The sequence below is a fragment of the Bos taurus genome, chromosome 5 (genome assembly GCF_002263795.3).
Source record: "Bos taurus isolate L1 Dominette 01449 registration number 42190680 breed Hereford chromosome 5, ARS-UCD2.0, whole genome shotgun sequence".
Lineage (NCBI taxonomy): Eukaryota > Metazoa > Chordata > Mammalia > Artiodactyla > Bovidae > Bos > Bos taurus.
Window position 1 is genome coordinate 115242525 of NC_037332.1, and position 281298 is coordinate 115523822.

Sequence of the window (281298 nt, forward strand, 5' to 3'; positions counted from 1 at the left end):
AGGCCCTCACGTTCACGTCAAACCGGGCGGGCATCCGCACGTGACTTCCTGGACCTGAGTGTGTGGGTGGTTTGGTTACTCAGTTGCGTCCGACTCTTTGAGACCCCATGGACTGTAGCCCACCAGGCTCCTCGTCCATGGGATTCTCCAGGCGAGAATACTGGAGTAGGCTGCCATTCCCTTTCTAGGGGGTCTTCCCGACCCAGGGTTCGAACTGGAGTCTCCTACACGCACAGGTGGATTCTTTACCACTGACACCCCCTGGGAAGCCCACGCCCTGAATGTAAGACCCACTTTTTGGAGCCCTGGGGCTTGTGGGGGCAGCCCTCCACCGGAGGCTGCCGGCCAAGCTGGGGCCGCCCCAGGCCTCCTGTGCTCCCCCACAGAGTTGGCTGTCCCCACAGGAGCCTCCCACCCATGGGACTGCGTCCAAGCTCCTGGGGCGCCTTTCTGGACGTCTGAGCTGGCAGGACGCCTCCCCCAGGCTCACTCACCCTGGGCCTCCCTGGGGGCCTTACTCAGAGGGTGCACGTGGGTGCCCAGCTCTGCCCTCAAAAGGCCCAAACCTGGGATTTCATCCTCCACACCTGTCCTGAATTGCACCCCCTGCCCACCACCACCACCAGGCCCAGGTCCTGAGAAGCCCCCCGGGATGGGCGGTCAGCTCTAGGTCACCGGGCCACAGGGCGACTCAAGATGGGATCCGTGGATCTCTGCTGCCACCTCCCGGCTGACGGAGGAAAGACAGCACCACCCAGGGTGGTGGGCGGCGGGTGGGGCCCAGCCATGAGGTAGACTCGGGACACCAGGTGGGGAGGGCCGAGAGCCCCTTCCCGGAGTCACTCTCCGCTCTCTGTGTGCTCTCCCGTAGACAGGGGGCCAAGGGGAAAGGAGCGTGGCTGTGCCCCTGGCGAGTGGCAGAGGCCCCTGGGACCCTCCCCCCGCAGGTGGATGTCCAAAAGCCAAGCCCCAAGCCTCCCATGGAGGCTGCTCAGAGGACAGTTTGGCTTGGACCTCAGCGTCTCCATCAGGTTCTTCCTCCAAGCAGACCATCCTCATCCTCTTTCCAAGGCTTCAAACATGGCTCCCACTCCCCCTTCCTACAGGGATGGGCAGAGACCCCAACTCTACCTTCAGAGATGCCCGCAGGTGTCCGGGGGTCCTTAGAAGTGAAAATGGACCTCTAGTCCCATCTGTTCAATGTACAGATAGGGGGGGAGGTGACAAGGAGGGTCAGGAAGGCAGGGGAAACAATGCTCAACAGGCATTTTGCCCTCAGTTGTTATTTAATCGCTGAATCATGTCTTGACTCTTTTGCGACCCCATGGACTGTAGCCCACCAGGCTCCTCTGTCCGTGGGATTTCCCAGGTAAATCCAGATTCAAGTCCCAGCCTGGCCACCTTCCATCCAACTGCCTTCGCCTCCATGCCCACACCTGTAAGACAAGTGGAAGGTCCTACCTCTTAGGCTGACCTCAAGGATTAAAGAAGCTAATATCTACAGAGTGCTTGACTGGGTGAGTGTGTGTGTGCTCAGTTGCTTAGTCATGTCCAACTGCAATTTTGTGGGCTACAGTCCACCCGGCTCCTCTGTCCATGGATTTCCCAGGCAAGAATACTGGAGTGGGTTGCCATTTCTTTCTCCAGGGGATCTTCCCAACCCAGGAATCAAACCCACGTCTCCTGCATTGGCAGGTGGATTCTTTACTACTGAAGCAACTGGGAAGCCTGTGCTTGAGTGAGGCTCAGTGTCAAAGGCAAGCTCTGTCTGGCTACGCACAGTAGTTGGCGGCGCAGCCTGCTGGGAGTGAGCATGGCCACGGCATCCTCTGTCCCCAGTGACACCCAAGCTAACACCCCCTTCAAGGCACAGGTGCTGGTGGGGTGCCAGGGAGCACCCGAGACCAGAGTCTGTAATCCACAGGTCCACCCTGGGGATGGCGCTGAGCCCCCATAACCCTGGGAGCCGCCTCTGAACCCCTCTCCTGGCTGTCTCCTCTCGCCTCCCAGAGCCCCACCCAAGGTCAGGGCATCTCCAGCTCCAACCTGAATTTTAAACCTCAGATAAGAGTCTGTGCTCCCAGCTTAAACACCCTGTGGTCCCTTCCCTGTCCTGGGGTAGAACCTAAACCCTTCTCTGGGCTCCAAAGCCCGTGGGTGCTCCCGCTCCTTCACCCCACCCGGGTCCCCTGCTGCAGACCGTCTGAGCTGTGCTGGGTCCCTCCCCCGGCCTTCACATGGGCTGTCCCTCTGCTGGGACAGTCTTTTCCCCCTGCGCCATTACCTCCACCTGGCTTCAGCAGAGCCTCTGTGATCCCCGCTTCTGCTACACCCCAACCCTGCAGGCCAGGCCCCCAAGGCAAAGCCACCAGCTTCCCTTGGAGAGGGGTCCTGTTGGCATTTGCCCAGTGGTGGTACTCGAGTGGTCACCTCCTTTACGCACCTTGTCCCAGCCATCCTCAGAGGCATCCCCTCCTGTGAGTTCCGCTCTGGGCTCCCCATCCTGCTGAGGGCTTTTAGGATCCACATAGGAAGGCTGACTGAGTCCACTCCCTTGTCACCTCCACGGACACATGCTGAAGGAGGCACAGGACTATAGAGACAGATTCATCTCTTTTCCAGAGCCTCCTGGAGGAGGAAAGGCTGCTGCCTGATGATCTGTATTAAAAGGCAGACTGATTGGAGGCACACGGGGCGTCCCTCGGCAGGCGGATGGATAAATAAACTGTGGTGCGTCCAGACAACGGACGATGGCTCAGTAATAAAAAGAAATGAGCTGTCAAACCATGAAAAGACATGGAGGAGCCTTATGCATAGTACCGAGTGAAAGAAGTCTGAAACGGCTTTGTACTTTGTGATGCCAACCCTACGACATTCTGGGGAAGGCAAAACCATGGAGTCAATAAATTATGACCAGCGGTTTCGAGGGACAGGGAAGCATGGGGGAGCACAGAGGATTTTCAGGACAGTGACGACACCCAGTATAGCGGCACAATACTGGATTCACATCATTATACGTGCCTGCTACGTCGCTTCAGTCATGTCTGACTCTTTGCAACACTATGGGCTGTCTCACCAGGCTCCTCGCTCCACGGGATTTCCCAGGAAAGGAATACTGGAGCAGGTTGCTGTGCCCTCCTCCAGGGGATCTTCCCGACCCAGAAATCAAGCCAGTGTTGCCTGTGGCTCAGGCATGGTGGGTGGAGTCTTTACCGCTGAGCCACCAGGGAAGTGCCACATATCATTATACATTTGTCCAAACCCGTAGGATGTCCCACACCAAGCGTGAACCCTGACATCAGCTGTGGGCTCCGGGTGACGGTGACATGTCAGTGCTGGCTCACGGACCAAGAAATGACCAGCTGGTGGGGTGCTGGTAACGGGGGAGGCTGTGCACGTATGGGGCAGCGAGTGTATAGGAAATCTCTCCCCACTCAGTTTTGCTGCGAACCCAAAACTGCTCTAAAACGTAAAATCTGGGGATTCCCTGGCGGTCAGCGATTAGGACTCCACACTCTCACAGAGAAGGCCGGGATCAATCCCTGCTCGGGAAGCTGAAGTCCCACAAGTCATGTGGCCCAGCCTCCAAAAAAAATAAATAAATAAAAAATAAAATCTACTGATTTAAAGTATTTTAAAAGTCAGACTGAGAAGTGCCATAAAGAACACATAGTTCAGTTCCATTCAGTCGCTCAGTCGTGTCTGATTCTTTGCGACCCCATGAACCACAGCACGCCAGGTCTCCCTGTCCATCACCAACTCCTGGAGTCTGCTCAAACTCATGTCCATTGAGTCGGTGATGCCATCCAACTCTTTCTGGGGTCCAAGAGTGTGTGAGGGTCCCCATCCCACATTCGGGGCCACCCAATGACCTATCCATCCAGAGATGTCTGCACCGTAAGCAGGAACACCCCAGACGGAGTCTCAGGAGAGTCTTGGAAAAGGGAGGTCAAGGCAGGTCTTTGCAAGGTTGGGGTCTAGTTCGATTAGAGACTGGCTGGGTAGGGCTCCCGTTCCTGCCATCCTAGATCGGGACAGGCAGACGCAGCAAGGGGGCAGCTTTCTGAGCACTTCCTGGGGAGCCAGCAGCCACTTCAGGATGCGGAATTTGCCCAGAGTTCAGATAAATGGGTTTTCAGGAAGTTCCTGGAACAATAAGGTGCTTGGCAATTTTATCTTCCTGGGCAAGAAACACCTGGCATGGTTGTACTAATGCATTAGTTCTCCATCTGATGAGCCATGGGCTTGCAGATAATTTGTTTTCAAGGCCCAGGGAAAGGGCCCAGTGACCAACCAGCAAGAGCCAAAGCTGCAAAGAGCAGAAGTCATGGGCGTGAACCACATGAGGCCTCAGTTTTCCCATCTGCAAGATGGAGCGTGGGCCTTCACGGATCCCCAAGGCCATTCCAGTTCTACTGGTGACTCTGTTTAAAGATGGGGGAGGGTGGGGCCTGGGAAATTGTTCATGGCAGGCCATGGTGGGGCAGACACAGGGGCAGAGTTGAATCCAGGGGTCCCAGCGCCCAGCCCAGCCCCCTCTCCATGCCCCTCACCCACCAAGAACCCATGCTGAGAAGAGCAGGAGGCCAGGAACCCAGGGGCAGGGCTGGGGAGTGGGGGCTGACTCTGCTAGAGAGGCAACCCCCCTCCCCTCCTCAGCCCACCCCAGTCCCTGTCTGCTCTTCCTGCATTTTCTTGGATCTAACCCACCGCCTCAAATCCCTTCCCCACGCTGAGGTCAGTCTTCCCAAAACCCAAGTTGTCCCTTGGCACTCGCTAGCTCAGAACTCCCCTGTGGATTTCCACTGCCCGCCAGATAAAGGGCCTTCACCTTCTCCAGACCCTAACTGCCTGTTTTGCAGAAACTGATCCCAAAAGTCACATGAAAAAGCAAGGGACCCTGAAAAGCCAAAAAATCAAGAAAAAGAAGAGCAAAGTCAGAAGATCCCCACTTCCTGGTTTCAAAGCTTACAACAAAGCTGTAGGTATCAAGACAGTATGGCAGGGACTTTGCTGGCAGTCCAGTGGTTAAGACTCAGGCCCCAGTTGAAGGCTGGATCCCTATTCGGGGAACTAAGATCCCTCAGGCTGCATGGTGTGGCCAGTGAAGTTCATCATTGCTAACACTCACTTGAGGAAGCCCCCAGAAAATTTCAACAGTGGGGAGTCTGAGGAGCTTCCAGGTGGGCAAACACTTCCAGGTACCAAGGGTGCGATGCACCCCAACTCCAAGAGGACAGAAGCTCACAGACCCCGCCCTGCATATCTCTTCACCTGCCTGTCCATCTGTATCCTCTACCCATTCATGACCTGGTCACTGTGTTCCCCGGAGCTCTGGGAGCTGTTCTAGCAGACAGTGAAAGCCAAGGGGGAGGAGGTCACAGCAGCCTCTGATTGCTAGATTTGCAGCCAAGTCAGACACATGTTGTGGGCTGTAACCTGGGGACTGATTACTGGTAATCAGCCTCTGAAGGTGAAGAGCAGTCTCATGGGGCTGAGCCCTTGACCTGTGGCATCTAATGCCATCTCCACGTAGTGTCAGAATCGAGTCAAACTATAGGACGCCCAGGGGGTGTCACAGAATTGCCTGGTGTGGGGAAATCCTGCCACACACATCCACGCACAGTGTCAGGAGCAGTATGAATGTGTCAGTGGTGTGAGAGTAAAGGAGACACGTGGGAGGAAGATGTACGGAGGCAGGGGTCATCGTGCCCATTTCACAGAAAGGCAAACAGGTCCTGCAAGCTGAGTGGCTCCTTCTGGAGCCGGGATCCCTTAAGCAGGACTGCCACTCGCTCATCTACAAGAACCAAGAACCCCTCAAAGGGCACCCTGCTCGAATCACCACTATTGGGTGCCTCCTTATCCTCATCCATCCATCCGTCCATCATTTTCAGAGTGCTCCCAGGGCTCTTCCTAAAGATATTTCCTGAGCACCTATCATGTGCCTGGCACCTTGTCCCACACGGAAGGGCCAAAGAGCAACAAACCCGTGCCATGGGCTTGGATCCCCTGGCGGCCTGGGGAATAAGCCCATGGCTCAGTGGCTTGGTTACACGAAAGTTGCTTCCTTCTCACCAAGAGGCCTGGAGGGAAATGCACCTGATGCCTCCATGAGAATGGGGAGGGACTGGAAGGGCTTCCTACAGGGGGTGTTTTTTCATCTGAAACCCAGAAGGAAAAATGGGCACATCTAGCTAAGGGGAGCTGGGGCGTGGTGGGGAGAGAGGGCAGAAGGAATAACACGTGCTGGAAACCTGGAGGAGTGAGGAAAGGAAGGACTGAGATCAAAACAGGATCAAACCCCGGTAGGGCTGAGCATCAGACCTGAGACGAGGGCCCCAGAAGATACCCGCTGTAAAGGCTGGCTTTGAAGGGATCAGAGTGTTATCTTAATTTTTTTTAAATGATTCCTTGTGACCAGGGTGTCAGGGCAAAATACACAGAGGTATTACAATTGTTTGCAAACTGCTCATCTCCTCCACCCAGATCTCCAAGGCTCCTTCAGAAACAGAATCTGTGAAATGGGCCTACAGAGACAGAAGCTGGAGAGGTTGGTTTGATTTGAGCTGAGCGGACCCAGCGAGGGGAGCCCAGAAGGGGCTTGGACCAGGGGTTGGGAGATGTAGGGAGAAGAAGAGGAAGCAGAGTCTTGGAGTGCAGGAGACAGCAGCAGATACTGAGCACGTGAGCAATGGGGAGATAATTCTCAGATGTTTCGCTGTGACCGAGGCTCTCCACCTGTTTGCAGAGCTTTGCCAAGAGACCACAGTAGGCAACCTGCTTCACAGTTACTTTGGATATGACGCAGAACAGGTGCTTCTTTAATCAGTGGTGTCGCTGCCTCTGGTCTACTGAGTAATGGCACATATGTGGTTTCCCACAATCAAAGTAATACCCATTTTGCTTTCTCTCTCTCTCTCTCTCTCTTTTTTTTTTTTTTTTGGTCACAAAGCATGCACATGCGTGCACGCAACGCAGGGCATGCGGAATCTTAGTTCCCTGACCAAGAACCAAACTAGCGCCCCCTGCAGGGAAAGTACAGATTCTTAACCACTGGACCACTAAGGAGGCCCAAAAATAACACACGTTACTTACCAGATGATGGGAACGTGCTAAGTTGGAAAACTAGCAAGAGCAGAAACTTCCCACGTTGTCAGGACCCAAAGCCCACCACGGAGAGCAACAGGACATGCTGCTCTGAGGTCTTTCCTCCATCTCTGCATTGCTTTCTCACCCTTAGCGACGTCCCATACGGTATTTTGAATCTGAGTGGGTTTTAATTTACTATGATCGCATAAGCACTTTTCCATGTCTTTAAACCCCGTAAACCAAATCCTAATGGATGTGTCATATTCCAGAGAAGGGATGTGTAGTCACCTCATGACTCATTGTGCTGGGCTTTGACATGGCGCCTGCCTTCTCCTCTGATGAACAGGGTGAAGCTTTTCCTAAGTTTCAGAATATTTCCTTAGCGTGTGTTTCCAGACGTGGAATTATTGAGTCAGCTCACTTCCTGAAACAGACAACCAAACAGGCCTCCAACAAGACTGTGGACATTTACATTCTCTCCTGAATGCTCATTGGAAGGACTGATGTGGAAGCTGAAGCTCCAGTACTTGGGTCACCTGATGCAAAGAGCTGACTCTTTGGAAAAGACCCTGATGCTGGGAAAGACTGAAGGCAAAAGGAGAAGGGGGCAGTAGAGGATGAGATGGTTGGGTAGTATCACTGATTCAGTAGGCCTGAACTTGGGCGAGCTCCAGGAGATGGTGATGGACACGAAGGCCTGGCGTGCTGCAGTCCATGGGGTCGCAAAGGGTCGGACACGACCTAGCAACTAAACAAAACAACAATAACATTCTCCCCAGGAGTACCACACTTCCCCTGTCGGCATCCCTCATACACACATGTGTTATCACCTGTGATGTTGTCAACTTGAAACAGGAAGGAGATCCCCCGGCCTGAGAGCCATTCCTCGGACAACCCAGGAGGATGAGCGTGTGTGTCTCTGCCCATGACACCAGTGCCCTGGGCACTGTCTCCTCCTGGCCTGTCTGGGGTCAGTGTCAGGGGGTGCCTTAGGGGCCTGCAGGTGGGCGCTGCCTGTTCTAAGAAGTCCATAGATCCAGATCTACAGCTCTGGCTTCCTAACCCGTAAATGAGGGCACTGGGAGGACCACAAGAGGACACGTGGACCGCGAGCACAGGCCCTGACTGGTCACCGCAGTATCGCCTCTCACCGCCTGGCACCCTGCAGGCCCGCCTTTTTGGGGGATGCGCTGTTCCCTCGTCCAAAGCCTCTCCTGCCTCTTCCCAGAACAGCAGCAGATCAAACACGCTGGGCTCCTGGACTTCATTAACGTCATTTATTTCTCTGTGCCTGGCAGAAGTTTCCATTTAACAAGAGAAACCTTTTTTAAATTACATGTCCCTTCCGGCAGCCACGCGGCTTGGAGGCTGAGGACAGATTGGGGTTTGTCAGGATCTATGGGTCTCAGAAGCTCTCCCCACTTCAGAGGCCCAGGGCCCCTCTTGGGGGATACCCAGCCCCGGTTTCAGATGGAAGGAGGCCAGGGCCGGAGCCCCGCAGCCAGTTCCAGGAGGCTGAGAGCTCCCCCGGCCCCCAGGAGAGCCGGGGACCCATCTCAGGAGGCCCCGGCCACTCATCTGCTCACTCGCTGGCCCTGTTTGCCTCCTGTCCTCGGCACTGGGGCTGGCCTGGGCCTGGGGATGGAGAAAAAATCAGACAAAGTGACCTCTCGCCAGGCGACCATCAGGCTCTGGAAGAGAGATGGGCCCCACACCAGGTCATCACATTCAGAAAATCTGTTTCCTGAGCACTTACTGTAGATTACAAACTACTGGTAGAGTCACATTGTGAGAATTCTATGAGCTGGGGACAGGGAGGCGGGATGTTTCTGCTTCCGGGCTTCCCTCAGGGTGGCCCACAAATGCCCTGAGTCCCTGGGGCAGGGTCAGCCAGAGGAACGCATCCGCACCTGTCCTGGGGGCGCCCAGGAGGGTGGGGTTCCTGTAGGCGGCCCGGGCAGGAAGCAGCTGTGGGAAGCTGGCAGGGCTGGGGGCGCGGTCACCTCCGCAGCCCACCCGCCACGGAAGCCAGGGCGAGGACACTGCTCCAGGGGCCTGACGGGCCTCGCTGGTCAGTCTCTGCCCCCTTCTTAACCTGCTCCAGCCCAGTGGCCATGACGAGGTGACAGCTGCTGGACACAGAGGCCGCAGATGCCTCCCAGAAGTGGCCAGTCCTGGAGGACAAGAGGGAGACTTCTAAGCAGAGATGGGGCACAGGACATAAACAGATGAGCCCACCCCAGAAATACCAAGGCCAGCTTTTAAAGAAAATGAAGTAGAGCAACTTCCCTGGTGGTCCAGCGGTTCGGACTCTGCCCTTTCACTGCCGAGGGGCCAACTACAAGCCCTGGCTCAGAGAAAGCCCAGACGCAGCATCCCAGAGATCTCAGGTCAGCCCCCCAGATTCAGGTGCTGTCATCTCAGCCCTGAGAAGCCCACAGCCAGGGTCTCCTGGTTCCGCCATCCATCCCTACCCCCTCCCAGAGCCCGGGGATGTGGTCCTGCGCCCTCGGGGAGCAGGGCTTGGCAGAGGCCCCTGGGCACACACACCCCTTCCCGATGATGGACTCACCTTCTCCCATGTCTCCTCTGGGAGCTGGACACTGTCTGCCTGTCCCCATGTGCCCTGCTGCCTGGGGGCTGGGGGATGGGGTGAAGGGGATTGACCTTCAGGTCTTGAGGGTTGCAGGGGATGGGAGGCTTGAGTACAAGCTGCTTTGCCTTGATTAACTGATGTCCTCCTCACCACCATCCTATGAATGGAAGGCCCCTGAGTGGCCACGGTCTACATTTTACTGACCTGGACATGAGCCAGGTGCTCATTTCATTCCCATTTCAAAGATGAGGCAACCGAGGCAGAATTAGAGCCCACAGCTTCCACTGTGAGGCCCTGGCTCTTTGCATTTAGCCATTCCCCCTCCTGGCATTGGTTTTTCATCTTCTGCATTAAATGTCTGTCAAAGTATTTCACACTCAATAACTTCCAGATGTTCAAGCTGGTTTTAGAAAAGGCAGAGGAACCAGAGATCAAATTGCCAACATCCACTGGATCATCGAAAAACAAGAGAGTTCCAAAAAAACATCTATTTCTGCTTTATTGACTACGCCAAAGCCTTTGACTGTGTGGATCACGATAAACTGTGGAAAATTCTGAAAGAAATGGGAATACTAGACCACCTGACCTGCCTCTTGAGAAACCTATATGCAGGTCAGGAAGCAACAGTTAGAACTGGACATGGAACAATAGACTGGTTCCAAATAGGAAAGGGAGTACATCAAGGCTGTATATTGTCACCCTGCTTATTTAACTTATATGCAGAGTACATCATGAGAAACACTGGGCTGGAAGAAGCACAAGCTGGAATCAAGATTTCCAGGAGAAATATCAATAACCTCAGATATGCAGATGACACCACCCTTATGGCAGAAAGTGAAGAAGAACTAAAGAGCTTCTTGATGAAAGTGAAAGAGGAGAGTGAAAAAGTTGGCTTAAAGCTCAACATTCAAAAAACTAAGATCATGGCATCTGGTCCCATCACTTCGTGGCAAATAGATGGGGAAACAGTGGCTGACTTTATTTTTCCGGGCTCCAAAATCACTGCAGATGGTGGTTGCAGCCATGAAATTAAAAGACGCTTACTCTTTGGAAGGAAAGTTATGACCAACCTAGACAGCATATTAAAAAGCAGAGACATTACTTTGCCAGCAAAGGTCCATCTAGCCAAGGCTATGATTTTTCCAGTGGTCATGTATGGATGTGAGAGTTGAACTATAAAGAAAGCTGAGAGCTGAAAAATTAATGCTTTTGAACTGTGGTGTTGTAGAAGACTCTTGAGCGTCCCTTGGACTGCAAGGAGATCCAACCAGTCCATCCTAAAGGAGATCAGTCCTGGGTGTTCATTGGAAGGACTGATGTTGAAGCTGAAACTCCAATACCTGGCCACCTGATGTGAAGAGCTGACTTATTTGAAAAGACCCTGATGCTGGGAAAGATTGGGGGCAGGAGGAGAAGGGGACGACAGAGGATGAGATGGTTGGATGGCATCACCAACTCGATGGACATGGGTTTGGGTGAACTCTGGGAGTTGGTGATGGACAGGGACAGGGAGGCCTGGCGTGCTGCAGTTCATGGGGTCATAACAAGTCGGACACGACTAAGTGACTGAACTGAACTGAACTTGTCTGGGACAGGCTCAACAACTATATTGGGTCAGTAAGGAAGTGAGTGGGAGGCTTGTGGCAAGGGTTGGGGCCACAGCAGCCATCATTCCTGCCCCCTGGAGATTTTTTTGCTCAAAACCCAAAACATCAGGATCAGACAGAAGCCACTGGGTCCAAATCACGGAGCTCTGGAGGTCCCAAAGGTGGAGGGAGGGGACAGGTATTGGGCCCACCTTGTAGCAAAACAGCTCCTCAAAGCCAGGTCACATGTAAGCAGAGGCCAGCTCTTCCTGGGCCCTCCAGACTTTGGGGGTTCACCCCACACCACACCCACCCAGAAGTACGATTGCAGCGCCTTCTCAGGCTTACCACCTCCCCTCCCCTCTCCACCCCACCCCAGCTACCCGCACAGGGCACTAGGGAGAGTGAGAGGTTGCCTGAGACTTGGGGGGTTCCCAGCAGGGCCCCTGCATTGCCTGCTGCTCAACTACTGGGGTTCCTCCTTGGGCATCCGGTCCCGCAGGCCCTCCTGGGCAGATCTGCACCCGGGCATCCTCCGCTCTCTTCCTTGATTCTCCCCTCCTCTGTGTTACGTGGAGTCGTTCACTCAGCCAGAGGTTCCACCCCGTCAGGACCTGGGACGGTCAGAGATGTGCCCTACTGGCAAGCTCACAAATGGGAGCCGCCACGGTTTCACGGATGCTGGCAAAGACACAAAATGCCTGGTTCAGGAACAAAGGATGGTCTACGGCTCACGGCAGCAGCAGGAGCCAAGTGTCGGCATCGTCGTGGGTCAGTTCCCCAAGCTCTGAGCCCCGCAGAGGGCCAGAGGGCACCTGCGTGCTCCGTGGTGGTGTTCTAGGAGAGGAGCCCCGGCCTCAGGGAAGCTGAGTCTTTCCTGGCGGTTGGAGCAGGCAGTAAGCATGCCTGGCTTTACTCTGGAGGGATAAAGGGGCTCTGTATTTCCAGGCTGTTCACTTACACTGTTTTGCATGGCATCCTTCCAAAATTCACTTCCACTGGGAACCTGCGAACATGGTAATGGTATTATTTGGAAATACAGTCTTTGCAAACTTAATCAAGTTAAGATGAGATCCTCCTCGAATGGTGAACTGGAAGTGTCAGTTGCTCAGTTGTGTCCTACTCTTGGCGAACCCCACAGACTGTAGCCCGCCAGGTTTCTCTGTCCATGGGATTCTCCAGGCAAGAACACTGAGTGGGTTGCCATTCCCTTCCCCAGGGGATCTTCCCGACACTGGGGTCGAACCCAGGCCTCCTGCATTGGCAGGTGGAGTCTTTACAGTCTGAGCCACCAGGGATGCATCCTTAATCCACCATGACTGGTGTCCTAGTAAGAAGAAGGAAGCCTGGACACAGGCACACAGAGGGAAGACAGCCGTGTGAAGATGGAGGCAGGGACTGGAGGCATTCTGCCACAAACCAAGGTGGCCGGCCATCACCAGAAGCTGGAAGAGACCCGGAGGATTCTTTCCTAAAACTTTTGGAAGGAGTATGGCCCTCTTGACACCTTGATTTTGGACTTAAGGCTTCCAGAACTGTGAGAGAATTATTTTTTTTTGTTTTTAATCCACCCAGTTTGTGCTCATTTATTACAGGAATCAGGGGAACTAATACATCACTACCCAAAAGCCTTGAAGAGATGGTCAGGAACCAAGGACAGTGGTGTTGCTCACAATACACACAGAACCACAGGGAGCCCACAGAAAGTCATGTCTAAGTCCCATGATGCTTTTGTTCATCAGAACTTAAGACCCACCATCTTTTCTTGCACTTGAGATGGGGGGCAGGCAGGGCGGGTGTCTCATCTCTGCCCCAATTGGTTCACCATGGCATTTTCCCCATCTTCATAAAGGAAAATTTTCGCCACCTGATAAGAAAAATTTGAAAAGCTTTTATCGTATTGTTGCTACATACAGGATTTCCACCAAAGACCGTTTCAAGAAAAGCTTCTGCGGATTTCAACGTTTTTAAAGCTGGAATGTCTGGGCCCAGCCCACTTAACTGGCAGCTCAGAGAAGGGCAGGAGCTCACCCAAGGCCAAGAGTGAGTCAGAAGCAGCGTTAGTCAGTTCGCCGAACTCCAGCCCTGAGTACAGCCTCCCAAGTTCGTCCCCAATTTCCGCTGATCAAAGAGAGTTCAGTGCTGAAGACAGAGCAGGAAGCACGGACGTTGCTGGGGCGAGTTGGGCAGGGCTCACGCCTCTGCCGCTGGGGACAAAAGGGCCCTATCAACAGCGTCGTTCCACCACCTCCTCCCTTTTCTCCCTCTGACCACGGAAAACTCAGCCACATCTGTAACACCCGCCCCTCCCATCCACACCTCTTCTCTCAAGCTCCCCAGCGTAGTCCCGGCCAACGTGTTACCCAAAACGTCCTGCTGACAGGGGGCCACCTCTTCGGTGGGGAGGCAGGGACCTCACACCTCTTCCTCCGCAGACTGGCAGGTGCAGCACAGTATGTGAGTGTGTGAGTGTGTGTGTGTGTGTGTGTGTGTGAGGTTGGACCAGGGACCGCCGCCTCCGCTCAGCCCACCCACCCGCTCATCCCACAGGTTCAGGGGCCCCACCAGGGACCAGATGCACTGCGCCAAAGGCTCCCCCGGGATCTGGTTTAATCCCCAGGACAAGGGGATGTCTGTCCATTTTACACACAAGGAGCCAGAGGCTCAGAGGGGCAGATCTACAGCCAGAAAGTAGGCATGCAGGTGAACTGGGGGCAGGTGGGGCGGGCAAAGGGTGCGGGAAGGAAGCAAGGGACGGGGGGGTGGTCACTAGACGCCCTTTCAAGAGATAACTCAGCATCTTCTGGCACATCAGCGGATCCCATAAGGGTCTGTATCTTTCCTGGCCTTCGAGCAAGCCCACAACTCTGTAAGCTGTAGAAAACTGACAGTAAAGCAAAGATTCTTATCCATAAAGATGCAAATGAACTTCATCAGGTGGAGGGACACTGGATCCCCTACCCTAGGGAAGCAGCCAGCTTTGCATCTATTAGCAAATTCAGTTCTGCCTTCCGGATTGCTTACACATGTCTGCTCTTGGCTTTTCCTCTGAATTGATTTTGTAACATCTTACTGATGGTTAGATAACATCATTGACTCAGTGGACATGAATCTGAGCAAACTCCGGGAGATAGAGAAAGACAGGGAAGTCTGGCGTGCTGCGGTCCAAGGGGTCACAAACAGTCAGACACAACTCAGGGTCTGACTTAGTGTCACGACTTAGCAACTGAACAACTGATCCCCTCACAAACTGATGAAATAAATACAATCACAGGTACATGCTCATTTAACATCTGTATAAGAATCCTCAGCTTACCCTTCAGCCCAGGGACTGCAGACTGCAAGTGTGCCTGGAGGGAAGACCCGTCTCCCAGGCAGAGGCCCCGCTGGACTCTTCGGATTCAGAAAGCCGGATTCAGCGGGTCCTGAGAGTCTACACTTCTAATCACGTCCCCGGTATTGGCCGCAGACTTCGAGGACCACAGTTCTCTGCTGAGCTGACCCTGCTTCCTCGTTTGACCCACCCCGTCCTACTCTCTTCTCTAGGGTACACCTCTCAGCCCCCTGGCAGGTCCTCGGAAGGCATTCTGAGTTCCCAGGGTCCCCACACGCCCCCAGAGGCCCTCTGCGGTGGACGGAGCCCTGAGCCTGCTGTTGGCACTCAAGGCCTGACCTCACATCCAGGGCCTCACTCCGTCTGGGGGTTTGCGGGGCAGACAGGGCTCCAGTCTTGGGGCGGGAGGCCACGGCAGGGCCCTCCCCGGGGCCCAGTCCTGGCACAGGCGGCCCAGGGTGAGGACCTCAGTGAGCCGGACCACGCCCCCCACCATCCTCACAGCCTCAGGCCCCTGAAGCTACTCCCATGACCCCACCAAAGCAGCAGTAACCCCCACCCCAGATTCCTGAGACTCCAAGCCTGACTCCCAGGACTGGCTTGGAGGGGCCAGCCCATCTCCCTGCCCATACAAATAGTCGGGGGCCCAGAACTCAAGCTGCACTCCCCTCTTGTATTTAACTGTTATTCTGGCCACACAACGAAGCATGCAGTACCTTAGTCCCCTGACCAGAGATGCATCCTATGCCCCCTGCAGAGGAAGCATGGAGTCCTAACCCCTGGACTGCTGGGGAATTTCCCCCAACCCCGTCTTTTTTTAAGTGCACTTTATTTATTTATTTGGCTGTGCTGAGTCTTAGCTGTGGCATGTGGGATCTAGTTCCCTGACCCGGGATCGAACCTTGTCCCCTACATTGGGAGCTCAAAGTCTCAGCCAGTGGACCATAGGGAAATCCCTGCACTCCCCTCTTAGAACTCTCCTGAATGGCTTCTGCTGGTGTCTACGAGGACCCTTCCATCTGAGTCCACCTCTCCAGCTGCTGAGCACAGGGGAGGACATGGGGTCCCCAACATGCAGCCCCCTGTGGGCTGAGTCTGGGGGGTTCAGTGGGCATCTCTGCCCTGGGTCTTGGGTTCCCCCAATCCTCCCAGGCCCCTCCCATCCCACAGTAGGGGGACCCCCGCCTTAAGAGGTGAGTAACTTCCCCCAAGCCACCCCCAGAAGGACTGGCAGATGAGAAACGATGCCCTCGAGCCTCCAACTCCTTCTGGACTGGACCACACTGCCTGAGCTTTCTCAGCAGATAAGCAGGCGTGCGTGAGAGGGGACTGCCAGGAGCTGAAGGACACGTGCCAGCAGACAGACCGGGCACAGGGAACATGCAAGGCCTCCAGCGGCCCAGGAAAAGATGCCCAGTAAAGCTTCTGGGTTCACCTTTCCCTTCTCCAGGAGAACATGTGTCCATTGCCTGGGGACAGAAGCTGGGCCAGGAGGACAGTGGAGCCAGATAAAAACGGAGGCAGAAGAGGAAGGTTCCTGGAGGGAATCGCTGCCCACCTAAAACCCCATAAGGTCCTTCAAGTGTAAATAAGAAGACTGTGCTATTTGAATTAGAAAAGGAACATGGAAACCTCTACTCGGGTATTAAAATACAATAACATTAGATACAATAACTGAAAATAAGGTGAATAAAGCTTTAGAAGTGCTGCCAGCTGGGTCTGCCTAAAGGAGTTGTTACCCGCCTTGAAAAAGCAGAGGCGCCTCTGCATCCACTGTGGGCATCTCAGAAAAGCCCCTTGGGCTCCAGCCCCAGGAGCCCGCCCCTACAGGGCACCAGGCCTGCACCCAGGCTGTCGCCCTGGGCGTCTCCCAGGGCACCCAGCCCAGGCCTCCCACCGTCCGGGTTTACCGTCTCCGCAGGGGGGACAGGACTCCTGCAAAGACTGCCTCCTGGAGACAGGCTGCTTTGAGCCACGTTCCCCAGCGGGCCTCGCCTCTGGGCCCTGCCCCGCCTAGCCCAGCTGTAGCAGGAACACCCTACCCTTGATGTCTCTTAGTGAGTTTCCATCCACTCAGCCCCTTGCCCCCTCCTCGGTTGTAAGTCCCCAGCCATCTGTTGCATTCAGAGTTCAGCCTAGTCTCTCTTCCCTGTTGCATAGTCTTGGATACAATCTTCCCTGCCGGTTCAACATTTCACGAGTGTCGGGATCATTTCTCTTCGACACTGCCCACTCCCCAAGTCTCTGCCATCTCACGAGCCCTGAGACAGTGGACTCAGGGTAGAGGTCCATGGCCTCAAAGCCCTAGGTTTCTCTCACTCTGACCCTTCGTGTAGCACCTACCCAGGTCTCCCTGGTCCTGTTAGCTCAACTGTAAGAAGAGTATCTCTGCCTGGCTTCCTCCCTCAATTCAGGAGCCATTTGCTCATTCATTCTAACCTTGGCTAAGCTCCGCCGCGGGGCGGGACATGCCTCTGTGCCACCTGGTTCGCCCTGGCGGTAACGCCGCGAGGCCAGCCTGCTGACCTGGTCTTGGTTTCACACTCGCTTGTTGTTTAGTCACTAAGTCGTGTCCACCTCTCTGCAACCCCATGGACTGTAGTCTGCCAGGCTCCTCTGTCTGTGGGATTTCCCAGGCAGAAATACTGGAGTGGGTTGCCATTTCCTTCTCCAGGGCATCTTCCCGACCCAGGGATTGAACCTGCATCTGCTGCTTTGGCAGGTGGACTCTACCACCGAGCCTCCTGGGAAGCCCTTGCATTCATTCATACTTTAAAAAAAAAAAAAAAACCCTTATTTTAACAAGTGAGAATTATCATGATAACATAACTCGGCAAGGCCCTTATAAGAAAATGACAGGGGCTTCCCAGGCGATCCAGTGCTTAAGACTCTGTGCTCCCAATGCAGGGGGCCGGGATGCGATCCCTGGTCAGGGAACTAAGATCCCGCATGCCCGATGGCACAATCAAAAAAGGAAAGAAAGAACATTACAGACCAGGGTCGCTCATGAACACACATGCAAAATCCTCAACACAATTTTAGCAAATCAAATCCAGCAATATATACGAATGATAATAAACTGTGACAAAGCAGGCTTTTTTCCAGAGATGCAAGGTTGGTTTAACAGTCAAAATCAATGATTCCTATCATTAACAGAAAAAAATTTTTTTAAATATCATATGATTTCAATTGATGAACAAAAGCATGTGCTCAAACTCCTTCATGATTTAAAAGAATTTTTTTGATTCTTAGCCGTATAGTAATAGGAGGGAACTTTACCTAGTGAATAAAGAAACTGCAAGAAAACTTCCAGCTAACGTCACAGGGGAAGTGGGGGGACTGAGGCTTCTCCTGAAAGGCCAGGGAAGAGACAAGGTATCTACAGTCACCACTTTCACTCCACACTGTCCTAGAGGTCCCAGCCCGTCTGTGTGCCAGCAACACGACCATCCGCCTGAAAACCCTGCCTCATCTCCCAACACCCCCCAGACTGGGGCCTGTGCTGTTTCTTACACTGGGGGTGGGGGTGCGGTCCCAGGAAGGCTGCACTGCGGGGAAAGGGCCACAGACACTGTTTCTGCAGAGCTTTTTCAGGCAAATTCAAATTGGGTCTGGGTTTCCTGCAGAAGCCAGACTTATTCTCTCTGGGAAATCAGAAAGCAGCGATTGAAGACACATCCTTGGCAGGACCCCGGGGCTGCACTATGGCCGCTCGCTGGCCCCGGGTGCTTGGCCGAATGCGGGAGGGGGGCCGGCTGCCAGCTTCTCAGAGTGTGTGCTGGGGGGAGGGGTGGAGATGGGGGGCTGGCTGCTTGTGAAAGGCCTCAGCCCAGACCCTTTCATCCCCAAGTTTTCCTTCTCACTCCCCATCCGCGTTGGGGAGGGACAGCACTCGTGGGTCAGAGCTGTTCCCACGGGGAAGGGTCTGGCCCACAATGCTGGCAGACTGGGTGCTCTGAGCCCACCTTCTCAGGAGCCCCTGCCTTGGCTCAGTGCCTGCACTGAGCCCAAGACCCTCAAAGGCAGGCACAAGGCCTGTGTGATGTTCCAGCCTGCGGGACGTGTGTTGGTCCCAGAGTCCCAAGCCTGGTTCTGCCCTAGGGGTGGGAGAGCAGGGCTGGGAAGCTTTCACTGAACTCCCAGAAGGAGATGGTACCCTATGTCCAGTTCCCAGGGCCCTTTCTGGGCTTCCAGTTGACTCATTGGAAAAGACCCTGATGCTGAGAAAGATTGAGGGCCAAAGGAGAAGCGGGCGGCAAAGGATGAGACGGTCAGATGGCATCACCAACTCAGTAACATGAATCTGAGCAAACTTCAGGGGACGGTGAAGGACAGGGGAGCCTGGCGTGCTGCGGTCCATGGGGTTGCAAAGAGTCAGACACGACTTCATGACTGAACAACATCAACAGTATCACAGTCCTCAGCCGCCAGTTGGCAGAATTGATTTCTAGGTCTGGTTCGCCTGCCCCCACCTCAGAGGTCCCCAGGGCTCCCCCCTACATCTGGGCCCAAACTCAGAACCTAACATGGACGAGGCATGTGGAAAACACTCCTTGACTTGAACCACACTCGGCCCCTGTGACCGTGGCTGGCAGGCCAGGCCAAGTCTTCAGAGAGACTGAAGCCAGGCAGAGGGAGGCCTGGCTTTCAGCTGGGGCCAGGGCTGGGAGCAGATCACTCCTCCAGGGCTGGAGCTGGAACCAGCGGGTGCAGAGCCAGGAGGCTGCAGCTCTCTGCCGGAGCCCCCAGCCCCCGGCCACCTGGCAAGTCTGTCCACCTCCCCCAGCCAGCCTGGCCCCATCATCACAGCTCCAGCTTGGCTCCTACATCTCACATCTTGTCCTGCCCTGTCCCTCTCAGTCTGAGGGTCGAAGAAGGAGGCTGTCTCGTGGTGATCCAGAGAAAGAGTCCCCACTACCAAAGCCCTCCTCAAGATGACCAGGAGCACCCCAGTGGAAAAACAGGGTGAGTGGCTCGCTTGTCCCCTAGAGAGAGGACATGCCTGGGAGCCATGGGTGCTCGAAAGAAAGCACTTCAGGGCCCTGGGCGTGTGCTGGGTGACGGGTGGGTCTGCATCCCAGATCGGACCTTCTCAGGAAGGGCGGATGGTGCTGTGATCAGGAATGTTGGTAAACCTTCTCCACAGGGAGGGGAGCCTGGCTCGAGGAGTCACTCCTGCGGCCGGGAACGGAGAGGTTTGGTCATTTTGTGGCCTGGCCGATGTTCATACTGTCATCTGCGTTCAGTGATCACTGAGCTGTTTTTGATCAGCTTTGTCTGGTGTTGGTGTTCTGTGCAAGTTTATGTTCCATGGGAGTGCAGGCTGTTTGTTCTGGAGAGGGAGAGAGGTTCCCAGAAAAAGAGGAGAGTTGCATGGAACACGGCCCCCTGAACATTCAGGAAAACTCCTGAATGCACAGAGGCTTCAAAACTGGGGACACTCATGGTGTTTTGTCTCTTCCATAGTATTTATGTGTATAATGGGCTTCCCCGGTGGCTCAGATGGTAAAGAATCCGCCTGCATTGCAGGAGACCCAGGTTCGGTCCCTGGGTTGGGAAGATCCCCTGGTTGGGAGAAAGGAATGGCAACCCACTCCAGTATTCTTGCCTGGAGAATCCCATGGACAGAGGAGCCAGGCAGGCTACAGTCTTATGTGTATAATATTCTTGTACTATTGCAAGCACCTCATGAGAGAAGATTAATCCTAAAGCACTGAGCCAAGCTCCCGTCCAGGAGTCCCTGGACCAAAGCCCATAGGACAGGGATCCAGGGTATGGTAAAGCCAAACTCAGCTTCAGGAGACCTGGCTTCCAGTCCTGGTCTCACTGCCTGTGCCAGTTTCCTGTGGCTACAGATGGCCACAGACTTAAAACACAAATTTATTCTGTTATAGTTCTGGAGGCCAGAAGTCAGCAGGGCCACATGCCTTCTGAAGAGTCTAGGGAATAATTCATCTTGTTACTTTTTCTAGCTTTTAGAGGCCTCCTGCATCCCATGACTGGTGGCCCCTTCCTCTGTCTTCAAAGCCACAGGGGGAGCATCTTCCAATCCGTCTGTGCCTGTTGCCATAGCACACTTTCTCACTCCTGCCTGCTTCTCATAGGATCCTTGGGAGGGTATCGGGCCCCCTGGGTAACCAGAATCATCTCCCCAGTTGAAGCTCCTGAATCACATCTTCAAAGTTCCTTTTGCCATGAAAGGCGATACCTGCACAGGGTTTGGGGATTAGGACGTGGACCTCCTTGGGGGCCATTACAAGCCTGGCACATAGTGTGATGCAGGGCAAGTCACTGCACCTTGCTGGCCTCCATCTCCCTGTCTGCCGTCACTGGATAGGTGTCTCCAAGGGTCTTCCCCATGCAGAAGAGGCTCAGAGAGCCCTCGGAGTCCTTGGGCTGTTTCCATATCCCACAAAAGCACCAAACCCCCTCTTGGCCAAGTGGGATGTGTCAGGAGACTCCAGAAGGGGCCCCACGTCCACAGGGGCAGTGTTGGAAATAGCAAGACTCACCCATCAGACAGCTAAGCTTTCCACAGGGCTTTGGTTGTGTTTTGTTTTGTTCTTTTTAGTATTTATTTTTATTTATTTATTTGACCGTGCTGGGTCTTAGTTGCCGCACGTGGGATTTTTGACCTTCGTTGCAACACGTGGGAGCTAGCTCCCCATCAAGGGCTTGAACCCCAGGCCCCTGACATTGGGAGCGTGGAGTCTTAGCCACTAGACCGCCAAGGAAGTCTCAGGGCTTTAGATCTGCTAAGCACGCCTCTTCCATGCCAGGCGGTGAGCAAAAGCTCACTAAATGATGTTCAGTGACTCAATCAGCCAATGAATAAGTGAAAGAACAAACATAAATTGACAAATGCGACCCTCCCCCACCGCACGGACAGGAGCCTGAGGCTCTGCAGAGTCCGTGTCCTTCCACACCAGGGCCGACCCGGCACACGACAGGGCTGACCTCCTTCGGAAGGCAGGGAAGGAAACGGAAGGTCGGCGGCCACCGCGGGGCTGGGGCCTCACCTGAGCCGCCTGCGGCTTCCCACAGCCTCACGTGACCTGCAGATTAGCTCAGAGGAGACATGTGTGCAGGCTGGGGTTTCCTGCCAGGCCCAGGGACACGCTCAGTTCTCACCCAGCAACTGGAGGACGAGAATGGGTCTCTGGGGGTCGACTGCTTCTGGATAACCTGGGTCCCCTTCATGCTTACCCTCCAGTCCTGGGCCCCTCAAAGGAGAAGAGCTCAAAGTCCCCCAAAGCCAGATACAGACTTTAAACCAGGGGGTCCTGGGTTGGGATGACTGGCTCTGTCGTCACTTACTGACATGTGGTCCTGGATATCTTTTAAAGGCTTTATTTTTTTGGAGTAGTTTTAGGTTTACAGCAAAATTTAGGTACAGAGATTTCCCATGTACTCTCTGCCGCTACATCGCAGAGCCTCCCCCAGTGTCAACATCAGATGCCAGGGTGGTACATTTGTTACAATTTGTGAACCGACACTGACACCTCCTTATCACACGAAGTTGATAGTTGGCCTTAGGGACGGACATTCTTTGGGTTTGGACCAACCTATAAGGACACGTATCCACTATGACAACATCATAGAGAAGTTTCACTGCCGGAAGAATCCTCCATGCTCCGTCTGTTCATCCCTCCTCCCCCTGATCCTTGGCGACCTTTGATCACACTGTCTCCATAGTTCTGCCTTTCCCAAAAAGTCATCAAGTTGGACTCACACAGGATGGAGCCTTTTCAAACTGGCTTCTTTCACTTAGTAATATGCATTTATGTTTCCTGACTCTTAATGGCTTAATATTAATAGTTCCTTTCTTTTTAGCACTGAATAACATTCTGTTGTATGGCTATACCACAGTTTATCCACTCACTGAAGGACACCTTGGTTGCTTCCAAGTTTTGGCAAAATGACTAGAGCTGCTATAAATACTCGTATGCATGTTTTGCACGGATTTAAGTTTCAGCTCCTCTGGGTAAATACCAAGGAAGGAGCGTGATTGCTGGATTGTATGGTAAGTGAAACTGAAGTCGCTCAGTCGTGTCCGACTCTTTGCAACCCCATGGACTGTATGTAGCCTACCAGGCTCCTCTGTCCATGGGACTCTCCAGGCAAGAGTACTGGAGTGGGTAGCCATTTCCTTCTCCAGGGGATCTGCCCAACCCAGGGATCAAACCCGGGTCTCCCGCATCGTAGGCAGACACTTTACCGTCTGAGCCAAGAGGGAGTGGGGGCTGTATGGTAAGAGTATGTTTAATTTTGTAAGAAACCGATAAACTGTCTTCCAGAGTGGCTGCACCAGTCTGCGTTCCCACCGCAATCAACGAGAACTCCTGTTGCTTCACGTTTTTGCCAGCAATGGGTGATGTCAGTGTTCTGGATTTGGGCCATTCTACTAGGTCTATCATGGTGTCGCATAGTGGTATTGCATTTCCTTAATACTATCGGATGCAAGGTATGTTTCATATGCTTCTTTACCTTTAGTATGTCTTCTTTGGTCAGGTATCTGTTAGGATCTCTGGCTGGGCATGTTTTATAACCTCTCTGCTCCTCAGTTTCCACTTCTGTAAAGTGGCAAAAATAATATCTATCTGCTCTAGATCTGGTCCTAGTAGGAGATAGAATTTGCCCCAGGTGGTCCAAATGAGTCACGTGACTAAAGGGGCTGCTTACAGAGGTGTGGCAGGTTCAGGAGCACCCAGAGACTGGTGATGGTGGGAAGCTGCTACCATCCTTGGGGCTACAAGAACTATTAATAGGAGAGGAAATAATGTTTCCAGCGGAAGCTGGTGGGAGCTAGGCACAGAGGGCTTCCCGGCCAGAGTTGTAGTCATGGACGTGAACAGATGGCGCCCATGTACAGCATGTGGCAATAGGAGGAGAGGCCCCTTCCTCTCTCCCTCCCCCTCTGATCTCCAGCTGTTGTCTCCACTGGCCAAACCCAGACAGGCATCAGTAGGGGATGCAGTCCACAGGACTGGCACAGAGTCCGGATCTAGGGGGGACAAGTGACTGGCACTGCTCATTGTGGGGTCATTCATCCACTCGTTCTTTCAGCACACATCTATCTGGCACCTTCCAAGTGCCAAACACTGCCCTAACCACCAGGAACCCTTTGGAGGAGGAAAAGAGACAAATCCCCACCTTGGGGAATTTACATTCTACTATCAAACTATGGGCTTCCTTGGTGGCTCAGTTGTAAAGAATCCACCTGCCAAGGCAGGAGGGTTTGATCCCTGAGTCAGAAAGATCCCCTGGAGAAGGAAATGGCAACCCACTCCAGTATTCTTGCCTGGGAAATCCCATGCACAGAGGAGCCTGGTGGGCTACGGTCCATGGGGTTGCAAAACAGTCAAACACAACTTAGTGACTAAACCACAACAATCAAACTATATAATAAAGAAACAACCCACTGCAGAAGGTAATGCCAAGTGCACACACTAAGAAGTAAAAGGAAGCAACAAGAGAAGAGAAGGGTGGGGCAATGTCAGATAATCCAGGACACATGCTAGAAACTCCCAGCACACATTCCATGTGTTTGCTCAGCTGGCCCCTCCGTCCTGATACCCCCTCTACCTTCAGGGATGCCAGGGCCTGCTGCCCAGGCAGAGGCGCTCATCCCAGGGCCCTGGAGCACCCCTTCAGCACACTCCCTCTCCTGGACTCAGTCACCAGGAGCGACTGCCATTCGATGGGCCCCATTATGCCACTACTTCTGGGGGTTGGGTGGCTTAGCTGCAACTGGCACAAGGATGGGAAAGATGTTTTAGTCCTGAACATGGACATAAATATTTGCATAACTGAATTTCAAAACTTCACAACAATCACTACAGGTTAAAACATACAAGAACCTGTACCCATCTCTGCCAGCCCACCCCAGCCAGGCCGGCTGGCCCTGGCAGTGCTCAGTGACTCGGCTTCCAACCAGCACTGCCTGCTACTCTAACCCTGCCAGAGAAGTCTGGTCCAGGAGTCCCTCCCACCCCCCAACACAGTGTCAAAAGGGAGACAAGGGTAGTGTCTTTAAGTGAAGGGTGAAAAGAATCCTTTTTAGACACTCGGGTGTGGACCTGGGCGCTGGGTGTAGGGTGCTGGGTGTGGGGTATTGGGGTGTTGGCTATTTCCACTGCAGTGGAACTTTTCAAACATCCTGGGAGCTGGGGAATCACCAGGAGGGCTTGCTAAACCCCAGGTTCCTAGGCTCCATCCCCAGTTTCTGTAGGTCTGGGTGAGGCAGAGAATTTCCAGTTTCTATTAAGTTCCAGGGTGATGCCCGTGAAGCAGTCGGCCACTCTGATGACTGCAAGCCCTGGGATATTTAGATGCTGGAAGAGTTTGTCTGTCCCATCCCTCCCCTCTCTGCCCCACCCCACGCCCCCACTCCACCCCCCCGCAAAACCCCAAGCCCCAGGGCAGGGACTGAATCTGAGCGTCTGATCTTTCCTCTCAGCTCCCGGTACCCCGCACAGGCTGCGGCTTGGGGAGGGGGCTCTCAGTGGGCGTGGGAGAGCGCGGAGAAGAGACGGATTACTGGCCAGAGATCCGATGGGACCGCCGGGTGGCCGGGGACGCCCCCTTCCCCGGCGGGCGCCGCCCACAGCCTGCGCAGTGCACCCGGATGGGGGGATCCGGGGAGGGCACCCCCGGCTCGCGGCTCCCAGCTCCGGCGGGTCCCGGCCCCCCGGCCACCGCAGTGGGTGGGCGTGCCCGCGGCCCAGGCGGCCGCCTCCCGCCGGCCTCCGGCGGCCCCGGCGGCCCGGTGGCCGCGGCCGCGTCGGGCGCCCTGCGCGGGCCCGGGGGGCGGAGCGGGGCGGGGCCACCGCGGCCCCCTCCCCCGGCCCCGGGCTCCGGCTGTGCGCGGCGGCAGCGGCGGCGGAGGCGGCGCGGGGACCAAGGTGAGCGGCGGCGATGGGTCCGGGAGGCCCCCGCCGCGGGAGGGGGCCGGGGGAGGCGCGCGCGCCCCTCAGAGGGTTGGGGGGGGCCCGGGCGGCGCCGCCGGAGTGGCGTGTGCGCGCGCGCGCGCGCGCGTGTCGCGTCGGTTACGGGGACATGGGGTGGGGTGGGGGTCGGGCTGTCCCCTTGGTTGGGGGTCCAGCCTCTCCCACCCCGGTCTTCCGGGACCTCGGAGCTCATCTCTCGAAGTCTCTCTCTGGACGCGCCCCCCCGCCCCCACCTCGCCGCACTCCGCCGGCTTCTCGGTCTCTGAGTTTCTGTCTCTGTGGGTGGGTCTCTGCATGTCCGTCCAGCAGCTTGTCCAGCTGTCTCTTTCCTGATCTCCCTCCCCACTCCACCCTGTCACTGTCCCCTCCCCCTCGCAGCTCTCCCCTCTGTTTCCACTGCCCCCCCCTTAATAGAGCAAACAAAGATGGTCGAGGGAGGGAGACACCTCGTTTCTGAGCCCTGTCCGGGCTCAGCGCGGGGCCCCACCCCTCTGGCCTCTGGCCGGGGCCTGCCGCCACCTTCCTGCCGGGAGCTGGCCTGCAGAGGTGTGGGGGTGGGCTTGGGGTAGCAGGCACGTCTGAGGGCAGAGGGCCCCCCCCCCGCCCCCCCCCCCCCCCCCCCCCGCCTCCAGCAGGAGCATGTAGAGCCTTGTGCCCTCCACCTGGGAGCCACCTCCCATCCCTTGAGAGGTGGCACTTGAGTGCCCAGTCAGAATCAGATCTGACCCTGGACCCTTTGCCCTCGGGCAAAATCAGATCATGCCCTGGACCCGGTTGGCATGAGCAGCGCCTGACCGCTAAGATTTTTTTTTTTTCCAATGGAGCCAAGGTAGGGGAGAACTTGCTGGGGCGGGGGAGGGTCCCTGGTCCCCGGGTCCTGGGGTGTGGTCCAGCCCTGCTAGGCCAGGCCATTTCCTGAGAGCGACCTCCATTTCCCCCTCCGTGGCTCGGGGCGGCAGTCAGAGCTGCAGGCAGCTGCCATGAGGACCCCGTGGGACGGCCATCGTGTCCAGGTGATTAGGTATGCTCATGGCAAGACCAGGGCTGCACCCCGGGATCCCAGAGGCCAGTCCCTGGACTGCATCTGGAGGGGGAGGGGAGCTCCCTGTGGCTGCTCAGACCTGCTGCAAGGCCCAACCCGACTCTTCCTGGAGCTCTGGGAGGAGAGGCTGGCAACTCTAGACTACCCTCTCTAAGGACAGTGCTTAATATAATGCTGAGTCCTGGGCTCCTGTCCGGACCTCTGATGGGGCACCAGGCATCTGCATTTTACAGCTTCACCCCCCTTCTGATGCACCTGCCAGTGTGAGCACCGCTGGGTGGTGGCACTGGGTGATCAGACAAGGTTACATGGCTCCCTCTGCCTGGCATGCGGTGGGGCGGACCCAAGAGGAGCCCATCCTCGGGGCATGGCCTTGCTGTGTCCCTGGGCAAGCCACTTGCCCTCTTTGAGCCCAGGTCCGATCGATCAGAGGAGGTTCGGGCCTCCTCAGCAGCTTTACTGCCAAATGGGCTGGAGTTCTGAGGCATTGTTTAAACAGAGGTGAGGCAGATGCTATAAACCCAAGCAGGCCTGGATCCGCATCCCAGGACCCCCGCTGGCCAGCTGTGTGGCCCTGGGCAAGTCACTCGGCTTCTCTGGGCCTCAGGTTCCTTGTCTGGAAACTGGGAACCACAGCATTACCAATTCCTAGGGGGTGGTCGGGATCCAAAGAGGCACCATGTCCTGGCACAGCAAAAGTACACCTCGGATGTGGGGGGTGGGGGGTTGGGCAGCCGTTGTGCAAGTGGCTGGGACTCCTTGTGTCTCATCTGTTCTCCCTGTCTGGTGATGGGAACAGTCACATGGACGTAATTTCTCATCAGCAGGGAAAGTGATCTGTGCAGAAACGTTTGTTAGCTAATGGGGTTTTGGTTTCTAATGGGCGGCTGAAAGGGCCTGAGGATGGCCACTCGGAAGTGCCCGGACGGCATCGGGCGGCACTTAATGGCATCCGGCTGGGTGCCTGTGCCAGCTCTCTCGCTCAAGGCAAGCACTGAGAGACAGCACGTTTATCTCCCAGGCGACCCCTGGCAGAGTCAGGAGAGCAGAACCCAGGACGGGCCGGGTGGGAGAGGAAGGAGAAAGCCCTGGGCCCCAGCCTGGTGCCCCCAGTGGTGGGCATCCGTGGACGTGAACAAAATCATCTTCAGGACATCTGTGAGGGGAGTAGAGCTCTCGAGATGCCCACAGAGAGACAGGAACAGTCATTCATTCGTTCCTTCATTCCCCAGAGCCTCCTCCAGGCCTGTTGGTGGCGATGGTCCCCAGGGAGGCAGAGAGACCCACCCAGAAAGGGGAGGCCACAGACACAAACTGGTTGGGGGTCTCTTGGGTCAGACGGGCTGTCAGTGGTCCTGCGGGTGAAAATCGGGGTCAAGACATCCTATGGCAGGACTCACCCCAAGGCCCAGGGTGGCCCTGAGGGATACGGATACAGAGGAGAACCAGGGTTGGAGTAGGGAGATGTGAATTAGGACTGTGGGCTGTGATAACGACCTGGGTTAGTGGAACAAGGAGGTGACTTCCTAGTGACAGTATAACTTTTTTTTTTTTTCTTTTAACCACATCCCTCTTTTATGTCTCAAAGTTGAACTTCAGTGGGGGGAGCACCTGGGGGGGCGGGGGCTTTGAAGTTGGTGTGAGCAGAGTTCTAGTCACTCAGGAATCCTAATGTCTCAGGGGAGCAGCCTGGGTGGCACTGCCCATAAGACTTGGCTCTGACCCCAGGCCCAAGGTCCTGGGTGCCCTGGAGGAGAAGCCAGCAGGGGCCGGCGGAGGGCTGCAAAGGCTAAAGACCCGGAGGCCAGGTCCACCTGGCACGGTTTATAGCTGTGTGGCTGCGGGAAAGTTGCCTAACCTCTCTGAGCTTCAGTGCTCTCATTTGCGTAGTGTGGATTGGAACACTCAGCTCAGGTGAAGACCTGGGTTCTGGAGACAGGCTGCTTGGGTTCAAACCTCAGCCTCTCCTCTCACCAGCTGTGTGACGTCAGCAAGTCACCAGACGTCTCTGTGTGCCTCAGTTTCTTCATCTGTGAAGTGGAGCTGATGGCAGCGCCTGCCACACAGGGTGCTCGTGAGGACGACGTGGCTCCAGGGAAGGGCCCCAGAAGGACCGTGTGCCCTGTGCCAGCGTGGTCGACTGCACAATGACGTCGACCACAGGCTGGCCCGGCCTGGACCTCCTATCAGTATCAGTGTAAATGCTGGCGTTGGAGCCCACTTCTGGGGTCACGTGATGACGATGGGGGCTGAGACGTGTGCAGGGCCCCTCAGTACCTGGTGTGGGGAAGCCCTCGCGTGATGCCGGCCCCCATTTCTACCCTCTGGGGAGAGCAGAGGGGACCGAGGACAGGTTTGCTACTGCGTTACCACCAACCAAACCCAGAGGCCAGTGGGGAGGGGCTGGGCCCAAGTGCCTTCTGAAAAGGTTATCTAGCAAATCTGTGTGGTTTGTTGCAGCAACAGGTATTGCCCTCCGGGATTCTGACTCCAAAGCGTGGACTCACCTCCAAAGGAGGGGTTGGCCATTCCCTGAGCACTTAACCGTGTGCGAGGCCCTGTGCGGAGTCTTCCCAAGCACCATCCCAGCCACCATCCCAGCCACCATCCCAGCCAACCCAGAAGGCAATCATGGCCATGCCCAGTTAATAGAGGGGCAAAACTATGGCCCAGAGAGGCCAAGAGCTGCCCAGAGACCCTGGCAGCAAGAGACAGCGCTGGGGCTTGAGCTTGAGGGTCTCTGGCTTGAGGTGTGCTTGCCGCTTTCCACGATGCTACGTGCCTTAAGGTGAGGGAGTGTCACCAAGACGCCTCACCGTCAGGAGCTGCCGCCATGGGCTCGCCGACCCCAGCGGGGGGTCCTGCTATAGAAGGTTCTTGAAGTTTTGCTTTCTGTGCCGTCGGCTAGACCGGTTAAAGGCCTTCTTTGTGTTGCCAAACAGTCTCTCCAGCCAAATCAGTCTGCCTAGAGCCACTTATACCCGTTTGAGTCTGCAGTGGCTTCTTTGTGCCTCAGTTTTCAAACCTGTGAAATGGGAATTTTTATATCTGCACTACTTAGCTTCCCCTGGTGGATAGGTAATGCCAGGAAATAATAATAGTCAATATAGCCCTTGACAGGTATCTGGGAAGTGTCTTCTGTATTTGCCCTCATTTAACCCTCAGGGGCTTCATGAGGTCATTGTATCAGATGAGGGGGCAAACCAGAGAGGTCAGGATCGTGTCCAGGGTCACACAGGTGGTAAGTCTTTAGGTCTGATTAAGATGGGCTGAAAACCAGCTACTGAGGCCACTTCTTGGTGGAGAGACATGAAGCCCCTTGCTTGATTTTTCCCCATGACGGGAAGCTCACTACCTCATGAGCTCCTGCTGATTGTCAGTCTAGGACCTGAATAGGTGGTGGTGATGGTCCCTGCTACAGGAGACTCCACACGGGAGAAGAACCTGAGCTTGACTTTGGCCGTGCAGGCCCAGCCGTGGAGAGGTGGAGAGGGTGTTTCCAGGTTCTTCTTTCCTCACGATGCTGTCCATCTTGTCCGTCCCACAGAACCAATATGAGGCTGAGTGAGGAGCAAACTCTCAGCACAGGGCGGGCACAAGGTGCCCAATAAATCCTTGCAGTGGACCAGCCCTATTTCTTAGGAAAATTTAAATTATAAAACCCACATAGCCGTGTTGTACAAAGTCTGGAAAATAGGCCCCAGTTTTACCCGTAAACTCTGTCCCCTGAGCATCATCATTTTGTATATTGTTTCCAGTCTGGTTTAAATAAACATGTCTTGATGTAAAACTATTTTCCCATAACGTCATCACACCACACGTAGCCCCGATCCTGTTCTTTTTCACTAACTGTAATCCTACGAGCGTTTCCCCTCCAATTCCTTCAAAAGTCCACTAGTTGAAAGAGTGGTGATTTACTGGCTGCATGATATCCTGTGGATATTCGTCATCTGACTTGGACCATCCCCTTTTTGGTGGCGTCTCCACGTGGACAGTGATGTGAAAAGCAGATTTTGATCCTGAGGTCACACCCCCAGAGGTCCAGCAGGACAGCAGGTCAGTCCTGCCAAGCTGTGTGACCTTGGGCAGAGTCCTGCCCCTCTCTGAGTCTCAGGTTCCTGCTCTGCTATGAAATAGGGGTAAGAACCTCACCTCCCAGGGCCCCTGGGAGGAGTAAATGAAGGGCTATGATGTCAGTTACCTGGCAGCAGCAGGGTCTTGAAATATGGTAGCTGTTATTCCTGTTGCTGTTATTATTATTATTATTATTTAGGTCCTATCTCCCCAGTTAAAATTGTGGAGCCCTGCAAGCAGTAGCCGGGCTCTGTACTTTCCTGCCTCCCACTCCTAGACATACTTCTTTGTATCTATTGATTTCATTCCTGACATTCAGGCCCCTTCAAAAAGAATGAGTCTCCCTCCATGTGGGTGAAGAGCTGGGAGATGTTTCACTTACATAGTCTCACCTGGTCCCCCATGAGTGGAGATCATCAGCCCCATTTTAGAAATGGCTCAGAGAGGGTGATGGCCCTGCCCAAGGCCACACTGTGGAAAGAAGAGAGCCAGGAATACTTCCTGGAGGAGGCAGCAGTGGCAGTGGCCGGCAGCATGGGCCGTCTGACCCAGCCTGAGGGGTAGAGTGCTGGTGTTCTGGGGGTGCTGCAGAGGACCTTCGGAGCTCTCTAGGGCAGGGCGGAGCCCAGCACCCAGCACAGTGGGGAGCAGAGTGTGAATAAGGCTCGGGCTGTGGGGGGTGCATCTGCTGAGTTGAGCTGACCTGACATGACACCAGGTGGGGAATGAGCTAGCCGTCTGGGCTCCTGACCCCGCCTGCACTCCTCACCCAGCCATCCTTCTGTCCGGGCAGGAACGGGTGCTCTGCGGGATCGGAGGCTGCAGGCACCTTCCTGGGGCCTGCTCTGTGAGCAGTGATAAAATATTTATCAGAGATGCCGGCGGCCAGGCTTCCCCGCACAGGGTACGCCTGGGGGCGGCTCACCCCGGGCCTGCTGCCTCGTGGAGTTCCGCTGAGTCACGGGGGAGCCCTGTGAGTCGCCTGCCCGCGCCCTCCTCAGCCCCTCTGCCCTTTGGCCACATGCAGGCCTCATAATACGTAAACCATTCAGCTGCCCACAGGGCCCCGGGCATCCAGGAAGGTTAGGGCTGAGAGATTCAGAGCTCATTCAGCGGCCAGGGTCACGGGCAGAGGCGGCCAGCCGGACGGGGTCCCCCTGCACCCACCCCTACGGGACCCCAGCTCCTCAGTCCTCACCGCCCCTGGCGAGGTAGGTCCCTGGCACCCCCGTTTAGTGACGGAGACCCCGAGGCACAGAGCAGGGATGCAACGGGGTGGGTCTCAGGCAGAGGGTGGCCGAGCACAGATTCAGCCCTTGGCTGTTCGATCTCTCTTCCGAGGTGCCGGACTCCGATCCAGCCCCGCGCCAGGGCCTGGGTGCTCTGCCCACCCCTAGGTGACACCGCGCTGTGACTTCGGGTTTGTGCTTTTCATTTGCAGAATAACAGCACCAACAAAAACCAGTAGCAGATGGCTCCTGCTTGCTGTGGGCAGAAGGACGGGGCTTTCGGATTCTTTTGTTCGCTCGTTCATAAAATGCATTCTGGGTGTGGTGGCCAGGCCTGGGGACCAGTGGGGGACACTGGGGCTGTGGTGGGGGGCCCCCCCTTGGAGCCAGAGAGAGTTGGATTCTGGGCCTGGGCCCACGTACTGCTTGCTTGCGTGCTGTGTGACCTCTGGCGGGTTCTCCGCCTCTCTGAGCCTACGTCTCCCATGTGTGAAGGGGGTGGGGGGCACCCTGCTTTCTCAAGCGAGGATCGCACCTGTGTCCTTGTGGTCCATCACATCTTCACGTTGGCCTGACAGCATTCATTGGCCTTTGGGATGGGTCTGGTTTCCAGAGAGATCCCAGCAGGCCTTGCGGCTGGTTCTCCCAGGAAATAGCCCATAGCCAGCGCCCCGGGCCCTTGCAGATCCGAAGGTTGAAGGTGGAAGATTCTTCCAAGCCTAGTTCTGAAGAATACTGGCCCCTGGAGCCACACTCGCTGCCCGCAGCTGTGGGAGGGAGCCCCGTGGGTGGCTGGAGCCATCCCCTGGGTCGCTCCTCCAGGGTCACTGCCCAGAGGTCATCTCATATTCTTATTTGCTGTCCACCTTCCCCTCTAGACTGTCTCCTGTCTTTCTTCTGTCTGGAATTCTTTTCCTCCGTTCTTCACTGGGGGCTTTTCTTGGCTCTTTAAGCTCCTTCTGGAAGATGCCCTCCTCCTCCAGGAAGCCCTTCTGACTGCGCTGCGTCCACTCCAGGCAGAGTGGGTAGACACCCCTCCTCTGCCCCCGTGCCCTGGAATCTTTGCTCCTGTCTTTCATCCAGCACTGGACCTGTTCCCCAGGCTCCTTCCCGCCAGCCTGGGGCTCCAAGGGCAGAATTCTGCTTGATTCATCTCTGAGTCCCAGGGCTCAGCTTACGGCTGGCATACCCGAGGAGTGTCTGAAGAACAAGCGAGTGAGTGACAGACATCACAGCTGGATTGGGGTTATAGGAATGTGTTGTAAGAGGCAGTAGCAGATCTGTAAGATGTGCTCCACGTGTGAACTCGCTGTGTTTCTGTGGGGACCCCCGTTTTCCTGGTCTTCACAGATGATAGACAGCAGGTAATAAGGACTTCGGGACTGAGACTTGTGGGGCAGGGTGTGCAGAGTCCTGGGGGTCAAGAGGGCTGGGCCCCTCCTGTTGGAGCTGCGTGACCCCGAGAGACTCAGTCCCTCCGTCAGGCCTCAGGTCCATTCTGCAAGCCCAGCTTTTATTCATGGAAGAGAAGCAGGCAGGCTTGCGTTTATGGGGTGCTCACGGTGGTATCCAACGCTTACAGCCCAGCAAAAAAAAAAGACTGAAAGGAAATGCACCGAGATGAGGGCAGTAACTTTCTCTGGTGGTTCGTTTCCTCTTCCAACTATTTCGTGTATTTTGTAGTTTTCTCAAGTTCTTTCAGTGACTTTACATGTATGTTGAAAGCTTTGTGATGAACCCTGCGGGGTGACAGAGCCCCTGCTGCTGGAACACTCAGTCTGATGGAGAATTAGTCCTTCGTCATCAGACTGACCTGACGCAGTCTGATGGGGGAGGCTGCCGGGACTCAGACCCAGGGTGTGATGGAGCTGTCACAAAGGGAAGCCTAGAGGAAGCACCTGGCCATGCCTGGAGTGGACGCAGGGCAGTCAGAAAGGCTTCCTGGAGGAGGAGGCCATTTTCCAGCAGGAGCTTAAAGAGCCTTGTGAAGTTGGAACCTTGCTGGGGGTGGTGGTGCAGGGGAGTTGCTAGGGAGGCAGGTGCACTGGGGCTGGGAGGGCTGTTTGACTGGAGACCTGGACAAGGGTGAGGTGAGGATGGTGAGAGACGCGGCGAGGGGCTGGACCAGACCCTGAGTGATGGGGACAGGGGAGGGCGTGTGCCCCTGTTAGAGTTACAGTTGGCTGCCTCCCCTGGGGGTCCACCCGCCGGCCACCCCCCTGCCCCACGAGGGGAGGCATGGTGCACTAAGGAGCCCCTGTGACCCTTACCTCTACAGGGACCCTAGGGGGCTGGCCCGGCTGTGGCCCCACTTTACAGAATGGGGAAACTGAGGCCAAATGCAGTAAGTGACCAAACTTCAGATCTAGGTCTGTTTGTCCCCAGAGCCCAGCTTGAACGGCTGGCCTCTCTCCTGCAGCCCTTGCTCGTCACTGGGCTTCCGGTTTGTCATTTGTAGGGTGGGGATTAGAACGTGACCTCTTGGACCAAGTGAGCGCCCTTCATAGAGTTAATTGTTAAGTCCAGCCCTTGACATTCACTGGGTCCACAATTTCTGTTGTCTGTGGTTGGAGCATCGCCCAGGGTGGCAAGTTAGGGGGACAGACGTAAGCACGGGAGGCACCTTGGGGACAGGGCTCTCAGGAGAACCCACAGAAATCGGACATGAGTTTGATGTCCCAAGACTTACGGGAACGAGCTTCAAGCAGCCAAAAGGACGTCAGCTCAGACCACCCCAGATGTGGACCCGAGGGAGTGTGGGCAGTGTGCCCCGGGGGCAGAAACAAGGCAGGCGGGTCAGAGAGGGAGCCGCCTGTGAATGCTCTGGGTCCAGCCAGCTGAGGCAGGAGGGAACACGGGGCCCACTGAGCCACAGTGGGGGCAGGGCCAGTGCAGGTAAGATGCTCTCTGCGCTGCCTAAAGGTACAGAGAAGAACCAGCCAATACGGAGGAAAGGCCTCCGTACTGATGGTCAAGGTCACCAGCCATCACCTTGGTCTGTCGGCTGCAGGCCTTGGTGCTGGGCGGGGTGGGTGTGGGGGGTGTCGCTGAGCTCAGATGAGTTTCCTCCCTGCGTGTTTGCTGACACAGGAAGCTCTGGCAGGTGCTGTAGGCACCCATAGGTGGGCAAGAGGGGAGAAGGGGAGAGAGAGAGGCCCGCCCAGGCCCCAGCCAGGGCCCACCTTTTTCCTCCGTTGCTTCCACCAGGAAAGGGTGAGGGTCCCCTGCTCCCTGGGGGTTTCAGTGGGGTGAACAAGGCAGGCAGAGGAGCCAGTGCAGGCTGCCCGCCCCCTCCAGGGGCCTGGCCGCGTGCCCAGTGTGGGCCTCGGTCCCCGCTGAAGAGGGAGGACAACTTCCTTCCCTCCCCCACAGCCTAGCTTCCTCCCGGAGCAGTTACGAGGCCAGGTAGACACTGAGGCCGCCAAAGGTCAAGTTCAGATCGCGCGCTTGGCTCGGGGGCTGGGATGTGTGTATTAGATTCTCAAGAAGTGCTTACTGGGCGGAAAGGAGGAACGTGCAGACGGCCTTTGACAAGTTGTGTGGCCCTCGCAGCCTCCGTGTCCTCAGTGAAGAGAGCTGCCAACCCCGCCTTAACCCGGGAGTGTTGTGCAGACAGGCCTGCTATGTGGAGAGTACTGAACTGCTAGCCAGATTGGAACTGCAGGAACCAGCTAAGGAAGGAGGCAGGAGTCTGTCCTTAATTAGTGAGGGATCTCGCTCTCTGAGCCTCTGGGGAATGTGCCACTGCAGCAGGTGGCCTGGACAGTACTGCCTTTCAAACACACTTGTGTGTGGTGGGGCGGGGCTTGTGGAGAAGACGTTGGTGGGGGAGGTCACTCTGAGCAGGGTTTTGCAGGATGCATAGGAGTTGGCCAACCAGACCAGGCTTTGGGAAAGTTATCCCAGACAGTGAAGGGCAAGCATGTGGACATGAACTGGACCTGGCCTTTGAGGACTGCACCTTCCTCTAGGACGTTGACGTCTGCTTTCATTTGTTCGGGAGGCTGCAGGGAGTCTCCTGGCTCCCTTCCCCTGCCTTCAGACAACCCCTGAGCTGACAGCCTCCCTGGGAGGGGCTGGGAACTTGTGACTGGCTGCTTCCCTGTTGTCTCATCCCTGCGGCGGAGCCCAGGAGAGCCCCCTCCTGTCCCCTGCCCCCAAGTCTGGGGAAATCCCGAGGGCCCAGCCAGTGCAGGAGGCGCCAGGCGGCGTGCAGTGGAGGCAGCAGTCTCCCTCCCAGGCGGACTTCTCACCTCAGTCCCCACCCCCTCTGCCACCCACACAAGGAACCACAGAGAAAGAGCCCGGGCATCTGTGACTCAAAACCAGAAACTGCCAAGACCTGAGTGAGGAGCCGCTCGGGGGTCAGGCCAGGGGCTGGGCAGGGCCGCCCTCCCACACCCAGCGCCCCACAGGAGGCTGCCAGGAGGCGTAGACGCCAGGGCACCGAGTCCCTGTGCCCGCTCCGGCCCGGCCCCCTCGGGCTGTGCCCCCCTGCCTAGGCCGGTCACTTGGGCGGCCTGCGGACTCATGGGGAGGCCCTTCCCTGACCCTAGTGTGGCTGGCAAGTCATCCAGCCGAGGCCTGGGACCCCTGACGCCGCGGTTTCAATACGCTCACACTGAGACAGCCAAGTCACAGGATTGATTACTTACAGATCCCAGAAATGGGGGGCGTCGGGGGCCAGCCCCCGTCCCTGGTCACAGGCAAGCAGGACAGAGGATGGTGGAGGGCACCCCTGTGGCTCAGGGTGGAGGGGACACTGACTTTTCTCAGGCTCAACTCTAAGTGCCCCCCGCCCGGGGAAAGCAGAGTAGGAACTCGGGGCAGGAATCCCGAGCTCAGGCCCTTACTGGATGGTCCAGATTTGGGGCATGAGAAGGGTAGTCACTCTATAGAATACCTGGGCAACTCAAGACTCACCCCGGGGTCCTTCCTGAAACCTTCCCCTCCCAACCCCCTCTCGCACCCCAAGGCGACACTGTGGTGCCCACGGTCCTCCCAGCCCCTGGAGCTCTGGCTCCCGCCTCTCCAGGCTTCATCTCCATCCTCTGTTCTGTATGTTGCATTCCTGCCCCTGTGATGCCCCTCCGCCTCGGCCTGGAGAGAGACCTTGCCCATCTGAGCACCAGCCATAGCCCACACACAACACCCCCACCCAGAAGGCCGCCTCCTGCCTTTGCCCTGTCCATGGGGCCGTGCGCTGTCCCCTCCAGAGCCCAGAGCCCCTCTGAGCACAGGGCCCTTCCCCTGCCAATGGCTCAGTTGGCGTTCTCATGGACGCCGTGGTCAGCCCAATTCCTGCCACCCAGTCTGCACCCCAGCCTGGCCCTGCTGCGTGAGGTCATGCCTCCAGGCCTGTTTAAAATGTCACTGCCTCTGGTAGTTCGTCAGAGCTCCCCAAGGCTGTCAGGGTCCTCAGGGGTCCCAGAACCTTCCACCCGTTGCCTCCTCTGTTACTGGCCTCCTGTGACTCTCCAGGGAAGGGGGAACATGGCAGCCTCTGGGGACAGGCTCTGGCCTGCGTTGGTGCTCACGATTACTAATGACTTGACAGAGGGGTGGGGGTCCCTCCAGAGTGGCAGTGTGAGGCGTGTGGCCTCCAGGTCACAGCTGGGCTCAGTCTCAGCACTTCCGCTTGCCTGCCATGCAGCTGGGCAGGTCTGTTCCCCTGGGGCCACAATTTCCTCCTTGGAAAAATGAGGGTGGGAATTCTGACCTGGGTGGGCTGCCCCAGGAGGGAGGGGGTAGGACCCAGTAGGACCTCAGTATTCAAGCCTTTTCACCACGCGTCAGGATGTCCCTGCTCTGTGAGTGACCCTGCATGCCCCACCCCCTTCTCGAGGCCTCGGTCTTTCTGTCTATAAAATGGACAGATGGGCTACATAAACTCCGGGGACCTTTGGGCCTGACTTCCTGGGAGACAGGGTGCGTGCAGAAGGCCTGGGAGGCAGCGTTGGAGCCAGGCCACCCAGCATCCTTTGTCGGGAAGCCCCTTCTCTTACTTCCTCGCGTGTTTACAGTATTCACCGGCTTTTCTTGCAGGCAAGGAGGGCCAGGTGGGTTTTGTTAAATGGCCTTTCTGAGCTGCTTGTGTTGGTTGCCAAACTTAAACCAAGTTCATCGACCGGGAACGTATAGGAACTGCAGACGCGGGAGGGGAGTGTAAAGGAGGGCGGAAGACTCAGGGACCCCAGGGCCCTGGGACAAGTGTCCCTTCCCTCCAGACACCTCTGGGAGTGGAATTCTCCGAGCCCCTTGCTCCCCTCCACCCCGTCCACCCCAACCCCCAGTCCCTCCCCAGGAAGCGGAGTCTGATGGCGGCTGCTACCCTGCTGTGCGGGTCACAGGGAAGATGCCCTGTCTGATGCCCCACTGCCCTGATCTCACCCCTCCTGTATCACAGGGACCACCAGCACCCCTGCAGCTTCATCAGCCCTGTCCGTGAAGCAGGAGCAGCAGAGCCTGCATGAGAGGGTATTGGGCCAGCAGGACTGTACATTTGCATCCCTCAGGGCTGTGCCTGGCTGTTAGAAAGTGCTCATAATGCCTGTGGTTGTGTTATGGCTATCATCATTATCAAGATGTTCCTGGATTAAAAAACAAAAAACGTACCAAGAGGTCACATGAGAGGTGTGGACTGATTTTTTTTTTTTTTTTGGCCACGCCCAGTGGCCTGCAGGATCTTAGTTTCCTGACCAGGGATTGAATCTAGGCCTCCTTCAGTGGAAGCACTGAGTCCTAACCACTGGACCACCAAGCAAGTCCCTATATGAGCAGGGACTGTGAGCTTTTTACTGTGAGCTTCCTGGCAACCAAAGCACAGAGGGAAAAAGGATCACTCACTAGTTTTATAATGCCCTTAAGATGAAAACAGAGCCTTTCCTGGCAATGAAACTGAAGCGACAATCCTCCTAGAAACCCTTGTAAAGGGCTCCCTGTTTGATGTTGTGAGCAGCATCTCAGTGCTCCTGTTGTCCGGCTGTATCCAAGGACTGAGTGTCTGGAGCTGGACGCTCAGGCTGTCCTAACTGCAGGGGAGACGGAGAGGGACCCCCCCAGCTGGTCTGCAAGGACTCTGTGAGGTTCATGACCTTGAGATGACGGAAGTTTCATGTGTTATCTTCAAAATCCATGAGGATTTCACCTCAAGTCTGTCACTGAGCCACGTGGTAGTGTTGGTCAGTTGCCAAGTCGTGTCTGAGTCTTTGCCGCTCCATGGACTGCAGCACACCAGGCTTCCCTCTCCTTTTTTCAGGATGTCCCTGGTGGCCCAGTGGTTAAGACTCTTGCACTTCCACTGCAGGGGGTGCGGGTTCAATCCCTGGTCAGGGAACTAAGTTCCCACATGCCACACAGCCTGGCCAAAAAAAAACAAAAACCAATTGTTTTCCTGCCTCCATTCCAAATCTTTGGGTAACAGAGATGCTCCATATGATGGGCCATGCTCACTCCTTGGCTTTGCCTTAAGAGGGGATCTCAGCCCTTTCAGAGAAGCCTGTGAACACCACCTCTCTCTCCCCACACCCTTCCAGTAAAAGGCACACTCACATTCAGGAGGGATGCAGTTTCAGGGCTTCACAGATCCTGGAAAGCTCCAGGACCCTGTCTTGACAAGCTCTGATCTGGGGTGATGGAGGAGAATGTGTCTTCTGGACCAAGCTCATGAATATTATTTCTCGCAACTGGGCTTTTGTTAGGCATGGAGCAGCAGAAAGCTCAAATTTACTGTGAAGTTGTCTCTTCCATACAGACTCAGATGTTTTCAGCGTGACCCAGACAGAAGTGGGCCTTGGTATCTAATACCCTCCTAGACACGCCAGGCCCTTGAGTTGGTGGGCACTCTTACAGTGACTGCAGAACGCAGGGCAGGACAGGGAAGTCAGCGCTGAGGTGGTGTAGGTGTCTCCGTTCCATTTTACACCTGGGGAGGCGCCCACTAAGTGGGTTGCTGCTGCTGTTGTTGTTCAGTAGCTGAGTTGTGTCTGACTCTTTGCCTGCTTCTTTGTCCTCCACTATCTCCTGGAGTTTGCTCAAATTCACGTCCATTGAGTTGATGATGCCGCCTAACCATCTCATCCTCTGCCGCCCCCTTCTCCTTTGGCCTTCAGTCTTGCCCAGCATCAGGGTCTTTTCCAGTGAGTCAGGTCTTTGCATCAGGTGGCAAAGTTTTGGAGCTTCAGCAACAGCCCCGAATTTTATGACATTGTGTCTTATTCCTGCTTTCTTTTGTCTTTGATTATGTTAAATTCGTGTTACAGTCTTTCCAATAGTTTCTTGGCTGAAGCTCTAGGAATTTCACCCCGACATTTGTGTGTTGGCTTTCCTTGCCTCGTGGTGGCCTGTTTCCCTGTGTGTTGTATAATTTGGGTCATGAGGTTACTTCCATCCAGGCTTTATCCGTGGAAACCCCGGAGCCCTGGCTTGTGCACCTGCCCCTCCAGAGCAGCTTTGTGGTCACTCTGCTAGAAGCCTGGGGCTAGCACAGCCTGGGGCCACTTCTATGCTGATCAGTTTAGGCTCTCGCCACCCGCCTAACCCACCCCAGTCTGAAGGCAGACCCTTGACTACAGATTTTCAGGAGATGTGCAGGCATTTTCCCTGCCTCAAGTTCAGGTGGTCAGAGACAAGTTTTCTTGTCCTCTCCGTCACCAGGCAGATCTTTCTCCCAGCTGCCTGTTTATTAGGGGTGCCGCCCCCGAGACCTCTGGCTTTCTGTGAAGGACTCAGTTGCGCCTTCCGTCGTCCTCCTTGCTGGCGTTGCATCTCCCAGCTGCTGGTTTTCACCTCTCTGTCTCAGCGTGTGAAAGTGTTAATCACTCAGTCATGTCTGACTCTGCGACCCCGTGGACTGGAGCCCGCCTCCAGAGACTCCTCTGTCCATGTGGATTCTCCAGGCAAGAACACTAGTGGGTGGCCATGCCCTTCTCCAGGGGATCTTCCCGACCCAGGTATCCAAGCCGGGTCTCCTGCATTGCAGGCCGATTCTTTACCATCTGAGCCACCAGGGAAGCCCCCCTCTCCCTACCCCCACAAGGCTGCCACACCTTCATTTAACATCTGGGTTTTTAGTTGACAGTCTTTTCCTGTGATTTAACTGTTTTGCTAATTAGAGCACAACTCTCAGAGTATAGTAGTGAAGAATGCAGACTCTGGAGCTGGACTGCCTGGGCTTGAATCCCAGCTCCACCAGCATGAGATCTACTGTTTCTTCAGCGGTGAAATGGGGACAGCAGAGAGCTGGAGTTGCTGCAAGCGCTAGAGGGTGTTGACAGAAAACAGTAGAACACCTGTTGTTTTGCAAGCAAAAATAGGTGTATTCGGGAATAGCAAAGAATTGCAATTCAGTTTGTGCAACCTATGGCAAACCACAGGCAAGTCCAGGGTACCATTCTTTTATAAGAGAGAAGGGGAGTTTGGAGAGGCTGTTATAAACAAAAGAGTCCATTGGAGGAAACGGGGAGTTCCAAGTGTAGTGGCTTTTCGTTGGCTGAATTGTCCCAGTCTCTCATTGGCTGGGCTGTTGCCAGGCAAGGAGAAATTCTTCCTTCCTCCAGCTGGGTAGTAGAGTAGTAACCTTCCTGTTGGAAATGCGAAGGTCTGTCTCTTACTGTTGGGTCTGCGACTGACCGGGAGTACTAGGATGTGAGGGCTCCCCCTTCTGGCCTCCTGGCTCCATGTTAAATGAGGTTTCTGTTAAGATTCTTGAGATCACTCCATATCGAATTATTGTATATTGCAAGCACTATGCTGGCCTTCAGTAAAATTAATATTGCTGTTGTTCAGTCGCTAAGTCGTGTCTGACTCTTTGCGATCCCACGGACTGAAGCACGCCAGGCTTCCCTGTCCTTCGGTATCTCCCACTGATTGCTCAAACTCATGTCCATTGAGTCAGTGATGCTATCTAACTATTATTTTAATTATATAATAATTATTAGATTAATTATGTAAATTAATATCAGATATGGTATAAAGATACTGATAAGGAATCTCTTATTGATAATACTAATATTATTATCATTCTGGCCTGTGGTTGATTATCCTCACTTTTTTACAAGCTCAGCTCTGCATTTAGACGTGTATAATTTTTTATGCAGCATTTCTAGGGGATACGTAGGGAGGAGTTTTCAGGTTGTGCAGTTCCCTAAATTGACTTTTAAGTGGTGAATGCAAAATAGTAACCATATTCTCCATATATCACTACTTCTTCCCAGGTACTTTCAGAGCCTATATATACCTGTGTCTAGTTCTCCTACTAAGTTACAGGCCATCTTTGGAGTCTGATGGAATCTGGCTCAGCCACATACCTGCCAGCTCTGACTCATCTTGCGTCTGTGCAAATCCCCCAGCCCTTATCTGGCCAACACGCTCAGGGCCAGATGTAACGGCGGAATTCCAGTTATTTTTGAATGATGACGCAGGCTGTCACTGCCCTGTGGAAGGCATCAGGGCAGCATCCTGGGGAATGTTTTTGCACAAGATCTCCACCACGTCAGGTAGACAGAGACTCTAAATAGCCTTACTTCTGGTCAGATCAGGTTTTGTGGCTAAATGAGCCCTGACAAACATCTGAGTTTTCAAAGTTCTTTGCATTTCTGAATCTCAGATCGAGTCTTGCAGCGGTGAGGGAAGTGACTGGACCTGACTCCCGCTCCAGCAAGTCTTCGCAGGTAGCTCAGTGGTCAAGAATCTACCTGCCAAGCAGGAGTCATGGGCTCGATCCCTGAGTCGGGAAGATCCCCTGGAGGAGGAAATGGCAACCCACTCCAGTGTTCTTGCCTGGGAAATCCCATGGACAGAGGAGCCTAGTGGGCTGCAGTCCATGGGGTCGCAGAGACTTGGGTACGACTGAGCGACTGAGCGCAGTGTATCGTGAACAAGGACAAGTGGGGGTTTGTAGCCAAGGAGCAGGGTGAGGGTCAGTGGATGGGAAAGCTGGAAGAGGAGACATCGGGGGAAGGGGGACTGTTGTTGACCCACTCCACTGAATTCTAGCTGAAGGCCAGCCAAGTGGTGAGACACAGGGAGCTCAGATAGCAGGGGTGGGGGTTTTTCACTAAACTGACTCAGAATTCTTGCTCAAAGTGGATTCTGCAAGGACAGCGAGTGGAGCCCAAGGTCAGCCCTCGTCCAGCAGAGAGCTCCAAGGAGACTGATTAAAGCTAGGTCTAGAGGGAAGTCTTCGTCGGTGTCCGCTGGGCATTTGCTCCTCTGCCTGGAGGAGCCTCAGTCTCGGGGGGCGTCTGATGGAGGAGGCAGGCCCAGTCCCGAGATCCTCACAAGGAGAGGCGGGGGGCAGCCTGGGGATTGTTGGCTGAGCTGGGTTGAGGGGAGAAAGATCCTGGGGGCCTGGGATCCAGGGGACACTGGAGGAATGGGCATGGAGAGCAAGAGGCCAGCTGGTGATGACTGCTAATGTTGATGACCACCTACTGTGCACCAGGCCCACCCTGAGCCTCTGACATCATTGAATGCATTTACAGTCTTGGGATCCCTGTGGGGGAAGGTGTTCTTCTGATTCGTCTTACAGATGAGGAAACCAAGGCACAGTTAAAGAGAGGAGAGGTGATCAGCTCAAGACAGTCAGCTGTTAACCGGTAAAGCCACCATCCAGCCCAGGCCGGCTGGCTCCAGAGTCCACACTCCAAATCACGGCCCTCTCCTGCCTTTTACTATTAATATAATCACTGTACAAGAGATGAGTTGGAGGGAAGGGACAGGGGCACCCAGGCCTAGGGCAGAGGCTGGGTAGAGGCCCGGAGGTGGGAAGCGGGCAGAAAGACTGGGAACAGTGGTTGCTTTGTCTCCTAGCGGGTTGGGGGGGGGTGCTGCAGGAGGGGGCCTGGAGGGGCTTCGTAGGAGTTGCAGTGGAGACCGAGGAGCAGCGGCCGTGGTCTGTAGGAGTCTTGGCCACCTCGCTGGAAATTTGGAGCTCATCCCGCAGGCTGGGGCCTCCGCGGAAGCCTCGGAGCCGATGGGTAGGTTATGTCTGGGTGGCAGAGTGGCTCGATCGGCCAGCGGTGGGGTGGAGTCCTGTAGACTGAGAGGCCAGGAGGCCAGGTCAGGGGAAGGGGAGGTGGTGAAGTCTGGAGTCCTCAGGCCTTCAGGGCCCAGAGGTGGGCAGGTTCCAGGAGCAGGGGCCGGACCTGTGCTTGCTGATCCAGCAGGGGGGGAGCTGGACAGTAGGGGCCGGGGGTCAGTGGGGGAGGGGCGCTACCTGCCCAGGCTTTGCGTGAGGAGGGTCCCAGCCTCTCCCAGGAACAGGCCAGTGTTCAGTCCACAGCCCATTATGAAGGAAGCCAGGACTGGAATGGGGACTCCAGCGTCCATCCTGGCCTATGATTGGCCAGGTGACATCAGGACCTGGGGCCTCCATGTCCACTGTGGTGGGGGAATCAGACCACTCTGCTGGCAGAGAATCAGGTCCCCAGCTGGGGACCGTGGGCCAGCCCAGCCAGGGCCAGCCCTCAGTAAGGGGTCCCTGTTGCTGGAAGGGTGGGGGGCTCCCCTTCACACCTCCCAGCGAATCTCAGCAGCAGCTTCTCCTGCGTTAAATGTATCACCTGGTGGACAGAGCCACATCCCTGCAGAAGCAGGAGGATGGTGGGTGGGGTGGATTCCCCCTCCCCTGGGAGCAAGGCCTTAAGAGTTGGCAGAGTCCAGCTGACCCACCGCCATTGCCTCCTCATTGGGCTCTGTGGGCTTTATTTACAAAGTCAAGGACACAGGCTCTCCCCCCGCCACTGACCTTCACCACCCTGGAACTATTCATTCCTGGAAGAAGTAAGTGAAGAGACCCTTTTGGAGCCCCCACCCCCCCCCACCCTGGTCCACGATCCCAGGCTCCTCTCCTGGGCTTCCCATCATTAGTCTGAGCTCCGGTTGCCTGCGCAGTCCTTACTCTTTCCAAGGATTCTTCTAAGAAAAGGCTGCTGGCCAGGAAAGTGCCTGGGGAGGAGAGAAAACTGGACATCAAGCCCAATCCACCCAGCTCTGCCCGGCGTGGCCCTGGTCCACCTGGCTACACAGTGGGGATGTGGCTCGGAGCTGCATTTATCCAGGTTGAGAAAGGCAGAGCGGCCCCCTGCTTTGTTGGCGTTCAGAAGCCACGATGCCTTGGCCAGAAGTTACCTGTCACCTCCTGTCTCCTAGAGTCTGTGTGCTCCTGTTAGACAAGCCGGGAGTAGGGGACGAACGCGTCTCCGCTTTGCTGGGTGTTGGGGCCCGACCTTGCCACATTTGGCTGTGAGGTTTCCCGGATGCAGAGGTCAAAGCCGGGGTCTGGGTGGGCCAGGGTGCAGGCTCTGTCTGGAGAAGGCGATGCCCTGGTGTCTCAGGGCTGCCTTCACCAATTGCCACAGACTGAAACTGACTTCCTTATAGTTATGGAGGCTCATTCAATCCTCCCGCTCACCCTGGGAGGGACATTCCACTGGGGAGCCCGAGACTTGGGGGCATAGGGGCTTGCAGGGGAGGCGGCTGAGTGGGCAGCAGACCCAGTTTGGAGGACTGGGAAGCCTGGAATCTCTCCTGCTTTGCTCTCCTAACTGTACCACCAGGGACCTATCTATAGACCAGAATCAGGGTTCCACAAAAAACCCAAAACTCCGATACTTTGGCCACCTGATGCGAAGAGCCCACTCATTGGAAAAGGCCCTGATGCTGGGAAAGATGGAGGGCAAAAGGAGAAGGGGGCGGCAGAGGATGAGATGGTTGGATGGCATCGCCGACTCAACAGACAAGAGTTTGAGCAAACTCCCAGAGATACTGAAGGCCAGGGAAGCCTGGCGCACTGCAGTCCTTGGGGTCGCAAAGAGTTCGACATGACTGAGTGACTGAATAACAACAAGAGCTGCACAACACTGTCCTGGGAGAGACCTGGAGAACCAGTTGTTGAAGATGGGAACCTGAGGCTTGACAGAGCCTCTAGTGGGTGCCGTTTGGGGATCTAAGAACAGGGACGTCTCCTGGTCAGAACGCCCGCCCCCACCCCACTCCAGGCCTGGGATCCAGATCCAGAAGGAGGAGGGGAGGGTTCTGAGAGCAGAGGGAAGAGGCCACTAGTCTGGGGAAGGGGGCTCCAGGTGGGTCCTGGTGGCAGCGGGGTGGGGCGGGAGCTCTGCTGGCAGAGAGAAGGCTCGAGGGGACCGTGAACATGTCAGGAGATGGCAGATGGCAGAGCTCGGAGGGGATGGTGAGCTCCCCCGACGGCAGAGACCCTGGCTTTTTTGTCCCCTGCTGTGTTCCCAGCGCCTAGTGCCAGGCATGCAGTAGGTGCTCAATAAATGTCTCCAGCGCTTTTAAAGCACTGGGGAGGTGGGCTTTGTCCCCCTAGCAGCACAGCATCCCTGCCCCCACGCTTCTTAGCTGACAGCTTAAGCAGGCAGCTCACCCCCACTCACCTTCTCTGTCTCCATCTCTGAAACGGGGTAATAATAGTCGGTACTGACTCTGAAACCACCAGAAGGGACACTTTTCCCTGGAGCATCTTGGACTGCAAGGAGATCAAATCACTCCATCCTAAAGGAAACCAACCCTTAATATTCATCGGAAGGACTGAAGCTGAAGCTCCAATACTTCGGCCACCTGATGTGAAGAGCCGACTCATTGGAAAAGACTCTGATGCTGGGAAAGATTGAAGGCGGGAGGAGAAGAGGGCGACAGAGGATGAGATGGTTGGATGGCATCACCGACTCAGTGGACATGAGTTTGAGGAAATTCTGGGAGATGCTGAATTACAGGAAAGCCTGGAGTGCTGCAGTCCGTGGGTTCGCAAAGAATCGGACACAACTGAGCAATTGAACAGCGACAACAGTGAAGCCAGAGAGAAAAGCTCCCAAGTCTGAAGACTGAAGGCAAAAGGAGAAGCAGGCGGCACAGGCTGAGATGTTGGATCGCATCACCGATTCAATGAACACGAATTTGAGCAAACTCCAGGAGATAGTGAAGGGGAGTCTGGCATGCTGCAGTCCATGGAGTCGCAAAGAGTGGGACATGACTTAGTGACCCAACAACAACCTTGAGGGCAGGACCCACCCACCTCTGGTCGTGGTGCCCCCACCCCAGGCTGGGCACAGGGGCACCTCTGAAAGTCCCCCCACTCATGAACTATATAGTACATGCTGCTTCTGATGGCCTGGTGCCCATCCAGCCTGAGGACTGGTTGTCCAGCCTTGGGACAGTCGCTGAGAACCATCACATTGCAAAGCCTTCGGAGATGACCAGTCTAATCGCCAAGTGATGCTGGCGTCACCGTGGGTGATGGGGGCTCAGCCCTGACTCCAGTCTCTTTCTGCAACTGTCACAGCCAGCAGTAAGCCACCCTTTGGCGTGCATCGCACGACCGTGTGAATGGTCTCGTCCCACCTCCCCTCAGCATGGGGGTCTTGCCCATCTCAGAGAAAGGAGACACGCGCCAGGCATTCCCCTCAGGGTTCTCTATGCCTGGGTGAGGCCCCTCCCAGCTGTCCAGGCCCCCAGGGTGCAGAGTGCTGGCCGGTGGGATTCCCCAGCAAACTGGAGGGACAGTCCCAGCCTGCTGTGGGGAGCACCAGCCTTTGCCACCAGGGGGCGGAAGTGCCCCTCCAAGCGGGCAGGGTGCAGCTGGCTGAGGTCAGCGCCAGCAAGAGGTCCACAGAGCTGGCGGCTGCCTCTTGCCTGCTCCTATCCTACCCCTGGTGGCCTAGAAGGCTGGAGGCCTGGGTTCCAGGGCCGCACAGACTTCCTGCCATCCATCCTGCTCCCAGGCGTCAGGCTGTCCATCTGTGTGGTGGGCACAGGACTGAGCCATGCCCAGGGGTTTGCAGAGTCCCTGAGATACTTCCGAGCAACCCCAGGCCTCACCCCCGAAGATCCTGGCTGGAGTTCCCAGCCCTGGAGGCCTTTCTGACGCCAAGACCCAGTGCTTTGAGCCCATCCTAAAGGTCATTGCCAGTCCTCGCACCTTGACCATGAAGACAAAACCTCCGGACCAGCCCCTCAGCACAGTCATACCTCAAGGATCAAAGACACCTGGATCACCAGCTCCTGCCACAGCTACAGGGAGCACGTGGCCCCTGAGGGCTTTGTTGTTGTTCAGTCGCTCAGTCGTGTCTGACTCTTTGCTGCTCTGTGGACTGCAGCACGCCAGGCTTCCCTGTCCTTCACCGTCTCGTGGAGCTAGCTCAGACTCATGTCCATTGAGTCGGTGATGCCATCCAACCATCTCATCCTCTGTTGTCCCCTTCTCCTCCTGCCCCCAATCCCTCCTAGCCTTAGGTTCTTTTTCAATGAGTCAGCTCTTCACATCAGGTGGCCAAGGTATTGTAGCTTCAGTATCAGTCCTAATGAATAGTTAGGATTGATTTCCTTTAGGACTCACTGGTTTGATCTCCTTGCAGAAGGGTTTTATGGGGTCTCATTCCCATGTCCCTCAACCCCATCCATCTTACCGATGGGCAGACCAAGACCCTAGAGGTCACCTGACTTGATGGCAGGTCCAGTGGACCCCCGTTCTGCCCAGGGCTCCCTCCCGCAACAGAAAGAAAAGCCCTGTGGGTCCCCCTTATTGACCAGGGTCCTGTACCAGGTACTGACCTCCCACTGGTTGGGGAGGGGCTGGGATGAAGTTTGACTCCTTAAGGAGGAGAGGATGTGGTTGATGCCATCAGGCCTGGCACAGCTCTTGCAGCAAGGTTACTCTGGGAGCCTCGGGGGTGCATGAATGGGTACCCCTGTCTCCCATTCCCTTGAATGGAGGGCATTCCCTTCCCTGAGTCCCAGGCACACACGGGCCCAACCCAGCCCCACCCCGCCATACGGTTGCTCAGTCCCCAACCTCTTACCTGGCGCAGAAGCCTCCATAAGTCAGTGGAGGGCCCGGTGGGCACCGGGAGACCCTGTGCCTGCCTGTGGGGGCAGCATCCCAGTCACGGCGGTCACATGGGGCCGCAGGCCCAGGAGGCCAGGTCATCTGACATTTCCCGGGAAGCCAGAAATCAGGGTTTCTGTGTCAGTGTCTCCATTGTGAAACCCTGGCTGTGGGCAGTTTTGGTTTTTTGTTTTTCTCCCCCACACCGCGAGCTGTGCGGAACACGTTTAGGGGCCGGACTTGGTTTTCGGCCTCCCCATTGCCCCCTGCTTTGGGGGCTGGGATGGTTTGCCTCCCGGCCTCTGCCTCAGATTCCGGCCCTGGGGCCTGCCTGCTCCCCTGTCTGTCCAGCCCCCACCCACCCCGGGCCCCTCCCTGCCCATCACCAGCCCAAACACAGAAGACCCCTGGGTCTCCTCTACACCCCCAGCACTGCCAGCCCCACCTCTGGCATTTCTGGCTGGCCACTTCTCCCAGCCCCTCCTCTTCTAGCCCCACTCCTGCCCCGCTCCTTGGACTGCCCTTACCACCCACATCCAGAACAGTCCAGCCTCCCTCTGCACTGAGCTGGCCCCTCGTGCCAGCCAGGCCCTGCCTGTGGCTGAGTTCTTCCCACCTGAGTGCGCCAAGCACACGAAGCAGTGCCCTCGCCCGAGAGCCTCCCTCCAGCGAGGGAACCCGCCCTTCATCCTGTCCACGGGGATGTGGACGGATCCTGGCGGTTCTCTGCTGCATTTACACCAGGGGCAGTGACGGTGGTTCTGCCTCTGTCCAGTGTGGCAACTTTTATATATATAATTTTATTCATTTATTTGACTGCTGAGTCTTCACTGCTGCACAGGCTCTTCTCCAGTTGCTGCCAGCAGGGGCTCCTCTCTCGTGGCACGCACAGGCTTCTCGCTGTGGTGGCTTCTCTTGTTGCAGAGCCGCGCTGTGGAGTGTGCGGGCTTCAGTAGATGCGGCCCGTGGGCTCAGAAGTCGCGGTTCCGCGGCTCTAGAGCACAGGCTTACTAGTTGTGACACAGGGGCTTAGTTGCTCCGAGGCGTGTGGAATCTTCCCAAACCAGGGATCTATGTTGGCAGACACATTCCTTACCACTGAGCCACCAGGAAAGCCTCAGTGTGGCAATATTTACAATGCATTGAATCCCTTCCCACCTGTGAGACAGATGTTTATCCATCCATTTAACCAAATATTTACCGCATACCTATTGTGTACTGAGCTCAGGAATGTAGTGGTGAACTACATCACAGTCCTGGACCCCCTGGATGCCTGGCTTGAGGCATCGCATGGAAAAGTCATCAGATGCCCAGAGGGTAACCCCTGAGCCTAACCCAAGGTGAAGGCAGTCAGAAGCGGGAACGAGGAGAGGCGGGACGGTCCCCCAAGAATTTCAGGCTCTGGCCTTGATCCCCAGGGTGGTGGGAACCAGCAGGGCCTCCAAGCGCAGGAGGGCACATGGTATGCCAAGGGTCACCCTGGTCGCCACCTGGAGGACAGGCTTTCCCGTGACCTGGGTGGCCCCAGGCAGACCAGTCAGGAGGTGTCTGTTGTCCTGGGCTGGGGAGGTGACGGTGGAGGTGGAAGGAGCAGACAGGGTCCACAGTTGTTTCTACAAGGGTGTGGAAACCACCGTCCTTCCTGGCCTGTCGTTCACGCTGCGTCATGCAGGTCTCAGCCTTGGGGGTGATGGACTCTGGGGGAGTCAGAGGTCTCTGACCCCTCGATTCTGAGCTCAGAGTCAGGGGGCTTGCTGGGCAGGACTCTGCCTCCCGAGGATGAGGGTAATGTCCGGTGTGCAGTACGTGCTTGGGAAACGTTGGGTGATTTTCCCTGGACAGTGTCTCCTCCCCAGTCAATACACCTCATATGAGGCTATCCTTGCGCCTGGAGCCACAAAAGACGCTCATTGGTTACTCAGCCTGGGCTTGGCAAATCATCCCACCTGGGGCATTCAGCAGAAAGAGTCCCGGCCTTGAGGGGGCGGGGGATTGAGCCAGACTTCTCCCCTGCGATCACCACCTCCTCCACGCTAAGGTGCAGATTCCAGTCTCTGAGTGGGGACGGTAATGTGGACCTACACTGTATCGGGCTGAATTACCAAGACCAGCGGGGTGGGGGAGGGGGGTGGCGGCAGGGGCTTTGGCTCTGTCATTGACGGGGGTCGGGGTGGGGGCGGTGTAATCTCATACAGAGAGCCTGGATAGGGGGCCTGGGAGGCCCCGGGCCTCAGTTCCATCTTCTGTACAGCACTGGGGGGAGGGGGCCTGAGCACCCTTCCTTCCCATGCTGGGACTCCAGGCTCTGCTTCTCCTCTCCCCCAGTGATGCACGCGGGACATTTACAGGAAGACGTGAGGCCAGGCCTCTGGTGATAAAGGCCTTGCTTCGGGAAAGGCCATGGGAACACAGGAGGGGAGAGACACTGTCTTGCCCTGTCTGATGGAGAGGGCAAGGGCCAGGGAGCCCCATGGGCATCCCAAACCGTTTGTTCATTGTAAGGCGTTGGGCAGGTTCTTTCACCTTCTGAGCCTTGGTTTTCTCAACTGCAAAACAGGCTGAAGACCTCGACCTAGTTAGCCTTCATGAGAACCAGGGAGGAGCCTGTGTCCACATGGCGGGGTCTTGAGAAATCTGTCTGGGCGCAGCCTTTAGTGGGGAGGGATGGCGAGGTAGGGGGCACTTGGCACAACAACTGCAGCAGGGGTCCGGGACCGGGCACGAAGCAGAGCACCGTCGGGGTGGGGCCGCAGGGCCTGTCGCGGGGTGGGCGATTGGGGTCGGATTGTGCAGTCGTGCGTGTTGTTTTCTGGTGGGCACTCGTGGCCCTTGGAAGAATAGAGGGAACCCAGAGCGCGACCCCAGGAGGGCCGCTAAGGCTGCCTTGGAGGAGCCGGCCCCACCCCCAGCTCGTGGCCCCGCCTCTGCACACGCCCTCTGTGGAGGCCCCGCCCCCAGCTCTAGGCCCCGCCTCTGTACACGCCCTCTCCGGAGGCCACGCCCACGCCCCGCCCCGGCCCTGCACCCCGCCCCCTCAGTCCTGCCCCGCCCCCGGGCCCTTTTTGCGCCGGGTCCGCGCGGTATCCGCCGAGCTCCGGGCGCTGCGCGCCGCGGCCGTTCGGAGCAATGATTAACCCGGCGCAGCGGCCGGCGTGGGGCCCGGGGCGGAGGCGCGGGGCCGGGGCGGGCCCCGGGAGGGCCGCCCGGCTTCCTGCTTTCGCCCAAGTTTCCTCGTAGAGGGCGCAGCGCCGGCTGGGGCCCGCGGCGCGGCGTGGCGCAGGGCGCGGCGCGGAGCGCGCGTGGGCGCGGAGCCCGCCGCCAGGGGAGGTCACCATGAGGACTCTCCGCAGGTTGAAGTTCATGAGTTCGCCCAGCCTCAGTGACCTGGGCAAGAGAGAGCCGGCCGCCGCCACCGCCGCGGACGAGCGGGGCACGCAGCAGCGCCGGGCCTGCGCCAACGCCACCTGGGACAGGTAAGGCCGCGCCCTCCCGGCCGGCCCCGCGGGTCCCAGAGCCGGGGGCGGGGGGCGCCTGGGGCGAGGAAATGTGCCCGGGGGCAGCTCTGCGCCTCCCGGGTTGCGGAGAACTCGCTCCGCCGGAGTTACGCGGGCGGGGAGGGAAGTTTAGTGCGACGTGTTTCTAGAACGGAGGGACGAGACCGCGGGCCCGGGGCTGGCGCCAGGGGCACCCCTACCCCACCCCGCAGCTGGTGGGTGACGGGGTGGGCCTGGATCCCGCAAGCCTGCCTTCCTCCCGGGGTCTTCCCACGTCTTCGCCCCTCGCCCCTGCTGTTGGCAACCTGGGAGGTAAATAGAGCAGGAAGTATTTATCCCATTTCGCAGATGAGCTTTGCGGGCGCAGTCGATGGGTTGCTCTGCTTCCTGTTTCTGCGTTTAGGTCCCTTCGGTCGGGAGTCGGGGCGGCCGGCTTTCCCTTGAGCGCGGGGGGAGGGCCCCTGCCCTCCCAGCTGTCAGCAGGGGTGCAGCAGCAGCAGCTGCCTGGCATTCCTGAGACGACCCTCCCCCAGCGAGTCCTTCCCAGACTAGCAGGGGCCGTGGGAAGTCCCACCCCCACCCCACCAGCTTTGTTTAAAGAGCGAGGCTGGGGGAATCCGGAAAAAGAGACGATTTGTTTAGTGGGATTTCCCACCGTGTTTGCTCAGGAGCCCTATTCAAAAACATAATTTCCACCAAAAGGAAAGTGGGAGGAGAGGAGAAGAGAGGGGCGCAGGCTGTCCAGGGGGGCTGTGGATGTGAGCTGCCCCCACCACTGCACACGCCCTGCCAGATGCTCCACCGTCTGTGGTCTGGGCCACCAGGAAACCAACTGTCAGCGTGGACGCTCACCTATTCCTGAGCGTGGCGGGAAGCACAGGGCTGCCAGCCTGAGACCATCCTCTGTGCCCTTCGCTTCTGTCCTCTACCAGGTTGCGAACGGCTTGAGAGTTAGGGACCAGTCGGCCTCAGTTTCCCCATGGGTCAACATTCCTTCTTACGGGACTGGTGTGGGGATACGGAGGGAAGGACTCCCCTCAGGGCATCTCCTGGGCCCAGTGACCACGTGCTGCCCGAAGAGGCAGTTCCTCCACCCGCAGCACTGAGAGAAAAGCAGTCCCCCCTCCTTGTCTCTGCCCTGATCCAGCCCGAGGAGACAGACAGAGTTAGTTCACATTCCAGGTCTGCCTCTTCCCTGCTTGAGAGAGTCACTGAGCCTCCCTGGTCCTCAATTTCCTTGTCCTTTAAAATGCCCACCTCCAGGCTGTTGTAGGGATTAAAGGTGAAGATCTGTATTCAAGCCCTCAGCATGTGTCTAGCACCTAATAGGTGTTTGGTAACTCACGACTCAAGCTCAAATTCATGCTGGGGACATGTCAGGGTGGGCCTTGTCGGGATAGGTTTTGGGAGGGCCTCTCACGGGTTCCCAGGTGGCACTGCTGATAAAGAACCCGCCTGGCAGAGCAGGAGACCCGAGACACGGCTTCAGTCCCTCAGTCGGGAAGATCGCCTGGAGAAGGGAGTGGCTACCCGCTCCAGCATTCTTGCCCGGAGAATCCCATGGACAGAGGAGCCTGGCTCCCGTCCGCGGGGTCACGGAGAGTCCACCACAACCAGAGCAGCTGAGCACACGCGCGTGCTAGAAGTCTACTGGTTCCTGAGCTTTCACCAACAGCAGCTTTCTCCTGCAGTGCTCAGCGCTCTCGGGGGTCTCCAGGCAGAGGTGGGGGCACCCTAGGATCGGCTCTGAGTCTTCTGGAGCCCAGGGGGGTGCCTGTAGGGAGAGGCCACATGGGCACCCCCACTGTTTTTTGTTTTAACCTAAAGGAACTTTAGGACCTCAGAGCCGTTCTGTGCCCTGTCCCTGGCGGACTGTAGGGTGTGACCCGGCTGGCAGCCAGCTCCCCCCAGGCTCCTAACCACCTAGCCTTGGACCCGTTGCAGCTCAACCTGCCCTGCCACACTCCTGCGGCTCGGCCCCTGCGAGGGGCCCCTGGCTCACTTTGCCTGCTGCCACCATAACTCGGGGAGGGAGATACAATTACCACCCCGCACCCCCATTTAGAGGGGAAGAACGAGAGGACCAGGAGGCCTGCCCATGCTGACGCCGCAGAGCACAGCGCCTGCTGTCCTCCCCCTGGCAGAGAGAGCCCTGAGTCAGGGAGGGGCAGGGTCTTCCCCACCGGAGCTCCACAGGTATCACCGGGGGGCCTGAGCCTCTTCTGGCTGCCTGCTGGCCCACCCGCCTCCTTGCAGTATCCCCAGGACAACAGCCTCGGGGCATGGGGCAGTGCGGGGCCTGCCTTGCTGAGCTGTGGACACCTCATTTTGAGTCCAAAGTGAACCCCTTTTTTCTTCGTGGCCGTGTTAGTTTCCCAGGGCAACTGCAAAACAATTGGCACAAACTTGGTCCGTCTAGTCAAGGCTCTGGTTTTTCCTGTGGTCATGTATGGATGTGAGAGGTGGACTGTGAAGAAGGCTGAGCGCCGAAGAATTGATGCTTTTGAACTGTGGTGTTGGAGAAGACTCTTGAGAGTCCCTTGGACTGCAAGGAGATCCAACCAGTCCATTCTGAAGGAGATCAGCCCTGGGATTTCTTTGGAAGGACTGATGCTAAAGCTGAAACTCCAGTACTTTGGCCACCTCATGCGAAGAGTTGACTCATTGGAAAAGACCCTGATGCTGGGAGGGATTAGGGGCAGAAGGAGAAGGGGATGTCAGAGGATGAGATGGCTGGATGGCATCACCGACTCGATGGACATGAGTCTGAGTGAACTCTGGGAGTTGGTGATGGACAGGGAGGCCCGGTGTGCTGCAATTCATGGGGTCGCAAAGAGTCGGACACGACTGAGCAACTGAACTGAACTGAACTGGTGGCTCAAAACAACAGAAAGTCCTTCTCTCCCAGTCTGGAGAGCAGGAGTCCAAAATCAGGTGTCCGCGGGGCCTCGCTCCCTCCAGAGGCTGCAGGGGAGAGCGTCCCTGCCTCTTACAGTTCCCTGTGGCTCCTTGGCCTCTGGCCATGCCACTCCGTTCTCTGTGTTCTGTGTCTCTCTGCCGAAACTTCCCTCTCTTTCCTCTTATACCACTCGTAGGATGTAGCGCCCAACCTAAATCCAGACTGGTTTTGTCTCAGAGTCCTTTACTAATTACGTCTGCAAAGACTCTGTTTACAAATAAGATCTATGGCATTGGGAAGACATGAATTTCTCGGAGACCCACTGCAGTGACCTGGCCCGGTCCTCTTGACTTCCCTGGGCCTCTCTCTGCTCCCTCATCTGGACGTGGGACAAAACACAGAGCATGTGCCCATGACGGCGGCATCCACGTGTCACCTGGCCGTTCCTTCCTTTGTCCATTCGTTCACCCACTGGCACTGTCCCAGCCCCAGGCATGGAGTCGGGAGTCGAGGAAGGGGGTCAGGAGGTAAACGGGGCCGCAGGAAATCCACGAGGCCCGAGCGGGTGGTAGTCAGTGCTGGGAAGAACACAACCACCGGGGAGTGTGAACACTGGCCACACGCGGTGGGGGACTGTGCTCCCTTCTCCCGTGGGTGCACAGAGGAGCTCTGGGTGCAGGGCTGGCCCACCGGGCCGTACTCAACGAACCAAAAACTAGAGCAGAACCGTCGGCAGCTGTTTCCTAAGTCCCTGCGGCTGCTTTCCGGGGCGGGTTGTGCCCCGCGCCCGGCCCAGGGCTGGCCCTGCAGAGGGCTGGATGCCTCACCTGTCGGCCCCACACACAGCCCCTGGTCCCCTCCCCAGGGGCTCGGAGGTGGCATGCTATGTCCCTGTCCTTGTGCTGGCCCCAGTTAGCACCTTGCTCGGTCTGGACCCTTCTGTGTGTGTGGGGCGTCGAGCTGCACAAAGGTCATGTCCCTGAGCTCAGGGGCCAGCTGGGGGACAGGCAGAGCCCCCCAAACCCTGGCCTGAGTCCTGCATTTGGGCCACAGGATATAGACCATTAGGGAGCACTACTCCTCGCCTGAATGCCTGAGCCAGGCGCCTGCCTGCCTTCCGGCTGTAGGAGCCCATGCAATGCAGTGGTGGGGTCCTCTTGCTCCTGCAGACCCGTCTCTAAGGCTGCGATGGTGGTCTTCAGAGAAACCGAGGCCAGAGAAGAAAAGGGCCTTGACCAAGAGCCCCTGCTAACGCTGGGTCTGAACCCTGGTCCGACTTGGAGCCACAGCCCAGGGCTCATGTCCACTGGGGCCAGGCCGGGCGGGGGTTGGTGGTGAGAGCCCAGAGGCTGCAGCCCGCCCTGCTCATCCACCCATCCCTGGTCCTGGAGGGGTGAGGCGGGGGGCGGGGAGTGCAGAGCATCCTGTGCCCGGCTCTCCTCCTGGGCCCTGAACGCCGCATGCCTCCGATGCGGCCCACCCCCAACCGGTATTGGCCCCTGTCCCAACCCTGGGCGTGGAAGAGGCTGCCTTCCTTCCCTGCAGCAGCCTGCAAGGTGGGACTCCTGCCCCCACCTTGCAGATGAGGACTCGGAGGCGAGGGGACCTGTCCAGTTCTAAGTCCAGAGCTCCTGCCACCACTTCATGGGGGTCTCTGGGTGGCCGAAGGAGGCTGGCTAAAACCTCCAGGGTGACTGGTATTTGGGAGCGGGAAGGGGAGGCCAGTGGGGGCCTGTGCTTGGCATCCCCGCCGCTCCCACATACTCAGTCTGGGGCACCAGGCAGTTAAGAGGGTGAGGGCGCACCTGGCGGAGGCCTGCACTCCTCGCTTATTTCCTGAGGCTCCAGAGGCAGGTCCAGAGCAGAGCAGGGCCCATGAAGGGGCAGGCCTGCGCCTCCAGGCCTCGCCCTTGGCCCCAGCCTTCCCAGGAGTCCCTAGAGATGTGTTGTGTGACCTGCCAGGGTTTGTCGCCTGCTTACTCTCTGCCAGGGTTTCCTACAAGGACGGATGAGTGCCAGTGAGAGGTGCGGCCGGGGTCCCGCCCTGCTGGGGTCCCACCTGCTGGCGGCCCCACACCGGCACCAGCCCACGCCAGGGCAGCCAAGGCAGGTCCCCCCAGAGCCCCACAGTCAGCCCTTCCTCCCCTGGCCTGAGCACGGGGACCCTGGCCAGCCCTGAGGGCAGCAGGTCTGGGCCCCATCGTGGGGGCCGTGGAGCCTCACCCAGGGGTTCAGGCTTCTCTCCTCGCCCTGTGCTCGGGTGACAGGTGCTGAGACTGGTTCCTGCCATCCTGTCTCCCTAGGTGGGCGGGAGGTCTGGAGAGGGCCTCCCTGCAAGAGGAGGTGACGGGTCGGTCTCTACTCGGGCCCCTGGGTGCCTGCGGTTTCCACTGGGCCACTGCCCGTGTCCCGGCTGGGCCTGCCTGCCTTGCTCAGGGAGGCCATGGGCTGGGGTTTCACTTCTCTTTGAAGGGAGAAGACCCACAAGGGCCTTGCCTCTCCACTACCATCCCACTACCCCCGGTCTCCTCTCTATCCCAGCAGGGCTTTATTCTTGACCCAACTCAAAACTTTAGAAACAGCGTGGAACATCAGCTGCAGAGACCTTGCCTGGCCGCCACCCCTATTTGGAGCAGCCACATGGGGTGGGAGGACGGTGGGCCCCAGGCTTCCTTCTGGCCCCACCAGGCATCAAGTTGTATGACACTGGGCGTGCCCTGGCTTCTCTGAGCCTCACCGTTTCCTTCTGCAGCTTGGACTGTCATAGTCCCCACCTCATGCCATGGTTAGAAGGAGATGGAGAAAAACCCAGGGCAGATGGTAGAGCCATGGTGGATGCTTCTAGGGGCACCCTCTGCCCCCCCACCCCCACAGTCAACTCTGATGATGTGTGACACACGTAACCCCACAGGGCGCTATCTGTTCCCCAGTGTCTCCTACAGTGGCTGTGATTATGAGTCCCATTGTACGGATGGGGAAACTGAGGCACGAATGGTCCAGTCTTGGCAGAGGTGTGCAGCCAGGGAGCCCAGAGCTGGGGTGCAAACTGAGACCAGCATGGGGGCTGGAGATGGGCAGGGCACGATCGGGGTCCACAAAGCAGGAGGCCAGGATGGCTGGGGAACTCAAGGGGGACCCCAGGGCTGGGCAGGGCTCTGCATACACGTAGAGTGGTGTGAGGCCTGGGCTGCGAGAAGCAGGCAATAATCGAGACAGACCTCTCCTCTTGCAGAAGAAGATAGGGTCAAATACACTCCCCACACAGGTGGGAGGGGAGAGGGTCCTGACTTCATGGTGAGCCTGCAGGAGAGAGGACAGCAAGGACGAAGGCCTGAGGCAGGGCGGGGGGCGGTGCAGGTGACCCAGTGGGTGCTGGACCCCCAAGGGCCTCCAGAAGGCTTCTCCCAAGAGCCGGTCTTCCCGTCCAAAGCCACATGGTTAGGGTGGCCTTTGGGCAGCGGACCAGAGCGGGCTGGGGTTCCTCCAGAACGCTCACTGGAGGAGGAGGAAGGATTTGGAGAGGCTGCTGAGAACAGCAGGACCAGGCCCGGGAGGCTGATGAGGCCTTCCCGCAGGCCGTCCCCTCAGCCTGACGGAGGCCTGGGCCGCAGGGAAGACTCAGCCGGGCCCCTCTGAGCCTCCGCAGTGGCCAGGCCCCATGGGGCCCCGCATGCCAGTGCCCTGGGCTCCCGCCCCCGGCAGGACTGGGAGGGGCTGACCCCCCACAGCCCCACCCGGCGCGAGTCCCCGGCTGTTCGGATTTCAGGGTGGCAGCTGCAGTCCGGCTTCCTGTGGCCGTTTGACTTCCCAACAGACTCTTACTTTTTTTAGCCTGTAAATGGGGAACAGCCTGACTGTGTCAGAGCTATAGGCCGGGTCCACACAGGCCTCCTGACGGAGGCGAGCGTGATCCCAGCTGGGACCACACTGAGGCTCGGGCCTGGCCAGGCTTTCATCCTCCCGGCAGCCTAAGGGCAGGCACGCTTGTGACCCCCATTTCTCAGGCAGGAAGCAAGTGGGAGGGCGTGTGGCCCTGGCCACAGGAATAAGCGGCATTCCAGCAGCAGGCCCTGGGGTGGTCGGGCCGCAGGTCAGGGGACGAGGCACCTGGCCTGGTCCCCAGGCATGTCCCTACACTGCTCAGAGCTGCCGTCACCCACCCAGGGTGTGTGGGCCCTGCCCCTGCTCTGCCTCTTCCAGGGTGCAAGCTGGCAGCCCTGCCCACTGCTGGCTCCACAGAAAGTAAGGGCAGCGTTGGGTGCGCTTGGTGGCCTCCTGGAACCTGGCCCCTCTGAACCTCAGTTTCCTCATCTGCAAAGTGGGTGGACACTTTACTAGGAACGTTAGGAACTAGGAACGTCCTAGTCCACGTTACTAGGAACGGTGGGCCTGGGGAGAACTGCCAAGGGCTCTGGGAGCTTGGTGGCCACCGCCTACTCCATGATACACATGCACAGCAACCGGTGTCCGGCTGTCCCTAAACACTGAGAAGCAATCTATGGTGCTGAGCTTTACAGCAGCAACCGGGTCCTAAGTGGAGGGCGGTGGAGCCACCAGACCTGGTTCTCACCCTTGGGAGCTTATGGCCGGTGGCAGGAACTAATGTGGAAGTAAATGGCAAAGTGCCAGGAGGTGAGGGAAAGGGAGGAAGTCAGGAGGGCTTCTTGGAGGCGGTGGCCTCTGAGCCAAAGCTCCAGCGTGAATAGTTACTTGCCTAGTAGATAGCATGAGGACCACCCCACCCCCACCCACCCCCTTAGGAGAAATGGATACAAAGACCCTAAGGTATGGCAGCAGTACTCTGCCTGGTGGGGAGGAACCATTCCAGACGAGCCTTGAATGCCACATTCAGGCTTTAGGCTGTATCTGCAGGGCCCTGGGTGGAGGCAGGTGCAGTGAGGCTGACTGTGCAGTCAGAGGTCGGGTGAGTGTGAAGGAAAGATATGGCGCAGCGGAGATCTCGGGGGTAGAGATGGGCAGGGCTTCGGGGCCAGTTGGATCTGGAGGGCCTGGAAGAGTCAGGATGAATGTCGCTAGCCGACTCATGGAAAAGACCCTGATGCTGGGAAAGATTAAAGGCCAAAGGAGAAGAGGGCGGCAGAGGATGAGGTGGCTGGATGGCATCACCAGCTCAATGGACTTGAACCTGAGCAAACTCCGGGAGACGGTAAAGGACAGAGGAGCCTGGCACGCTGCAGTCCTTGGGGTCCCAAAGAGTTGGCCACGACTTAAGGACCGAACAGCACTTACCAGGCTCTCCTCTGAGCCAGGGTGAGCGCGCAGCCGCTGATGGCACAGGGCCTGTGCTCTGAGGTTTACAGATGGTGGTGGGAACCAGTCGATCAAACAAGTCACCTGTAAACACGTGGCTGCATACTGATGGAATGTAAGCACTGAGACCGCCTGGGCCCTGAAGGAGGGACATGAGCAAAGGCCTGTGGTGAGGGCAGCTTCCCCAGTGGGGCCAGGTGCAGACAGCACAGATACCCAGTTCAGGGGGTCAGGGGCCAGCTCCAGGGCACCTGGAAGCACAAGGCAGTTATATTCGGGGGTGCAGGAGGCCATCACAGGGTGTTCCCTAGTTTCTGGCCTGGGTGTAGAGGGTTCAGGGATACGGGAAGGGAGGCAGAGTGTGTGGAAGGTACCTGGGAGCTCCAGGAGAAGTGACCGGTGACAGGCCTGGAGCTCGAGATGGGATCTGAGGCTCTGGGGCAGATGGGGTACCATGGGGGCGGCCGACCTGTGTGCTCCAGGCCTGCCTTCTCTGCGAGAGGCCATTGCCCAGCTTTGAGCGGAGCGGGCAGGGCGCCACGGGAGAGGGAAGGTGGGCTGGGGCTCAGGGCCTCTGGTCGGCAACCCTGCTCTCCCCCTCCAACCTCCCCCTGCAGCATCCACAACGGGGTGATTGCCGTCTTCCAGCGCAAGGGGCTGCCCGACCAGGAGCTTTTCAGCCTGAACGAAGGTGTCCGGTGAGTGGCCATCTGTCCCGTCATGCGGGCCCGGGTCTGGGAGCGGTGGGAGGGCTGTGCTAGGAAGGAGGGACCCCGGGCAGGCCCCCCTGTCCACTAGCCCCAGGTTCCACCCTTAGAGCTGAGGTGGGCGGTGACCGCTCTGTGACCCTTGACCCCAGCCGTGTCCTGTGGCCTTCACACCCCGCTCTCTGGTCCAGGACCGCTTTGCAGGGGAAACGGGGAGGGACTTGGGCAGTGGCTCAAGATGACGCCCACATTCCCAGCTGCCGTTGAGCATCGCGAAGGATATTTATTCTGTTAAAAGAGGAAGGACCCACCTGCCTAATGACGGGAGTTTTGTTCCCAGAAAGGCCATTACAGCCCAGTTGAACGCCCCTTATTTCCTGCGAACAGTTGAGAATTGAACTCGGCTGCGGGAGCTGGGACAGACCAGCGTGGAGGGCATCTGGGAAGGCCGAGGCGTTAGTCCTACGTGGTACTGGAGGAGGCTGAGCTCGAGAGGTCGAGAGACTTGCCCAGGGCCTCACAGCTACCTTGTTCAAGGAGGCATTTCCCACCTCCATGCCCTTCTCTCTCATGCCCCGACCAGTGCCATCCTGTCCCTGCACCCTGGGTAAACAGGCAGCAAACCTCGTGAGCTCGGGGCAGGAGTAGACGAGGGATTGGGACAGGGTCACCCCACCCCGACCCTGAAGACCTAAGATGGCCCTTCAAAGTGTTAGTCGCTCAGTCGTGTCTGATTCTTTGCGACCCCATGGATTGTAGCCCACCAGGCTCCTCTCTCCGTGGGATTTCCCAGGCAAGAATACTGGAGTGGGTGGCCATTTCCTTCTCCAGGGGATCTTCCTGACCCAGGGATCAAACCTGGGTCTCCTTTGTTGCAAGCAGATTATTTACTGTCTGAGGTACCAGGGAAGCCCGTATATGTTTGTTTTTTTTTAAGTACAATTTATCTTTTTACAGTGTACAGTTGAGTGGTTCTTAGTCCATTCAACAGCTTGTACCACTGCCAGCACTATCTAATTCCAGGACATTTTCATCACCCCCCACCCCCCTACCCTGCCACAGAAAAACCCAGACCCCTTAACAGTCACTCCCTATCACCCCCTGCCACCACCACCGGCCTCTGGGAGGTTCAGTCCACTTCATCTGCGTGGGTTTGCCCAGATGTTCCCTGTAAATGGAGTCATACGATAATGCACGTGGCCTTGGTGTCTGCTTCTTGCTCTCGGCCCAGTGCACCTCCACACCTGGGCTCGTCTGGGCTGGAGCAGGTATCAGCGCCTCGTTTCTTTTTATGGCCGGGTAATACCCCATTGTATGAAAACACGCCCTTTTGTTTCCCCAGTCCTGTGTTGACAGACGTTTGGGTGGGTTGCACCTTTCGGCTGTTGGGAGCATCCATGTAGGAGACCTCGCGTGGACCTCTGTTCCCATTGCTCCAGGGTCTGCACCTAAGGGTGGGGTTCGGGGGTCTACACTGAACCTCAGGTCTACACTGAACCTTTTGAGGAGCTGCCCAGCCATTATCCGCAGCGGCTGCGCCGTCTTGCATTCCTTCTCACCGAGTATGAGGGGTCGTTTTCCCCAGCTTCTCCCCTGCACGTGTTACAGCCTGGGGCCTTGATTCTAACACCATCAGGGCGGGTGTCGGGGTCTGGGTTTGGTTCCCTGGTGACTGACAGTGGTCAGCCTTCCCCTGACCTGACTGATAACTACCTCCCCCACATTACTGGCCACTCGTCTATCTTGGAGAAGCATCTGGCCACATCCTCCGGGCCTAGGGGTTGGTCTCCTGCTGCAGGCGGCCCCCACCCCACCCCCACCCTCACCAGCACCATGAGGTCTCTGACTCCTGCCACCCCACCCCCACAGGCAGCTGCTGAAGACGGAGCTGGGGTCCTTCTTCACGGAGTACCTACAGGTGGGTGTGCTCTGCTCCCCATCAGGCCTGGGGTTGCTTCCTGAGTTGGCTGGAAAGGACAGGGTGGGAAGGGGGTGCCTGCTCCCGGTGGGCACGTGGCGTGCTGGGCTCGAGGTGTCTACCTAGCCTTGACTCAGTTTCCCCAGCCAGCCAGCTCAGGTTGTTGGGGCGGTTACGCGATCAGAGGCAGGTGAGGACTCAGAGCCCTGCCTGGCACGGGGCTCGAGGTCACTTTTGTGATTGGTGGCCCGCCTCTTCCTGGAAGACCAGGGTTGGTCCCCAGAGTCCCGGTGTTCTTCATCTACAAGCCCTGGGCTGTGTCACCCTGAGCTGTGTGGTGACAGTGTTAGCGCGGCACCGGGGTCACCGAGGTCGCCCTTTCCCAGGTGCTGCAGAAGCCGTAGGCCTGCAAAGAGAATGAACACACTGGGCCCGGGGCCCCCGAGGTTGCACAGGCAGGAAGGCCGAGGTGGTACAGGCAGGGGTGTCCACATGCAGGCCCAGGAGCGGGGGGTGAGAACCAGCCTGGGGCCCCTCCCCATCCTGTGGGTGTAGGGTTGGTTTTTTAACGTAGCAGCTTTATTGAGGTGTAAACTGATAGATTGCATGGCCTGCCTCTGAACAAAGTGCAGTGCAGTAGTCAGCATACTCAAAGCTCTTCTCGGGGGGACAGACGGCTGTCCCCACTGTCTGATCCCAGGCCTTTTCCGTCACCCCGAAGGGAGACCCTGTCCTCGCCCCCTTCCCCTCTCCCCGCAGCCCCAGGCCACCGCTGATCTGTTTTCTGCCTGGATCCACCTGTGTGGTGGGACTGCACAGCCCCTGGCCTTTTAGCCTGGCCTCTCTCACTGAGCACAGCGTTGTCGACGCTCCTCCACGTCGTGCCCGTGTCAGAGCCTCGTCCCTTTCTGCAGCCGAGTGACATGCCCTCGTGGGCCGGGGCTGCTCCTTGGTCCTTGGCCCCCGGATTGTTCCTGCTCTCTGGCTGCTCCAGCTGTTGTGAAAGCCACCTGGTGTTGCTTGAGGGGTGGTCCCGGGGGCTACCGTTTGAGTCTCAGGTGGACCATGGCCACGCTCACGCCATCCTTTGGTCACGGAGCCCCTCTTGCCTGAAAGACCCCCCTTCCACGTGCAGTTCAGGGGCAGCTACCTGCCCACCCGCTCAGCCTGGAGCAGGAGACCCCAGCCTGGCCCGTCTCTGGGGGGCAGGTTGGGGGTTCCTTACCCTCTTCTGTCTCAGGACAGCCCGATTGGGTCAGTCACCCCTGTCCACTAGAGGAGCTGAGGTCCCAGCTCTGGGGCAGGCGGGCTGTGGGTCATCGGTGAGCCCCTTCCCCTCAGGACCTCAGCTGCCTGCTGGGAAGTAAGTGTTGGGGGCCCTGGGTCCCCCCACCCCAGGGCGGTGACGGCATCTCCACATGGGCCTTGCAGAACCAGCTGCTGACGAAAGGCATGGTGATCCTGCGAGACAAGATCCGCTTCTACGAGGGTGAGTGTGGTGGTCTTGGGGCCGGGAGCGGGTGCCGGCTGCTTGAGGGCGTGGCTCCTGGGCACCCTGGCTTCACCTGGGCTCCACCTAGGGCTCTGGGAAGGTGGGGTGGCCCTCCCGGGCGAGGAGGCTCAGAGGGGTAGGAGCAATGCCTCGAGGGCAGCGGGGCCCAGATCTGATCTTGGGAAGGGACCTTGATGGGGCCCTGGAGGGCCAAGGAATGTCGGGGAGAAAGCCTCTGCTTCACCTCACTGCCCACGAGGCTCTCTGGCCCCCAGGAACCCCGTCCCAGCAGCCTGGGAGAACCCCCATCAGGATCCTTGAGGACCAGAGGGGGAGTGGTCTAGACCCGGGACATGGCAGAGCAGGGAGCCCCCAGCCAGAGGAGCAGCTGACCTGGGCTCCCGGCCGAGGTTTGGGGCCCTGTGAGGCCTCTCGGTCATTGTACCCATTTCATAGCTGGGAACAGGGCAGCAGTGGCCCTCAATTCATCCAGAACCACAGTGTTTTAAGAGGTGGAGGTGGGATTGGAACCCAGGGCATCCGGGTCCAGAGTGTATCCCCTTTGCCCTTCTAGGGACCGGGCCAGGAGTCACAGCTGGCCTCTCTGCCCACGGCGGCCCTCAGCGAGGAGAGGGAGGCGCCTGACCGGGCCCAGAGCTCTGGAAGGACAGGCCAGGTCCCAGAAACCTTGGGTTCCCCATGTTTGTGGGCTGGAGGGTGATAAATGTAGTGTGTTTGCCTCCTGGTAGGGGTGACTTGGCATAGAGATAAATCGAGTTATGCAGAGAACCCAGCTCAGGCTGATTATGTGCTGTTGCAGGCCTGCTGTGTGCCCCGCCCCGTGCGGGGCAGGCCTCTCTGTGCCAGACCCAAGCCCCACACGGGTGCTGGACTCATCCCAGCAGCTTCCATCACCCAACTCCTGGATCGCCTGACAGACCCATGCAGAAGTTTCCATCGTTGTAGCCACTGAACGCTGGGGACACTGAGGCACAGGGGGGCTGAGTCACTCGCCCGGGCTACACGACCCCTCCCTGGCAGCCCGGCACCCGAATCTGTACTCTTCTCTCTGCTGCTCCAGGTTCCCCCTTGCATCCTTACTGACCCTGGAAAGCAAGGGCCTTAGCCCATTTCACAGAGATGGAGACCAAGGCCTGGGGCACTCAGCATTAACTCAGAGCTGTGTCCTCTGTCCCTTCTGCACCAGCTCTGCCTCTGTCGGGTGGAAGCGGCCAAGGCAGGAGCCTGAGAAGGGCCGTGAGAACCACAGACGTGGGGACAAGAGGCACAGGCCATTGGGGATCTGGGCAGGCTTCCTGGAGGAGGTGGCACCTGAGCCGGCAGGAGGATTTGCTGGCGGAGGGGCCCTCCCATTCCCCTCTCCTGACTCGGCACATTCCAGCAATGCCTGCCCTCCCACCAGCTCCGGCCCAAGGGAGCTGGGCCCTTTGGAGAAGAGGTGCTTTGTGCAGTTTGGTGGAGTCTTGCCCATGATGGCCGTGGCCACCAGGCCACCCAGCAGGGAGCACTAACGCCATCCAACCTCCCCTGGCCTTGGGGACCGGCACAGAGCCCCAGGCTGGGGGCCAGAGGGCCCGGCCTCCAATCCCCAGCCAGCCACAGACACGTCGTTTCCCTCTGTCCCCACCTCGGTGGGGGTCAGACAGGCTCCATCAGTGTGCTCACTACAGGTCAGGCCCCGGGGGGCCTCTGGGGAGCTGGAGGTGGACCTGGGCCCTGCCTGGCAAGGGCTCACAGCCCAGCTGGGCACACAGATGTGGAGCAGACAGCGACAGTCCAGTGTGATCGGTGTCAGGAGGAAGGGAGGCCCTGGGGAAGAGAGGGTTGGCTCCACCTGGCAGTCAGGAAGGGCTGCATGGAGTCAGGCCTTGAAATGTGGTCTTTTCAGGAGGACATGTGGCCTCCTCCAGCCCACGCAGTGGGGACAGGGGCCAGCCACACCCCGAGAGGCAGCCTTGGGAGCCCACCCCACCACTGCCTTCTACCCCAGTTTAAGTCCCAAAGCCTGCTCCCTGTGGCCAGCCACGTCCTCAGCCCATGCCTCTGCTGGGAGGCAGGCGGCCCCACGCGGGGCAGCCCCAGGACCTTGCCACCTGCCCACTCCAGCCTCCAGTGAGGCCTTGAACGTTGCTCCTGAGCAGACTGATTCCTGGAAATGTGGGAAGCCCCGAGGGGCCGTGAAATGGCATCTCTCTCTAGGGAACCCATTGAAGGTGACAGTTCTAAGGACTCCGCTGCAGCCGGGTCATTTCTCAGCAGGCAGACCCTCGGGGTCTCTGAGGGGGACCCGAGGGGCTCGTGTAGGGTCCAGGCCTTGGGCTTGGCCTTGTCCTGCAGGAGTCCCGGCTTGTTAGAGGTCAGGCCACCCACCTCCACTGCAGTGACCCTCATGCGCTCACCTCTGAGCCCCTGCGGTGGTGGCCCTTCCAGCTGCCCTGGGGTCACTGCTGTCCCCGGGGTCTCGCTGCCTCAGGCTGAGACCTGAGCTGAGGTCAGCCCGGCCCATCTCTGTCTCCGGGGCCTGCATGATCAAACCAAAGGAAGGCAAACAGGCTGACCAAACCCCCATCCCAGAACCGGCTCAAGGGCTATCCAACCCCTGGGCAGTCCTGATCCTGCCAGGTTGGTTGCGAACCACAGAGGCCCACCGTCAGCGTCAGGCTAACAGCGAGCGACTGCTACATGGCAGCGCTCAGCCTACTGAGTGTGGACACGCGGATCATGCCCATTTCGCAGAGGACCACACTGAGGCTTGGGCTGATGGGGGCCCCCCAGGGCCGGGCTTTAATGCCACGTGCCTGCCTCACGGCTGACAACCCCAGCGCCCCCGCCCCCAGTCCCCGGGCAGCAGAGCGCCCAGCCAAGAGACGGCTGAGCCTCCTGACCCCTGGTCTGCGTGCAGCTCTGCTCCGGCTCGTGCTCGGTTTTACAAGATCTCCTTTTCCCCTGCGTTTCCGCCAGACGCCGGGCTGGCGCACGCCCAGAGCCACCCCACGGCCGCCCGGGAACTGAGCCGCCTTTCTTCTCGCCGGCGACGGCGGGGACCTCAAGGGACCTTTGTGTGCAGGCCAAGCTCCTTAGGGGGTGGGCACCCACCGTCCTGGGTTCCAGGCAGCCCGCTGTGGAGCCCCGGGGGAAGACCGGGAGCTGGCCACCAGGCAGACGGGTCATATGCAGAGACCCCCTCCTCCCCACGGTCACCCTCCCCCCGCCAAGCTGCCCTCTCCGAGCCTGGCATCTCCACAGACTGGGGGACTTCACAGGTTGGGGGGGCACCCCAGAACGCAGGGAAAGGGAACTTAAAAGGCAAGGGCCCTTCACCAACCTGGTTCCCAGGGAAACCTCCAGGAGCCAGGCATGGGTGGTGTGGTCTGGGAGGCTGGCCAACCTGCAATCTGCAGCCCTGGCCACTTGGCTCCCAGGGACACCGACCCACCACGCCCGTGTGTCCCCAGCCGACAGCTGGTCTGGCTTCCTGCTGGGGGTCCCGGCCAGCAGCAGAGGCCTCAGCGAGACACCCCAGCGGCCTGCTCGTCCTGAGCCGGCAGCCTTCACCCCGGCTCTCCGCTCATTCCAGGCAGAAGGGCTAAGGGTTCAGCACTTGGCATTTCCTGGGGATGCCCAGAGCCAGCGCAGGGGCACCTCAAAATGTCCCTCCCCTGAGGGTGAGGGGAGGGCGGATCCAGCTGGATCCATCCATCTCAGGGACTCTCCCCTGAGAGTCTGTCCACCTGTGGCTGGCGTCGCTCCTTCCCGTTGTCCAAACGCCTGCTTCCAACACGTCTGCCTCCGTCTGCCGAGGGTGTCAGGGCACCAGGCAAACCCTCGGCTAGCACCTCCTCCAGGAAGCCCTCCCTGCCTGACTCCCTCCTGCCTGGGACGGGTTTCAGCTGTTGAAGGCCGTCATCCTGGCTCCCCAGGGCTTACCCTAGGCAGCTCCAGGTGGTGGGGACGCGGGCCCTGGAGGGAGAGACGCTCTCTGAAGCCCAGCTCTTCATCTGCCTGGTGGGGTCACTCCCCACCCCCACTGCTCCCAGCCCCGATCGCTGCTGTCTGTCAACGTGGTGGGACTTGGGCAGTTAGGGGCTTAGCTGGGTCCCTGGTGCCAGGCCTGGCACAGTGTAGGTGCCTTGCCAGTGTCTGCTGGGGGAGACAGAGAGACAGGGTGCTGGGGGGCAGTGGATGAGACGAGCGTGTGAGTGGAGCACCCGGGGGCTTGTGTGTGGTGCAAACAGGAACACACGCACACACCCATACGCTCTCTGCCCCAGGCCCTGCTTTGTCTGGCTTCCTTCCATCAGCTCTGGGAGAAGAGTATTAACAGCCCCCGCCCCCGGCCACCGGCACCTCACAGCTTGCAAATTTTAGTTCCCCAACCAGGGATCAAACCCACACCCCCTGCAGTGGAGCACAGAGCCCCATGCCCTGGGCTACAGGGCACCCCCTACCCCAAGCCCCATTGTTTTTGTGGGGAAACTGAGGCACCGGGAGGAGAAGCAGGGGGTCCCCGCTCTATCGCCCTGGCGGGGGTGGGGCGGGGGGGACCTCCAGAGCCCTGCGTCAGCTCCGGGACCGTGCCCTCCCCCGGGTGCGAGGAGGTGATGCGTGACCTGGGAAGACAGGAAGCGTCTGCCGGCGCCCTTGGGGTGGTGATGACGGTCCCTGTGCCCACAGGACAGAAGCTGCTGGACTCGCTGGCGGAGACCTGGGACTTCTTCTTCAGCGACGTGCTGCCCACCCTGCAGGCGGTCTTCTACCCCGTGCAGGTGAGCGGCCGGGACCTGGAGGTGGGCGCGCCTCCGCTCTCCGTGGGCCGCCTGCGCCTGCGCACGCCGCCTCCTCCCGAGATGGACGGAAGGCAGCCGCCTCCCCAGGACCCCAGGAAGACCTGCGCAATGCTCAGTATCCCACACGAAGGAGGGTCTCTGTGTGTGACGGTCACCCCTCCCTCTTCCGAGGAAGCCACGTGGGGCCCTCTCTCCTCGGAACAAGGGTCGTCTGGGGAGGAGAGCAGGGTGGACGGGGGCCTGGGGGTCAGCGGGTCCGTCCCAGTGTCTTGGGGGGTCTCGGTGACAGCGGCGGCCGCGTGTCTGCAGGGCAAGGAGCCGTCGGTGCGCCAGCTGGCCCTGCTGCACTTTCGGAACACCATCACCCTGGGCGTGAAGCTGGAGGACGCGCTGGCCCGGGCCCACGCCCGTGTGCCCCCCGCCATCGTGCAGATGCTGCTGGTGCTGCAGGTGGGTGGGGCCTCGGGCGCCGGGGCAGGCTCCCTGGGGACAGAGCCTGGTTCTTGTCCATGTGAGACCCACCAAGCAGGGACCCTCGGGAAGAACCTGGGAGGGAGAGGAAGCTGCCGGGGCAGAGGAGGAGGCCAGCCTGGGACCCCGCGGGGAGCCGGGGTGTGCGGACGGAGTGTCCCCGTGGTTGGGCCCCAACGTGCCCCCATCCGGCGGGGGGGCTGGGGGCCACCACCTCCCACTCCCCACAGCAATTCCAGACCTTCCTGTTGGACCTTTCTTCAAACCACCACACCCTGTGGTGAGCACAGCACCCTAGAGTGAGCCAGCTTACCTCACTGTCACAGCTCGGGGGGAGCACCATCAACCACCCCACCTCAGGCTCACAGGGAAGAGTCCTTGCTCGCCGGAGGCGGACAGGCTCCAAACCCAGTTCACTGTCCTGAACCCACACGTGCATGTGCGAGTCCTCCTAAATTAGGGTCTGTGAGGCTGGTCAGTGGGGAGACCCAGGGCAGCTGGTTGAAGATTGCAGGGCAGGAAGGGGCTAGTGAACCTTGAGGGCTGAAGGGTCCAGGGGCTACTCCCAGTGGGAGCTGGTTGTCCTGGCAGTGAAGCAGGGTGCCAGGCCTGCAGTTGGGATTTCAGAGGGATTTAGGTCCAACCCGGCTGGGTTTCTGTTGATGGGTGGGGCTGTTGATCCAAGGGGACGACAGAGGATGAGATGGTTGGATGGCATCACCTAACTGGATGGACATGAGTTTGAGCAAGCTCCGGGAGTTGGTGATGGATAGGGAAGCCTGGCATGCTGCAGTCTGTGGGATCGCAGAGTCGGACACGACTGAGTGACTGAACTGAACTGGCTGGGTTGCCCCGGGTGGGTGAGGGGCAGGGAACAGCTGGAGGGACTTTGCATCTCAGCCTGTCTCCTCATCTGTGTGATGGAGTAGGACCACCTCCCTGGGGGCAAGTTCAAGGATGATGGGAAGAAACTGGTGCCGAGTCCTCCGTGGTGCTTGTTCTTGGGGGCAGGAAGTGACGACGCTGGGATTTCTAGCCGAGGAATAAGGTGTCACCTTGATCCCAGGCTTCCCTAGTGGCTCAGTTGGTAAAGAATCTGCTTGCAATGCAGGAGACCCAGGTTCGATCCCTGGGTTGGGAAGATCCCCTGGAGAAGGAAATGGCAACCCACTCCAGTATTCTTGCCTGGAGAATCCCATGGACAAAGGAGCCAGGCTGGCAGTCGTCCGTGGGATCACAAAGAGTCAGACGTGACTGTGGGACTAACCTTTGCTTTTTTTTTTTTAATCCCAGGAGAGCTTTCCTGGTGGCTCTGACGGTAAAGAGGTCTGCCTGCAGTGCGGGAGACCCGGGTTCAATCCCTGGGTTGGAAAGATCCCCTGGAGAAGGAGATGGCAACCCACTCCAGTTTTCTTGCCTGGAGAATCCCATGGATGGAGCAGCCTGGTGGGCTACCGTCCACGGGGTGGTAAAGAGTCGGACACGACTGAGTGCCTTCACTTCGATCCCAGGAGCAGCCCCGGGGTGGGGGCCGGGCCAGGGCAGTGCTGACCCCTGGTGGTCCCTGTTGCCTCGTGCAGCTTCTGGGCTTGGGCCCGTTTTCCCCCAGCGTCGTCCTGCCCTGCCTGGCTGCCATCCGCACACCAGCCTCGGCCCTTTGCCCTTGTCTTGGCCTCCACTTTGCATGGCCTTGTCCCAGCCCCGCGGTGAACCTGACCCCAGTTTTCAAGCCCCAGATGGACCTGGTCAGCGTGTGTTGAGGGCCTACTGTGTTCTCCAAGTGCACCGAGTTCCCCAGCCTACTGAGTTCCACCTGCGGAGTCATAGTTCCTTTTCACGGGGTCCTGGAAGCTGAATAGCAGTCGTGTCCAACTCTGCAACCCCACAGACTGTAGCCCGCCAGGCTCCTCTGTCCATGGGGATTCTCCAGGCAAGAATACTGGAGTGAGTTGCCATACCCTTCTCCAGGGGATCTTCCTAACCCAGGGATTGAACCCAGGTCTCCCACATGGCAGCAGATTCTTTACCATCTGAGCCACCGGGGAAGAAGCCCTGCATCTGAGCTCACCCAAATAACGCAGCCCCGGGGCCCCGTTTCCTCACTGTGCAGAGGGGAGCAGAGACCAGGCTTCATAAACAAGTCCTGGGAATGAAAGGACATACGGTTTGTGCAACGGCCAGCATAGCTCATCAGTAACATCCTCACTCATGGTGCTGTGGTTGGGGGGGCGGGGACAATTCCTCCATGTTCATCTGGATGACTTCCGGGGGCATCCATAGGGCTTCCCAGGTGGCTCAGTGGTGAAGAATCCACCTGCCAATGCAGGTTCCATCCCTGAGTCGGGACTGTAGCCTGCCAGGCTCCTCTGTCCATGGAGTCGCAGAGAGTCAGACAGGACTGAGCGCACGTCACTCTGGGGTCTGTAATAAGACGTTCCTTCTTTCATTTCTTCGTTTTGTCTGTTTATTTGTGGGAGTTTGTTTGTTTGCTTTGGGTTGGGTTTTTGCCGGGGTCCAGCCTCGGCTGATCCAGGGTATTCGAAGGAGAAACGGCATTGGCGACCTATTTATTTAAATATTCATCAAAGATATAAAGAGTAATAGAATGAGGATAGCTCAGTGAGGAAATTCAGTGGAGAAAAGAGGCTGAAATAAAGATAGCTCAGTAGGAAAATTCAGTGAAGAAAAGAGGCTGAATAAAATTACAAAGCAGGGAATTTACGTCACCTACGAAGGCCGCAGGCGTCCTCCCGTTCTCCCGAAGGAGAGGAGACACTAAGGCCTCCCCGGTCGGATCTTAGAAGCCCAGGCAAAATTAGTAGGCTTGACGAGCTTCCCCACCTCAGAGGAAAAATTCAGCCAGAAGGTGATAGAAAGAACGACATGGGGAGACCAAGTTTCGGTGAACAAGGCCCGCACTTTATTTTCCAAAGTAGTTTTTATACCTTAAGTTATGCATAGAGGATGGAGAAGGCAATGGCACCCCACTCCAGTACTCTTGCCTGGAAAATCCCATGGATGGAGGGGCCTGTTGGGCTGCAGTCCATGGGGTCGCTAAGAGTCAGGCACGACTCAGCGACTTCCCTTTCACTTTTCACTTTCATGCATTGGAGAAGGAAATGGCAACCCACTCCAGTGTTCTTGCTTGGAAAATCCCAGGGACAGAGGAGCCTAGTGGGCTGCCGTCTATGGGGTCGCACAGAGTCGGACACGACTGAAGCGACTTAGCATGCATAGAGGATAATGGGGGAAGGGGTAGAGTCATGGAGTAAGCCAGGCTTTCTTCCTGCAAACTTATCATATGCAAAAGTTTAGGTGATTTGCATCATCTTCTGGCCCGGAGGCCTGTTAACATTTTAAGACCCTTTCTTCAGAAAACTTATTTTTCTCTAAAGGTGATTAGGCAGGCGCCACCCTCCAAAAGCATTAAAGTTGCATTCCTATAGGGCAAAGGTGTGGTGGGCTACAACAAGAAAAAGAATTAACTCAAGGGTCCCAGGTTACAAACATTAAAGCTACTACTTACACCAATTCTATTAATCAATACACTGCCAGGGACACAGCAGGTAAGGGATATGGAGACTTAGCAGCAAACATTGGCCCAACAAGTGAAAAACCCTTCAATACAATTTCTAATCAATCTTTTAACTTCTCAAAGGACTCTGTATTTAGACAGTTTAGAACATCTCATGCCTCTCACAGTTGGGAGGCTCTGAGCAATCACTTGTGGCTGGAAAAACCTTTTCAGGCAGGCTAGAGGACTTCCAAAGGAGTTTGTAGGTTGAAACACTATCACACCCAGGAACTTTATTAACTGGAGCTGTAAGTTAACTCTTTTTTTCAGAGAGAGGTAGTGGGGGACAGCCCCCTGTAAAGTCAGAGGTGTAGGTGAGAGCACAAAGCGGAAAGTAGGCAGACTCTGGTTTTGGGGGTAGATGCTCGAGAATTTCCAGGGGGACTCCTGAGGCTCGATCCCGCCTTTGCGTATGCCAAGCCTCCTTCCTCATGACCTTTGCCACTGGCTCCTGGCAGTGATAGAATTCCAGTTGAGCTATTCCAGATCCTGAAAGATGATGCTGTGAAAGTGCTGCACTCAATATGCAATATGCCGGGAGATGGCTCCCGGCAGGTTTTGGCATGCAGAACCTTAGTTCCCCAACCAAGGATTGAACCCATGCCTCCTGCCTTGAAAGCAGAGTCTTAACCACCGGACCCACTCGGGAAGTCCTCCCCTCTTTCATTTCTGATATTAGTCATTTTTATCTTCTCTTTTCTTCTTCAGTAGCTTGGCTAGAGGCTTGTGGATTTTATTGATCTTTTCAAAGCTTTTGGGTTTGTTGGTTTTCTCTACCCATTTTTGTTTTCCGTTTCACTGACTTCTGCTCTATTTCTTTTTCCCTGCTTACCTTGGATTGAGCTTGTGCTTTTGTTTCTAGTTTCCTAAGGTGGAAGCTTAGACAGTCGATTTTAGACTTTTTTTATTTTCTAATGTATCCATTCAGTACTTTAAATTTCCCTCTAAGCACTGCTTTTGATGCAGCCCGTAAATTTGGATGTTAGGTTTTCACTTAATGCAAAATATCTAAAAATAGGTCTTGAGGTTTCTTCTTTGACCCGCGTGTTAATTAGAAGTGAGCTGTTTAATCTCTGTGTATTTGGAGATTATCGGTTATTCTGTTTCTGGTTTAGTTCTTCTGTGGTCTGAGAGTAGACGTTGATTTCTGTCCTTACAAATGTGTCGAGGTGTGTTTCATGGCCTGGAGTATGGTCTGTTTTAGAGAATGCCCCATGTGAGCTTGAGAAGAATGTGGATTCTGCTGTTGGACAAAGTTGTCCGTAGACATCGATTGTATCGGCTGGTTGACGGTGGTGCTGAGTCTGTCCGCGTCCTTCCTGGGTTTCTGTGCTGGGTCTGTTTCCGACCCCGGGGCGGAGTCTCTAGCTGTGGGCTCTCTGCTTCTCCTTGCAGCCCCACCACTTTTGGCCTCCGTAGTCTCCTGTTCTGTTGTTAGGTGTGTTCACATTAGAGACTGTTGTATCAACTTGGAGAATCAACCTCTTTATTGTTAGTTCGGGATCTGCCTTATTCCTGCCCAAGTTCTTTGGCCTGAAGTCGGTCCTGTCTGAAATTGGCTTTCCCTGCCAAGGTCGGTGAGCTGTGATCTGTTAACACGTTTTATCTCCTTTGTTCCCTCCCAGATTCTTGTCTGCATGTCTTTATCCTTTAAGTGGCTTTCTCATAGGCAGCATAGAGCTGTATTCTGTTCCTGTTTTAAACCATCATTTAATGTTAACCTGGGTGTGTCCTGTTTCTTAACTGCTGGCAGTCCTTTGAGAATGATCCATTCATTCGGAAACAACCTTGATTAAGCTCACTAAATCCTGCTGTGTGCCCAGCCCTCTGCCGGGGCTCACAGCTGTGGGCAAGACCAAGGCTGTCCCTTGGGCAGCCTCAATGCTCAGGCCTTGGTTCCAATGAAATGGGAGCAGGTGGAGAGCCCTTTAAAGCTCCGAGTGAGGGGACGTGTTGGGAGGAGCTGGACAGGACCTGGCAGCGTGGGAGGGGGATGGATGGTGCTATCAGATGGGCAGGGCTTGACCCCCCAGCTGGGATGCGGACCTGGACCAGGGCCCCGCCCCTGGGGGCAGCCTTGCCTGCCTGCAGTGCTCCCCGGGACAAGTGGGTGAGATAGGGGGCCCTGGCGATGAGCTTGGCCCAGTGACTGCCCAGAGCCTCTGGGAAGCCAGCTCACAGAAGGGGATACACAGCTGTCCGGGTGGGGGTTCAGGGTACCTGTCCTGATTTAGCCTCAGAGCCTTTTCCATGGACATCTCAGCCTCCCAGCCACACCAGCTGCTGTGTGCAGCGGGCCCCCACGAGGGCGTTGAAGCAGGAAGTGGCTCAGAGGTTCCAACTGGAGAGACGCCTGGAAAGGGAGGGTGCAGTGGCTCCTACCATGGGGGCCAGGACCGGAGAGAGGGGGTGGGTCGGGCCGTTCGTGGTGGCCTCTGAGCTGCGCCCGGCTCGGCTGGGAGTGACAGGCTGACCAGTGACCTTCCTGCCCTCTCCCTCTCGCAGGGGGTGCACGAGTCCCGGGGCGTGACGAAGGACTACCTGCGCCTGGAGACGCTGATCCAGAAGGTGGTGTCGCCCTACCTGGGCACCTACGGCCTCTACTCTGGCGAGGGGGCCTTCACACACTCCTGCATCCTGGGTAGGGGTCGCCTGGGCCTGGGGTGGAGGGCGGGGTGGCCCCTGGCCCCATCCACACCTCTGCCTGGGAACCCCAGCCTCTGGTGAAAGGCCAGACCGAATCAGAGGTGTAGATGTAGCAGGTCTGCCCCAAGTACCCACTGGCCGTGGGGCATGCAGGTCACTGGGCACACGGGGGGTCACCTGGGGGTCCCTCCTTTAAGGGCTGCCCTGATGGGCAGACAGCATAGTGGTGTTGCCGTGGCTCCTCTGAGAGCCCCCCAGAGGCCCCTGGATTCCCCACAGAAGTCACGTCCATGCTCAGTCCTGGGGTCGGGGTTTCACGAGGACCCAGCACGTGCAATGGCCCAGAGCCCAAGAAATGCAGGCTTATTTGGGGGCTCCCGGGGGTGTGGAGGGATTACGGGGTGGGCGTGCCTGGGCGTCCTGGGCCCCTTGGTTCAGTCAGCAGTGTCAGCTGAGCACCTGCTGGGTGCCAGCTTCTGCTGTTGGTCCTGGGGTTCGGGGGGACCACACCCACTGTCAAGGGTTCTTGCCACCAGGGGACGCAGACAAGTGAGTAAACCATCCCCAGATGAGTGCCCAAGGTGACCCCTGCCAGGTGACATGAACTGACCCACGCCATGGGTGAGGCGCTCAGGGAAGGCCAGGCCGGGGGCTCAAGGGCAGGGAGGACCAGGCCTGGGATGAGGTAGGTCCAGAGGGCCCATCCACCTGCAGGTCTGAAACCTGCCCAGCGGCATGCCTCCGCTCAGGTGGGCCCCAGCAGCTGGAGGAAAATTTTGAGCCGCCCCAGCTCCTGCGGCCCTGGACCCCGAGACCCCTGCCAGGCCAGGAAGGAGCCTGTCTCCCGTGGTCCGGGAATGGCCCCTGGGCCGCTGGCCACGCTCAGCCCTGCCACCTGGTGGTCGCTATGTGGAACCGCAGGTCCTGAGCTGGGGAGCCTGAGCCCCGCCCCCATGGCCGTCCTCTCCCCGGGGTTAAGAATAAACCCCAGCCCTGCCCTCATCCTCTGCCCCATTTCAGTTTTTGCCGTTGCCTGAGCTGTGGCCCCCCAAAAGGGTTTCTAGTCTCCCCCCAACACACACACACACACACACAGTAGGACCGCAGCTCTGAGAGTCGGGGCTCTGTCCGCCTGGGTAGGTGCTGGCGTGTAGCAAGTGCTTGGACCTGGTGACTTCCTGCGGGTTGGGACGAGGAGGCCCGTGCACGTGTGCAAACGTTTGGGCGATTCCGTCGAGCCCCCGCCCCGTCCAGGCTGAGGGGGGCGGCCCCAGGAGAGGAGGAGGGGACCCCGGGGACACCCCCGCCCCCAGGATGGCCACAGGTCCGCGGGGCGGGGCCCGACTCCCCTCCCTGGAGCGGAGCCTGGTGCAGAGCCGGGCGCGGTGGGTGCGGGAGCCGGGGCTGCCCCGCGCCTGGCCGGCCATGCCTGATAACGCTCCCTCCGCCGGTCTCTCCGCAGAGAAGCACTACCTGCGGCGCTCCCGCTCCGGGGACGTCCTGGCCAAGAACCCGGTGGTGCGCTCCAAGAGCTACAACACGCCGCTGCTGAACCCCGTGGCGGAGCACGAGGCCGAGGGCGCGGCGGCGGGCGGCGCGGGCGTCCGGCGGCACTCGGTCTCCGAGATGACGTCCTGCCCCGAGCCCCAGGGCTTCGCCGACACGCCCGGCCCGGGGCCCGCTGGGGCCTTCGGCACCTCCCCGTCGTCGCCCCCGTCGGGGCCCTGCGCCAACAGACTGTACCCGCCGGCCCAGCCCCCCAAGCCCGGCCCGGGCGCGGCCCGCGGCTCCCCGGCCTCCTCCAGCCCCGAGAACCTGGTCGACCAGATCCTGGAGTCGGTCGACTCGGATTCGGAGGGGATCTTCATTGACTTTGGCCGGGGCGGGGGCTCGGGCACGTCCGAGTTTGATGGGGCGGGGGGTCGGCAGAGCGTCGTGTGACTCCAGCCTCGCGATTCTACCGAACCCGCGTGTGTGTGCAGTGCGTGAGCGCGAGCGTTTTCTACTCTCCTATCTGGATCCCTGTCGACGTCGGCCACTTTGGCATTCCTGTCTTTGTCAGAAAGACTGTTGCCAGATTCCCCCACCCACCCCCGGCACCTTTGTTCTGGGGCGTTGGGGGCCCATCAGGTGCCTGGCAGCCTTGTGTGCGTGTCTAGGCATGGCCCGCACCCCAGCCCTCCAGCATCCACACCACGGAGACTGTGAACCCCTCAGCTTGGCCAGGCCCCTGGAGCGACGCCAGGGTGGGTGGCTGACCCACCTTCCCTCTGTCACTCGCCTGGGGCCACAGCGAGACCACCTGTGCGCCACTCTGCCTCAGACCCTCCGAGCAGCCTGCCCTTGCTCTGCCCAGGGGGGCCGTGGGCAGGGGTTGGGTGGAATAAAACCTGTCTACCTGGCTCCTGAGCTGTGTCTGTGATGCCAGGCTCCGCGGACATCCCTACAGGGTCTTCAGCCCCAGGCCGGTCACCAGCTCACCAGGGCCTCCCCTTCCTGTTCCTGGAGGTCAGCTCTGAGCCGCTGGATGGGGACCTTCTGGCCGGGGGTCGGGGCAGACCGTGACCCATTCCAAGGGCTCCCCTCCCATGGAGTCAGTTTTTGGTTGGACGTGAGGGCTGGGTGACGTATGAGCAGACAACAGGATGGACCCAGGGCGGGTGAGCCGGTGTGATGGGTACTGCCACATGGATGCCTGGTGGCAAGTGTCAGCCTCTGGGGGTCTGCACGCGGAGCTGTCGGTGCGGACGAGTGTCTTCTGGTGGGAGACACAGGCCAGGAGCCCCTGCTCCAGCCCAGGGTGGGGTGCCCAGGGGGCGGCTGTGCAGGAGCTCAGCTTTGCGGTCTGATCTGGGGATGTTCTGACCACACAGGGCCTTGTGACCGCTCCAGCACTGAGAAGGTCCCGGGGAGAAGTGGCTAAGGGAGCAGCCTTGGGAAGCAGGCTTGGGAGATGGGGCCAGGAGCCTGTGCCTGGTCCGAGAACAAGGATGTAGCCACTCAGCTCGGCTGGTGGGGCTGAGATAGCTGAAGCAGCCCGCTCGGCTCCCAGCTCCAGTATGGAACCCCAGCCTGGGCCTGGGACCTGCTTGGGATGGAGCGAGTGCATTATGGCACCGGTTCCCTCTAAACTGAAGGACCAGGCGGAGGGCGGTGGTCGAGGTGGGGAGCTGGCTGCCTGCGCTCTGCCCGCAGTGGGGAGGGCCCCTCAGGCCCTGTTCTGCCCTCATGTCCCCAGCGCTGGAGATCTGAGCACCCCAGGCCCATCTGATCCCTGGGGGCTCTGACACTGGCTGGCACATGGCCCCACGATCAGGCGTGAACTTCGTAGGAGCCTCTGAGCTCTTTGACAGGTTGCTCCACCCTGGGAGGAAGGGCGCCCCCAGACACCTGCCAGATGCGCCTCCGCGGCAGTAGGAAAACGGAATCCCAGCGGGTGTAGGTGCTGAACCCAGGTCCCACAGCAGCTCTGGGGCATTCAGGTGGGGCCTCCAACCTGGGCTGCCCCCAAGCCCCCCATTAAGGGGCAGGCTGCCAAGGTGGGCCTTTAGCGTATCCATGTTTTATACCCAACCTTGTTCAGAAAAAGTTTAAAGTGCTCTGCATCAAAGTGTCTTGCTATGGATTGGTAAATTATGAATGAAAACTCAGGACCAGGGAACTCAGATTCGAAGACCAGGTATTCCTGGTGCCTCTAGATCCACAGAACTATCAGAGAGAGACATGTGGGCCTTGGTCCAAGGTGAAACCCAGGTGTCCCCTCCGAGAACCAAACCCGGCACCCAAGGTCGCACCACTGACCATGTCTCACTTTGGCCTTCAGGGAGCTCAGGCCAGGCTCCAGGCTAGCTGTGGCCAAGGCCGGCCTGTAGCCCTGTGTCTGCTCCATCACCTGCCCACCTCCCACCCCTGAGCCATGGTCTCCTCTCCCACCCCTCCCCTGCCACCCATTTCCCCACTGATTCACAACACTGGTCAGTCTGAAATTCAGACCTGAAAACAGGAACTGTGGAATCAGAAGCTTACATGTGGTTGTCTTAGAGAGCAGAGTGGAGAGACACAGTGGAAAACCTATTAATATAGCTGCCTGGAGCCCGAGAGATGCTTCATGAGCTCTTGGGAAATCCTCCTGCCGAAATAAGTTCATCATTAACTTATCTCCCCATGAGAAGGCAGCCCCGTGCAGCAGGAAGGCTCCTACCCTGTTCCCACTGAGCCCTCGGCCACAGCTCAGTGCCCAGCACGTGCTGGTTCCCTTGTTAACTGAAGGTTGATTAGCACGGACCCTTATTCAGTGGATCATCTGTCTGCATCTCCAGGGCTGGGGTTCGAGAGACCAGCTCACTATTTTTGTGTTTTGTTAGTTGGTTGGTTGTAGGTTTTCCAGGGGACCCTCCTGACCACGCTCCCCTTTGCTCTCAGATGCAGAGTCTCAGACTGGCCCACACCTGCTGATGCTGGATCTGCGTTTCAGCCAGATCCTGGGGGTCCGCGTGCTGTGAGCTACACCCAATACCAGCTGCGCTCGGGTTCTGAGCACACAGAAGGCCCACATTTCCCAGTCCCCTTGGGGCTGGGTGGTGTGCTGTGACCAGGTCTGCCCAGCCAGTTCTGAGCAAAGGGACCCTTTGGCACTGGATCTTTTCATTGCCAGGCAGAGATCCTCCAGAGCTCTCCTTTTCTCTGCGTGGAGATTGGCAGTATCCAGATGAGGCTGCTAGAGTAGGCCGGTTCTCAGGGGGCTGTGGATGGGCAGCATGCGTGAGAAGTAGACCCAGGTTGGTGTAAGCCCCTGAGACCGGGGATGTTTGTTACTGCAGCATACCTGGCGTGACTAACTGATACACTCCTCTTACCCAAACACTCTAGAGGAAGGTGGTCTGTGGGTAGAGAGAAGGCTGACACTGGGTGACGGCATTTTATATATTTACGTGTGTTGCATACCCCTCGTGGGCAGAGCCAGGACCCAGGGTTCTGATCCTGAATCGGTCATGACCTTGCTATGTCATATTGGGCCGAGATTCCCGATCTGCAGTGCGGGTCTTTCCAGATGTAATATCCTGTGACTGGCGATGTTTTTCTGCTCGTCTGTGCACTGTGGACACACGCAGAACAGGGGCTGTAGATGATGAACCCCGAGTTACCAAGCACCCTTCATGAAGAAGCTCTGTGCAGTTGACAGGCTGTGCAGCCCAGCAAACACTTAATGGGTTTTGACCTGAAGGTGATAATGGATGAATGAACTGATGGTTTCAGCCCCAAGACCCCTTCTCATTGATGAATGTGTTTGCAGAGAGCTCAGAATTGCTTTAACAGGCTGCAAAAAGCTATAAAAATGTAAAGTGTCATCAACATCATCACAAAAATATTTCTCATGCTGACATTACTCTTTTCACCGTGGGAATTTATGTCAGCCTGTGTTGGGCATGGGAGGAGGGACAGGGTAGTCTGAAATAGGAGGGTGCAGAGCCAGGCAGGGCTCTTATTTGCAAGCCACGGAAGCAGATTCTTGCATATTACACAGAGGAGTTTGTTAAAGGATGTTGGGAGCTCCTAGAGATGTTGGGGCTTCCCATGCAGCACAGTGGTAAAGAACCCACCCGCCAATGCAGGAGACGCAAGAGACACGGGTTTAATTCCTGGGTCAGGAAGATCCCTTGGAGTAGGAAATGGCAACCCCTCCAATATTCTTACAGGGAGAATCCCACGGACAGAGGAGCCTGGCGGGCTACAGTCCATGGGGTTGCAATGAGTTGGACTTGACTAAACGACCAAGTGCAGGCACACAGTTGTCAGGAGGTGGGGAGGGCCAAGCTAGAGGCTTTCTTTCCAGGAACAGTGCGTCAAACCATCGCAAATGACAGGCCTGGTGGAAAAGCTGCCACTACTGTGGCCACTGCACAGGGATGCTCACACCCCATAGAGATGCTCCCATTGCACAGGGAGGCTGCTAAGGCACAAGGGATGCTCCTATCACAGGGAGATGTTCCTACCACTCAGAGATGCTTCCACCACTCAGAGATGCTCCTACCACTCAGAGATGCTCCTACCACACAGAGATGCTCCTACCACACAGAAATGCTCCTACCACTCAGAGATGCTCCTACCGCACAGAGATGCTCCTACCACTCAGAGATGCTCCTACCGCACAGAGATGCTCCTACCACTCAGAGATGCTCCTACCACTCAGAGATGCTTCCACCACACAGAGATGCTCCTACCACTCAGAGATGCTCCTACTGCACAGAGATGCTCCTACCACACAGAGATGCTCCTACCGCTCAGAGATGCTCCTTCCACACAGATGCTTCTACCACTCAGAGATGCTCCCAAGGCAGGAGATAGATGGGCCCTAGGCTGAACAGCTGGAGTTCGTCCCCTGTGGACAGATACTCCAAGATGAGGAGGAGCTGAGCCCTGCCCAGATGAAAGACCTCGTATTTCTCATTCTCGAGGTCAAGGAGACATTCCCAACTATACATGCCCAGGAAGGCTTCTTGGAGGTCAAAAGGAAGCGCTGTCAACCTACTCATAGTCTTCTTCGCTAGAATCTGTCTTGGCCAAGAGATGTGTGTGCAGACAGGGGAGGACACTGGGATAAGCCGAATAAACGGAACCAAGCGAAGGAGGTACTTCCAGCTACCACGAGGGCGCTGCTCTCTCTCTGAGCCCACCATGTGTCTATCCACACGCACTCTTCTAACAAACGCTTCACTTCTTTCACTATTCTCCATTTCTTTGTGGAAACCCATTTTCTGCAAAGCCATACGGGCAGGTCCTGGCCACCGGTCTAGTGGCCAGGATTCAGTGTTCTCACTGCTGCGGCCTGACTCCAATCTCTGGCCAGAAGCTAAAATCCTGCTTCAAGTGGCTGCAGGCTGAAGCTTCCCCCCCAGAAATCACTCCCACTATATGGAAGTGCTCTCACCACATAACAATGTACCAGTTATCCTGGGCCAAACCCACAACTGTCACCAGCACCAATAGCAATCATGTCCCAGGTACTTAACCTTGTATCCACTGCAAGCCCCCTCCTCCCTGCCCCCTGCCCCCGCTGAACATCTGAGGCTTCCCTTTCCCATAAAACACTGCAGGGCCGCCTTCTTTCTCATGGTGTAGGTCACAACGGTGGAGTCTAGTCAATGTCAGGGTCCTGGTTGCAAAGGACTCTGGGTAAACCCCTAGGTCTGGCCACCTCGGGTGGAGAGACTAATACGGTGGGGAGTCTGCACACAGCAAAGTCATTTGAAAGGTGCAGAGTGTCAGAGGACACAACCAGCCTTCCACCCTGACACCAAAAAGGCATCAGGATGAGACCTGCTCAGTTGTAAATCAAAAGGGTTTCGAGACTTGGGTCCAAACAGCGGCAGCAGACACCAGGGGGCGTGTGCTGAGTGTGCAGTCACTGCTAACAACCAAACGCATTTGCTTAAAATTTGGACCGGGGCACACGACAGGAGGGCAGGCAGTCGGGAAACCTTGCTTGGGTTCCTGGCTGGGCTGCACGGCAGCAAATAAAGCCCTTCACCTCACTGGTCTGTGCCCATAAAGGGGAGGGTTGGAACACGAACTCCTAGACGCCTTTTGGCTCGACTTGGGTATCACGCCCGAGCCCACACTTGGTGGGGAAATTTTGGTTTCATGGTTTTAGTAGGATTCAAAGCAGAACACATCTCGGCTCAAGCAGCTGGCAGGGAGAGTTAAATTTGGGAAAAAAACAAACGAGAAGCCCAGGACCACTGACGAGGGGTCTTTCTTTCCTCCTTCCTTTCAAGCTCCCATCCCCCAGCACTTATTAACGTGGAATTTGCGGCTCAGGGGAAAAGCAACTCTCCAACTTCATAAACATTTGTACAGAGCAAATTTAATAAAGCTGGGAATAATACCATTCAGATGTAATTCCTTCATTTTGCATTATTATTCGTTCTTTTCTATCGCAAAGCATTTGAAATGCAAGGAGTCATTGTTACAGCTACAAAAGGGAATGACTAACTGGTGGGTGACTGATTAGACGTGCTTGGGGAAAAAAACAGAAGAAAGAACCAAAAAGGGAGCCGATGTGGGTCTCACAGTTTCTTTCTACTTCTTGCCTTTTATTATGAATGGCGGGACACACCTGCATTCTTTTCCCAGAATCATTCTGTATGACTGCTTTACTGTGTATGTTTTAATATCACTAAGCTGTGGTTGTGGAATTTGTATGAGATTTTCACAAAACACAGAAGCGAGGAGGGCAGCATTCCCCCCGACACATCTTAATACCATGAAATTACATTGCTAGTCATAGACCAGCGGGGAAGGGGAGAGGGGTGTTTTCTCTTACTTCTGTCCAAAGTCGCTTTTTGAACCAGAAAATTGTCCCAGTTTCATGAGACTGATCTTACCTTGATAATAAAAGATGCTTATATTCCACAAAAGGCAACATAACCACTAGCTGAAACCCTTCAAGCATGTAAGTCATGGGGCATCTCCTCCATTTCCTTGCCATGTTTTGAGAGGGAAGAAGAGTTTTGACCTAGAAATAGGCCCCCTTCCCGATCCATCCAGGGGCTCATATGTGCACATGACTTAGAGGGCAGGCAGCACCATGGACCCCTCTGTCTTCTCACCTCCAAAGTCCTTTGGGAGCAAGGAGGGTACAAATAACAACATGCAGGTGTTTCCCTGCTGACTCAGACGGTAAAGATTCCACCTGCAATGCAGGAGACCCCGGTTCAATTCCTGGGTCAGGAAGATCCCCTGGGGAAGGGATAGGCTACCCACTCCAGTATTCTTGCCTGGAGAATCCCCACGGATAGAGGAGCCTGGCGGGCTACAGTCCACGGGGTCACACAGAGTCGGACACGACCGAGCGACTTAACACTTTCACTTTTAGGGGTGTGAGAGGTGAACAAGCCCGCATGCCAGGATGGTCACAGATTCTTTGCACAGAAAAAGGCAGCTGCTTGGGGGACAATAGAAACTGTTGTCATTCATTCATTCATATTGAGAACAGTGACTACCATGTGCTGGACACAGGACTGGACACTTGGAGATACTGCAGTCAGCAAACAGCCTCATAATGCTGGCCCGCCTCGGAAAGGTGACAGCTGAAGTTTAGAGCCAAGCACTGGTTCCCATTAATATTAAACCGTATTCACTTATTTCACACTTACGGTTAGCACGACTGGCATGAAGCTTTATATTTATTGGTTTGTCTGTGCTGGTTCTTAACCGCAGCACGTGGGGTCGTCGCCCCACGCAGGGTCTTTTAGCTGTGACATGCAAACTCTTAGTGGTGGCATGTGGGATCTAGTTCCCTGATCAGGGATGGAACCTGGGCCCCCTGCATTGGGAGCTTCTTAGCCACTGGGACCCCCAGGGAAGTCCCTAAGCTGTCCTGACCTTGGGGAGGATAAAGTTTTGGTCTGTCTAACCCCCTTCCTATCCCTGGAATGGTCGTGTATCTCGGGCTCAGACACCCAGGTCTTCCCTGGGTTTTGTTCTGCTAGCACTATAAGGAGAGAAACTCTTTGCAATTTGGTTAAAAAGCATAACAATGTTTTATCAGAGGATACTTTTGGTCATAAGAATTAGAGAGTCCAAACTAGTTTGAACAATAAGAAAATCTATTGATGCCCAAGGAAGTGTGGGCCTCAGCCAGGTTTGATCCAGGGGCTCTACAGAGTCACCAAGAACCCAGGTCCCTGCCATCTCTGCTTTATCCCAAGCCTAGATCTCTTTGCGGTCCCAGGATGGCTGCTTGCTATCCCAGGAGCACCATGCTTCTTCATCTAGGGTCGGGGAGAGGGAAAGACAGAGCAGGAATTGTTTCTTCCTCAAACTTCCAGGCAAAGTCCAGCCCATCCCACCAACTGGAGTGTCCTGAACTGCTCGCTGTACCCTGGTGAAGGCACATGTGATTGGACTCTGCACCAGTCTGTGGCAGAGGGTGATACCACATGTGGCCTCTGCAGTCAGATGCCCCTGCACCTTAGAAATGGGGAGGGTCAATACACCCGATTGTCTTGGCGGCTGGACACTGGCCACTGGGGGCCACAGAGCCCCCTACACGCAACCGCAGAGCTGCCAGCAGCCACACCACCTTCCGTGCATGGCAGCCTGGGACTGTGCCCCCCCCCCACCCCTGAGAGGAGGAGGGGAAGAGGGGGCAGGACAGCGTCTCAGGAAGGACCACCCGAGCTGCTGTGTTGATACCAGGGAAGGGGGCAAGTACAGAACCAAGACATGGGTCAGGAGGCTGCTGCCCTGGGCCACGTGAGAGATGCTGGCGGCCTGGGCCACTTGGACCAGTGTGGGTGGAGAGAAGTGGTGGCGTTGTGACACGTCTTCAAGGAAGAGCTATCGGGGCTCATCCTAGGACCACACGTGGAGGGTGAGGGAACAAGGGGAGCCCAGGATGCGCCCTCGGTTTGGAAGGGGCTGGTGGAGAAGGAGGTGGGACACCCAGGAGAGGAGTCCAGGTGGACGTGTGGGGCTTGAGCTGCCTTCGAAGTTCTGCACGTGAAGACGTCACGTGGGCATCCAGAAACAGGAGTCGGGATTCAGGAGAGTTAGCTGGTGATCATCATTTAGTTGGTGATAGGCTGTTTTGAAAGCAGGAGGCTGGGGAGTGGGTAGAGATGAAAAGAAATGCATACTCAGCCCTGAGAGGGCACTGACCTTCAGAAACCAGGGAGACTGGCGGGGAGGCGGTGGAGACAGAGCTGCAGCCAGAAAGGTGGGCGACAGACACCCGGCCTGATAGAAAGATCCACCTTTAGAAGGTCGCTCCTGAACTGCTCTCTGGATGAGAGTCGAAAGCGTTAGGCACTCAGTTGTGTCCGACTCTGCGACCCCATGGACTGGAGCCCACCAGGCTCCTCTATCCACAGAATTCTCCAGACAAGAATACTGGAGTTGTCATGCCCTTCTACAGGGATCTTTCCCACCCAGGGGTTAGAACTCGGGTCCAGGCAGATTCTTGACTGTCTGAGCCACCAGGGAAGCCCTCTGGATTCGAATGCAATCCTATCAGAAGACCAATCCTCCCCTTGCCTGGGGCCCCGGACTCTTCAGTGGCACCTCCAGGGCTAAGGGGCCTTTCCTGAGTATATGACACCCCAACTCATGGGGTCAGTAGGACTTCCCCGATGGCTCAGATGGTAAAGCGTCTGCCTGCGATGCGGGAGACCTAGGTTCCATCCCTGGGTCAGGAAGATCCCCTGAAGAAGGAAATGGCAACCCACTCCAGTACTCTTGCCTGGAAAATCCCATGGATGGAGGAGCCTGGTAGGCTACAGTCCATGAGGTCGCAAAGAGTCGGACGCAACTGAGCGACTTCACTTTCACTTTAAGGGGGTCATGGCGTCATCTACACAATGAACGTGGGTTTGAGCAAACTCCGGGAGTTGGTAATGGACAGGGAAGCCTGGAGAGCTTGCAGTCCACGGGGTCGCAAAGAGTCGGACGCGACTGAGCGACCGGACAACAGCGAAGGGCTGGGGCAGAGGCTCTGCACATGCGCAGAAATGGTAACTCGCGGAGACCCTGGGTCACTCCAGTCCTGAGCTCCAGGGAGACGGCGCCGGAGGGGCGGTGCGAGGGGCGCGGCCTCGCGGGAGCCACGTCCGGGGCGGGGCCAGGTGAGTCGCCGGACATCGCGGAGCCCAGGTAAGGCGCCCGTGGGGCTGCGTCAGGTAAGGCGGCGGGGTGTCCGCGGGAGGGAGCCCGCTTGGGCCTGGGCGGGCAGGCGGCGCGGGCTCTGAGGCCCGGCCCAATGCTCCGGCGGGCACGCCGAGGCGGGGCGCGGTACCCGGGGAGCCGCGATCGCCCCAGCATGGCCCGGCCCCTCGCCCACTCCCGTACACCCCACCTCCCATTTTCCACGCGCGCGCGCATCCCCCGCTCCGGCCCTTCTCCCCTCCCGACCCCGCCTCTCCTCCCAGCCCCCTCCCTACAGCCCCGTCGCTTCTCCCGCCTTTTCTTGTTTGGGTTTGTTCTGGTTGCTTGTTTGGGTTTGTTCTGGTTGGGCCATCTCAGCCCAAACTTTCGCCGACCTCCCCGTTTTTCCTCCCCTCATTCGGGGTCCCCGATCGCCCGCACAGCAGCTCCCTCATCCCGAACTTGGGAGCCATCGACCTGCTTCACAGATGAGAAGACTGAGGCAGAGCATGTGCTGAGTCTCTTCAGGCACAGGGGCTCCAGCTGGTGGTTATCGCTGGCTGGTCACAGGGGATGGACCCCCCCACCTCCCCACAACAAGACTTAATATGCCCCGAAGTTAAATCAGCCTCCCAAACTGCCAGTTTCGGAGAGAGCCCCAGGTTACCTTCCCTTTTCGCAAACCCTAGCCCAGGGCCACTGTCCACAGCGCTGGATTCCCCAGGGCCTGGCCAGTTGTGTGGAGAGCTCCCAGGGAGAAGGAAGCAGGGTGGGCGGGGAGGAATTCCTGAGTTTTGGGCGGGGTGGGACCTGGCTTTGACTGCCTGGAGCTCACAGACTTGAGGTTTTGTGACAGAGGGCTGTGTGGATTCCAAAGAGCACGGTGCTGCTTGTCTGTGAAATGCGGTGTTGACGCTTGTGTTGGTGAGAACTCAAAATCTAAGACTCACCACCAGATATCTTTCGGTCGGTCTTTGTCGGTGGTTTTAGGCTCTTGTTTGTGAGTTTCTGCTTTAACTTGGTGACTTTAAGCCATTTCTCAAGCCAGCGGCAGAGCAGGGACCGAGGGGTGAAGACGGATACAGTGCACAGGCCTGAACCCGTCTAGTCCTTGTGGACGGCCACCTCTGCAGTCCCTGCCCAAGGGGGACTCCCAGTCAAGCCTCTGTGTGACATAGGGAAGCCAGAGGCTTGTGGGAGGTCTGGGAGGGCTTCCTGGAGGAGGTGACCATTGAGTTGGGAAATGGGTGAGACGTAGGCAGGAAAGAGTGGGCACACTAAGGTCACACAGAAGCTGGGGATAAGTCACGTGTGAGGTGGGGGTAGACATACCTGGGCAGTACCTGACAGGTGGTCAGGTGTGGGCGGCATGAATGCACTTGGATGATATCACTGAGTCACTGAAATGCAACCTCCGTGAGATGCTTGTTCATTTGTTATATTCGTTTGCTATTTAGATTCCACAAGTAAGTGAAAACAGAGTATTTGTCTTTTGTTCTGATGTCCTTCACAAAGCAGAATGCCCTCCTGGTCCATCCGTATCGTTGCAGATGGCATTATTTCATTCTTTTTTATGGCTGGGTAGTATTCCATTGTCTATATATGCCACATCTTTAGCCACTCCATCAGTGAGCGCTGTAATGAGATGTTTTGAGGTCTGGAAACTTGACTAAACATCCCATGGATCTTGGCATCTCCCTGACAAGCCAGTGCCATGTGAGGCTGTCCTGGGCACACCATGGATGGTGGCTTTCAGAGAGGCTTTCAGGGATGGTTACAGAGGGGACAGCGAGAGCTCCGCCACCCTGGAGGTGCCTGGCGGGCACACCCGCCTCCTGATCTTACCTTCTTTCACCAGTGGGGACGCGGAGACACAGGAGCAGCAGGATGGGGACAAGGAGCCCCAGGAAGAGTCAGGGACCTAGTTTTTGATCAGGTCACTTTCCCTCCTGGGGACTCAGCCTTTTGACCTGTAAAGTGACGCCCTTGACCATCCTTCCCCAGAAGGTCACACTCACCTTTGCTGAGGCTCTCAGGCCCTACCTGCATGCTTTTTTTTCTTTTGGCTGCCCCGGGTCTTACTTTCGGCCCGCAGGATCTCATTGCGGTGCCCGGACTCTGCAGTTGTGGTGCGCGGACTCACAGACTCTGCAGTTGTGGTGCGCGGACTCACAGACTCTGCAGTTGTGGTGCGCGGACTTAGATGCTTCACGACTTGCAGGATCTCAGTTCTCAACCAGGGATCGAACCCATGTCCCCTGAACTACAAGGCAGAGTCTTAACCCCTGGACCACCAGGGAAGTCCCCTAACTGCACACTTATTGCCTTATTCTTCACTCACACATGCCTCACGAGCAGGGGCTGTTACTGTCCCCTTTTACAGATGAGGAAACTGAGGCAGGGAGGTTTAGACGACTTTCTGAGGTCACATGGCCAGGCAGAAAGTGGAGAGCCTACCAAGCTGCGACAGCAGCGTCCACGCCCTTGCTGGCGGCAAGCGGGTGGGAAGGGAGAGGGAGGGGCAGCCCCAGGGCCCTGAGGTCTGCCTCCTGGGGGATGACATTCCAAGCCTTCCAGTGACTTCTCTTCAAGTCTGTGTGAGAGTAGCTTGGGGATAAAAGAAATGCTTTCAGTTTCCTTTCAGGTAAATTAACTTTTCCTTCAATCTTTTGATTGAAACTGATGCTCAAGGAAGATGTGATGGGTGTATCCAGGGGCTTCCCTGGCCACCCAGGGCACATCGGAGGTTTCCTTCTGCGCGGGGGTGCCCTTGGAGATGCCCAGGGGAGGGCACCACCCCAGCCATCGTCCTGGAGGCTCCCAGGGCTGCTGGCAGCTGGGTCTGGCCTCTGTCCAGTTTCCTGGGTCCCCGTTTTCTCCCCTCCCAGGCAGGCAGGGTGTCCTGAGCCTCGGAGCAGGCGGGCTGTGCTCTGGTCAACAGTTGCCGCTGGTGCCTGCCTCCCTGAGCCCTCATCCCGGCCAAGTGACTGAGAATTGCTCGCCAGGAGCTGGTCACCCTGCACCCTGGTTTCCTCATAAAATACGGGCAGTGCTGTCAACTACTCAGGGGGTTCCTGGGAGGAAGAAACAAATGTAATTTGTATGGAGTGCCTGAAACAGGGCGTGGCAGCTTTATCCATGTTTTACCCCTCTTAGGACTAGTCGTCTCCCTCCCCCCACACCCAGGGAAGACTGTGGGGACTGAGCTTGGTTGGAACCTATTCCCCAGCCCTTCTTTCTGCAGTGACCCTGGTCAGAGCAGGGCACAAGAAGTTGGATGGCTGGAGCCAGTGGCTGTTCCATAGAAGGAACTGGTTTGGCAGGTCAGGAGTCCAGAACCTTCTGGGAACCTGCCCACTCTCTCCCCCTACCTGGTTATAAAACGAAAACAAAGGAGGCCTCCTGGGGACTGGGTCAGGGCATTTATCATCCACAGAAAAGCTGCGGGTGGTTGAAGCCAGAGGGCGGAAGATTTGAACCTGCGGGGCCTGTGTGGGGCTTCCAGAAAGCACCTCCTCCGGGGGCTGTGACCCCCTGGGGTCAAGTTCTAGAGGCCTCTGCGGGCCCTTTCCGCTGTGAAGGGCTCTGCTCCCACCCAGAGCTCCCAGGTCGGGGAGCTGTGTAACAGCTTGCTGTTGTAACAGCTTGCATTGTATGTGGGAGGGCTGATGGATTACTGAAGAATTTGTGATATTCCAAGGATTTCCCTGATAGTTCAGTTGGTAAAGAAGCTGCCTGTAATGCAGGAGACCCCGGTTCGATTCCTGGGTCGGGAAGATCTGCTGGAGAAGGGATAGGCTACCACTCCAGTATTTTCGGGCTTCCCTTGTGGCTCAGCTGATAAAGAATTCACCTGCAATGCGGGAGACCTATGTTCGATCCCTGGCTTGGGAAGATCCCCTGGAGAAAGGAAAAACTACCCACTCCAGTATTCTGGCCTGGAGGATTCCATGGACTGTATAGTCCATGCGGTCGCAAAGAGTCAGACAAGACTGAGCGACTCTCACACTCACTTTCATAGCAAGGAGAGATAAGAAAGCCTTCCTCAGTGATCAGTGCAAAGAAATAGAGGAAAGCAATAGAATGGGAAAGACTATAGAGATCTTTTCAAAAATTACCAAGAACATTTCATGCAAAGATGGGCTCAATAAAGGACAGAAATGGTAGGGACCTAACAGAAGCAGAAGATATTAAGAGGTAAGAATACACAGAAGAACTGTACAAAAAAGATCTTCACGACCCAGATAACCACGATGGTGTGATTACCCACCTAGACATCCTGGAATGCGAAGTCAAGTGGGCCTGAGGAAGCATCACTATAAACAAAGCTAGTGGAGGTGATGGAATTCCAGTTGAGCTATTTCAAATCCTGAAAGATGTTGCTGTGGAAGTCCTGCACTCAATATGCCAGCAAGTTTGGAAAACTCAGCAGTGGCGACAGGATTGGAAAAGGTCAGTTTTCATTCTAATCCCAAAGAAAGACAATGCCAAAGAATGCTCAAACTACCACACAATTGCACTCATCTCACATGCTAGCAAAGTAACGCTCAATTCTCCAAGCAAGGCTTCAACAGTACATGAACCAAGAACTTCCAGATGTTCAAACTGGATTTAGAAAAGGCAAAAGAACCAGAGATCAAATTGCCAACATCTGCTGGATCATTGAAAAAGGAAGAGAGAAAAACCTCTCCTTTATTGACTATGCCAAAGCCTTTGACTGTGTGGATCACAACAAACTGTGAAATGTTCTTCAAGAGATGTGGATACCAGACCACCTGACCTGCCTCTTAAGAAATTTGTATGCAGGTCAAGAAGCAACAGTTAGAACCGGACTGGTTCCAAATTGGGAAAGGAGTACGTCAAGGCTGTATATTGTCACCCTGCTTATTTAACTTATATGCAGAGTACATCATGTGAAATGCCGGGCTGGATGAAGCACAGACTAGAATCAAGATTGCCGGGAGAAATATCAATAACCTCAGATACGCAGATGACACCACCCTTATGTCAGAAAGCAAAGAGGAACTGAAGAGCCTTTGAATGAAAGTGAAAAGGAGAAGGAAAAAGCTGGCTTAAAACTCAACATTCAGAAAACTAAGATCATTGCATCTGGTCCCATGACTTCATGGCAAATAGATGGGGAAACAATGGAAACAGTGAGAGACTTTATTTTGGGGGACTCCAAAATCACTGCAGATGGTGACTGCAGCCATGAAATTAAAAGACATTTGTTCCTTGGAAGAAAAGCTATGACCAACCTGCTACGCTAAGTCACTTCAGTCGTGTCCGACTCTGTGCGACCCCATAGACGGCAGCCCACTAGGCTCCCCCGTCCCTGGGATTCTCCAGGCAAGAACACTGGAGTGGGTTGCCATTTCCTTCTCCAATGACCAACCTAGACAGCATATTAAAAAGCAGAGATATTACTTTGCTGACAAAGGTCCAGAGTGAAAGCTGTGGTTTTTCCAGTATGGATGTGAGAGTTGGGCCGTAAATGAGTTATTGTTTCTCAGGATCTGAATAAGATTAATGTTGTCTTCTGATCACCACCTGGCTTGCACAGCCCTGGTGACCACTACTGCTCACCTGCCTCTGGAGTGCCCAACCCTTCAGAATGATGGCTCATCTGGACTTTATTTGATCGTCACTGTGGTACTGCTGGAGGGCGGGGTTTGTGCCCATTTCACAGGTAGGGAAGTAGGGTCTGAGGGGGCGGACTGGCCTCACTGAGGAGGCCCCCTGAGTAGGAGTGACCCGGCCTGGAACCCATTCCCCTGACTCTTCCTCCGTTCTGCTTGCTCACAGTGCCAGCGCAGGGGCTGGGGTCAATGCTGCAGGGTACAGAGGGGTCTCTGGACCGGACACAGAGAGGGCAGAACCAGGTCCCTGGCTCTGGAAAGTACGGGTGGCCTGATCACCCCCGGGACTTGGGGTGCTTTTCTCTCTGGCTGCATTATTGTCGTTCAGTTGCTCAATTGTGTCCAATTCTTTGCGACCCCGTGGACTGCAGCACTCCAGGCTTCCCTGTAATTCACCGTCTCCCAGAGTTTGTTCAAACTCCTGTCCATTGAGTCGGTGGTGCCATCCAGCCGTCTTGTGCTCTGTCGTCCCCTTCTCCCGCCCTCAAACTTTCCCAGCATCAGGTTTTCTTCCAGTGAGTCGGCTCTTCGCATCAGGGGACCAAAGTATTGGAGCCTCAGCTTCAGCATCAGTCCTTCCAGTGAATATTCAGGGTTGATTTCCTTTAGTATTGACTGGTTTGATCTTGTTGTCCAAGGGGCTGTCAACAGTCTTCTCCAGCACCACAATTTGAAAGCATCAGTTCTTCGACACTCATCCTTCTTTTTGGTCCAACTCTCACATCTGTACATGACTACTGGAAAAACCATAGATTTGACTATATGGACCTTTGTCAGCAAAGTATTGTCTCTGCTTTTTAATATGCTGTCTATGTTTGTCATAGCTTCTCTTCCAAAGGAAAAGTCTTTATTTGACCTGGCTAAACTGTAACCAGATCTTCCTATACAGAAGGATCTGAAGGTGGAGGGGAGGTTTATCCCTGTGGATCCCACCTCCAAGGGGACCAGTGAGGAGGCAGATTTGAATTCAGCCTGAATTATTGACTTGGACTTGAGCCAATGGTCATAACAGGAACCATATGGATCACTCACTCCCTGCGGTTGCGATGTGTTGCAGGGAGAGGCGACAGCAAGTGCAAAGGCCCTGACGCAAGAACAGCCCGGCCTGTTTGAGGCTCAAGCCTGAGGCCTGTGTGGCTGGAGCAGAGACAGCGGGGGTGGAGTGCAGAGGTTTGAGATGCGCCCCTGAGGGCCGTGCAGGTGAGAGGCGCACACCTGAGTGAGCACTGGGTACCAGGGCAGGGCCAGGGATGCTGGGGAGGGGAGCGGCCCCCAGGCTTGAGGCTGGTGTCTACAAGAACCACAGGAGCAGGTGGGCGGCCCCAGCAGCGCTCAGCAGACCCCCACCCGACCCCACCTTGTCTTTTCAGCCCAGCGCCCCTGGCCCTTGGGGCAGGCCTCTGACAACGCCGTGCAGCAGGTCGCAGCTCATTGGGACCTTGCTGTCTCCACCTTTGGGTGTTTCCCCCAGCTGTCATGCCCGGTTCCAGCGGCTTCGGGCCCTGCTACTTGTGAGAATAGTGTACATCTGCCTTCTCGCCAGAGTCCGGGGTGGTGTTTGTGATGAAGAGTGGGTAGTGCGAATCTGTATCTGTAAATCTGTGACATCGCTGAGACAAAAGGGTGAAAATTGCTCTTGATGGGGTGTACCCCGAGACTCTGGGGTCCCAGCTTAGTGGTGGCCCCCCTCTCAGCCCCTCCCCTTACTCCTGGACTTGCACCCCTGCCCTGATGGGACCCTGCCAGCCCCTTTCTCCCTGGGTGCCCTCCCTGTCGATACAGGGTCAGCGCTGGATGGCCTCGAGCCCACCCCGCCCTCCGCACAGAGCCTCTCATCAGCGCCCCCGTCCTGAGCAGGAAGTGGGGCTGTGCAAATACGGGGGTAGGCTCTCACTCTGTGCATCCCACACATCGCCTGCACCACTCACATTAGGTCTGGTACTGATTTGCCTGAGCTAAGTAGGTGATAATTTGTAACTACGGCATTAGGATAATTGCTGCGAGGGTCTATTTGTGTAATGTGCAAATATAATTTAAAGCAACAAACCATTTTGCTACAAATTATAAGTAGAGCCGTCACGTGGTCAGAAGACTCTTTTGCATGCTGATGCCCCTGGTCTGCAGCTCCAGCTGGCATAGCCTCGTGATGCTGGTGGCACCTTAGCGTCCATGTCCCCCAACCTAGGTTTGTGATTCCCGGCTCAGAGGGAAAGGGCTTGGCAGTGAGAGGCCCGGGAGGAGATGAGACGTGTGGGCCCAGGTGGAGGGTGAGGGAGGCCGGGGCTGATGGAGCTGGTGCTCTGACACCTGCCACCGAGGAGAAAGGGTCCATTTGTGAGGTTTGTTGTTCAGTCACCAAGCCATGTCCAATTCTTTGTGACCCTTTGAATTGCAGCATGCTAGGCTCCCCTGTCCTTCAGTATCTCCCAGAGTTTGCTTAAACTCATGTCTGTTGAGTCAGTGATGCCATCCAGCCATCTCGTCCTCTGTCATCCCCTTCTTCTCCTGCCTTCAGTCTTTCCCAGCATTAGGGGCTTTTCCAATGAGTCAGCTCTTTGTATCAGGTGCCCAAAGTATTGAAGCTTCAACTTCAGCATCAGTCCTTCCAATGACTATTCAGAACTGATTTCCTTTAGGATGGACTGGTTGGATCTCCTTGCAGTCCAAGGGACTCTCAAGAGTCTTCAACAGCACATTTCAAAAGCATCAATTCTTCAGCCCTCAACCTTCTTTATGGTCCAGCTCTCACATCCGTACATGATTGCTTTGACTAGACGGACTTTTGTCAGCAAAGTGATGCCTCTGCTTTTCATTAAGCTGTCTGGGTTTGTCACAGCTTTTCTTCCAAGGAGCAAGCATCTTGTAATTTCATGGCTGCAGTCACCATTCATAGTGATTTTGCAGCCCAAGAAAATAAAATCTGTCTCTGTATCCACTTTTTCCCCATCTGTTTGCCATGAAGTGATGGGGCTGGATGCTGTGATCCTAGTTGCTTGAGTGTTGCGTTTTAAGACAGCTTTTTCACTCTCCTCTTTCACTTCATCAGGAGGCTCATTAGTTTCTCCTCACTCTCTCCCATTACTAGTATCATCTGCATATCTGAGGTTGTCAGTATTTCTCCCGGCAATCTTGATTCCAGCTTGTGATTCACCGAGCCTGGCATTTCGCATGACATACTCTACATAGAAGTTAAATAAGCAGGGTGATAGAAGTTAAATAAGCAGGGTGACAATATACAGGCTTGGCGTACTCCTTTTCCGATTCTGATTGTAAATGTTAATCATATCCACAAACACCTTCACAGCAACATCTAGGCTGGTGTTTGACCAAACAGCTGGGCACCGTAGCCCAGCCACGTTGACGTATAAAACCAACCATCACACGGCTGGTGCAGAACTCACAGCTCCAAGGGCCTTCTCGACCCATCAGAGCCACGTGGGGCTCCTGGGCCTGGAGAGCAGCTGTGCAGGGCCTGATGGGAGCAGTACACTGGCCTCCCTGAGGATCGCCTGGGCAGCATGGGGTGGGGTTGGGGGAGCGTCTTCCTTCCCCTGCCCTGGCCGTGTGTCCGTCCCACATGGGGTGGGGTCCCCCTGAGCACATGCAGCAGGGGGCCAAGGTGGGCCCCCGGGCCCTGATCCAAGCCCGGGGAGCAGCCCACGACGGCAGGTGAGCAGCCCACGACGGCAGGTGAGCCTTCTATTTCCCTCAACCATGGGCCTGCGGCCTACTCAGCCCGACAGTTACCGTCCCCCAGCCCTCCCTCACCACAACAAAGCGTGGATTGCGTGTGACACGCTCAGGGCCCGGTGCCCAAACTTCAAAACGGATAACGCTGCCTGTGCTGTTTGAGATAGGCGGCCGGGTGCAGGTTTTGAGCTTGCAAAGGAAAAAGCAGGAGTGACAAACACTCTGGGTGTTGCGGCAGAGTCTGGAGGAAAAACAAAGCCTTCCTGGCCCCGGAGGGTCGGGGTTTCAGGCTGTGCTCCCGGGTTGGCCGGAGCTCCCCTCACCCCACCACTCGGGCAGCCGAGGGGGAGGCCTGGGGCCCCGTGGTGGCTCACCCTGGTGTCAGTGCATCCTGTGAGGCTTTGAAGCAAGAATGTTCTGGATGTTTCCTCCCCCGGTGGGCGGGCCCCCAGGAAGCAGCCCCTGGGTTTCCAATCAGGCACCTCTGTGCCCGGCTTCCCCCCGGTGCCCTCAGCTGGTTGCTCTCAAGCTGTTTGTAACAGGCTGTGCTGCCAAGGTGGACACGCAGGGCTGGGAGCTCGGGCGCTCAGGGTGGGCTGCCGACAGGGTGCCACCCTCCCATCTTCAAACCTCGGGAGCCCCTCCCGCTTGTCATGAGCTGTCAGTGGAATGAGAGGGTGGCCCCAAGTCCCCCACAGGACAGGCTGCAGCCCCCCAGGCCCCTGTGCCCGGCAGCCGGGCTCTCTGGTGACCAGGTTCACCCCACCAGGGCTCCCGCAGACCGGCCGCCCAGGCAGGTCCAGAGCTGTGGGCGTAGACGATTGAGTTTCTTTTCTCACTTTCGATGCAGCTGGCGGGGCGAGGGGCCCCCGCCCGGCCTGGGTACAGGGGCTCAGGCCTGGGCTCACCACTGCTGCCCTCCCAGGCGCCCCCCAGCTTGGGGAAGGCAGGATTTGGAAGGCAGCCCTATGTTCCTGACATGGAGAAGGTGGGCGGGGGGCCCAGGTGGGGCTTCCCTTGCCTGGTACTCCGTGCCCTGCATGATGCCAGGAGAAAAACCAATCCTGTGTGCACACTGCACCCCCAGCCCACCCCACCTCTGGAGCTGTGAAGAAAGCTGTGAAGAAAGCAGGCAAGGCAGGCCCTGGGCAGGGGTGCAGCGGGGGTCTACAGGCAGAGGTGGAGGCAGGCCCAATCGTCGGTTTAAGTGTGGGCTGTTGGTGGGGCTGATCTAGCGTCTGGACTGCTAGTGTTAAAAGGGGCATCACGGTGAGACCCCCACCCCCCAGAACTGCAGGCAGAGAGGAGCCAGGACATGTCGGGGGCGGGGCTTGTAGAAGGGTGTGCCAGGGACCCATGAGCCCTCACCCCCCTGTTCCTGGGGTCTCTGCCCCTCTTTCCCACCCCTCCCCCTCTCGCGGGCTCTCCCCCTGTGCCCTGCCCAGGGTCTTCCACCCACAGCCAGCTGGGCTCTTACAACACCTCGGCCCAGAGAGGGCACAACCCTTGGCAAAGCCACACAGCCATCCGGGACAGCAGAGTGCCCCCCCGGGGAGCAGCTGGCAGGGTTCACAGCGGCAGGGGGCCGGGGGAGGCTGGTTGAAACGACGCCAGGAAACAGGCCCTGGTGGCGTGGCCCCCAGATTGTGGAGAGCTTTCAGAGGGGAGACGCGGGAACCCCAGGCTCAGCTGCGTCAGGGGAGAGAGACTGAGACAGGAGTCCCAGGAGGCGCCCTGAGTGACCTCGAGCCACTGTCTGCGCCTCACGGGCCTCAGCTTTGTTCTCTGACAAACGGGGTGATGGAGCCAGTCAAGGGCTTCTCCCGCCTGCCCTCCTTCCGTCTCCAGCTGTTAACATGCTTTTCCCCTTGATTTGGAAATTGGTGCCATCCATTATGGGCTTTCTCTGTCTCTCTCTCTTAGCTGAACTCCTAGAAGGTGATACAGCCCTCCCGCCTCCCCTGCTGACTGTTCCAGCATCTGAGCGTAAAGACGTTCTCCAAATAACCCGACACCATCCTCCCCACTGAGACGCAGCGTCCACACCGACAGCTCCCTTCACTGTCTGTGGACACGGGTCGTTTCCAGTTTGGGGCTGTTTTAGTGCTACAGCTCAGGATACTCCAGCCCACGTCCTTTGTCACACAGATGTACACATTCTGCTGGGTGTGTGGAACTGTGGAGTTTGGGGCATACAGATTTTTTTTTTCATTTTAGATTAGATTGCAGTGTTTGAACATGGGCAGCTGTCACAGACCAGCACGGACTCTGACTTCTCCCCCAAAGTGGGCAGGTGTGGCCTCGCTGAGCTGGCTCTGAGGGGTCCCCCTGGAGAGGGGGCTGGCCTCTCCCTCCTTGCCCCCAACCCCGACCCTCTGCTCTTTGTATCTGTGGCCAGTGGCCTGGAGTTCCACAGCACCGCGCTTCAGGGGCTGGCTCCCGGATCTCTGCCTCAGTTCTCCCATCTGTAAAATAAGATGGAAAATGGCACTGAGCTACGAAGTGGGTTTTTTTTTTTTTTTAAAGACGTCAAGGTTTAAAATGTTTTTGTATTCATAAAACCTTATTAATTTAGTTTATATGACTTAACCTTATATTAAGTGTAATACAGGCTTTTGCAAACATGAAAAAGGGACAAACGTGGAAAAATAAATGGATTTATAAATCCTAATTCTAGAACTCAGAGAAGCCAGCATTTTAAAAACAATGTTCTGAAGACTTCCCTGGCAGTCCAGCGGTTAGGACTCACCAGTTTTCACTGCCGGGACCCGGGTTCAGTCCCTGGTCAGGGAACCTAAGATCCCACAAGCCGTGAGGCACGACAAAATACAAATAAATAAATAAAAGCGATGTCCTGTTTCTTTTCACTACTCAAAAGCTAGACCAAACTGTATGTGCCATTTTCACCTAGCACTGTTCATTTTTAAAAACACCTTTACTAAGATATAATTCACAAAATATATAATTTACCAGTTTATAGTTCTGCGGTTTTTAGTGTAATTGCAGATATGGGCAGCCATCACCATAGTCAATTTTAGGACATTCTCTTCACCTCAAAAAGAGTCCATTCTGCTTTGCTGTCACCTCCCTAATCTCTGCCCACCCCCACCCCCACTTCCTAGTACCCAGTGGCCTACTCTCTGTCTCTGTGGGTCTGCCTGCTCTAGAATGGACTCATTCTGTGGACTCATGTCATCTTTTGTGGTCTGGCTTCTGTCACGCGTGCTAAGTTGCTTCAGTCGTGGCCAACTCTATGTGAGCCTACGGACTGTAGCTGGCCAGGCTCCTCTGTCCATGGGGATTCTCCAGGCAAGAATACTGGAGTGGGTTCCATGCCCCGCTTTCACTTAGCATAATATTTTCGAGGATCACCCATGTCGTACCAGGTGTCCGTCCTTCATTCCTTGTTATGTACCATAATATTCCACAGTTTGGATAGTAACGTAAAGATTTGCACAGGTTTTGCATCAGCCTCCAGGGCACAGAATAACCAGGTGGCAAACTCTTAGCTGGTGGTGATTACCTGCTGTGCAGCCATGCGCCACTCCAAGTGATCTTTGCTGGCCTCAGTTGCCCTCTCCATAAAGCGGGTAGAGGAGTGAGCGTGTGAATCTGTGAGGTGGTGTTGAAGAAGCAAAGATGCTGTCCTCAGTGTGTGTTTGCCCTGGAGGTGCTGTTCTCTCTCCACATCCCTTCCCCCCTCCACTGCCCTCTGCCCTGCTCTCCTGAGACAGGGGGCTGTTGGGCAGGGGGTGCCCCGTCCACATGCACTCATCAGTGGGCAGGACCTGCAGAGGACGAGGTCAGATATAGGAGCCCAAACGTGGGATGGATGCCACCGTCCAGGGGTCCAGCTCCCAGGACCTCACGTGGTTCGTCGAGGGGCAAGTTTCCCACGGGTCGGGGGTGAAGGGGGTACGCTGGGCAGGTTGAAAGCCAAACACAAAAGTGACCTGAGGTCCAGGAGACTCGGAGGTGGCTGCTTTTTCTTTGTCAAGGAGGGAAACTGAAGAGCAAGCAGGCCATGTGAAGGGCGCTCCTTTATTCCTCACGTTCGGCACTCCTGCGTTAAACGTTCGCCGATTCAACGTGCTTCTCCCTCAGGGTGTCGGAAGGATCCCGTGCCTGGATCCTCGGGAGGCGGCGTCTGGACGGTGCCTCCGGGCTGCCCTACGCCCTAGCAGAGCATGTCCGGGCTGGACCTGGAGGAGCTGGCCGAAATAGGTACAGTATGCTCTCTTCCAGCCCCGTCCCAGGAGGAGATTGGCGGTTTTCTCTCTGGGGCTCTGTGTCCTTTCCTCTTCGTTTTTTTTTAAGATCTATTTATGTTGAGTTTTGGCCGTGCTGGGTCTTCACTGCTGCTCTTAGGCTTTCTCTGCTTGCGGCAAGCAGGGGCCACTCCTCGTTGGGGTGTGTGGGCCGCTCGTCGGGGTGGCTGCTCGCGTGAGGAGCACAGGCTTAGGTGTGTGGGTCTCAGTAGTTGAGGCGCGGGGGCTCAGCAGCTGTGGGCATGGGCTTAACTGCCCGGAGGCACGTGGGGTCTTCCTGGAGCAGGGATCGGACCTGTGTCCTCTGCATTGGCAGGAGGATTCTTAACCACTGCACCACCAGGGAGCCCTTTTCTTCTTCTTGTAAGGACATGGCATTGGATTTAAGGTCCACCCTGATCCACTGTGACCTCACCTTAATTCATTTCGTCTCTAAAGACACAGTTTCCAAACGAGGTCCCATCGTGGGTTTCGGGGTAGAATTAAATTTCGTGGTCACAGTATTCATCCAGTGTGTCTGGAGACTGAAGTCTGCCCTCACGCGAAATGTGAAATTCCTGCTCCTTTTCCAACTGAAAACATTTTCTGAAGGAACCTGTATTTGTTCTGTACTAAAACTAAAACTAAACTTCGGGAAGGCAGCCCTTTCTTCCTGCCTTGTGGCACAGGGACCCCAGCTACTGCCCTTCACCCCAGCCACGGCCTCCTGCCAGCCACTGGTGTCAGCATCTCTCAGGAAGGGCCCAAGTCAGAATTCGGAGCTGGGAAATCGGGTTCAGGCACACCTTGTGACCCCAGGGTCATTCTCTCCTCTGAGCCTGTTACCTCTGCTGTCAGTGAGGAGGACAGCAGCCAGCCCCCGGGTTCGTTTTACTCATTTTACTCTTTCCATGGGGTGTACACTGAGCAGGTGCATGGTGGGTTCACAGCAGAGATGGGCACATAGTGGGTGCACACTGAGCAGGCACATAGTGGGTGCACAGCAAGTGGGCATGTGGTAGGTACACAGCAGAGGCAGGCACATAGTGGGTGCACACTGAGTGGGTGCGTAGTGGGTGTACAGCAGAGATGGGCACATAGTGGGTGCACAGCAAGTGGGAAGGTAGCGGGTGTACAGCGGAGATGGGCGTGTAGTGGGTACACACTAAGTGGGCGCATAGTGGGTGTACAGCAGAGATGGGCACATAGTGGGTGCACAGCAGAGGTAGGCATGTAGTGGGTGCACAGGGTGGGCGCCTAGTGGGTGCACAGCAAGGCAAGGTGCGTGTCCTGTTAAAAGGCCTCAGGCGGCTCCCTCGCTGTCCTCCTTCCTGAGGAATGCAGTGACCCTCCCCTAACCCTGCCGTCTGCCGCAGAGCTGCAGAGAGATGAGGAGGAAGCCGCTGCCCTGGGTGCCGCGAGAAGGCCCTCAGCGGCACCCTCCGTGGCGCCCCCGGCTGGCCCAGACCCCGAGCTGAGCACGAACCACCCCTTCTATGACGTTGCCCGACACGGCATCCTGCAGGTGGCAGGTGAGTCCCTGCGGGGTGGTTGGTCCCTGGGAGCGCTGCTGCGCCAGCCTTCCTGAGGGCCCATGGTGTGTGGCGGGCTTGGCAGGGCTGTGTTCATAGCCTGAAAATCGCAGCAGAAAGTACCCACCAGTGTTTTGCCAATGCACATGGCGCAGCCGTCTGAGCATCACCCGAGTGCTCTGAGTAGCCACCAGGCAGCGTCTATAAAGAGCACAGGCCGGAATCATACGATTGCTTTACTAACCCATGACACCGTTATGCTACCGCTTGGCAAAAGCAGCACACCTCTGCCAAACTCAGGAGCGAGCGGCCCCACACCCAGCAGCTGGCCAGAGGGGAGTCTCTTGCATCACTTTTATTTTCCCTGAGGAATCCGGGCCACACTGCTCACGTGCACGTCTCACACAGGCAATGTGTTGGTCAGGGTCCCTAGAGACACTGCCGATAGGCTGTATGGAGATACGCATCCGAGGACGTTTCTCGTAGGAACCGGCTCTCACGCAGTGAGGGATGCTGAAAAGTCCCATGACCTGCCTTCCACAAGCCAATACCAGGCTGTACCTGCTGTTAAGTTCTGGTCCGAGTCTGGGTGAGCCCGTGGCTTTTCCAGTTGGGGCCCCCAGGGAGAGCAGACCTCAGGGTTCCCTCCCTGAGGACCAGCCCTCTACCCCCTCCTCCCAGGCCTCACCTTGGCGTCCAGCTGTGTCCCCTCGCCCCTATCTCAGGTCCACACTCCTCTGCAGCTGAGGACCCCGGGGACACAGCTCAGGACATGGACCCTTCTCCTGCTTCTCCAGCAGGTGGCATGTGACAGTTTAGGACTGCCACCCGCCAAGGGGCCCACTTCAGGTATACCAGACGTCACCCCACCAAGCTGCCTCCTAATTCTGCTCCCAGGGGCTGCCTCCCCGACCTGCTGAATGTCAGGACCACGGCCGGAACCAGAGCGTCTTGTCAAAAGTAATTGTTGAATGACCTCTCATTATTACTTAAAGAACTATGTATTTGGCCAAATGGGAGCTTTGAAGACTTTTCAAGTCTCAGGATAGCACTGATTTAAATATTTTAGGGAGGGACTTCCCTGGTGGTCCAGTGGGCAAAACTGGTGGCAACCAGTGCAGGGGGCACAGGTTGGATCCCTGGCTGGGATCCTCCCATAAGATCGTATGTGCTGCACAGCGTGGCCAAGACTACATACATGCATACAGAAACATCTTAGGAAATTCCCTGGCAGTTCCGTGGCTAGGATTCCATGCTCTCACTGCCGAGGGCCCAGGTTCCATCCCTGGTCAGGGAACTGACAAGTCCCGCAAGCCAAAAATAAGAAATAAAAAAATGACTACTTTACGGAGTGGTCACTTTCTGAAACTGCAGTCTGCGTCTGGGGCTGTGAGCTCAGGGGTGAGATTAGAAGTTGGAAAGCAGGGGTGGGCAGAGCGGAGGTTCCACCCGAGGGTCAGAGGCGAGCGGCCGAGAAGAGATAGGAGAGGCAGATGCCAGACCTGGTCCTGCTGGCGTCCAGTCTGCATCCTCACGGCTGGGGCGCTCCTCACAACCCTTCAGACCCTGGCTGGGCTTTTCCTGCAGGACACAGACAAAGTGAGTCTGCGAATCCCCTTTCACTCCCGCAGTAAAAGGGTAGCAACCTTAAAACCCAGACACACTCCCTCGTTGGTCCCGGGGAGGTCGCTGTGCATTTTAACCGTCCTTCTCTCTCGGAGCTGGTGATGGATGGTGACAGGCATGTCACGGTCGCGGCACGGGACTCATTTCTTTCTGCAGAAACGGGGCTTCTCCGTCTTGGAGACCGTGAGTGATGTTGTGTTGTGAACCAGCGAGGGGAGAAGATGGGGTCGTGAATTAAACCAGTGCCTTGTAGAGTCTACATTTTATTGATAGTTTTCATTTCCTCCCATATGACAATTTCGAAGCCCGTTTTCCATACACCGGCCTGTGTTGCTGGAGAGCGGGAGGCCATTGACTCATCCTGATGGGGGTGGTTAACGCAAATGCCCTGTAACTGCTCAGTGGGCGGGAGCCTGGGGGTCCCGGGGGCTCCTCAAGGCTGCGGGGGCTTCGGGGCTGTGACGGCCTCCTTGCTGGGAATGTTGGGGGCAGAGGAGGCCGGCCTGGGGGCGCTGCCCCGGAAGCCAGCCAGCCGTGAGCAGGAGCCCAGCTCTGAGGCTCACCTGTTGGTGTCTCTGGACCTCGGTTTTTCTCACCACCGATGAAACAGCACACGTGCACACACCCACCATCCTCCGGGCATGTGGTGACTAATGGGCCACCTTTATCGAGCGCCTGATGTGTGCCAGCTCAGCAAGGCTTTCTTCCAACTATGGATGCAAGCCTTCCTGTCCGCCCCCCAATCAGGTGTCTTATCCCCGCGTTGCAGAGAGGCTGGGCCAGGGCTGCCCGACTCCCGGTGCATCTCCCCTCTTGCCTGGTTCTGCCTTGTATCCTTTATAGTAAAGGTGATTGTAAGTCTAGCACTTTCCAGAGTTCTGTGAGCCAATGAGTGATCAGTTGTGAGGCGGGTAGTGGGAACCTTGGAATCTATAGGCAGCTGGACAAAAACAGGGAGGCCTGGGGATCCTTGACACATAGCTGGTGTCTGAAGTGAGGGCCAGCCTGTGGAGGATAGCACCCCCCATCTGGGAAGTCCCTGCGGAGGTGGACGTGGCTGCCGGAGCCCTCGGAGGTTTTCAGAGAGGGGATTGAAGAGCCGAGCCAAAGACCCCTAGCACTCCATCACTGTCCTTTCCCCTTGACCGTGGACCAGTGGGGACCACGTCTGGCCTTTTCTCTCCAGAGCTGGGTGCACGGTGAGCCTGCAATGAGTGTGTGTTGGCCTGGCCTTCCATTGACCAATCACTCAGCACATCCCCAAGAGTCTCCACTTGGTCTGGTTCCTATGCTGACATCTCAGCGTGGAGGTCGACCTTCTCTTTCAGCGCCAGGGGCACTTAATTCCCTATTCCTCCAGTCGCCACACAAAACAGTTCACATCTTCAGAAGCAAAGTCGTCCCTCTCCTTCCCTCTCACAGGCGAGCACAGGCTCAGGTGAGCTGTGGAGCCTGGCCGCCACGCTGCTAGAAACATCATTTGGAAAACACTTTGTACCTCCAGGCACAGCCATCGAAGGTTTTGTGCCCAGATGGAAATGCCCAGCTGGCAAGGGAAGCAGATAAATGCCTGGGCCCCCAGCAGTCCTTTCAACAAGCGCCTTCTAAACAAACAGAAACCATGACCAGAATTCTCAAGGAACCGGTGAAAAGGCCGCTGTCTTTGGAAACCAAAATGACTCTCACATTCTGAAGGTCGGAGCGGCTCGCGGGCTCCCGGGAGAAACGGATGTGCCCTAAATAACAAAAAGCCGTCCTGGCCAGGCGTGAGAGCTTGATGCATTGCCTTTCAGAGCTGGGGTAGGGTGGGTAGAGGAATGAAGATGCTCTGCTGTCATTTCTTATTTTAAGTAAACATCTGACAACAGCTGTAAATACTTGTTTACAGTAAGTTACAGTGAGTTCAGAGTCACAGACACTTCTGGAAGGGCACCTTTCTGTTTTCTGATAATCTTCCTGTAGGGCTTCCCAGGTGGCTCAGTGGTAAAGAATCCACCTGCCCGTGTAGGAGACATGGGTTCGATCCCTGAGTTGGGAAGATCCCCTGGAGGAGGAAATGGTACCCCACCCCCCGTACTCTTGTCTGGAGGATCCTGTGGACAGAGGAGCCAGGCGGGCTACAGTCCATGGGGTTGTGAAGCGGTGGACATCGCTGAGCGCACACGCACGGCCTTCCTGTAACCAGCCAGGAAACGACTGGGGGACCTTGTCTGAGCTCTGGGTTCAGCAGGCGTGGGCTCTGGGGTACAAGGGGTGGTGATGGCGACCTTGGCCAAGGCACCCAGATCCTCAGGTAGCAACACACATCTGGCAGGCGCTGCTGCCCCCTCACCCTGGCCGCCTGCGCCTCTTAGCTCGGGTGGGCTGCACGGAGGCCGTCTTTGGTGATAGCCGGAGGGCATGGGGGGAGACGGCCGCCTCCGGTGTCAGGCCGGGACCAGGGCTCACACCCATCTGCCCCGCAGGGGAGGACCGCTTCGGAAGACGAGTCATCACGTTCTGCTGCTGCCGGATGCCCCCCTCCCACGAGCTCAACCACAGGCGGCTGCTGGAGTAAGTCTGTCCTGTGCCCCCTCCATGCCCCCCGCCCCACCGTCCCTCCTCTGTCGGCGCCCCCTCCCATGTGTGTCCCTCTCCCTCGGCAGGTGCCTCTCCATCACTCTCAGCACAGAGAGGATGTTCGGGGTCAAAGGCTAACAGACTGCGGTGGACTCTCGGGTCCTGAGGGCTGTCATTAGTGCCAGGTGGCAGGCCCCCCCGCAGGGCCGATGCCTGTGCCCCTCTAAGCCACTCAGGCCGCCCTCTGTGTCTGCTCGGGAGACAGCCCTCCCCACTGCCCCTGGCCCGCAGGGGCCTCGTCCTCTGCCCTGTCCCTACGCTCTGTGAGGCCGCGCTGGCCCCAGTTCCCCCTCCCCAGCCGGACCCCGAGAGCGTCGGGAGAGCTGGTGTGGTCCCCTTTGCAAAGCTCCCACCCGGAGTCGCCCCAGTGAGCAGACGACCTCAGGTCTGGTGAGGGGCTCGGCCCGGGAAGGAGAAAGCTGCGTGCCGAGGCCACCGAGGCTGCTTGAAATCAAGTGAAGTGCCCTCCCGCCCAGCAGGTCCTGCTGGGGGCCGAGTCTCCGCCCAGGTTACCTGCCGGGCCCATCTGACTTACCTGGACCCCGTGTCCCGGGCATTTCCTGCTCAGCCGTCGGATTCTGCTCTCCGACCACGTGCCGATGGCTCTTCACTCACTTGGTCAAGCCCCAGCCCCGTGCTGGGCGTCCCTGGGAATGTCTGTGTCCCCTTGTGAGGGACAGAGGCACGAAGTCTGGCCCAGGGCAGACTCGCCCGCTGCTGGGACGGCTCGGGGGCCTGAATCTGCTGTCACTGCTTCTAGATCCACTTTTCTCTCGACTGCGAAAGCCCAGCCAGAGCTCGATGCCACGACTGTGGCCTGGAGCCCCACACTCTCAAGTGAGCGAAGGCACAGTTGGATCGTAGAAGCATCCGGAAGCCTTCGTGCTGCTTGTTTTGTGAGGATTCCCGGGACCCCAGGCATCCGACTTGTTTGCTGGGTCCTCCACCAGCTGCTGAAGACAGAGCGGCCCCAGGGCTCTGGCGGGCTGTGTTTGCCAGGCTCCCAGGGAAGGCGGCTGCGGTCCTACCACCAACTCAGAGAAGCCGTGCCTGAATTCCTGGAGCGCCGGCCCCACCACTGACTCAGAGAAGCTGTGCCTGAATTCCTGGAGCGCCGGGCCAGATTAATCACGGGCTGTGCTTCTAAATGATGAATGACTCAGACCACCTGAGGTGCAAGAACCTGGCCGAACCCGCTGTACATCGGGAGCCAGATTGCTGACGGGGTCAGGAGAGCTCCATCTGCAGCTCAAGAGCAGGTGGCTGGACCAGGGCTTTTCAGGCAGGTCACATGCGCGTGGCCAGGAAGGAGCACGCTCTGCAGCCCGGAGACTGACCGCGGGATTTGTAGAGTTTATCCCGAGGAGTGTGGTTGAGTGACAGAAGCGGGTCTACTTTCCAGTAAAAAGAAAACGTGCGTGTGCATGCTCAGTGGTGTCCAGCTCTCTTTGGCCCCAAGGACTGTAGCCCGCCAGGCTCCTCTGTCCATGGGATTCTCCAGGCAAGAATACTGGAGTGGGTGGCCACTTCCTCCTCCAAGGGATGTTCCCGACCCCATCGGACCCACGTCTCTTGCGATGGCAGGCAGATTCTTACCTCCAGCACCACCTGGGAAACCCAAGAGAAAGCACGTTAGGAGCAGATCTGAAAAGGAGGAATCGCTTGCTTCTGGACAGACAGCCGGACAGCGAGGAGTCTGAAGCGGAAGGGCTGAGTTAGGCCTGGGTTTGAACCCCAGCCCATCCTGGGTGTCAGTTTCCTGTGGCCACTGCAACAAATCACCAAACTCCGAGTGGTGTAACGTAGCACATTGATTCTCCCCCAGTTGCGGGGGCCGGGAGTTGTGTCTGCAGGGCCACAGTCCTCCCAGAGGAGGCCTCGCCTCCAGCAGAGGAACATTTCTTGCCTCCTGCAGCTTCTGGCGGGGTGGCTGTCAGCGAGTTCACACCCTCCTGGCCTGGTGGCCGCGTTGCTCTCTGCTCCGCCTCTGTCTTCGCGTAGCTGACTCCGCTCTGTGGCTTTCCTCTTTTAAGACGTCTTAACTAGGATGTGAGAGCTTGCATTCAGTGCCCCCCCGCCCCAGGATATTCCACACAGTCAAAGGCTTTGGCATAGTCAATAAAGCAGAAATAGGTGTTTTCCTGGAACTCTCTTGCTTTTTCAATGATCCAGCAGATGTTGGCAATTTGATCTCTGGTTCCTCTGCCTTTTCTACAACCAGCTTGAACATCTGGAAGTTCACGGTTCATGTATTGCTGAAACCTCACTTGGAGAATTTTAAGCATTACTTTACTAGTGTGTGAAATGAGTGTAATTGTGCAGTAGTTTGAGCATTCTTTGGCATTCCTTTCTTTGGGATTGGAATGAAAACTGACCTTTTCCAGTCCTGTGGCCACTGCTGAGTTTTCCAAATTTGCTGGTATATTGAGTGCAGCACTTTCACAGCATCATCCTTTAGGATTTGAAATAGCTCAACTGGAATTCCATCCCCTCCACTAGCTTTGATCGTAGTCATGCTTTCTAAGGCCCACCCGACTTCACATTCCAGGATGTCTGGCTCTAGGTCAGTGATCACACCAACGTGATTATCTGGGCCTTTTTTGTACAGTTCTTCTGTGTATTCTTGCCACCTCTTCTTAATATCTTCTGCTTCTGTTAGGTCCATACCATTTCTGTCCTTTATTGAGCCCATCTTTGCATGAAATGTTCCCTTGGTATCTCTAATTTTCTTGAAGAGATCTCTAGTCTTTCCCATTCTATTGTTTTCCTCTATTTCTTTGCACTGATCACTGAGAAAGGCTTTCTTATCTCTCGTTGCCATTCTTTGGAACTTTGCATTCAAATGGGTATATCTTTCCTTTTCTCCTTTGCTTTTCACTTCTCTTCTTTTCACAACTATTTGTAAGGCCTCCTCAAAGAGCCATTTTGCTTTTTTGCATTTCTTTTTCTTGGGGATGGTCTTGCTCCCTGTCTCTTGTACAGTGTCAGGAACCTCTGTCCATAGTTCATCAGGCACTCTGTCTATCAGATCTAGTCCCTTAAATCTATTTCTCACTTCTAGGGATTTGATTTAGGTCATACCTGAATGGTCTAGGTATGGTCTTTCCTAGAACATGGTCTTTCCCCACTTTCTTCAATTTAAGTCTGAATTTGGCAATAAGGAGTTCATGATCTGAGCCACAGTCAGCTTCCGGTCTTTTTTTTTTTTTCCTAACTGTATAGAGCTTCTCCATTTTGGCTGCAAAGAATATGATCAATCTGATTTCGGTGTTGACCATCTGGTGATGTCCACCTGTAGAGTCTTCTCTTGTGTTGTTGGAAGAGGGTGTTTGCTATGACCAATGCATTCTCTTGGCAGAACTCTATTAGCCTTTGCCCTGCTTCATTCTGTGCTCCAAGGCCACATTTGCTGTTACTCCACGTGTTTCTTGACTTCCTACTTTTGCATTCCAGTCCCCTATAATGAAAAGGACATCTTTTCTGGGTGTTAATTCTAGAAGGTCTTGTAGGTCTTCATAGAACCATTCAACTTCAGCTTCTTCAGCATTACTGGTTGGGGCATAGACTTGGATTACCGTGATATTGAATGGTTTGCCTTGCAGACAAACAGATCATTCTGTCGTTTTTGAGACTGCATCCAAGTATTGCATTTCGGACTCTTTTGTTGACCATGATGGCTACTCCGTTTCTTCTAAGGGATTCTTGCTTTGACTGTGTGGAACACAATAAACTGTGGAAAATTCTGAAAGAGATAGGAATACCAGACCACCTAACCTGCCTCTTGAGAAACCTGTATGCAGGTCAGGAAGCAACAGTTAGAACTGGACATGGAACAACAGGCTGGTTCCAAATAGGAAAAGGAGTACGTCAAGGCTGTATATTGTCACCCTGTTTATATAACTTATATGCAGAGTACATCATGAGAAACGCTGGGCTGGAGGAAGCACAAGCTGGAATCAAGATTGTTGGGAGAAATATCAATAACCCCAGATATGCAGATGATACCACCCTTATGGCAGAAAATGAAGAAGGACTAAAGAGCCTCTTGATGAAAGAGGAGAGTGAAAAAGTTGACTTAAAGCTCAACATTCAGAAAACTAAGATCATGGCATCCGGTCCCATCACTTCATGGCAAATAGATGGAGAAACAGTGGAAGCAGTGGCTGACTTTATTTTTGGGGGGGCTCCAAAATCAGTGCAGATGGTAACTGCAGCCATGAAATAAAAAGATGCTTACTCTTTGGAGGAAAAGTTATGACCAACCTAGACAACATATTAAAAAGCAGAGACATTACTTTGCCAACAAAGGTCCGTCTAGTCAAGGCTATGGTTTTTCCCGTGGTCATGTATGGATGTGAGAGTTGGACTGTGAAGAAAGCTGAGCGCCGAAGAATTGGTGCTCTTTAACTGTGGTGTTGGAGAAGACTCTTGAGATTCCCTTGGACTGCAAGGAGACCCAACCAGTCCATCCTAAAGGAAATCAGTCCTGAATGTACATTGGAAGGACTGCTGTTGAAGCTGAAACTCCAGTACTTTGGCCACCTGATGTGAAGAGCTGCTCATTTGAAAAGACCCTGATGCTGGGAAAGATTGAGGGCAGGAGGAGAAGGGGATGACAGAGGATGAGATGGTTGGATGGCATCACCGACTCAATGGACATGAGTTTGAGTAAACTCTGGGAGCTGGTGATGGATGGAGAGGCCTGGCGTGCTGCAGTCCATGGGGTCACAAAGAGTCGGACATGACTGAGCGACTGAACTGAAGTGACCTAAAGTGGATAATCCAGGACTAACTCCTCTGAGGAGCCTTTTCTTAATCACGTCTACTAAGAGCCTCTTCCAAATATGACCACAATCGAGGGTTCTGGGGATTTGACACTGGAAGTCTTTTGGGGGCCACTTTCAAGGCATCACATCTACTCCCTGGCTGTGGAGGGAGGGAAAAGTCAGGTAAGTTACTTAACATCTCTGAGCCTCAGTTATCATCTGAGAAATGAGGACTAGGGACTTCCCAGGCAGTCCAGTGGTTAGAACTCCATGCTCCCAATGCACGGGGCTTGTTTTCGATCCCTGGTCAGGGAACAGCTCCCATGGGCCACACAAGAGCCCGCAAACTGCACAGCACAGCCGAACAAGAAAGAGGAACGAGGACTAGGCCCCCTGCAAGTGGATTCTCAGCATTGACCTGGAAGCGTCCCCCATGGCCCGGTGTTGGCCCCTGCTGGGTGACCACAGCTCCGTTACGGGGGAGGCATTTTGATCAACGTGAGATGCTCATAACCGTGTCCCGCGCTCTGTGCCCAGGTATTTGAAGTACACGCTGGACCAGTATGTGGAGAGCGATTACACCATCGTCTACTTCCACTACGGGCTGAGCAGCCAGAACAAGCCATCCCTACGCTGGCTGCAGAGTGCCTACAAGGAGTTTGACAGGAGGTGGGTGCCCTCCAGGCTTGGGTGGGGTGGAGGGGAACCTCTGGTTCCCGGCTGAGTGAGGGGGAGGCTCGGGTGACAGGAGGGGTCCCGGCTGTGCAGTAGGTGAGGGCGGGGCCCCGAGGGCCAGGCGGAGCATTAGGGTGAGCGCCCCTCGGGGCCAGGGGCCTCTGTCCAGCACTGTCGTTCAGGGCTGGGTGGGCAGCCACGCAAGGCTCTCGGCGTGTGCCTGCTTAGCCGTGTCCGACTCCTTGTGACCCCATGGCCTGGAGCCCGCCAGACTCTTCGGTCCATGGAATTTCCCAGGCAGGAACACTGGAGCGGGTAGCCATTTTCCTTCTTCAGGGGATCTTCCTGACCAAGGGGTCGAACCCGTGTCTCTTGTATCTCCTGCATTGGCAGGTAGGTTCTTTATGACTAGCACCACCTGGGAAGCCCCATGGCTCTTGAAAAGAAGCAAATGACATGTTCAAAGCGATCTTTGCCAGAAGCTCAGGCTGACAGTGGGAGGATATGTGTGTATGCCTGTCTTGAGCTAAAACAGATGAATTTTCAAATGGAAGGTAGGGAACTTCTTTTGTTTCTCCCACTTCTCTCAAAGGTGGACTGGGGGCAGGAGTAAGATTATAGATCTTGGCTTGATGGAAGCCAAAGGAGGGGTGTCCTAGGCTTCAAAGCCACCCGGTGATGGAGCCCCTGCTGCAGGTACTGAGTTCCCTGTCGGCGGGGGTATGTAAGCAGAGCTCCAAATCGAATTGGATGCAATTTATACAGCAAAGATTTTCCATCCACCATTACAAACATCACTACAAGGATGCAGTGGGTTTCCTGCATCTTTTTCTGTTCTCTCTGCTTTTGACTTCTCATCTTCCAAACTGTTCTGCCAGGTCTCTCCTTTAAGCAAGAACCATCCACCCAGGAATGTCCCTGACCCCCTCTAGGAGTGCCGGCGCTCCTGCCATGGGTGGCACCTGATGGAATCCACCTTCCTATAGGGGTGGACTTTGTAACAGCTGTGCTCTGGGTCCTTGGACCACCTGAAAGTCACTGCAGCTTCCTCCTTCCGAATCGCAAGACTGTTTTTTTTTTTTCTGGTAATTAATATTCCTTCGGGAGATACTCTGAGATTGTATAAATATCCGTTTCACGTGCTAGCTTTGGCCTCCCTGGCCATTTCTTGGCTTAATTACTATTAAGATGGGTGACACATGGTGACTGGGGCTCTTAGCTGGCATTTTACTGTGCTGAAGAGCTTTCTCTTCCGGTTTATTTATATTTGTACAGACTTGGGATCTCCCATTTTATTCAGTAGTTTATAATCCATGACTATATTTATCCTAATGCTCAAATTGTTGAAATTCGGCCAGGCGAGCTTCAGCCTGGCTCCTGTGCCCCACAGACACGTCCCTGTGCTTCCGAGTGCTTCCTTTACTTTCTAGGACAACGAGATGCTCCGGGCACATCCCAGCTGGCTTCCCAGGTGGCACTAGCGGTAAAGAACCCGCTTGCCACTGCAGGGGATGTAAGCCATGCAGGTGTGATCTCTGGGTCGGGAAGATTTCCTGGAGGAGGGCATGGCAACCCACTCCAGTATTCTTGCCTGGAGAATCCCATGGACAGAGGAGCCTGGCAGGCTACAGTCTGTGGGGTCGCAAAGAGTCGGACACGACTGACAGCAACTTAGCACACACACACACACCCAGCGCAGGAATCTGCCATTTCTCTGGTCCCTGGGTCCTCTTAAGAGAGGACGCTCCTACGAACCCGGCCCTGGAAGCAGTGTGTTGGTTGCTGTGGGGCTGTGTTGGTTGCTGTGGGGCTGTGACGGCTCGCAGGCGAGTCAGTGGACAGTTGCCGTGTGTGTATGTGTACACAGACATAGACATACGTACACGCACACATCGACGTGGGTCTGCGTGTTTGCATTTGCCTTTTCTCCTGGTACCTGTGTGTTCACACCGACATCTATACTAGTCCTTCCCCGCCAGGGCTCATTCTAGCCTTCTCCCTTTCTGCATTCGTAACATCTCTTCTCCAACAGTAAGGGCCTGGCTCCCACTGCCTTTGTGCGTGCTCAGGCGCTCAGTGGGGTCTGACTCTTTGTGACCCCACAGATTGTAGCCTGCCGGGCTCCTCTGTCCATGGGATTTCCCAGCAAGAATACTGGAGTGTGTTGCCATTTCCTCCTCCAGGGGATCTTCCCGACCCGGGGATCGAACCTACGTCTCTTGTGTCTTCTGTGTTGGCAGGAGGATTCTTTACCACTGAGCCACCTGGGAATCCACCGCTGTTACTTGGCCTGCCTCTGGCTAATCGCGTGGCCACCTCTCACTCGCTGAGGCTCTGTTACCACTGGGGCTGCCCCGCCCCCACAGAGCTGCCGGTGTCCCCTGGGCTGATGCCCGCACCAGGCCGCCGTGGCTGCCCCTTGCTCCCACAGTTGGTTGCAAGTGTCGGGTCCCTCCTCAGCCCGCACCACCCTCTTCCTGCCTGGTCCCAGACACCTCGTGCTGGACTTCCTGTCCACCCCCCTTGCTCGTGTCTGTCTTACTAATCAGCTCCCGGGGGCTTGGGGAGACTGATGGGCAGTGTTTGCAGATTCCCGTGGTTCGGTCCTGCAACTGTGACCAGTTCCAAGTGGCCCACATGGCCCCGCTGGGCATGGAACTGGGAGGAGATGGGTGGCCATCCCTTCTTGTGGGTTCTCCCACCCCTGGGATGTAACAGGCGAAGGAGCCCAAGGGCACAGCAATAGTACATGTCGTGGAGTGATCAGGAATCAGGCTGGACCACTGACCTTTGTGTTTAAAATGATTTACTTCATTGTGAGTTGATACTGTTGAATAACGGCTGCTTTTCACAGCTGGCTCCCCGAATGGCTGAAATTCTGGCAATCAGCTCTTTGAAGGGCGAAGAGCCGGCTTGAGGGTGTCCCTGGCTGACCCGAGTGTGGATGCCCTTCTCCCTCTGGGACACCCCCTTCCCACCAGGCTGCCAGCCCCCTGCTGGCGTCACAGACCCCAGCGGGCCCACCCACTCCCTCCAGCCCTGGGTGGATGCCAGCCTTCTTGGCTCTGCCTGATGGCTCTAGACTGAATTAATCACAAAAGAGGAAGGGAAGTCGGCTAAGAAGCATCTCGTTGAAGGGGGTGCCTAGAGCTGTCACGTGGTGGGGGTTGGGGGTCACGGCTCCACCCTCGCCCAGGTCAGTTCCCTGCAGAGCGGGGCTTGCTGCCAAGTTGCCAGTGTGTCCCTGCCCCCTGCCCCAGTGTGAGCGCCTATAAGTGGGGGCTCTGATCTTGCAAACTGTAAAGTGCCGTGTGTACACTGCCAGTGATGAGCGTGGGGGCCTCATTTCTCCTTCTATGTCCTTAAATCGACTGTCCAGAAACGGAAGGCTGGGACTATCCTGATGGCCCAGGGTTTAAGAGTCCACCTTCCAAGCTGAAGTTCTCGGGTTTGATTCCTGTTCGGGGAACTAAGATCCCACATGCCGTGGAGCAACTAAGCCTGCGTGCTGCCACAAAGACCCAAGGCAGCCGAATAAGCAGATAAATAAAACATAAAAAAGAAAAAAATAGGAACGGAGGGTTCTGAGACTTGCCGTCGAGGCCACCGCGCTGCAGCTCTCTTTTCAGCCCGGGGTGTCTCCGTGTGTGTGCTCTGAGACCCCCTCCGTCTTCCTCCTCAGGTACAAGAAGAACCTGAAGGCCCTGTATGTCGTGCACCCCACCAACTTCATCAAAATCCTGTGGACCATTCTGAAGCCCCTCGTCAGGTACGAGCCGCTCTCCGCGAGGGTCTTGCTGGGGTCAGACAGCCGGACACCCGGGCAGTCCTGCTCTGGGGCGCCCGTGCGTCTGGGGTACCCACCTGCCCCCTGACTATGTCGGATCACAGGGCTGACGGTCATGAACAGGAACCTCGGCTCGCACCCCCAGTGAGGTCGGCTCCGGCGTTTTATAGCCCGCTTTTCCTAAGTACCCACATTGTGTATACACACTCGTGTCGGGGTCCTGAGACCACCTCAGGTCAGGGACTCCCCACGAGGACTCCCAGAACTCGGGAAAGCTGTCATACTTATGGTTCCAGTCTTTACAGGGGAAGGATGCGGATAGGATCTGGAAAAGGCACAAGGCGTGCTGGCAGCCCGAGCCCAGCTCCCTGCTGCCTTCTTTGGGGCAGGGAGGGTTTACGCAGGTCAGCTCGGTCCCCTGGCCTTGGCATGCTGCTCAAGATGAGTGTCACTCAGCCCAGAAGCTCACCTGAGCTCGGTGTCCACTTAGACGGACCCAGTGTGGTGCAAGACCTCGCCGTAAATCACGTCGTTGGTCCCAGTGCAGAGACGCTGTCATCAGTGGGACCCCCCAAGGGCGTGGGGGTCACCTTCCAGGAGCCGGTCAGGGGTCGTCCTCTCTTTGGGACCAGAGGGTTTGGGCAGCCCGTGCCTGGTGAGCCCTTCCTGGCCTGGCACGTCCAGCCAAAGGCCTGACTCTTCAACAAAAGAGCAGTGACTTAAGCCCTCCTCCTCCGCATCCAGGCTCTCCCTGTGGGATGATTTCTGCCTCCGTGGTGGGAAGCAGAGGCCAGGGGTTGGCGAGGCCAGAGGGGCTCTGCCAGGGCCACACGGCCCCTCTGCTTTGCTGCCATGTGGACCGCATGCACTCAGCACACACTGTGTGTACAGGGCCACGGGAGGGGTGGATGGGACGGAGGGCCCTAGACATGGTTTTCATACAGCAGCTCCAGCCCCACGCCTGGCGGATGGAAGGGCTCCCAATGCAAGGGGCCCCGGGTGGGACGAGGGAGATTGGGACCCTCAGGTGAGACCTGTGTTGGACTTCGGAAGCCCAGACCTGCAGGATAAGCTAATGTCGTTTTAAGCCCTTAGTTCTGTGATTGTTTGTTACAGCAGCCGTCTGGCCTCTCGGTGAGTCGCTCTCACAGCATTTGTACTGTGGCATCTCTCGGGGTCCCTCTAGCCCGCTCGCTTCTCGTTTGGCAAGTGAATACACATGCACAAGTGCTCACATGTGTGCACAAACCCTTCTGTGCCCCCAGGTCGCTGTCTGAGGCCCCATCCGCTTTCCAGGTCAGCTCTGGGACTTGAACAAGGACTTGCCAGCATGTCTGGTTGTGGGAGCCTCTCTGGGAGGAGCCCCGTGCAGCCCTCTCCTCGTGCACCCCTCACCCTCAGCGTGCAGAGTCCTGGGCCTCCCAGGCGAGCAGGCGTGTGTTTTCCAGGCTGTGTAGAATCACCCACGAGGGGCTTCTGGGGAGCTCTGAGATCCTCTTCCTGGTAATAAACCACGCCACCCCTCAGACCAGATCGAGAAGCTGTGGAAGGTTTGAGTCTGGTCTCCTTTGGAACTGAAGCTTCTTAGGAGGTGGTGCAGTTGAGGTCTGGGGGCTGCTCTGCCAGGGATCTGAGCCCCTCCTTCCCATTAGCTGCCAACCTCACCCCAGAGAGCCTGGCCCGGAGAGGAGTAGTGTTAATCACTGAGTTATGTCCAACTCTTTGCACCCCCCGTGGACTGTAGTCTGCCAGGCTCCTGTGTCCATGGAGTTCTTAGGCAAGAATACTGGAGTGGGTTGCCATTCCCTTCTCCAGGGGATCTTCCCGACCCAGGGGTCGAACATGGGCCTCCTCTGTTGCAGGCAGATTCTTTACCGTCTGAGCCACCAGGGAAGCCCTGAGAGAGGGTCACACATTTTCGGACCTTCCGCTCCGCTTGGGACAATTCCTGGAAAAGCAGACTCAAGGCAGCACCCATTTAACAAGGGGAGCAATTTTTGTGGCCAGAGAGCTCCTTTTGTTTCACTGAAATTTCCCGCCAGCTTTCCTAGCTGGCTGTCTGTACTGTAGACACGCACCCTCTGGCCAGGTGGGGTTTTCTTCCTGTTTTGTTTAACCAGGACCAGCCGACTGGTGCGGTAGGTAACGAAGCGAAGAAGCGAGCCCTAGTTACCCTCCTGCCCGAGAAGACCGCTCAGATGTTCCGCTTCCTGGTGCTGCCCTTCACCTTAGAAAAGCTCTAAGGGCTCCAGAAGCCTCTAAAGTTCTTGGGAAAACCCACCTGCTCTTGCTGTGCTGCAGCGTGGCAGCCGAGGTGATGTGGGCACGGGCCGGACCTCCCGGGCTTGCCCTCGACCATCGTCACCCTGGGCAGTAGATGCCCCCGCCCTGCCCCGGTTTCCCTTGTGGCTGACGACGCCCCCTAAGTCATCCTATTCCTGTGACCATCACTGACGTGACGCGTGTGAGTGTTTAGCGCAGGGCCTGCTGGCTGGAGTCAGTACCCACTGTGAGCTGCTAGTGCGGTTTAAAACCTTTTTATTATCCTTTTGTGATTAATTAATTGTAATATGTTATGTACCTTATGTGCCAGGCACCCCAAAACAATCGTATGAAGTCAGCTGTCTCTCATCTATTCCAAAGAGGAAGAGGTTGGTGCTCAGAGAGGTTAGAGAGTTTGTCTAAGGTCACACAGCACGTCAGGGCTTGGCTGGGATTCCAACTCAAGCCTGTGTGGTTCTGTCCCCGGTCCCGCCTCATGCACGGACGTAAGCAGGTGTCTTGAGTGGACTGCAGTGGTCAGGGCTGGGGGACTATCTGAGCCCTGGAGTCCTCAGCTGCCAATGGACGAAGTGGACAAGCCCAGGGGCTCTCCGGGGCCCACGCACTGCCTGACTCAGACCCTCTGGAGGCGGCCCTGGCGATTCCACTGCACCCCTGCTTTGGGGTCCCCTGTGTGGGCCCCCGAGCAGCCCTTTTCTGGGAATGAGAGACAGGAAGGAGCCCTTATTGCGTCGGTGGAGCCTGGTGTCCAGCCAGTACCTGGCGGCCGGAGGGGGACAGGCAGAAACGCTGGGAGAAAGACGAGGGGGCTCCTGGGTGGGCTGGAGTTGGCACGAGGGGGGCTTTCTGCAGCCCTGAGGCCAACACCTCTGTCCTGCAGACCATTCCCGAGAGGCCCTGTCCGTGGGTATGGCTGGGGGCCTGGCACCTGGTTGGCCTCCTCCTCCTCCTCCACTAGGGGGCACCCAGTGCCCGTGGCTCGGCCTCCCGTGGGCTCCAGGCTTTGGTGGGTCTGGGATGAGACAGCTGCTTGGGTTATCGGATGTGATACTCTGGGCTGGCGTGGTGTCATCTACTGGAGAAGTCCTGGAGAGGGCACACTTCCGGACGAGCGCACACACACGCGCACACATCCAAGGGGCGCATGGAAGCCTCTAGGGGCGATGGTCACCTTGTTAGCTGGTTGTGGGATGGTTTCGCATGTACGACGTGTCCAAGCTCATTGACTTGTGCCCGTGAAATCCGGCCAGCCGTGCGAGCGTCGGCGACACGGCAGTGAAGCTGTAAGCAGCGGAGCAGGCGGGTGGTCTCACGGGGCCAGCAGTGACCTTCTCACCCAGCCCAGCCTCCTGTGCTTCTCCGCACTTTGCGGTTGGGGAAACTGAGGCTCGTTTTTTTTTAATCGGTTATTTATTTTTGGCTGTGCTGGGCCTCCTCGCTGCTCCGGTTCTCTAGTTGTGGCGGGGGGAGCTGCTCTCTGCTGCGACGTGTGGGCTTCTGGTTGCTGTGGCTCCTCTTGTGGCACAGGCTCTAGGGTGTGTGGGCTTCGGTAGTGGGTGCAGCTCCCGGGCTTTAGGGCACAGGCTCAGTAGCTGTGGCGCCCACGCCTAGTGGATCTGAGGCATGTGGGTTCCTCCCAAAATAGGGATCGATCCCGTGTCTCCCGCATTAGCAGGTGGATTCTTTACCGTTGAGCCACCAGAGAAGTCCAACATATATAGTTTTAAATTTAAAAACTTCCCCCCCCACCCCCAAGCCATGAGGCATGCAGGACCTTAGTTCCTGACCCGGAGATCGAACCAGGGCCCCCTGAAGTGGAAGCTCGACGTCTTAACCCCTGAACCGCCCAGGGAAGTCCTGAGTCTTGTTATTAGTAATGGTCCCAGGCCGCGACGTCCACCAGGCATCAGACAGTGGGCTGGTTCATGTAGACTGTCCCACTCTTTGCATCAGGGAACCCCACTTTAGAGGGGAGGCGAGTGGCTCCAGTCAGGGCTTGTCTGCATCATCATGCTCAGGCTATCGTGGGCCCCAAGAGTGACCATCCTGAATGGAAATCGGAGGGTGTCTTGCTTGGTCCCACAGTCGCGGGGATGTGACTCCCGCTTGGTAGAGAGAAGCCCGGTGGGATGTCCACCGCCCACCCCAGAAGCCCGGCGCCGGGACCCCCTCTGCGTGTGGCCCGCAGGTTCCCGGCCACTCACCCTGGAGGCAGATACTGATTTTTCTGCCGATGAGGCTCTCCAGCGGGCTGGGTGCATCTGAGGTCTGATGAAAGCAGAGCATCTGCCAGATGTGCGCTGCTTCCGCTCTGCTCTGCATTTAGGTGGTGTCAGCATTTACGCTTCTTTAATATGAAAAACGCCAGCGCTGTTTGCTCCAGGGCTCCTGCCACCAGCCTGCTCCCGCAGGCCCCCCACCCCCACCCGGCCTCTTTCCTGCCCCCTAATCTTTTTTTTTTTTTTTTCAGTTTTCTTCTGTCTTTTTTCTTTTTTAGTCACAAGTTTGGGAAAAAAGTCACCTATTTCAACTATCTGAGCGAGCTCCGTGAACACCTCAAATATGATCAGCTGAGCATCCCCCAGGAGGTTCTGCGGTGAGTGAGACCGCTATGCCCTCACATCCGCCCGCCCCGGCCTCCCCTCACGCTGAAAGCTTCATTTCCATTTCCATTCGTGTGCACGGCCAGATCCAGTTCCTGAATGCACTGCCTCCACAAGGATGCGTGGTAAAAGATGCTGACTGCTGACTCAGAGAGGCGAGGCGGGGATGGCTGTGCACACACGCGGATGAGACATTTCTCTCACCCGCCACTGCAAAACTGATTAAACAAATAAGCCACACTGGTGACTGCTGTTTGCTGCCGTGGTGCTGGCCAGTTTCGCTTTGGAGCGGAGAATGAAGGGGACTTTTGGGGTGTGTGGACGATGCGTGTACGGCGTGAAACACTCCCAGGCCTGGGGCAGGTGTTCTCAGAACCGCCGGCCTGGTGCTTCTGGGTGGAAGCCTAGCTGATGGGTCCGCTGCTTTGTTTTCTAGGCAGCGGTCCCCTCCTCCGACAGGGGCTCAGGTTGCGGGAGGGAGCCCAGGAAGGCGTGTGGTCAGCCCCGGGCCCCTCTGTCAGCTCAGATGGAGCCCAGTCTCTGAGCCCTGCCCCACGCTCTTCTGGCCTTTGCATCCCGCCCTCTGGGGGGGCTCCTTTGAGGAAGCCCTGCAGGGGGAGTGGAGGTGGCTCCCTCCCTCTGTGCCCCAAGTCCCAAGGCAGGCGCTGGGGATATAGAGCACCATAGAGAGAGTGCGTCTGCCCTCAGGACACTCTCAGGTAATGGGGCCACGAGGCCCCAAAAAAGGTGCTGAACCCAGCTGGGGAGGAGACTTGTGAGGAGGGAATATCAGGGGCGGCTCCCAGGAGGAGGTGACTCCTGAAGTAAGTTTGGAAGGGACCGTTGGCTAGATCGAGAGCCCAGGGAAGAATCCCTTTCCAGCAGAGGGAAACTCTCGTGCAGACATGTGGGTAGAGTGTTGGCTAGGGGTTGGCAGGAGAGGATGGCTGTTTGACAGAGGGTGGATTGCTTTTGCTGGCTTTTGTGTGAACGCCCACGGCTACCAGGGCTTGTGAGGGTGCGTGTGTCTGTGTGAGCACGTGCAAGACTGAGATATGGGCCTGGAAGGATGGGATGCCCAGGGTCCCATCCTGCAGATGCTTGAGGGGCGTGTGACCTGAGATGCTCCCTAGAGCATCAGGGAAGGCTTCCTGGAGGAGGCACCACTGTGATGAGTCTTAAAAGGGATGAAGATGCTTGCGGGACGTGTGACCCGACAGCGCCTTGGGGCCCGAGGCTGCACCCCTGCCGGCTGACAGCTGAGCTTCTTTTGTGTCCACAGATACGACGAGGAGCTTCGGAACCTGCACGCCGGCAGGCTGCCCCCTCCCACCAAGACGCCCCCGCCGCGGCCCCCTCTGCCCACCCAGCAATTCGGCGTCAGTCTGCAATAGTAAGTGAGTGGGGACGGGGTCTGCCTTGTTTCCTGGGATGCATCCGTGTGCCAGTGGTGGGGGGGTTCTCCCCAGACCTCAGCCTCCACAGCCGAGCTTAAGCCTTCGGGGAAACTGACCTGTGAGCTTGTCACAAGGCCAGAGTGCCCGCCACTGTGTGTGTCTGTCTGCTTGTGCGCAGAGCACCCGGCCGTGGGTGGCAGGGGGACCGGGGGTGGGGGTTGGGGGGTCCTCGCCTCAGTTTCCTCATCATTGCTCAGTGGGCAGTTCTGGTTCCGTATCCCCAGGCCACAGCCCAGACGCCTCCCATCACTTTCCACGTGAGGCTTGGCCGCGTGCTTTGCTCTGGCCAAGGAGACAGGAGCGGCTGCGGGGCAGGTCACGTCCTGCAGGGAACCTTAGGGGCTGGTTCGTAGCTGGTCTGTTGTGATGACGGAGGCAGGGTGGAGACGGTGTCTGCCTGGCCCGCGTCCTTGGGTGACCACAGAGCTCCTCCCACTGACAGCCATGGCGTGGGGCTGCCGGAGTGGGGAGTGAACCCCCGTGGGGCTCAGCTGCCCGGCTATAAGAACTGTTGTTCCCGCAGTGTATCCTTCCCTTCCTGCCTGTCTCGCCCTTATTAGCCACGTGAACCTTGAGCTCACGCCTCCTCGCAGCTTGTTTCCTTATTTCTAAAATCAGTGAGTCTTTGCGTGATGTGATGGTTAATCTTTACTCCTTGGAAAGGATTCTGGGCCTCCCATCCAGGACAACGTCGCCCTTTTAAGACTCATCATAGTGGTACCTCTTCCAGGAAGCCTTCCCTGATGCTCTAGACTGCATATAAGGCCTCCCTCCACTGCAGCCCTGATCTGAGCAGGCGCCAGGGGGGTGTCCCTCAGGCTCTTTGCCCTGCTCAGAGGCGAGCTCCTTGCTCTCCTCCTAGTCTCTGTTTCCGGGACCCGGCCAGGTGTGAGGCAGCTGAAATGACGGAAGATGAAGGTGTTGTTTAAACTGTACGAGCCCCGAGGGGCAGTTGGGTCTGAGCTGCACGACATGTAGGAAAGCCAGGGCCTGGAGGGTGGTGGATCCCGGGGAGCAGTCTGCCCGGCTTCATCTGTTAGTTGTTTCTTGTTAGAAACATGCTGTGCGATCTGTCTCTATATAAAAACCCCGTGATCTTTAAGACCCATGCTGGATGTTAAGACACTGCGAGGTCAGGAGCTGAGGAGGCTTTGGGCAGTGCCCAGGCCAGGTCAGGAGGCGGAAGTGGCACCTTGGGTGTGTCCCAGCAGCCAAAGGGGACCGTTGTTTTCCAGAACTTTCTACAGTGGTGGCCATGGTCCGTACTGTCGGCAGGTGACGGTTGAGCAGTGCAGGTGAGGCACCGAATTTATCATTTCATTTGCCTTGAACTGATTTCAGTTTAGGAGGCCGCTCGCTGCCTGGCAGACAGGGTAGCCCCAGACTGCGGGGTGTCAGCGCCCCCACAGTCAGACACGCGCCCCCTCAACTCGGTTTTTTGTGAGCAGTTAGTGACTGAGGAAGGTCAAAGGCAAAAGGAGAAGAGGGTGGCAGAGAAGGAGATGGTCAGATGGCGTCACCGACTCAATGCACGTGAGTTTGAGCAAATTTGGGAAATTGTGAAGCACAGGGAAGCCTGGTGTGCCGCAGTCCATGGGGTTGCAAAGTGTTGGACACGACTCAGAGACTGAAGAACAAGAGTGAATATACCGTATGTTCATATATGATCTCCATAAATACACCTGGAGCCAAGTTCAGCGAACAGCACTTCCTTTTCCGCTTTTAAACATTGTAAAGATGTGCTGGTGTGGTGTGGTGTGCCACCCCCTAACTGCCCCCAGGAAGGCAAAACCTGGAACATGCCTGCTGTGACTCCGGCCGCTCTGGGGGAGCACTGGTTGGAACTTGACTCTCAGAGGAGGGCCTAGTGACTGCTTTACCGAGGCGTCTGCCGTGGGCTCTGTGCTTTCAGCCCAGTCCTGGCTGGGTGTGAGCTGATATCCGGGGTCCAGGGTGGGCGTGCGAGGCCGCTGGCTTTGGCATCATCAGCTCTTTGGCCTGAGGAGCAAGAGCACCTTCTGGGTTTCCCATTTTGTTGTTCAGAATCACTCGTTGAAAAGTGCAAGTGTCAAAGTCTCAATCGCTCAGTCGTGTCCGACTCTTTGCAACCCCACGGACTATAGCCCGCCAGGCTCCTCTGTCCATGGGATTCTCCAGGCAAGAATACTGGAGTGGGTTGCCATTCCCTTCACCAGGGGATCTTCCTGACCCCAGGATTGAATCCAGATCTCCTGCATTGCAGGTGGATTCTTTATAATGTCTGAGCTACCAGGGAAGTCTCCTTATCATCTGGGCTTCCCTTGTGGCTCAGAGGATAAAGTGTCTGCCTGCAATGCAGGAGACCGGGGTTCAATCCTTGGGTTGGGAAGATCCCTGGAGATGGAAATGGCAACCCACTCCAGTATTCTTGCCTGGAAAATTCCATGGATGGAGGAGCCTGGCAGGCTACAGTCCATCGGATCGTAAAGAGTCACACACAACTGAGTCGTACATGCCCTCCTTCGGGGGATCTTCCCGACCCAGGGGTTGAACCCAGGTCTCCTGCATTGCAGGGGGATTCTTTATACCGTTGGAGCTACCAGGGATGTCTCCTTATCATCTAACAAAGCTTTAAAAATGAAAAACAAAAAGCAAAACTCACCCAGCTCGTGGACTTCTGAAGCCATCTGCTTGAGTACAATGTGTGTGTGTGTGTGTGTGGGTGTGGTGTTTGTGATTTGGGTACCGCTCAGCCTATGAAGTTCGCCAGGCCACCTTGGCCTTGCGTTTCGACCAGGTGCCTTCTGGAAGGTGCCGATGCAGCGTTTCAGCCCAGAGCTGCCAGCAGCTGCGGGGGATATCTGGTATAAAGGTGTGGTCCAGCCCCGCTCCAGAACCAGTTGTTGCTGTTCGTGTCAGTTCGTACGTCTTTAGGGAATGGTGACTATCATTGGCAACCTCTGAAAACCATTCTGCACGTGCCACTTTGAGAGCTAATCCATGCGATTGCCTCTTTAAATTAATATTTTATGCTGTTTCATTGCGAATGACTGTAATAAAATGGCAATAAACATATTAAATAAAGCACCAAATATGTAATTTGTTTGGACTGCGAATGAATGAAAGTCATTAAAATTCATAAGCAGATCCTATTCACAAGTGTTAATTCGCTGAGTTAAGTTCAAAAACACACAACAGAGCGTTATCACCTTAGCGCGAGCTAATTAAGTTAATATATTAAGGGGAAGCCAGAGATTCAAGAAGTCTTTGCCTGCCTGCCATGCCTGAAGAGGGACAATGGAAACATCCCTGAACTGGGCAGTTGTGAAGAGATGGAAAAGGGGAGGAGCCTCTGGGGCAGTGGGGGAGGGAGGAGGTCACATCCCAGCTCTAGCCTTTTCCAGCTTTGGGAGGCAACCTTGTGATGTAACTTCTCACCCTCGCCTCTTCCCCTCTAACCATAGGTGAAACCCTGCTCTCTGTACCCTCCGGGGCCATGGGGCCTTAACAGGGTGCAGGCAATGTGAGCAGTTCCTGCTGCCCAGTTCATCGGTTATTCTTATTCCCTCTTCTGATCCCCTCCTCCAGAAAGCCTTCCCTGACGCTCCACACAGGCAAGAAGCATTTGTTGAGAAGACTATTCTTGCCCCCATGGAATTGCCTTGACACCCTTGTAAGGAACTAATTGACCATGAAAGTTATGACCAACCTAGACAGCATATTCAAAAGCAGAGACATTACTTTGCCAACAAAGTTCCGTCTAGTCAAGCCTATGGTTTTTCCAGTGGTCATGTATGGATGTGAGAGTTGGACTGTGAAGAAAGCTGAGTGCTGAAGAAATGATGCTTTTGAACTGTGGTGTTGGAGAAGACTCTTGAGAGTCTCTTGGACTGCAAGGAGATCCAACCAGTCCATCCTAAAGGAGATCAGCCCTGGGTGTTCTTTGGAAGGACTGATGCTAAAGCTGAAACTCCAATACTTTGGCCAACTCATGCGAAGAATTGACTCATTGGAAAAGACTCTGATGCTGGAAGGGATTGGGGGCAGGAGGAAAAGGGGACGACAGAGGATGAGATGGCTGGATGGCATCACCGACTCGATGGACATGAGTTTGAGTGAACTCCGGGAGTTGGTGATGGACGGGGAGGCCTGGCGTGCTGCAATTCATGGGGTCACAAAGAGTCGGACACGACTGAGTGACTGAACTGAACTGAACTGATGAGGGTATATTTCTGGACTCTTGATTCCATTCCATTGATTTGTAAGCTGGTGTTACATGATCTTTATTGTTGTAGATTTATAGTAAGTTTTGCAGTTGGGAAGTGTGATTCTTCCAGTTTTGTTTTTATTTTTCAAGATTATTTCAGCTCTTCTGAGTCCCTTGAATTTCTTTATTGATTTTAGAATCGGCTTGTCAATTTCTGCAAAAAATAAAAAAGCAATTGGAACTTCAGTAAGGACTGTGCTGTGTCAGTAGGCCAGTTGGGGTTATTGCCATTTCAATAACGTGCTACATGCTAGGTGGCTTCAGTTGTGTCCAACTCTATGTGACCGTGTGGACTGTAACCCACCAGGCTCCTCTGTCCATGGGATTCTCCAGGTAAGAATACTGGAGCGAGTTGCCATGCCATCTTCCCAACCCAAGGATCAAACCTGAGTCTCTTATGTCTCCTGCATTGACAGGCAGGTTCCTTCCAATTCAAAAGCAAGGATGTCTTACCATTTATTTGAATCTTTAAATTTCTTTCAAAAATGTTTTATAGTGTTCAGTGTAGCAGTTCTGTACTTTTTTATTAAATTTATTTAGTTTTTATTCTTTGTAATGCTATTGCAAATCAAATTGCTTTCTTAATTTCATTTTTAATTGTTCATTGCTAGTGTATAGAAATACAACTGATTTTTGTATGCTGATTCTATATCCTGCAATCTAGTTGAACTCATTTATTCTAATAGATTTTTTTGTGAATATTTTTTAGTATTTTCCACGTCTAAGATCATGCCATTTGCAAATAGAGATAGTTATACTTATTCTTTTCCAACTTGGATGCCTTTTATTTCCTTGTCTTGCCTGATCGCACTGGCTATGCCCTCCAGTACAATGCTGAATAGAAGTGATGAGCATGGTCACTCTTGTTTTGTTCTGATCTTAGCGGGGAGCTTTCAGTCTCTTTACCATTAGGTATGATGCTAGTTTTTCGTAGATTCCCTCGATCAAGTTGAGGAAAATCCCTTCTGTGGCCACTCTGTTGAGTGTTGGGTTTTTTTTTGTTTCATGAAAGGGTGTTAGATTTTGTCAGATGTGTTTTTTGCTCTGTTGAGGGGATCGTATGACTTCTGCCCTCTGTTCCATTAATGTGATGTTACACTGATTGATTTGCACGTGTTGAGCAAACCTTGTGTTCTGGGGATAGATCACATGTGTTCATGGTGTATAATCTCTTCATATGTTGCTGAATTTGCATGGCTGATATTTTGTTGAGGATTCTGTGTCTATTCATAAGCACACTGGGTCCAGTTCTCCATCCGTGAAATGGGCCCTCTGCGTCTGGCCTGGGACATCACCCAGCCCTCGGCATTGCAGTGGTTTTAATTATCAATGTCTTTGACTTACAGCTTAAAGCTTTTCCCGTCGTTCACTGTTTATGGCTTGCAGGCCTCCCTGGAGGGAGGTTGCCAGCATCTCTCTTTCTCATGTGGGGAGGCTGGGGAGGCTCAGAGACAGGCTGCAGGTCACCCAGTTCCTAGGACTTGTGTAGATCTGTGTGGTTCCCAAAGTAAATGGAGGAGGAAGAGCCCCTGCAGCTTTGCAGTGTCCTGGGAGAAAAGGACCCATCCACCACGCTCCTCCCCGGGGTGCAGTGGGGACACCTCCTGGACGCTACTGGGGCCCCAAGCCGCATCCTCCCACTCAGAGGGGACACGCAGGGAATCAAGTTAGGGAAGGAGTGGGGAGTGTCCAGCCTGCATTCCTACGGTAGCATGACCTCATGAAAGCAGAGACCATCCCCCGGGCCCGTTTGCCAACTGGACTATTGTTTGGAGTCCTGGTGGGACAAGCTTCAGTTTACTGCAATCGACAGGAAACCCAGCTTTCCGTAGCAATCAGGGCCTGCAAAGGCCTGTCGCCGCTGGTGATGTGGTTCTCCTTGTGCCCTCGTTTGTGCTCAGTCACTCAGTCGTGTCCAACTCTTTGCGACCACATGGACTGTAGCCCACTAGGTTCCTCTGCCCGTGGAATTTTCCAGGCAAGAATACTGGAGTGGGGCGCCATTTCCTCCTCCAGGGGACCTTCCTGACCCGGGATTGAACCCACGTCTGTTGTGTCTCCTGCATTGGCAGGTGGATTCTTTACCACCCACCTGGGAAGCCCGTGTGTTCCTGTTTGGGTCCTCTGTAAATCACAGAGTGAAATGGAAGCAGGACGGACATCGTATCTGCCCAATGAATTGCTACTGAAGGAGCATGGATCTGGGTCGTGGCCGCCTTGCCTCCAGCTCTGCCATCTCTTGGCTTTGGGACCTCAAGCTGGTCACCTGGACTTTCCCAGTGTCCATCTCCCATCTCTGATTGGGGCTAACAAAAGTGCAATGGAAATTAAGGAGACAATATTTAAGAGCGAGGGTTCTAGGCTCAGACTCGTGGGTCTGAGTCCTGGCTCTGTCCGCTTGTGACCATGTTTTCCCCTAATCTGTGGCTGCATCATAAGTTCCCCCAGCTTTCTGTGGGGTAACAAGGAACATTTTCTAATAATAAAGAAGTTACTCTTAAGAGTTTTTTTTTTTTTTTTTTTAATTTTAGGCGGCTTGGCGGGCTCGGTCGTCGCGGACTCCGCGGCCTCTCGGCGGCTGCTCACAGGTCCTTCCTCCGCGTCTACTCTTAAGAGTTTATTCACTAGTAACAGCTTTAAAATACATGCAACAAAATCTGGGGGAACCAAATAAGCAGATACACAATGCTGGTAGGAGACCCCAGTACCCTGCTCCGTATAGTCGGTGGAACAAGCACACAGCAACATCAGTCAAACTAACCCAACTGACGTTTAAAGAACAGGCATCCTAGGAACAGCAAAACATGTTCTGCGCAGTTAAACAGTGTCAGGGCAGGATCCCAGCCAGGAATGTCCGGCTTCAGAGCCCTGGCCCCTCAATCTAGCCGGGGGCTTCCCTGGTGGCTCAGACGGTAAAGAAACCACTTGCAATGCAGGAGACTGGGTTTGATCCCTGGGTCGGGAAGATCCCCTGGAGGAGGAAATGGCAGCCCACTGCAGTATTCTTGCCTGGAGAACCCCATGGACAGAGGAGCCTGGCCCAATGTAGCTCAGTCTCTCAAATATGCTGTCTTTTGGGCAAGAAAATCCAGCAGATGAGGAAAGAGAGAAACAAACATGTTTAGAGGGAGCCCAGGGGTCTGTAGAATGGGTCGGAATAGGCGGCTCTGGCTTCAGATTTCTGACTGCCACTTGAGCTGGGGTGTGGGGAGGTGGGGCTGGAAGCGCCATTTGTATCATTGTACCTGTGTTTTAAAGCTTCCCTGTCTTTAAAGCGTTTAAAGTTTCCTGAATCTCTGTATCAAATTACTACTCAAGAGACTGAGTGTTAACAGCCTGTCTGAGGCAACATACTTGATTTTCACAAAGCATCTCTTTCGATTGATTCGGTCTCCTGGTTCTGCTTTCAGGGCCAGATCTTCTCACACCTCTGAGCCTTCTTCTGTGTGTTTCCTTCTGCCTGATATGCCCTTTCCTCTTTTGTCCTCTGCAAGCTCCTACTCATCCCTCAAAACCCAGCACAGAAGTTGCCCCACGTGGAGCCCTCGCCAAGCGCAGATCTCCCCTGTAACATGTGCGCCCTTCTGGGGGAGCGCTCAGATAATGCACAGTCATTTTTATGATTTCTGCCTCTCTTGGCCACCAGACCACTTGCCTCCTTGGGGCCCAGGCTGCCTCTTCCTCTCCCTGTATGGCACCTCGGGCCCACGTTTTCTCACAGGTGTGGTGAGGACCCTGTGCTTGTTATGGTCACCTGTCACACCCAGGTGAAAACTGTTGCCTTTTCTCTCCCCTCAGCCTAAAAGACAAAAATCAAGGCGAACTCATCCCCCCCGTGCTGAGATACACAGTGACATACCTGAGAGAGAAAGGTGAGTAAGAGCTGGCTCCAGACAAGGAGGTGAGGGTGCCAGGGACACCTCTCCTGGAGGCCTCTCTGGGATCCTGAGGGCCCCACAGGCCAGAGGATGGGAGGAGCTGGAACCTGGGCACGGGGGGATGACCAGGATGGGCAGGGCTCAGGCACAGTGGCTCCAGCCACCTGGGCTCTCTGGGTTTGAATGCTGGCTCCGCTGTGTACTAGCTGTGTGGCCTCAGGCAAGTTGCTCACCCTCTCTGGGCCTGTTTCCTCATCTGTGCAGTGGGGTTGATAGCAGCGCCTGGTGCATGGGGTTGCTGTGGAGCCCAAGTGAGGGGTGTGTGCGGTGCGTCACACGCCTCCGGTCCTCTATCACGAGGGATACGCTTGGTTTGTAGACACCATTGCCAGTGGGGGGGGCGGGGGTGTGTGCTCAGTGACTTGGGGGTGAGCCTTGTGGCTCCTCCTAGACCCCTGAGGCCAGAGCTCAGATCCACAGGAAAGGTGCATGGAGGTGTCTTTTACCCTAACGGGAGGAAGACCATTCTCGAGAGAAAGGGCTGCCAGCGAGGGGTGGTCCCCTGCAGATTCAGATGCACGAGCTGTGGGGGTCAGTGTATCAGAGGGGGAGTGGGGTCCCTGGGTGTGGTTCCCAGCATGTCCCAGGAACTGCCTGCTCAAGGCATAAAAAGTTCTCTGAGACCACAGCGCCCAGGCTGGAGGGTCTATGGTTGGCCGCTTGGAGCTCTGTCTCCTTCGACGTTTCTTTCTACTCTGTCGTTAGAGTACTGCCCTTTCCATTATGTATTTCAGGAATGGACAAAAAAACTTGTGGATAAAAAAATTTCATAGAAACTGTGGAAGGGAGTTTTCCTTTTTTAAAAAATGTATTAATTCCCTTATTTTATAAAAAATTTAACAAAACAAACAGCCCACAGTAGGAATTCACTCTATGTTTGTTGAAGGATATGTGGATTAAACGTGTATTCATTGGACACTCGGCTGCATTTGGCCCTGGTCTAGGCTCTAGGGTTGTCATGGTGACTGCAATACACAGCCTGTGTCCGTTCCAGGGGCCGTAGCTATGACAGCTACAGACTGACACAACAGGGATGAGCCGGTCATAGAGGTCAGGGGAACCTGCGCTCTGACACACGGGTGGCTGTGTAACAAATAGCCACAAACTTAGGAGCTCAAACAGCATAAATTTATTATAATGTCTGAGGTCAGAAGTCTGGCCTGGGGGTTGGGTTTTCTGCTCAGGGTCTCACTGGGCTCAACTCAAGGTGCTGGCCAGGCTGTGCTCTTTGCTGGGGGCTCCGGGCAAGACTCCACGTCCACGCTCATCCACTGCGTCCGTCAAGTTCAGCTCTTGCGGTGGTAGTTCCAGGTTGCCTGCGTCTTTGCTGGCTGTCAGCCAGGGGTCTCTTTCTGTGCCTAGAGGCAGCCTGCTTTCTTTGCTGTGTGACCTCTCCCTGGAGAAACCCCCACACCTCGAATCCTTGCCCCACATGCTTTGAGTCTGTGTTGCCAGGAGGAACCTGGGTCCCTCTTATGAGGCTCACCTGATTAGGCCAGACCCACCCTGGATAATCTCCGTATCTTCAGGTCAGCTACGCTGGACCTGCATTCCCTCTGCAGAGTCCCTTCACTGCAGCACCTGGATTAGTGTTTGAATGAATCCGTGGGACCCCAGGGCCCAGGAGCCTGGGGGCCATGTCAGAATTCTGCCCATTATAGTCACTCAGCAAGAAAGAGAAGAGGGGCCCCTAGGCAAGGGGAGCTGCGGGTGTGGAGGGTGAAGGTGGCAAGGAGCGTGGAGCCGGTGGGGGCTGGACAGAGGGCTTAGAGGGGTGGGCGGGGGTGCTGGGCAGGAGAGCCGGGCAGCAGTAGGCAGGCCCGTAGGTCTGTGGTATGGGCTCACAGGCAGCTCTCCCATGACTGATGGAGACAGGAAGAGCTCCGTGCCAGAGCCGATGAGGTTTGGAGCAGGTGTCAAACAGCTCACCCAGCGTCAGCGTGGAGAGACTGGGGAGGGAGGGAGCGGCGAGCATGGGGGTCTGGGGCCCGGTGCTGTCCTGCCGAACATGGACATGCTCTTTGTCTGCACTGTCCAGGACGGTAGCCACTGGCCGTGTGTGGCCGTTGTCCAACGGAGCACTGCGTGTGTGGCTCGTGTGCCGAGCCTGGGTAACTTGATTTAATTTTAATTGCACAAATGTCAACCACCATGGGCAGCTAGTGGCCGCCATATAGGCCAGGTCAGCTCTAGTCACTGGGGAGAAAGGGGAGCAGCATGTTCGGGGGCATCCTGGGGGCTGGGCTGGGGCCATGCATTACCCCGTTCATCCTTCCCGCAGCCCTTGGAGGCAGGTGCTCCAGGCTTACTTGGCGGACGAGGCAGCTGAGGCTCAGAGGCTGAGTGCTTTCTCTGAGGTCACACAGCTGGCCCGAGGCAGCATTGTTGGGCAGACCCCATCTATCTGCCTGAAGCGTCAGCCTCTTCCACTCTCCCTTTCTGGGGTCCACAGAGGTGGGGAATCAGGTGGGACTGGGGAATATGGAAAAAGTTTGATTTAAGAGGAATAAACACAGGTGGGTGTAGGGGTAGTGGAGAGAAGATGAGCCAGGCTGGAGAGCGTTCCCTGCCAGCCGCGGTGAGGGGATGCGTGGGCAGGGCAAGTCATGGAACGTTCTAGAAACCTCAGATGCTGGGCCCTGTGAGATGCCTGGAGACTCTCCCCACAGGACTCCACACCGAGGGCCTGTTCCGGAGATCAGCCAGTGTCCAGACGGTCCGCGAGATCCAGCGGCTCTACAACCAAGGTGAGTGGCTCCCCGAGACCCTTCCTGTCAGTCTCCTGCCCAGCCAGCCTCACAGGGGCCTCCGGGGCCCCAGGGCCCACACTTGGGCCAGCGGAGCTCCTCCCACTCCCGACCCCAGAATAGCCCAGATTTGGGGGACAGCTGCCCCAGCGCGTCTGTACCCAGACCCCAAGCCTCCCCTCTCAAGCCTGGGGACAGTGTAAGCCAGGCCTGACCTCAGGATGCTCTTGTCCAGGCAGGACTGGGTCATATGGCAGAGAATCAATAGTGTCCCCAGGAGATTTCCATGGTGGCCGAGTGGCGAAGACTCTGCACTCCTCACATGGGGGCCTGGGTTCAATCCCTGGTCAGGGAGCGAGATCCCACGTGCCACAACAAAGATTAAAGACCCCACATGCTGCAATGAAGACCCCGTGCCAGCAGATTCATTCATTAAAAGCCCAGTGTCCCCCAGCCTCCGCCGGGCCCCGTGAGAGGCAGGGGAGGGCAGGTGACACCATCGGCAGGGAGGGACAGTGCCGTGTCCTGGCATCGGGCTCCTCCCCTCAGGAGGTTTCAAGCCATTTTGAGTCCGAGCCTGCTCTGCAGCTGGAGTCCCCAGCCCAGTGTCAGAACTCAGACACCCACACTTGTGTGTCCAGGGAAGCCCGTGAACTTTGATGACTATGGGGACATCCACCTTCCAGCCGTGATCCTGAAGACCTTCCTGCGGGAGCTGCCCCAGCCGCTGCTGACCTTCGAGGCCTACGAGCAGATCCTCGAGATCACCAGTACGTACCTGCCGGGGTGCCAGCCAAGGGTGCCCAGGGTGCTGGCCGAAGGCTGGGGGGTTGGGGCCGGGCTGCCCGGCCCCCTGCTGTTTCCCTCCAGCGCTGCAGGCCAGGAGAGGGGCTGTCCCCCCCGGACCCCCGCCGGCCTCGGCCAGGCCAGACCTGCCCATGGTCAGGGGACACGGGGTCAGGGGTTATCAGATACCCCTGGGCCCAGAGGCGGGGTCTCGGAGGGCATCTCTAGATCTGGGGTACGTCGCCCTGGTCAGAGTGCACCCCCCTGCACTGTTCCGCAGGATCTCTACTTCTAGTACTTCAACTTCCTCGTCTAGAAACAGGGGTAGCCACCCCCGCCTGCTGTTACAGAAAAAGCTATGCATGGCCCTTGAGAAAGCACAGTGAGGCACCCATTGTGGGGCAGGGGGGCATTGTGAGAGGTGTAGGGACCACTGTAGCGGGGAGACAGACTGGGCTCAACTCCAAATACCGCAAGCAGGAGGAGGGGCTTTACAGCCGAGCAGCTGGTGGACGGGTGGTCCGTGGATGGAAGATTACTCGGAGGAAACGGGCGTTGGGGGAGGCGGGGGTCGGATTCTGACTATACTGATCCAACAGGACTCTTGCTACTGGCAGACCAGGTGGCCCAACATCCCCTAGGGGGTGGGGGCGGGGGGATGAGGACCCATCAGATGGCAAGGGTGATCAGGGCTCCCGTTACACTAACTCACGGCTCTTCATAAAGGTGGACGGTGCAGAGACATAAAGAAGCCTGAAACCAGAGGCTTTGTTAATAAAAGAACTCTACGAAGCCTGACTAGAGTTTGAGGAGAGAGTCTCCCCAGATTGGTGAATGCCGGGGAGGCGTGATGCGAGCTGCAGCTCTCGGGCGTGGTGATGCCCAGGAATGGACCAGGTGCACCGTGGCGCTGATCACTCCTAACAGCCAGTGAGGGCACGTCAGCGCTTCCTAGGCGGCTCAGTGGTAAAGAATCCGCCTGCAAATGCGGGAGACGTGGTTCTTTCCCTAGTCTAGGAGGATCTTCCCCCTGGAGAAGGCAATGGCAACCTACTCCAGTATTCTTGCCTGGAGAATCTCATGGACAGAGGAGCCTGGCGGGCTACAGTCCGTGGGGTCGCAAAGAGTCGGACACAACTTAGCAACTAAACAACAACAACAAGGCATGTCGGAGAAGCTGGAGGATGCTGGGAAAGCAGTGCAATCACACACTGTTGCTTTCAAATGGGATGACCTCTGCCCCCAGCGTTCCCCCAAAACTGGATTCGACTCCTGGTGGGTGTCAAGCCATAGACACAGCTGAGCCCCCACTTCCTCCCTGCCCCTGCCCCATACACACACGGAGAGATTTGAGCAGGCACTCTGATCGTTTCTAACAATGAGAGTTAGAAGGCTCGAGGCTGTACCCCTAGGACGGTGACTCCAACGCACATAAATTCCCGCCTGAGAAAGTACTTTTCGTTCCAGCCAAAACCGGTGGTAGACAGTTGCCTGACCCCACCTTAGAGCAGTTCCTGTAGAAAGCTTGCAATTATGAGCTACTTCTTTCCTCTTCATTTGCATCTCTACTCATTCTTTTTAAGAGCTGCCTATCATTCTATCAGCGTAGTTATTCTGAAGGCTGTGGACCCTGTCGGCGGTCATTCAACAACTCAGCTTGATTGAATCGTGATTCAGGCATAGGGTGGCCAGATTCAGCTTTTAAAAAATAGGACGTCCAGTCAAATATGAATTTCAGGTAAATTATGAACTCTTAGTATAAGTATGTATCTATGTGTGAGTAAGTATGCTAAACTGTTAGTATAAGTATGTTCCAAATATTGAACACGATATACCTGCACTAAAAAAGGATTTGCTGTTTATCTTCAATTCACATTTAACTGGATATCCTCTATTGTGTCTGGCAACCCTGCCCAGGGCGGGTGCATGTCTCCTTGGAGTGATGCAAGAAATCCTTGCAGAGAATGCTCTGGAGGAAACGGGCTTCCCAGGTGGCCTGTGGTGTCCGGAAAAAAAAGGAAACTGCCATAGGGATATTCCCAAGGTATAGCAAGGTTTAGAGCACCAACTCATAGCTAAACGGAATGGGACTCAGGTCTGGGCTTCGGCACACATCAGCTGTGTGACCTTGGACAGGTCACTTAACCTCTCTGAGCCCACTTTCCTCATCTGTATAAGATCGGGGTTGCTTTGAGAATGAAAGTTCATACACTGCTTAGCATGATTCCTGGCACACAGTAAGTGCTTGGTTCGTGGTGGCTTCGTCACAGCAAGCTGCTCCTTCCTGCTCACTTCCTTCTTTCTTGAAGGAACCATAGTAAAAGCCAGCGGTGGACGATGTACCATATCTGTTCTGGGACTGCAACGCTTAGAAAGAAAGACGTCGAGGCTGGAAAGCAGAGATCCGGGGCAACAAGACTTGTTGGTTCCTCAGAAATATTAACTCCAAGGGAATTCCTCGTCTGCTCAAATTACCCGGCAAGCACTTGAGTTCAGGGAAGAATGACTTCTGTTGAAAAACCAACCAGAGTGTTCACAGCAGGGAGCTCTGCGCCTTTCGGCAGAGGCTGTGTTAGTTCACAGTCACTGTACCCAAGGCTTAGTGGGAGGAGGTCTGGGTGCTGGAAGCTCGAGGTGTGTCCGTGTGTGCACGTGTGTCAGCAGCAGGAGCTTGGTGAATGCATGTTGAGTAGCACGTCTGCACTCACAGTTTATGGAGCTCGAGGTGTGTCCGTGTGTGCACGTGTGTCAGCAGCAGGAGCTTGGCGGATGCGTGTTGAGTAGCACGTCTGCACTCACAGTTTATGGAGCTCGAGGTGTGTCCGTGTGTGCACGTGTGTCAGCAGCAGGAGCTTGGCGGATGCGTGTTGAGTAGCACGTCTGCACTCACAGTTTATGGAGCTCGAGGTGTGTCCGTGTGTGCACGTGTGTCAGCAGCAGGAGCTTGGCGGATGCGTGTTGAGTAGCATGTCTGCACTCACAGTTTATGGAGCTCAAGGTGTGTCCGTGTGTGCACGTGTGTCAGCAGCAGGAGCTTGGTGAATGCATGTTGAGTAGCATGTCTGCACTCACAGTTTATGGATTGGCGGATGCATGTTGAGTAGCACGTCTGCACTCACAGTTTATGGAGCTCAGTGGGGTGTGTGGTGGGCAGAGACACTGGAGGCGCTCGGTCTGCTTGGCTGCTTCCAGACCCCTCTGGGTGTGGGGCCCTGAGCTGTGGATTGTAAACAGGTTGAGTTCGTCCAGAGCAGGGTCCACGTGCTTTTTCTGTAGAGTCAGATAGTAAATGTTTTAGGCTGTGTGCACCAGACTCAGCCATTATGCAAAAGCAGCCATGGACAAATGAATGGATGTGGGTCTGTGCCAATAAAGCTTTACTGACAGAAGTAGGCCACTGGCCCTCGGCCTGTCGTTTGTATCGACCATCCCATCCATAAGCTGATCTGGCTCCCGGGGGTCATGGTGGGGAGCAGTCACGGTGCCCGAGGTGAAGAAGTGGGCAGAGCTCGGAGCAGAGCTTCCTTGGGAAGTGGGACCCAAGGCCCAGGCGGGGGGCAGTCTGTCCTCCCTCCCCGGGCCCCTGCCCGTCCTCGGAGGGATGCAGGAAGGGGACGCTCAGGAAGGACCCTTGGGCCATGGCAGGTGTGGAGAGCAGCCTGCGGGTGACCTGCTGCCGCCAGATCCTGCAGAACCTTCCGGAACACAACTACGCCGTCCTCAGCTACCTCATGGGCTTCCTGCACGAGGTGAGGGGGCCGAGCCAGTGCCCAGGCAGACCAGGCCTGGGTTCCCACCTCCCTCGACCCTGGAGCCCACTCTGGGCCTGAAGGGCCTCCTACAAGGCCTGGCTGGGCCACACCTCTGCCCGGCAGGTCATGGGGCAGGTCAGGGGTGGGGGTGGGGTGTGAACAGGGGCTGTGTGCCCAGACCAAGGATGCTCAGAGTCTGCCGCCGGCGTGGGGCCTAAGCAGGAAGCGTCATGCGTGTCCTGGGCCTGCAGCACCATGAGCCACACACCGGGGGCCCTAAGACAGTAGAAATGTCTCCTCTCCCGGCCCTGGGGTTGCTCTAAGTGTTGGCCGAGATGAGGGGGCAGCCCCTTTGGGGAGGTAAGTTCCCTACATGCTCTCCTTAACCCTCCAAGAGCACCTGCATGCCAGGGCCCCACCCCCTGAGTCCTGGGAGTGGAGGAGGAGGCTGGGATGGGGTGGGGAGGATGTTGCAGACATTCCGGGAGGAGATCAAGAGATCAGAGCCAGAGGCCGCCCCCCCCCCCCCCCCCCCCCCCGCGCCCAGGCGTCAGTGCCCATCCCTTCCGTTTTACGGGGGCGGCGGCCCAGGTCACATCGAGGGCGGGGGGCTCCAGCCCTCCTCCAGGCGCAGGGAACACCGGTCACACCTCCTCTCATCTCCGCCTTGTTCTCACCCCAGGTGTCCCAGGAGAGCATCTCGAACAAGATGAACAGCTCCAACCTGGCCTGCGTCTTCGGGCTGAATCTGATCTGGCCGTCCCAGGGGGCCTCCTCCCTGAGTGCCCTCGTGCCCCTGAACCTGTTCACCGAGCTGCTGATTGAGTACTACGAGAAGGTCTTCAGCGGCCGCGGGGAGCGCGGGGCAGAGGCCAGCGAGCAGGGCGCTCCCGGTGCCAGAGGCTCCGTCCCCAACGAAGGCGCCGCTGCAGGAGACAGACCCGCCTCCGGCGACAGACCCGCCTCCGGCCTCGCCAGGCCCCCGCTCCCTCCGCGTCCCCTGACCACGGCCTGGAGACTCCTCTAGGAAACGTCAGTGGTGGTCTCTGCATCTGTGTTTTGTAAACTTGCCATTAAACGATCTAGGGAACCAACCCTCCGGTGAAAATTCTGTGGTTCTGATTCGTCAGCCCTTCTTGTTCGGTAATGGCAGGCTGAGACAAGATGATGGATCTGTTAGGATCGGGACTCGCCCGGCCTCCCTGAAAATGGGAATGTACTGGCTGGGCCTGGTACCAGGCATCTCCTGCTGCCGCGATGTCGCATAACAAACCATGCAGACCCAGTGACTTAGAGCAGCTGCCGCTGGTCACTGCCTGCGAGTCGGTGGGTCAGCGGGCAGTTCTGGTCTCTTCAGGACTTGCTTGGCAGGTATCAGGCACCAGGGTGGCTGGGGAGACTCCACCCTCCCGCAGGCATTGCATTTCCGTTTGATGAACGCGCACGCATTCCCTGGACATGAGCCAAGTCCAAGCAAGAGCACTGGCACGGTGGCTTATGAGCTTGGGTGGCGTCACTAACGCTCACACCCTGTCGGCCAGAGCTGGCCTCAGGGCCAAGGCCAGGGTCACAGCGCGAAGGGCAAAGGGTGCGGATAAGAGGAGGGGGAGAAATGGGGCCATCGGCTGCCCGAGGGCTGCAGGACGTGTCCTAGCCCTGTGGTCTCAGGCAGGCCAGCCCCTTGGAGTTGAGAGATAGTCCTGTGTTCCCAGCTCCCCATTCAGTGAGGAACCGTGAAAAGTCACGGCTCCATATTGCCAGCAAAGAGCCCCCAATGTCCCTGATTGGCCAAGCCGAGGTCTCACCCTGGACAGGTGCTGTGTCCGGGGCAGGCACCAGTGGGCTGGCCTGGCTCAGGTGCCCCATACGACCCCCAACAAAGGAGAGCTGGTGCCCGATGGGTCAGTGTGGGCAGGCCCCCACAACATACACCACAGGCCAGGGTTTCAACAACAGGCCCTTGTTTTCTTGCTGTTGTGGAGGCCGGAAGCCCAGGGTCAGCGTGCCAGCAGGCTTTACTTCTGGCGAGGGCGCTCCCCCTGACGTGCAGACGGCAACCTCCTCTCTGTCCTCAGGAGACAGAAGGGCCAGCTCTCTGGTGTCCCTTCTCATGAGGACACACGACCTGTCGGGCCTGGGCCCCACACTCATGACCTCATTTAACTTTAAGCAGAGACGTTACTTTTCCAACAAAGGTCCGTCTAGTCAAGCCTATGGTTTTTCCTGTGGTCATGTATGGATGTGCAAGTTGGACTGTGAAGAAACCTGAGCGCCGAAGAGTTGATGCTTTTGAACTGTGGTGTTGGAGAAGACTCTTGAGAGTTCTTTGGACTGCAAGGAGATCCAATCAGTCCATTCTGAAGGAGATCAGCCCTGGGATTTCTTTGGAAGGAATGATGCTGAAGCTGAAACTCCAGTACTTTGGCCACCTCATGCGAAGAGTTGACTCATTGGGAAAGACTCTGATGCTGGGAGGGATTGGGGGCAGGAGGAGAAGGGGACGACAGAGGATGAGATGGCTGGATGGCATCACTGACTCGATGGACGTGAGTGTGAGTGAACTCTGGGAGTTGGTGATGGACAGGGAGGCCTGGTGTGCTGCGATTCATGAGGTCGCAAAGAGTCGGACACAACTGAGCAACTGAACTGAACTGAACTCTGTAAGGAGGGCTTCCTTGGTGGCTCAGACAGTAAAGAATCTGCCTACAAAACAGGAGACCTGCATTCAATCCCTGGGTTGGGAAGATCCCCTGGAGAAGGGAGTGGAAACACATCCCAGTATTCTTGCCTGGAGAATCCCATGGATACCTGGAGCTACTTCCTGAATGGAGAGTATGGGCGCCGTGCTCACCTCCTGCCTCTTCTCACCTCCACATTCACTCCACTCCCACCTGTGGCTGTGGTCGTCTGCCTGCCTGTCCTCGTCTCTGTAAGGGAGGGGACATGTGCCCACTGAGCCATCTCCCAATGCCCAGCAGTGAGTGGGTGACACCTCGTTTCAAGGACCCAGCAGACTGAGAGCAGGGGAGCATCCTCTTGTTTCTCTGATGCGGGTTCTGTGTCGTGTCCAGGCCAGAGCACAGCGTCCCCAAGTCCCGACCACTCAGGTGGTAAGGACATTGGTCCTCCCTGTGGCTTCTGGGGCAGAGGAGGTGGGGGCTGGTGGCAGGTGCTGGAGAGGAGACCCTCCCACTGACACAGCACGTCCTCCTGGGGAGAGGCAGGCCCAGCCCCAGCAGCGTGGGCTGTGGAGTCCCAGTCCAAGGTCACAGGTGCGAGGCCTTGCACCAAGGCCACAGACACAGAGCCCAGAACCAAGGTCACCTCTAGAACTGACTGAGCCCCTTTGTAACTGCTGCCAAAAGCCCCCCTGATCATCACCAGCCAGTTTCCTGACCTCAGGTTAGGCAAAAATGCCCACCCTCTGCTCACCCTATAGCCCCTAACCAATCACCTAATAGTACCCTTCCAGCAGGAATGTTCTTTGTCTTGAGGCTATAAAAATTGGCTACTAACCCACAAAAGCTGCGACAAACCTAGACAGTGTATTAAAAAGCAGCGACATCACTTGGAGAAGACTCTTGAAAGTCTCTTGGACTTTCCTAAAAGTCCATCCTAAAGGAAATCAGTCCTGAATATTCATTGGAAGGACTGATGCTGAAGCTGAAACTCCAACACTTTGGCCACCTGATGCGAGGATCCAACTCATTGGAAAAGACCCTGATGCTGGGAAAGATTGAGGGCAGGAGGAGAAGGGGACGACAGAGGATGAGATGGTTGAGTAGCATCACCAATTCAATGGACATGAGTTTGATCAAACTCAGCCAGATAGTGAAGAACAGGGAAGCCTGGCGTGATGCAGTCCGTGGATCACAGAGTCAGACACGACTTAGTGACTGAACAATAACTCATGAAAACCTTGGCTGTCCCTGGAGCCGGCCCGCTATTCCGACAGCATCCCGTCAGCTCTGCCTGATGGGTCAAGAGCTCGGCCTCCCGTGCTCCCAGTGCCCACACTGTCTCTGCTCTTTGTTCTTAATGAACTCACTCCCTTCTGCAATGCTCTGTGTCTGGAAGTTCTTTTCCGACTTGTGCTGGGACGGGTCCCTCCCATGAAGGTCTGAGGATGACACACGGCCACGCGGGCCGCACGCCGGGGGGAGACTTTGCCATCCTCACTGGTCCCTGCGGTGTGGGGGCTGCTGCAGAAACACCTCCCACCTGCCTCTGCCTCCTGGTGGAGCCCAGCCAGATGGGCGTTCAGGGTTGGGGCTTGAGTGGCTCTAAGTAACAGCCCTCTCCCTGCCCAGACTGAGAACATTGAGGAAGAGGCAGACTCAGGAGCCCCTCTGGGGGTCAAAGTGTCTGCTTCGAGCTGGCCAGGGCCCTGCCTGCCTGCGCTCTGTCTGTGGCCAAGGATGCTCGCTAACTAGTCACCCTAATTTTGACAAACACTGCCTGATCGCTGAGCCCGGGGAAGATGCGGGCCAGAGGCCATGTGTTCTGCAGGCAGTTGGCTCCAGACCTCCGAGTTCCACCGTCATAATATTCCCTCCTCTTCCCACGGGAGGGGCGAGGGGGCGGGGAGAGAGGCCGGGAGGATTAGTCCTCCCTGGCGAAGTCCCTCCCCAATCTGGGGCAGGTGGGCCTACGTGTCTACTCCGATCATCTCATTTCTGGTCTACAGACGAGGACCTGGGGGACCAGAGAGGTACAGGAACTTACTCTAAGTCACATAGCTTGCACGTGGCAGAGCAGGGATTCAGATCTGTGCAGCCCTGTGCTGTGGGGGCCAAAGAGAGGGGTCAGGGCCCCCGTCTCCCCACCGTACAGTGGAGGGGGATGTTCACACTCCACACTCCCCTCCAGCTGCCAGGGCACCGGCTCAGAAACCACGAGACCTGAGACTGAATCAGCTCCACCGCAAGTCTGATCAGATGCAACCTCCTGGCCCGGCTTCCTGTCTGAACACATTTGAACAATCCCGTGAGGACGTCAGGGTTTGTCTGCCCAGTGTTGGCAACAGCCAAGGCTTGGAAACCACCTGCGTGCTCCTTGGTGGATGAAAGGACCGAGAAGGTGTGATTATGTGCTCAGTGGGAGATTATTTAGCTGTAGAAACAAGGAAATCCTACCACTTGTGACAACATGGATGGACGTTGAGGATGCTATGCTAAGTGAAGTAAGTCAGGGAGAGGGAAAAAAACCCTATGATCCCATTTCATATGCAGAACACAAACACCAGTGTCATAGAAAAAGAGATCAGATTTGTGGTTACCAGAGACAGGAGGTGGGGAGAGAATTGGAAGACAGTGATCAAAAGTCACAAACCTCAGCCGTAAGATAAGTAATACTAGGAATACAACTAACAATTGGATGACTATACCCACTCCTGCTGTCTGATACATAGGAAAGTTGTTAAAAGGGTAGGTACTAAGCGTACTCATTACACGGAGAAATTGTTTTCTTCTTATTGTATCTATATGAGATGATGAATGTCAGCTGAACCTCTTATGATAGTCATTTCACGATACATGTACATCAGCCCCACATGCTACATGCCTTAAACTTACCCAGTGGGTGGGAGGGGGGTTCAAGAGGGAGGGGACATATGTATACCTGTGGCCGATTCCTGCTGATGTATGGCAAAAATCATCACAATATTGTGAAGTAATTATCCTCAAGGGCTTCCCTTGTGACTCAGCTGGTAAAGAATCCGCCTGCAATGCGGGAGACCTGGGTGCGATCCCTGGGTTGGGAAGTTCCCCTGGAGAAGGGAGAGGCTACCCACTCCAGTATTCTGGCCTGGAGAATTCCATGGACCGTACAGTCCATGGGGTTGCAAAGGGTCGGACACGACTAAGCGACATTTACACACACAATTATCTTCTAGTTAAACATGGAATTTAAAAAAGATAAAAAAAGCTTCGTGATGTATATCAATTAGTTCTCAGTAAAACTGGAGAGAAAAAAGGTTTGTCTGCTGCCAAACTCTATTTTGGACACTTCCTGGTTGGACCAGAATCATCTACATCTTTGGGCTTAAAACAGCTCTGGGTCACCCAGGTGGCTGTCCACGCTCCTCCCCACCCCCACCCAGCCCTGGGCACACCTCTTCAGCAGCTGCAGTCACCCTAAGTAGATGGCGAATGTTCACAAAAGCCACGGGAGTTCAGGCCTTCCGAGCCCAGCGGCCTTCCGCTCGGGATGGACTCCAGAGGCTGCAGCCTGTGCTCGCTCCATGTCAGCCTCCCCGAGCTGGGCGGCCGCAACCTGTGTCCTCATGGCTCCAGGTCCAGTCCTGTGTCCTGGGCTCCAGGAGCACCCCAGGGCCTGCTGATCTGAGCAGCATAGCCTGTCTCCTCCTAGCCCCCTCCTTCTCACCTGTCTCTCCACATCCCCCCTCCTGGTTCTGGTCTGGCCCCCCACTCCATTGTGGCTCAGATGGTAAAGCGTCTGCCTGCAATGCGGGAGACTCGGGTTCGATCCCTGGGTTGGGCAGATCCCCTGGAGGAGGAAATGGCTACCCACTCCAGTACTCTTCCCTGGAGAGTCCCATGGACAGAGCCTGGTGGGCTACATACAGTCTCTGGGGTCGCAAAGAGTCAGACACGACTGAGCGACTTTCACCTTCTCTTCTTTCTCTCCATCCTTCTTTATCCATCTTTGCTGTCCCTTCCAGCTTTGCCTCTCTCACAGCCAAGCGCAGCCAGAACGATGCTCTTGGACAACTTGAAAAGTATTATTGTTTCTTTTCTATTCCCCTACAAAGCTCTGTTTCTTTTCTCGTACATCCTTTTTTTCTTTTTTTTTAAAACACGACCTTCCAGATCTAGCCAACCGCAGTCAGGCCGGGGGTGTGTGGGGGATGGGGCTTGGACCAGCCTGAGTGGGCTCCCCCGCCCCCGAAGTGTTCAGTTCGGAGCCCGAGGCAAACCCACCACGGGCCCCCCGGCCTCTGGAAGCGCAGCTGGCATCTGTGCCCCTCGCCCCCAGGAAGGCGTCTTGTTCTCAAACAGTTCGGAACAACCCGAAAACGGCCTCAGAGTTGTGCTGCCAGGAAAAGAAAAAAAAGTCTGAAATAAAAAAAATGATGGCTCCCTTAAGAGCACACCACTGTGAACACCAGAATTAACAGCGACGTTAAATCAAATCTCATGCATTATGCAGGAAGGTTTACTGTGCAGAGCGCAGTTGTGAAATATATGTTTCAAATTTTCTGACGCCGAGAGGTGGCCCTGAGACGCTCTCCCGTGGCCGCTTTGATAGCAGCCTCCCTTTCACAGGCGATAATCGTGGAATCCCAGCGCCAGCGCCGCGTGGTCCTGTCACCTTCCCTTGTATCAGAGCACCGTTTCCACAGCAAGAGAAAACAATTATGGCGATAATGTGTTGGAGACCCACGCGGCACGAATCAGCCTGAAACAATGAAACGTGATGCCGGAACGAGGGCCCCAGAGTGTTTCTATTGATGAGGACGTGTGAGATGAATTGCCCAAACATTCACTTTTGCAGAAATGACAGAGATTTTAAGTGACTCCAGAGATTAGGCAGGCTGCCCAGGACTTGTAGCTGACATCTACCAGGAATTAATGAATCCTGCCCAGAGTAGAAGCGTCTGTAGGCAGAGCAAGTAGCTGGTCCATTCCAAGGAGCCCAGCAATGGGGGGCTGCCATCACGGGGGGAGCAGGCACTGGGTTCCCTGATTCTGGTACAGCTCAGACTCACAGACCTGTGACCCTAGGTGAGTCATGTTGCCCAGCAAGGGGAGTTCAAAGTGAGGAGGCTCAACTTGGGTTCCTGTCCTCCACGTGGGAGTGTGGCTGGGGTAAGTTCTTGGAGCTTTTTCTCGTTTGCATAATGGGAAAAACAGTCTCCACTCTGCAGGTCTCTGTGTGCTTTGCAGCATCTGTTTTGTGCGAGGAGTAACAGTCTCACAATTATAGAGGTTGGGTGGTGAGAGGGGGTACACTTCCTGCCTTCATGGGGCTTGCAGAAGAGCTGGGGAGAAAAGCAAATAAAAGCACAAAATATGCCTTTTTGTATTTTTTAAATTATTTTTCATTTATATTTTTTCTTCCAATACCTTAAAACATTTATTTACTTATTTTTATTTTTCCATTTTTATTTATTTGGCTGTGCTGGGTCTTAATTGTAGCAAGTGGGAGCTTTAGTTGTAGCATGGGAACTCTTCGTTATGGCTTGTGGGATCTAATTCCCTGACCAGGGATCGAACTGGGGCCCCTGGCGTTGGAAGCTCAAGGCATCAGCCGCTGTACCGCCAAGGAAGTCCCCAGATACATCTTTTTAGAGCTACCGCAGTATGAACAGGACTCAGGCAGGTGCAGGACAGAGGTGGGAGACAGGGGACGGTCCTGGCAGCTCCCAGGCTTGAGTGATTTGGGCCCCGAAGTGGGATCCTCCCCAGATATAGATGGGGTGGAAGAGGCAGGGCAATCCCTGCTGTTGGTTTGATAACAAAAAGCTTTCCTGTTTTGTTATCAGAAAAATAATTGCTCAGGGGAAAAAAAAATCACTGACAGAAAGAAAGTGCAAACAAAGGCAGTGAGCATCATTTACAATTTTACCACCCGCGGAGAAGCATTGTTAATATTTTGAGGAATTGGCACTTTCCTACACTGCTGGTAGAGATGTAAATTGGTACAATCACAATTTAGCAATCTGGTGAAGTTAAAGCTGATCCAGCAATTGTGAGTCGAGAGAAATAAACCAAAAAAAGAGGTATGGAGAATTACTGCAGGGTTGTCGTCAGAGCAGACAATCAGATGCGACCTGAGTGTGTCCATCAATAGAAGAAAAGGCAGATGAAGGAGAGTTACTTCATGAGAGTGAACAGTGTCCTGCAGGAAAAATGAACGAATTGGATCTGTATGTTTCCATGGGACTGAATCTCTGAGGATTATGCAGAGACGGGGAGAAGTTGCAGGATGATAAATACAGGGTGCTATGGCTTGTGTAAAGCTTTAAAACGCCCCAATCCTATATAGTTTATGAATCGAAAATATTACACGTCTGGAACAATATCCAGAAGGCATTTTCAAATTTTATTTAAGTTTTGACTGCACTGGGTCTCCGTTGCTGGGCTCAGGCTCTCTCTAGTCGCGGCGAGCGGGGGCTACTAGTCTCTACTTGTGGGGCACAGGCCTCTCACTGCGGTGGCTCCTCTCGTTTTCGAGCACAGGCTCTGATGCGTGTGGGGTTGTGTAGCTGCAGCACGTGTGGGATCTTCCCAGAGCAGGGATTAAACCGGCGTGCCCTGCATTGGCAGGCGGATTCTTAACCACCGGACCACCAGAGAAGCCCCAGAAGGAATTTTTTTAAAAATTGAGTAGGAAGGTGGTCTTTAACTTTTACTTCGGTCTAAGTTTTTCTAAGGGGCTTCCCAGGTGGCTCAGCGGTAAAGAATCCACCTGCCTAAGCAGGAGACGCAAGAGACAAGGGTTAGATCCTTGGTTCGGGAAGATCCCCAGGAAGAGGACATGGGGACCCACTCCAGCATCCTTGCCTGGAAAATCTCCATGGACAGAGGAACCTGGCGGGCTACAGTCCATGGAGTCACAGAGAGCTGGACACGACTGAGCTACTGAACACACACATACATACAAGTGTTTCTAAGGACTCTGAGTGTAAATAAGTGCTCTGCTTCCAGTATGGCTGAATAACTCTCTTGGGACTTGACTTTTCCACAACATCTGTAAACGCTAGACAAAATACAGAAGAACATGGGTAAGCAGACAGAAGATCAACAATGGGCAGGCCCTGGAGAACGAGTGAGGACGCTTGGAGAGGGACGGCCCGGGACGAGCGTCCTTTACCCTTTACGTGCTTTAATCTGATCTGGGACTTTCAAAGTCGGCAATTCCACTACAGTGGCTACATGGACAACAGGAACCAGGAGTCTTTTTGGCTTAAAGAGCAGAGGATAGAGTTTGGGACAGTCACTGGAAGGTGGGTAGGGAATTCTGGACAGGAGAGAGCCAGAGAGGGATAGTCTATATTTTGACCATTTAAACTCTGGTTAAAGTTCTGCCTGATCGCTGAGTCACAAATGTAGGATAGACACCAGCTAATGATAAAAGAACTGAACTGGGGTTTGAGCCACCAACTGACAGCGTTTGCAGTCAGGGCCCAGTTCAGTGCCTGCTAAAGCAAGCAAAAGCCAGCACTCTTCAAAGGACTGTAACAGAACGCAGGGTCTCTACAACATAATATCCACAACATCCAAGATGTAATTAAAAATTATTCATCATACAAAGAAACAGGAAAATGCAATCCAGTCTAAAATAATCAATGATGTGTGTGGGGTGAGTCACTTCAATCATGTCTGACTCTTTGTGACCCCATGAACTGTAGCCCGCCAGTCTCCTCTGTTCATGGGATTCTCCAGGCAAGAATGCCTGAGTGGGTCGCCACACCCTCTTCCAGGGGATCTTCTGACCCAGGGATCGAACCCATGTCTCTTATGTCTCCTGCATTGGCAGGTGGGTTCTTTACCACTAGCACCACCTTGAAAAACAATCAATGGAGACCAACCTTAAAATAATGCAGGTGTTGAAAAAAGCAGTCAAGGATGTTCAGTTCAGTTTAGTTCAGTCACTCAGTCATGTCCGACTCTTTGCGACCCCATGAATTGCAGCACGCCAGGCCTCCCTGTCCATCACCAGCTCCTGGAGTTCACTCAGACTCATGTCCATTGAGTCAGTGATGCCATCCAGCCATCTCATCCTCTGTCGTCCCCTTCTCCTCCTGCCCCCAATCCCTCCCAGCATCAGAGACTTTTCCAATGAGTCAACTCTTCGTATCAGGTGGCCAAAGTATTGGAGTTTCAGCTTTAGCATCATTCCTTCCAAAGAAATCCCAGGGCTGATCTCCTTTAGAATGGACTGGTTGGATCTCCTTGCAGTCCAAGGGACTCTCAAGAGTCTTCTCCAACACCACAGTTCAAAAGCATCAATTCTTTGGCACTCAGCCTTCTTCACAGTCCAACTCTCACATCCATACAGAGCAGCTATTATACACACCCTTGAGTTCATAAAGGAAAATATGCTTAAAGTAAATGAAAAGAGAAGAAATCACACTGAAGAACAAAAATAGAAACCTTTAAAAACAGGGAAATTCTGTAAGACTATTTTTTACAAACAGAAAAGAAAAAGAAGCCCATTGGTGATGTTTAACAGGAGAATGGAGATGATAATACAGGAACTTCTATTATTTTTTTGAGGAACTTCCCTGGCAGTCCAGTGGTTAGAACTCTGTGCTTCCTCTGCAGAGGGTGCAGGTTCTACCCCTGGTTGGGGAACCAGGATCCCGCATGCCACGTAGCAAGGTCAGGAAATAAACGTGAAGTCAGTGACCGTGGATTTGGAAGTGACGCGGACAGTGACTCTCTGGGGCTGATGTGAGCTGCTCTGACACCAGCGCCATGCTCCTAGAGGTGGCCCACCCCAGGCTGCCCCTGCACCCCGCCCCGCTTTCTGGGCAATGCCTCCACCTCGAGGAGCCCAGCAGTGGAGGTCGTGGGGACCCCTCCTCCTGACTTAACCCCGGGGAGTGGGGGAAGCTGGGGGTGGAAGCACCACCACACACACCCTCCTGGGGCCAGCCTTCCCCCGCCTGGCTTCCCAATCCCGCAGGGACCTGCCTGATGCTACTGGAAGCAGTGGGTCTCTGCCACCTGATGACAACAGGGACCCGATCAGAGCTGCCTGTGGGTAGGTGGGAGTCAAAACCAGGAATTCTTGGAGTGGGTGCTGGGGCCTCGCCAAACAAGAGGTAGCCGGTGAGGGTAGCAGAACCCACGGCCAGCACCTAGCTCTCTCTGCGGCCTGGTGTGGGGTCCTCCCGGGGGACCAGAGGCAGGGGGTGGGGGCAGGGTGAGCAGCAGCCGCCCGAAGCAGGACAGACTGAGGCTGGGGTGGCCCAGCAGGGTGGTCTCACAGTCTCAGGTTGCAGCCACCTCCTGCTCAGACTTCTCCCTGGGGTGTACCTGGGGAGCCCCCAGCCACACCTTGAGCTGCTGCACAGGGGAGGGCAGGACATCGAGGTGGGGACCAGGAACCCCTGAGTAGCTTCACCAGACCCTGCAGGTGCTGTTCTCGGGGAGCCCCAGGGGGTCTGGGAGATGGGTGGGAGCACAGCAGAGTCTAGTTTTAGGAGTGCTGCCCACCACCATGGGACCCGCAATCTGGGCTGAAAGTGCGGGGAGGGGCAGCGTGTGGTCAGGGACGCTTGGCCAGCCTGTGCCCCTTCATCTGTCCCCTCACACTCAGTAGAGTCACCTGGGGGCCAGGTCACCATCTGCAGCCCCCGACTGGCCAGCTAGCCAGGTCCAGAGTGCACGTGCCTGCGACTAGGTTGGGGCGGCTTCCAGCCATCCACACGGGCCCCATGTGACCAAGTGTCTAGCGTCCAGAGAGGCAGAGTGTCCAGGAACCACAGACTGGAATAAAGCCACCTGCTGGCCGTGTGACCTGGGTGTGTCCCCCTCTAGGTCCTGGCGCTTCAAGTCCCCTGGGAGGGGCTGACGTGTCAGAGCAGGTCCCAGGAAGGAGGCAGGTGGGGTGGGCACACAGTTGGCCGTCAGGGAACGGGGTCTTGGGCAGGACGTCACTACATGGGCTGTGCGGGGGTAGATGAAGCCAGGGGGGTAGCCCTGGGCGGTCCTGAAGGGAGAAACCTCCAAGAAGCAGATCTCAGAATACCCGTGGAAGGTGTCTGTTATGGGTTGTGTCCCCCACAAAAGACACTGAAGTCCCTAGCCCCCCAGTATCTGTGAATGTGATCTGATTCAGAAGTAGGATGACACAGTTTATGTGTGACCACTGGGGAGATCCCAGCACAGACACATGGAAAGCCGGGAGGTGGGACGAGGCCCATGGGAACGCACGAGTGGGGGCCACACACACACGGACCCACCCGCAGTGTTCAGTGATTGCCCAAAAGCAGAGCCGACGCGGCCTGACCGGTCAGCCCGGGCAGGGGAGCGGGTGGGGGCGGGAGCAGGAGGCGCTGGCTGCAGCAGGCCCCGCTGGGAACTCCAGCAGACAGTCACTTTGTCCTCCACCCCATTCTCTGGCCACAGCTGACTGTCCGTCGATGGGCTCCTCACCCAGCTGGACCAACCAGAGGCCTCTACATCACATCTGGAGCAAGGATGCAGGCGGTCTGGCTTCCCAGTGTGACTAAGACCTGGGGCGGTTGTGGGACCCTGGGGCCATGCTGCCCAGGAGGCAGAGACAGGGGTCTTGTGGATCCTGAGAGGAGGAGGAGGGGGAGGAGGGAGGGAACAGTGTGCACGTGGCCCCTGGCTCCGCACGGAGCCTGCTCTGGGCTTCTGTTACTTGCGATTGTCAATCCTGGCCCTAAAAGGGGTGCCTGCACCCACCCGGGGTTGGGGGATCTGTGCGTGGTAGCCCCGCCCAGGGTTCTTTCTTCCTTCCTTCCCTTGAGGTGGGATGAGGGCAGGACTCTGACCTTTACCCCCTCCAATCCCCATCTCCCTGCCCCCCCGACCCCGTGCTCCCCAAGGCCTCTCTGTTGAAGGCAAGGAAACAAACCACAGGGCTCTGAAACCATCCATCGAGTTTAATGCATCGTACAGAAGGAAACTACATCGGCGTATTCAAGACAAACACTGCTTCTCTATCCTCACTAGCCATCGGACGGCCCTCCCTGTCCAAAAAAAGCTAAGTCTCAAGACACATCGGCAGCTACCCCTCCCGGGTCCAACCTTTCACATCCTCCCATTAACAATTTTTTCAAAAACATAATTCAATCCGTCCGAGAAGAAAAACCAACCAACTGGAAAAAAAAAAAAAAAAAAAGGAACTTGAAAACGTTTACATCGCAAGCCACGCGGTAATGCATAATTGGCATCTCGAGTAACCAATATATAAGACGTGTGTCTCACAGTTCACTTTGTTCATCAATAAAAGAATATAAAAATCTTGTTCAGCCCAGTGTTAAGTGTATCAAAATAGATCTGTATCGTACAGCACAGTTTCTCCCGGAGTCGTGGAAATGACAGGAGGGACCGTTGGCGGGCTGTGTGGGGCGCCGGCCAGCCTCCTTGCTGCGCACCCGGCATATGCGTGCGTGTGTGCGTGTCTGGGGCCACGTGTGCGCACGCACACGTGTGCACTGCGATCGGCACCGTGTGATATGCTGGGGGTGGGAGCCCCGTGGCTCCCAGATGCTCATCCTGTTGTGCTAAGTTCTAAGTCCCTCGGGGACTGGAGAAGCCGCAAGGCTTGACAAGCCTGCACAGCCCACCCCAGACACAGGAGCCCTTTGACGACGGCGGGCGCCCTCCCTCCGCTTTTGGGGCGACTGCAAGAAGAGGGACCCCCCCAGTCTCCCGAGGCCACTGGTCTCTCCCTCCCCCCTCCCCCCACTTCTTAAAAGCCGCTCTGGGCCCCTCTGGTTTGGCAGCCTCCCCCTCCGCCTGAGGGGGCTCCTGTTCATCCCTGGCAGCGGAGACCCCGGTGAGCGGGAAGCAAAGTCACCAAGTCCCCTTCACATTAAATTATCTCACAATAAAAACGCCATACAAAAATGTAAAGTTATTTTTTTGGCATAGTGTCTGTACTGGCAAGAAAAGAGGAATGGGATATCTTATCGGCTCTTCGAAAGGAGAAAAGAAAAGGCTTCGGTCGTTAAGTTGAACGATTCAACCCCAGGTGGAAAACCTGCCAAACGCCTCCCCAGCATGGCTGCGGCTCCATCTCGCCCAGAGCCACCGAGGGCAAGATGAACCCAGAAAGTCAGCAGAGGCGGGGAGGAGGCGTGCAGCGAAGGTACCCCCGAGGCCAGGGGCCAGACAGAGGCCCGGCCGACAGCAGCGTCCGACCCTCGGGAGCGTCCTTCAAGTTAGCTGCGATTCTCAACGCTAGTAACACTGATGATGGGGGCCGGGCGTCTGGAAGGCCTGGCGCGCCTGGCGGCCCCGTGAGGTCGGGCAGGCGGGCGGCGGAGTCTACCTAGGTTTGCTACCCACCTCTTGCTCCAACTAGCTCTACTACTCAGCTACGTCGTGACCTCGGCTCCCCTCCCACAAGCATGTAGGGTGCCTCGGCCCTTCTGTCGGGCGCGGGGCTGACTCGAGGCCGAGGAGACAGCTGTGCCCAGAAGCCCGAGGCCTGGACAAGCCCCCCAGCGGTGGGGAGCTGACTCTGCACCCCGAGCTGGACTCTGGACGTCCTGTCTGACCGGAAGCGGGCAGGACTCCATCCCCAGAGTCCTGGCTCTGGGACTCTCATTCAGCTCCTCCTCCCTTCTTTCCTGTCTCTGTCTGGTTTTAGGTTTGACTGAAATTCATAGTGTGTATGAATTAAGGCTGACAGAACCCGCAGGTCTTGCAAGCAGGGTCCCAGTGACTTTCCGCGGGTGTGAAGATGGGTCCCTTGGGGGTCAGTTGTGCCCCTGGGGGTGCTGGAGGGCAGAGTGCATGGCTGCTGTTGAGGGCTTGGTCCAGGGCCCTGCCAGCAGTGGGGCGGGGCTGGTGGTCGTCATGGTGACCTGGAGCATCTGATCACCCTGTATCAGTCTAAGGAGGGCCCGCAGGCGGTCCAAGGACGACTGGGTGCCCCTCTGCCGGGCCAGCAGGCTTGTCTTGAGCTCCAGGCATTTCTGTTCAGGGAAAGTGTCAGAGAGAACAGTCTCAGCATTTAGCAATGCATGCCACCCGGGGCAGCCCCTTCTCCCAAAGTCCCTCCCTTCCCTCGCAGAGGCTGAAAGAAAGGAAGAGGGCCTCACACACCAGCTAGAAGCGAAAAACGGAATCCAATGGCAGTCAGATCCACAAGAGAAGTTGGTTTAGGACTCAGGGCTGGAACTGGTGTGTGTGCAGGGATGTGGGAGTGTGCTCCCTGTGGCTGGGGGGCTCCCAACTGACCACACCGTCCCCGCCTCCTGCTGGAGGAAGCTCGGAGCCTGCTCTGGCTCAGCTGCAACCCCTGGGAAAGACCTTGAGCTTGTTGGGCAGGTCTTTCCTCTTTCTCTTGCCTGCTGTGTTCACGGCTTTTTCTAGCCCTTTAGGTTTCATGGCATCACAGTACAGTGGTTAAGCACTGAGGCCTCAAGTTAGAGTTTGAATCATTTGCTGCTTGGGCAAATAACTTCAACTTCCTGAGACTATGTCCAAAACGCCAAGATGGGAACAATCACAGGGCCTCTTCATAGAGTTATTGAGAGGATTAAATGAAATACAACATTTAAGAAGTTTCTACCAGGGCCTGACACTGCTGTCACCATCATCGCCACCAAATTCATCACCATCACCACCATCACCACCATCATCACCACCATCACCACCATCACTACATCATCACCATCACCACCAGCATCACCACCATCATCACCATCATCACCACCAGCATCACCACCATCACCACCATCACTACATCATCACCATCACCACCACCACCAGCATCACCACCTTTTGCCACCACGCTACAGAGAAGAAACCATCATGCTGCCTTTATACAAGAAGAAACTGAGGTTCAGAGATAGGGCCTTTCTGAGGTCACAGAGCTGAGAAGGAGCAGAGCCAGATGTCCCGTGCCTTGATAACTACGTGTGTCCTGAGTCACAGAGCTGCCCTCTCCACCTGCTGACTCCCTGAACGACGCTGGTGAGTCTGCCCTCTTCTGGGGCCTCAGTAACCGGACAGTAACACTTTGATCTGCAATATCCCGTGGTCCCCCGGCAGACCCCGCCCGCCCTGCACACCTTCACGGCCGAGGCCAGGCGCCGGTCTCGCTCCTCCAGTTGCTGGCGCTCACTCTGCAGCTCACTGCCCCTCTGCAGCAGCTTCTGCTTCTCCTCTTCTTTAACTAGGAAAGAGGAAGGACTAGGAAAGGGCCTGGATCCCAGGCCCCACCGGGAACGGCAGGTAAGCTGGGGCTGGGCCGTGGCTGAGCAGGAGAGGCAAGAAGAATCCTAGGTCCATCCCTAGGGGTCACTCTGGCCACAACCTCCTGCAGGAGCCACAGGCTCTTGCCGGATGCTCAGGGGCTGAAATTCCACCTCCGCAGTAACTGCCCTGCACGCAGGATTAGTCCAAGGCTCCCTCTGTTCAGAGCTTTGGATCAGAGCAGCCTCTGCTGGGCTCAAAGTGAGTTCAGCAGTCTGAGGGCGGGGTTGAACAGAAGGGCGTCTCTGCCCCTTCCCAGCTGCCCCGATGTCTCACCTGTCTTGTGGGTGACGTAGGAGTGCACGATGGCCAGCATCCCGGTCCAGGGCACACCTCCATCTTTCTTTAAGGCCTGGAGGGCAGATGGGGGACTGAGCCAGCAGGCAGCCCAGGGCCCGCCACGCTCCGGCTGAGGAACCTGAGGCGGGGGGACGGGGGCGACAGGGGCACGGGCACGAGCTCTCTGGGCTGCCACACCCCCCTCTCCTCAGGTCCCCACAAAACCCAGTATGATGGGAACTCAATGTTTCCTAAAATAAAGAGGCTTCCTCATTGAAATAAAGAGGATTCCGCAATGATTTTACAAGTAACACATTCTATAGAAAAGTGTACTTTTAGAATAGCACTGAAACTTCCCACCACCCAGCCACACACAAGATTAACACTTGCAAGAATTTTCACCCAAGTTTTCTATTCTGCACCCTGTTTTTCTCAGTCAGATGGCTGATGATCAAACTAAACAGCAGCTACAAAACCTGTTTTTATTTTATTTTTAGTTTTTGAAAACGTAACCCCACATAGTGAACAAGTCCCAAAGAATTCCAAATTCCTTGTTAAAAAAAATCATTTTCAGTGACTCCATAATATCTCACTGAGTAAAGTGCCGGAATCTATTTCACTAACTCTTTGGTGGGGAAACCAGGCTGTTCCTATTTTATTATCTTTTATAAAGAAAAGCTGAGGGACTTCCTTCTGTACAGAACTTTACTTATATTGAACTGTTCCGTAGGTTCTATCCCTCAAAGCAAGACACCGGGTTTAAAAGGTGTACACATTTTTAAGGTAACGTCTAAGAGTGCTCATTTCACCACATCATTGCCAGAAGGGAATGTTATCGTTTTTGCTAATTTGATGGTTTTTCATTTGCATGTTGCTGTCAGTGAGAACTGGGCTTCCCTGGTGGCTCAGCTGGTGAAGAATCTGCCTGCGATGCAGGAGACCTGCGTTTGATCCCTGGGTTGGGAAGACCCCCTGGAGAAGGGAAAAGCTACCCACTCCAGTATCCTGACTTGGAGAATTCCACGGACTATATAGTCCACGGGGTCGCAAAGAGTCGGACACGAATGAGCGACTTTCTAATGTGTTAACTGGTGCTATTTTTTGTGGTTTGTGTTATTAGTACACTAAGTTGGATCGCTAAATCAGCTGCAGAGGGACACCTCTGCTCGCTCTATACCCATGTCCTCAACCGGCAGTGTCTGAGATGGCCATGACGGGGGCTGTGATTGGCATCTACTGGGTGAGGCCAGGGACACCACTGAACACCCTACAGGGCATAGGACAGCACCCCCCAACAGATTATCCTGTCCCAAAGGTCAGCTGTGCTGAGGTTGCAAAGCCTGGTTCTCTACCCAGCCCCTCTTCTTGCACCTCTGCCTCTCACCCCGCCCCAGCCTGGCCCTCCCCGTCTCTGCTCACGGTGGGGATGACCCAGGAAGCAGGGACGGTTTGAGCAGCCTCAGATGTTGTGCCCGGTGAGGGAGGGCCCTGCAGTTCAGGGAGGTGGTGAAGGTGAGGGTTGGGTCACCCACACACAGACACAGCCTCCCGTACCTTCTGCTGGCATTTGGGGCACACCCACACGCCCTTGGGTGCTGTCTTGAGGGGCGGGTCCAGGCAGCTGAGGTGGTAGGCCCTCGGGCACGTGCCGCACGGCTGCAGGTTGGTCCCTCGCTTGCAGGCAGCACAGAGCTCATCGTGGGTGATCTCGTTCTGGAAGAGACGGGACGGTGGGAGGCAGGTCAGCGGGCTGGGAGTAGGGGCGGGGGGCAGGCAGCTGCCACCCCGACCTGCCTGGGACCCAGCTCTTCTGCCAGGGTTTTCAGCAGCTCTGGGAGACAGGACTAAGCCCTGATGACGGGGGATAATGAAGTGAGCGCGGGCCTGCAAACCAGGAGGCGGAGCATCCCGGTCTCCTGCCTCAAAGCCAAGGCCCCCCCAGGCCTGTGGGCTCCATGTAGCAGGACTCGGGCTCAAGGCAGCTCCTGTCCCCATGCCCCGGCTGGCCAGGCACAGAGTGGCTGTGGACAAACGCTACCCCCGCCGGCATGGACTTGCGACACCGCAGGGTTAGTGCTGCAAACAACACGGTCTAATGGAAATGTCATCACATGTTGGTTTTTAGTGGCTTGACTGTGGCATGAAGGGACTGGAAGTTTAGAATCAGGTCTGAAACTGAGTAAAGGAAAACACTGAATAAACTCTGAAGACGTGCCCACAAGTAAGGTTGTGACCAGCAAGCATCCTGGGAAGCAGGGACGTAGTGTGTGCGAGCTGAGTGGGGCTTCACAGGGTCATGGAAATGTAGGTGTGTGGGGGGGACCCTGAGACCCGAGTCCAGTCCCTAATGAGGTGGGGAATGAGGCCCAGAGAGGGCCAGCTCTGCCCAAGGTCACACCGTGAGGCCAGACAACCCCCTGGCACTCAGCATCAGCTGCTTCCATGTGGGCTGTCACGGCTCCAGGGGTCCCTGTGTCCGGAGGGCTCCTGCTTGAACTGTGGGCTGAGCCCCGTGGTGATGCCCGACTCTGTGGGGCATGCTGGAAAGTGGACTGGTGCTGTACAAAGCCCTCAGCACCGAGGGTGGAGCCCAAGGCCCTCTGCTCCATCTCACAGCAGCAGGACACTGGGGCCCCGGCCCCTTGCCAGGAGTGACCCTACCTGGACTCTGTGGAAAGCATGTCCCACCCACCCAGGTGTGAGACCAAGGGACACGTACCTTCCAGCAGGGGTCCTCATTGGCTAGCACAGGGAAGAAGGGCGGAGAACATGTTAGTGGCCATGGGGAGCACCGATCAGGACTAGAGTCCACAAGACCCAGGGTGTAAGGGAATATTACAGGCCCCAGTGACTCCTGGGTCCTCACCTGGGGCATGCTGGGAGTATCTCAGGTCCCAGTGACTCCTGGGTCCTCACCCTGGGCATGCTGGGATTATCTCAGGCCCCAGTGACTCCTGGGTCCTCAGGGCATGCTGGGAGTATCTCAGGTCCCAGTGACTCCCAGGTCTTCACCCTGGGCATGCTGGGAGTATCTCAGGCCCCAGTGACTCCTGGGTCCTCACCAGGGGCATGCTGGGAGTATCTCAGGTCCCAGTGACTCCTGGGTCCTCACCAGGGACATAGGCCCCAGTGACTCCTGGGTCCTCAGGGCATGCTGGGAGTATTTCAGGCCCTAGTGATTCCTGGATCCTCACCAGGGGCATGCTGGGAGTATCTCAGGCCCCAGTGACTCCTGGGTCCTCACCAGGGGCATGCTGGGAGTATCTCAGGTCCCAGTGACTCCTGGGTCCTCACCAGGGGCATGCTGGGAGTATCTCAGGTCCCAGTGACTCTTGGGTCCTCACCAGGGACATGCTGGGTGTATCTCAGGTCCCAGTGACTCCTGGGTCCTCACCCTGGGCATGCTGGGAGTATCTCAGGCCCCAATGACTCCTAGGTCCTCACCCTGGGCATGCTGGGAGTATCACAGGCCCTAGTGACTCCTGGGTCTTCACCAGGGACATAGGCCCCAGTGACTCCTGGGTCCTCACCAGGGGCATGCTGGGAGTATCTCAGGTCCCAGTGACTCCTGGGTCCTCACCCTGGGCATGCTGGGATTATCTCAGGCCCCAGTGACTCCTGGGTCCTCAGGGCATGCTGGGAGTATCTCAGGTCCCAGTGACTCCCGGGTCTTCACCCTGGGCATGCTGGGAGTATCTCAGGCCCCAGTGACTCCTGGGTCCTCACCAGGGGCATGCTGGGAGTATCTCAGGTCCCAGTGACTCCTGGGTCCTCACCAGGGACATAGGCCCCAGTGACTCCTGGGTCCTCAGGGCATGCTGGGAGTATTTCAGGCCCTAGTGATTCCTGGATCCTCACCAGGGGCATGCTGGGAGTATCTCAGGCCCCAGTGACTCCTGGGTCCTCACCAGGGGCATGCTGGGAGTATCTCAGGTCCCAGTGACTCCTGGGTCCTCACCAGGGGCATGCTGGGAGTATCTCAGGTCCCAGTGACTCTTGGGTCCTCACCAGGGACATGCTGGGTGTATCTCAGGTCCCAGTGACTCCTGGGTCCTCACCCTGGGCATGCTGGGAGTATCTCAGGTCCCAGTGACTCTTGGGTCCTCACCAGGGACATGCTGGGTGTATCTCAGGTCCCAGTGACTCCTGGGTCCTCACCCTGGGCATGCTGGGAGTATCTCAGGCCCCAATGACTCCTAGGTCCTCACCCTGGGCATGCTGGGAGTATCACAGGCCCTAGTGACTCCTGGGTCTTCACCACGGACATAGGCCCCAGTGACTCCTGGGTCCTCACCAGGGGCATGCTGGGAGTATCTCAGGTCCCAGTGACTCCTGGGTCCTCACCAGGGACATAGGTCCCAGTGACTCCTGGGTCCTCAGGGCATGCTGGGAGTATCTCAGGTCCCAGTGACTCCTGGGTCTTCAACCCTGGGCATGCTGGGAGTATCTCAGGCCCCAGTGACTCCTGGGTCCTCACCAGGGGCATGCTGGGAGTAGCACAGGCCCTAGTGACTCCTGGGTCCTCACCAGGGGCATGCTGGGAGTATCTCAGGTCCCAGTGACTCTTGGGTCCTCACCAGGGACATAGGCCCCAGTGACTCCTGGGTCCTCAGGGCATGCTGGGAGTATCTCAGGCCCCACCGATTCCTGGGTCCTCACTCAGGGCATCATGGAAGTAAACATCTCTGCCCTGGTCATGGCCAGAACCCATCAAAAAATAGGTTCATCGTGGCCCCTAAGCTCCCTGAGGAACATGGCAGCAGCGAGCTGTCCAGTGGAGAAAACATTGTTCCAGGGACCCCTCAAAGTGGCTCACTGACAACTCATTTTCAACCATAACCCACTTCCATTCCGGTAAGGGATGGCCAAACCACATAATTTAATGATCACAAAAATAGTCTTCTTCCTAATTTCTGGAAATTATATAGTATAGTGGGAAGAACAGCTCCTGTGTGTGCACCGCACTCGACATTACACAGAGCTGCCTCATTCACCTGCTGTCCCTGGCCCAGCTCTGAGAGGCCGGCACTGTCATGGGCCGGTTTTATACAGACCAGCAAACCGAGGCTCAGGGAGGTCATGTGATAGATGAGGGCAGCAGTGTGCAGAGGGCCCAGGGAGCCATGACGCGCTGCCCACAGAGAGCAGCTGTCCGGCCGCGGCTGTGGACGGGGCAGGCTGGGTAGCTGGGCGGTGGCCAGCGGAGTGAGGTGTGGCCCACCCAGCCCCACAGCAGCCCTGCAGGAGAAGCGCTTACCTCTTGCTGTGAGGAACAGGGGTGTGTTGAGATAGTTGGACGCCAGTCGCTTCCTCTGCAGAGACAGAAAACCAAATCGAATCACAGGGGGCCCTCCTCGGTTGACACAGACCCAGCCCAGGACTCACCCGGGACAGGGTCCCCACCCTGGGCTCTGGACTCCAGCTGGACACCCGAGACCAGGGGCAGAAATGGGGACATGGGCATGGGGGAGGGGAGAGGCAGGTCAGCCAGGGCAAAAGCCAGCAAAGGCTCTGCCCGATGGGGCCATCGTGGCTCCCGTGGGCAAGCCTGCGTCATTCAGGAAGGACGGCTAGAGGTGTCCAGGTAGGGCAAATCAGTAACAAAGCGGACATCTGGCCGTCCATCTGTCTGCCTCCTGAGTCTTCTTTCTCAGCAGCTTCTGGGCTCAGGTTGGGAAACGAAGTGTACTAGGGATTGGCTCCCCAAACCCCACTTCTTAGCATGAGGCCCAGGAACCTGACAACAAAGAGTGACCCTTGGCTCATCACGTGTAAATGGAAGAAGTCTCCAGTACATTCCAGAAGGTGACTTTAGTCCTGGGCTTTACAACTACAGGCCACGTGGGTTCAGACCCTGGTGGTTCAAGGTGGCTTTGGCTGTGGCAAGACGATGCCTGTAGACTTGAATGACGGGTTGTAAACCTGTCTCTCTCAACATGTTTGGGCCGTGTTCAGGGTCTAGAGAGACCCATGGAACTACATGTTGTCAGGGCTTAAGGTCACAGGGCTTTGCATCAGCTCCTAATTCGCTAATCAGGTCATTTCCGGTCAAGGCCACAGACTTCGGAGATGAGGGTATGGCCTGGCCCCCAGAGCAGGGGGCACGTCCATCGCGAGCACAACCAAGGGACGGTGCCCATTCTGTACAGAGGACACGCAGTTTCCGTGGCTGGAGCTGGAGGAACAGCTTGGTGCCTCTCACAAATGGGGCACAGCGTGCTCAGAAAGTCGAGGGGGGAAGTGAGCGGGTGTGAACATGCGTGTGCTCTGAGCGGGAGTCGGGAGGGTACCAGCGAGGACAGGCAGGTGGGCTGGGGAGCCGGCGACAAGGACACAGGGCGCTCTCCCCACAGGGCACCCGCAGGCGTCCCCGCCCGGTGAGGTCCAACTGGTGAGCCGCAGACGTGGGACAGCTGGCTCCGACTCAAGAACTCCCCAGGGGGAAGCCAGCGCACCGTCCGCCTGTCCTCCTCTGGGCCCTGCAGGGCCTCGCTGGCCTCCGCGACGTGCCAGGGCCTGGGGCTCCCCTTCAGGGGGCTGCCCAACTCCAGGGCCCTCATGAAACAGCTTCCCTTTCAGGGCAAGATTCCAGGGCGTTTTTCGCAGGAAAGCCCGAGCATCTGCAGCCCCGGCAGACCTGGCTTCTGAGAGATGACATCTGGATTCAAGCCGAGAATGCTGAACTCTGATGTGCACGGGCAAGGCAATCCCATTCTGGATTCAGTTCCTCCCTGGGAACGTAATGCTGGGAGGGGCTGGGTGCTCCCTGGGCTGCCCTTAAACGGCATCACTGACTGGCGCTCAGGGACTCTCATCACCCCCTAGTAGGGCTGCAGCCGACCTCGCCTTGGGGGTGGGGAGTGTGTTGGATGGGATTTGGATGAAGGGGGCATCCCCTCCCTTGGAGTTAACTGTCACACCCTATTTGACCAGTTTCGGCTATCTGAGGGGAGTGTGCGCTGCCCACCATTAAGAAGCAGTCTAGAGCTGGGGTGCCGCTACGTGAAAGGAACTGGGGCTCAGGGGGTTAGGGGAGGGGAAGGTGGGCACGCCAGGCCAGGTCGCTCCTTGCTGGCCTCGCGTCTCCACCCAGAAGGAAATCACTGAAGTCACGGCCACTCCCTCTCCTCCTCCAGCCAACCCTCTCCCCAGCCTCGCTTGGCCCAGCCCCTCCCAGGCCCTCTTCTCTGTGGCTTCTCTTGAGTCAGGAGCTAGGGCTGAGCCCGCCGGGTCCCCGGAGGACCAGGGCCCAGCACTGCCTGCGACCAGCCCTCATGCCGGATCACCGGGACGAAGAAGCAGGGAGCCGGCTGTGACCTGCATCCAGCCCCAGCCCCGGGGCAGCCCGCCTGAGAACCTGCTGACATGGCGGTCCTCTGCCTCACCAGATTCTGAACCCAGGAGGTCAGGGCTGTTCACTGTCACGCTCTGAGCTCTAATCAGGAGGGGCAGGTGAGGAGGCCGGCCCCGCGGAGCCTCCCCCACCCCTCACCCCGTGTGCGGATGGCGGGCCCCTCACCTCTGTCTCCAGGAGGCCGCTGTAGGCAGGGTTGGCTGTGCTTCTCCGCTTTCGCTCCTGGCGTTTGCTCTGGATCTCTGGAAAGGCCCAGATGCAGAGGTTACAGGAATCTTCCTGCCCTGGGAGCCCTGGACTCATCCTCTACAAACCCTGGGCACTGCCTCCTGCACCGCAGCCCCTCTGCCCAGCATCTGGCCGCAGAGTGGCCCTGAGTGGGCCGGGGGCCCCAGCGTCGTTCGCTCTGAGGCAGGACACAGCTGCTGGCCTCAGGGTGAAGGACCAACTGGGCGGAGGGTGGGGGATACCCAGAGTCCAGGCACCTGCTCTCAGCACGGCCCCAAGTGCCATCCTCCAGCCTGGGGACGCCTCTCTTGGGACCTTAGGACAGCTGGTGCCTGATGGTCAGACTGCGGCCAGACTGAGCTTCGGAGTAAGGCTGAGTGCTCCTGGGAAGGCAGGTGCCCGCCCTGCTCAGGCAGCCCGGCCCTCACGACAACAAACACAGTCCTCCCTACGGGGCCTGGCGGGGCGAGCCTCCTGCAGTTCGAGAACTGGGTTTTCCCTCCTTTTCTTTCTCCCTTTTGCTTTGACTGCCAGGTGGGCCCTGTCTCTCCGTCTGTAGCTGTTTTGACATTATATCCTAGTCTCTGTTTCTCGGATCGGATTTCTCCTTTGAAACTGTCCCAATATTATTTGTGTTTCCCGTAAGGCACCTCAGACCCTGTGCAGAAGTTAGGATCCAAATAAACACAAATAAAAAAATATTTGGGTATCATGGGCAGGAGGGAGCAGAGTTTGCAAAATGAGAACTGTTTATACAAATTATAATAATCGCAAATGGATTCGCAGAGTGCTTTTAGCTCAGTTGCCATGACAACCCTGCGAAGTCCAAGTCCGAGGAAGTGGTTTTCCTCAAGTCATAGATGAAGAAACTGAGGTTCCGAGTGGGGAAGAAGTTGGCCCAGGGTCACCCAGCTCCAAGCAGCATGGCCAAGACTTGAACACCGGACTTCTGACATGACTGTTTGGGCCAGTTCCACCATCCCAGGCTGCCTCCACGGCTCCAAAGACAGAGCAGAAATGGCTCTCGAAGGCCGCCATGCACAGCCAGATTCCCTACACTCAAGTTCAAGCAGGAGGATTCAGACATGAACAGAACTCCTTCCAAGAAGGCAGGGGGGCCATGAGAGGAGGGGTCCTTGCATGGGACATCCCCACGGGGGTCAGGTCCATGTGGCAGGGTATCTGAGTGGCCGGACCACGCCCCTGTCCCTTCCCACCACCTACACCCCAGCTGCTGCCAGAGACCAAGTCAGACCCAGGGAACGCAAGGGGAGGTGGCCGTGGAAAGGCCTGGACCCACCTCCAGGGCACGTTTGACTCGGCCGTGCATGGGGTGGTCTGGTCAAGGCCCTTCCCTCCCCTGGCTTCAGTGCTGTCCTGGAGATGACCTTCACCTGAGATGAGAGCTAGTCAGTGCCTCGGGCACTGGGGTATTCAATTCACTCCCTCCTGTCCCTCAATTTTAAGGAGGAAGAGCAATCTAGCTTTCCTTCCTGAATCCAGGTCTCCCTGAGGTGCAGGGGTGTTCTCACTTTATAAAATGTCTTTAGCAGTGAGGCCGGAATCATGGAAAAACACTCTGGGTCATGAGTCAGGAGACATGGATGCCATCCTGGGCCTGATAGTGACTAGCTGTGTGACCTTGAGCAAGTGAATCAATGTCTCTGGCCTCCGCTTCCCCACACGTGCCACAAGACGGTTGGCTTTATGCTTTCTGCTGCTGCTGCTGCTAAGTCGCTTCAGTCGTTTCCGACTCTGTGCAACCCCATAGACCGCAGCCCACCAGGCTCCCCTGTCCCTGGGATTCTCCAGGCAAGAACACTGGAGTGGGTTGCCATTTCCTTCTCCAATGCATGAAAGTGAAAAGTGAAAGTGAAGTCACTCAGTCGTGTCCGACTCTTAGCGACCCCATGGACTGCAGCCCACCAGGCTCCGCCCTGAGATTCCAGGACGATGCACAGAGCTAATCTGCAATTGCTCTCATTGGTAAAGTCAAACGGCACCCACAGTGTCACGATGATCTGTCTACTCAACGTGCTGGCTTCCACCGACCCGTCTGGGGGCGGACATGAGTCCACAGGCCAACTTGACAGAAGGGAAGGTGGCTGCTGCTCCTCTTGGTTCTATCCAACAATCCCAGGAGGAAGAGTTGGCTATTATCCCATTTTATAGATGGAGAAACTAAGGCCCAGAGAAGCTGGGTGACTTGCCCAAGCTTGAGCTGTCAGTCATGGCAGAGCTGGGCACCCCGATCTTATCACTTCACGGTGCTGCCTCCAACTAGGGGGCAGAGAACCCACAAAGTCCCTCCACTGACACACAGAGGGTTCTGTGCAGAGTCAAGCCGGGAGAGCGGGTGGGCTCCTTGGTCTCAGTGATGACAACCAGGCACTCAGCACTGACCTCGCAGAAGGTGGGTCACATCTGACCGAGAATTTGAGACCCACTGCTTCTGTCTGATGCCAAGTCAGACCTGACCCACCCACCCAGCAGCCAGGCCCAGCCCCACCGAGGGTCCTCACCTTCCAAGTGCTCCGTCGTCACCAGGCCCAGCGCCACCATGAAGGCGATTTTCTGAGGGAAGGCAAGAGAAAGGTTAACCCAGCTTTTCTATTTGGGGGTTTCCTTAGTTTTTTATCTAATGCTCTTTTGCTGTTCCAGGATCCCACAAGACATGAGTCATCCTGTCTCCTTAGCTCCTCTGGGCTGTGACAGTAATCACAAACTACAAATTTCCAGTTGTATGATAAATAATGTACAGCATTGTGACTAGAGCCAACAGTACCATACTGTAAATGTGAAGGCTGCTGAGAGTGGATTTGAAAAGTAAGTGTTCATCACACAAAAATAAATAACCATGGAGGTAACAATGGATAACAATGGACACACCAACTGCAATTCCTGTGGTGCTCCTGTTGCAATATATACGTATCTCAAATCACTATGTTGTGCACCTTAAACTCACACAAGGTTATATGCCAATTACATCTCGATAAAGCTGAAGAACATTTTTAAAAACAAGGGGTGGTGACTTGGTTATTTCTGGTGAATTGTAGAAAGATCCTTCTAGCTGCAGAGAGGAACCATCTAGGGGCTGGGAGCCTGGGTAGAGGGGAGGCAGGGACGAGGGCAGTGGCAGCAGGGGTGGCAGAGGGAAGGAGCATCTGCCTGCTTGGGTCTTGCCCAGACAGGTGGCCCAGCTGTGGCTGGGGGTGTGGCCTGGGCTGTGGCTGGGGGTGTGGCCTAGGCTGTGGCTGGGGGTGTGGCCTAAGCTGTGGCTGGGGGTGTAGCCTAGGCTGTGGCTGGGAGTGTGGCCTAGGCTGTGGCTGGTGGGGTGGCCTAGGCTGTGGCTGGGGGTGTGGCTGCAGCTGGGGCTGGGGGTGTGGCTGCAGCTGGGGCAGGGGGTGTGACCTGGGGTGTGGCCTGGGCTGGGGCTGGGGGTGTGGCCAGGGCTGGGGTTGACTTGTGGCCAGGGCTGGGGCTATGTCTAGGGCTGGGGCTGTGGCCAGGGCTGGGGCCAGGCTGGAATGGGGCCAGGACTCCTACTCTAGCTGCCATTCCATGAGGCACTAATGTGAGAGTGCCTCAAACTAATGTGAGAGACTAATCTGAGAGTGACCAGCTTGGTCAGATGCTGCCTGAGGCCAGGGAAACGAATAGCACAGAAAAGGCCAGGCTCTGTCCTGAAGAAGCCAGGGACTTTAGGACAGGATGGAATCCACCAAGCCTGGGGCAGGAGCCAGGCGTCCAGGGTCTGTCCCGGCTGAGTGCACAGCCCAGTGACCGTGGACACGCCGACCTCTCTGAGCCCGTCTCCTCGTCTGTACAGTGAACGCTGTCATTTCTGCCCCATCCACTTCGCAGAGCAGCTGGGAGGATGCAGGCAAGCAGGGGAGGAAGTGCAGTTAGTGGTAGAGGGTCGCTCAGCAGGGAAGCGGGGTGTTACTGCCCCAGGTCCCTTTGATGCCTTGTGAGGGTGCTGTTGCGTCGTGTTCCCGAGCCCAGCTCATCTCACAGGCAGCCGTGGGCTCCAAAGAAAGTGTGTGTGCGGGTGTACAGACACTGGTACCTCAACAGCCACTGCCCCGGAAGCCACCACACAGCTGAGCCTTACCAGCCCGTCAGTGTCTCTTTAGCCCCAATCCACGCCCACCCCCGGCCCTCCGAGTCCTCGACTGGTGCATCTGGGCACATTTCTGGGGCAGCTGCTGCTCTGGCCTCCAGCACTGTTGACTTAGGTTCTTCACAAACAGGTTCAAAGGCCACTGAGAAGCCTGCGTCTATGCAACACAACAGCTCCCAGCCTTCTTCTAAAAGCAACTTTAATAAGGATTTTTACACCAGGACGTGTTGTAATTGCAAGTTCTATTTAAGTCATTACATGTATTTACACTAATTATGTAGTTAGATGTAATTATACTAATTGTATAAATGCACAATAATTGACTAAGATATACTTTGAAAGAACAAAGAAAAGCCACCCAGAGAACCTTCCTGAATATTAAGGGTGCAGAGAACCCCATCGGAGGACAGAAGGGTGCTCATGGGAGCTTGAGCTGTGAGCTGGCCCCTCAGCCCCACCTCGCATACAGTGGGTGCTCATTCATTACCACCAAATACAATGGACTGCTCTCTTGAGACAAGATTGGGCCTGAAGCCACAGAGCAGACTAGCTGCATCTCAACCTTGGTGAGTAGTCCACTCTACCAATTCCCAGCAGACTTTCTGGATGTGTCAAAGGGCAATAACCAAGTCACTCTCCTGCTCAAAGACATTCCATGGCTCCCTACTACCCAAGGAATGGAGTTCCTCCTTGGCCACCTGCATCCAGGTCTTCCAGAATCAGCCTCCAACGTCCATCTTTAACCCCATGTTGAGAAGTTCTCAGTAGCATCATTGACTCAGTGGACGAGTTTGAGCAAACTCCAGGAGATGGTGAAGGACAGGGAAGCCTGGCGTGCTGCAGTCCATGGGGTCACAAAGAGTCGGACACAACTGAGTGACTGAAGAACAACATCTAGAAATTCTCACCCACACGTGCTACCCAGGGTCCAAAGAGACCGGCTGATTTTCCAGGTGTGCTGAGTCCTCTCCCCATGTCTGTGTGACTGCCTAGGCAGTGTCCTCCAGCTGACATGCCACTCGTCCTTCTCCTGAAACCGTCTGTGTTCCCATCTCCGTGGTCACACCCCTCCCCTCCAAGGCCTTCTCCCTCTCCTGTGTGTTAAGTCGCTTCGGTCGTGTCTGACTCTTTGCGATCCCACAGACTGTAGCCCGCCAGGCTCCTCTGTCCATGGGATTCTCCACGCAAGAATACTGGAGTGGGTTGCCGTGCCCTCCTCCAGGAGATCTTCCTGACCCAGGGATCACACCCGCAGTTCTTGATTTCTCATGCATTGGCAGGCGGGCTTTTTACCACTAGCACCACCTGGAAGCCCTCCTTCTCCCTGGATCTCCCACAGCTCAGAATTTGTAATTCTCTGACAACACCTGCCATTTGTTCTAACCCAGGTTCAAGTCCAAATGGCCATGCCTGTGTCTGGCGGTAGGAGTGAGCATCCTCGAGCCTGGACTAACTACACCTGCCCAGTCTCACTGTCCCCATCCTCAGCCCAGAGCCTGGCCTGCAGCAAAGGCTGAGATGTGATTGGCAAATAAGTGACTGGATGAACGGATGAATGACTTCTTTAGATGACAGAGCTCTGATAAAAAGACTCAACAGGAGCTGGAGGAGCCCAGGGGGATCTGTTGGTGGTAGGCGGTCAGGGAAGGCTGCCTGGAGGAGATGGTTTCTGAAGGTGATCTTGTAAGACAAAACAGTCAGTAGGGAGAGGAACCAGGGCCAGGTAGGGGCAGTCACAGGGAAAAAGGCCCAGAGGGGGTGATTTTGGCCCAAGACAGCTGAGGATGCCAGCAGGAACACAAGGACACCACCTGCTGTGACCAAAAGTTCAGTAAACAGCTGACTTTTAGGTCCTGCAGGTCCTCCTGGGCTGCCTTCAGTCATTCAGGAACAGTGGGGTGGAGGGAGGAGCAGGACTGCTTCAGGGTCACGTGCTGCCAAGAGCAGGGCTGTCCCTGGACAGGGGTCCTGAGGACAGGGGGACGGGATGGGGGGACAGCCGGGCTCGGGGGTGCGGAGTAACAGCCAGCAGCGCCCAGGCACGCTTTCGGGACCCCAGCGGACACAGACCGTGGGATCCTCCCAACAACGCTGCTGGGAAGGCAGACTCACCCTCCCACCTCACAGACGAGGAAGCAGACGTGATGCCCTCCCCCCACGGCACTGGGAGGGCAAGCCAGGCAGACTGGGCCAGGGTCAGAGCTCAGCACTGCCCCACACAGCCCCTTAGCCGGCAAGTCTGGGACACACAACAGCGGGACCTGGGCTCACGGGCCCGGTCTCCACCCTAGCCCATGTGGGGCACGTCCTACAGCGGCTCCTACACCACCGCCACCCACCTCGGGGTTCTCCTGGCTCGAGGGCCGCTCTTCCTTCCTCTTGTTGCTGGCCTGAGCCCCCCGATTCGGCTCCTCCGTGGGCGCCCGCGACTCTGTGGTGTTCTCGGGCTGTGGCTGCACTTGAGACTGAATGATGATGACCTGGAAGATGGGGTGGAGGGGTGAGGGGGTCCGGAGGGGCCCCACGGGCAGGGACTACAGGGTGGAGGGGTGATGGGGATGGAGGGGACCCACGGGCAGATTACAGGGTGGAGGGGTGAGGGGGAGCTGGAGGGGCCCCACGGGCAGGGACTATGGGGTGCAGGGGTGAGGGGAGCTGGAGGGGCCCCACAGGCAGGGACTACGGGGTGGAGGGGTGATGGGGATGGAGGGGACCCACGGGCAGATTACAGGGTGGAGGGGTGAGGGGGAGCTGGAGGAGCCCCACAGGCAGGGACTACAGGGTGGAGGGGTGAGGGGGAGCTGGAGGGGCCCCACGGGCAGGGACTACGGGCTGGAGGGGTGAGGGGAGCTGGAGGGGCCCCACAGGCAGGGACTACAGGGTGGAGGGGTGAGGGGGAGCTGGAGGGGCCCCACGGGCAGGGACTACAGGGTGGAGGGGTGAGGGGGAGCTGGAGGGGCCCCACGGGCAGGGACTACGGGGTGGAGGGGTGAGGAGAGCTGGAGGGGCCCCACGGGCAGGGACTACAGGGTGGAGGGGTGAGGGGGAGCTGGAGGGGCCCCACGGGCAGGGACTACGGGCTGGAGGGGTGACGGGGGGGCTGGAGGGGCCCCACAGGCAGGGACTACAGGGTGGAGGGGTGAGGGGGAGCTGGAGGGGCCCCACGGGCAGGGACTACAGGGTGGAGGGGTGAGGGGAGCTGGAGGGGCCCCATGGGCAGGGACTACGGGGTGGAGGGGTGAGGGGAGCTGGAGGGGCCCCACGGGCAGGGACTACAGGGTGGAGGAGTGAGGGGGAGCTGGAGGGGCCCCACAGGCAGATTACAGGGTGGAGGGGTGAGGGGGAGCTGGAGGGGCCCCACGGGCAGGGACTACGGGGTGGAGGGGTGATGGGGATGGAGGGGACCCACGGGCAGATTACAGGGTGGAGGGGTGAGGGGGAGCTGGAGGGGCCCCACAGGCAGGGACTACAGGGTGGAGGGGTGAGGGGGAGCTGGAGGGGCCCCACGGGCAGGGACTACGGGTGGAGGGGTGAGGGGAGCTGGAGGGGCCCCACGGGCAGGGACTACAGGGTGGAGGGGTGAGGGGAGTTGGAGGGGCCCCACAGGCAGGGACTACAGGGTGGAGGGGTGACGGGGGGCTGGAGGGGCCCCACGGGCAGGGACTACGGGGTGGAGGGGTGACGGGGGGGCTGGAGGGGCCCCACAGGCAGAGACTATGGGGTGGAGGGGTGAGGGAGAGCTGGAGGGGCCCCACAGGCAAGGACTACGGGGTGGAGGGGTGAGGGGGAGCTGGAGGGGCCCCACGGGCAGGGACTATGGGGTGGAGGGGTGAGGGGGAGCTGGAGGGGCCCCACGGGCAAGGACTTCGGGGTGGAGGGGTGAGGGGGGAGCCTACAGGGTGGAGGGGTGAGGGGGAGCTGGAGGGGCTCCCACGGGCAGGGCTGCAGAACCGGGGCCAAGTGTGTCCACCCTCTTCGGGCACGCGGCCTGGAATTGCGGGATCATAGAGGAATGAGGAGGGGGGAATCACAGAGGAGGCAACCAGGGCCTGAAAAGTCCTCAACTCCCTCCCTGCATCAGCAGGGACTCTCTTCCAGCCACCCACTCGGCCACACATTTTATTAGCTAGTTAATTATTCTTATGAATGAAACACTTCATCCATCGAGGCGTTATTCTTTTCCCACGGGTATTGATTCGTTCAGCAACACAGTCTTTTTTTTCCTTTTTTTGGGAGGGGGTGCACACTGCAAGGCATGCGGGATCTTAGATTCTGACCAGGGATCGAACCCGTGCCCCCTGCAGTAGAGTCAAGGAGTCTCAACCCCTGGACCGTCTGGAAAGTCCCTAGCCACATAGTCTTCCACCCACGTATTCACTCCCTTTGCACCCCACCTTCTTCCCACACCGATTCATTCACTTGATCCCTCTTTCATACACCATTTATCCTACCACCGACTCATTCATTCATTTATAACCCCACCCCCATCCGCTCCCTTACTGATTCGTTCAGTCTCACTGTTCATTCACTCCTCTGCCCTCACTGCATCCATTCACTTGGCCACTCGATCATTCCGCCATCCGGTCACTCACGCTGCCCAGCCCCCCTTCACCTGGCCCCGAAGGGAGCCTGCCCTCCCTCACCTTGTTGTCCGCGCTGATGAGGAGGGGCTGGACTTTGACGCTGTCGCTGACCATGGACACGGCGGTGCTGGGGGCCATGGCGGCGGCATTGCTGGGGGCGGTGGAGATGATGGCGTAGGCCACCCCGGCGCCGCTCAGAGGAGAGCTGACGGCGGCGGGCTCGGGCAGGGCCCGTGGCTGGCTGCCGGGCGCTGGCACATGGCTCACGGTGTTGTTGGCGGTGGGAAGCGCGGGGCTGGGGTTCTTGATACTGACCACGGTGGCCTTCTGGAACGTTGGGGGCTGCTTGGGTGGCCGGTCCCGGCCCGGGGTGACGGGGAGGCTGTCTGGGATCAGAGTCTTTGGCCTAACCTGGGGAAGGGAGGGTGGGGGACATGGTCAGACAGACAGGCGGGATGCTGACAGGCCTGGCCAAAGAGCAGTCCTGAGCAGAGCCAGGACTTGGGGAAGACTCCAGAGCAGGGGCAGGGACGTGACCTGGCTCAGAGACCCCCGTGTTAGAGGAGAGGGGATGGTGGTGTAGAGACTGGGGACCTGCTTCTGGTACCACCTCCTCCAGGAAGCCCTCCCTGATCCTCAGGCAGGCTATGAGGTGCTATTCCCACAGCACCCTGGGAATCCTTCTAACTCAGGCTAATCACTCTGGGTTCACAGCATCTTGACTCCTTGTCTGTCCCCCTCCTGGAATCTGAACCTGCTGGGGACAGGACGCTGGTGAATTCAGCACAGGTGGGCATTCAGAGGGGCTGCCACAGGACAAGAGGGCCTGGGGCCCCTGCCCCTCACTGGGCTCTGGCTGAGGGCATCTGTGCAGCCTGTAGCCCCAGGACAGGCAGGAGCCGGCGTCACCTGGGCAGCTGGCAGCCCCTCGAGGCTCAGCAGCAGGTGCCCCACTAAGCTAAGTCCCCACCGGCAGGCTTCTGCTCCAGACCTGGCCCAGCTACAAAGGCTCTTGTGTCAAGGCTAGGGAGGCACTGGCAGCACCCTCTTTGCAGGAGAGGAGACTCCGCCCAGGAAGGTTGGAGGTCAGTTGACTGGTCCAAAGTGCTGAGCTCAGTCTCAGGGGCCCCAGAATGGATCCAGGGGCACCTGGCCCAGCATCTCCCAAATGCACCTACTTGTCCAGAGTTTCTCACGCTTTTCTTAACCGTGGCCCATGCTCAAAAGTCTTCATTACATCGTGATCCAGTCTGGAAACACACTCTGCCCACAAAACAGTGTTTCTGATGTGTCTGCTCTATTCTAGTCAAGCATAGCTTATTCCATTAAAAAAAAAAAAAAAAAATCCTGGTCATGACCCACTAAACTGATTTCTCAGTTCTTCAGTGTGTGAAAAAATGGGGTCTAGTCCAAATGGCACCCCACTCCAGTACTCTTGCCTGGAAAGTCCATGGGGTCACTAAGAGTCGGACACGACTGAGTGACTTCACTTTCACTTTTCACTTTTATCCACTGGAGAAGGCAATGGCACCCCACTCCAGTACTCTTGCCTGGAAAATCCCATGGACGGAGGAGCCTGGTGGGCTGCAGTCCATGGGGTCGCTAAGAGTCGGACACGACTGAGCGACTTCACTTTCACTTTTCACTTTTATCCATTGGAGAAGGAAATGGCAACCCACTCCAGTGCTCTTGCCTGGAGAATCCCAGGGATGGCGGAACCTGGAGGGCTGCCGTCTATGGGGTCACATGGAGTCGGACACGACTGAAGCGACTTAGCAGCAGCAGCAGCAGCAGCAGTCCAAATGTCTCCTCTGGAGGGTGGGCAGAGGAGGCAGGAGAGGAAAGGGACTCCCTTGAGGTTGCACCTAAAACCTCAGTGCTGAGGGGCTTGGACAGACAGACAGACAGACACCCGCCGCAGGCCGCTTACCTGAGGTAGCACTGCAGCTCCTTGCCCGGCCAACCTCTGCAAGGAGCTGACCTGAGGACCGGTGACAGGCACTGCAGTGATGGTTCCCAAAGCCTGGAAGACAACGGAGGGCAGCACTCAGATGGGACGGGGCGCTGGGACGAGGCTCGGGAGGAAATCTGGGGGCTGTGGTTCAGGCACAGAGTCTGGGATACAATACCAAAGATGCAGTCCACATAAGAAGAAATTAATCAACTGAACTTCAAAAACAACTGAGGGTGGAAAGACAGATTTTAAGAGAACGAAAAGTGAGCCACGGACAAGGGGAAAAAACCACTTTGCCAATCACCTATCTGATAAAAGACTTGTACCCAGAATATATGAAAGAACTGCCAAAACGCACTCATCAGAAAACAAACAACCCAATTAAAAACTGATTCGAACAGAACAGATCGCTAAAGAAATAAGCTACTGAAAAGAAATAAGCTACTGAAAAGATACTAAATATCATGAGTTATTAGAGAAATGCAAATTAAACAATAGTAAGATACTACTACACACCCATTCAGAGGGCGACAACAAGAACTGGCCGAGTCCAGGGCTGGTGAGGATGGGACGCAGTCCGACCAACACTCTTGGGAACATAAACTGGTATAACCACACTGGAACAGTTTGACAGTTTTGTAAAAAGTTAAATATATGTGTATTGCTATGGACTGAATGTCGGTGTCCCCCGGAACGCGCGTGTCAAAACACTAACCCTCAGTGTGATGCTTTCACGGACGGAACCTTTGAGAGTGACCAGATCGTGAAGGTGGAGGCCTCTTGATGGGATTGTGCATGCTCACGCAGTCATATCTGACTCACAAGACCTCGTGGACTGCAGCCCTCCCCGCTCCTCTGTCCCTGGGATTCTCCAGGCAAAAATACTGGAGAGGGTTGTGATCACCTCCTCCAGGGGATCTTTCCAACCTGGGGATCAAACCCACACCCCCTGCATCTCCTGCATTGGCAGGCGGATTCTTTACCTCTGAGCCACCTGGAAAGCCCTTCAGACAGACACAAGAAGAGATCTAGCTTCTTTTCTAAACCTAGTCTTGAATCAGATGTCACAACATAAAACTAATTGTAAATAACAATTGAAATAAGAACATTTTAAAAGGCTTCATTCCCTTTCCCCCCCTCAGTTTCAGGAATTAGAGATGGTCTAGATAAGAGCTCCAGAATTAGCGCCCTGAGGAGCCTGGTAGGCTCCAGTCCATGGGGTCGCTAAGAGTCGGACACGACTGAGCGACTTCACTTTCACTTTTCACTTTCATGCATTGGAGAAGGAAATGGCAACCCACTCCAGTGTTCGTGCCTGGAGAATCCCAGGGACAGAGGAGCCTAGTGGGCTGCCGTCTATGGGGTCGCACAGAGTCGGACACGACTGAAGCGACTTAGCAGCAGCAGCAGCAGCAAGGAGAGATTTGAGAGGGTTTCCTTCCCGTCTCTGCCACGTGAGGACACAGCAAGGAGTCTGCCGTGGTTTGAATGTTGAAAGTGAAAGTGTTAGTCACTCAGTCATATCTGACTATTTGTGACCCCATGGACTGAAGCCTGGCAGGCTCCTCTGTTCATGGGATTCTCCAGGCAAGAATATGGGAGTGGGTAGCCATTCCTTTCTCCAGGGATCTTCTCAACTCTGGAAAATCCCATGGATGGAGGAGCCTGGTAAGCTGCAGTCCATGGGGTCGCTAAGAGTCGGACACAACTGAGCAACTTCACTTTCACTTTTCACTTTCATGCATTGGAGAAGGAAATGGCAACCCACTCCAGTGTTCTTGCCTGGAGAATCCCAGGGACAGGGGAGCCTGGTGGGCTGCAGTCTATGGGGTCGCACAGAGTCGGACACGACTGAAGCGACTTAACAGCAACAGCCATTCCCTTCTCCAGGGATCTTCTCAACCCAGGGATCGAACCCTGGTCTCCTGCATTGCAGGTGGATTCTTTACCATCTGAGACACCGGGGAAGACCTTTGAATGTTAGCGTCCCCTTAAAATTCACTTGTTCAAATTCTAATGCTCGAAGTGATGGTGTTAGAAGGCAAGGCCTTTGGGAGGTGCTTCAGCCAGGAGGGTGGAATCCTGATGAAATGAATGGGATTCGTGCCTGTAAAAGAGGCTGCAGCGACTCTAGCCCCTTCCCCCAGACAAGAAGTCTGCAGCCGGAAAAAGCCCTCACCTGGCCATGTTGGCACTCTGCTCTCCAACTACCGACCTCTAGAACTGTGAGCAATAAGCTTTTCTTTCTTTCTTTTTTTTTTAATATCATCTTCACTGGATGTCTCAAAGGCACTTGGTGAAGTTTAACACTCATTCATAAAAACACTTGTTGTTGTTTTTTTTTTCAGTTTTGGCTGCACTGTGTGGCATGTGGGATCTTACTTCCCTGACCAAGGATGGAACACAACAAGCCTCCCACACTGGAAGGGCAGAGTCTTAACCACTGGACCGCCAAGGACGTCCCAGTAAGTTTCTGTGTACAAGAACCACCCAGCCTGTGGCATTTTTTCTCACAGCTCAAATGGACAAAGGTGACATCCATCTGCAAATCGGGAAGAGGGTTTGCACCGCAAACCAGATCAACCAGCACCTTGACCTTGGACGTCCCAGCCTCCAGAACTCTGACAAATACGTGTCCGTTGTTTAAGCCCCCAAGTTGATGGTGTTTTTGTTGCAGCAATCCCAACTAAAACATTCTGCCTCTAGACATTACTCAAGGGAAATGAGAGCACATGTCCATACAGAGGCTTGTTCAGGAACATTCCCAGCAGCTCTACTGGAAACAGCCCAGATGTTCATCAACGGGCCCACAACAGGTCCACAGATGAGCAAACCGTGGCATATCCACACAACGGAATATTACTCAGCAACGAAAAAGGAATGAGGAATGAGCAACTGATATGCACAGCATGGATGAATCTCAAAGTGGTTTTGCTGAACGAAAGGAGAGGGTCAAAAAAGGGAGCACATACTATTGTATGATGTCATTTACATGAAATTCCAGGAAATGCAAACTCATCTAAAGGGATCAGAGATTGTATCGAGATGGGGATGAAAGGAAGGGACTACAAAGGCCTAGGGAAACTTCTGAGGGTCAAGGGTGTGTTTTCTATCTTGATTCTAGTGGTGGTCTCACAGATGGATGCCTATGTCAAACACCTTGCACTTTTTAAATATAACATTTTATTGTATATATTATTCTAACAAAGCTGCTAAAAATAAACTCCCTTCCCTATTTCCCCCCTTAAAGCTCTCTGTCCCTGGAAGGAGTATCATCCTTCCCCAGATGAGATGACAGAGGCCCCACAACCCACAGAGCTGCTTCTCCTGGTTACGATGGGGTGCTTCCTCCCTCCTCTGGAACTTCCCACCTGCCCCAAGTGGACAAAGCTCGGAGGTTTATGTCCTTCCAGCCAGCTGCCCGCCTCTCTTCATGGAGCCGAATTATCCACATTTAACTGGAAATTCACCGTGGACATTTGCTGGAATAGAGCTTTATACGCAACGCAGAGAGCATCCAAGCAAACGCGGTCACTATGAGGGAGCGTCTCAATCCACCGTGCCGTTTTTCCCTCTCCAGCACAGTGTAGCGAGCCCTGCCCAATGCCCGTGTCTGAAAGATTCTGCCCGCCTTTCGCAGAGGGATGCACATAGAAGGCGGTGCCCTCAGCTGCCCCTGGACCCGCTGTTTCATCCAGCATCACGTGTGGAGTCTGCTGTCAACCCCTGGGCCCCGGTCCAGAGCTGCACAGGTGAGCGGCAGGCACAAAGGGAGCACCATTTGATTAAATAAACTCCCAGGCGATTCTGCCAACCTGGGGACTGCAGGCCCAGAAGAAAGCAGCCTGTCCCTCCAGCAGGTTCTCCAGCAAAAAGCCCACACGGGCACTTGGCTCCATCTGTGGGTGGGGCCGTGCTGCCCCCTGGAAGCAGGGGTTCCTGCACGAAGACCCCAGGGCCTCAGGACCACAAGGGCAAATCCATGCCCAACACCCACAGAAGCCAGAGAGCAGGCACGAAAGCTAAGATCCCTGAACAAGCCATCCAGGCGAGCACTGCGTGCCATCTGTATGTTCTTCCAGCCCGTGCGTATCTGCACGGGAAGGCGTGAGGGTGGCCGTGCGTCCGATTCTGAGTGTGTTACTGCACCGGCTGTCTGAGTCTCTGGCGTCCCGTGTTTCTGTATGGACTCCTCTCTGGGTTCCTCTTTTGCTCCGTGTCCGTGTGTCTCACACGCGCCACCGTCCGTGGCTCTACGTCATCACCGCAGGTTGGTGCTCAGCCCTCTCCTGACCTGAGACACACCGGTGACTTCTGTCCACGCGCTGAGAAATCCACAACCAGGGAGGGGACCTGGGGGAGGGGACCACGACGGGGAGGAAGGGGCAGAGGCGGCTGGAGGGGCAGAGCCCTCGAGGTTGGGGTGAGTCAGAGGGTGAGGGAGACAGGGGGAGCTTTACTTTGACCTCACTCGCAAACACTCGGTGAGCAAGAAAGAAACACGACCCGCCACAGGGGAGACTGAAGACCTGCGGGATGATCACAGAATAAAGACCATCCACCCGCTGACTCCACGAACTAAAACATGGCCTGACTCCACGTTTACGCCACTGCCTGGGACTCGGGGTGCCTTCTGACTCTTCAGGGAGCACTCTGCAGGGTGTCCTGGGTGCCAGGGGAGCAGGAGAGGTAGGGAGGGAGGCTTTGACTCCCTAAGTCAAAGCCTGAAGTCCTAGCCTTTGGGGAGGAGTTTACCAAACGGGCTGCTGAGCAGGTTTCCAGGAACCGCGGTTTCCTCCAGGAGCACCAACGCCCCCTTCCTGCCCCGTCCATCCTCCCATCGCCAGGTATCTGCTCCCCTTCGCTCCAAGGCTCAGCCCAGAGCGCGCTCTTCCACATCCTTATAAACATTTAATTAACAAGCTGAAGAGCCATTTTATCTGGCAGGGGCTGACCTTTCTGCTCCGTGTCGGAATTTATCGATAGCAGAAACAATCATCTCAGGGTCTATTCCACCAGCCCCGGATAGTTTACAGCCGCACTCTGGTCAAGATAAATGAGCTCCTTATGATGACAGTTACAGCTTCAAGCATTTTAATAGGGAAAAAGGGGCCATAAAAGTCAAAGACAACTTCATGTGTTTTCCTGCATCAGTGGCGTCCCCGGGGCAGCCTGGGAAACCTCGGCCAAGCTCAGTCCCGGCCGAGGCACGTAGGAGGTGCCCAGCAGACAGGTGTGTCTGACGGTACCCGGGCGGGGACGGGCTGGGCTCGGGCTCTGGCACCAGGCGCATGTGGCCCCCAGCTCTCTGCGCCCCATCTTCTCGTCCATGACGGGGAGCGTTTCTGCGGCAGGGGGCTAACGGGAGTGGGCGCCCGAGGTCCACACAGAGCCTGGTTGCACTCTTGGCTCTGCGAGCGCCACGTAGAGGGAGTGGGTCAGACCTGGCCGGGTCGGCACCTGGAACCAGGACACCGAGCGTGGGAGGGAGGCGCAGCCTGGCACCCCAGCAGTGACGGCCCTGGGGTCAGCCTGTCCAGGAGCCAGTCCTGCAGAGGCCCCTCTCTGGTTGGGCCGACCTGCGGAAGTCCGCTCTGCTCTCCAGCATCAGTCTCTCCATCTCGCACACGGGGCACACGTGCTCATCTCCCCGCAATGACGAGAGGCAAGTACAGGAACGTGAGGAAGTATGAGGACGCAGAAAAGGAAACCAGAGCCTGGTGTCCCAGGTTTCCTGCTGTGTTTGCTTCAACAGCTCTTCCTCCACGTCAGGGGACAGACCCCGGAGTGTCTGGGGACAGTCTGCATCCGGGGCTCCCACTGAACCCCAGGCAGCCTGCATGGCCTGGGAACTGGGGTGCTGGGCAGGACGGGAAGCTCTCACCCAGACCCTGACCGGATGGATCAGGAGACTGGCAGTCCCAGCCGGCGGGACAGAAAGCAGCAGGACCGGAGGGCATACAGGGACCCTGGGACGCGCGCGGCTCAAGGCACTCAGTCCTCTTTCCTGGCGGCAGGGGGGCAGGAGCAGGGTGGGGTCACCGTGAGCCGTGCGGGGGAAAGAGTGCACAGGGTGGGGCTGAGGGAGAGAGGAGCGTGCACCCTGTAAGGCCCCACCCAGATGCCCTTTTACAGAACTTTCTCCACTCACAGGACTCAACTCAGGGCTGACCTTGCCCCTGAACTCAATCTCCAACCCTGAGCACTGTGGGGGCTCCTAAGCCCCTCTGTGCCTCAGTTTCCACAACTGCCAACCAAAGACAACCCCACACGCCCCCTCCCAGGACGGCTGTTGGCGTGTCATAGCGAGCAGGAAGGCACCAGGTAGACCAAGCTTAGTCCTGGGCCGAGCACGCCATGTGTGGCCCCTCCCGAGGCCTGCAGCGAGCGTCCACTCCCGAACTGGAAATGTTCACAGGTTTCCAATTCAATGCTGGCCGCACAGAGGGCTTCCCTGGAGTGTGAGTTCGGGAGACCAGTGGATGGTGGGTGGGTACATGGGAGGTTCCTACAGACCCCAGGGCTTCCACACGCCTTTCCCCAGCCTGAGCCCCCAAACCCAAACCACCAACCCTCAGACAGGTGCCCCAGGGTGACCCAACCCTGCCTCCAGTTGCACTCGGGACATCAGAAGCTATTTTTCAAAACTCCTCTTATTCCCACTCAGGACCGGCAGGGCCGGCCTCACAGAGGGGCCTTCTCACGTGATAGCACCGGGGAGGGGTTGCCATGGCAATGGCTCCTGGGGATGCTGCGTGGGGCAGACGGCTGTGTGAGCACACGTGTGGTCTCGCACTGCCTTCTGCCGGACACTCGACCCTCCTGTTTCCCAGAGGGCCCTGGGGTCCTGTCCACACCTGGAGGGGACGGAGCTCAGCGACCCCACAAGCTCCAGCAGCAGTGACCGTCCTTCCCCACGGTCACCAGAGAGACACGCCTGCCCTCTGACCCCCCACCTACATGTCAGGACCCAACCCCTGGGCACAAAGGGCCACAGGCCGCCGCTCAGAGGCTGCAGGACCAGGGTCCAGGGAGCTTTTCTGTCTTAAAAAGTCTGAACCCGGAGGAGAGACGCTTTCCAAGTCGGTGCTCAGGGGACTTGTAAAGGGAGCTCCGCTCTCCCTCGAGAGAACCGGACGATGTGAAGCGAGTGTCTGAACCTGGGCATCGCTCAATGTCCCCTCGGTTTACCCAAGGAAGCCACACGGGCACAGAGGCTGAAGGCGTTCTCCCCCAAGGGCATGCGACTCTCAGCTGAAAGCTCACGTCTCTTCTGGGTTTTACTGGCCCAGAACAGGTGGTACCATAAGGAGAGAAGGAACGTGCCTCTGCAGCAAGGCTGGGTCCTGCCCTGCCCCGAATGGGCCACGCCAGGGTGTAGGACACACAGGAAGCCACGCCGGCTCTTCGCCCACTGACCCCACTCAGACCCCGAGCGCCTGTAAACCGTCCTCCATCGGGAGGCTATGACCACTGGCCGAGCGGTGGATGACTCAGGCCTCAGCAATCACCCCACCAAGGAGATGCTCGAGGTGGGGATGGGAGGAGCCGAGGAAGGCTGTAAAAGGCCCGCTCCCGCGGGACGCTCCCAGGTCCCGGACATGAGTGTCCAGCTAGGCCAGGTCCCTCCTGAAGGACTCCTGCAGAGAGGGAGCAGCCTGCACTCCCGTCCCCCACCCCCAAGGGCTTCCCGGGGGACCTGGGACTCAGTGTCCCCATCACAGAAATGGGAGCATGGCCTTTGCCTCTCACTGGGCTTCTGAGGACTTGGGAGTGACAGCTGTCGGTGCTCCGAGTGGGTCCCAGGCTTCCGCAGTGGCTCAGGCGGTAAAGAACCTGCCTGGAATGTGGGAGACCCGGGTTCAATCTCAGGGTCAGGAAGATCTCCTGGAGAAGGAATGGCCACCCACTCCAGTGTATTCTTGCCCAGAGAATCCCATGGACCGAGGAGCCTGGCGGGCGGCAGCTCATGGGACTGCAAAGAGTCGGACACGACTGAGCGACTAACACTCACGTGGGTCCCAGGGCCCCTCCGTGCAGGGGCAGTACCAGCACGGGCGTGGTGATGAAGCCACAGAAACTGGCCCCCAGTCCTGGGGAGGGAACGGACTGATCAGGCGACCACAGCTCAGCACCCCTGGTCTCCAGAGTGCCCCACCCCAGGCCGCCGCCATGGCACACTCAGGACAGCTGGGTTTCTCTCCATCTGTATGAAGACCACGTTGGCATCCAAACAGATACACAGATGGAACTCTAGAAACACCAACAGAGGAGCCCTCCTAAAGACATGATGCCCACACGACACGTTTCTTGTTGAGAACAAGGTGGATGCGGCTCCTTAGGCGGCTCACCCACCACCACCCTGGGGCAGCCCATGGCGCATCTCTATCCACCGACGCCCCGGGACTGGACAGGGCACCACGGCCCCACTGCTGACCCAGAGCATTTGCCCTTTGCCGAGGAGTTAAGAGGAGGTCCTCTGTGTCCCCAGGGTCACCCCAGGATGTGGCTCCCAGTTCCTCTGGGAAAGCCCACACTCCAGGCCAGGGAAAGCAGCCACCGGGCTGGCCACCTTCAGTCATCCCCCCCACCTAAAATTCCAGAAGCTCAGCCCCAAATCGGCGCCCATGAGAGGTCTGCATGCTGAGCAGCTGGGGATACGGTCGTGTGCCCGGGAGTGGCTTGTCGCTGGGTCCAAGCAGCAGCGTTTTCGTCCAAGCTTGGCTCAGGCAGGCGCTGGGCCGAGGCTTCTGTCTCGTCACTCACCAGGAAAGAGAAGCAGAAGCTCACTTTGGCTATAGGGAGCCGTGCAGGTGTTGCCAGTTCCCTTCCCAGTTGCCAGAACATTCCGCTGGGCCTCCCCCACCCCCACACCGAGGGATGAGATGGGGGCTGGTGTTACTCGGCCAGCCTACAGCAGGACCTAGCTCTCGTCACGGCCTGAGCCCTTGGCTGCCTCGTGAGAAGCCAGACATCTTGTGGCATTGGGGGAGCGGATTTCTGGGGCCACCGTGTCCTGAGCCCCTAAATGTCCCCTTAGACCCGTCTGCTGGCTTCATCCTGGGGGCTGCCGCCCCTCCCTCGCATCGCCCTGCTCAGATGCCCACTCATACCCTTGTGATGTGAGCTGAGTCCTGAGCTGAGACTCAGCCAGAGGGGAGGGTTTGGGACTCAGAGTTCAGGACGTAGGAGGGGCCAGTGAGCACGGCTTGGGAGCTGCGTGCCCACAGCCTGACCGGCAGCTGCTAGAGGGTCTCCGGGCTGGGCAGGGAGAGCCTGACCTTATGGAGCTCAGACCCCAGCACTGCAGTGGCGGTCCCCAAGGAAGGAGGCTACGCTGTTTATAGCACACGTCCATCCGTCTGTCCGCCCCCTCCGTCTGACCTGGGTGGCTGGGCTCCAGCCAGTGCCGTGGACACAGAGCAGGAGTCACCTGGGAGCCGGGCTCCCGGCAAGAGGAGGAAGCGCCCTGTGTCCGGGCACAGTCCCTGTGACCTTGACGAGCCTTGTCTGGGAGGCTCGTGGGGGGCCCTGGGGTCAAGGCAGGGCAGCTGTGGCCCCAGACGCTCTCCGGACGCTCACCATCGGCTCTGCGGGGTCTTCGAGAACTGTGTGGAAGGGAGCATTCGCTTCCTCTGCCCCTCCTCCCGGCCAGGAAAGTGTGCGCTGAGCTGACCAGAGTGGGGGCCCCTGCTTTCTGCACCCCTTGAAGCTCCCACCTGAAAAGGGTGCAGCAGCCCCAGGCCCCCGAGAAGCATGAAGGGCGCCCCGGAGAAGGTGGCCAACTGCCCGCTCTGTGGCGGCCAAGCAGCTTCACAACTTGCAATTTTCCTCGCATCTTTATGGAACTGCTGTGACGTGGGGCAAAGATAACAGCGGAGCTCCAACATCCCAAAGTGCCAGTAAACATTAACGTAACCTAAGCACCACTTTTACGGTCGTGCAAAACCAGTTTGTTATTTGCAGATGAAATCCAACTGCCGCCTCCATCACCATCAGGAATGCCGGAGACGTCCTTCCCTGTGCTGAGGCGAGCTCTGCCAGCCCCGATTGGCGCCCCTGAGCCCACGGCCCGCCTCCCCTAACCCCGAGCTCGCCCACACAGGACCGTCAGGGGGCCTTTGGGGGTGCCTGTGAAAACCCAGAGAAAGGCACCCCCACCTCTGCTGTCTCCTCCCAGCCCACGTCCCATGTCTATGGCTGGGACCCAACACATACCCGGAGCTCCAGTTACCTGGTGGGGTGGTGGGGGGCGGGTGGGCAACCAACCTGCACTTGAATTCCACTCCCCTGCTGGCCTGGGTCACATCAAGCACCCTGTCCTCACCCCCGAAGCTGGGGCATCGAGAACCGCCTCCCGTTCCCAGGACCAGAGGGTCAGACACGGGGAGGCATCTGGCCCTGAGCCGCCGGTGTGACTCACGCCATGGGTCCCCGGGCTCACACACGTACATCAGGGACCAGGTGTGGTGACAGGGAGGGGGAGGGAAGGATTGCAGGGGGACGGGGCTGGCGGGAGGGCCGGGGGGGCTCCTGATGCAGTGAGGATCAGCAGGTCCCCGTCTGGGCGTGCCCAGGGCCACTGGGCTCACACGCACGGGCACCAGTCAGCGCCTTCGATGGGCAAGACTGGAAGAGCCGACAGTCGGTCTGCAGGGGATGGATGGATGGGAATGTTCAGGGGATGGGAAACCTCCCGGCCACCCGAGTGCGTGAACCACCGCACATGTGTCCCCATGCGAGCAGGGCCTTGGATCCCCACCTGGAGCTTGGCTGTTCCCTGAGACTGACTGGGAGCCTGGGAGGGCTCTTGGCTGCTGTAGCCAGCCAAGCGGAGCTGCTGTGTGCAGGCAGGACCCGAGGTGCCCACTGTGGGCCAGGCAGGGAGCCCTCTGGGAGTGGATTTTCACCTCTTGGGACACGCCAGCTGCCTCCTGGAGGGGCAGGGTGTCCAAATGGCCCGTGTGCCACAGAGGCCGGGGTGATGTCCCCTCCTGGGGCTGGCCAAAGTCGCAAGGCTGTTGCCCACAGGCACCCACACCCGCTGGCCCCCCTGCCCTGAGCATCCTGCTCCCTCCTGGGCTCCAAGGACTGGTCCCTAGGGCACTGCAGCTCCTGGAGGAGAGGAGGCTACACCCCAGGGTCTCTCAGGAGACCGCAACACTGGTCTTTAAAACAAGAACCCTCTTCCAAAACCTGCATCCTCACACCGCACAAGGGGAGTCATTTTCTGAAGCCCTGTTAGGAGACTCTGCAAACGCCCACCTCGAGGCAGAGCTGTTGACTGCGTGCTCCCGGGGAGATCAGCTGCTGGCCCAGATGCTCTGGCCAGGCTGGGTCCCGGTGACCCCAACCGCATGGGGCTGGCCGAGGCGGGCTGCCCGGGGCCACTTAACCAATGCAGAGGTCTTTACAGGCAAGGCCATCCTTAACCAGAGAGCCCCAGAGAACACATGCAGCTACTCCGCGCTGACATTTAAAACACCCTTTCAGCAGCCCCCAGCGTGGCAAAGTGGTTTAATTAACTTGAAAGGGTGTAATTTTATGCTATTTAGTAGGAAATACACACTCTAAATGGCATCGTGGACTTAAGTATCGGGGGCTGTGATCTTCAGAGTGCAGGAAAAGAACAGCCCCGAGTCCCTGGCAACCGCAGGTGTGGGGTGGGTGTGCGGGGGTGGGGGGTACGCTAGCCATGTCCCCGCGGATGGCAGCATCTGAAGCCACACGGGATCCAGGGTGTGGAGGGGTGTCCACAAGGCCAGTGAGAACGGCCACCTCCCATCATCTCAACAGGGAAACCAGTGCTGTGTCTGAGAACCAAACGTGGGGGAGGCTGGAGCCGGTCAAGGCCCCTGTTCCCGTACTCAGGCACTCTGGGTACCTGAGTCTTGAGAAGGAGGCACCCCCGTGCTGTCCAGCTCTGCCTGTGGACACGTCCAGAGCCACGGGGAGGAGGCGGTCCTGGATGGCCGCCCCTGACTGGAAGCTCCCCCCACCACCACCGTCCCCAGTGAAGGGGCTGCCTCTTCTAATGAGGCGCCTTAAGGAGGAGGCCAGCCCCTCGGCCCTGAGGACAGATGGGTGGGGTGGTGTCAGTGCAGAGGACCCAGGGGCTCTGGCTGCAGCCTCGCGGGCACCCTGGGAAGACCCTGCACCAGCTCTCCTTCCCCTGACCATCCCCTGGAACGATGGAGCAAATCCTGTAGGGAAGGATGTGGGCTCGTGTCCAGCACTGCAGGAGGCAGGCACAGGGGTAACTTCCTTCCCAGCACAGAGGGGCTGCCTCCCGGGCCTGGGTGAGAAGCAGGCAGCATGCTGGGCTCCTGCCTTCCCCAACACCTGGCCCCCACGGACCGCCCGGCCACCTCACCTCACGCTCCCCGGCTACCCCCGACTTGGGGCACAGTAGTGTCTGTCCCCCCAACAGGAGGCCCCAGAGCTGCTCCCCAGCCCCCCAGGTCCAGAGGCCACCACCAACCTCCATGCGCCTTCAACACCAACCTCAGTGACGGGAAGACACCATCCACAGGCGTGTCCTAACTGCCTACCGCCACCGACCCCGGCCTCTGGAAATAAACGGTCATTTAGGAAATCTAATTTCCACATGTGATCGGCGGGCGCCCATGCCCACTGACCCTGGCCTCATCAGCCTGCCACCTCCGACACCCTGGAATCTAATTTAAGGGGAGCGTGTCTGCACGGCACCCCAGGGAGCCCGCTGGCGGCCAGGACACGCTCCCTATGGGGAGAGGTCCCCTGCCATGAGCCTCTCATGGGCAGTGGTGGGGAGGGGCGGGCCCCGGGCCCCCAGAGGCGCCTGGCGCTCCAGAGAGGCCCCGCACCCTGGTAAGACTGAGAAACAGTCAACTTATTGTGAGCACGAGACCTGAGTGTATGGCTTGATGATTTCAACGTGTCTACACCCAAGTCACCAACACCCAGGCTGAGATACAGAACACTCTAGCAACCCCAGGGGCTCCCAAGAGCCCCTCAAAGAGGGTCTGGCTCAGACAGCAGGGTCCTGCTCTTGGCAATGGGCTCCTGGCTTGATTTCCTGACCTTGCAGCCAATAGGAAAACAGGATTAATCCCCCACTACCTTTCATGTCAAGGCTGTATATTGTCACCCTGCTTATTTAACTTATATGCAGAGTACATCATGAGAAACGCTGGGCTGGAAGAAGCACAAGCTGGAATCAAGATTGCCGGGAAAAGTATCAATAACCTCAGATATGCAGATGACACCACCCTTATGGCAGAAAGTGAAGAGGAACTAAAAAGCTTCTTGATGAAAGTGAAAGAGGAGAGTGAAAAAGTTGGCTTAAAGCTCAACATTCAGAAAACAAAGATCATGGCATCTGGGCCCATCATTTCATGGGAAATAGATGGGGAAACAGTGGAAACAGTGTCAGACTTTATTTTTCTGGGCTCCAAAATCACTGCAGATGGTGACTGCAGCCATGAAATTAAAAGACGCTTACTCCTTGGAAGGAAAGTTATGACCAACCTAGATAGCATATTCAAAAGCAGAGACATTACTTTGCCAACAAAGGTCCGTCTAGTCAAGGCTATGGTTTTTCCTGTGGTCATGTATGGATATGAGAGTTGGACTGTGAAGAAAGCTGAGCACCGAAGAATTGATGCTTTTGAACTGTGGTGTTGGAGAAGACTCTTGAGAGTCCCTTGGACTGCAAGGAGATCCAACCAGTCCATTCTGAAGGAGATCAGCCCTGGGATTTCTTTGGAAGGACTGATGCTAAAGCTGAAACTCCAGTACTTTGGCCACCTCATGTGAAGAGTTGACTCATTGGAAAAGACCGTGATGCTGGGAGGGACTGGGGGGAGGAGGAGAAGGGGGCGACAGAGGATGAGATGGCTGGATGGCATCACTGACTCGATGGACGTGAGTTTGAGTGAACTCTGGGAGTTGGTAATGGACAGAGAGGCCTGGCGTGCTGCAATTCATGGGGTCGCAAAGAGTCGGATATGACTGAGTGACTGAACTGAACCTTTCTGACCAGGTAGTCCTAGTGGTAAAGAGCCCACCTGCCAATGCAGAAGACATTAAGAGACCCAGGTTTGATCCCCGGGTGGGGAAGATTCCCTGGAGAAGGGCATGGCCACTCACTCCAGTATTCTTTCCTGGAGAATCCCAAGGACAGAGGAGCCTGGCAGGCTACAGTCCGTGGGGTCGCCAAGAGTCAGACACGACTAAAGCGACTTAGCAGGCATCTACCTTTTCTCCCGTGGGCAGTAACTGGGCTCAGCACCGTCTATCGAGAGCCACTCGGTGCCAGGCCCCATGTGGACAGAAGCAAGGAAGGCAAGGTGGCTGGCCCTGTCTTTGGGGTCAGCCTCCAAGCAAGTCCCAGGCCAGGATGGGAGGATGTGAGCTGGGATCCGACGCTGCTCAGACAGCAGAGACGCAGGTCCCACTAGCACAGAAGGGCCGGGGGTGGAGTGCTGACTGTCACCGACAGAGCACCACCGCGTCTAGGTGGCTTCCGTGCTTCTGGGAGCTGAGCTCAGGACCCCAGCGTGGACGAGGAAAGTGGCAGGAAGCAAAGTGGCCTGCCCCAGGGGAGTGGCTGGGGAGGTGCCAGCGGGAGGGGACCCCAGGGCGACCCTGTCCTGCGGGATAAGACGTGGCCACGGGAGGTGGAAGGACACACAGAGAGGCGCACCGGGTCCCCCGGGGCTCGGCATGGCTGCTATGGCCCAGCCCACGCTGTCTGGCACACAGGAGGCGCTTAGAGCCCATCCGGAGCAGGGCAGAGGGGACTGCGATGCCTGGCGGTGCCCTGGGACCTGGGAGCCGGTGGCCGTGGTGGGTCCCAGGAATCCGTCTTCTGCACACAGTCCTGTGCGGGGGAACCACACTCAGCTCTGGAAGGGAGGGGCCCAGCACCAGGCGGCCCCCACTCCTGCCCGCGTGCCAGAGAAACAACCCCAGACTCTGGACCAGAGCCTTCATCTCCAGACTCAGTCTCCCCATTTCTAGGACGGGGCCACCAGCACCCGGGGTGGGGGGAGACGGTCAGGCAGGTCCCCAGAAGGTATCTTCTGAACTTGACGCTAAGTTGACCCAGGCCCAGGGCAGGGAGCGTGGAGGAGGCCACAAGAGGCTTGGCCGCAGGGCGCCCTGAGTGGCAGGCACTGTGCTGACCCGCTCATTTAGTAGGAGAGACACTCAGCGATGCTCAGTCTTCCCCACGAGGTTGCTGGGTGCCAGACCCACCTTATGCTGGGGGTGGGTGGGTCTGAAAGCTCGGCTCTGGGAAGCGTCCTGGCCTGGCTGTGATTCGCGCAGAGCACAGACGAGAGGACACAGGCGAGGCCTGCCACAGTGGAGCCACGCGGATGGGCGCTGGCTGGCTCTCAGCAGAACCAGCCTCCACGTCCTCAGGATGACCGTCTGCCCAGGGTAGGTTTGTCCCGTGGCCACAGGTACAGGGTGGGAGGAGACGCCTCTCAGGGAGCTTCACCGGGGCCAGAGGCCCTGTTGCCAAGCTCCCTCGAGGTGCTGCCTAACAGAGCCCGGCCCAGAGGGCATCCGGGAGCGCTAACAACCCTGCAGCCCTGCAGGCAGCACGAGGGGCCAAGGCCACCTCTGCGCAGACACACGCCCAGACACAAGGTGCTTTCCTGAATGGCTCCTTCCCCCACCTCCAGGTGGACGGCTGAGCAGACGTTTCAGGACCTTCCCTCTGTCGTGCACACCCTAATTCACCGTGGCCAGGCTCCACAATGCCCCCAGGGGTGGTGGTCTGCTCCATCCCAGTGTAAGTTAGTTACCTGTGTGTATAAACTGTCAAAACTCATCAAACAGTACAATGAAGACCAGCGAATGTCAATGCATGTAAATTGTATCTCAAAGCAAAAAGTTATCTATTAAAAAAATGGCAAGAGCTGCAGCGCCAGCCCTTATGGGAAGGAAGGGAAAGGGGGGCCTCTTCTTGCTGCAGTGCCAGCCCTTATGGGAAGGAAGGGAAAGGGGGGCCTCTGGAGGGGCGTCTGCAGGAGCCCAGACCCACCCCCCAGAGGGTAGAACCTGGGTCAACACCCATCCCCCTGCCACCTTTCGGCAGCTTCACAGTCAGCGTGCTGCTTTGGGACAGGAATCCGCAGTCCAATCTATGTCAGTTAAGGCCTGAAGAGCGTGTCCCAACTCCACAGGGCTGGGGGTTGAAGGGAAGGACTGAGATCGGGAAAGAAATCTCTATGATCTCTGGGTAGCACTGAGCAAAGTTCGGAGTGGTCAAGGTCATTTATGAAAGTAAAGCGTACACAGGCCTCACCATTGTGACGGGGTTTGTTACTGTCCTGTTACAGACTTCTGTCCTCACATCTCTGAAAAGCGCCTGGAACTGCAGGGAAGGCATGGCCTGCTGAGGGCCACGAGGGACAGAGGACGTTCACAAACCTCAGTCAGGCTCCTGGACCCAGCGCCACGGAGCCCGCAGCAAACACACAGAGCTGCACCCGTCAACGGTGGTAAGAGATGGGCGGGCAGCCTGGAGATTCGAGAGGGGCCAGAAGCTGCACTAGTGGAGGCAGGGAGGCCAGGCAGCAAGTGCAGGGGGCTCCAGGGAGCCCTGGATGTGAGTGACAAGGCATGAAGACGGGACGAGGGGGGCGGTATAATCAGGACGTGACACGAGTCATAAGCCCAGAGTTCACTGGTGGGGAAAGCTACGTTAGCGGTGGGCTTCCCTGCTGATCCAGCGGCTAAGAGTCCGCCTGCCAGCGCAGGGGACATGTGTTCCATCCCTGGCCCGGGAAGATCTCACACGCCGCAGAGCAACTAAGCCCACGCAAAAACTTCTGAGTCCGCGTGCCTGGAGCCTCTGCTCTGCAACAAAAGAAGCCGCTGCAGTGAGAAGCCCGGGCACCACAGCTGAGCGAAGCCCCCAGTCGCCTCCGACTCTTAGCAAGCCCGTGGACTGTAGCCCACCAGGCCCCTCTGTCCATGGGGATTCTCTAGGCAAGAATACTGGAGTGGGTTGCCATGCCTTCCTCCAGGGGATCTTCTCAACCCAGGGATCGAACCCAGGTCTCCCTCATTGCAGGCAGATTCTTGATTCTTTACCGTCTGAGGCACCAGGGATGCCCCTGAATCCCCACTGCAGTTCTAACTACCAGCATTACCACTGCTGATATGCACCTGCTGCGAGTAACTTCCCAAGCCGTGTGGTCCAGACTGCATCCCTGGGTTAGTGAGCCATGACAATGAGGCCTCGCTGAACAGCAGGGCCCACAGGATAGAGAGATATTTTAATTTCAGATTTGGGGTCTCAAGTTATAAGGAATGACCAGAGAAGGAACAGGACAACCCCTGGGGGCTGGAGCAGGAGGCTGAGATGCTGCTCTGGTCAGTCAGGCTGCCGAGGACGGCACAGACCAGGCTAGGATGTAGGCAGGGCCCTCAGGGTGGGGCGGGAGGTTTCTGTTCAAGCCACACAGGCATGCGGGCCTCTCACCCTACTCCTGCCCCGGGTTTGCCAGAGAGGCACGGCTCACAGGGAGCCCATCTCATTGGCCCTCACTCGGCAGGGAGAAGGAGGGCAGATTTCAGCCATGAGCCCCCACCCTCAGTCAGAAGCCCCTCTGAGTGTGCCCACACCTGTCCCCAGTAAGATGGTGGGTGCCCTGGAGTCCCCTGGAGTGCTGAGAATAAAAGCAAGGTACAAGCAGCACTTCAGGAAGGAAAACGTTGGAAGGGAGACCAGGGTGGGGTAGACAGACCCCCACGTGAGGCCTCTGAGCACCTGGACACCTGCTGAGGAGGACTTGGCTGGGCAGGGGCAGCCACAGACACATGAGGCTCCCTGCCCTCAGGGGTCATGGGCCTCCACCCACTCACACCAGCCAGGCCGAGGGTGGGGTGGGACAAACCAGAGGCCGCATCCTCCAGGGAGGATGACTCGTGGGTCACCCGAGGGCCACAGGCACAGAGGGGTGGCGGGGTGGGGGAGGGTGGAAGATGTCCACCTGAGCTGTGAAGTGGGGGCTGGCCGGCTTACTGCCATTCATGGAGTTCAATTTCCAGCATTAGGATGTCTTCCCTGGTGGCTCAGAGGGTAGAGAACCTGTCTGCACTGCAGGAGAAGCAGGTTCAATCCTTGGACCAGGAAGACCTCCCTGGAGAAGGGAATAGCAACCCACTCCAGTATTCTTGCCTGGGAAATGCCATGGACAGAGGAGTTTGGCGGGCTACAATCCCTGGGGTCGCAAAGAGTTGGACACGACCGAGCCATTAACACTTTTCACTTTCACAAGTCAACTTCTAAACATTCCAGCTCATTCCAGTTTTTAAAAGCTCAGCAAATATGTGTTGGATGAGTAGAGGGATTAGAGAATGATGACTCCAGCATTATCGAGCCCCTGCTACATGCCACGCAGGCCTGACTTTAATTGACTCCTTCAGCACCCTGGACAGAGCTCACAGCTACTACTCCCTTTCAGGCAGGACTAAAGGGCTGAGTGACCTGCCCAAGGTCAGTCAGCTTTGAGCCTGTGACCCACGCGAGGGCAATCCCTGAGACCTCGGTGGGGAGCAGGGGAGCGTGTGGATCACCAGGTTCTGGCTGTGGGGTTGCCTCCTGACCCCTCCCCGTGTCCCCAGCCCCAGGCCCTCCCACGAGCTGCACAGCACTGGGCTCACAGTGAGTAAGGGCCGGGAGGGGCAGTGACCTCGCCCGTGTGGGCCAGGCCAGCCTGCCCCTTTGTGACTCAGGCCCTGCTCCTGCGGGCTCACCCTCTCTCTCCTGCAGCTCTGCTTTTCATAACTGCTCAGAACAATGGCAGACCCAGGCAGTGGGGCCAGAAGGTCCTGAGAATTACAGATCCCATGGAAGCTGAGAATGGCCTGGTTTTTTTGACCTTGTGGTAGGTGAGAGTGTAAAATGGTGAAACGCAGCCAAGTCTACCATCCAGGCTGATGGTTGGTGGGAGTGCGCCTTCTAACCTGGACTCTCAGAACCCTTCTCCCAATCAAAGACCTGCACTGCCCCCCTAACGAGCGTCAGACCCAGGGGTTGAAGGCGGGTCTTTGGTCCAGTCGGTGGAGACAGGCCAAGTTCAGGGCACTGGGGGGCCGTATCAGGGGCGGGAAGGAGGCCCCACCCAGCCTTTGGAGGTGCACTCACTGCTTTATCCATTCCTTCCTCCTGCCACTCAGCATTTTGTTCCAGGCATGAATCTGTGAGGTCCGTCTTGGGGAGCTCACAGTTCAGTGGGGACAGACCATCGGCCCTGTTCGTGGAGAAAGGCTGATGCAGAGGGGGCAGGTCACCTTCTAGGGGAGGTGACCCTGAGCCTGACCACAGAAGAAGAGAGCACAGGTGAGCAAAGGCTTGGCCAGGAGTAGGGGCCTTGGGGATGGGGCCTGATGGAGCCAGAAGGGCCACACGTGCGCTGGCACCGCCTGAGGCTTCACGCCCCTTTCCCAGCTGGACTCCAGAGAGAGGCCAGCACTCACCTGAAACCTGGCCACAGGACCTGATCACACAGAGCCAGCACCAGCCAGGAGGGGCAGCAGGCCGCCCCCACGGGTGCCTTCGGCCCAGCACCACGGAACACAGAACTGGGGGCAGAACAGCCACAGGGACAGTGGGCCCAACGGTGTCCACGGGGACACTCGGGCCTGCGATGGCACGGCTGTCTCACGCCGACAGCCCCGTGAAAAGGCACAGACTCCTCCCCACGTGACACCCAGGAAACCGGGCTGGGGAACTTGTCCAGGCTGGGAGGGGAAGGGGGCGGGTTCCGAGCCGGCGCCTGGCCACAGGGCCTGAGCTCCAAGTACTATGAGGAGTGTGGGGCCCAGAGAACACGCAGCTCACATCTCCGCGGGCCGCCCGCAGCTCAGCCTGGCCCGGCCTTTGAGCTGAGACCTGGGCAGCAGCAGGTAAGCTGCGAGGAGGGCGGAACTGCCCAAGCTTCCGGGGAGGTTCAAGTACATCTCTGGAGAACACCCAGGGAGGAGGTAGGCGTGCAGGGACCCAGTTCTGTCTAGCAAAGCCCTGGACGTGGCTGACCTCAGGGGCCCTGTTTATATGATGGGTGTGGGGCTGGGGCGGCCGATGCCTGAGGTCCAGTGTGAAGGCTCAACACAGCGGGGATGTGCCGGGCTCCCCGTCCGCCCTCTGAACCCCAGCATTTCACCTTCGGTAGGTAACAGGCTGAGACCCTTCGAGCCCGTTTTCCCATCTGTGAACTGGGCATGAGTGACACCAGCACCCGCTGAGGAGTCACATGGAGACGGGCTTTGTGAGGACGCTCTGCAGCCTGTGAAGGGCTGTGTACCCAGGAAGCTTCCACCCACCGCATGCATCACTGGACTGCAAAAACCCAGCGAAGGTGCTCAGAAACCACATCTCTGTGAGGGAAGCTCAGGGAGGAGATGGGCTTCGTTTCCACGTGCATCTCACTTCCAGGCCTTGGTGGCGTCAGGGACACTCATACCGTGGCAGGGAGCGGGGAGAGGGCTGTGACTCCAGCCCGTGTGTTTGCCTCTAAAATCCACTTGAAGCTGTTCTTCCTCCTCCCCAGCCACTTAAAAGGCTCTCTGGATTCTGGGAATGGCTGTGACTTAGTGACGGCCACCAGGAGGCCTTGACATGCGCCTGGCCATCAATAACATGTCTGTGTTCTTGCCTCAGCTTGGGGACAACCTGGGGACCCGCAACAGGCACCAGCAGAGCTGGAAGGCGTACTGACTGCCACCCAGGAAGCCCAGCCAAACCCGGCCCCTGCCTGCTCCACATCCAGCCTGCTAACCAGCACGCCAACCCAGCACCAGGTTCGGCTGGCACACCTGGCTCCCCATCGGGGACGTGGGTGTAGGGACATGGCCTGCCAGGGGATGTCCACGTCGGGAGAGCGTCCTCGGGGCAGGGGAAGATGATGCGGGCAGGGATACTGAGAGCAGTGACTCAGGGATGACGCCTTCTGAAGCCAGAAATAAAGCTGTGGACCCCGAAAGAAGCGTGTGGGGAAGAGTGCATCAGGCTTGGGGGCAGGCAGAGCGGGACCCTGGCTCACTCACTTTCGCCCTCCCTGAACCTCAGTTTTCCTCTGCCATAAGCTGAAGCAAGATGCTCATCTCATAGGATGACAGATTTCTGCATCAAGGGCTGTCTGTGTGTCTAGAAGCTGCTTACGATGGCCTGCTCCCTCCTCCTGCCTTAATTCCTGTAAATTCCTGGTGACAACCCTTGAATAGACATAACAAGCGCACACGCCCTCAGTGGGTGGAAAGGGCTGTGGGAGGAGGGCTTTTATCAAGCTCTAGTTCACAAGCAAATTCTTTCATATTTCTCCCGCATGTTAGGAGGCCCATGGGCTCCATGCTTCCCTGAGAAGAATGGGCAACCTGATTTTCGCAGGAGCCAGTAGCTAGAGGGTGAGAGAGAGACAGGGGTCTGACCTGGCTTCTTACTCCACCACCCCATGAAACAGAGCGACTTCATTCCAGCCAGACAACGTGGTATCCGGTGCATCCCACGCTGACACGTGCCTAAATCACACAGAAACTCACCTAAATCACGCAGACACACGCCTAAATCCGCACTCTTTCCACTCCCAAGAGGGAACGCAGAGCTCACGAAGCTTCTGCTTTCTACAAACTCCCTGCTCCATGAGTGAACATTGGCTGGGTCCCAGGACAGAGGCCGGCAGCCTGGGTTTGTCCCCTGCCTGTGACCCAGGCCCCCAATCTTTGCTGTACTCAGGTTCTTTGTTCAGCTCAGGCCAAACCCCTGGGAGGGCGGGAGCGGGGGCACAGCCAGTGATGGGGGTTCCGGGCATCCTCCTGTCTCCTGCCACCCGACAAGCCTCCCCCCAAATACTGATGGCAGGATGGGGGCGGGTAATCAGTTCTCGCTTACCGGACCTTGGCAGGCAGCTGTGGGCAGGCACGGGAGGACACGCCTGAACCCAGGGCCTCTACCGAGGCTGACGGTCCAGGTGGGACCAGGACTCTCCGGGTCCCAGCAGCAAGCTTGGTGGGGGGAATGCTGTAGCCCCGTCTGGAGTCACAAACGCCTTCTGCCCCTTCACTCCATCCTCCCCCTCGGCCTACATCACCCATTTATTCAATCCACGAGGTGGTGGGCTTGGTCTTGGGGACCCTGCACCTCTCAGGGCCCCCTTGGTCAGTCCTTGGGAAAGCTGATGAGCCTACTAACCTGGACCCTGCCCCCCTCCCCATTCTGGAGATCCTGGAGTTTCTTCTATAGCAGCTCAGGGAGGCTCGGGGGTGGGTGGGGTGGGTGGCAGGAGCCCACCTTCCAGGTCTGGCTCTGAGCTCTGGAAGCAGAGGAGACAGGCCCCACCTTGCCCTCCATAGGGACCGTGAGGACCCCCACTAGGGAGAGACGCTGCTCCCCCACCTTGAGGGAGGCACTTGCTGGTCTGGGTGTGGTTTCCCGGTTTGTTTTAAGCAGAAGCTCAACCAGTTTGACATTTGACGTTTCCAGTTTGACGCTGGAAACTATAAAGTGCAGCGGCTCCACCTTGGAAGCTCCACTGGCCCATCCCGTCACCCCCAAGTTCTGCAGACCGGATCGGTCACAGGCGCCACTGGGCTCTTGTGCCGCGATCACGTCTCGCTTTCCCATGTTCCCTTTCACTCCTCCTGCTCCAATTTATTAGTTAGCCTCTGCTCACAACACAATCCCGGCCCCGGAGCGGATCTTCTAACCCAGCCATGGTCTCTCAGTGTGTTCTCTTCCGGTGTGTCCTGGCGGGGGAGTGGAGTGGGCGGCTTCCTGCTATGATGGAGCCTCCCCGGGGGAGCCCCACCCTTCTCCTGAGACCCGCAGCTCCCAGGTGTGAGGTTTGGTCCCGGGGGTTACACCGCCCCTGAGCTCTGACTTTATCGTATCTGGTTTGGAGCCAAGGCTCTAACGGTGCCCCTCCCCCATCAGCTGGGGTTCCCCACCAGAGCCACCCCCCGCCTCCTCCCGGGGACTGGCCCTCCTCCCAGGAGTCAGGCTGGGTGCTCCAGCTTCAGTCCATCTTCTGAAGGAGCCTCCCCCAGCTCAAGACCCCACTCTAGTGGGCGTGAGCCGCAGCTTGCTCAGCCCCTGGAGGGGCCACGCTTTTGCAGGGGGGTGTGCAAGTTGTTGCTACACAACCAACAGGGCTAAAGCAGTGTGTCAAGGTCTTCTCTGAATGCACCGAACAGCTAGTTTCTTTCTCTTTTCAAATCCCCTTGGAAGACACTCTCACGAGCAGGCAGTACTCGTTCAGCACTTTCTGGCCCCTGGAGGAATCCGCAGCCACGATCGGCTCCCCTCCCCTGGGCCTGAACACCTTCATCTTGAGACCCCCACTGACTTCCTGAGCCCCTCCTCCTGTGTTCGAGCAACTCATCTTTCCCTCTGAGCCCCCCACACGCTGGATTCTTGCTGAATTCTTTCCTCCCATCCTGGGAAGATGCCAGTTATACAGTGTCAGGGAACGAAGCTGCCCTCTCCCCAGCAGTCTCTGGGGCCTAGGGTCTCTGGCACCAACCCAGCCAACCTGAGCCACTTGGGCTGTATCTCTGTGCTGGGTACCAGCTTTCATCTGGTCACACCTGAGCCCCTGCGGGCAACCACCTGGCCTCTCTGGGGCCATTCAGGTCTCCACATGACCTGAGCAGCAAAACCACGACCCACAAAACCATCCCTGCACCAACAGCAACATCTTTCCATCGACTATCCCTGGTCAGGTTCAAACCCTCCCGCAGTTCACCTGTGGACCACACCCAGGACAGCGAGGGACCCTCAGTCTGATCTGTTCTTTCTGTCTTTAACAAGAGGGTCCGGCTCCCCAGAAAGCCAGGGGGCTTCCACGGCTCAGTGGCCAAACTGAGCCTGTTGCCTATTTTGGTACAGCCTGCCAGGAGCGGAGATCAAATAGAGGATAACATTTTGTGTCGTGTGGAAATCACGTGACTGTCACAGGTCGGTGTCCAGGAGCGAAGTCGTGCTGGAGCACAGCCACGTCCGTTCCCTCTGCACCGTCCACAGCTGCCCGACGGCAGCAGCGCTGGGAGGCTATAGCAGACACCCTACGAGCCACAAAGCCCGGAAGACGTACCGTCTGGCTCTTTGCAGGAAGCCCGTCGAGCCCCAGCTAAGCGACGACGAAGGCCGTGTCCGGACCCAAGCGTGTATACACACGTGTGGGCAGTGTGTTTCTTCCTAGGCCTGCCGGTGTCCCCAGAGGACACTTGGAGGTCACACGGGGCTAAAGCTCATGTCCTAGAGCTCGCTGTCCACCCCATGAAGGAGGAAAGGCCTTGACTGGACAAAGGGCCCCAGAAAGGGCACCCAGCGGGACAGCTCCCCCACAGCGCAAGTGCAATTACACAAAGCCCGAATGACTCAGAACCCAGGGCGCCGGGTGTCAAGGAGGGGCGTGAGGGGCGCATTTCGAAGGCATACACCAACACGGCTGATGAAGCTGGAAGCAGAGGTGGCTCCAGAGCAGAGGAGGGTGGGGTCTTTTCACACGACGAGGGCGGCCGGGACCAAGCGGTGAGGGGTCTCAGGGCCCAGGCTAAGCACCCCATGGGCCCAGGTCTGAATCCCAGCTCTGTCCTTCGATACCTGTGAGGCTCGGAGGGGGCACATACCCTCTGGACCTCATCTCCCCCAGCGTCTACTCTGAGGGCTCCGGTCAGGAAAAGAGAAAGTTCGTGAAGCAGCCAGGACCGACTCCAACGCGGGGCGTGTGCTCAGGACGTTGTGAGCTGGGTAATCATTGCTACCATTTGACACGTAACGTTACCTCGGCTTCACGAGTACAACAGAAGGACTTGATGTTTGTCTGTATTGTGGAGGGGTCACCAAAATGCCCAGTGAACATCTGTCACTGCACAGCCACAGTTTCTTTTCTTGTATCTTAAAAGTCATTCCCGTCTTTCTTACTCGGCTCCTCTCCAGGCCGGCTGGCAAAGCCTGGTCCTCCTCCTCCCGGGAGACAGCACCTCACTGTTTCCCCCGAGAGGAGCCTGGATCTCCGGCCCTCGGGGCCGGCCTGCTGGGACGTTGCTTTGGGACATACACGGAGCCTCTGCCCCCGTTTCCACTTTTAAGATTCACTCAGTTGGCATCTTTCATATACACCACACAGTATCAACATCTTTTCAAACAGACGCAGAGGTGATGTGACCTGCCCGAGGCCGCCCAGCAAGATACAGCCGACCTGAACAGACCTGGGCCTTCTGACACCAGATCCATTCACGCGCGTGCCCTGGGGAGGGGGCCTTCCACCCCCACCGGACGGGTGGTGGCAGAGCCGGCCTCCTGGAGGGTGGGCACCAGATCAGGCACTTCAGTGGGGCTTTGAAGGGGCCGATCTTGACAGTAGGTGCGGGGGCTACCCTCCAGGGATGGCAGAGGAAGCCCAGGGCAAGGAGGTGTGAGCAGCACGGGGGACAGCAGGGTCACGGGGGTGGTGGGCAAGCAGCCAGGGTGGAGCTTCCAGCCCGGCAGCCACAGTCACACTAAGATCAGAGCAGCCCCTGAACAGACCGGCGATCCAGCTGGGGGTCAGGCCTGCGTGGGCACAGGGTGGTGACACGGTCCCTGCTCAGGAGCAGGGGTGGCTCTGGGCTTGGACGGCCTGGCACAGAGTCCTGCTCACTCCTCCTCGGCTGTGTGACCTCGGGAAGGTCCAAAACCTCTCCGGGCTTCAGATCTGGGTAATCACGACCTGTGACCCCCGGGCAGTTGTGACCACGAAGCGCGATGAGACGGGAAACAGGGGCAGAGGCTCCGTGTATGTCCCAAAGCAACGTCCCAACAGGCTGGCCCCAAGGGCCGGAGATCCAGGCTGCTCCCGGGGGAACACTGAGGTGCGGTCTCCTGGGAGGAGGAGGACCAGGCTTCGCCAGCCGGCCTGGACAGGAGCCGAGCAGGAATGACAGAGAGCGGCCCCAACCAGCCCGGGCACCAGATTGATGGGGTGGAGGCCTGACCCGGGGCCGCAGAGTCGGGATGCATCAACATCGCGAGGGCATCTTTTCCTCATCACTCAACTCCTAACGGGATGACAGCTGGGATTCAATACAAAGTCATCTCCAGCCCCATTACGGCCCCAGCAAGATGGCTCCAAATTAAATCTAACAGTCAATGAAATCGTCAATATTTAATTTACTCATTGCAGGTGGCAATTCAGCCCTCGCGACGCTATTGTTTAATGGCAGAAATATTGGGATTTATCACGCATTACGGGACTCAGAATTGCCAGGCTCTCTCAGTGAGGCCGCCGCCGCCGCCGCCCAGGGGGTGGAGCCCTGGAGGACCCTCCACGCAGGGCCACTGCCGGACCCTCCCAGGGCAGGGCTTCCCATTTCTGAATCCACTGGGCCCTTTTTTGGGAAACCGGACACTTGGCAAGAATTAAGGGGTGGGTGGTCCCTCCTGATCATCTCAGCCCCCGCCCCCATCCCCTGGCCTGCTCTCCCCAGAGCTGGGAGCGGCGGGAGGAAGTGCTTTCCTGCGGGCAGCACCGCAGGTGCTTGGAGCACGGCTTCATCACCCCGCACTCTGCTTCCCCAGGTGGGAGCCGTGCCCGGAGGCGCTGCCCCAGCCGCCCGGCGCCCTCCCGTACATCCTTCCTGCCCCCTCCCTCCCTGGGCTTCCTCCCGTCCTGCCCACCACCCAGGCTGCTTCCCTGGACCTACAGTGACATCCAGGCCCACCTCTGCTGTTCTGCAGAGGGACCACACCCCAGGACCCCGGGCTGCGAGCACAACCAGGTCCGCATCAGCGCTTTCATGGGTCAAGCACAGGACTGAGCTCTTTACAAGGGTTAAAGTGAAACGGAAGTTGCTCAGTTGCATCCGACTCTGAGCAACCTCATGGACTGTAGCCCACCAGGCTCCTCCATCCATGGGATTTTCCAGGCAAGAGTACAGGAGTGGGTTGCCATTTCTTTCTCCGGAAGATCTTCCTGACCGAGGGGTCGAACCCAGGTCTCCCACACTGCAGCAGACGCTTTACTGTCTGAGCCGTCAGGAAAGTAACTCTCTTTAAAAAGCTTTTCCCCCCTGACTGCGTGTGTGCATGCTCAGTCGCTTCAGTCGTGTCTGACTCTCATGTGACCCCATGGACTGTAGCCTGCCAGGCTCTTCTGTCCATGGGATTATCCCGGCAAGAATACTGGAGTGGGTTGTCATTTCCTCCTCCAGGGGATCTTCCTGACCCAGTGATCAAACCCGAGTCCCCTGTGGCTCCTGCACTGGCAGGTGGATTCTTTACCACTGAGCCACCTGGGAAGCCCTTCCCCTGATCACTTGCACGAAAAACCTTATGAACCACAAGCAGGTTCACGCAGGGAGTGATGGGAGTCTGGGGAAGGGCTGGTGTGCAAGGCCCTATGCACTTTGCTCCTGCTCTTCCACGCCGCCTCCAGGGGGAGTGTCTAAGTTAACTTCTGCTGTGGTCTGGTTGCTAAGTGGTGTCCGACTCTTTGCCACCCCATCGGCTGTGGCCTGTCAAGCTCCTCTGCCCATGGGATTTTCCAGACAAGAGTACTGGAGTGGGTTGCCATTTTTCCTTCTCATCTCCTGCACTGGCAAGAGGATTCTCTAGCACTGAGCCGCCTGGAAGTCCCCCAAATAAGCCTGTATTTGCATTTAAATAGCGCGTGTCCATGATCAAGTCAACTCTCCCTCTCTCACAGCTGCTTTCCTGCCTGGAGTTTTCACTGAGTTGGTTTTCTCCGATCCTCTTGCTACTTTTTCCTAAATTCCCTGACCGAATTAGAAAACCCTTCTCTGTACGACCAGGTGCCAGTTCCTTTTTTTTTTTCTTCTGGAAGCTTCCATCTCCTGCTCCAACCAAAATGGGCTTCTTTCTCCCAAGGTTACGGGGTCCCCCTCTCTTGCACTTAGATGTCCTGAAGATGAGGAAACTGAATTCTCTGGCTGCAAGTTGCTCACTCCAGGCCTCACCTCATCACAGAATCGAGGTTTTGCTCAAAGCCAAGCCCCCCGCCCCCGCAATCGGGGACCCTCTGCCAGCCCCTGCTTCATCTGAGGACGAGAAGGGAAGGGTCATGTCAGCCGGGACCCAGGGAGTGAGGCAGCTGCTGATGAGCAGAGGGTGCAGGTCACCAGGGAACACAGCCACGAGGGCGCCCTGGATACAGCGACTCGCTGTTCCAGCACCGACGGATTTGTTTGCCTCCAGCAGGAAGGTAACTGCTACGAAAGCGCCTGCAGAGAGCTGGTCTGGTGGCCCCGAGGTGGCTTGATGGGGGTTTCTCTAAGCCTTTCCTGGCAATCATAGTCATCACCACCACGGCCGCCGTCGTCCCGGGTCAAAAGGGCAGCTCAAGGCAAGAGTGATACCCAGGCGCTTCCTAAGCAGCCAGGCAGAGTTCAGTCGCTACCTGCTCGCGAAGCACAGACTTCACTTTAATTTCAGTGCCCAAGGCCTTTCCCTGACATCAGGACCATCGCAGGGGGCGGGGGGGCGGGCACAGAGGGGGGTTTCTGACTGATGTCCCTCCAGGCCCGGGCCCCAGAAACATGTACGGGGCAAACACCCCCAAAGTTCAAAGAGGCCCCCCAAGCCCTCTGCTCGGGCCTTCTCTCTCCACGTGGAGTAGGAGACAGGACCAGCCCCACAGGCATTTTTAGAGATTAGTTTTGTGATCGTAAGGGTGACCTGCCGTCAGCTCAACTCTCTGGATCCCTGGTGACGGAGAAAGGCCTGGCAGACCGAGGGCATCACAGTTCTTCCCCGAAAGGGCACTGGCTCCCGCCTAGAGCCCCGCCGTGTCCGGCTGTGTCAGAACCCGGACGCCCGGCTTCTCTTTAGCACCGGGAAGTCAATGAGGAGACGTCTGGCCAGACTGTGGCCGTATTCTACGATTCCTGATGGAGGTCCCGGCCCCTTGTCGTCTCCCTACATGGTGTTTACCGACCACCCCCCACCCGCCCCCTGAGACACGCTCCACAGTCAAGCCCCGCTTCTAACGGAGGGCTCCCGCCCCGAGAGAAGGCAAGGACCCTGTGCGGCCCACCTGCAGGCCCCACGAACTGCCCACCCTCCCCACCACCCTGGCCCTTCTCACCGGGGCTCAGGCCTGACCCCTGGGCGTCCCCCCCATACCCGCTTCTCCAGCAGGAAGACAACGACCCCTGCCCCACTCCACAGAAGAGCCCCGTTCCCTGTGCCCACATTTAAACGAACCCATTATGCTAATGTCAGCCTTGATGATTAATAACTACATTTTAAAGGGAGATACCTCCCAGGGTGAGATCTTTGGGGGACAGTTCTTGCCTGCAGGCAAAGTTCTAATGTGGCTTTAGACAAGAAACGGGTCTTCTTGATTTATTCATTTGTGTGGGATTGGGGGGGCGGATAACGGAGAAGGCAATGGCAGCCCACTCCAGTACTCTTGCCTGGAAAATCCCATGGACGGAGGAGCTTGGTGGGCTGCAGTCCCTGGGGTCGCTGAGAGTCGGACACGACTGAGGTACTTTGACTTTTCACTTTCATGCACTGGAGAAGGAAATGGCAACCCACTCCAGTATTCTTGCCTGGAGAATCCCAGGGATGGGGGAGCCTGTTGGGCTGCCGTCTATGGGGTCGCACAGGGTCGGACAGGACAGGAGTGGCTTAGCAGTAGCAAGGGGGGATAAAAGCCGCCAGTATCCCCAGGTTTGGGCCTGAGTCACCTGCGGCCCCCAGGGAGAGACCCCCCGCTGGGCCTGTTGGAGACGCACCGATGGCAGAGCTTGAAGCCGCCTCTCAGGATGGTTCTCACAGCACAGCCTGTCACCTACACTCACTGCTTTCCGCTGTGTGAGCCCGGACAAGCGCCTTCACCTCTCTCATCTGTTTCTTATCCATGTGCTGGAGACGAGGTGACTGGGAAAGGATGCACCCCCACCCCATCCCCAGCTGCCCCCCACCCCGCACACACCACTTCCTCCCATGGGAGCGGGAGCCCCAGCCGGGAATCTAATTTCCAAGGGCCTCGCTTCCACGGGCCCGTTCACCTGTCCATCAGGAAGGCAGAGCCGTCTTCAGTGGAGCTAAGGCGCACGGGGCTGGGCTGGGCGCTTCCAGAAATACCTTCACACGGCCTTTGAGGACGACTGGGCAGGTGTTTTGTAGAAGGCTCTTTGCCTGGGGTTTGTCTGCTCTCTCTCTCTCCTCTTTAGATTGGGGTACCAGGTATTGGGGGGACAAACAGAAATGAGAAATGCCCTTCGCATCCCCTCCCATCAGGCACGTGCCACCAACCTGACCCAGCTCTGTGACGCTGGCCTCACTCACCTGGCTGAGGTGTGACTGTGCGGCGTCCGCGCTGCAGAATCAGAAAGGGTCACACCTAGAGCTCACACTGTTAAGGGGTGGGGGCCCACCTTCTTCAGGGCAGAGTATCGATGTAATTTACTTGGTGTTCTTCTGCCTGGGTCAAAGTTGTCTCTTCTCGTTCATTTTTTAATCTTTCTTTATGTGGCTGCATCGGGTCTTCGGTGTGGGGCACAGGCTCTAGAGAGTGGGCTCAGAAGCTGTGGCTCACAGGCTTAGTTGCCCTGCGGCACGTGGGATCTTCGCAGATCGGGATCGAACCCGAGTCCCCTGCATTGGCAGGCGGATTCTTAACCACTGGACCACCAGGCTAGTCCCTCTCCTTCATTCACTTATTTAGTCACTTATTATTAGCACGGACTGACATTTATTTCACACTGAGGTTTGTGATCCCAAAACCGTATTTTGTTGCTCAAACTGCCCCAGCAGTAGCCCCGGGATGCTCTGAATTGGCTCCTGCATCCCCTGGATACACCCCCATCGCGATGCTGTTTCTGGGACTACACGATGCTCAGCTGCCAGGTACCCATCACGGGATGCTCTGAAGGTCAAGGAAACTTGCTGTGGTCCCAGTCACCCCCGGCTCCGTGGAGGCAACAGACAAGGGTCCGAGCTGCACGGGCTCCACGCGATGGTTGTGTGGTCTGGCCCGGCTCCCGTCAGGCAGCAGGAGACCTCCAGACGCCGGGTGTCTCCAGCACCAAGGACACCTGGCAGGCAGCGGCACCAGCGGGTTCCTGCCCCCTCGGACCCCCCACTGCCCACAGTGCCTGCTCCATCAGAAGCCGGACATGGCACATGAGCCGTGGAGTCAGAGGGTCCAAGCTTCAACCTCCGGACCTATGCTCACCACCGGCAAACGGAGCTGCTTGAGGCTGACAAGAGGTCAGCGTGTGACGGCTGGGAAGCCAGGAGGAGCTTGACGATAATCAAGTCTAGCGTTTGCTTGCCACGTGCACCCATATGGGATGAATCTCCACCGCCTCCTTTGTCCCTTGCCACAGTCCTACAGAGCAGGGGTCCCCGACATCTGGGGTCTAACACCTGATGATCTGAGGCAGAGCTGCTGTAATAATAATAGGAATAACGTGGACAATACATGTAATGCACCTGAATCACCCCCAAATCAACGCTCCCCCATACCCGGTCCGTGGGAAAACTGTCTTCCACGAAACCAGCCCCTGGGGTCAAAAGGACTGTGGACCAAGGCTGCAGAGGCCCAGTTACAGATAAGAAAAGGGAGACACAGAGAGGCTAATTAACTGGCCCAAGGACATCCCACTACTAAACGTCAGAGCTGAGACTTGAACCGTGCCTCGTGTCTCCGTGAGCTCTGGAAACTGTTGGGGTCATGACTCTGTGGCCCTCACATACCCTGACAGCACAAGCATCTCAAGGAATTGCAGGAAGTGAGCTCTGCAAAGGCCTCCAGAGACCAGATCCTTGGGAAAAGCAGGGCCCAGAGACGCTGTGCGGCCAGCCCAAGGGCACCCAGCCAGCACAGCAGAAAGCTAGGAGGGCACGCCTGCCTCACCGCTCAGCACACTCACCTCTAAGAGGGAAGATTAAAAGGGTCCTAATGGCGAAAAGGGGCTTCCCTGGTGGCTCAGAGGTTAAAGCGTCTGCCTCCAATGCAGGAGACCCGGGTTCGATCCCTGGATCGGGAAGATCCCCTGGAGAAGGAAATGGTAACCCATTCCAGTCTTCTTGCCTGAAGAATTCCATGGACGGAGAAGCCTGGTAGGCTACAGTCCACGAGGTCGCAAAGAGTCAGACACGACTGAGCAACTTCATTCACTTAATGGCAAAAAGACCGGCAAATCCTGACCCACCCCATGTTCGAGCCCCTGGATTCCTTTCCTGCACTCTATTTTCTCAGAATGGACTCCAGCAGTCCCCAGTCCACTCTGCAAGGCTACTGGGAAGATGCTGGTACAACTCCAGAGTCAGCATCTGAGACAGGTGAAGGCGGGGCTGGGCAGGGCCAGGTGTGCGGGGAGGCAACCCCCCCCACCGCCTGCTGCATAACCACCAATGACTCACCAACGCTGACCCCTCAGGTCAACTCAGGACGGCACCTGCAGGCCACCTCTCGCTGGACTGACAAGTGACCTCTGCACTGCTGCCACGCTCAACAACAGCAATTGCTCTGCTGGACTCACCCGCCCTACCTGCAGCTGTGGACTCAACAGGTAAAGGTGGGCTGGGCACCTGTGTGGTCAAGGCTCCTCCAGATGCTCTGATACACCCACTCTCAGAGCAGCCCTGGGGACCATGCTAGACATCTGAGCTCTGCCTCTGCTTCAAGAGTTCCCCACCTTGCCCTGGGGGCAAGTCAGGATGGAAGGGGCTCCTAACACACCCCGGGAAACCTTCATTCACCGTGTTTCCTCATTCAGCACCCCCACTCCATGCCCCAAGGCCCATTCACTGTGGGTGCCTCTCAAGTCCCTGGGAAATGGCCCCCCTCCCTGCACCGCGGCTGGTTTCAGGTTTTCAGCCTCTTGCAGGGGCCAGTGAGGGCTGGCCGGCCTGGGGCGGCGCTGGAGGCAGTGTGCCCGAGGTACCCTGCGCCCAAGGCAGATCCTCCAGAGTCAGGAGGATGGAAAGAAGGGGTGAGCCGCCCTGGGCAGTGTGTCCACTGTGTGCACCACTGCCCCCCGGAACCCCTGGGGGCCTCCAGGACCCAATATAGCCCTGATCACCTCCAGACACTCAGTGTCTTTGGGGAGTCTGCTCCCCCACTGCTGGAGAACACAGGCCCGCCTGTGTCTCTGTCTTGAGGAACCCGCCCCTCTGCCACCATATGCCCAGTAGACACTCTGTTCCCTGGGGCACTGTCCCTTGCATCTGCACTCACCCTTCCCACACAGGGGCTGGGTCTGTCTCCCTGGCTGGACCGAGGGCTCCCTAAGAGGTGCTCCATCCTACACGCCTTGCACCCCACCTGGGCTCTGGACAGGCGCCCCACAGCTGCTGACACACAGAATCTGCGACGCTAAGCATTGCCAGGTGAGGGGGCGGTGGGGGGGGGGTGAGGGGGAAGGTCCAGTAGGCTCGCGAAGGGGGCTCCTACCCTGTGGCAGCGACCGCTTTGGAGCCCCGATGCCATGTCATTCACGTTCTCCAACTCCCTGAAGGACTGGGGCAGGCAGTGGGGTCTTACAGGAGCCCTCAGAGCAGAAAACATTAATGAGAGAGAAAGGCTGGGCTTTGAAATTCAAATGCCTCTGCATTCTTCATCAACTTCTTCCAAGATGACTATGATTCAGATTGCTTTTTCCAGACCTAATCGCTTTGATGCTGTTAATGAAAATATGAAAAGGTGATTAAGGAGAACTCTTTTTTTTTTCCCTCTCTCTCTCTTTTTTTTTTTAACTTTGGGGAAATGTATAATGAGTTCTGGATGTGGGCATATCTTGGTCTATTATGCATTTCATCATTTTGTTAAGTGGGGGGAACCTTGAAAAGCCAAAGAAGTGTGGGACCTAGTCCTGGCTGAGCTGACTTTCCGAGGGGAGGGAGGAAACAGCTGGGGGCTCTTAGGCCCACCTGGTTGAACCCAAACTCCTCCACATGGCTCAGCTCAGGACTGCTCAAGTGAGTCGGTGCAGAGCTGGCCTGTGCAAGCCTTCAGTCAGCCAGTCAACAAACACTGAAGGAGCACTTCCTTGGTGCCTGGCCCTGGTGGAGCTGACCCCCGGGACTAACATGATCCCAGCCCTCTCCCTCTCCATCAGTGCACACCAGAGCTGTGTGGGTGTTTGTTTGCTCCAAAAGAAAGGAAGCTCCTTTCTCAGCAGTGATGGTGTCTTTGCTGCCAGACAACTGGGGCCCCAGGAGAGGCTGGGCCCTGACAAGTCAAAGGATAGGGGGCAGGGAACAGAGGCAGGAGAGGAGGCTGCCTGGACAGACATACAGGTAGCTCCAGAGAATCATGGCTTACCAGGACCATAGCTGGGCAACTGGTCACTGGCAGGAATGCTTAAATGGTAACTTCAACAAATTGCTGGAGTCTCAGTGGAGAAGAACTTGAGAGTGAGAAACTCCTAGGGGCCAGTCTAAAAAGGGAGGCCCCATATTTGGGGGTTCTACCTCCAGGAATCTCATCAGGTTCTCACAGTAAACCTGAAGAAAAATCCTCTCATGCCTGGTGAGGGGAGGGAAGAAGTAACTATCTTGAAATACAACATATAGCAAGCACCTACTGTGTTCCCAGCTTTGGCAAGACATCTTGAGACGGATGGAGCACCATGGGAGGAAGGTGTGGCCCCTGCTCCTAGAGCCATGCAACCAGCTGGGGAAGATCTAGCCCAGCATGGTGAAGTCAGGGAAGCCTTCTCAGAGGAGGTGCCAAAGTCAGTTTTTAAAGGATTAGCAGGAATGTTGGAGGAGGAAGGAAAGGACGACACAGACAGAATGAGCAGAAACAACACCAAGTGCGTATGTTTCGGATGCTGATCAACCATCCAAGGCTATGGCTTGGCAGGAGGAGTTGTGTCCCTGGAGCCCTGGCCTAAGTTGACCCCTTCTTGCCTGGAAGCACAGGAAGCACTGGGTTGGGGTCACAGCAGGTGTGAGGGCAGACAGGCGTGAAACATCAGTTCCATCCTTGGCCCCCCAGTGTTGGCGTGTGATGGTGTAAACACGCATGTGTGTAAGGACACGGAGTCTCATGAACATGCCCCGATGTGACCCACGCTTATACTCTCACAGACACAACCCACACACCCAGATGTGCTGGTGCCATGCAGGACGGACCCCCGCAGCCCTGGACTAAGGTTGAGCTTTGTCGCCAAATGCACTGTCCCCACAGCTGGTCACTTCCAGCCCTTGTCACCACCTCCCCAGCTTTGACTCCAGTGTATGTCACATCAGGCTAGAAATCAAGGAGAAAGAAGGCTAGTTCTTCAAACAGCGGGAATCCTTCCACCCATGCTGGGCTCACGGTGCGAAACAGAGCTGCCCAGTGTGAATGTGACTGAGACTTAATAAGGCCAGGGTGGATATGGAGACATAGATGCCAACCCATCTGTTTCAATTAATGGTATGTGTTCCTTGTTATTGAGAGTTTAGATCATATAACACTCCCAGTACCCAACCGCTAAACAAACAAAAAAGAAACATATGTTAACAAACGGGTCTGCCTGTGACTAGAAGCAAATGCCCCAGAATTTATTGTAACTCTTTGACCGCACCACACAGCATGCAGGATCCCCCGACCAGGGATCGAACCCGCACCCCCTGCAGTGGAAGCGCAGAGTTTTAACCACTAGACTGCCAAGGAAGTCCCAAACACCCCAGAATTTAACACTGAGAGAATCCTCTCCTGCACAGATGACTCCCCACGCTCACCTCTGTCCTCAGGCCTCCTCCCAGCCACACGGGACAGAGAGCTTGCTTCCTCGCATCACTAAGAAAAAATAGAGCTTTTCAGAAGCCGCTGCCACCATCACCACGTGCACCAAGCCACCCTCTCCAGAGTCTGAGGGTGCAGGGTCCGAGCTCCTGGCTGAGACACCTCTGCTCCCCGTACCTACCCCACACCTGGGACAAGCCTCAGGTGATGCTGCCACCTGCTTGGCCTTGCCCTCCTCTGGCCACCCTGAAGCTGGTCCTGAGCAGGAAGTGCAGGTGACGGACGGGCCATAGTGGGGTTCCTGTTTGCTCGGCCCGCTGTGCCAGCAACCTAGGAAGTCTGTGACAGGCCTGGTGACACCAGTCACCACTCATGGCACCCGCTCCCCCATGTGACATGAAACCCACGAGCAGGACGATCTGGCCTCTCCCACTCTGACCTGCCCACCCCAGCCCCCTTGACCACCCCCAGAGCACGTGCTGGGGACCATGGCAGTAGCCCCCCTGCTCATAGCCCCCTACCAGGAAGACAGGAGGGAACTGAGGATCCAGAGCCCTGAGAATATGCCCGAGCCCACACAGCTAAGAATTCCAAGAGGCAGGATTCCAACCCGGGTCTCTAGGCTCCAGTCGTCCTCCCCCACGGCAATGGGGCCCCTCCGAAAGCGGCCGCGCGAGCGCTGTCCGCGGTGCTGAACCGTCGCAGGCACGGCCGCCCTCCTACCGGGCTTGCAAAGGTTCCTTCTCACCTTGCCCAGGAGGGGGCGCTAATCAGTTTTGCGTCATTTCCAGAATTCCTGTTGGTTAAAGATCTAAATTGTGGACTTCATGTTACTTTAGGGAAAAAAGCAAATTTATGATTTATGTACCACCACAGGGCAGACACCCCACAGCTGGCTTCGTACACTTTTGACCATTCTGTCCTATTTCCAGAGTTACACAATGTTTTTCCTCTAGTAACCAGGAGCTGCCCTGTTGCCCAAGGTTTTATGGCCACGGACAGCCCTGACCCGTTTGCCTAAGCTCAAAATCTCACAGTGAGTTTGAGGTAGGACGCCCCATACGGCAGTACATGTTTAGAACACTTGTTTTTATTAAGCACTGAAGAGATATTAGAAATAATAAAATGTGTGGCATTTAAAGAACAACAGTATCATCTGTAAACAGCCCAGCTTAAGAAAAGGAACACCAGTTTTGAAATACTCCTGCCTGCCTTCCCTACTTCCTCTCATATCTGAGTAACTACTATTTCGTATTTATCCTTCCCTGACTTTTCTTTAGAGTTGAACAAATACATTTATTTAAACATACATATACTGTTTTGAACGTTTTGTACTTTCTATAAATGGACTCATACCAAAGCATTTTTCTGAAACTTCCTTTCTGGACTCAAGTACAAACGCGACCTCAAGTACAAATGTATTCTTGCCTGGAGAATCCCACGGACAGAGGAGCCTGGCAGAGCCCGCTACAGTCCATGGAGTCACAAAGAGTCTGACACGACTGAGCATGCGCATTCTTTAATTCATGTTGTCACTGATGGCCTGTGGGCCACGGGGGACAAGGAGGAGCTGCGGTCTGGGGGCTGCCTCTCTGAGTGGGTGCTGCTGCTGAGGCCAAGTCCACCTGTGATGAAAGGGAGAGGGGGCCCCACTCAAGAGGCTGCCATGGCCTCCAACATGCTTGGGTAGCCTGGGGGCATCAGGGCAGCCTCCCCCGCCGGACATACAGATGGCACACACTGACCCGTTCTGCAGTCCCCGGAGAGCAGCCAGAGGCAGACAGGAAGCCTGGTCTCTGCCCACTTTCTCTCCACCTCTTCTTCACCGTCCCCCAAGGGCTGCCCTGCACCCTTGAGCCTAGGTCTTCACCTCACTCCAGGCATCACAGACACGCCTCTCCCCTCCTCACCATTCCGGCTCTTTCCAGCCTCAGAGGCAGACTCAGCATCCAGGATCATCTCTGTTTACCAGCTCTGAGTTTTCAGAAACTTTGTCTCACTACAGATAAACTTATTTCACTAAACTCTCTGAGATGCTCCCAGTTTACACTGTCTGGGTTTCCAAATTCTCTCTTAGAATTTTGCTTTTTTAAAAAATTGAGGTGAAATTGATAGAACATAAAAATAACCATTTTAAAGCGAACAGTTCAGTGGTATTTAGTCCGTTCACAGAGCTGGGCAACCACCACCTCCCTCCAGTTCTGAAACATTCTCATCGTTCACCACGACGCCCTTGGCTACGTCTGCAGGATGGATGCTTGTCTGGTGTCCCCATCGACGTCCGGAAACTCCTGGAGGACGGGGAGTGTCAGTCATTTCCATTCCATTCTCCAACCTTGTTCAAAGTCACTGACAACACACGCTCAAGTCAACTAACTTGCAAAAGCGTGGTCACGTGGTTTCGAGTGTCTCCTGAGTCTATGCCAACTCCTTAAGGCACTATCGGTGTGCACCACTCATTACCAAAGTACCCCCGGGGTCCTCGCTGCAGCCCTGGCTGGGCACTGGTCGTGGGGAGCGAGGCCACATGAAAACCTCAGTGAACAGGGTTGGGAGGGGCTGTGCTAAATCAAAGACCTGTAGAGAGATGCAGGTGTACAAAGCCAGCCACTGCTGCTGTCATCAGTGGTGCCGACTCAGGGCAGGCTGGGAGGGGCTCGGGCTCCCCGCAAGTCAAGCCCACTGGCCCCCAACATCACAGTCCCTTTACACAGTACCAGCAGGACCCACACACACGTCTCTGTGATCCGACTGATCAGCTATTACTCAAGACTTGCTGACAATAGGGCTGAGGTCTCAGGCACCACTGCCCCCCTGCCCCACCTCCGCCCTGGAGCTGAGTCTCTTCACAAGGGTAAAAGTGCCCTCTCTGTCTAACCCGGGACCAGGAAGCAACATCTGTCACCCGGCACTGGCACCCAGAGTCATCAGCACAGCTAATTACCACTAATTGTAATATCGTTTCTGTCTCGCTGCTAATACATTTAGACTTGCTAATCAAATCAAACCATTCCACCTTGCCACGCTACTTGCCAATAAACATTTCTGCAAAGCAAGAAATAAATAACTCCAAAGCTTTGTTCTCTCCTCTCTGTAGCCACTTCCTGCAGAGACATGGCGGGGGTGGGGGGTCATTTATTTCTATCTGGGACCACAGGCACAGAAGGAATTGGAAGTGGAGCCAGCCTTTACTGTCTAGAGCTTCCAAAGAGAGAGGGAGACAAGGGAAGGCATACCTGGGGACTTGGAAGACAAGGCGGGAAGTAGACAGGGAGAGAGGGAAGAGGGGGAGGAGAGAAAATGTCCCTCTGGAGCGGCACGGTCTGTTCCTGTGCCACCTCCTCCCTCGCGGGGACGCAGTCTCCTGCCACCCCTGGCTGGACTGCTGGCTCCTACTCAGGACCCCCTCAGGTGTCTAAGCCCCCCTACTTCCACTCACCAAGTTGGGGTGCCCTGATCTGCCACCAGGCCTGCCTGCGAGTTTGTCAACGGCAGGGGCTCTGTGCTGTGGGTCTGTTTCCCCAGCATCTCACATTTCAGGAAACGCTCCCAAACACTCAACACACGGCCTCACAAGCAGAGAGGTGCCACTCTCCTCGAGGCGACTGAGGCTCAGAGGATGCTAAGCACCCGCCGAGCCACACGTGGCCAGTGAAAAGCACGACCTAAGAGTCAGTCCTGGGCCTGTGCTCCTCCAGGAAGGGGGCCAGGGAGGAGCCTAAACAAGAGCCACACGGGCAGCCACGAGGAAATGTGAAGGCCACAGAGCGCTCCCCTCAAGGACACGCTGGAGTCAGTCTGAGAATTCTGGAATGGAAACTGACAAAAGGTTGACCATGAACGCAACTTATAAATGCGTCCAGTTACTATAGCAATCATGCAGAAGAATTTCCTCGCCCTACACACTGCCCCAGTGCTGAGAGAGGGGCTTGCTCCAGGAGGGCAGGCGATTGCAAGCTCTGCCAGCCCCCTTCACCTCGGCAAACACCGACCCTGATTGCCCTGCCAGCCTCGAGAGCAGAGGCAGGGGAGAGGGGAGGTGGAGGCAACCCTCATCCGGGTCTGCAGGACTGGACCAAGATGCCTCCCTACCCCCAGGCCAGTGCTTTTGCCCAGAAGACAGCAACTGCCTGGCATCCCTGCCCTCTCTCCTTCCTGTCTGCTTCTATTTATCTGGTGGCAGCAGCAAGGTGGGGAGGGAATGAATGAAGCAACTCTGGCAAGGCTGGTGTGTGGAAGGGGGATTGAGGGGGAAGACGAGGGAGTAATAATAAACCCTGAGTATTGACTCCAAGCCAGCATATCCGCACCGTCATGTCCAGCGAGTCTGGGAGGTGGCTGTTGTTAATAAGGCTTTCCCGGTGGCTCCGCCAGTAGAGAACCCGCCTGCTAATGCAGGAGACACAAGAGAGGTGGGTTCGATCCCTGGGTCAGGAAGATCCCCTGGAAAAGGAAAGGGCAACCCACTCCAGTATTCTTGCGTGGAAAACTCCATGGACAGAGGAGCCTGGTGGGCTACAGTCCATAGGGTCACAAAGAGTCAGATCCGAATGAGTGCACACACATGCACACTGTTCACTTCAGTCCAGTCCAGGCGCTCAGTCGTGTCCGACTCTCTGCGACCCCATGGACTGCAGCACGCCAGGCCTCCCTGTCCATCACCAACTCCCAGAGTTCACTCAAACTTATGTCCATTGAGTCGGTGATGCCATCCAACCAACCATCTCATCCTCTGTTGTCCCCTTCTCCTCCTGCCCCCAATCCCTCCCAGCATCAGGGTTTTTTCCAATGAGTCAGCTCTTCGCATCAGGTGGACAAAGTATTGGAGTTTCAGCTTTCACATCAGTCCTTCCAATGAACACCCAGGACTGATCTCCTTTAGGATAGACTGGTTGGACCTCCTTGCAGTCCAAGGGACTCTCAAGAGTCTTCTCCAACACCACACTTCAAAAGCATCAGTTCTTCGGCACTCAGCTTTGTTTATAGTCCAACTCTCACATCCATACATGACAACTGGAAAAACCATAGCCTTGACTAGACAGACCTTTATTGATAAATTAATGTCTCTGCTTTTTAATATGCTGTCTAGGTTGGTCATAACTTTTCTTCCAAAGAGCAAGCGTCTTTTAATTTCGTGGCTGCAGTCACCATCTACAGTAATTTTAGAGCCCCCCCCAAAAAAAGTCAGCCATTGTTTCCACTGTTTCCCCATCTATTTGCCATGAAGCAATGGGACTAGATGCCATGATCCTAGTTTTCTGAATGTTGAGTTTTAAGCCAGCTTTTTCACTCTCCTCTTTTGCTTTCATCAAGAGGCTCTTTAGTTCCTCTTCGCTTTCTGCCATCAGGGCAGTGTCATCTGCATATCTGAGGTTATTGAGGCACACTGTTACTAAACCCATTTCACACACGAGGAGCCTGAGGCTCGGAAGGTCATCCAACAACCGAAAGGTTGGAAGCAGGGCTGCCAGCCAGGTCAGGGCAGCTCCAACCCACGTTCTCCCCGCTCCTGCACAGCGTCCTCCAGCAACCCCCTTCCTCTCCCACCTGGAATCTCTGAGCCACAGCTTCGGCCCGAGCGATATCCACACACAGGCTCAGACACGTAACTAAAACAATGAGAAGCACATCCTGCATCCGGTGAGGCTGTCGATTTTAATTAATTTCAGACTTTATGTGTCTCTGGCAATTATTTGTAACAAGGTTTACAGAGGGCATTTAAAATTAATTGTGATTTTTATCTAGAAATCAATGCTGATTTTTTTAAGTAGCTCATTAGGGGTGAGTATGTACTACAGGAGCAGCAGGCTCGGTGGCAGGAAGGAGGCACCTGGGGTGAGGGAGGAGCCGCCAACGGCAGACACCACAACTGCAACACAAGATCAAAGCCAGGGGAAGCAGGAGATGAGGTTCTGGGGGACAAAAGAGAACCCGATTCAGATGGGGCCAAGTGGGAGGAAACCCATTTAATAACCTAAAATGGGAAAAGGGAACCAGGCTCCTCTACTCCGTGGCCTTGGCTGGTGATTCTTGGGCAGGTGCAGCCACCCAGGCCACTCAGCCCGGGGAGCTCGGCGACCCTGACACCAGCGGCAAGCCTGGAAGAGCCGACACAGGGGACCAGGGACCCGGGCCACAGGGCCGGTGACGAGGACTCTGAGATTATCTTCTGCCCTTTCTGGGATCTTTTTTTTTTTTTTTTTTTTTAAGTTTTAAAAGAAATATGCGTTAAAATTCATCCTGAAAGGATCAATGCAGATGAACAGAAATGTCTCAATACATCAAATATAGGTGGAAACAGCCTGACACCAGACTATTCACCAACTGTTAGCCCTCCTTCCACCTGGACATAGAGGTCACAGGACTAGAATCCAGAGTCGTCTTCGGAGTTTAAATAATAAAACCGCTGATATTTGCAGAGGCTTTATAGCTAGTAAAGGTATTTGCTGCTTCCACTTTGCAGGCAGGGAAAATGAGGTTCAGGAAGTTTCCGTGTCTTACCCAAGTGTGTGAGATGAGTAACTGGCGCCGGGTCTCTCCCTCCAGGCTCCAATATCCTTAATCTTTCCCTGAGGTTAGCAAGGGCTGACAACCATCACCACCAGCATCACAAAACCACTGTCACCACCATCACCACCATGACCACCACGACCACCACCATTATCTCCACCATCACCACCAGCATCCCCACCACCACAAGAAGAAAAGACTCACTAAGGGCTGAAGAAGCATGCCGTCCATACCTTTCCGCTTGGTCAGGCGGCCAGGGAAAGGGTGACCCTCACCCAGAGCCCTGGTTCTCGAAGTCCAGGGGCCCCAGAATCCTGTGGGGAGTGTGCCTTGGGCCAGTGGTGGAGCTCCTGCTTCCACAAGTGCGGGGTGACGCCAGGTTCCTGCTGGCAAACGAGCTCCTGGGAGATGCAGATGCAGACGGTCAGGGGGCAGCCTCTGAGGACCCCGACTGAAGGCTCAAGCAGGGCCTGAGTCTTTGCAAAGTCTGGAATTACTAGTGGAGAGGAAGGGCCACCCGAGAGTTTAAAAAAACATATGTTACGTGGTCATTACACCTGTGGAAGTACTTCACACATACACTTATCTGTATTAAAACTCGCTCCACAATTTATCAAGTACATTTTTAAGGTGGCAGGATTACTTATCTTGTCGTTTTTCATTTAAAGTTTTAAATTCCAAGAAAAGTCATGTACCACTTCTGGCACCTGTGATTTCCCTCCCGAGTATCAGTGGTACCCGCTGGAGGCCAACAGAACGTAAGAGGAGCAGACAGCTTTCAAGAGCTGACCCGGGAAGCCCAGACCTACAGAGTGACATCAGATGTCACACAAATAACTGCCTGCAAAGACATGCTTGTTCTGAAACGTGGTATCTAAGCCTCACAGGTTTTAAAAGTAGCGTCAGCAGCATTTTGTGCCATCTTGTTATCAACTCTGGACGGGCTCCCAGCTGGGACACAAGGCACTCTGCTCTTTGGATGCCAACTTCAGGAACTTCTAGACTTTTAAAGCTTTCTGTTTCCTCTTTACACAAGCATCTTGTCCTCTTGTCTTTAGGATATAGCAGCAAGAGCACGTTCATCACATTTACAGTTTCTAAGGCTCATCCACTATCTAGTAATTCAAACGTCACTGCTGTGAGCCTGTGTGTGAGACACAGACTCGACTGAGCAGCACTGGCCCCTGATACACGTCTCTGCTCCTCCAGGGTGTAGTGGGCATGACATTTCCTCATAGAGACGTGTTGTGATGGTAAGTTAAACTGGAAACACTCAGACCTGCCACAGGAAGTGGCTGATGGTGAAAACCATGATCATCACTGACGTCATCATTGCTAAGTCGCTTCAGTCGTGTCCGACTCTGTGCGACCCCATAGATGGCAGCCCACCAGGCTCCACCATCCCTGGGATTCTCCAGGCAAGAACACTGGAGTGGGTTGCCGTTTCCTTCTCCAATGCAGGAAAGTGAAAAGTGAAAGTGAAGTCACTCAGTCGTGTCCGACTCTTACTACAGCCCACCAGGCTCCTCTGTCCATGGGATTTTCCAGGCAAGAGTACTGGAGTGGGGTGCCATTGCCTTCTCCGATGTCATCATTACAACCATTATTACCATTATTATCACCATAACCACCACAACCTTTACCACCACTAGCATCATTACATTAGCATCCTCACCATCCACTTTATCACCGTCATCACCAACTTCACCATCTTTGACATCACCCTTATCCCCATCCTCACTTTGTCACCTTCATCCCCACCCTCACCTTCATCCCCATCCTCACCACCCTCACCTTCATCCCCACCCTCACCTTCATCCTCATCCTCACCACCCTCACCTTCATCCCCATCCTCACCACCCTCACCTTCATCCCCATCCTCACCTTCATCCCCATCCTCACCACCCTCACCTTCATCCCCACCCTCACCTTCATCCCCATCCTCACCACCCTCACCTTCATCCCCATCCTCACCTTCATCCCCATCCTCACCACTGTCTCTGTCCTTGTCACCCTTTCTTCCCCATCACCATCACCACCACCACCACCACCACCACCATCACCACTGTGACCATCATTACCTCCAACCTAAATGAAGCCAGAGGTGTCTGTCTGGAGGGTAAGGATCTGCCCCGGGCTTTGGGGCATGAGCAGTGTCTTGTTCAAGAGAAAAGGGTCAGTCCAGGCAGGAGCAATGCCGTAGGCTAAGACCGGTGACCCGCGGGCATTTGGTATGTCTGGGAAACAGTCAACAGCTTTGTGTCAAGAGATGAGGTTGAAGAAGTGATCTGAACCCAGAAAATGAAAGGTCCAGTCTACTGACTACAAAGAATTTCTGAATCTTCTTCCTTAAGGCACTGACTTACAGACCGTGTTCCCTGGCGCCCAGCGTGTCTCCCACCTGCCAGTGGTCCTGGAGTTGGGCCAGAGGGCGGACCGTAGGCTGGGGCTCCAGGCCTGGCCCCAGCTTCAGCACAGCAGGTTCTCTGACTCAACTCACTGGGGCAAGAGGCTGAGGCAGACGTGAAGTTCTTGCCGTGGGCAGTGGGGACCGGGAGATGGTTTTTAAGCACAGAAACATCACGCAAGGGCTCTACTTTAAAAAGACAGCCTTAGTGATGGTATGGAAGACAGACCCTAGAGGCAGTTAGGAGGCTGCTGACCAGTGAACCAGAGGTGCAGAGGTGGAGAAAAGTGAGGGAAATATTTAGTAGGTGAAACGGGCGAGATGATGGTAGGGAGCTGGGGGTGGGGATGAGAGCTGAGGCCAGGAGCACCCAGAGAGATGGGTGTCTTGGAAGCTTCACAGTGGAGGATAATGGTCTGGCCTAAAGACACAGCAGGAGAACTCGCCTCTCTGGAGCCCCCACCATGCACCAAGCTCTGTGCTAAGCACCTCCCACCCTTCACTTGGCCTCATCCTTCAAGTTCTACAAGCAAGTGTTCAGATTACCTCCACTTCTCAGGTGAGTGAAAAGGAAGCTGAAGGATCATCAGTAACTTGCTCAAGATCAGGATGAACAAGAGTTAGAGAAGGGATCTGAGAGCTGAAACCACAAAGAAATTTTCAGAGTCAGAGTTACTGTAGAAAACAGAACTGCAGTTATCTGCACAAAAAAAAGAAAGAAAAACAAACGGAACACTGGCAGAGTCCTCCGAAATCTTCAAAATAATCCCAGCCAACTGCACATTTTTGTCCACTACTCCTTATGTCATTTTGTCGTCTGTGAGAGCCCAAACAACAAAAGTTTAAGAAATATTAATACCAATGCCAGAAGAAGAAGTCTCACCGAGAACAGTCTGCGGATTACTACTCTTCCTTGCACCTCGGGAGGAGCCTGGGTTGATGCTGGCAATGCGGACCTCACCCCAGGGCCAACCCAGACCAGCAAAGAACGGGAACCTAGCCCGAGGAACTACTCACAGAGCTGCCTGATTAGCAGATGGGGGGAGCCTTTCAACAGACATCCTTGAACCCTTTGGGTCAGGGGATGAGGAAGACTCGGACGTGGTGGGGGGTGGTGACAGTGACTCCAAGAAGCGGCCTCCCAAGCCCACAGGACCTCCTGTCTCTGGGTTCTCCTCCGTGGGGCCCATGGCACGGCTTTTTCACCCGTGAAACGTGACCTTCCAGTGGGTTAACGTATGCGGCAACAGCAGACACGCAAAAATGCCACCGTGTAACATGAGTGTTAGTGAGTGAAAGGACTCGGGGTATCGGTGCCGCATCTGCACTGACTGATCATCATAAGAGACAAAAGGGAAAGTAAACCACACACTGTAAGACTACAAGGTCCGGACAAACTACCATAAGCAGCTTACGTTGTTAATGGCCGTGTTTTTAGTGTCAACACCAAACTCTAGGAGAGTCTTGCAGCTGTGCCCGCCCCTTTGTAGAGCTGTACATGAAGCAGCCAACAGGCTTGGTGGACGCTTCTGCTGCATCCACGTGACCCACACCCACACCCACTCACGCCCACGCCCACGGGGCAGAGATCCATCAGGAGCCAGGAAGCCAGGGATACAAGCTCCCTGGAAGGTGATGGTGTCAACACTAGGGATCCCAGGGTCACAGGACGTCAGTCTGACGGAGGGGGCTAACCCTAGACTGTCTCCACTCGGGGATGACCTGCGAAACCCCGAAGGCTTGTCTCTGCCACAGGCCTGTCTAGGGTGTACAACAAACGTCCCACCCAGCAATCCCACTTCTGGATGTGTGTTCAAAGTAAGTGAAAACAAAGACCCGAACAGACACCTGTCACCCCACGTCCACAGCAGCTTTATTCACGGGAGCCGAAAGGCGGAAATGACTGCACTGTTGATCAAAGGGTGGACGGATAAGCAGGAGGTGGTGCATTCACGGGTCGGAATGTTATCCAGCCACGGAAAGGAACGGAGCCCCAGCACAGGCTGCAACATGGATGAGCCTTAAGGATGCTGCTCAGTGAAGTAAGTCAGGTACAAAAAGACAAGCATGTATGATCCCACTCAGATGAGGGACCGAGGGTCATCGGTCCCAGAGACAGAAAGTAGAGTGGTGGTTGGCAGGGGCTGGGGGAGGGAAACCAGGAGTTACTGTTTGTTTAGTAGGGACAGAGTTTCAGTTCTGGAGAAGAGGGTGATGGTGGTACCACATGGGGAACGTACTGAATGCCACTGAATCGCCCACTTAAAAATGACTGAGATGATACATTTTATGTAATATGCACTTTACCACAACAGAAAATTCAGTGTTACTTAACAAATCTATGCTGTTAAGAAAAGAACAAGCAAAAGTCCTCTAACTGTTCCTCCAAGATGAGCTCTGCGTGCCCCCGAATGGAAGGCGCAACAGTCAACGGTGAGGCCAACAGAGGCTCCCCGCCTACATCCAGGCCGGGCGGCCACAGGGGACCTGCCCCCACAGGCCGGGGACAGCCTCGGCCACTGTCCAGAGCAAGGCAGCCGGGCTTTACCGCAGCCGGGGCACGATTCAGGTGGCAACGCTGGTGCCTTTCACCTCTGGGCACCGAGGACGTGAAGTGAGGAGAGGGCTGTCCCGCGGCCGTGCTCCGGCTGGCGGCTCTGTGCCGCCGCTCACCACCTCCACGACCTCCACAACCTCTCTGACCTCCTCCACCTCCACCACCTTCCCCAGCTCCGTCACCGCCCCCCATCCTCCACCTCCATGACTTCTCCCGCCTCCATCACCTCTGTCAACTCCCCCATCTCCCCACCTCCACTACCTCCCTGACCTCCTCCACCTCCATCCCCTCCCCCTCCTCCCCTCCCCCATCCCCTCCCCCCACCTCAGCTGGGCCCCATTTGGCCCCTCCTGCAGCTTGCCTCTTGGCTCTGCTGGCCTCTGCGCTTGCACACCGCAGGAGGGCTCATCTGGGGACATGGGACAGCAGCCCCATGCGTTTTTCTGAGCTGGCCAGGGGGTGGGTGGGAAGGAGCTGCCAGAACCCTGAGCTTCACCTCCTTCAGGGCCTGCCTTCCAAAATGCCCTTGGTAAACGTGTCAGTGAGCAACCTAAAAGAGGGAGCCGTGGTCGGGTCACAGGACAGACTGCTGGGCCGAGTGGGAGAGGCTGACTCCTGGGCAGAGGGGACTCCACTTGGCCTGGTGAAACCCCCCACGTGCAAACACCCCAGCATCCCTCACTCCCAACAGGAGCTTGTCACCTCCTGGGGCAGTGGGCTCTCTCCACACACTCTCTCCTGATCCTTAGAAAGTGCTAGAGGTTAAGCCAAAATTCAGCTCCATGTAACTCCCTCCAGCCCCACACCCTCTGCTGTCTTAGGAAGGAAGCACCCAAGCCAGGGGAGGATTCTGCAAGAGTTTGGACAGAGCTGCCTGGCACAACAGGTTAGGACGGCACTGCCCTGCCTGCCGAGTCAGAGCAGAGGCTCAGGAGGACGGTGGTGATGGGAGCAGAGTGATGTGAATGAGCCAGGGCCTGAACCAGACTCCGCGAGCTGGGCAGGGGGGCCAGCGGGAGGGGAGGGAAATGGGCAGTGGGACCCCCACCCATAATCCAAGGAAGGCGTGACTAGCTCCCACTGGTAGACACAGTGGGTTAATGTCCACCCAGAACCGCAGAATGTGACCTTTGGGAATCAGGTCTTTGCACATATAATTAGTTGAGATCATACTGGATGGAGGGACCCAAAATGTAATGAGTGGGCTCCTTGCAAGAAAGTGAAAGTCACTCAGTCGTGTCTGACTCTTTGAGACCCCATGGACTATATAGTCCATGGAATTCTCCGGGCCAGAATACTGGAGTGTGGAGTCTTTTCCTTCTCCAGGGGATCTTCCCAACCCAGGGATAGAACCCAGGTCTCCCACATTGCAGGTGGATTCTTTACCAACTGAGCCACAAAGGAAGCCCCCTTATAAGAAGGGAGGACACAGACTCAAAGAGAACTCAGCCATGTGGAGACAGAGGCAGAGACCAGAGGGAAGCCGTCTCGAGCCCAGGAACACCTGGAGCCCCCCGAAGCCAGAAGGGGCAGGAAGGACCCTCCTCTGGACTCTGGAGGGAGCACAGCCATGCTGGCGCCTTGATTTCAGACTTCTGGCCTCCACATCGTGAGGGAGTACATTTGACCCTCCTGCCATAGGGCGCTCTGTTACAGCGGATGCAGGAGCCTCACCCAGCAGACACGAGAGTTAACACTCGGGAAGGGAAGTAGCCAGCCGAGGTCCCCGGGCTCAGGAGCAGCCAGGCTGGAAGGTCCCTTCCCTGGCCCTGCTTCTGCTCCTTGCCAGCCTCCTCCACCCGCATCTAGAACACCTCCTACCTCTACTCACAGGCCTGCTGATTACAAGGAAAGATCTGTAAACGTCCCCACTTCCGCCGTAGCCAAATTAGTGTCATTACAGGAAAGAAGTCCAGATAAAAATACCCAAGCCCAGGGCGTGCCAGGGAGAGCTTCAGCCCATCCCCAGGGCAGCCTGCAGCACCCGATCAAGCTGGGCAGCCGCCCACCTTCCAGGCCGGGGCCACCGTCCCCCTCCTGCCGGCCAGCACCGAGCCGTGCGCCGGGCACCCCGTTTGCCTTTTACATCAACTAAACAAAGCAGAAGAGATGCGAACACAGCCTTGGAAAATCGGGTCAGCACATTCCTCCCTCCAGTCGCCAAAGAAAGTCAGAGTGGGGGGTGGGGGAGAGCTGGGGGTGGATAAATTACTGTGCCCGAGTCCAGCTGCACCAGGATGTAATAAAATGTGTTGCTAAGATACAAGTGCCAAAGAAGTTCATTAAAGGACACTTTCAACCGAGCTGCCAGACTCTTCTCCCTTTAAACGCTGCCTATTTGGTACCGTCCCTCGTGTTTATAATTAGATCCGCAATATGAGAGTGCGGCCTCCATTCAGGCCCACTCAGCAGACTCATTAATAAACTAACTTCAACAAGCCACGGGGCTGCGGCCAGGGCTTGGGAAGCCGGGGTTGGGGGTGGGGGTGGAGGTAGGGGGGTGTGGGCAGGGGCAGGGGGGCGGGGCTGTTTTTATTTACAGAAATAGATTTGAGGGCCACTTCTTTATCTAAATGAGGAGTGACGACTCTTAAGGAAGCTCAACGGCCCTCCAGCACCACTACCAACTGTTCTGTTCTAACAGCGCTGGGGGCTCCAGGGTGGGGGTGTTGGGGGGAGCAGGCGGCTCAGGGCGGGGGGCTCCAGGGCGGCAGGCTCGCTGGACCTCAGGGCTCACCATCGAGACTCACCCCGGAGTTCTGAACGTCAGCATCACGCAGGAAATGACTAGGTCACGCCCCAGCCTGATGAAGCTGGCGGACAGACACCAGATCCCGATGGGAGGTCAGGACAAGTGCCTGCTTCGGCTGGGCCTGAACGATGAGGGAGGAGCCAGGTGTCCAGGGCCTGGGGAGGGGCCGCAGAAGGGCGATCAGAAGAGGTGGGTTTTGTCCAGCCTGTGGGAGTGTCCTTCAGGCCAGCGCATTTAGAAAAAGCCTGAATGTTCCGCCCACATCTAAACTGCAGATTTCTTCTTACATGGGTTTCTGCCTCTCTTGGGGAGAAGGAAATGGCAACCCACTCCAGTATTCTTGCCTGGAGAATCCCGTGGACAGGGGAGCCTGCGGGGCTGCTGTCCATGGGGTTGTACAGAGTCGCACACAACTGAAGCGACTTAGTATGCATGCATGCATTGGAGAAGGAAATGGCAACCCACTCCAGTATTCTTGCCTGGAGAATCCCAGGGATAGAGGAGCCTGGTGGGCTGCCATCCATGGGGTCACACAGAGTCGCACATGACTGAAGCGACTTAGCAGCAGCAGCTGCCTTTCTTGAAAAAAAAAATGTAAAAGGCAGGCTGCTTGGGGCCCATGCCACTTGACAGGGATGCTGCTGGGCCTGGCTGTCCCTGGGCCCAGGGCGCTCACCGGCGCACCCGCAGGGTCAGGGTCTTCGGTCCTGCAAGAGTCAGGGCACCTCAGGTGGTGACTGAGCCAGGACAGAACTCCAGATGAGCCTGGGCGTTTCTGAAGCACAGAACCTCAGCACCAGCCCGGTCTCCCATCCAGCCGCAGCTGGTGCCCCCTCTTTACTATGAGGTGCTGGATGGGTGGTCAAAGGTCTCAGAACAAACAATTCAATCCCCAGGCAGAGCCCTCAGGAAGAGAATTCTCTAGGCTGGGAGCTGAAATCCGCCTTCTGAAGGTACCTCCCAGGTTCTACTCTACATTCTGTCCCTTGAAAGGGCAGCTTTGGGACTTCTACGGTGGTCCAGTGGCTAAGACTCCACTATCCCAGTACAGAGGGCACAGGTTCAATTCCTAGTCAGGGAACTAGATCCCACATGTTGCAACTAAGACCTGAGGCAACCGAACAAACAAATATTAAAAAAAAAAAAGAAAGAAAGAACCATTTTTTGTTCTTCATGGCGACCAGTCAGTGGTTTAAAGGCAGGGGCAAGCAGTCTGGAGAGGTCGGTCCCCGCCCTGTTCCATCTACTCCGGGACCTCCTTGCTTAGCTGTCACTGATTCGCCTGGCCACACTAGCCTCGACTAGAAATGCCCGGCACAACCCGTCTCAAGGCCTTTGCAGAGGCTGTTCCCTTTGCCTGGGACACTCTTCCTGCAGAGAATCACGAGGGTCCACCCTCCAGCTTCTTCTGTAGGCCTTGAGCCACGCCTGAGGGCCCTCTCGACCCCCTCCCTCTGCCCACCCCCTCTGCCGGAGCGCCCATCACCTTCCCCCGACCCTGGGACTCACCTATGGTGTTTCCTGCCTGTTATCTGTCTCCCTTCTAGGACTGTGAGCACACCTCTGTCCACCACCATGTCCCCAGCACCCAGCACGGAGCGGGTGCCCCGTGGCATGTGCCAAATTGTCACACTCGGCCCTCAGCGGAGGCTGCTGCCCTCACCATCTGAGCGTTCTCTTCTGCACATGCCACTGGGCACGCCCCGGGAGAAAACGCCCAAGAGCCCGAGACGCAGGGCTCTGCCCCGCTGTTCCCTTCCAGCCCCAGACGCCACACCTGCCTGGCCCCCAGGTCCAGCTCCTACTCTTAGCCCCAGGCAGGGGCTCCCTGCACAGTGCCCGCCACCCAGCGCCTGCGGCTGTAACAATGTCCAGGGCCCCCCTGACCTCTGTCCACAGCAACACGGGCGACTGTTCTGCCCAATCTCCTGTCCATGCAGAACAAGCCCAGGGAAGGACCTTCCTGAGCCTGTGTCCCCTTCACAGTGACAGCTGGGAGAAGGAGGTTGGGTGATATAAGCAGATAGGGCTCGGTGAAGGCTGTCAAACTAGCTTAAGGAATAATCCCACGTTCATCTGGGTGCATTTATCACTCCGAGACGCATTCATCACAGGGGAGAGTTGGTACCACTGATTGCAGGGAAGGCAGCTTGTCACTGGGTAACCTGCATCTCACATTAAATTCTGGATCACAGTCTCTAATATGTATATATTTTTAATTGCATTTTCAAGTTCATTTACATGTGCAGATTGGCTTTCCGCCTGAGTGACATCAAAGGGAAACACAGCGCCCTCCCTTCCTCTCCCTGCTCCCCCCCATCCCTGCCTTGTTTTCTTTCCTGGGGCAAAAAGCTTCTCCCCAAGTTGATGATGGCATCCCCCACGGACAGCCTGCAGGTATGCAGCCCCCAGGGAGGCCCCAAGAGACACTCCACATCTGCCATTTCAAGAAACTTTCTGAGGCCTCCACCCAAGAGATGGAAAGGCAGCCATCATTTCCCCTGAAGACTGAGGTACACCCCCCTCTCCGAATTACTGTCTTTTATCACCTTTTCTATGTTGGAGGGTGATTTGGCAAACCCTGACAGAAGCTTTTCTGTCTGTGAATGCTTCTTTACTTCCAAGAGCGGAGTCACATGCAGGCACGGACCTTTCTGCAATTTACCTCCACCTACAGATCAAAGGTCAATCTGATGGAATAAATACGTGCCATAAAACAAACAGTTCCGAGCTCCCCTCAGCCCTGCTGTTGGCACAAGGACATCATGTGTGGGACCCCGGAACGTCTCACCCAGCAGCCGCTCGTGTGGGCAAGCCACCTCTGAAACAGCAGCAAACAGAATTCAATGGCTTAACAACAGTGGGCTTCCCGTGGGGCTGCGCTGCGGTCAGGAAGACGGGGCACCCTGGGGCCCCCGAGTGCCATCACCCGCCTGACTCAGGGCTGAAGTTTCAGCTGGGAGAAGGGGGCTTGGGGAGGCACCCTGCAAAGGCCTCATGGTCTCGCCTACCCTACGCTTTACGCCGTCAGAACACGTCTGGGGGACTCATGCCCTCAATCTCTACCAAATCCCAAGTTTCGGGCCCAATCCCAGCTGTGGACACACACAAATCCCAGCTTTGTCCACGGAGACAAAGCGCAACTCGGGGCTTCTGTGCCCACAAAAAGCTACAGGTGCCCGGCTACTTACCCAGGCAGTATCGTCTCGGGGACACCACCAGATTCCTGCTTCTCATATGACTGTTAATATCCTGTTGATAACATCTCCCTCTAACAGCTGTCCCACTACAGGCGGGAATCGCACCCAGCACGCAAGACACGTGCCCTCACGACCCTCAGAACAGCCCTGCCCGGGAAGCAGCATCACCTCCATTTTAAACCAAGAACCCAGACAACCGGCTCTTCCTAGGCTACTGGGGGCTGATGACCACTCAACCCTGAACAAAAAAAAGAAAAATACCCCCATGGATATACTTCTTTCTGCTGCGCTTTAACAAGATCAACACAGGTGCCAAGCAAAAAAAAAAAAAAAAAACTAAAAGCAAATGCAGCCCATCTGAGACCTCAGGGACGCCTGCCGGTGGCACTCAGAGGTCATCAGGGGAAGGAAGCCGTATCAGCAATTTCTCACCACACTCAGGAAACTGCAACACTCGGGAAACAATAAGTAATGAACCCAAAGGGTGGGGGGTACCCAACTCAAGGAAGCATGTTCGTTCCCTTGGAGAACAGAGGCCATTTCAAAACGAGAAGATGCCTCCCCCTTAACAAACAACAGCAATAATATTAAGAAGAAAAACTGAAGCAGCCAAGCAGGGAGGGGCTCAGGCCACAGCAGGATGAGAGGGCAAGGCTGCAGGTGAATTCGCTTCGGGGTCAAGTCCAAACCTCCTGCCATGGACTCAGCTTCTCCACTGCAGAGACCCCTCTCTGCAGCCAGCCTGCCCCAGGCTCCCCACCCAGGTGCCCGGCCCCTCCAACGTTCCACGACCTTCCACCGCAGCGTGAAGCTCCCACTCGTCATCACCAATGGCTGAGAACTTGCGGGCGGTTCCCTCTGACGTCCTAACTCCGTTTTCTTTTACCGGGACCTGCGCCCAGGCATGGCATGACTCCAAACTCTTCGTATGCAGAGCCAGAAGGGCTGTCCAGCATAGGGGCTAAGACTGTGAGGCCACGGTGACGCCGAGCTGACCCTTGGTCCTCCACTTGCCAGCTGTGTGACCTCAACTGGCCACTCAACCTCTCTGGGCTTCCGCCACCTCCCAAACAAAAAGGCAGGACCCCCTAAAGGGCGGGGCGAATAGGGACCCAGTTGGTCCATGGAGGCCACTGGCAGGGCTTTGCCCAGGGTCAGCATCAGATGGGAAAGCTGTGACCTGTGACACCCAGGTCCCAGTTGTTGAAGACTCGCCACGGCCACAGCTTGACGTCTCGTCCCATTTAATCCTGGCGGGTGCTGCGTCTGGGCTTCCGGAGCACTCCCCACACGCCAGCACGCGGCTGCCTCCCACGCTGAGCTGCTGTTATTTCATTTTACAGCCCTCGAAGCGCGGAGCTGGGTTTACAACTCCAGCCTGCCCGTTGTAGAGCCTGCGTTCAACCCGTTTCTTACATGCCTCTCGGAGACAAAGCTGAAAGCCTTGTGAGGACTTCCCTGGCAGTCCAGGGCTTAAGATTCCACGCTTCCACTGCAGGGGGCACAGGTTCGATCCCTGGTTAGAGAACTAAGATCCCGCAGGCCACCGGGTGGCAAAAACAACAAACAAACAAAGCCTCCTTAGTGGGATGAAAGAGACTCAGAGACTGCAAGGAAAACCAAATCCAGGGTCCTATTTCCTTAAAAGCTATAAATTCCAAACAGGGTAGCAGAGGTGAACAGTAGCTGCCCTCCTCCCCAGAAAGCTGCCTGTTTCCCCAAATTCCTCCCATGTCCGGGGCAAGGGTCTCAGAGCACAAGTCAACACACAACCCTCAAACTCCCCGTGTGTGACCTGAGACGCTGCCCCTGTGGAAGGGCCCCCACCATGAGCGCGGCCCTGTGATGGGTTTTAACGGGCAGACCAGGCGGCGGCCACGTTCAGCATCACTCACATGAGTGGGGTGAAAACCTGCAGCGAGCCCGCGATTTGGTCCTGGAAAGACAAAGGCGCTGGAGAAAAACACTTGCTAAACCACAGAGCTGATCATCGTAGCCAGCAGCTCTAATGAGGCATCGTGGGATTACCAAAGTTATTATCAGAGTCATCACGGTGAAAAAAATTCCAAGTTAATTGAAATCAATGGTACCGTTCCGACAGCAGGTGTTTTAAGAGGCTCACGCATCAAAGTCGACTCCCTGGACTGCGAGAGAAGAGGCACCGCCATCGTCCACCTCCACCAGGAGTGATGAGCAGCAAGGCCCCGAAGGAGGACCAGCAACAGAGTGAAGGTTCCAGCCCTGCAGGCACAGGGTAGGGTGTGGCAAGCGTGTCCTGGGGCCACCAAGGCCGCCAACTCGTCCTGAGTCATTTCAGTCGTTTCCAACTCTCTGCAACCCCTTGGACTGTAGCCCCCCAGGCTCCTCTGTCCATGCGATTCTCCAGGCAAGACTACTGGAGTGGGTTGCCATGCCCTCCTCCAGGAGATCTTCCCAACCCGGAGATCAAATCCAGGTCTCCTGGCAAGAATACTGGAGCGGGTTGTCATTCCCTTCTCCAGGGGATCTTCCGGACCCACGTCTCTTACGCCTCCTGCATCAGCAGGTGGGTTCTTTACCACTAGCGCACTGCAGCCAACGCATGTCTCTTCCAATCAACCCCTTCACTCTGCTTGGTGGTTTAGATACACTTGCTCATCTATGATCTGGACTCATTTCAACAACCCGGCGAGGCAGCTTCAACCACTGCACCCGCTTCACAGAGGACGCACGAGGACCTGCTGGAAGCTACTCCGCCAGAGGCAGGGGGCTGGGAGAGGAACTCTGCTGTCACCTCCAGCCCTCTGCTCTCCCGGCCACGCCGTGTTCTACTCCAGAGGCAGGGGGCCAACTAGAGGCGGGGCAGGGGCTGAAACAGAGGGCACCCTCTTGGGGCCCCCAGCCACCTGACCTTGGGGAGCTGCCCTTCTCTGACCTGTGCCGCAGGGAAAACCCACCTACCCAGCCTGAGCCAAGTCATGAGATGACCCCAACAAATCACATCGTATGTATCAAAGAGGTGTCGGAACAGGCTCGCTGGAGAACACGGGTGCGGGACACAGCCGGGTGCTGGGTGTGCGATCAGACTCGCTTCTCGCAGACTCGGACATCACCTTCTCAGGGCGACCTCGGGCACCTCATCACAGCACATCGCCACTGGCTGAGCCCGCTGCGAAGGCTCTCCTGTGCAGAGAGCTCATGGGACAGGTCACGGGGGTTACATCTGTCTCCCCAACTACCTGTGAAACTGGTGGGAGCAGAGACCCAGTGAAACAAGTTTGGAAGGGTGAAGCCTCACACCATGAGATGTCGCTGTTACTAACAACATCACCCCCGCACCCCCACCAGGCAGGGGCTTGTGAAATGCTTGTGGAATTAAACCGAGCTGTTTCCAAGAGGTGCCCAGCACACAATGTCAAGGGTAACAAGCAAGCGTAGCATGCTCAGGAGCATGCCCACGAAGCATGTTTCTCCGTGTTACACACGCTGCGTGGGCACAGACTGCAGCCTACGAACACCCCGGAGCCCGTGCTGCTCTGGTCCACGTGCCCGGAGCGGGCAGAAGAGGGGTCATGGTCTACGAGCCTCACACCTGTGCTGCAAAGTTTCCCCCCAACAAGGAGGTGTTGCTTTTACACTAAAAACTTTGTGAAAAACAGAACTCTCCCTGAACTCCTAATGTTACAGAAATGATAGGAAGAATATTAACTGCTGCCTCCCTCAGTAAGATTCTACTTTAGCGGGAGACAGGTAAATTATTTTTCTTCAACAAATCCTTCCTTTCATGTTTGTAATATAATCCTGGACAAATGATCAACTGATTTTATATACACTGCATAGACACCGTGCACATTTACCGGCACAGATCAATATGACCCCTGAACAACGCGGGTTTGAACCGCACAGGTCCACTTGCACACATACCTTTTTCACTAGTAAATACTGCAGTCCCACGTGATCCACGGCTAGTTGAACCCGAGGATACCGAGTCCCTGTCTTATGTGGAGGACTGACTATATGCACAGTGTCTGCATGGAGGGTCATCACCTCTGACCCCCTTGTTGTTCAAGGGTCAACTACACTATTCCTTATTATACAATTTATAGTCTAAATAAGATCAGTAATGAAAGTGCAACCATGTGTTATGTACACACATACACACTTTTCTTCCTTAAACCAACTGAGCAGAGTTGCCCCAAGTCACCTTCTAGAAGCTTCTAGAAACGTCCCCCACTCATTTCTCAGCTGTAAGGAGCTCTGCGGAAGGCAGGAGGAGAAGGGTCAGCACACTGCCCCCTGCCTTCAAGCCTGTCATGTGCCGGTCACCCAAGTCCAACAGCCTCCTCTCCACATCACACATGGGTGTCACAGTCCCTGCAAGAACCTCCCACACAAGTGACAGACACCAGGGAGCTCGTCCGGCCGGCCAGGCCACACAGGGAGTGAGTTCAGCCCTCCTTCACCCTCCTCCCAACTTCCCTCGTGGCTCAGATGGTAAAGTATCTGCCCACAATGCAGGAGACCTGGGTTCGATCAGGAAGATCCCCTGGAGAAGTGATCGGCAACCCACTCCAGTATTCTTGCCTGGAGAATCCCATGGACCGAGGAGCCCAGGGGGCTATAGTTCATAGGGTCGCAAAGAGTCGGACACAACTCAGCGACTAACACACTTTCTCCCTCCCCCTCCTCCTAAGCTGCCCTAAAGCCCCAGGTTATCTCCCAGACCTGGCATACAACCCAGGAGCTTTGCTCGGCGTTCAGTGTCTTCCTGGCTCCAGCCCCAGCCTGCCCTCTCTGCTGTCTGCCTGTCTCTCTCTCTTCCATGCTTCAACTGCTGGAAACTCGCCAACACCTGCAGGTCTCCTTGGGCCATTAGCCCTCAGCTGGGACACCAGCTCCTCCCGAACATGACCCCAGGCTTCCTGGAAGCCCCTTCTCCCCTAGGAAGCTGTCTCTCATCTCCAGGGGCCTGCACAGCATGGTTTTCACAGAATTTTCTGGAATTCCCTTGACACATGGTCATCTATACATCACTCTCTTGTGAGGTTTCCGAGACCAGAGGAGCTGCTAGTCTTACTTCTGTGCTGCTCATTCCAAATGCAGGATTTTAAAAATCTGTTTACTGCACGCCTACAGAGGACAACTCCTGGGACTCCTCTGGGGCTGGTTGCTGGTCCCCGCCAACCCGCACACCCATCTTCTTAGTCAACTGCCCGTTCCACCAACACGCATCCAGCACCACAAGGCACTGCTCTCAGAACCTGGGGGAGGGGCGGAGAGCACAGCCCCCACCCCTCAGGGAGCTTCCGGTCTAGCAGGGACAGTGCACTTCCATGAAAAGATGAAGATGGTAATGGCCGGTGGTCTCCAGAGCAGAAGATGCTCGTGGTACCCGAGGCCCCCTGCTGCAGAGCAGCCCAGGAGCAGCACTGTGGGGGGCGCAGAGCAGGTGAGGGTCCCAGCGCGGAGGTCGAGCAGGGGCTCAGGGCCAGCCCCCCACAGAGCAGCGGGAAACCACCAGAAGGGCTTCCACAAGGAGCACTGTGATCTCGATCCAGTTTCAAGACGCTAACACTAACGGAAGATGAACCAGAGAGGCACAAGGAAATGTAGTGCACTGTTCCCAAGAGCCTGGGGGTGGAAACCACCCAAGTGCCCATGAGCTGGTGAATGGGCCCAGGACGAGATCTCCTGTACGATGGAAGGTCATTCAGACATAAGAAGGAACCAAGTCCTACATGCTACAACTTGGGTGGAAACATTCTGCTCGGTGAAAGCAGCCCAACAGACAAAACCACACGATGTGACTCCACTCATGCGCAAGTGCAGAACAGGCAACTCTACAGCGACAGAAAGCAGACCTGCAGACAGAGAGTGAATGAGCGGATGCCTGCGGCCTGGTGCGGCGACGGGAGGGGTGAGACCCAGAGGCTTTCTCACTGACAGGATGAAAACGTTCTAAACATTTTTCCTTAGTTTTCATTAGAGTATAGTTGATTCGCAACGTTCTGTTAGCCTCTGCTGTGCAGCAAAGTGAATCAGTTATGCTGCTTTTGTGGTTCAGTCGTCGCTAAGCCATCTCCAACTCTTGTGACCCCGTGGACGGTAGCCCGCCAGGCTCCTCTGTCCATGGGATTTCCCAGGCTAGAATACTGGAGTGACTTGCCATTTCCTTCTCTAGGGGATCTTCCCAACACAGGGATGGAACTCACATCTCCTGCACTGGCAGGCGGATTCTTTACCAACTGAGCCACCTGGGAATCAGTTATATATATATACTCGCTTTTTTTCAGATTCTTTTCTCACACAGGTCACCACAGAGCACTGAGTAGAGTTCCCTGTGCTACGCAGTAGGTCCTGATTAGTTATCTGTTTTACACATACACTTCCCTCTCTGGTAACCATAAGTTTGTTTTCTGCATCTGTGACTCTATTTCTGTTCTGTAAAGAAGTTCATTTGCACCAATTTTTTAGATTCCACATATATGCAACATCATATATGTGTCTTTCTACTGATTTTTCAGTATGACGATCTCTAGGTCCATCTGCGTTGTTCCAAGAGGCATTATTTTGTTCTTAGAGACATCACTTTACCAACAAAGGTCCATCTAGTCAAATCTATGGTTTTTCCAGCAGTCATGTATGGATGCGAGAGTTGGACCATGAAGAAGGCTGGGTGCCAAACAATCACTGCTTTTGAACTGCAGTGCTAGAGAAGACTCTTGAGAGTCCTTTGGATAGCGAGGAGATCAAACCAGTCAAACCTAAGGGAAATCAACCCTGAAAATTCACTGGAAGGACTGATGCTGAGGCTGAAGCTCCAATACTTTGGCCACCTGATGCAAAGAGCCACTGGAAAAGACCATGGTGCTGGGAAAGATGGAAGGCAGGAGGACAAAGCAGCAACAGAGAATGAGATGGTTGGATGGTACCACTGACTCAATGGACACGAGTTTGAGCAAGCTCCGGGTGATAGGGATGGACAGGGGAGCCTGGTGTGCTGCAGTCCATGGGGTCGCAGAGAGTCAGACACGACTTGGCTGCCAAATAACAACGGCTGGGTAATACCCTGAAGTAATACTCTGGCCACCTGATACGAAGAGCTGGCTCACTGAGAAAGACCCTGATGCTGGGTAAGACTGAAGGCAAAAGGAGAAGGGGGTGGCAGAGGGTGAGATGGTCAGATAGCAACACCAACTCAATGGACATGCGTTTGAGCAAACTCTGGGAGATAGTCGAGGACAAGAGGAGCCTGGTGTGCTGCAGTGCATGTGATCGAAAAGAATCTAACATAACTGAGAGACTGAACAACAATATTCTGAAAATATTCTAAAACTGATGGTGGTGATGGGCTGCAAATAACTGTGAAGGTATAAAAAATACTTAACTGTACACTTTAAATGGGTGAAGTACGCAATATCTGAATTCTATTTTAATAATGTTTTTTAAGTGGATGCAGTGAGAAGGCTACTGCAATCTTCCAGTTAAGGGATAATGGGGGAGGGACCAGAGGGATGGACAGATGCAGGGGAAGAGAGACTACAGGAAAACTCGGCTTGGATAGAAGTGTGGGTCCTAGAGACTGGCTGTGGAGGGGGTTGAGGGGGGAGTAAGGGGTCACAGCCAAGCAGGGGGCACCTGGGGAAAGCCAGGACTGAGCCCCTGCTGTCTCAACCCTGTGCTCGTTTCCAGACTAAGAAAGATGGAGACGGCATCAGTTTTCTCCTTCCCAAGTAAAGGTGCTATTTGAAGAATGACATCTTGAACTCTAGGTGAGGAAGACTGACATTTAGCCTCCTGGATTCGCGCAGACTCGGGGTCAGAACCTGAAGAATGGAGCATCCTTTAATGGAAGGGTTGAAAGCAACTGGGAAGCATTCAGAATAGACCCACCCTGCAGTTCTGTTCGGCGAACGCTTCCACCGTGGGACCCTTGGGTGTCCACCGGAGCTAGTGAATCACAGTGAAGGCGTGCTTCAGCGCCTGAGCGAATGCCACACACATCATACCTTTCAAGAAGACATATTTTTATTGCTGCGCTTGAGGACAGCCCCTCGGAATCCAGAGTTCATCAAATCGATGCATCGGGCAGCATGCAAGGCCCCAAGTTCACTGGGCAGTGGAGTAGCGGGGGGAGGGGAGTCTCTCTGCCAGACCAGCACGCCCTGCAGTTCATACCGGAGGTCTTCTCACTCCAAGGTGAAGCTGAACTTGCATGAAGATGCCTGCTTCACATGGCGTTTAAGTGTTGTGCTGAGAACTCCAAAGAGGAAGGAAAAAAAAAAAAACCCTGTGGTATTTATGATGGGCCTGTTATTTACACGAAGTGCTTGACAATTTAGATAAAAATGTTACTGCCTCTCTGCATGTGCTGCAAATTCATGGCGTAAAACCACTGGAGCAACTAATGGAGTCTTCACACATCATATCTTGTTAAAGACGAGGGGTCCTTCCTCCACGGGGGTCACAGCCCAGTGGTGGGGGGGCCACCCCCGGAATGCAGCCTGGCCACCGAGGGCTGCTGACCACTTTTTTTAAAAAAGAAAAAACATGAACTCTGTTTTCAAATAGCCTGGCTATCAAGGGCTACTGACCAACTCCTACAGCTTCCTCTTTTTAAAAAAAAAAAAAAAAGTGAACTCTGTTTTCAAACAGCAAGGTCCTACAGATGCTGGTTTCCCATTTATCCCCTGGTCCAGCCATGGTGGAAGAAACGCTGGACACTAACACACAATTTCTCTCTACTTCTGACCAACGAACAACTATGTACTCCTAGGAGTCCTGGAAAAACATCTCCAAGCCCTCGTCCGTGTTTCCAGAAGTAACTGAAAAAAATTCAAGGGCCAAGGGCACAAATGGGAAATTGATGGCTAGGCACCGAAAGATATTACTCGCTGCTATTGTATTTCTAACAAATGTGGATAATGAGGTCATTCGTCCATTTTACTATGCAGTTCATCACCTTCACGGGTGCACTTTTAATTGAAACTTAACCTTTATATGCCATCGTCCAAGCAGCAGCAGGACAGAAACACATCTCCGCAGGGGAAGATGGTGGGGGTTTTCCCCCCAAGCAAATCTCTCAAGCAACACTACTTTACTTTTCTGTTGAGTTGAAAGCAAACTCTGAAACACTACTGGCTTTTTCAGCTCTGATCATCCATTCCAGCTCCTTGGGCAGGTGCTGGGATAACCAAGCAGAGCCCATCACCCCTCTTGGAGAGACCCCCAGTGCAGCCCTTAATCACCTCCAAGGGCTCATTCCTCCGACCCTTTCCCCAGCCAAGCTGCCAATCTCCACCAAACTCTCCCAAGGAGACAGAGGTGAGTAAATGTTAAGTCTACCAACTCATTTCATAGGTGACCTCTGAAAGATTCCACCGCGGAGCTCGGGAGAGCCGAGGCAGCTTTATTAGCATGCTGCACCACGGCCCCAGCTCCCTCCCTCCCTCTTTTATGAGCCCCTGCTATATAAAATGCCACAAAGGAGAAAGGAAAAACAACACGCTCATAGTGACAAACACAAGTTCCGATGGCCAGGACAAACGCCGGCCGCTCCCCAGACGTTATTTTTAGTCATCTCAGAGGGAAATATTTTTAAAAGGTCAGGGAACAAAAGTTTTCCTTGTTCTCTTTCTTCCTTTTTTTAAACACACACTCACACACACAAAAAAGATGGAGGTACATTCCGTTCAGCAGCATCCTTCTCCGAGTCCAGATTTAAAGGCAAAGGCAGAACGGAGTAGGACGGCTCCTCCCCGCACCCCCCCGCCCCCACCAGCGGCACCCGCAACCTTCAAACACGATTTTCAAATGTTTCTCTCCCCGGCCTCATCTAAATTCAGGCATGACAGATAATAAATAGCTACTCATTTACTATCATCATAAAAATTTAAACAGCCTGGAAATAGTTGCTACAATACAGAAAGGAGCAAACCTAAGCTCCGAAAAGCCACTCCAAATAGTACAACTATTGCCACGTATTGTACAAGCACACATAAAGAGACATTGTTGCGAGGAGAGCTGCCGGCTCAGTGGAATTTTCTCTTTTAAATCTTCTACTCGGAGCAGAAGAGTCAACAACTTGCCGTTTTACCCAGTGGGAAAAAAAAAAGGGAGCTTAGGAACCCTCAGCTATCACAAGGTACGAGATTTGGTGATGGATTTTTTTTTTTTTAAGTATCTGATTTGATTTCACACAGTGATTAAACATCTTTGTGCTCAGCGCAGAAGGGTCTCCCAACCCCTCCCCCTCCAAAAATGGCATCAAAGCAATCAAAATGGTAATGCCGGGCCTGGGTCCCCTCCCCCCGCCCCGCGAACTCCCCGACTTCGCCGGAGCCGCGCGCCAGGCGCCCCCCCCCCGCCCCCCCCTCCTCAGACGGGAATGGAAGCTTCCACTCCCGGGCGGGGGCGTGCGGCCCGGGAGGGGGGCCGCGGCACCGCGGGAAAGGGGTTAACGCGTTCGTCCCCACCCGCGCGTCCAGCCCGACGCCCCCGACCAAGCGCCGACCCGCGGCCACAGCCGTCTTTCTTTCCGCAGCCCCCGGCCCCCTCCTCCTCTTCTGCACGCCCCCCTTCCACCACTTTGCAACTTTAAAAAGACTCGAAACGCACACCCGGCCTCCGAGTTCTCCCTCGCCGGGGTCGCCGCCAACCCCCGCCAGCCACGTCCACGTCTCTCCCCTACACCGACCATCCCTCCGGGGAGGCGGGGGGCTTCGGATCCGGCCCGCCCCCGACCCGGAGTTGAGGGAGCGAGAAGGGGACCGGATCGGCGGGCGGGGGCGGGGGCGGGGGTGGGCGCGGTCCAAGTTTGAGGCTGACGCCGGCGGCCGGCATTCCGAAGGAAGCGCGATCGAAGGCCCGTGGGGCGGGAGGGGGGGCTCTGCGAAGCGGGGCGGGGGGAGCGGGCCCGCGGGGCGGACAGAGGGAGGAGAGGAGGGGGCCGCGGGGACGGAGCCGGCGCCCCCGCCCCCGCCAGCCACGGAGCCCCGAGAGCGCCATTGGCTGCGCAGCTCAAAGTTCTCGGCTTGGGAAAGGGGCGGGGGTGCAAGTGTGGGGAGGGGGCGTGGGGGGAGGGGCGCGGAGGGGGAGGGGCGGGAGCGGGGAGGGAGAGGGGGCGGGGCGCGCGGCCGGCCGCGCTCCGGCGGCGGCGGCGGCGGCGGCCTCTGTTCGCGGTGCTGAAACCCCTCCAGCGCTGAGCTCAGCTCAACTAAGTCACAATGGACAACTTTTCCTCACCAAGGGGGCCGGGAGGGGTGGGCTGCCGGGCCCCCGTCCCCATCCCCATGGCGAGCAGCTCCTCGAGGGCCCCAGTGGACACCCGGTGCCCGGAGACCCAAAGTTGGGCAGAACCGGGGGGTCCCGGGGGCGCCTTTCTTTTGTTCCCCGGGAGCTGGCTGGCGTCAGGTTCCGAGAATAAAAGTGATGCCGGAGAAGTGGGAGGGGAGGGGGGAGCCCGGAGGAAGAACGATTTCTTTAAATTAAGATTTGTGCCGTAAAGCTCCCCCCCCCAAAAAAAAAAATCCACTTCCAAGGAGTTTGGTGTCCAGGCTCGAATGACCACCCCCTCTCTCCGCACCCTGACGCCCGCGCGAGGCCGGGGACGGGGGCGGTTGGGGGGGGACACCGAGCGGGAGAAATGTCCACATTCCAAAAACATGTCCACCAACTCAAAATGGACGCCGGGCTGCTCGCCGCCTTTTAAGGGCAGCTTCTCTCCTTCGGCCACGGCGGGAGCCGCGCTGCCCCCCGCTTCGGCCTCCAAGACCCTGGCCTCTTCTTCCCAGAAGCAGGGGGTGGGCGGGTAACTTTGAAGATCGCAGAGACTCCTTTGGGAGTCTGAGCGCGCGGCGCCGAGGCCAGCACTTTTTAGGGTGCTACCCAAGTGCCCGGCTACCCCTCCTAGTCCCCCCACCCCGCCACCCCGGACGGGGGGCCGGCTCCGGCTCGCTTACTTGTTTGTCGCTGAGCGCGGCGATCCGCGGTTGCCGCTCGTGCAGCTGTTTCTTGAGGTCGCCGTTCTGCGGAAACACGGAGGCGCGGGCTCAGGCCAGCCGCCCCGGGGTGGGGGGGTCCAGTGTGCCCGGGGCTCCGCGGGGCCGCCGCCCCCTCCCCGCCCGAGTTCCCCGGGCCGCGTCCCGCACGCGAGGCGGCCGGGCAGTGCCGCGCGGGGCCGCTTACCTGTGGCTGCCGCCTCATCGGGGCAGCTCGCGGGGCGGGGCGGGGGCCGCGGCCACCCGGCGGCGCGCCCCGAGCCGTGCAAGTTTGCAGGCCCGGGTGCGTGTGCGAGGGAGTGTGAGTGTGTGCCGGGGGGAGGGGGGAGGAACAAAGAGCCAAGTAAACACAGCGAGTCCGTGTCGAGCAAAGCTCATAAATATTCAAGTCGCGTCCTAATCTCCCCAACACATACACACACACGCGCGCGCGCGCGCGCGCCGCAACACCGCCCGGGCTCCGGCCGCCGAGCCGCTGCTCGCCCAAGCAACTATCGCCAAAACTACTTTCGCAAACTGTACAGCATTGCACCCGGGGGGTGGGGGCGGAGGGAGTGGGCGTACACACTCACACTCACACACACACACAACCGGGCAAGCGCACGCAGGGGGCCCTCTCCCGGGACCCTCGTCCTGCAGATCCTGCCCGAGAAAGAGAAGACACTGGGTTCGGGTCCCAAGCGCCCCCGATCCCTCAAACTGTGCTGGACTGCACGAAACGGAGGGGGGCGGCGCAGAGGGGAAGCCCAAAGGGGAGTCCGTTCATGTACACACTCCCCCGATCCCTGGGGCAGCAGGCTTAAAGGAGGGGGCCTCTCCAGCTCTGCGCGCCCTGCGACGAAGAAGAGGACGCCGGGCTCCGGACCCCGAACCCCGGGCCCCCGAGGCCAGCAGCCCCCGACCGCCTACCTGGTGGCGCGCAAGTTCCACGGCGAGCGCCTCGGGCCGGCTCTGCAGCTCCATCTCGGCAACTTGGGCAGCACTTTGCGCTCACTTTGGCCCCGGCTCCCGGGGAGTTGCGCGGCTCCGCGGGGGTCGGGGCGGACGCGAGCGGATCGGGTCTCCTCGGATGGTGCGGGGGTCGCCGGGGGTGGACACGAGCCCCCTCCCCCACGGCCGAAAAGGGAGGGAGGGGTGTCTGGAGACTGGGGGGAAAGGCGGCCGCGCGCCCCCTCAACTCCTCAGGCAGCCCGGCAAGTTGCTCCGAGTTCCCGGGCTGCGGGCGCGGCCCGGCGCATGGCCCCCCCGACCCCCGGCCCCGGCGCCGGGAGCCCCCGCGCAGCCCCCGCGCGAGCTGCCAGGAGGCAGGGACTATATTTCCTCCGGCGCGCGCCTGGATCTCGCTGGGGCCTCGGCAAAGTTGTGCCTCGGCACGATGCTAATTCGGGCAGTGCCCGGATGCAGCGGGCCGGGGCGGCGGGGGGCGGGGCCCGAACACGAGCCCGCCCCTGCACGGCTCCGCCCACTGGCCTCGCCCCGCCCCCAGCCGCCCCTACCCCGCCCCGCCCGCGCTTGCGCACTGCCGCCCCGCCGCGACCCGGCGCCGGGATCGCCGAACAAAAGTGGCTCCTGGCGGCTCCCCGGGCCGCTCCTCTTCTTCTCCGCCCCCACCTCCAGCCAAACCTGCGGGAAACGGGACGCCTACCATGTCATCCCGGGGTCGGGGACACTTTCCGATGGGACGGGAGATGGCCCACTTTCCCACTCCTGGTCTCCTCTGGCTCTCGCCTCATCCCTCTTTGCCCGTCTTTTCCTACTTCATTTAAGTTGTCTTCCATCCACTCCTGCCCCCTGTACATTAAGCGCGGCCACTCTGGAGATTAATTTAGTCATGTCTCCACCGCCTGATAGCCACCGTGTTGTTTAAACAGTCTGAAAATTGATCTCTTGACTGTGCCTTTAATGATTTTTTTTTTTTACACTCACAATTAAACTCTCAACAGATGTCATTGGAATTTTTTAAGACTGGTGTTAAAATTCGTAGACGTGCCCGGTCAATGTGACATGAAACAATTACAACCACAGCTGCGTAGATCGCATTTTAGAACTCCCAGCCCCGCAGCCAGGAGGTTGACGTCTCTGAGTGGACACAGCATCGTGGAGTTACCATCTTCATCAATTAACGTTGGAAACCTTTGTGTCGTGTTGGTAGCATCCTACTATGTTTGAGAGAAGCTGGCGAGAAATGGTGCAACCATATTACTCAAACTAAACTGTTAAACGTTTACACTGATGAATTACTGTAGGTTCGGATTCCTCTGCAGCACACAAAATACCCCAGCGAACGCAGGCAACAAATGCCCCTTTCAGCATATGCCAACATGCCGCTCCCTTGCTTCTACTGTCAGCAGAAGTTGTTGGAATTTTTTTCAAGTCAGGACCCTAAGGTCCTTCTGGCCTCCTATTCAGGGCATTTGGCGGTGACTTCTGTGTTTGTTGGGCCTTGAAAGAGTGGGGGCTTCTTCTCCCCGACCCCAGCACTAGCCTTTAGGAGGCCCTTAAGTGAGGAATCGCTGTGATTACTTTGTGAGCTTTGCTGAAGACTCACAGAACTATGGCCTGTCCTAAGTACCATCATGGGTTTGGTCGAGCAGGGCTCACCAATGCAATCCAAAAAGGCTGGCTCTGGCTCCTTCCATTCCAGGTTCAGCCCAGCTTGGATTGGGGTCCCCTCTACCTAGCGCTTTACCTGGGCAGCCAGGTAAAGTGGACTGCCTAGGCACCTGTGTTCCCAGAGCCAGAGTGACAGGGTTCCTACTGCAGTCTGTAAATGTCACTGGTTTTTAGTAAAATTTCATAATAAGTTCATTGGGCGTGTATGTAATTGAATCAACAGAGAGGATGTTCAAGTTGTCCATAACCTGCACAGACTCAGGGAGATTCTGGTCCTGTTTAAAGTTTACATTATTTAATCCAAGTTATCATGATGATCCTGTATATGCCCCTCTGTCATTTTCAGAGTTACCCAGGTCCTGAGCCAGCAACAAATACCAGGGGCTGGGTGCTCTCTGAGAGAGAGGGAATTGGTTACGTGGAGGGAGAGAAACTTAGCAGGAATCATTGGCCGCTGCTGCAGACGCACTTTACCCTGAAAGTGACCAGCACGAGAGCCCACCCTCCCTGGGCCCGTGTTACACTCTGTATCGGAATGCCCTTTCTCTCAAAACCCACCTTTTAAATTCCTCTTGGTCCTCCAAGATTGACTTCAAACACTGCCTTTTCTGTGAAATTCTAACTTCTACACATCAGTTCTTTACTCCTCCCTCTAGAAACTCACCATGAAGAACTTATGTACAAGGGGGACTTCTGCCCCATAATCGAGGTCATGGCTTCCCTGCTGTGGCCTGAGCTGAACCTGAGCCTGGCTTGTGGGCAGAACACAGTACAATAAGCCCCTACTTAAGAACCTTCACGGTGTGAACTTTCAAAGAGGTGAACATGCATTCCATCAACATCAGGAATGAGCAAAATTGCAGCTTGCCCTCTGTCTCCTTTCCCAGGTGGCTCAGTGGTAAAGAATCCACCTGCTAATGTAAGAGACACAAGAGACCTGGATTTGATCCCTGGGTCAGGAAGATTCCCTGGAGAAGGAAATGGCAACCCATTCCAGTGTTCTTGCCTGGGAAATCCCATGGACAGAAGAGCCTGGCAGGCAACAGTCCATGGGCTCTCAAAGACTTGGACACAACACAAGCCTCTGTCTCCTATTGCTGAAGATCCTTCAGCTCCACCATCTTACTCTTCTTGACTGTTCGATGCCAGCCCCTGTGTGCCAGCTGTTGTGCTGTACTACTGTACTTTTCAAGGTACTGTACTGAAAGATTAAAAATGCTGTCTTTATTTTTGTTTGTTTTTTATGTATTATTTGTTTGATAAGCATTATCAACCTGTTACAGTACAGTACTATGTAGCCGATTGTGTTAGTTGGGTACCTAGGCTAACTTTGTTCGACTTACTAACAAATTGGACTTACAGACATGCTCTTGGAACATAACTATTCATGTGTACGGGACTGACTGTATATGGATATTGAAGGGAGGAAGAGAGAGTAGGGGCTAGAGCCAAACAGATGCTTCCCTGATGAATAAGTGAGTGAGGGGATGAGTGAATGAATGAATGCTAAAAGGGAGATGTGCTTAGTTTCTCAGTTGTGTCTGACTCTTGCGACCCCATGGACTATAGCCTACCAGGCTCCTCCATCCATGGGACTCTCCAGGCAAGAATACTGGAGTGGGTTGCCATTTCCTTCTCCAAAAGGGAGATACATTTCATTTTTGGAAACGTGGGCTATTAACCATGACCACAGACATGAGCAGTGTTTGCATTTCAACCTGGCATCCAGATGTCTCTTCACTTGCATTGTGGTCAAGTGTACTGGGCGCCTGAACAGGAGCTTGGATATCTGGGTTTGAGACTTGGGTCTACTCCTTAAGAGCCTCCAAGCTTGGGCAACTTTCTCAATGTCTCCTAGCCTTCGTAACCACAGCTTACCCCCAGACCCACTCAGTTTCTCCTGGCCCTGGATGTTGGCTGCTTGCTCACTGAAGAGCCCCAATCACAGCCCCCACCCCTTAACTGGCCTTAAAGTGAGAAAACAAAGAGAAATTAAGGCAACAATCCCATTCACCATTGCAACAAAAAGAATAAAATACTTAGGACTATATCTACTGAAAGAAACAAAAGACCTATATATAGAAAACACTGATGAAAGAAATCAAATGGGACACAAATAGATGGAGAAATATACCATGTTCATGGGTTGGAAGAATCAATATAGTGAAAATGAGTATATGACTCAAAGCAATCCATAGATTCAATGCAATCCTTATCAAGCTACCAATGGTATTTTTCACAAAACTAGAACAATTAATTTCATAATTTGTATGGAAATACAAAAAGTCTCGAATAGCCAAAGCAGTCTTGAGAAAGAAGAATGGGCCTGGAGGAATCAACCTGCCTGACTTCAGGCTCTACTACAAAGCTACAGTCATCAAGACAGTATGGTACTGGCACAAAGACAGAAATATAGATCAGTGAAACAAAATAGAAAGCCCAGAGATAAATCCATGCACCTATGGACACCTTATCATTGACAAAGGAGACAAGAATATACAATGGAGAAAAGACAATCTCCTTAACAAGCAGTGCTGGGAAAACTGGTTAACCTCTTGTAAAAGAATGAAACTAGAACACTTTCTAACACTATACACAAAAATAAACTGAAAATGGATTAAAGTTCTAAACGTAAGACCAGAAACTAAAAATCTCCTAGAGGAAAACATAGGCAAAAAACTCTCTGATATAAATCACAGCAGGATCCTCTATGACCCACCTCCCAGAGTAATGGAAATAAAAGCAAAAATAAACAATTGGGACCTAATTAGACTTAAAAGCTTTTGCACAATGAAGGAAACTATAAGCAAGGTGAAAAGACGGCCTTCAGAATGGGAGAAAAATAATAGCAAACGAGGCAACTGACAAATAATTAATCTCAAAAATATACAAGCAACTCCTGCAGCTCAATTCCAGAAAAATAAACAACCCAATCAAAAAATGGGTCAAAGAACTAAACAGACATTTCTCCAAAGAAGACATACAGATGGCTAACAAACACATGAAAAGCTGCTCAACATCACTCATTATCAGAGAAGTGCAAATCAAAACCACAGTGAAGGTACCATCTTATGCTGGTCAGAATGGCTGCTATCCAAAAATCTACAAACAATAAATGCTGGAGAGGGTGTGGAGAAAAGGGAACCCTCTTACACTGTTGGTGGGAATGCACACTAGTACAGCCACTATGGAGAACGGTGTGGAGATTCCTTAAAAAAACTGGAAATAGAACTGCCGTATGACCCAGCAATCCCACTGCTGGGCATACACACCGAGGAAACCAGAACTGAAAGAGACACGTGTACCCCAATGTTCATCGCAGCACTGTTTATAATAGCCAGGACATGGAAGCAATCTAGATGTCCATCAGCAGATGAATGGAGAAGAAAGCTGTGGTACATATACACAATGGAATATTACTCAGCCATTAAAAAGAATACATTTGAATCCATTCTAATGAGGTGGATGAAACTGGAGCCTATTATACAGAGTGAAGTAAAACAGAAAGAAAAACACCAATACAGTATACTAACGCATATATATGGAATTTAGAAAGATGGTAATGATAACCCTATATGTGAGACAGCAAAAGAGACACAGATGTATAGAACAGACTTTCAGACTCTGTGGGAGAAGGCGAGGGTGGGAAGATCTGAGAGAATAGCACTGAAACATGTATATTATCATACATGAAACAGATAGCCAGTCCAGGTTTGATGCATGAGACAGGGTGCTCAGGGCTGGTGCTGAGCACCCCAGAGGGATGGGATGGGAGGGATGTGGGAGGGGGGTTCAGGATGGGGGACACATGTACACCTGTGGCTGATTCAGTTCAATGTATGGCAAAAACCACTACAATATTGTAAAGTAATTAGCCTCCAAATAAAATAAATAAATTAAAACAAACAAACAAACAAAATAAAGTGAGGGCTGGCCTTCAGCACAGCCTCCTCTGTCCCGTGCTGAACACAGGACAAGCTGCAGTTGTTTCCATCACCATGTGGTCCAACCCTGGGAACCCCAGGTAACCCGCAGCTCCTGCCTCTTCTGGCTTTTTTTTTTTTTCAGTTTGAAACAATTTATTAAAACATGAAAACATTTCCAGGAAAAGATCCAATTTGGAAAATGAAAAATGCAACCCATGGTAAGGAAAATACAAGTCATACACTGAACAGAGGAAAACAGAAAAGGCAACCACGCTTTGTAGAAATCAAGACAACACCATAGGCTTATAAAAGCTTCCTAAACATGTCCTGTATTATCATGTGTAGAACACTGAATTAAAGTAAGGTAGTTTTTATTAGTTGTATAATCTAAAAGTATGAGTAAATTTTGGACTTTATCTCCAATAGGGCCTCACAGTTGTCACTGGAATACACATTTCTTGAGACACTGGGCAGAGTTCCCATTTATGGGAAATACATTCTTTTTTTTCCCACACAGTGAAAATGAGAAAAATTATATCAAAGGGAAATCTTTTTCTCTAATCTCTTTCAATACCTCAGAAAGGCAGGACTTGGGAAATGTAAATTTTCAACTCAGACTTGAAAAGTCTTATTGCTTGGCATCAGATTTTTCGAAAAGTTAAGAGCTATTTGAACCACCATTCTATTCTCAAATCCTATTTCAAACTTTTTCACGTAGTGCTACCTTTATTTTATGAAGGTAGACGTCAGTCTAATGACAATCTAGACTGAACCCTGCAATGCACAAGCAAGTCACAGCACACGTCAAGCCAAAAGAAATGATCGATCTTCTGTTTTTGTCAAAATCATATGAAAATATCTATGAACAATTAACTAGGATTTCTATGTGCCCAGTGAAGGACCCACAGAATGTTGTCTTATGGCATTCTGTGCAAAGTCTTTGGTTCCTTCTTTGCTTTCAGCTTCCTCTTCTGATTTTTTTTTTTGGGGGGGGGGGAAGGATCCACACTGCATAGCTTGTGGGATCTTAGATCCCCCACCAAGTGTCGAAACTGGACCCCTGTAGTGGAAACACGGTGTTCTAACCAGTGGACCACCGGGGAGGTTCCAAAATCTCCCCTTTTCATGAGAATATCAGTCATGTTGGATCAGAGCCTTCCCTAATGACATCCTTTAAAACTGTTCATTTCTGTAAAGACTCCATTTCCAAATAAGGTCACATTTTGAGGTCCTGGAGGTTAAGACTGCAACACAGGAATGGCAGCATGTCTGGAGCTGTGCTCTCTGAGATGGCCAGCTGTGTGCTGGCTTGTGGACACTGTTCATTCATTCACAGGATTTATTAGGCCCCTGTGTCTGGTGCACTCGCTTAACCTCACCTTAGTTCTTAGTCTTCCTGCCTGAATTTGTGTCTGGCCCAGTGGATTGTGCCCAGGAAGTGCAAGCGTGCTTTTCTTTGGGCCTTTTGCTAATTTCAGTTGGATTCTACTTCCTGACCTCCAACTCCCCTTCTCCCACTTCCTTCTATTCTGAAGCAATGCATTTCACATGATTTATAACAATAATTTCCCCAGTACCTCAGTGTTAAAGGATTCGCCTACAATGCAGGAGCCACAGGAGACACGGGTTCAGTCCCTGGGTTGGGAAGATCCCCTGGAGAAGGGAATGGCAGCCCACTCCAGTATTCTAGCCTGGAGAATCCCACGGACAGAGAAGCCTGGTGGGCTATATAGTCCATGGGGTCGCAAAGAGTCGGACACGACTGAAGCAACTGAGCACTGATAACCATAAAGCTGAGCACCAAAGAATTGATGCCTTTGATCTGTGCTGTTGGAGAAAACTCTTGAGAGTCTCTTGGACTGGAAGCACATCAAGCCAGTCAATCCTAAAGGAAATCAGTCCTGAATATTCATTGGAAGGACTGATGCTGAAACTGAAGCTCCAATACTTTGGCCACCTGATGCAAAGAACTGACTCATTGAAAAAGACCCTGATGCTGGGAAAGACTAAAGACTGAAGGAGGAGAAGGGGACAATAGAGGATGAGATGGTTGGATGTCTTTACTGACTCAATGGACATGAGTTTGGCAAGCTCCAGGAGCTGATGATGGACAGGGAGGCCTGGTGTGCTGCAGTCCATGGGGTCGCAAAGAGTCAGACATGACCGAGCAACTGAACTGAACTGACTGAATATACTCATCAGAGCCCCCTAGGCACTGAGGCCAGGATGACACCTTGAAGGCTCTGACTTGCACAAAGTCTCTAGGGATCCTTGAGTGATTATCCTCTGACCTGTAAGGGTCCTTCCTGCAGCAACTCTCAAAGGAAACCCTCACTCAAGGTCAGGGGAGCTGGCCGGGAGCTCCATCCTCCTGGGTTCCCCTCTCAGATATCAGCCAGACATTGATTGACTACAGTTTGACGTTTTTGTTTCAAATATGGTTATTCTAAGAAGTCTCAAAGCTTTTGCCTGCAGAAACTTTTGCTGATCCACATCGCATTTCTAAACTACACACTTATTGATAAGCTGGCTGAAGAGGAAGGATGGGCTTCCCTGGTGGCTCAAACGGTAAAGAATCCACCTGCAATGCAGGAGACCCAGGTTCAATCCCTGGGTTGGGAAGATCCCCTGGAGGAGGAAATGGCAACCCGCTCCAGTACTCTTGCCTGGGAAATCCCAAGGACAGAGGAGCCTGGTGGGCTACAGCCTATGGGGTCGCAAAGAGTCAGACACAACTGATTGAATTTTACTTTCATTTTCATTTATTTGGCTACGCTGAGTCTTGGTTCCAGCATGCGGGATCTAGTTTTCTGAAAGTGAAAAGTGAAAGTCGCTCAGTCGTGTCTGACTCTTTGTGACCCAGTCCGTGGAATTCTCCAGGCCTGGAGAATGGGTGACCTTTCCCTTCTCCAGGGTATCTTCCCAACCCAGGGATCGAACCAGGTCTCCTGCATTGCAGGCAGATTCTTTGCCAGCTGAGCTTCCCCACAAGGAAAGCCCCTGACCAGGGACCAAACACTGGGAGCATGGAGTCTTAGCCACTGGCCCACCAGGGAAGTCCCTCGCCTTGTCTCCTTTATTAAAAGCATATTTTTCATTTACTTTTTTCTTTTGTGGTGAGGACACGTGACACAAGATCTACCCTGTTGGCAGAACTTTGTTTTCAATGCAGCATTGCTAACTACAGGTCCTAGGTTCCACCACAGAGCTCATGTTGGTTCCTCTGTCTCAGCCCCAGCGAACACCTCTGTTTCACTAAAAGGAGTGTTCACTGGGCTGTGGTAGAGTATTGGAACCAGGAAAGTGGTGGCTGGGTGACAGAGGAGACTAGAATTAGTGCTTGCAGAGGGCTTTTAAGTGCCTGCCCTGACTTGGTGTGTTAGGTACATTATTTGATTGTCTCTTCATAATAGCCCAGGGAAATCGGGACATGATGCCCCATTTACAGATGGGAAAACTGAGGTGCAATGATGTGAAGTCACCCAGTCACCTCTCTTGTGTGTTGGGAGCCCTGTATTTGAACCCCGTCTGATAAGGAAGCCCCGAAGGAAGACTTTCAGGACCCCCAATGGGAGGAGCGGGCACTGAGCAGCGGGAACCTGCAAGCCTGTGGTGATCTGGGAGGTGTGGCCCCCGTCTCATGTCCCCAGTGAAGCATCTCTGTACCACCTCCCAGGACGAAGTTCTCTGGGAAGGACAGAGTGGAGAGGTGATAACTGGCCATCTAAGAAACCAGTTTCAAGGCCTGGAAGGTGCCCACAGTCTCCTGGTTTCACCTCTGGGAGTTTGAGGGGGGCTTCCCTGTTGGCTCAGATGGTAAAGAATCCGCCTGCAATGCAGGAGACCTGAGTTTGATCTCTGGGTTGGGAAGATCCCCTGGAGGAAGAAATGGCAACTCACTCCAGTACTCTTGCCTGGAGAATCCCATGGACAGAGGAGCCTGGCAAGCTACAGTCCATGGGGTTGCAAAAAGTTGGACACGACTGAGTGACTTTCACGTCACACTTCACTTGGTAAAAATGGTTGAGGTGGCATCAAATGAGAAAGTGGCCAGGGGAAGGACAGAGACCCCACCCCCGGGTGGGTCCCAGAAGGCCCGGAGCCTCACTGTGGGTGCCCTAAAGGCAAATTCCACCCCCAGCAGGAGTCGAGTCTCAGCCCCACCTTAGAGTGCTTCTGTCTCAGAGCTTCTATCATCGGTGTCCGTCCTAATTAGTACTCTGACACCCACACCTTCAGAGGCTCTAGGTCAGCTGTGTGGTTCCTGTTGGAGACCGTGGCGGTGTGCTGCTTGTGCGTGAAGGATGCGTTTATAAGGAGGAAGGGAACACACAGCGTGAGGGGTGGGCAGGAAGGGGACAAGCCCCTGGTCTCTCTCACCTTTGCACCCGGGAGCCCCAACAAACCCAAGAGTGGAACTGGTTCTCTGGTTTCCTCTCTCATTTGGTGACAGCTTTTGAAAATCATTTGTTAACATTGCGTGCAATCTTTCTCCAGTTGCAAAGAGCCAGGCGCACTCTCTAGCTGCAACGCAAGTGTTTCTGTCGCAGTGGCTTCTCTTGCGGAGCGCAGGCTGGGGAGCGGGGCTCAGTACCTGTGGCTTAGGTGCCCCATGTGCCCGGCACTGGCAGGTGGATTCTTAACCACTGGGCCACCGGGGAAGTCCCCGGTGATGGTTTTACTTCCAGACTTCCAAGCCAGCAGTGATTCTGAGCCTGGAACCTTTCTGCAGAGCAAGACTGAAAGTTATTTTTCACTTGTCTGACCCCGAGTCTGGTTGCTCTCTCCGTGCACAACCCGAAGTGCACCCAGGGGAGTGAGGGGTGATTACTGGGGAACAGAGTGAGAAAGGGCTGGGCCCTGCTCCACGTGACGGAGGTTGTGTGGGAGGAACGACACCACCAGCCTGCCACCCCACAGGAGGTTCCAGAAGAGACGCTGGAAGGGGCATTCGCAGGGTGGGGAGCGCCGAGGAGGGAGCCCCTCTCCCCACTGCTGGCTTCACACTCTGTCATCTCACTGGCCCCCTCAAGACCCTGGGGTGGGAGTGGGGAAATTGCTATCACCTCCACTATACATGGGGAAGTGCAGTTCAGTTCAGTTCAGTTCAGTTGCTCACTCATGTCCAACTCTTGCGACCCCATGGACTACAGCACCAGGCCTCCCTGTCCATCACCAACTCCTGGAGTTTACCCAAACTCATGTCCATTGAATCGGTGATGCCATCCAACAATCTTGTCCTCTGTCATCCCCTTCTTCTCCCGCCTTCAATCTTTCCCAGCATCAGGGTCTTTTCAGATGAGCCAGTTCTTCGCATGAGGTGGCCAAAGTATTGGAGTTTCAGCTTCAGCATCAATCCTTCCAATGAATATTCAGGACTGATCTCCTTTAGGATGGACTGGTTGGATCTCCTTGCAGTCCAATGGACTCCCAAGAGTCTTCTCCAATACCACAGTTCAAAAGCATGGGGAATACATGGTGGGGAAGCTGAGGCTCAAAGCAGCTGGATCATTTAGAAGTCACCTAGTTGGTAGATGTCAGTGAGGATTGAGATCCTTGAGTCTGAGCTCTGTTGCTTTCCAGTTGTAGCTCTGGGGGCAGGGCCTCGCAGGGCAAGGTCCCCAGTGAGCCCTGGAGCGGAGGCAGGAGTGCACATGTAGGTGTGAACACAGGCGTGCTGGGAGAGGGGAGAGGTGGTAGGTTAGCTTGGGTTTGAGCCAGAAGCTGGCCCTGAATTAGGATTACCATGAAGAAGTTGAGCCGGGAGGTGATCCTCCGGAGATGATCCCTGGAAGTGCCTGTGGGGCTTGGGTAAGAAGCCCAAACCAGGTGACTTAAGGAGCGAGAGCAGGGCGAGCCCACAGCTCCCGAAACTGGGGCCTCCCAGGCAGTCACAGAAGCCTCGGGCGCACTGGAGGGACAGAGCAGGGCGGCATCTTCCCATCCAGAGAGGATCAGAGATGTACCAGGAAGAAAGGCAAAGTCCAAGCGCTTCCCAAGCAGCCGGGACAGTCAGCAAGCAATGGGGAGCCGCGGACACAAGTGCGGTGATGTTGTCAGTGTCTGCAGATTCCAGATGTGGGGAGATGCGGGCCAGGGCCACCGGTGAGGATGCTGCCCCAGGAGGACGGGCCGGTCCCGGCCCTGCCCAAGGGGAGCAGCAGGGGGGGTGAGGACGGGGTTGGGGGTTAGGGCAGAGGCCACCCAGGCGAGAAGGCTAGGACAGATAGGGCTCCCCAAGACTTCTGCAGGTCCAACCTGTGAGCCCGGGTGATCAGCGACTGTGAGGCAAACCGGGCTGACCGGCCGAGGGGCAGGGCTGGGAGGGACTGCGGGCGAGGGCATACCTGGGGAGGGGTACCCGGAGCAGCAGCTGCAGGTCTGCACACGCGGAGAAGAGCTCAGTGCATCTCCATGGCCCCTGAAGCGCTGCCCCGAGTCTGCCTGGACACTGGCTCTCGGAAGCTGATGATGAGGCCCCACGATGACCCTCTGGGGTCCCTTGCCTGTCTTTCCTGAGCAGGAAAGGGAATTGGGCAGCCCAGATGGCTGAGGTTGGGTTTTTGTTGTGTCTTTTTAAGTAAGTCTTTTAAGAAGAATTTTTTTTTTAATGTGGACCATTTTTAAAGTCTTTACTGAATTTGTGATAATATTACTTCTGCTTTATATTTTGGTTTTATGGCCTAAAAGTATGTGGGATCTTAACTCCTCGACCAGAAATCAAACCCGCACCCCCTGCATTGAAAGGCGAGGTCTTAACCACTGGAGTCCCCTGAGGTTAGGGGTTTGGGGGCTTGGCTGTCACCCACTGGCTGCATGGCATAGTGCAAGCTATGCTCTGAGTCTCCCCCTCCATATAAAATGGGGCTCATCCACTCGTAGACAGTTCCAGAGTGCTACGTGCCAGCTGAAGTGAGGATTAAGTGAGTGAACTTCCTCCCTATTGGCAACACAAGTGAGCCATGTGGCAGGTGCTGGGACAGACAAGTGCCCAGGGTGCTGTGGGGGGAGACAGAACTTGGCCTCCCCGAACTGCCAATGCTGGGTTCAGCTGGGTCCCCAACACCCACAGGATACCCTGGCAAAGCAGCCACCTGGAAGAGGTCCTGGCATCAGGCGCCAAGAGGAGGGGCCTTGAAGGTTTGGGGTGAGGAGCAGCCGGTCGTCAGCAGTCACTCAGCCACCGCTGGATGCAGGGGTCTCAGCCCCTGACCCTGGAGGCTGGGACGGTGACTCAGGGTGGAGCCCAGCAGCGGGACCCTCAGGGTGGGAAAGGTGAGCATAAGGCAGGTGGACAGGGGAGGGGACGGGGAGAGAAAGAGGAGGGCGTCCAGGACAGCCTTGGGTTTCCGGCCTGGGGCACTGGGTGCCGGAGTCGGGTAGGGTGAGCCGGAGAGGAGAGACTGGGGACATTACAAGGTCGGGGGTGTCAAGGCCCCACCGTCCCCCAAGCTTGTTCTGGGGACACTTTGTGAACCCTAAACGGCCTGGTCCAGTGCAGAGGCAGGCAGGGGGAGTGAGACCTGTGGTCAGCCCCTCTCGATCTGTCTCCCTTCACTTTCCTTCCTATATGGGGTTGGACACATCCTTGAAAAATTTGCAACCTCCCCAGAACCTCAGGAGGTGACCTTATTTGGAAATAGGGTCATTGCCCATCTCACTAAGTTAAGATGATGTCATCCCAGGATAGGGTGGGCCCTTCATCCAATAAGACTGGGGTCGTGATGAGAGTGGGAGAGACACAGACACACGCAGAGAGAATGCCACGTGACCATGGACATAGGACTGCGGGCCACACGGAAGCCAAGGGGGAGGTGAGGAGCAGATTCCTGCCTGGAGCCTTCAGAGGGAGCATGGCCCTGCCAGTGCCTTGATCTTGAACGTCTGGCTCCCAGAACCTTGAGAGGACACATTTCTGCTGTTTAAACCCGCCCAACCTGGGACTCTGTTGCGGCCACCCCAGGACACCAACGTGCTCCCCATCTTTCCTTCCTGAGTCAGGCCTCATCCCATTGTGAATTCCACCTCTTTCTCGGAGCCACCCCCATTCAAGTCCTAAATCTCCTTGATTGGAGGGTTGAGGCTGGACCTAACTCTCCTAATTAGTAGCACCCCAGCCTGACTCCATCTTCCCTGGTGGCTCAGACGGTAAAGAATCTGCCTGTAATGAAAAAGACCTAGATCTGATCCCTGGGTCAGGAAGATCCCCTGGAGAAGGGAATGGCAACCCACTCCAGTATTCTTGCCTGGAAAATCCCATGGACAGAGGAGCCTGGCGAGCTGCAGTTCATGGGGTCACAAAGAGTTGGACACGACTAATCAACCAACACACACGCAGCCTGGCTTTATCAGATGGCGCTTCTCTTATTCCCCAGGGAGGTGAGTTTCACATTCTGCCTCTGGTCGTGATGGGGAAAAAACCATCTTCAACCTTGGTGCTCCATTGTCCTTAAATGCAACTACCTCTGCCTTCAGTGGCTGGTGTTTGCAGGCATAGAAAGTGAGCTCAATTATTCATTTGCATGTTCAGCACAGATTTTTTTCCACAGTTCATTGAAAACTTTCAAGGACTTGCAAAACAAACCTCTTTTATTCTCCACCCATTCAGTTCGCTGAATGCCAGAGCAGCAGCAGAGTGCCTCGCTTCCTACCCGGCACCCACCCTGCCTCCCCGCATCTCATCTGAGCCCATAGGGTCCAAATCAGAGAGTCCTTGTCAGCACGCTGCACGCACCAGGTACCCGACAGGCATTTCAAGTTATAATAACGAGGGGCTTGTTGAGCAAGTGCATATTAAATGGAAGACATCAAGACAAGGGCTTTCTGTGTTGTCTCATTTTAATCCTTCACCCTTCAACCCCATTATATAGATGAGGAAACTGAGGCCAATTCATCTAACAATTTAGCTAAGGAAGTACAGCTGATATGTAATGGTTTCTAACCGAAACTAGACCAGGTCCAAGCTTGGTGTCCAACCGCCCACATCACAGCTCTGCTGAGCTCACAAAAGATGCCCAGTAATGACCTATATGGGAAGAGAATCTAAAAAAGAGTGGATATATGCATACATATAACCGATACACTTTGCTGTATGCCTGAAACTAACATGACATTGCAAGTCAACTAGACTCCAATAAAAATTAATAAAAAAAAAATAAAGACATGCTTTCCCCCATAGAAGATGCCCAACAAATACTGGCCGGGAGGCTGACCACTGTGGCCAGTGGAAAACACTGTTGGCTGGGAGGCAAGGGTACAGGCTTCTAGGCGCAGCTTTGTCACCCTCTGCGGAGGACACAGGTCAAAAATCTTTCAGCTGTCACTGGCGAAATAGTAGTTAAGGAATTATGAGTTATTAATAACACTTCCAATGATGAAATGAGGGTCATTACTATTGCAATGAGAGAGGCCAAGAACCGGTGTTAACGGCAATAATGACTCATTTATTGGGGAATTAGAAGACGGTTCAAGGTTTGTAAATCAGGGAGGAATGAGAAAGGTAAGTATGCAAGAAAAATGTGAATTTAAAAGTTCTGAAGGTTTGCCTGATAGCGGCCAGAGAAGAATTTCAACACAGTTGTTGACTCAGGGCTAGACAGCTGCTGATGTATCCCATCTCCTAAAAACGCAGAACAGGGCTTCCCTGATGGCTCAGTGGTGAAGGATTCAGCTGCCCACACAGGAGACACGGGTTCAGTCCCTGGTCCGGGAAGATCCCACACGCCACAAGGCAACTGAACCCGTGCGCCCCAACACCGAGCCTGCGCTCTAGAGCCCGGGAGCCACAACTCCCGAAGCCCATGCACCTACGGCTCTTGCTCCAAAACAAGAGAAGCCATGCACTGCAGCTAGAGAGTAGCCCCCACGCTCTGCAACTACAGAAAAAGCCCACGCAGCAATGAAGACCCAACACAGCCAGAAATTAAATACATTAATTAAATTAAAAAAAAATAGAATACTGGAGCAGCTTGCCATTTCCTACTCAAGGGGATCTTCCCCACCCGCGTCCAAATCAAACCCGCATCTCTGGCTTCTCCTGCGTGAACAGATGGATTCTTTACCACTGAGCCACCTGGGAAGCCCTTATTTTCGCCTAAGGCTCTCAACATTCTGTGAGGTAGGGCGTCTGGAATTCTTTCCTTCTAACCTCCCCCCTCATCCAAGGGCACTGAGATCCTGGGAGTTTGACACCTCCTCTGAATGAGTGGACGGTGGAGTTGGGCCGGGATCTGGCCTCCCCTGACCCCACACCCCTATCCTCCCCTTGGACCTACCCCCCACACCCCACCAACATCAGCCTTCCCAGAGCCTGGGTGAGTTTCCTAAACTTCAAGCCCCAGTGTCCACTCCTACAAAATGAAGTCAGTGGGCAGGGGGCCTGTTGCCTAAGAGGGTCTCATCAAAATGTTAGCTTCGTCTCCCTTTGGGGGAGGGAGGGGTGCACTCAAAGATGTGGAGCAGACGCTGAATTCACATCCTGATGCCCAGTAAGGGGGGAAGAAGAACTGGGAGGTGAGCCAGGGCATCTCGGGCGCCCGTGTTCACGGCATCTGTACGCACTTCTCTCACCCAGCCATGGTGGGGTCTCACCTGGGGGCCAGGGCTCCCAGTGCCCAGGACGCTGTGGGAACTGGAACAGGAGCCTCTTCACCAGGAGCCTCCTTGTCAAGAGCTCTTTCTGCTCGGCGCACAGAAGGAAAGTCGGCTCTGTCCACATTCTGCAAATTTCCCCCAAGGAAGCCAGATCGCTGGCCCCACTCCCCGTGCGTCTCCAGTCCCAGCGCCAAGAACACTCCTCAGCAGATGCACGCCGACCCCCGTTCCAGGCCCTCTAGAGAACGGCCTTGGTCTGGGCCGTGTGTCCAGGCCATCTTCTTTGGCGGCCACAGAATGCGCGTCACACCTGCACCTCGCGGGGCGGCTCACCCTGGGTCTCCTTGACCTGTGGTTTCCAAGCGGAAGAGAATGCTCTGGTTTGCCAGGGACACCCATCTCCCTCGCGAACAAATGTTTGCATTCTCTCTTGTTCGATTGCTCTAATGGAGGACATGGCCAGTCCCCTAGTCCCGGCTGAGTGTGCCAGAAGCCAGCCCCTGAGTGGAGGGCTGGATGGGTTTGATCTGGAAGAGGCGCCTCATCTGGTCTGATCCCCGCATGACCCTGTGAGGACAGCGGAGCCAGAGGGGCCTCTGAGCCTTGCTGACCAGGTGAGAGCACAGAGGTTCAAGAGGTGAAAGCGACTGCCAAGGTCCTTGCCCATAAGAGGTGTGGGGTGGAGCCACGTCCAGCTTCCACCAGCTCAAGGCCACCGTACCTCCCACCGCAGGACGCGGCTGAGGATGGAGGGGGCTCACCCTGGGTTTGAGGGCCCCCGCGGGTCCCTGCACCCTCCTTGCTCTGTTCTCCTCCCCAAGCCAGGCTCCCATCTGTAAAATGAAGGGGAAGGGGTCTCGGCCACCAGCCTCCCCTTGTCTGCAGCCATCCTGCCTTATTTTCCCAGACCAACCTGCCCCCCAAACCCACCTGCACTCTGCAAATCACTGGCTGTCCCCTCCCCAGCCCTGCAGGCCAGCCCTTTATTTCTCTCACTGCCTGGCTAATGATGGGGAAACTGAGCTCAGGAACCGCCAAGGGACACCCTGTGCTGGCCCAGTGGGACCCACAATAGCTACTTTTTAAAAATGTATTATTCAATTTTATTTTTACAGAAATCGTTGATTTCTTTTTTTTTAATGTGCTTATTTTTAATTGGAGGATAATTGCTTTACAATATTTTGTTGGTTTCCGCCACACATCAGCATGAATCAACCATAGGTACACATGGGTGCCCTCCCTCGTGAACCTCCTTCCCACCTCCCACCCCATCCCACGCCTCTAAGCTTTCACAGAGCAGGGTTTGAGCAAACTCCCACTGGCTCTCTGTTTTGCATATGGTAATGTGCAGGGTCCATGCTACTCCCTCTATGCGTCCCCCCCCTCCTCCCCCCACTGTGTGCACGAGTGTGTTCTCTGCGTCTGCATCCCTATTCCTGCCCTTGCACATAGGTCGTCAGTACGATTTTTCTAGATTCCATATATACGCGTTAATATACGATAGTTGTTCACTGATTTCTTACATCAAATTCTGGCCACCCTGAGGTTTTTTTAAGTAGTTAATTATTTTGGGCTGCACTGGGTCTTCACTGGTGCATGGGGCTTTCTCTAGTTGGGGTGAGCGGGGACCTCTCGTTGCAGCGGCTTCTCTTCTTGCAGAGCGTGGCCTCTAGGGCATGCAGTCTCAGTCGATGTGGTCCTCAGGCCTCGTCACCCTGTGGCACGTGGAGTCTTCCTGGACCAGGGATCGAACTGGTGCCCCGTGGATTGGCAGGTAGACTTTCAACCACTGGACCATCAGGGAAGTCCACCAGCTATTTTTTGAATGACAAAGAAAAGGGAAGAGACACCACCCACCAGCCTGTCCCCAGGGCCAAGGAGGACAGCGCTGCTCCTACCCTCCAGCGTCTCTGACGATGGACGGGCCATGGCCAGGTGTGGCTCTGCCCACCTAGGTGAAGAGATGGCCCTCCTTGTCCCCTGGCGTCTGAGGGTCCACCCCGTACAGTCTCCCTGGGGATCCTCTGTGGAGCCGAGGCTTCAGTGGTCAGCCACGTGCCAACATCCCTCCAATCCCCAGAGAGCCTGCTGCTAACCGTCCATGCTTGGATGTCCTACACGAGTTTCAAGGCCAACCCGTCCTAAAGAACCTCTTTTCCCTTTGTGTCTGTTGCTTTGTGCCGGGGTTCCATTGGCAACTGAGGTTTCACCCACGGGTGGTACCGGTCCGTGGGAGGGTGTCAGTGACCCACTGGGGTGGCTGACAGTGTTACCTGGGGCAGTGGCCCACTGGTGCTGGCAGAAGTGCCCAGTGCTGGAAAGGGTCCTGGCTGGCCCTGAATTGGACAGGCTCAGCATGCAGTCCCACTTACCCGCGTGACTACAGATGAGTGACCCAGCCTCCTGGCCTTTTACCTGAAGATGGTGATGCCAGCTCACCCAGGTGATGATGGGCCTCAGTGGGGAAGTGTCAGCAGGGCAGAGAGAAGTTCCTGCAGCTGGGCCTTCTGCTGAACCGCGGTCTGGCCTGGCTGACAGGGGCGCGGCCCCAGGAGCTACCCTGGATGCAGAGACGACACGGGTGGCAGCCTGCACACAGGACTCACAACGGGCACCGGCCGAGGGGCACTGAGCAGCCCTGCTGTGCAAGAGCCTTAGCTTTTAAACTGGTCTCTTCCTCTTTTTTTTCAATTTTTATTTTTAATTTGTTTTTGGCCGCATCACAAGGCTTTCAGAATCTTGGCTCCCCAATCAGGGATTGAACTCAGGCCGTGGTAGTAGTGAGGAGTCCTAACCACTGGGCCATCGGGGAGCTCCCAGGCTGGTCTCTTCTACTGTCACCACCACAGGCTTCTTCCTGGCCTTGACCGTGGACTGTGCTCCAACCTCCGTCCCTCCTCAGCCTCACGTCCCATCTTCCCGAAGTGCATCAGTGGCCACAAACCTCCCTCCCTCCAGGGCTCTGCTCCTGGCCTGCAGGGTCTGAGAGCAGCCTCCATGTCCCGCTCACCCGAGCAGGTCCATGCCCCGCCACCAGCCCTTTGCCTCAGTCTGTCCCTCCTGCCGCCAGGCTCTCCCGGTTTCACATTTAACTTTTCTCTCCTCGCCTTTCTCCCGAGTAGTATCTCTTGCCCCCATGCTGGAAGCTTCCAGCAGCATCAGCTCTCAGAAGCCTACTGGGACTGGTCGGGTCTCTCTCCCAGATCCTCGTGTCTGCACCTGGTCCAAGTGACTTGCCTCACATTCAGCCATACCTTCCCTCCAGCTTTGATTTGGAGTAGGAAATGGTAGGACCCACTCCAGTTTTCTTGCCTGGGAAAGCTCGTGGACAGAGGAGCCTGGTGGGCTACAGTCCGTGGAGTTGCAAGGGTCGGACGTGGCCAAGTTACAGACGGGTAACCTTTCTCAGGGCACCTCCCGCCCCTGAGTCTCCCTGCATTCCAGCTTTGGTGCCCTTTGTGGATCCTGTGCCCCCTCCAGGGCCTCTGCCTGCCCAGGTCCAATGCTCCGCTGTCTGACGGCTGTTAGAGTGCCTCTCTGCCACCCGCAGCTCTGGGATCTCAAGCTCCAACCTGCCTTCCTGTGGACAGTGATCTTCCCACCTCGTGGCTCCGGGGCTGGCAGGCCTCTCTCCTCTCTTCCCTAGGCCTGGCTCCTCAGACCAGCAGGAGGGCCCTTGTTGTGCTGCCAACCAGGCCTCTCCCCTGGGGACCCTCCCCCAGACACAATGCCCGGGGTCTTCCCAGAGTCCCCACCCACCTGCCCACCTGCAAACCTCAGCCCCTTGAAGGATCTTCAAGGGGATGTGCCTGGAGTTCCCATTCCTGCCACTGCTCCAGGGCATCCTACTGGATCCTGTCTGTCTGCATCTCCATTGCTTTGGGTGACCCCTCAGCAGGCAGAGCTCCTCCGAGAGGGACCACCTTCCCCGACCCTGCCAGACACAGTCCCTCCTGAGCCCTGCGGGGCCGGACCAGAGCAGGAGCTCAGGGCACGCTGGTTCCATGCACAGACTTGAGAAGCCTGCGTGTAAGTAATTTTTAATATGTTGAAACACATTAAAAATACATTAGGAAAGCCGACCATTTAAAGAATTCCATACGGAATCCTTTTCGGAAAACAAGAACCTCTTCTTAATGGGAATAATCATTCCCTAATTCAAATGATGCCTGTGTTTGAATCTTCATCGACAATATTGCCTCTCTTAATAAAAAGAACATCTTACAAGGACATTCTTTGTTGCCAGAAACTTTGTTCCCAGGGCAGTAATAATGCCTATGAATGGTTAGGCCAGAAAAATACAATGGGATATTAGCTAAAATTATGTCAAGTGTCCAAAAAAACTATGAAGTCCATTTCCAGGTGTCTTTGCTGGAGGTAAGAGGTTAGGGCTGAGTCAGCACCAGCTACATAATTTAGAGCTTGGGACAAAATGAAAATGTGAGCTACTTGTTCAAAAATGATAAAGATTTATAATACACTCAACAGGAATCTGGGTTCATTGTAACAAGGGGCACAAAATTTGTGGGCTTCCTACGAATAAATATCCAACATGTGTCCCTCTGCCCCTCCACAGGGCTGCTAGGCAAGGCCAGTGGGACAGGGCTCAATACTGGAAGTGTCACGTGGGGGAATTTGCCACTTAGAGCCTGTTTGGTGGCATGAGTGGATCAGGAGTAGTCTTGTAAAGGATTTGTGCCTTGTGGCTCAGCTGGTAAAGAATCCGCCTGAAATGTGGGAGACCTGGGTTCGATCCCTGGGTTGGGAAGTTCCCCTGGAGAAGGGAAAGGCTACCAACTCCAGTATCCTAGTCTAGAGAATCCCATGGGCTGTATAGTCCATGGGGTCGCAAAGAGTCAGACATGACTGAGCGAATTTCACTTTGCAAGGAAAAAGAAAAAAATAGGTTCTAACTATAATCCATTCTGGAAAAGGCAAGACTATGGAAACAATAAAAAAGACCAGTGGTTGCCAGAAGTTTGCAGGGAGATAATACATAGAGCACAGAAGTTTTTATGAGCAATGAAAATACTTCAAATGACATTATAATGAATATAGGTCATTATACTTTCGTCCAAACTGATAGGAATGTGCAACATTACTATCTTCATTAAAGTGAACCCTAAGATGAAAAAAACTGGTAAAGAATTTCAAGACAGTGAGAGCAGAGTTCAATCCAGGGTGGACTCCTTCTGAGCATCAAAGCCCATGCCACTGTCCAGGGCATGTACCCACGAGGCAGGCCATTGACCAGGAAAGGAAGAGATTTGTTTTTAAGTTTTTATTGAATTTGTTAAAATATTGTTTCTGGGTGTTTTTTTTTTTTATGTTTTGATATTTTGGCCACAAGGTGTGCAGGATCTCAGCTCCCCACCCAGGGGTTGAACCTGACCCTGTGCGTTCGACTGGACCACTAGAAAGTCCCAGGAAGGGATTTCTTCCAGGGCCCCAAGAGGGGGTGCTGCCATGGCTGGGAAGCTGCCGTAGGCACTCTTCTGTGGCTCTCGTCCCTAGATCGTGATGATGGCGAATGTCACGTGCCTTGAGGTGAGAGAGGGCTCCGAGCGGACAGCCTTGACAACGCCTTGCCTCTACCCAGTGAAACTGATTTGACTTGTGACCTTCAGACCTGTAAGAGAATATATTCGTGTTATTTTAAGCCACTGTTTTGGATAATATGTTACAGCAACCATGATATTGTTGTTGTTCAGTCACTCGGTCGTATCTGACTCTTTGTGACCCCATGGACCGCAGCACACCAGGCTTCCCTGTCCTTCGCCATCTCCCGGAGTTTACTCAAACTCATATCCATTGAGTCGATGATGCCATCCAACCGTCTCATCCTCTGTCACCCCCTTGTCCTCCTGCCTTCAATCTTTCCCAGCATCAGATTCTTTTCCAAACAGTCAGCTCTTCAAATCAGCTAGCCAAAGTACAACAGCCATAGGAGACGAATACAGAGCTGGGGCCAGCACTGGACACCAGCTGTGTGGGCCCGTCTTGATTTTAGGGTCACTCAGGCAGCTTCTCCCTTCTCTGTCGCCAGTCTCTGCCTTTGGATGCTGAAGCGACTCTTCTGTCCCAAGTTTGCCAAATGACCGTTTGCCGCCAAGTCTCCCTCTGTGCAGGTGGCCTCCCTCAGCTGCACTGTCTAGGTGCCACTCTGTGAGGTCATCCACCAGGAGAAGCGAACAGAACAGAAGCCCAGCCCCACACCCTCTCCTCCCCCGGCATCGGGGGGCCTGGGTGAATGGCTCCCACACACGCTGCTCTCACCCGGACAGACAGTCGGCCCCCGGGCCCCACCACGAGGTGGCTCTCCATGCGTCCACCACTACCTGGGCACTTCTCTCCCCTGGAGGCCTCCCGTGGCCCTGCTGCCCTGGCCCCGCCTCCTTTCAGCTCATTCATCAAACAGGCACCTGTCCCTCCCCGGCTCAAAGTCGTCAGCGGAGAGCTCCTAAGAGCTGGTGCCCTCCCTCCCGGCCTCCAGTCGCTCCCACCACGTGGACCACCAGCAGGCCCTCGCAGTCCCCAAGCTCACCCGTGCTCACCCCCAGGCCTTTGCACTGCCTCTCTCCCTCCCCCGCCTCCTGCCTGCCTGGCCACTTCTATTTTTTGATCTCTGGCTAAAGGGGTTGGTTTGTGGCAGAGCAAAGAGGTCTGGGTAACCCAACAGCACGGAATGGCTATATTTAAAATGGGATCACCAACAAGGACCTACTGTAAAGCATATGGAACTCTGCTCAGTGTTATGTGGCAGCCTGGATGGGAGGGCAGTTTGGAGGAGAATGGATACATGAGTATGCATGACTGAGTCCCTTCACTGCTCACCTGAAACTACAAAATCGTTAATTGGCTCTTCAGTTCAGTTCAGTCGCTCAGTTGCGCAAAGAGTCGGAAAAGACTACAGCATGCCAGGCCTCCCTGTCCATCACTAACTCCTGGAGTTTGCCCAAACTCATGTCCATTGAGTCAGTGATGCCATCCAACCATCTCATCCTCTGTCGTCCCCTTCTCCTTCTGCCTTCAATCTTTCTAAGCATCAGGGTCTTTTCCAATAAGTCAGCTCTTCGCATCAGGTGGCCAAAGCATTGGAGTTTCAGCAGCATCAGTCCTTCCAATGAATATTCAAGACTAATTTTCTTTAGGATTGACTGGTTTGACCTCCTATACTCCAATATAAAATTAAAAGTGAAAAAAAAAAAAATGAGGATGTGATTAAGGTCCTTCCCAGCTCTGAGATCCTTGAATCAGAGCCTCACTGGGGGACGGAGGAAGCATGGGCTGGCAGGATTAGTTCAGATCCATTCAGCTGTGTGACCTTAAGTAAATTATTTAACCTCTCTGAGATATTCATCCCCAGTCTCTCTCAATCTCCCCCTACCCCAGGAATAATAATCCCTAACAGAGGAGTTCTGGGAAGCAGAGAGAATGGCTGTGAAGAGCCTAGGAGATTACTGGTGCTAACCAAACAGCAGCTATAATTACAATCATTATAAGAATTCTGAGCTATTTCAACTCCACAGTTAAAGGAGGACATTTTAAAAGTTCAAAGCCATTTAAGATGAATCAGGTACAACGCACACGGCCGCAGTCTCCCAGGGTGAATTATTTGCCCTGAAAGGGGTGATCGATAGAGATTACTGGCTTGCAGAGGGAAATAAGTTTCAAAGAACCCCATCAGCACGTCTACTCTTAATTAGGTGTCATTTTTCTCTGTTCACCTAGAAAGAACTAACGCCTGGGTTTGCAGGGGTGAGGTGGATTTCAACGGGGTGACAGCTTAGAGGATTCCTGCAGATTACAGAGAGGGGGAGACAGTCCCTGGGGAAGCGTCAGGAGGAAACACTGACCTCCTCCAGGGGTGAGCGCTCCAGCCAGGCCAGCGTCGTCCTCCTGAGCCACCTGTGGTCAGAGTCACCTCTGTTCTGGACATCACTGCGTTTCAGCCTCAGGACCAGGCTCTGTGACGTGCAGAGTTTGCAAGCCCCTTGTTGACTGCCGACTGGCCCCCGAGGTGACAGGCACCCAGAGCCTGGGCTGCAAAGTAAGCTGCTGGCACGGCAGTCAGGCAGCTCCAAGCAGGAGCTGGTGGAAGCGTGTGGATAGGGCGGGTTTCTGTCTCTTTCACCAACGTCTAGCTCCTCCACTTTCAGGGTCATTCCTCAGCACCTCCTTCATCCACCTCCTCAGTCGCCTTCATGGCCTCCCAGGAAAGGGACACACCCCCTTTTCCTGCTGTCCCGTCATTACACCGCTGCAGCTCCATCAGCCACACCAGGCTGTGGATCCCTGGAGCACTGTGTCTGCAGCCCCTGCCCAGGGCCTCAAACGTTCCCAAGGGTCAGAGAGGGTTTCCCCAGGGGAGTGGCATGGAAATTGAGATTTGAAATATGAGAAGTCTGGGAGAGAAATTCTGAGCAAAAGAACAGAAAAGGACTTCCCTGGGGGTCCAGGGATTAAGACTCTGAGCTCCCAATGCAGGGGGCATGGATGCCATCACTGGTTGGGGAACTAAAAAAAAAAAAAAGAACATAAAAATGAAATTCAGAAGTGAAATTGAGCATGAGGGTTTAGCAGGGAAAAACACTGTGGGTGGTGGGGGCAGGGGTGGAGCTGGGAGAAAGGAGAGCCTGGACCCTCGTCCTAAGGCTGTGGACAGACCCTATAGGGAACAGAGGCTCGGTCTGTTCCGAAAGAGGGGCACTGGGAGCATCAGAGGCCAGCGGGGAGTGGGGGGTGGTGGCGGCGGGGAGTGTGGCTCTAGGACCTCCAGGTGTAAGAGGCCCTGCTGAGGGGCTGGTTTTCCAGCAAGCAAGAGACAGGACCTTCCCTGTCTCCTGAGTCTAAGATTCGACAAGTTCAGATCCCTTTACACGCTCGGCTGTAACACAGATTCCATCCTGGGGACCCCCTTGTCTATGAGGAGAGCCCCCCTGGGAGGATATACTGGGTTGAGAGTGCTGGGGGCTTCAGAAAATCCCAGAGGAGTCTGTGCACCAGCACCAGCCACGGCTCCAGTCCAGCAGGGCCTTTGCTCAAAGGGTAACATTAGAAACACATCCTTCACCTGAAACAAAACCTCAGATCCCCCAGCACCTCTCCCCACAGGTGTGCCCTGGGGCATCTTAGTACATCCACACGGAGTTTTTATCTCTCGTGTCTCTCCCTGTGACTTGTCCGCCAGGTCAAACCTCAGGCACTGGAATCCTTGAGTTAAGACCACTGACTTTGCCATCTTTAAAAGGAAATGAAATTGGCTTTCAAATAACACTATTAGGGGGTTTATGAAGATCACACGCTACAGCACACATTAGTTCTCTTGGCTTCCCAGGGAATAAAAACACCCGAGGGGGCTGTGCTTCTCCAGCTCCCCAAGGTGAGGGTGGGAGGTAGCGGGGAGCGAAGAGAGAGCAGAGGACAGCGGGGAATGCTTGCTCAGCGTTAGATGCGACGAGACAGCACGCTGACTCCAGCCCGGCTGCACTGAGCGAGTAGCTGCTGGGTGTGCAGGGCTCTGGGATTCACCCCTTCCTGTGACCCACAAGGGAGCTTCCCAAGTGGCTCAGTGGTGGTAAAGGTAGTGATATAATAAGATATAATATCTTTGTGCAGTGGTAATTGGCAGGGGTAAAGAATCCACCTGCCAAAGCTGAAGACGCTGGTTCAATCCCTGGGTCAGGAAGATCCCCGGCGGAGGAAATGGGGTCTTGCTTGAAAGTCCCAAGGACAGAGGAAGCCGGCAGGCCCACAGTCGACAGGGTGGCAAAGAGTCAGACAAGATGAGCAACTGAGCTCACACGTGACCCGCAGGAGCTGCTCAGGTGATCAGGCTGCCAAGGGCCCAGGGCAGCTGCTGCCTGAGGAGCTGCCAGTCTTGTGGGGAGGTCAGACACTGCCCTGGGCTGAGCCCACCGTGTGGGGCCCTGCCTCTCTGCACACACGCGCCCCCCGCACCCTCCCCAGCACCCTGGGATGTTCACTTTCTTCCTTTGGCCTCCTTCTGTCCTCTAAGGTCCAGCACGCATATCACTTACTCGGCTGCAGGCCCCTGGCCGGACTGTGGAGCAAAGGGCCAGTGGTGACCAGTCCCTGCACACTGCTAATCCTCGTAGACCCAGAGGGAAAGGAGGTAACTGGGGTGAAAGGTCACCGCGTGGACTCATCTGTGGTGCCCAGGGAGGCAGGTCACAGGACACACTCCCAGGGCCCAGGGAACGGCCTAGTGTGTCAGGGGTATCGCCAGAAGGGAACCCGAGCCAAGCAGTGGACCGTTCAACCTGCTGATGTTCAAATGGACGGAGCCACCACTAGCCGAGAGTCTGGACCGGTCACTGACCGACCTGCTCCTGGAGCCTTTCACAAAGACACACGTGGCAGTATTGCGGGCGCGCTTAGACACCAGGCAGGGAGCGTTTCCTCCTCTAGTCCTGAAATTTCCACCGCATCGTGAACACATAACCAAGACGTGTAAGGACCACAGTGCTTTCTTTGCAACCCCTTGGACCTTCACTGTGGCAGTCTCCTGAAGCTTGTAACAGTCTGAACACCCGGGTTTTTCCGCAGCAGATTCTAGCCATTGGCAGAAGCACAAAGATATTATATCAATAAACAAAGAAGGATTCCAAGCTGTCCGAGTCCGCTAGGAGGCAGCCTACCGGACTGCTGTGGGCCTGGCTGTGACCGCCCGCTCACTGTTGTGTAGACTGTCTCACGATGAGCCTCTGAGCACCCTGACAACTGATCCACGGCAGGAGGCTTGCCTGACAGCTGGCCTCTGTGTGCCAAGCGCTGATCGAGGATTCACGACATCGTGACAACAGCCATCTCATGTAAAGAGGTCCTCTGTGGACTTCCCTGGTGGTCCAGCGTTTGAGAAGCCGCCTACTGCTGTAGGGGACATAGGTTTGATCCCTGATCTGGGAAGAGTCCATATGCCAAAGGGCAGCTAAGCCCGTGCGTCACAAATACTGAGCCTGTGCACCCTAGAGCCTGTGCCCAGAAGGAGAGGAGCCCCCGCAGTGAGAAGCCTGTGTGCCCAACAAAGAGCAGCCCCGCTCTCTGCAAACAGAGGAAGCCCTTGCCCAGCGATGAAGACTCAGCGCAACCAAAAATGAAATGAAAAGAGGTCCTCTGTCCCAGCAACACTATGCAGATGCAGAGATGACCCCACCAACGGTAGGAACCCAAGGGCCAGAGAGGGTTAGCGATTACCCAAGGACACAAAGTAATTAAGACAGTGAAAGTCCAGGGGTGAAAGTTCAGCATCTTTAACTCTCCACCCCTCTGCTCTGCTGCCCTTTCCATCAAGATGCTCCGCTGGGAGGGAGGGGAAGGGAGGGAGACGCGGAGCACAGTGAAAACCCCACGGGATGGGGGCGGCGTGGCTGCGTAAGAATGTTGCTTCACAGCTGGGCGACACAGTGGAGAGATTCTGCAGGTGAAAGAATTTCTGGGCGTGAAAATAAAACCCACAGAAATGTAAGTGAAAGCTGCTCAGCTGTGTCCGACTCTTTGTGCCCCCATGGACTGCATGCAGCCTGCCAGGCTCCTCTGTCCATGGGATTCTCGAGGCCAAGGGTACTGGAGTGGGGCCATCTTCCAGGGGATCTCCCCAACCCAGGGATTGAACCTAGGCTTCCCACATTGCAGGCAGATTCTTTACCCACTGAGCCACCAGGAAAGCCGAAGAATACTGGAGTGGGTAGCCTATCCCTTCTCCAGGGGATCTTCCCAACCCAGGAATCGAACCAGGCTCTCCTGCATTGCAGGCGGATTCCTTGCCAGCTGAGCTATCAGGGTAGCCCAGAAACATAGGTCTCCTTATCTCCTAAAGAAGCTATTTAGAGGGCTTTCCCTGAGGGGAATTCAAAGAAATAAAAGAAAAAAAAGTCAAGGAAGACATAAGCTGCAGGATTTTCACCATGGCACCATCCTGGGAGCTGAGGGAAATGCCATCTTTTATGCCTGATTTACAAACTGTGGCTTTTATTAACCAAAGAAAAACACACTGAGATCAGAAATGGTACCTATGAAACAATGCTTGCATACGGACTTCCAAAAATAGTATAATGAAATACAGAAACTCTAAGAATCTGCTGACGAAATCTAACTCATACATGTAAAACAGCGAGGTTAGAAATATACAGTCCTTTCAAAGAACAAATTTTTTTTTAAATCAAAGGAGATTTTTCGACTGGAATTTTTTCCAAAGGAGACTCAGGAATGAGTGAAGGGGACAGTGGTGGATGCTAATGTATAGAGATGTGAATTACCAAGGTCACAGCATGGAAATATCCAGAGCTCAAAGGTGTGTCCTTCTGTTCTGATTGTTGAAAGTTAATCACAGGCTATAAAGTGTGGAGCTCACAAAGCCCTGATAGTGTCACCCAGGCCCCCAAGCCTAGCGGGGGCCTCCACCAACCTCCCCAGGTGGGAGACCTGGACAAAAGCCAGGGGAGAAGCAGAGCGGGACACAGGCCTGGAGCCCAGCGAGCTGACCCAGATCCCAGCCCCGGAGAGCCTGGGCTCTCTCAGCCCGACAGTGATGGGGAGTTGTTCGGGCCTCAGTGTCCACATCTGTCCAGTGTGGCTGGTAACAGCCTTGAACCTCACGGGAGAGTGAAAGGCTAATGAGTGATTTCACATATGGGGCATCAAACCGGGCCTACTTCACTGTCGGCCACCACGGTCACTGTCAGCGTGTTCACTTTCTTCCTGAAGGTTTCAATACTCACTGTTTTTGCAAAATCAGTCAAGTAAACAGAGGTGCAGAGCAGAGATTCCCAGCCACCACCCCGTCTCCTCCCCACCACACACACATTTGGTAACCAGCTCCTCCTGTGACCTCCCAGGATTTATACAGAGGCAAATACGGACACCCACGCCCCTTGTGGAGGAAGTGCTGGTCTTCGCTTTCTAGTCCTCTGTGATGAATCCCACAAACTTGGCAGAGATGCTCGCGCTGATCATCTCACAGCTTCTGTGCAGGAGGAGCCGTCCCCATGGCGGCCTGGGCGCTGTAGTTGGGTCTCACCGGTGCTACCCAGCTGCCCGCCAGGCCAGGGTCCTCCTCCAGGCCTGTTCAGTGCCCTGCGGTTGTGGCACTGGAGTCCCACTTCTTGTTGGGTGTCAGCAGCGGCTGCTCTTGGCTGCTCCTGCCTCTCTTACCACACGTCCCCCTGTAGACCCTCTCAGCTCGGCAACCCATTTCCCTAAGGCCAGTGGGGGAGGGTCTCCCACTGCTTCTGCCTGAGGGGGTCTCAGACAAGGGGGTGCAACCCAGGGCCATCCCAGCACCTTGACAAGTGGCTGTTCTAACACAGCAGGGATGCGGGTTCCTTTGCCATATTCTGGCAAGAAGCCCAGGGCACAGCTACACCCAAGGAGAGGGGATCATACTGGGCGATCCCATTGGGGTCCCCTTGGGGGAGACGGTCCCTCCTCGGTCATGCTGTGTAGAATTGTACACCTTGAGTTTCTTTCCCATCTACATTATCCCATTACATTATCTGCATTATTTATTCCCCCAAGTCACACCTACCCTCCAAGGAAGACCTGAGCATGAACAGACCAACTGAATATGCTGCAGGCTCCGTATGGTCCCCTGAGCAAGAACAGAGGTTGGTGTGTGTACGTGTGGCTGTGTGTGTTTGGGGGTAGAATGGATCTCAGTGGCCGCCAAACCTCCAACTTGGAAGTTCCAGGACTCAGAGTTGCCAGCTTCTGGCCTGGAGTGTAAACACTGTCCCTTCACATGTGCAGAGCTCGTTTTAACGCCACGAGTTGTGTTCTAAGGGAGCTGGTGTACTTCAGAGAAAGGGTGAGTCATGGCACAGAAGACACAGCGTCCTATAAACAGTGCGAGACGTCAACAGCGTGAGTGCTACACGGACGGCACCCCCTCACCCCAAACCCATAAAGCTGGTCCCTCAGGCCTCTGGCATTCCTGGCTCTTCTGCCCCTGAAAGAGCTGCTCGGGGGCTGGATGGGCGCTGGCTGCAAAGAGGGAGCTGGGCAGGACCCCTGAGGCCACGTCAGAGGGCTCCCTGCTGTCACCAGGCGGTGAAGCAGGCACTGGATTCCCCAAAGGAGACACGTTCACACAGAGGGGAGGAGACCTGCAGTGTTTTTCTTCTTTACCTTTTAAATACAAGTATCAACACACAGAGCTTCCCAGGTGCTGCCAGTGGTAAAGAACCCACCTGCCAACGCAGGAGACATACGAGACGTAGGGTTAGATTTCTCCGGAAGATCCCCTGGAGGAGGGCACAGCAGCCCACTCCAGTATCCTTGCCTGGAGAATCCCATGAACAGAGGAGCCTGGCGGGCTATAGTCCATTGGATCACAAAGAGTCAGACAACTGAAACGACTTAGTGGACAGGCATCAACACACAGGGAAACGCACAGATCCTAAAGGGATGGTGCTATGAGTTTTGAGAGATGAACACACTTGTGGGATCCACAGCGCAGCGAAGATCTACATTTCCATCATCACAGACAGCTTCCTTGTGTTTCGCAGTGCCTGCCCGCCCCCCGCCCCCCCGGCCCCGAAGAGGCAGTCAGTGTTCTGATTTCTGTCCCTGTAGCTTAGTTTTGCCTGTTCTGGGAAATTCACATCAATGAATAAAAGAGTACACATCCTTTTGTGTCTCGTTTCTTTCATTTGACATAATTTCTTGGAGATTCATCCATGTTCTTATGAAGATATTTAGATCTTTTCTTGAGTATGTTACAATGTTATGATCTATTGAGCATAAAGTTCTATTATCTCATGGTTCTCAAAGTCTAATGCGAACAGCCGTTTTTAAATCTAAGATTTGAAAGCATCTTACTCATCTACCAATTGTCAACAGAAAATCTCACACCAGAGTGCGACACGCTCAGTTGCTCAGTCGTGCCCAACTCTTTGTGACCCCATGGACTGTAGCCCACCAGGCTCCTCTATCCGTGGGATTTTTCTAGGCAAAGATACTGGGTGGGTTGCCATTTCCTCCTCCATCGAGTTTACAAGACATTCAAAATCTGTGTGTCCAGACTGGGCGTATCCCTCACCAAAAATCCCTGCATCCAGTTATGGTGCTGCCCCCCAAGGCCTGGCCCTCTTAGTTGGACACCCACGCAGGAGGCACCCCATACACAGGAGCACCCACTCCACGGCACGGATCCAAGCCCACGCCACTTCCACGGCCAGCGCCCTGAGTCCAGCTCCTCCGTGGTCGTGAGCAACAGTAGCATCTGAATCAGGGTGTCCACTCCCCACCAAGGGCCATGCAGGGGTGTTTCTAGTCCAACCGTCAGCCAGAGAGGGACCAGAAAGGCGCACGCATGGCTCCACTTACCCCACCTGTACGATGGGAACAGTGTCATCTTCCCCCACGACCTCGACCGAGAATATGATGATGTGGTGTGGAAGGGCTTTCACACGGCATCAGGAGACACAGACCCTCCTTGTCCACATGTCCGTTCATGGAAAAAATGTTTGCTCAACGTTTGCAGGTACCAGGCACTGTCCTAGAAAGAAACAAACCCCAACTGGGACTCAGGACAGAGGCAGAAATAAGGGGCTACCGTGGCCAGAGGAAGGGCCAGGGACCAGCTTCAGACCCACACTGGCTCAGCCTCAGGCCCTCGTCCCTTCACATCCTTCTGCCTGGCCTCCACAGCTTTCAACAACAGGGGCTCCGGGCAACACGCTCTCCTAAGGCCTTATCGAGCGTGGCCCCCTGCTCTGTGTGCTGTCTCTGAGTCTTTAGAGCTGTGGTTTTTGTTTTTAAACCGAATCCAATGACTATGAGACCAGTCAATCATAAAGGAAATCAACCTGAATATTCATCGGAAGGACTGATGCTGAAGTTGAAGCTCCAATACTTTGGCCACCTGATGCCAAGAGCCGACACGTTGGAAAAGACCCTGATGCTGGGAAAGATTGAAGACAGGAGGAGAAGGGGACGACAGAGGCTGAGATGGTTGGATGGCATCACTGACTCAGTGGACATGAGTTTGAGCAAGCTCCAGAAGACAGAAAAAGACAGGGAAGCCTGGCGTGCTGCAGTCCATGGGGTCTCGAAGAGTCGGACGTGACACGACTGAGCATCTAAATAGCAACAATGACTATGAAGCAAAGTGCAGCAATATTGATAGCTTACGCTGAACAGTGTCGGATTCGTGCTCTCCAAAGGAGAAGATTTACCTTTGGGACCAGGGACCAGGCTTAATCACGCAAGAGCTTTTGTATAGCAGAGTTTTATTAAAGTTAATAAAGGACACAGAGAGCTTCTGACATAGACATCAGGAGGGGGATGGAAACTGCCCCCTTTTGCTAGTTTCAGCAAGCTGTTTTCTGTCGGAAAGCTGTTAATCAGATAAGGGAGACACCTCAAGGCTGACGAGTTTCACCAGGCCCCTCTCCCACAATACGCATTTTTGAGATAAGGATGACAGAGGGTGTGTCATCCCCCAGCCATAAAATAAGTGATAGGAATACTGGTTTGTTGAGCTATTATTAGCCCAAGGTTTGAGAAAAGAAAAAAAGTTAGTCTTTAGGTGGAACCATTTTGAAGAAAGGCAGATTCCAAAGCAAATACACAGTTTCATTAACATAGCTTAAGAAGATCATTTCCGCAGAGAAAGCTCATTTTAATTTTGTATGGAGAAGGATCCTCTTCACAAAACACATCCACCCTAGAAGGCAGCCTGGGGCTGGACTGGAGGCTGCTGGACTGTACGTGGCGTGTTCTACATCGCACAGTCGACCCGCCACGTCACCACAAACTCACACCGCCCTCGAGTGGGAGGGACGGGCCTTACCACGTGGAGTGGACTGGGCTCTGGCCACAGACGCCCATCACGGGACCCGAGGGCCTGTGGGTAACGAACACAGGCAGGCCTGAGATTGCTCATTCTGGGAGAGCCTTCTCTCTGACCACAAATAAACCGTTGCTTCTTCGTTTTGCTCGCAGACGGCTGTTCCCCGGGCCAACATTCCTTTTTTTTTTTTTCCTTGGAAAGTTGGGAGGTGGGTGGTGACATTTTCAGCTGCTATTTTCAAGCGTCATTCTTAGTCACTGTGGGCAGCTCAGAAGCCAGCAGAAAGCCTTCCCACGGCCTGGGGTTGGTTACTCCTGATTCCCCGGGGCTGCCAGCTGAAGACAGGCACGCATTCCTCCTCTAGGGGCCCGTGAGGACAGGGGCCGGAGCCAGGCCTCCCAACGCAGGCTCAAGGCCAAGCCAACCCCTAGGGACCTCTGGCTTCAGGAGACCCGCCACGGGCTCCCTCACTATCTGGAACACGCTGTAGAACCAGAAATAGCAAAGACAGGTTCCTAAACATCCAAGCAGATGCCCACCCCCAAATTTCAAGACTCACACATATAACTCACAAGAGGGCTCCCTCCGCATTGGCTCCTACTCTAAGCATTTATTTTTATTTTGGATGTAGTTTAACAGCTCTGATCTTTTCGAGGACAGCAGTTTTCCCAGGCAACAAATCTTAACGCAATGGTCCTGCATGCCCGCTGAGGAAGAGATGAAATCCCCGAGTGAGCGACTGTAGTAGGCACTTCCTGGGTTCCTCAGTCCACGTGCCCAGGATCCTCGGCAGACGTCACGAAGGAAGAAGACGCAATGCACAGAGTTTTGTAACTCATTTCTCACCCCCCAGCGAACCAAACGTTTCCACAAATACAGCTTTGATTTCCGGGGCTTATACACTCCCTTGTCTTCTCTCTCCCTGCCTAATTTTCTTTGTCTTTTTAAGGAGACAGTTTGGTACCACCAGGTCTGATGTAAACCACGTGGCTTTGCATTCACCGTCTAATCGCTCCAGGTTTGTTGGCTGTTTGTAGAGATTCGTGCAGCCTCCAGGGCTGACTGAGCAAGCACCATGCGCCAGGAGCCCTTCCAGTCCCCGAGGACGTGGTCTCTGCCTGATTGTAGCCTAGAGAACACGGGGCAGCATCATGGGGGCAGCGGGGCAAGAGGATTTCAGGGAAGAAGGCGGGTCGGTGGGGAGGGAGAGGGTCAGGGAGGCGGGGCTGAGCTGGTCACAATGGTCAGAAGGAGAGCTGGGGGCCTGTCCTCCAGGCAGATGGTCAGCAGGGTGAAAGTGAGTGTGGGGTGTACAAGGAGGAGGAGTGAGCTGGAGGAAGGGGGAGGAGGGTAAGGGAGGAGGAAGGAGGGGAGGAGGGAGCACACAGCCTCCTGAAGACACCGGCCCAGAAGCCCCACCCCATCCGGCTGGAGGGGTCAGGGTGGACTTCAGAGTCCAGCCTCTGAGATGGTGGCCACCTCCCACCCGCCCACTGGGGAAGGCGCCCTTTGGCGCGTTTTACAGGGACAGGTGGCATGGCAGCTGTAAAAGGCTCTCCTTGGCAGCACCTCCCGGTGTCGGGGGCGAGGGGGTGTATTTCTGGTCAGTGTCCTTGAAGTGGCAGAAGAGGAGCCAGAGAGGAAAAATCTGCTCTGGGCAGGAGTTGCGGGGTTCCATGGGGACGAGGGGTGAAGCCATGCAGGCTGCCCAGGTTTCCAGGAGAACCTCTGCAGTGCTCGGGGAAGGGAGCCTCTAGGCAGGAGTTTGGTCCAGTTTTCAGAACCGGAACAGTTCTAGAATCTTCTGTAGAGTTGAGGTGGTTCCTTAGCAAAGCACGAGGCCGTCAGAAACACATAGCTGTCCCTGCCTCCCTCCCAGCTCTTGTCTGTGACCAGCAACCCTGCTCTCTCCTCCGGTGGCCTCAGGACAGAGTCTCAATTAGGTGTTCCTCTCTTTGATGCTTCCCAGGTGGCTCAGACGGTAAAGCATCTGCCTGCAATTCAGGAGACCTGGGTTCGATCCCTCAGTCGGAAAGACCTTCCTGGAGAAGGAAATGGCAACCCACTCCAGTACTCTTGCCTGGAAAAATCTATGGATGGGGGAGCCTGGTAGGCTACAGTCCATGGGGTTGCAAAGAGTCGGACACGACTGAGCAACTTCACTGGTTCTCCTTGAAGCTATCACAGTCCTTCTGGAATAAGGGCTGTGACCCCTCCCCCTCCCGCTCTGCCCCTCACATTTGTGGGGGTTGAGGACACACCCCCTGAGTCATGAACCCCAGAAGCACCACAGCTTCCCCTCCATTGTCTCTTCTTTCTAGTCTTTGTGGATTGTCTCCAAGACTGCCTGAAACCAAGCTTGATGCTTTCCACACATCACTTCTGCTCCCTCCTCCCCTACTCTTCCCACCTCGGTTAAATGGAGTGCCACCCACCCAGTTACTCACGCCAGAGTCATCCTGATGAACCCCTTCCTGTCCCCTGCACGGCTTCACCGAGCCCTAAATGACCCTGGGATCCGTCTGCTCTCCACCCACCACGGCCGCCCCTCCCCTAGTACACACCGCCCTCCCTTCTGCCTTCCTCCTGTCCAATCTGGTCCTGTCCACTGCAGCCAGAGGATCTTGTTGAAGACCCAGGAGGGCCTTGGAAGAGGCCGCTGCAGCTAACGTCACACTTCAGAGGACCTTCCCCGAACACCGATGACGCCCCAACACACACCCCAGGCCGCTCCACCCCCAACTCAGGCCTCTGCAAACCTCCTTCCTCTGCCCAGCTTCGCCCAGGCCTCACCTCTCCCTCCACTTGCAAGAGCTACAGGTGGCTTTCTATGGTTAGTTGTTTTTTCCCAATGAGTCCTTACAACAATCCTGTGGAGGAGGGGTGGGGTGGGGTCTGTGATCGTCCCCATTTTGTGGATGGACAGACTGAGGCTGAGAGGTAAAGAAGCACAAAGTGGCGAGTTACTAAGTGGTGGAGGTGAGCGTCAAAGACTGATGCCCCCGGCGCCCCCCGCTTAGGGCCCCAGGGTCTAGCCTATGGGGGGCTCATCCCTGCTGTCAGCCCACCGCCAGCCTTGTTCCAAGTGGTCCTTGAGGCCCTACTATGCGCCTGGCACCGTCACGGGCAGTGGGCGACTTGAATATCCAGGCTCCGCAGCAGACTTCGTCTATAACTCTGGTGCTTCCTCTGCCCGCTTGTCAGTTTATAATCCGGGTTGGTGTGTGTGTGACTCTGTCTGTCTCCCTTCTCGACTGAATGCTCAGGGAGGGCAGTTTCCCGGCCAGCCACGGCCAGATGTCTGGATGCCACATACACAGTAGGCACAGAGTGAGCGAATGAATGAATGAATGCACCCTTGATGTCCCCGTGTGTGTAAAACCCTCAATGTGTGGAATACAGTAAGTCCCCTACATACAAACCTTCAAGTTGTGAATTTTCAAAGATACAAACGTGCATCTGGGTTCCAGCCAGGAACCAGAAGCTGGGCATCAAGGTCAGGCGTGAGGGACACAGCAGCTCGCCCTCCATCTCTGTTGCTGACGATCCTTCAGCTCCACCATCTCCCACCTCCTCTCCCTCCTCCCGTCAGTAACTCCTCTTGCCTGTTCACTTGATGCCTGGCCCCTGTATGATGCCTGGCCCCTGTATGCCAGCCGTTGTACTGGATTACTGTACTTTTCAAGATACTGGACTGTAAGATTCAAAATGCTTTATTTTTTGTGTTTGTTTTTAATGTATTATTATTTGTGTGAAAAGTATTATAAACCTATTACAGTACTGTATAGCCGATTGCATTAGTTGGACCTAACTTTGCTTGACTTAAAAATCAACTGGACTTAGGAACACGTTTTTGTAAGTAGGGGACTTGCTGTAGATGCATTTCAGCTAACAGATCGCTTCAAAATTGTTTTTGGTAAAATATACCCTATTTTTCCATTGAGCCAGTTGTGGCTGTGGTCTCAAAGATAACAACTTTAGAAGATCTTGAATCAGTGGGATGTCCCTAGGGAGTGGCTCTCAACCCCTGTGCCCTGTGCCCAGAGTCCTGAGTCACACCTGGAGGCACCTTCTCAGCGTCACAGGCACAGCCAGGTCTCAAGTCCCCAAATCAAGGTGTGAGCAGGTCTGTACTCCTTCAGAAGCTCTCCGGGAGAATCCTTTCCCTTGCTTTCTCCGGCTCCCAAAAGAAGCCACGTGCACTCCTTGCTTTATGGCCCCTTCCTGTTCTTTCTATTATGAAAAAAGTGAAAGTGTTAGTCGCTCAGTTGTGTCCGACTCTCTGCAACCCTATGGACTGTAGCCCACCAGGCTCCTCTATCCATGGAATTTTCCAGGCAAGAATACTGGAGTGAGTAGCCATTCCCTCTCTAGAGGGTCTTCATGACCAAGGGGTCGAGCTCGGGTGTCCAGCTTTGCAGGCAGGTTCTTTTCCGTCTGTATTTATTTATTTATTTGATTGTGCTGGTCTTGGTTACAGCATGGAGGATCTTTAGTTGCCGCATGTGGGATCTAGTTTCCTGACCAGGGGTCAAACCCAGGCCCCCAGAATTGGGAGCACGGAGGCTTAGCCACTGGACCACCAGGGAAGTCCCCTCTTGCGGTTCTTAAAGCCAGATCATAGAATCTTCTATCTTCCAATCTTCTTTCCTCTCCCTCTTCTCTCTGTCTCTCTCAGCACATCTTCTTCTCTGTCTCTGACCCTCCTGCTTCCCTCCTCCCCTCATAAGGACTCTTCTGATTACGTTGGATCCACCTGGATAATTCAGGCCCATCTCTCCATCTCCAGATGCTTAACTTAATCACGGCTGCAAAGTCCCTTTTGCCACGGAAAGCAGCGTATGCACAAGTCTAGGGGTTAAGGTGTGGGCATCCTTGGTCGGGGGCGTCACTCTGCTCACCATGGTGGCCTCGGAGAGGAACTGGCCACTCGGTGCCTCGTGCCACGTCTGGAAAGTGGAGCAGAAGGAATGATAACCATTGTACGCAGTGATAGTAAGAGCACCTACCTCATCATAGAGCCTTGAGGGCTGAATGATACAAGCATGTAGAACAACACCTAGTAAGTGCTCAATAAATGCTGCCTGTTCAATATATCCTAGCAGCGATATCAGCACTGCTCCAAAAGACCTGTGAGCTTTCATGGTCTGTGGAATGTTCTTGAGACTGAAGACAATATCCAGATGCCAAAACATAAGAAGAAAAGGACAAAATCAAAAGAATAATTTAGTCCATTGAGAAAGATGTGGAGCTCAGCAAGACAAGCACCCTGCAGAAAACAGCGCGGATTTCCAGAAGAGGAGCCCAGACGCCAGCAGGGAGAGGAAAAGACACTCAAAGCCACGGCAATCCAGACGTCAACAGGGAGAGGAAAAGACGCTCAAAGCCATGGCAATCAAAAAGGCTACAATAACAGAGTGGTTCACTTCACACCTTCACACTGGCAGAAACCGGAAAGTGCCACGGGCTGGATGGAATGAGCACAGGTGTCATGCAGTGCTGGGGGAGGTGGGCTCCACCGCCCACCCCCAAGGAAAGTTCCCACCTCCGAGTCTCTGGTTAAAGAAGTATTAGCCTGGGATGCAGCCAGTCCCCTCAGAGGACACGTGTCTTCGGAATTCTCACAGGGTCAAGGCCACCCAAGGCTAGGAGAGGGCACTGCAGACGCACACCCTGGGGATGACTTGGCATCTGGAAAGAAGCCAGATGAGACGTATTCATGGGTGGATGGAGACAAACATCAGGGTAGGTGAGAAAGTGAGAAAGAGAACGAGATGCGTAACACATGGTGGGCGGGCATTAAAAATACCAGCCAAGTATTTCCAGACCCCGATGGTGCTCCTCCTCGTCATAACAAGAATAATGAAAGAACGTCAGCCATCCTATAGAAGAACTTACTACGTGTTAAGGACTGTGCAAAGCGTTTTGCACACAGTTGCACACGTAACTGTAACAACCCCGTAAGGTGGTGACTGTTGTCCCTGCTTCTCAGCCGAGGAAACTGAGTCTTGCGATGGTGGCAGGCCCAAGGTCACACCACTGGTGAGGGCGGAAGCCAAGAGTCAGCCAGGTCTGTGTGACTCACGGGCACAGAATCTTTTTTCAGCTTTACTGAGCTTTAATTGCAAAAACTATATATAATTAAGGTGTATACCCCGGTGGTTTCATATAAATAAACACTGTGACATGATCACAAGAATCAGCTACTTAGCATTCATTACCTCGCGTGGTTACCCTTTTTGTAACCTTTTCATACCCGCTTCCATCCTTCCCTCTGGCAACCACTTGTTTTTTCTCTCTATCCATGAGTCTGTTTCTGTTTTGTAATATTTGTTCATTTTGTTATTAGATTCCACATATAAGGGAAAAAATATAGTACTTCTCTTACTCTGTCTTATTTCACCATAACAGCTTCTGGGTCCACCCAAGTTGTCACAAATGACGAGATTTCATCCTTTTTTTTGTGGCTGAGTGACATACATACACGAGGGCTTCCCAGGCGGTGCTAGTGGTAAAGAACCCACCTACCAACGCAGGAGCGATAAGAGACATGGGTTCAATCCCTGGGTCAGGAAGATCCCCTGGAGGAGGAAGTGGCACCCCACTCCAGAATTCTTGCCTGGAGAATCCCATGGACAGAGGAGCCTGGCTACAGTCAAGGGGTCACAAAGAGTCAAGGTTTAACAGGGAGCCGGTGGTCCTGATAACAAACCAACCAACATCAGGAGAGAGAAAGAGCGAGAGTGCTTGCATTCTGGGGAGAGAGTAGCTTGGGAGCAAGGAAGCCCCCTGGGGAGCAGCTTTCGAGACAAAAGCTGAGGACCAGAGGGAAGGCCTGGAGGGAGGGCACGCAGGTGGGGTGGGGGCTCAGCCAGCTCCAGGACCCGAGGGAGGGGCAGCGGGGCCTGCCTGAGGCACCGTCAGACCAGAGAGGCGGGCAAGCACGGTGGTGAGCATAACGGTGGCGAGGGGTGAGCGTGCCGAGGTAGCCGGGAGCAGGGATGGGCCTTCGCGGGCACGGGTAGGACTCAGACCTTCTCCTAAGTTAGAGCAAAGAACAGGAGGGGGTCCAGCCAGGGTGACAGGACCACGTTCATGCTTCGAAGAGGAACTTGGGAGGGCACGACCCGAGCCCGGGAGCCAGGCTGGCAGGCCCCGGCAAGAGATGGCGGTGCTTTGGACAAAGATGCCCGCAGGGAGTTGGGGAGAAAAGGACGCGGGGAGGCAGGAATCAGGCAGAGCCAGAACCCACAGGACACAGTGGATTCTGTTCCAGGGATGAGGGGCAAGGAGGAGTCCGGGAGGGTCCACTGGTTTGGGCTTCAGGATGGGCGATGGTGTGTGTGCAATGATGGGACACGCAGGGACAGGGCGGGCCTGGGCCTGAGAAAGGGGCAAACAGGATGGAGAGGAACAGCGGGGAGCGGGAGGGGAAGGCACAGGGAGGGGCTGCTTTGCACACTTTCTCCTGCGGGCAACACTGCCTTCCCATCGCCTGGCTGCCTCCAGGTCATTACTCAGACCCCCACTCACACGTCCATCCTCCAGAGGCCTCCCCAGGCCGCTGACCCACCCAGGAACGCTCTGTGCCAAGACCCACTTCCCTTTTCTTTAGGCACAGAGCAGCATCTGCACGATTCTTCTTTGTCCAAGTACGTATCTCTTTTCCCCGAGTCTAACATCGGCTTCTGGAGGGCATAGCCTGTCCTGAGAGCCTGCTCTCCAGTGCCTAAAGCCAGACAGTTCCCATGGCGGGCACCCAGTCCTGTGAACGAACTCACTGACATGCTCATTCTCAGAAAATAGACGGATTCTTCCCAGCTCCGGGCGGGAGACAAAGTGCATTGTTACAGAATCGTATGGAGGTGGAAGGACTTGGCTTTGGAGTTGGGCGTGAGCTCCCATCTGGGCTTAACTCATTCCAACTGTGTGATTTTAGGCAAATCACATGACCTCTCTGCGCCCCAGAGTGCATAATCATGTCCATCTCACAAGGCTGTGTAAAAGTAAATAAAATCATGTTTCTAAAGATCCCAGCCTTGCCTGGCACATAGTTAGAGCTCTTAAAATGAGTTAAGAAGATAACCAGAGATACCCAGAGCAACGCTGTTAGAAAGTTTTGAAATTATGCCTTTCTCTTTATTCCCTATAATTGCCACCTAGAGAATTTAGAAATTGTTAGTCACGTTGGCTCCAAGCTTCCTTCCCAGCCCACTGGCTCATCCAGAGGGTGCAGTGAGCACAGGGCTGTGAATGGTGAAGGTTAAGAAGCAGACGCACACACCCAGCTCACAGGCACCTAAGCCGTGCTCTCCCGCCTCCTGATAAAGGCACCCATGACTCAGTCAGGAATCAGCAGTGGCTGCAAACCCTTCTTCCCAGAAGAGATGATCACGTCCTATTCTAAGAATTGACTCACAGGCCCCTGTGGTACCTGCCTCTAAAATTCTTCATAGCTGCTTTGCAAAGAACCAGACAGGGAGGGGGTGGTGGCACCCTGCCACTCCCAGGACGAAGTCCAGGCCAGCCTGCCTGGGCTAAGCACGTGGAGAGTCAGGGAGTCAGCCCAGTCAGTCCAGTCTAGGCCCAAGAGTTGGGGGAGAGACAGACAGAGCCAGCAAAGCTGCGTACTCCCGGGGCTTCCCACCAACGAGTGAGAAGACCCCAAGACTGGAGAACCACCCAGCTGAGCCGTAGGACAAAGGAGCAGCTGATTTGAGCCCCCGAGTTTGAG

The 281298-nt window shown here is 55.7% G+C and overlaps 3 protein-coding genes, 3 long non-coding RNA genes, 1 other non-coding gene and 1 pseudogene across 16 annotated transcripts; 5 read left to right on the plus strand and 3 right to left on the minus strand.

Annotated features, from left to right (window-relative positions):
- The first annotated feature begins 25432 nt into the window (after positions 1 to 25432).
- On the plus strand, positions 25433 to 78440 carry PRR5 (proline rich 5). 5 transcript variants are annotated; one of them, XM_024992321.2, is made up of 9 exons: positions 25433 to 25512; positions 52102 to 52224; positions 61033 to 61113; positions 62992 to 63040; positions 64439 to 64529; positions 69228 to 69319; positions 69650 to 69790; positions 75891 to 76026; positions 77494 to 78433. In XM_024992321.2, the coding sequence occupies exons 2-9, from the start codon at positions 52112 to 52114 to the stop codon at positions 77970 to 77972; spliced, it is 1182 nt and encodes a 393-aa protein (XP_024848089.1). In that variant the 5' UTR covers positions 25433 to 25512; positions 52102 to 52111; the 3' UTR covers positions 77973 to 78433. The 5 variants fall into 5 exon arrangements, with proteins under 5 accessions (XP_024848089.1, XP_059742781.1, NP_001094775.1 ...); XM_059886798.1 differs by lacking the exon at positions 25433 to 25512 and having other exon boundaries at positions 51841 to 52224; NM_001101305.1 differs by lacking the exon at positions 25433 to 25512 and having other exon boundaries at positions 52111 to 52224; positions 64472 to 64529; positions 77494 to 78440.
- Positions 78441 to 87586: 9146 nt separating this feature from the next.
- Positions 87587 to 139162, plus strand: ARHGAP8 (Rho GTPase activating protein 8). 4 transcript variants are annotated; one of them, XM_005207491.5, is made up of 13 exons: positions 87587 to 87683; positions 101108 to 101227; positions 102627 to 102782; positions 106874 to 106961; positions 112331 to 112462; positions 116151 to 116237; positions 121036 to 121134; positions 122424 to 122534; positions 130643 to 130716; positions 133452 to 133529; positions 134171 to 134299; positions 137961 to 138064; positions 138750 to 139162. In XM_005207491.5, the coding sequence occupies exons 2-13, from the start codon at positions 101191 to 101193 to the stop codon at positions 139092 to 139094; spliced, it is 1440 nt and encodes a 479-aa protein (XP_005207548.1). In that variant the 5' UTR covers positions 87587 to 87683; positions 101108 to 101190; the 3' UTR covers positions 139095 to 139162. The 4 variants fall into 4 exon arrangements, with proteins under 4 accessions (XP_005207548.1, XP_059743179.1, XP_005207547.1 ...); XM_005207490.5 differs by having other exon boundaries at positions 87654 to 94513; XM_005207493.5 differs by having other exon boundaries at positions 87654 to 87709.
- A 12491-nt stretch (positions 139163 to 151653) lies between these two features.
- On the minus strand, positions 151654 to 240105 carry PHF21B (PHD finger protein 21B). 2 transcript variants are annotated; one of them, XM_002687979.7, is made up of 13 exons: positions 239529 to 240105; positions 238581 to 238646; positions 173499 to 173591; positions 171629 to 171979; positions 169325 to 169465; positions 165385 to 165436; positions 162800 to 162876; positions 160538 to 160592; positions 158000 to 158022; positions 156835 to 156993; positions 155278 to 155353; positions 154818 to 154921; positions 151654 to 153716 (listed from the first exon to the last, which is right to left on the minus strand). In XM_002687979.7, the coding sequence occupies exons 1-13, from the start codon at positions 239580 to 239582 to the stop codon at positions 153498 to 153500; spliced, it is 1470 nt and encodes a 489-aa protein (XP_002688025.1). In that variant the 5' UTR covers positions 239583 to 240105; the 3' UTR covers positions 151654 to 153497. The 2 variants fall into 2 exon arrangements, with proteins under 2 accessions (XP_002688025.1, XP_003586213.1); XM_003586165.6 differs by lacking the exon at positions 239529 to 240105 and adding an exon at positions 238807 to 239482.
- Positions 192322 to 194573, plus strand: LOC112446782 (uncharacterized). Of its 2 annotated transcripts, none has more exons than XR_009494711.1 (4): positions 192322 to 192412; positions 192705 to 192867; positions 193700 to 193885; positions 194188 to 194573. It is a non-coding gene; the product is annotated as an uncharacterized lncRNA (long non-coding RNA). The 2 variants fall into 2 exon arrangements; XR_003034893.2 differs by having other exon boundaries at positions 192718 to 192867.
- Positions 203451 to 206912, minus strand: LOC132345370 (uncharacterized). Its single transcript, XR_009494712.1, has 3 exons — positions 205407 to 206912; positions 203818 to 204922; positions 203451 to 203696 (listed from the first exon to the last, which is right to left on the minus strand). It is a non-coding gene; the product is annotated as an uncharacterized lncRNA (long non-coding RNA).
- On the plus strand, positions 205452 to 205523 carry TRNAW-CCA (transfer RNA tryptophan (anticodon CCA)). The gene has a single exon. It is a non-coding gene; the product is annotated as a tRNA-Trp (tRNA).
- On the minus strand, positions 210719 to 220935 carry LOC104970327 (uncharacterized). The gene is made up of 3 exons (XR_003034892.2): positions 217807 to 220935; positions 215959 to 216126; positions 210719 to 215127 (listed from the first exon to the last, which is right to left on the minus strand). It is a non-coding gene; the product is annotated as an uncharacterized lncRNA (long non-coding RNA).
- Positions 240106 to 260186: 20081 nt separating the features above from the next.
- LOC112446878 (uncharacterized) lies at positions 260187 to 260307 on the plus strand (annotated as a pseudogene).
- Positions 260308 to 281298: the final 20991 nt, after the last annotated feature.

Coding starts and splice junctions, on each gene's coding strand:
- PHF21B (XM_002687979.7), bottom strand. CDS start 239,582: ATGGAGCTGCAGAGCCGGCCCGAGGCGCTCGCCGTGGAACTTGCGCGC. Junction 169,466..171,628: donor TCATCAGCGCGGACAACAAG/GTGAGGGAGGGC, acceptor CCCATCTTCCAG/GTCATCATCATTCAGTCTCA. Junction 153,717..154,817: donor GCCTGGCCTCGGCCGTGAAG/GTGTGCAGGGCG, acceptor TTCCCTGAACAG/AAATGCCTGGAGCTCAAGAC.
- PRR5 (XM_059886798.1), top strand. CDS start 52,085: ATGAGGACTCTCCGCAGGTTGAAGTTCATGAGTTCGCCCAGCCTCAGT. Junction 64,530..69,227: donor CAAGATCCGCTTCTACGAGG/GTGAGTGTGGTG, acceptor CTGTGCCCACAG/GACAGAAGCTGCTGGACTCG. Junction 76,027..77,493: donor CACACACTCCTGCATCCTGG/GTAGGGGTCGCC, acceptor GTCTCTCCGCAG/AGAAGCACTACCTGCGGCGC.
- ARHGAP8 (XM_005207491.5), top strand. CDS start 101,191: ATGTCCGGGCTGGACCTGGAGGAGCTGGCCGAAATAG. Junction 106,962..112,330: donor AACCACAGGCGGCTGCTGGA/GTAAGTCTGTCC, acceptor CTCTGTGCCCAG/GTATTTGAAGTACACGCTGG. Junction 133,530..134,170: donor CCAGCGGCTCTACAACCAAG/GTGAGTGGCTCC, acceptor TTGTGTGTCCAG/GGAAGCCCGTGAACTTTGAT.